This window comes from Plasmodium knowlesi (assembly GCF_000006355.2).
Source record: "Plasmodium knowlesi strain H genome assembly, chromosome: 12".
NCBI lineage: Eukaryota > Apicomplexa > Aconoidasida > Haemosporida > Plasmodiidae > Plasmodium > Plasmodium knowlesi.
Window position 1 is genome coordinate 2,737,913 of NC_011913.2, and position 276,685 is coordinate 3,014,597.

Here is a 276,685-nt window from a genome sequence, read left to right on the forward strand (position 1 = left end):
TTTTTTTACCTTTTTTGCGCATTTGTCTAACGTAACCGTTAAAGTTGTGACATAATCGCGAAATGTGTTTTCTTTTTCCCCCGTTACACTTGCCTATTTGTTGTATAATTGTACACTTTTATTCTCATCCCTGTGTATATTTACCTCTCCACTTTACGCATTACCCTTTGATATTTATTTATTTATTATTTTATTTATTTATTTATTTTTTTGTCACAAATGAAGATGATACCTTTGATTGCGTAAAAGTCTCCCCCAATTTTTTTTTTTTTTTTTTTTTTAATCTGTACATACACCAATCTGAATTTTCCATTTCAGGATTGGTGATCTCCTGGGCATACCTTCGCCGACGTCGCGTCCATCTCAGCTGTGTACCTTTAATTTATTCTTTCCGCCTTGTAATTTCCCCCCCCCCTGCGTTGTTTATGCGAGGTGTCGTTGTATCCATGGACGATACTGTACGATAATGATTGTGCGTACGGTCACTGCAGTGGATATCTTTGCTCGAGACATAAGGCGTGACGCTACTTTCGTTTTAATATCTTCCCTTTATTTTTTTCTGCCCCCAATTTTTATCATCCTACATTTCTTCCATCTTTTATTTTTCTCCTAATTGGAGAAAGCCTAACGGATGGTTCCTTCTTTGGATGAAAAAGAGCTACCTTTTTTTTTTTAGCCACCTGTCTTCATGGGGGCCCAAAAACAATTGTAGGAAAAAAAAAAAAAAAGAAACATTTTCGATGACGTGCTTATTATGGTGTAGTGTCGGCAAAGGGGAGAAGCAGCCCTATCATGCTTAACCTCGCCAACAATAAGCTGTTCCCTTTTTATTTGTCACTGTGGGGAACTACCCTGGGTAGATAAACACGCTGCAATTTTTATTACCCTCTTGTGGAAAATATGCTCTTGGAGTGTATTAGGAAATCCTGCAACAGTAAAAAAAAAAAAAAAAAAAAAATTGTCCCCAGGTGGGGATAAAACAAAGCTGGGTAACACTTCCCCTTATGGTAACTGGCTTAATGTCCACAGGGTTGTTACCCTTCCGTTTTGTCCCTTCACAATATTTTTTTTGTTAGCGAAGGGTGAAGAGGGTTGAACACATACACGTCGGAAGAGCGATCTCCTCGTATCTTTTTTACACGAATAATTTTTTTTTTTTTTTCTGATCAAATGTAAGCATTTTGTAGCTGTTAACAAGTATGCTAGGCTGGTGTATCTTTACGCATACAATTTTTTTTTTTTTTTTTTTTACGTAGGTGGATTTGGCCTTCTCTGCTCTTTTGTGTTTTCCTTTTCGCCGTGGCAAATTAGTTATCTTATGGGATTATAATTCCATATGTTGGGGGCGGTGAAACTTTATAGCAGAGCTGCAAGGTGGGGGTGTCGTTCAAGCTTCTAGCATAACCGCACCGCGACGCAATCCCCGTGTGATCTACTGGCTCCTTAAAAGTTTTAGAAAAAAAAAAAATGTACTAGAATAAGAGGAATTTCGAAAATGGGTCCGGGAATATTCTAACATTATATATGCTATCCCTTTTTTTTTTATTATGAGCATCTATATGTATGTGGCAATATAAGGCACACTACGCGGAACAAACGTACTTCTCCGCAGTATATAAGTATATACATTACTGTCCCAGTTTATGTCAGTTGAGTGTTTTTCTCAATGGTGGACTTGTTAGCCTACGGATAAAAAAAGCTGCTCTCTCTTTTTTTTTTTTTTTTTTTAAAACTCGGCACTACATAGCCAGTTCCGTGTGCCACGTGTGGTTGGGTTTGCGAAGCCCCCGCGGAAATTGGCTTTTTCCCTCGTCATCCGAAGGGAGGAAGCACGCTTGTGTTGGTAACGTAAAGGAAGATAAGTCGGCACGGGCGTACGCATACAAGTACGTATATAGGTAGTCACTTTTCCGCGCGATCACACACCTTAAGGAAAGACAAAATGATTATAGCCGTGGTGGGGTGTACGCACGGAGAGTTGAATTTCATTTACGCGACTATAGAAAAGTTGGAGCAAGACAATAACTTCAAGGTGGACCTGCTAATCTGTTGCGGAGATTTCGAATGCGTACGATACGGAGTGGACAATGATTGTTTGAATGTTCCAAATAAATACAAGAAGGAGGAAAATGATTTCAGGGATTATTTCACAGGGAAAAAGAAAGCCAAAGTGTTAACCATATTTATAGGAGGAAATCATGAAGCGGTAAATGTATTGAAGCAACTGTACTACGGAGGATGGGTAGCACCAAATATATATTTCCTTGGATATTCAAATATACATAATATAAATGATTTTCGAATTTGCAGTCTTAGTGGTATTTACAAAAAATATAATTTTTACAAAAGGTACAATGAACATTATCCATATGATGAAATCAGTAAGGTGAGTTCCTATCACATTAGAAAGTATGAAATTGAAAAATTAAAACTCGTAAAGGACAAAGTAGATATTGTTATAACACATGATTGGCCAAACAATATTGAGAAGCATGGAGACATGAATGAGCTCCTTAGGAGAAAATTCCATTTTCAGTCAGACATATATAATAATACACTTGGAAATCCACATACTGAATTTTTACTAAATAAATTAAAACCCTATTTTTGGTTTTCTTCTCATTTACACGTAAAATACTCTGCCATTTTTTTACATAGTGATAAAAAGAACTATACTCGATTTCTTTCTCTGGACAAAGCGGAACCCAGAAAGCATTTCATTCAGATTTTAAACATTGAGAAAAGGAACAACATTCCATACCTGTCGTTTGATCACTTGCCAAAGTCTTCTGCTAACGAGACAGAGGGGAAGAGCCAGTTTTTCAATGACGACTATGAGAAGCTCCTACAACATGTGGAGGATGTGCAGCGCAAGGATGCCCAGGAGGGTGGGCAGGCATCTACAGGGAAGGAGGCACCAAAGGGGGAAGATGTGCCGACAGAGGAAGAAGCCCCTAAGGAGAACACCCCAGGGGAAAGCAACGCTCAAGAAAACACCGCTCAGGGAAACACCGCTCAGGGAAACACCGCTCAGGGAAACACCGAGCAGGAAAACACCGCGCAGGAAAATACAACTGTGGAGGAAGACGCCACTGCAGAGCGCAAGCAGTTATACATATGCTACGACGAGGAGTGGCTAGCCATTTTGAAGGCCAACCATCACCTCCTCGCGGAGGGTAGCGACAAGGATTACAATTTGGAGAAGCTTAAGTACCCCTCGAAGGAAGACTTTGAGTATATCCAGGACAAGCTGAAAAATCTGGAAAATATATCCATCAAGGGCAAGGACTATTATTTGGTCCACGGGTACAATAACCCCAGTTATAAAAACCTGTGGGAGCAGAGGCAGGTCTTCCTGAACCGCTTTGATTTCGAGGAGCTCCGAATGTACGACGACTTTGAGCGTTTGTTTTTCGCTGAAGAAGTGCGCAAGATGGACACCGGGTTGCCATTGGACAATCCCAAATTGGCGGAAGATCAGGAGAATGGGCAAGAGGGCAAACCGGAAGAACCCGGGCAGAATAACCAAACTGATGAACACGGTGAACGCAGCCCCAACGGGGACAATACCCCCCATTCGGGGAACGAGTCCAACCAAAATAAACTTAGCATTGACAGCTGACATAACAGGGAGCCCCCCATACATATACACACCCCTAGGACAGCTTCATAACTTACTTTCCACCTGTGTGGACCGTTACGAAAAAAATTATCATATGTTAACGCTTATCAAATGTGCACACGTAGACATATGTGTGGATTGCGTTTTTTTCTTTTTTTTTTTTTTTTTTTTTTTTTTGTCACCAGTGGTTTATACTCTTTTTATGTGAGCTCGCCTATTTGCCTATTCAGATAAGCATAACCTATGTGTGAAGGTTGCATGTGTCTGTTGGCACGGTTGCATACCTCCGTGCATACTCCCTTGAATGGGGACCTTGGGTCATTCCTTAGTGGGTCAGCATCAGCCCCGTTGCGCATTCCTCCCCTTGGGAAATGGCTCCCCCTTCATAGCCTTCCATTTGTTTTAAAATATGCCATCTCTCAATGGAAGGAAGTGAGCATTCCCCCTTTCTCACCTCAGAATGTTTATTTTTATCACCATTTTATCATTTTTTTTTTTTTTTTTTTTTTTTTTTTACCCCCATTTTGGTCTTCATTTTTGTCAACCGCCGCTTCTTTTGTGTTAACCGGGGCTAAACGAATATGCCCTTCTTCATTCAAATCGGGAAGTTGTTTGCCCCGAAAAGTGGGGTGCGCACTCATATATGTGTAGAGCCCCGTTGGGGGATAAGCAGCCATACCGGTGATGGGAAGTAATACCCAGATAGCCACGTCGTCTGTACATACACCATTCCGGTGGTCAAAATACAATAAAGCGTAGCAGAAGGGGATGTGTGAAAATTAACCAAGAGTGGCTTGAACAGTGTAAGGGATAAGCAATTGTGAATGTTACGTGTACTACTCCCTACCTCTACGCTCCTCAAAGATTCGTATGGCCATTCACTTCATGAGAGAGAAGCCTCTCGTTTCCCCCTCCATTACTTTACTCATGTTCACCAGGCCGAGGAAGAAACGGAACAGTGAACCAACCTATGTATATATGCACATACGTACACGTGTGCACGCACATATAGGAGGCACACAGAAAAAGGAATAACTCCTTATCGAAGTAAGACATAATTTCCCGATGGATGATGACCCCACCATAAGTGCGAACGCAACACAGACAAGTGAGGGAGTGTGTGTGTTGAACGTCGCTGATGGTGAGGATGCAGCGGCTAGGGAGAATATGCATACACGCAAATCTTGTAGCGTAAGTCCATGTGGGAGCCCAAGGCAAAGGTACAAAAAGAGAAAAAAAAAAAAAAAAAAAAAAGAAGAGTTCAAAAGGGATAATAAATTAGCAGCGTTCGATTACAGAAAATATTACGAACGGGTGAACAAGTGGAATGAAAAAAGACGAGCATACACAAAGACGGAATTTTATGAGGGAGGAAAAAAGGCAACGAGCAAGGTGTGGAAAACCAAGGGGAGTGAAAGGGAAGGAAAAAAAAACGGAAAGAGGAAGTATGAAGTTTCGCAATGCCTATCTATCCATCAGCAGAAAAACAACAAAACTGAGGGTAATGATAAGGATCTCTGTAGGCCCAAGGGGGCGGGTGACCCCGTCTCGAAATGTACCAAACATGGCAAAAGCATCGTCAACAGAGTCAACAGCCTCAGCAGCTGCGTTAGTGCCAACTGTGGAGGGAAGAACAACCTGGTAGGTAGAGAAAATGAAATTGCCCCCCGATGTGGGATCAACGTCAATTACGAAGTGAGCCAAGTGGGACAAGTTGAACAAGACAAGGGAAGAAACAAAAAACAGGAATATCAGATGAATCAGACAGATCAAGTGGACGAATGGACAAATGAAAAAAGTAAGTGTTACGACAATACGCGTGATCCCCTAACGATGAAGCACGAGGATGATTCCTTCTCTCCCTTCATATATCTCAATAAACACAAACATTATGAGCGGGACCAAGTGGTAAAGACAAGTGATATGCATAATAATGCGAGTTCTAATGAAACGATAGTGGAGAATGACGAAAAGATGACCTACTCGAATAGGACTATAGCTGATAGTTTTGACGATGTGGTCAATTTGAGTCTGCGCGCTTCTAACGGGGAGAACTTGGATGATTCCGAGTTCACCGTTGTTCATGTCGGGGGAGACCACGCCAATTGGAATCACCTCAACGGTGATTACAACAACTTCCTCCACAAACCTACGATCCTTATGAAGCCAAAGGAGCCTAATAGCCACACGTGCACTCTCCCCTTGGAAAAACCAAACGGACACATGGTTGGTAGACAGACGGAAAAGGGAACCCCCAAAACAAGCATATACAACGAAAGGATTCAATTTGAGGTAAGTGATTCTCTCAGAAACTCTCATGAGGAGGATATATTGAGCCTCCCTTTAAAAATGCATGAACCATTTTGCACTCATGATGGAGAGAAAAACTCGGGACATTCGAGTAGCTACCCAAAAACCTTCTCGAGCTATGACCAGCCGAATGGCGCTCCCCAAGAAGGAATATACAAGGGAATCCATAAATGCAGCTACGGAAACAATGATAGAAGCAACAACGGAGGTAGCTGCGATCAACTACGCAGGCGCTTTTCGAATCGTTTCTACAGGTGGCCCCCCCTGAGCATCAAAAACCCCTTCGCCTTCATCTATAAAGGTGCCAAATTTTTTGATCACGTTCAAGAGGCGTGCAAAAAAAGGACAACCCAAGAAGCACAGCCACACACGACCACCACAATAAACGTATATGCAAAGAGGAAAAAAATATACACAAAGGAAGAACGCATAGAAGAGGAAGCCATAGGCAAATTGCCCATCTCCAAGAAAGAACTTCTCTTCAATTTTGAAATGGATAATTTTAAGTCCTCGGAAAATTCCTCACTACAAATTTGGGAAGGTGCTACAAGCAAAGTCAAAGCCGCTTTGCAAAGATGCAATTGGAAGGAGAACAAAATGAACAGAAAACTCACCAAACAGTTCGGAATAACGACATCCCAAGAGAGACTCCTGAAAAGGTTAAGCAGCCTGGATGAATTGAACAGATGTGACACAGATGAGGAGGGAATAAGAGAGGAGAGAAGGACGCCCATTATGGGCATGGAACAAAGCAAACCTGATTATGAGGAACGAGTGAACTCCCCGAGGAAACATAAAACCGATAAAGAGGAAAAGGAAGAAAAACCCATGAACAAGCACAAACGACTGATAGACGTAGGGGAAAAAAACACGGATAGAAACTTTGATATTTTTTTATCCCTCTTCATGAAGCACGAAAAAAAAGAAGAATTCCTCTTCTGTCTAATATGCGACGAAGAGCTGACGGAAAATTCTATTTTTTTTCAAAATTGTATCAAGCCAATGTTAGACGAATATAGAAGATCCAAATTTGAGAAAGTGAAGAAAGAAAAAAATACCTCTCCCGATGCATCCCTCAGGGATATACATATAAACAAAATAATTCTAGAAATTATGATACCATCTATAAAGAAAAAGTACCTCAAGTATGTGAGTGGGCTCTACGATAAAATGGAACCTACTACTAATAACGACATGAACGGCTCAGATGAGCTACAAAAGGAGGTACTCGAAATTAACCAGAAAATGGAAAACTTAAACATCAAATCGCTAGATAAGCATAGCACAGAAGTGCACTTAAAAGAAACTAGCCGTTATGAAAAAAAAATTAAATTAATTGAAAAACCAAAATGGAGCAATGAAGAAAATTTAAAAAAACTCCTACTGAAACAGCAAAATTATAACCCCTTTACTATATTTGGGACTAGCATTAAGGAAGTACATTTAGAAGAAGTCTTCACCCTCGATGTATACAACAATTACGTAACCAATGAAGACAGATTTAGAAACAAAATTTTGTACGATTTGTACGTAGGAAAATATATACAGAATTTGTACCACAAAATTGATTACCAAGAATGGACCTTTGTTCTTGACTCTCTGAAAAAACAGTGGAAATATTTTACCAACCTAGAATGTAATATGTTTCTGGACCCCCTGCTATTGGAAGAAATATTATGGTACATTGATGAGAACAAAATGTATAAGGACAAAAGTGAAGACATGTACATTTATGAGTACTGCTTCTGCCCTACTCCCGATCCTGGCAAAGAGATGAATCTGAATGACGTAAAGCACTTTGCCACATCAATGGCGGAGAGGTACACGTTACACCAGGATGTGAAGTATAAAAAGTTGTCCCTAAATGAGGAGCATTCCTCCCCGCATAAGGCGCTTATTGTAAAATATGATGATGTTAGTGTGGACCAAGACGTAATAGTTTATGCAGGAAGGCAGAAGGAAAAACTAACAAAGGAAGCCCTCCTTTTTAATGTACCTAGACCATCCAGTACATTCTACTACGACTCAGACTTTTTTGAAAATAAAATAAAAAAACACATGTTCAGGAAGAAAGTGAAACACTGCAAAGGTAACTTGGACATGAATTCTCCATCCGGGAAAGGGGAAGAACCCTTTACAATAAAATATAAGTCCAAAAAATGGACCTCTCAAAAATTTTTCGACAACTTTTTTTCTAATTATTATCTGTACAATTTTGACAGAAGTAATCGGAGGTACAACTCCATAATTTAGCGTCCCCTTCTCCTTATTCGCTCAGCTGGGTGTGCACATAGATATATGTGTGTACATATATATGTGAATGTACGTGAGTTTTTTGGCGATTTGCCCCGCTATCACACCCTTATATGAAACCATATATTTTTTTTGCTCCATGGGTTATACAAAATGAAGAAATGTCTGACAGGTACGTGATCCATTTGGATGAAGCTTATCAATGTGAATCTCCACTGCAGCTATTTTGCTGCGTAACACTCGGGGTTTCGCTTAACGCGTGTGTGTGCAAAAATGCTACTCACTATATGTACCCTCAAAATTGACAGACACTTTTGTATGCCTTTTACTTCAAAACATGAAGAGGAAAAGCTGCAATGCATAACTCTGTTCATGTAGAACGTGGGCAAAAGTTGGGGACGAAGTTGTCCTCTCCTTTTTTTTCCATTTTACCAAACTAGGAGCGCATTATTTGGCCATAGGAGCAAGCCCCACTTGTCGTAAAATTCGTCTGACCATTCAAGCGAAAAAAGGCTATTTTATTCTACAATAATTAAAAAAAAAAAAAAAAAAAAAAAAAAACAGCCAAAAAGAGCAAACACATGTGTGTATAAACCGTTGGGGAATTTTGAAATTGTCAAAGCAAGTGTGCTTTTCGGTTTTCTGGTTTTATTAAATAATGGTTAAATAGGTTTGATATTTTAATGACAAACAAATTTTTATTTTTCCACTTAGTTGCTACCAGTTAGTCATTCAAGTTTGCCTTTTTGTTTCACGTTTTGTGCATGTGCCTATTTTACTGATCAATCAGCAGTGCTACTTATTGGTCAACATACCATATTCACCGTCCATTTGCAACTTTAAGATATATGTAATTTTTGTTTAGCACCGTGTTTGATCTGTGGAGCATAACTATTTCTGTTCTGAACATAACGTTTTTTTTTTTTTTTTTTTTATAAGCAGCTTAGTAGTTAGCTCCCCCACTGTACCGTGTGTATGCCTTTTTTCTGATCAGTTAGAATGAAGAGATTTTTCTGCAACAGTAGAATGGAAGCTTCCAACCTTGATGCGTTATGATAGTGTGAATCCCATATATTCTTAACCTGGGGGCATACGCCATATCTATTTTTTTTTTTTTTTTTTTTTTTTTTTCAGTGGACAGCTTGCCGGAGTACATACCTATTTTAATGCCTGAACGTTCAGGTGAAAAAATGGAAAAAGCGAAGAAAAAAAAAAAAAATTACCTTCATCTACAAAATATTGCACACAACTTAGGAAATTTGTTTTACCTTTTTTTATTTTTTTTTTTCGCTAGCTACATTTTTTCCATATATTTCAATTGAGCTTATTGTATAATTTCCCTTTACCACTTTTTTTAATTTGTGTACGTTGTAATTTGATTGTCCTCTTCACATTTAACATTTTTTTATTTAATTTATCTCCACACTGTTTTGTAACAATTTTTACTCCCTTTTTTTTTTTTTGCTTTTCTTTTCTTTTCTTTTCTTTTTTTTATGCTTTCCGTTGTACGTTCTATAGTGCGAAAAAATTAAAGTTAGACTTTTTTTTTTTTTCAATTTTGTACGTTGCGAGAGTGGTCTACATTGAAATGCTGCAGAACGTCTTTTGAGGGAGCTCGATTTTGAAGCTGTAAATATCCACATATTTGCTTACCCCCATTTACGCACACGTCCATCTATTGTTCCCACCCTTATCTAAGGCTGTGACACCAATTTTATACACTTTTCCGAGTCATATCACAAAATCACGAAGCAAGAACAGTTTGAGGATCCCGAGTTGAAGAGAGTCCTCGCACAGAATATATACGACAACCTAAAAAACAGCATCGCCTATTTGGAAGAGGTATGACACAAAAAATGAGCCCCACATGGGTGATCCACAAAATTAGAACATTAGCAGTGGCTAAAAGGTGATGAACTCGGAAAAGACTTCGCTCATACATGCACTGTTCATTTCACCCAATTTTTCCATTTTACGTAGACCCAATATAACCCGTGCGAGTGCAATCATTGCCGAAGCGATATAGCAGATGTTCCATTGGAAGATACAGAGCTCCTCAAGAACGTCCCAACCGCCAATCTAATTTTCAAAGAGGAAAGTGCAAAGTGCAGCGTAGAAGACACAAAAATCACCCCAAATAATCTATCTAATATAAACCCAGTGGAGGGAGAAACTTCTGTCCATTCCAAAACTTACAATATATTGAAGAACCAGAAGGATAATTTAGAAATTCATCAGATCATTCCCCCTCTGATGTATGATAGCTTCTCCGAGTTTACCCCCCGTAGTGACTCTCACCATAAAAGTCCAAGTCTACCCAAAGAAGAAGACAAAATGAACAACAACAGATATGGAGAATATTCACCAATGGACGGGTTTGGATACAACCACCGCAACTCCATGGACGCAAATGGGTTCAGCACAAACACGTATAATAGAGAGCTTCCAAATTTAACCATGCAGCAACATAATATGCATGGAAGGAACAACCTCATGTTCGAAGATGGTAACATTCCATATGGTCTCTATGGACAGTCGAACTATACAGGAACAAATTCTCTGACGTATGGAGGTGTTAACCCCTCGCATGACCCCAAAGCGATGTATAGGAGGAACCATGAAACGAACGAGCCGTTTTATAATAACTACCCGATGGGCAGTGGAATGGGTTACAATACGCCCTTCCTTCCCCCACAGGCATACTACCCAAACATGAAACGGAATTTAACGAAAGAGGGATACACACACGGGTGTCATTACATGAACAACCCGAGTAACAATGGTGCACTCTCCAAATATCCTTCAGAAAGTGTCGCGGATAAGAGTCCCAAAAAAGAATCGTGCAGGAAAAACCTCTCGAAGGTGAAGAAGGGCGATATAGACATCAACATAGAAACGTCTTCCTCCAGTCGAAAGGGGGTTATAATAGATTTGAACATCGGCATGGGGAATTAGTGGAGCACATGGTGCACAGTTGTCTCTGCGCTGCTTGATTGTTCTTTTTTTTTTTTTTTTTTTTTTTGTCATTCTTTCCACCGTCATTTGATTTCCTTTTTTTTGTCATTCTTTTCACCGTCACATTTGATTTCCTTTTTTTGTTTTTTTTTTTCGAAAAAGTGCAATCCATTTTTGTGTCCATTATGAGTATCAACTAAACCATTATCAGTTGTTTTTTCTTTTTTTTTTTTTTTTATCTCACCTCTCAGAGAGGGTGGTAAGAGTTCTTCACACCGCGGTATGTTTCACGCGGGATAAATTCCTCAGCATGCGTGCTGATCCCTTCTGGTGTTGATGAAATATGTGTGGATGGGATACAACGAGAGGGTTGCCACACTGAAGGAGGCGTATTTTAATACGAGTGAGTTTCTCCTCTTTTCTTTGGCGAAGCAAAACATTTACTCCAAATAAATTTGTTGAATAGTCTGTGCGTAAGATTAAAAATGATAAGTTTTTTTCTACTGACTTTGGAAGTAGTCCCTTAAAAAAGGGCCATGGCCCTACTCCACACATGACGTGTAAATTTGCTCCACTATAATGGAGTTTCACTTTGTTCACTTAAGACGGTAGTGGATGGGAAGTTACATTTGTGTTAATGTTCAAACGAAGGGGTCAAATGGGTACATGAATAAAATCGATGTAGCCGACTCGAAAGGAAGAAGGAAAAAGCAAGCAAATGGGGGCAAATATTGAAAAAAAAATGAAAAGTGTTAATTTGAAAAAATAAAAAATGTTAATTTGAAAAAATGGAAAATGTTAATTAAAAAAAATAAAAAATTATACCTTGTTAAAATATAGACTATAAAAAAAGAGCCACATATTTTGGGCTACCCGAAATGGGGTTAACTCTAGATGATCCCCCTTTTACATTTCGCAGCTTGGTTAAGAGCAGGTGTCCCGTTATTGTGTGCATGGTTTGGGGGTTATTTTGATTTTATTTTTTGAGGTATACTGCGCTTAGGCGTCTTCCTCTCCATTTTCCGGTTCATCTTCACTGGACATGGAGAAAACCTCCACTTCATCCTCTCTGGAGGGGCTTTTAGCCTCCTCAGTAGGTTTGTTGTCGTTCTTCTTGTTCTTGTCCTTGTCCTTGTTGTTGTTGTTGCTTTTGTTTTTTTTCTTCTTCTTGCTGCTACTGCTGGGAGCATGTTCATCTTCGCGTTTCCTTTTTTTGGGCGATCGCTCAGAAGGAAGTTCCTCCTGATGGTCCTCATCCTCCTCATCCCCCTCCTCTTCTTCATCATCGTCCTCATCATCCCCCTTATCGTTGTCCCGTTTAATATTTTCAAGCCCACTAATTCTGGCCTTCACTTTTACCAAGCAGCTATTTTCATAGTTCTCGAGAACGGACTGTCTATGTGCAGATAAGGGCAAGTTTTCATTTCCGAGGAAAATCATTTTATCATGCATGTTGTAGATATTTCTATTTTTTCTCTTCTTCTGGATAATTTCAATGGAATTTTTTGCCAAGACAAGAAGGTTTTTAATTTTCATTTTGAATGCATGTACTTTACACTCGGAGAAGTATTTTTTCAGGAACGATTCTATTGCGACAAAAAACTCTGGAAAGGAAATATGATGTACCATCAGTCCAACATAGTCACATAAAAGGGCATATAATTTGTCATATACTTGGTGAGCTATAGAAAAATCTGAAATTAATTTTTCTTCAATTTCGAGGGAAGTGTTGATATCGAAATTTTCGATAGTTAATCTGATTTTTTGATTTTTGGAAATCGTCCTGACATGCTGATAAGATATTAACCCATTCATGATGCACGTAAAATACGAAAATAGGGGAATGTATTTTTTCTTGTCTTCCATTATTCGAATTAGCAAGTGAAGTAATTGTAAATTTATAGGCACATATTTCATGTTATTAATTTTGGTTTTCAAAATGGCAATTATTAATACCGTCACCCCATATGTAAGGATATCCAAATTTTGACAGGTTTTGATAATTTTAATTAAAAATCTAAGTAGGAGGATCATGTAACTGCTGTGGAGGTGGAAAGTTTTGAAGTCGAGGAGATTAACTTTTGATTTGTTTTTCTTGCCTTCATCTCGGCTTCTTCGCTTGTTTTGTTCATCTCCTGTGCGCAGATTTCCCTTCTTACCATCCTCGTAGGTGACTTTAAAACCCTCCCTGATTTTCTGCATGATGATTTGTACATATCTAAAGGTGATGGTATAGGCCACATCATGGGAAAGCAGCGTGAACAACTCGATGAGGCAATTCTCTTTAAAATTCATATGATTCAAAAGGAGAATGTTATGGTAGTTACTTCCGTAATGGATCAAGTATCTATGCATCAGATATTGGTACACCTCGAAGAGTAACTTCTCCAATTGGTAGGTATTTTTAATATGCTCTTTTTCCTTAAAATTGCCATTGGCAACGCTCTTGTTGTTATATAAAATTTTTTTCTTCTCATTGTATAGCTGAACCATATTTTGTATTAACAGGAAGAGGAAGAAGTAGATGTCGTTCTTCTTCGACAGGATAAACATTGTACACATTCTTTTTAAAAAAACTTTTCCCATGTTTAGTATTACTATCCATCTTAGGATGCTTTTTTTTTTCAAAATTTTGATGATCCCTGAACAGATATCACTGTTGCTTAGTTTTTTCATTCGAGTTAGGAGATACTTAAAAAAATGGACAATCAACTTTTTGTACTTTTCCAGGTGCTTATAATTTGGCATATTTTGTAAAATCTGCATACTTTGTGCGCTTTCCATATTTTTCGCGGTCTTCACATTGTCCACTATTTTCTCATCTTCCATGTCGCACTCCTTCTGGAGAGTACTATCCTCCTGATATATTTCATTATTTCTGATACACTCCAAGCTCCATATCCTCAGCTCGCGTGACCCTTCGTTCGTCATGTTGTAGAAAAGGGAGTCCACGTTGTACAACACGTTGAAGACGGTGAAAATGGATGTATCCACATTCATCGAATACTTTGTTCTGCTTTGCTTGCCCTCCTTATTTGATCCTCGTTTCTTTCCTCCTTTTTTACCCCCTTTTGAGCCTTTTTTCTGCTTCTCCCCTTGAACTGCTTCGCCATTTATTTCTCCCTTCTTCGGCATGCCGTCCTCCACCTCATCATCCACGAACATGTTCAGGGCATCCCGAAACATGGAGAGCAGCTTCACCACCTTGCTCAACCTTGTCTTCTTGCTTAAGGAATTGAGGTACGCCTCTACGTATACTATATCAATGAGCTTTCCTTCATTTTCGTGGTTATCTTTATCAGCCACATCCACCGATTCATGCTCTTCTGAGCTGGGCTCGCTCAGATCGTTCTGCTTGCAGAAGTTTTCCAGACTCTCCATGTCACTATCACCATCGCTTTCGTCACTTAGCGAATCACTAGCCTCCTCCAGCGCGTCCCTCTTTCTGAGCTTCTTTCCCCCCCCCGTGGTTTTCGCTTTCCCATTTTGGGGGGATTTCTCCTTTTGTTTCTTCTTTTTCTTCTCCTTTTTCTTCTCCTTTTTCTTCTCCTTTTTGTTGAGGACATCTTTTTCCCCTTTGTCATTTTTCACCTTTTTTTTCTTCTTTTTCTTTTCCTCCTTCGGCTCCTGTTCTGTTACCTGCGGAGCCACTTCCACTTCTGCCTTCTCCTCCACGTTGTCTACCGCGCCACCGCTCATTTTGTGCAAGTCTTCTGTGGGTACATAAATTCACGTGCCTATGCGTCACGATGCTTTTTTTACTAGCGCGCTCAGAGAAACCTCCCCCTCAAAAAAAAAATTCTTCGCGTTGGCACAGAAGCAAAATGGGGGAGAACAACGCGGCATAAATCTCCATGTACTTTGTATGCCTCTTTTGTTACCCCCTGTCCCTATTAGCGCCAATTGTGGTGGATTCTTCCTCTTCGGGTTTCCCCCTTTGTTATGAAGGGAAGTCAAAGGCGCGTGAATAGGCCAGTGCAACTGAACGGGGGGGAAATGTTAGCAACTGTATGTTGTGGGCACTCGCAGCTAACCAAAAATTGGTAAAAAAATACCCTTCTCCAAATGGCTGCAAAAAAAAAATTCAAAATACAACCAAGGTGGAGATTATTATATTATCTATTTTTTTTTTTTTTTTTACTTTTTTCTCTGCTTTTTTTTTTTTTTTTTTTTTTGTAACAATCTATAGCAACGTGGCGCAAAATAAGATTTTAAAATTTGGAGCTGATTATTGAAGAGAATATTATTTTCCTTTTTAATTCCTCGTCGGCTCTTCACATGAACTAAGCCGTTTGGCATGATGTATCCGCGCCAACTGCGGATGAGGCGAAGTTAAAAAAAACGTTGAGCGTAGGGCCATCAAACACGACGTGCTTTATCTAATCTTCGTATGACGCCATCCACTGGGACCCATTTGTATTCGCACCACGAGAAGAAAATACGACGGCGCCGTTTTCTCTTTTTTTGGGTGGCACCTTTGGGGGGCATCTTTTTTCCAGGCCGCTTGTTAACGACACCGAAGCGGTAATGCCAATCTTGTGAGAAAATAGAGTAACCTTTAAATGGGGTTTACATTACTATATAATACACCAAGGGAAAAAAAAAAAAAAAAAAAAAAAAAAGGCAAAAGGAAATCAACGCATTTTGGCGATTATTTTTCATTTTATTATTTTTTTTTTTTTTTCCCTTGTATACCCCATGGTCATGTTCCTTTTTCCGGGCAAACCTTTTTGGCATATTCGTGTAAAGGCGAGAGAATTTACCCCCATTTGGTGACATCATCCAAGAAGGCATAAAACAGGTTGCCAAGTTTTAGAGCGAAACGCCCGTAAGCCTCTCACAAACAGAAATGAACATGAAATGGCACATCCGAACATTACCGCTCCCCCTTCCATACGTTGTGCATAAGAAGCAAGCATAGAATACCCTGAAATGTGCAATCAAGTTAGATCCAGAACGAACAAAAAGGACGGCCAAGAAAAAGTTGTTATCACTTTGCCAAGAAATATAAAATGATAATAATAATTGTCATATTGCTTCTTCTTTTATATCACATATGGAACAAGAACAAAAATTACATCATCAACTTTTACTACATCAATTCATTCATATGTTTTAACAAAACCAAGAAGATAAGTGACGTGAAGAAGGAAATGGGAGATTACCAAAAGTATTATAGTGACAGCTACTGAGCAAAGTTCCGTTATAGGCAGGGGAGACACTCGTCCGGTGGTTTCGATCGTTCCTTTGTGGGCACCTTGTTTTATATGGGCATGTGTCAAACGGACAAATAGGTGAACTGGCGAATAAATATATATATATATATATATATATATATATATATATATATATATATATATATATATATATATATTTTAGTGTATCCATTCATTTCTCCTTCTTTTTGCCTGCACTACTCTTCCGCCCTGTGCGTACATTCACTCGCCCCAGCAGTTTCTCAAAGGGGGGTAAACATAATTAAAGGTATAGAGAAAATCAGCCACGTAGAGGTACCCCTAGTTCACTCCTCCCCTGGACCTCTCTCCAAAGGGCGTAACCCAAGATTGCGCTAAAATGAGTTCGCTAAAGTACATTGAGAACAGCATCAACTCCAACATTAGAGTGGATGGAAGAACCCTGTCGACGTACAGAACCATCGAAATAAATAAGAACATTTTGGTATCAGCAGATGGCAGCAGCAGCGTCATGAATGAAGAGAACAATGTAATTTGCGGGATTAAGTTATCCCTTTTAACACCGAGTTTAGACGCACCGGACGAAGGGGTTATCAATCTGCAGATAGATTGCCCCGCATCGGTAGCTGCAAATAGAATAAAAAAAGATCATTTACAAATTATGTCGTCAATTATTTACGACTTATGTTTAAAAAATAATATTGATCGGAAAAAATTGTGCATTTTACCATCCAAGTTTGTTTGGGGAGTTGACATAAGCGTTATGGTTTTAAATGCCGGAGGAGGACTATTGGACATCATCAGTATGGCCATTTATGTAGCTCTGAAGGATACCGTTGTCCCCGTTGTAAAACCCAAAAGGAAAATTGACGAATCGAACACCTTTCACCATACAAAATGTGCAGACTACCAAATCGAAATAGTTGAAAATCAAAAAACGGATTTTCCGTACGAAAATGTACCCATATGTGTCTCCATAGGAGAAATAAACAACAAATATGTGTACGATATGTCTAAGGTGGAAGAAGAGTTAGTTGAAAATATTTTTGTTGTCGCCGTTACATCAAGTGGGAAGTGCGTAGCATTTCACAAGTTATATGGCATATCTATGGAGATTGCTTCGATATTAAATATGACGGAAAATTCGTCCAAAATTTCGCATCACCTTTTTGAGAAAATTAATGAGGCAATTGTGAAAATACAAAACAGAAGTATCCTTGTGTAGGATGCAGAAAAGGGGAGTAGCCTTTTTTTTCGGGAGTTATTATTCCTCGCCCAAGTTAGATGTAATTATCGTTAATCTAAAGAGCCAACTGTGCATACACGAAATACTTATCTACCCAAACGTTTGTATTTTAGTTCACTCTCATTTTTACAAAGCTTATCTCATTCGTTTTGAGATTGACCGTTTGGCTAGCACCTTTTGATTTTTTTTTTTTTATTAAATCACATATTATAGAAAATGTGGTGATAAAAAAAAAAAAAAAATTCTCTTAAAAAAATGTTGTAAAAAAAATGGCTAGTCGAGCTCCAAGATAGTGGTCGCCACACATTTTGCCTGAACAACAGCTCGTGTAGGTTGATCGTTGTTCTCACCGTGCATACATTAATCTATTAAAAGTATGAACGAGTCAGAAAATAGCTGCACTTTTTTACCGGGAACTAGGCGGCTAGCCATAAATGTGCAACGCAAAACAGAAAAAAAAAAAAAAAAAATATATGCAGAAAAACGTAAAAATCGATGTGTGCGAAATGTTTCATTTTTTGAAAGTTAATTCACAAATATATATTTAGAAAGTGATTTAAAAAGAACATTATTAATAAAATTGATGCAAAAGAAAGTATCACTTAAAAGATATGTATCTACTTATCTATCACGAACATAAATATAAATTTAATCTACTCTCACGTGAGAAATGCTTTTTCTGTTTTAATCTTGTTTCATTTACAACCCGCCCACACATAGGTACACACGCGTGTCTATGCATTTGTATCTCTTTTTTTTTTTTTTTTGATGTCTTTTTTTTTTTTTTTTTTTACCTTAAATTTCCACTTTGTTTTCCACTTTTTTTTCACCCATTTTTGACTCAAACCGCAAACAAAAATAATTAGCAAACCCTTAAGGCCATGTTTAACGGTTTTCACACCCTTGAGAGAAAAAACAAAATAATAAAATAAAAACATACATTTTTTCCATACAAATTTAACACCTGTTTTGAGAAGCTTTTCCAATAGTCGCTACAATGAAGAAAAGCTTCGTAGCAATATTTACCTACCCTCTGATCCTTAACGCTGCGTACTCATTAAGTCTAAGTGCTGTGAATGATCATTTTTCTGACCATGTGACTAGGGATAATAGTGGAGAAAATGGCAATTTAAATTTAAGGCCAAATAGCCTTCCTCACAGAAATAAACGGAAGTATAATAACAATTTAAGCAATGAATCATATGCTGCAATGCAACCCGGTGAAGTGCGCAGAGACAGTTCTGTATATTCAGATTACAATAATTATAATGAACATTTAGGAGGAGATTCTTCACTCACTACTACTGCAGAGGCTAAAGACGGAAATAATGTCCAGCGCTCACAGAAAAGTATATCACCTAGCACTGAAAAAAAAATTGTAGGTGATAGTAATCCTCAGAGGGCACAACTTCAGAGTAACTACAGCACTGAGACTACAGAAAGTGGAGAACAACAAAATTCGCTTTTTGTTGAAAGTAAAAATGATGTTAAAGGGAGCGGTATTGAGGGGGAATTACCGGGAGAAAAGGCCACATACAACAAGGTTCAACAGACCAATTTTGAAGAGGGCATGGATAAAAGCTATGGTTTCCCAAACACGGGTGTTGACTTAGATCATGACTCCATCGACAATTTGTTTGGCGATGATGATTTAGATAGTGATTCCGCCGATGATTTGTTCGGCGATGAGGAGGATGACTTGGTGGACGATTTTACCGACGATCTCCTTAGCGAAGACAGTACCGAACGCTTGATGAATGTCGTCCTAGGTGACGTTGGTCGTGGTTCAGTCAATAATTTATTCAACAATGAGGGGGGCAATTTGATGGATTCTACCCAGGCCGATCAACCTCCTAGTTCCATTGATTATTTGTTTACGGATAACATCGATAACGATGACGTAAGTGATTTATTTATCGGTGATCATAACCAGTCAGATGATAGAAGAGATGATTCATTTGGCAAGGCTGCGGTAGATTCTTTAAATGATGGGGAAAACGTGTTAGGAAGTATTCAGGATGACCTACCTCTTGATAACTCATTGGATAATGTGCGTTCTACATACAACAGCAGTAGCAGCAGCTTGGATGCATCTGGCAAAGATAATTCCATAAGCAACGACTTATTGAATACAGCGGCGAATGTCCCCTCGTATAAGGGGTTAGACGGAAGTAGCCAGGTTAACGTAGATAAGGCGATTAATTATAGTAACAAGGAAGGAGACAATTCTGTAAACAACAAAAGGGATGCTTCCATTGATAATTCGGATTCATCTAACAAAACAGGGGAAAATGGCAAACCTGATAATAAGGGGGATGTCCAAGTTAAGAGCAAAAGCGATGTAGTCATGACAAAGCCACCAATATCTAGTAGCAAGAAGGAAGATCAAGAAAAAACTAACATGGATAATATGCTGAACTCCAACCAGAGAAGCGGTACTACCGCCACAGTGGATTCAAAGGTGAAGAATAATTCTCTAGGCGATTCAGGGGATGTCAATGAAGGGAATGCCCTAAGAAAACCCGCTGATAAGAAATCGGCAAATAGTGGAGAAACCGATTCTAGTGGTGCGATAGACATGGGGAATAGGACGAATCCAGCACAGAGTAGCGGACAGAAACCACCAAAGGACAGCAAAAAGGTCGCCGTCCAAGAGGGGAGTATCAAAGGTGCACTAGGTAACAGCGATGAGGAAAAGCTAAAGGGCATCAGGAAGGAAATAAAGAAGGATGAAAAGAAGGATGAAAAGAAGGATGAAAAGAAGGAAGAAAAGAAGGATGAAAAGAAGGAAGTAAAGAAGGATGAAAAGAAGGAAGTAAAGAAGGATGAAAAGAAGGAAATAAAGAATGATGAAAAGAAGGAAGTAAAGAAGGATGAAAAGAAGGAAATAAAGAAGGATGAAAAGAAGGAAATAAAGAATGATGAAAAGAAGGAAGTAAAGAAGGATGAAAAGAAGGAAGTAAAGAAGGATGAAAAGAAGGAAATAAAGAATGATGAAAAGAAGGAAGTAAAGAAGGATGAAAAGAAGGAAGTAAAGAAGGAAGTAAAGAAGGATGAAAAGAAGGAAATAAAGAATGATGAAAAGAAGGAAGTAAAGAATGATGAAAAGAAGGAAATAAAGAAGGATGAAAAGAAGGAAATAAAGAATGATGAAAAGAAGGAAGTAAAGAAGGATGAAAAGAAGGAAGTAAAGAAGGATGAAAAGAAGGAAATAAAGAATGATGAAAAGAAGGAAGTAAAGAAGGATGAAAAGAAGGAAGTAAAGAAGGATGAAAAGAAGGAAATAAAGAATGATGAAAAGAAGGAAGTAAAGAAGGATGAAAAGAAGGAAATAAAGAAGGATGAAAAGAAGGAAATAAAGAATGATGAAAAGAAGGAAGTAAAGAAGGATGAAAAGAAGGAAATAAAGAAGGATGAAAAGAAGGAAATAAAGAATGATGAAAAGAAGGAAATAAAGAATGATGAAAAGAAGGAAGTAAAGAATGATGAAAAGAAGGAAGTAAAGAAGGATGAAAAGAAGGAAGTAAAGAAGGATGAAAAGAAGGAAATAAAGAATGATGAAAAGAAGGAAGTAAAGAAGGAAGAGAAAAAAGAAGGGCAGAATGAAGAGAAAAAGAAAGGGAAGAAGGAAGAGAAAAAGAAAGGGCAGAAGGAAGAGAAAAAGAAAGGGAAGAAGGTTCAAGAGAAGAAGGACCATAAAAAGGAACAGAATAAGGACGAGAAGAAGGCAGCTAATAAGAACGATAGGAAATATGACAAAAAGGACACCGTTAAAAAAGACACTGCGAAAGAGGAGAGGGTCAAGGGCACATTAGACAAACATGACAGAAGCCACCGCCAGGAAAAATCCACTACAAAGAAGCATCCAAATAATAGCCCCAGTGGCATCGATGGTACACTGAATAGTAATCCAGCAAATGATGCAAAGGAAAGGTCTGGAGTTGAAAAGAATTGGACCCCCCAGGAAAAGGTAACTGCTAAGAGTGAGGATAGCAAACAGGGCACTTCCAAGAGCACCGAGAGAAAGCATTCGGAGGAGAAGGTTCACACTAAGGGTACACCAACCAGCGCTGATAGCAGTAGTGGTAGCATCAGTAGCAATAACACTAGCAGAAGCAACAGCGACATAAGTACAACGCCAACAAAAGGAACGGCAGCGGGAGCAACAACAGCGGGAGCAACAACAGCGGGAGCAACAACAGCGGGAGCAACAACAGCGGGAGCAACAACAGCGGGAGCAACAACAGCGGAAATAACAGCAGAACAGGCAGTAGCAGAGGAGGGAGAAGTAAAATCAGCATCAACATCAGCAGCCAGCAGGAATGGCAGCAACAGCAACAGTAGCAATAGCAGTGGTGTTCAAATGGATAAGGGGAAGGAAACTGACGCAGGGGAGGAGGCCATCATTCCCAGCAAGGCGAATGACTCCAAGGGCACGGAAAAAAATACAGTGAAAAGTAAGGACGAGCCTAAAGGAGAAGGGAACTCAGTACCCCTCGTGCAGAAAAGTGATACCAGTAGGGGCGTCACTACTATGGAGGGATCCCCCATTGAGGAAAGATCCCGATTAGACAGTGCTAATAAAAGGGGTAACAATGAAGAGGAAAGGTCGAATGGAAGAAACAATTCTGAAGGTGCATCAAGCGTTGTATCCAATAGTGGTAGTACACTTAGCAGCGACTCTGGAGACAATTCCTCAAACGAAACTCCAAAGGAGAACAGGCCCTTGCCGTACCCTATTCGTGAAACCATAAACATAAAAATAATATCTAACCCTACCTATGAAGTACATCAAACGGAGGGAAATGAAAAGGAGAGCAGTTATACTCATCCCAAAGGTAAGAGGGAATATGAAAGATCTTCATCCAAAAGTATGAGTGATAGCAGTTACGAAGAGGAAAACGCGGAAACTTTGTGGGATGACTTGATCAGCAGTGTAAATTTAGAAAATTCGGAATGGAGTAAAAATTTTATAGAGGGACTAAGTAATGAGGATCCTAGTATGAATATTCATATGCGGAGCAGTGAGGATCAGGGTGATAAATCCACTTCATATAAAGGGAGTATACACAGTCAAAGGGAGAGCCCATCGGATTTGTCTGTCTCAATAGAATTGCCGGGCGAATCGAGTGAAGTGAAAAAGGCAGCAGCTGTTATAATTCCAGAGAGGGGAAGTACGCAGGAGGAAACAGATCTAAGCCTTCTCCAGATGAACAGTGAAGAGGATGACCGTGAGGACGAAGGGAATGATGATCTCCAGGATGAACTCATGTTAGAAAAAGTAAGAGAAGATAAAAACTTAGAACGTTTCGGAGACGAAGAAACTGTGGAAAATATAGCATCAATAGAGCACCCCCTAATTAGGAAGAAAAAAAATATAGTAAAAAATTCACGTAAGGTGTATAATTTAAATCTGTATAATTGCACCTTTATAGACGATTGGGACTTAAATCATGAGTACATGGATGAAGGAGGTTCGTTAGTGAAATTAAGTGGATATGTCTTTCAAAACATGTTGAATTCGGATTTAATGCCCACGGCAAATATAACTGACTGGAAGTTAAAAGGATCGTGTGATTACGATAAGTATGTGTGTGGTGCTCTGGGCTACATGAATAATGTCTACAGCAAGGGTGAACGGGTTATATTTGAAGGTCGAGTGTATGAGGCCACCAGCGATACGTATGGTACTCCGAGGGAGATGGAGAATGTATGGATGGAGAAGACAGATGACTGTTACGACTTTTAGGACGGAACGTATTAAAAGGTGGACAAACGGTTTGGAAGGGAAAAGATGCACTGTTTAAGATGGGAGGTATTCTTTTTATAACACACCCATTATAACCTGTTGCCCTTGCGGTAGAGTACTATGATTATTCCACCTTCTTTTTCTCCCTTTGCTCTGGTACCTTTTCCACTTCCTGCCCCCGATATGCTAACACGCCTTTAACTTTTCATCCGAGGCGATGTGAGGATAGATGTGTGCAAGGCACACTATATCGCTCTATTTAGCCACACTTTGCATAAGATAGCACGAGGTTTTGCCCCCCTTTTGGCCTGAGCCATAATGGCGCACCTCCGCCTGTGTGTGTTCATGTACTAACCGTGCATACTTACGCACTCCTATTTTGAGCAGCTCACGCTATGTGTGGCACAAAACTGATTATCCGAAGTGAGCTTCGGTCAACTGCACAATTACGTTGAAGCATTTTTTTTTTTTTTTTTTTTACTATACACTATAGAGCAGTTGCTTACAAGTAGAGAAGGTACGTGGAAGGATAATTAGATACTTTTCAACACTGCATTCGAGCCAAGAGGTAAAGATTTTCCGTGAGAGTGTATTTGCTAGGTAAAGATCGCTACACCATAGGGTTAGAGAGGGGGGGGGGTCCATTGTTCTTTTCCCCAGAGCAGCGCTTTTTTTCTCTTTTGATCCCTGCACATATAGTTATGATTGCAAAGTATGCATAGAAATTTCCACAGGATATGAATTCCTCTTGTGCTCTACTGATGGCACAAATTATGGGCTGGCATGCTCAAGCTTTGTACCATCTCAGGTAAGTCCGATGCTTCCAGGAGGTCCTTCTTTTTAAAGTACAAAAAGGAATAGAAGTTTTTAATTCATACTGTATGGTGATGAAAAATGACATATTAGGATGGATTAGCGAAAAAAAAAAAAAAAAAAAAAAAAAAAAAACAAACACACAGATCTTTGCGTGTATTCGAATTGGGGCAAAGGGGGAGAATAAAAAAAAAAAAAATTCATAACTTCGAATGAGATATGTGGTCATCCAAATGGAGATATATATGACAACTTTTATCAACTGTTTACCCTTTCCGTCGGGGTGCACACTGCCGTCTCGCTACAGAGATAATCATTTATAATTACACTTCATATGAGAACTGTGTCTCTTAACACAATTATCTAGACGCCATCTTCGAGTGGGAGAAGATGTCCAAGAAGAGGGGATCATTCTTAATCTGACTGAAGGTTCCAATGGAACATATTTTTCCTTGATCAACGATAATTATTTTATCCATCTGGTGCAATATATTCACTGAGTGAGTAACGTAAATGATTGTCTTATTAGGTATTATGGTATTAATTAGGTTGTATACTTTTTCTTCATTGGACTCATCTAAAAATGAAGTGATTTCATCGAAGACATAAATTGGTGTGTCTTTTATTAAAGATCGAATGATAGATATTCTTTGTCTCTGTCCTGATGACATGGCACTGTTTTGGATACTTGAATGAATGTCAACTGGCAGGGAGCGTATGAAATGTGTCAAATCCAACTGTTCACACAATTCATTTAATGTTTCGTTTATGAGGTTTAATTTATCTTGCCCGTATTCATGTAGAAGAGCGTAATTCACTTGATCGTTCAGCTGGGCTTCCTCAGTGATTGGAGTTATTTTGCCTTCACCCAGGCGTGTGTTGTACGTATTGCAATTTTGGCCTTGGGTGTGGGGAGCTTTGTCTAGCTTTTCATTTGATGTGTCCTCTCCTTCTTTTGGGCTACTCGACTTATCATTGTATCTGGACTGATCACTACAAATGCTCTTTGCGTTTCCCGAAGGCAACTGATCATCTCCCATGGTGATAACCTTTGGCAACTCCCACTGATCCTCAATTTTTACAGGTAACAAGGCATAAATTAAATTTTCATACAGAGACCTATTCAGGACAGAGGAGTCCTGCTCACTAACGGATATAATGAATTTTTTAAAATAAGTTTTGTTTATATTTTTTAAGTTATATGTGTCAATGTATATATTTCCTTGGTACTCATACTCCATGGTGAGGAGCTTCCACAGGGTTGACTTTCCTGATCCGCTTTTCCCTATGATGGCTACCTTTTCTTTTTCTTTTATTTCTAGGTTTATGTTTTTTAGAACATCCTTTCTCTTGCTGGGATCGAATGCGTTGTAGGCGAAATTGACATTTTCGAATTTGAGGCTTCCGCGGAGATTTCTTGGACACTGATCAACAAGTACAGGGGAATCATCTCCTCCATTCACATCACCAATGGTGGGAGGTGGGTCTCTTTCTATTGGGCTTTCCATATGGATTAAAACATTTCCCCTCTGTAGGGGCATTCTTTCATCCTGTTGGTTATTCCCCATCGGAGTGAAGTCCACAATTTCGTAAATCTTTTGTAAACTTAGTTGGAGAACACCGAGATCCTTTTTCAATTTTAGCATGCCCACAATACCTAGCCCTAACATACTGGAGAAGGCAATAAAGGAAACGAGCTGTCCATGGGTCATATTCTTCTTATTCAGTTCACTTCTTCCAAAGCACAGGATAGAGCATATAACAATATTGCTTCCTATATTGAGAAAGGAATAGAATAAGGATTCCCAATTTGTGTAACTGTCATTTAGTCTGTTCATATATTTTAAGTTTTTACAAAAAAAGCTATTTTCATAATAATCATTTCCAAAAAATGAAATGACATTTTTTTTTTGTAAAATATCTGACAATCTAGCCATTTGCTTTTCTTCAGAATTGGATGTCTTCATTTTAATACTTTTGAGCTTTCTCAAAATGAGAAGGACGAGAAACCCATACGTGGGCACAACCAAGATACACAATTTGGTTAGATAAGGAGATATGCATATCATGGAGATACTTCCACCAAGGATGGAATTACCATAACGCATCATTTGTGTGATAGACGTAATCAAATGTTTTGCAGAGAATTTTATTTCGTTAAAAACACAGTTGATTAGATAATCTGGTGATTTGTGCGATTTAAATTTTTCACTGTTTTGTGTAATGATCGTTTTGTGCACTCGTTTTTTCAGTCGATTCTCCACCTTCTTAATGCACTTGTTTGTGAAGTATATTCTGAAGTAGGACGCCACGCCTCCGCAGATGAAGTACGGTAAGAAGCACAAAACGGCATGTGCGCCTCTCTGTTGAGTGCCTAAAAACAAATTGTTTAAAATTTTAATCTTCTGCAAGAAGGTCACGAGGAAGTTGCACTTGGTGGGTGCTCCAATGTTGCATCCACCCACGCTGTCACCTCCATTAACCCCGTTAACTGCACTTACACCTCCCTCTGCGAGATTCACCGTCTCGACACACTCTCCCATAATCTTCGGGTAATTCAAGTTTGTGTATGCATTGATAGCTAAAAATGCAAAGGCGATCACAAGTAGCGTCTTTTCCCCTTTCGTCATGTCTCTTATAGCTCTTAAAAGGAAATTATTTTTTTTTTTTTTATCTTCCCTCTTTGTGGATGTACATTCTTCTACTCCTCCATCTGCAGGTTTATTCCTTAGTGAGCTGTCTTCGCCATGAATTGAAAACACGGCGTAGATGTTATTCGGGATTTTTCCGAACACCCCCTGGGCATCTTTGCCCTTCCGCAACGCGTTCCCCATATTTCGCCTGTAGCAGTAGTTATGGTTGTTTCAGGTGGATGGCAAAATTTGATTTTACTACCACATGTGTCGCTACTGGGTCATGTTTAGAGCCGCTTCACCTACTTCCCTACTTCATCTGCCAGTTGTTCCGCTGATCCACGTGTGCAGTGCCACCCGTCGACACACAAACTTGTCGAGCAGGATACTTAGCCGAAAAATGTATCAAGTTATTCACATGACAAAAGGGAATACAGCCGCGTATGCCTTTTCATGTAGAACACTTTTCGAGGCAAAACTACAAACGGGGAGAGAGAGTTAAGAACAAAGGGAGTGGAAATTAAAAAGTCCCAAAAAGGGTACAGCTGATGTAACACCTCTGTGCTGGTGGAACATACACAGGAAAAAAAAAAAAAAAAAAAAAAAAAAAAAGGAAAAGTGTCATTTGTCAACAAATGGGTGAGTACAGGAATTTGGTAGAAAAATAAACAAAAAAGAAAACAAAAAAATTCGAATGGCAAAAATGTGAAGAGGGAAACGGGCCAACTGCGTTAGGCACATTTTTCTTACCGCGCTTGTACCAATAAGCGCAACTTAAAAAAAAAAAAAAAAAAAAAAAAAAAAATCTTTCACTTGGAGAGGGACATAAAAATGAGTCATACGTAGTGTAAGGTATATGCCTTTATCCATCAAATCAGAATTATAATAATTTTTAAAACTGCGTTGGAGAAAAAGTTCACATTTTTTTTTTTTTTACACAGCTTCCAAACATTCCGTGTTTCTTTTCCGCAGTAGCAATTTTCCCCTTTGAGTAATGCTATTAGTGAAAATTTGCGTATGTGAGTGGATGCACAAATATGCCCTTAGCGCATGCTTTGTCCTGTCCTCATTTAATGATAAAACAAAGGAATATATGACGCATGTGCGTGTGTTTCATTTTCCTATTTGCAGCGATAACCATTTGTTCGGCTCCCCACCCCGAATTATAAGAGGTCCCTTTCCCACTGTCTTCCCTTCCAAAGTGAGTGATGCAAGAAAATAGGAAGGTGTGAACAATCTCGTCACTTTCATTTTTAAGGGCCCGTTAATAGTGCAGACGGAGTTATACCTCCCTAGCAGAAGGGCAAAAATCACAGTTAGACCGCATTGCGCACATGTCAAGAAAGTTTTTAATGCATTGAAACACACCCGCCTGAGTTTACTTATACACATGTATGCCGATAAAAATATACCCTGCTCTGTACATAATCAGTGTCGCGCATGAAATGCTTTGGCGTACGAATCCTAACTCTCACACAACGCACACGGTTCGAAGTAGACCCGGAAATTCCTTCTCCACGGAGAAAGTCAAATCGTGAAGGAAGATAACAAAGAGGAGGGCGCTTCCCACGAGTAGACTACAACTGGCACGGTGTTAAAGCTCCCAGGCTGTTAATAACCTCGTTGACAATCTCCTCACATCTCCACCGCAAACGAACAAAGAATGGCGGAGAAGGAAGCGAAAAAAGAAGCTATCGAAATAATTTACGAAATTTCAAATATCCTTAACGTAAATTTGGACAAAGAAACCATCGTCATTTTGATTCAATTATGTGAGTATGGAGTGAGCCCCAAGGTGTTGTCGCACATCATTATTCAGTTGAAGAAGGAAAAGCAAAAGTTTCTCCAAAATTTGAATAACAACATGGGAAATCTCAAGCAGGGCAATGCCTAGCCACGTCCACCTAGCCTGTTCATCAGTTTCCCATTCTTACATGTCTGTGTGTAGGGATGGACCATCAGGTAAATACGCAAACAATACACGCTCCTCTAATGGGCTAGCCATAGAAGAAGGGACATGTGAAGGAAAAACGGTAATCATACTGTCAGTCTGTGTAGTTTGGATTTTTTTTTTTTTTAAATGTTAACTTAGGCAAAGTTTAGCCGCCTCATCGGAGAATGACGTACACTTGTTCCTACCATTTCTCCGCGTCATCATTATAATTTTTTTTTTTTTTTTTTTTTTTTTGTAATCGTTTGGCCAATTCTGGCACGAACTTCTTGCAACTCCTTTTTCATACGCCAATGTGAATATTAAGAGTCCTTATAAAGGGGGGAAGACGGACGGTGGGAAAACTTGACCACTGCGAAATGGTAACTCGCGGTGAAATTCACCAAAGAAGGAAAGAGAAAAGTTCGCACGTTGCGAATGTTTTCTGCGAAGGTATTTAGTAAATGTGTCTTGCAAATACACTTCGTTTCATTCTATTTTGGTATGCTTTACCTTTTTTTCGCCATTCCCAATGTCCTTTGAAAAAAAAAAAAAAAAAACAAGCGCATCCCCGCATGTACAACACGAACGTCAAGGGAGCCATGTGCATGCTACTCTGTGTCCATACATACACATACAATGGAGCGGCAAAGTAACAAAGTGACATGGAAAAAAGAATCAAAAGGGAATAAGTCAAACGAAGCAAAACAATTTTCCCGTCACCTTCACCCATGGCTCGCACGCAAAGTGCAAAAAGTGTTTCCCGCAGAATATCCTCCCCATTCGCGATCTGGAAAATCGGGAAAAAAAAAAAAAAAAAAAAGTTGGCAAACGGGTGAGTAATTAAGCGTCCGGAGAAGTATCGAACCGAAGAAATATTTTCCCACTTTTTTTTTTACACTGGAGCGGGACACACTTCATCCTAAATTGGTGAGAAATGCGCATGCATTTATGCCAACTGCAGACTTTTTTTTTTTTTTTTTTTTTTTTTTTTTGTTCTGGAACAGAGAATATTTCCTTGTTCTGGTTACACACTTGGCAAGAAAAAAAAAAAAAAAAAAAAAAAAAAAAGGAATGACAAAGATGAGTACTGAAAAAGGATAGTTGTATTCCTTTTCCCCCGCGTTTTGTATACCCCTGTTCTGTATCTCCCGTTTTGCCTACTTGTTTAAAATTTTTTTTTTTTTTTTCTCTCATCATTTTCGCAAAGTGGATCGCCTAGTGAAAGGATTCGTCCAAATTACCCCTCGCCATTACTATCGCCATTACTGTCGCCATTACTGTCGCCATTACTGTCGCCACCCCCGCCGCATCGCAACGCGGGATGGAGAACTACGAGTCGCCGTCCGAAGTTTTTAAAAAAAAGGACGAAATCGAGCCAAGAGACAAGGGAAAGGAGAAAAAAGACAAGCTGAAATTTATCGATATATTTAACGACATATTTAATGACAGCAATGAAGCAGAGCAGAGTGATAACAAAGTCGAGAGTTTTTTAAAAAAAAAAAAAATAATTGAAAGTAAAAGGAAGGCAAAGAATAAAAGCGGTGTGTATCTTTTGAATAGCGCACCAAATGTGTACGCCAATGATTTGGTGAACTCCAGTTTGGCCAACTCAGGAAAACCCGATGGGGAGAGAAACACCCCTGTGAACAACACCATCCAACGAAGCAGAAGTCTGTTGAATAATTTAAATATATTTTCCAACGAGGGAGAGAACAACCATGCTTATCTCGTTAACGAGATTTATCGGCTCAAGGCCGAAGTGGAAGAAGAGAAACAAAAAGGGTGCCGGACAAATGAGGAGACAAAACTGTTGAAGGAAAAAAACGATGTGCTCAGTAAGAGCATCAGTGATATGAAGAACGAAATGGAAAAACTCCAAAATATTTACGACGAGGAAGTTGTAAAAATAAAGGAGTCGTACGAGAGGCGCCTGCTAGTATTTCAGGCCGAAATGGAGGAAAAGGAAAATTATTTTAAGAAGCAAAAAGAGGCTCACCGAGAGGAATTTGATTCACAACTGGAAGAATACAAAAATATTTACAATAATGAGAAAAGGAAAAATCAAGACAGGGAGAGACTCATCGAGGAGGCTGCCATAGAACGGGAGAAACTTATAAAGGAGGCTGCCATAGAACGGGAGAAACTTATAAAGGAAGCTGCTATCGAGCGGGATAAACTTATAAAGGAGGTCGCTGTAGAACGGGAGAAATTTATGAAAGAGGCTGCGGGCGAACTGGAAGAGCTCCAAAAGCGTGTAACCCAAATGACCGAGCGGGAAAAAGACCTAACACAGGGCCTGAATGAAGAAAAAGAAAAAAATGAACAAATCAAAACGGAAGCAGAAAAATACAAGCAGCAAGTTGTCAACCTGAATGAAATTATCAATAAAAAAAACGAAAATATTAAAAATATGGTTAATGATATCCTTTTGGTGAAAAATGTATATGACGAGCTAGCCAAAGAGAAGGAACTGAACGAATTAGGAAAAAAAAAACTAGCCAAAAAAATTGAAACGTACGAAAAGGATTTTCATTATTTGAAAAAAAACATGGAAGGATACAGACTGAACAATGATAAACTGAGGAAGTGCAACCAAGAGCTGAATGAACAAGTGAGGGAAATGGAATGCCAAATTCGTAGCCTTCAGAACGAAAATGAATTTTTAAAAAAAGAAAACCTTCTTTTTAACAAAAAATTTTTGAATGTAAAAAAGGGGAAGAAGATAGGACAGTTGGACTACTTTTCCGACTCGACGGATATCAAAGATGAGGTACCTAGTGCGGACAGTAGTGTGGAGGGAAATAACACTTTAGGATCTCGCAAAGACGAGACCCAGGAGAAGGAAGCGATGATAATGGAACAAGCGAACGAGATAGTCAAAGTGAAAGATACAAGTGATGAAAACAGCGCTGACGGAGACAGGTGCACAAAGCGGAAGAAGAAAAAGAAGAAAAATGTTTTAAAGAAGAAAAAAAAAATTTTTGCTAAAATTGTAAAAAGAGGCGATAAAAGAGAAGGTAGTAATAGTAAAAGCGATGGTGATAGCGACGATTTCGGTGAGGATGCGGAAGACTCCTCATCCACCGAGGGGGATAGGCCCGTAGAATCAACGTGCGCGCTCAGCGTGCTAAGAACCCGTCGTTCGAAACGGAAAAACACCACGGAGCAGAAAAGACGCAGCATCAGTGGGGACCACCGAGGAGAAGACGAATCAGATGAAACAGACTTATCGAACGACTCAAACAAATCGGGTGAATCGGGTGAATCGGGTGAATCGGGCGAATCTGACGAAAAAGGTGAAAAAGGTGAAAAAGGCGAAAAAGGCGAAAAAGGCGAAAAAGGAAAAGCCCACCTCAGCATGCTAAGCCGAACAGGCAAAAAACCCAACTGTGCATACTCGTCAAAAAAGGAAGTGCAACTGTCCGATGAGAGGCGCAGCCTAGGCAATTTAGTGAGCGAAAAAAAAATGAAGGGAAATGACATCGGACAAAATTACGAAGATGTTGAAAATGCAAACCGATTCGATCTGATCCCTGAATTTTTGGAAAACGATACAAAAGATGAAAAGAAAAAGAAAAAAAAAAAGGAAGGAAAAAAAGAAAAAACAAAGTACGATTATAGTAAGACAAAATTAAGTGCTACCAATTTTGGAAGCTCCAACATGTTCAGCAAAGAGCTAAGCAGCAACAAATATTTATTCGATTTGAATCTATACAGCTTAAAAAAGTATAATATTTTCAGCCTCAGCAATGGGGTATTCCCCCAAGGGGGGGATGGCGCCTTGACTAACCTGGTGAGTAAGAAAAAGAGCTGCCCACCACGCATGGTCCATTTGGAAGATCAGCACAATTTGGACGAAATGCATAATTTGGATGATGTGCATAATTTGGACATGAGCGCAAAGAACACTTGGCGCAGAAGAACGGAGGGTTTGCCTCGCGTGCTAAGGGATTCCTCTTGCGATAGAACCAACGAGGGGGAAGTGTCGAACGGTTTCGAAGCTGCACCACAAGCGAGGATTCTCCAACATGCGAACTGTATAAATCACATAAACGATGACATGGAGAAAAACAAAACAATCAATTACTTCTTAGCTAACATAAAAAAGGAAAAGAAGAATTCGAACGAAACTGTGATGATGAAGAGAAGGGAAACTCGTCTGCACAGGCTCCTCAGTAGACGTGACTCCTCTAGCGGATCCTTCCAAATGGAGAAAGGAAAAGTGGTGCAGAAGTTGCTGGGGGGGGAGGAACCCATAGACTGTGAAAAAAGTGATAACCATGGTAGTGTTCTGCAGAGCGGCAGTGTCACTGCCCTTGATGAACTTGACAGGCATAGGCACCACCTTCCGGTAGGTCAGAGAGACATGCAATCCTACCTTCTAAGCAAATGCAAAGGAAAAAACAACATCTATGGTCTGTTCATCATAAACGAACGTCTAAAGAGTATCTACAAAAACATAGCCAACAAAAGAAAGTCCATTAGCAATTTTCCAGTGAGCATGCCAAAGATTGAAAATCAAAAAAAGTTCAGTAGTTCCTTTAATATCCTGCAAAAAGGAAAGTTTCTTTCGGGGGAGGAAGAAAATATACCGATGGTGGTTCCCCTTGGTTGTAAAAAAAATACACATGAAATGGTGCCTTCTTTTCAGGATAGAGGAGAATCCAACAGATTTCATGTTGAGACACAAAATGGTCGCATTAAGGAGGATGTTCCATGGGGGGATGAAACGAAAAAAAGGAGTTTCACCGCGGAAAGTAGATTAACAGAAGAGATGCATAGTGTAGGCAGTTCCTTTGTAGTGCCCGGAGAAGATCTCCTTCCAAGGGACGAGGAACAAATTCCAAAAAATTTCACTTTGGAAAATTCAAAAAATATGAACACGTTAGGCAAAAAAAGGGAACCCACATATTCACACGAGGAAAATGAAGAGGAGGACATCTTTTTAGGAAAAAGAAGTTACCTCGGAAATGCCCACTCCATTTCGGCTATGTTTAATAAGAATGAGTCACCAACAGGTAATTACCTGTCGTCAAATGAGTCTCATTCGAAGGTAGCAACAAACGGGGGAGAGGTAGACGTGCGTTTAGTGGATGGTGAAACTTCCCGTTCCATGACATGGAATCCTTTGTACCAGGAGGGCATGGAGAAGTGCGTTTCGTTCGTAAAAGTGGGTAGTAAATTTCTTCATGAAGGGGTAGACAAAGTTGGAAGCGAACTTCGGGGTGAAGGTCTTCCACTTAGAGAACGTCTGATACATCATCATGGATCAGTTCTTCACAATGGAATATTACATCATGCGAACGAAGAGGGAGACAAGGAATTTGCGAACCATCTCAAAGAGAAGGAAACCCCATCAAAAGGTAAACCTCGTCATATAAACAAAAACCAAGAAGAGGATGAAACCAGCAACTTCGATTTAAATGATGTATTTAATTCAAATTTTAACAACTTTTTATTATCCTATAAGAGTAAAAAAAGGGAATTTGCCGCATCTCCCTCTTCTCTTGCTTCTGTCGCTTCTGTTGCTTCTTCCGCTTCTCCCTCACCATCCAGAAATCGAATTTTTGAAATTTTAAAAAAAAAAAACTCCCCATATGATAACTCACACGAACGAAATTGTACAGACGCCGCGAGAAAAGATTCCTACTTCGAAAATTATTTAAAAGACTTGAAGCAACAGAGGGGTAGGGCTCGAGTGGGAGAAGATCCAAGCAGTGTGTACACTCGCCGTGTTGATAGACAAGATCAGCAGAATGGATCCACGGATAAACATACACAGAGGGAAAGCAACAAATGGAACTGCTTGGCTGAAACAGAAAAGTTCATCAAACAAGATTCTCCAAAAAATAGTAATGTTGTGGATGATCCAAATGTACTTATGCAAAACAATACCAACACGGGGATAATTTCCGGTGGTGGAAGTGATTGTAATGGAGACTCAAACAGAGGCAATATTAGGAAGGAGAGCGAGCGCTTTCTATTCAACAGCAACTCCGTAATGAACAATGGGTCTAACTCCATCGGGGGGATGACGTATGAAAATGTTGTGAGGAGCCACATGGAAAATGCGCACTTTATTAATTTGGTTAAAAAATAAAAGGCAAAAGGATATCCTACTTGAAGGGGGACATAGAAACTCTGGTTTTCCTTTTACCAATCAAGAATGTAATACATCAAATAGGAATGATTAACTGAATTGGAAGAAATCACCATGAGTTTTCATTAGCACCACTACCGTGTGGAGGGTCATGTCCAAATAAGTAACGCTGCAAAATGGATGAGTTAATTTTTTGTTTCCATTTTGACGCAACATTTGCCTGAACGTTCAGGCGAAAATTATCCACTTTTAAACTTCAATTTTTTTTTCCTCTTTTTTTTTTATTTTTTTTATTTTACTCTTACATTTGTATACGCATATTATATATGGACAATTCTTGTTTACCTTGCACACATACCATTTATGTCTAATTTGAGTTGTACACATTTGACACGTTTGCTCATTTTTTTAAGAGGATGTTCCTTGTACCTTCTCCCTGGGACTATTTTTTTTTTTTTTTTTTTTTTTTTCGAGATTGCCAAATTTGCAAGAACTTTGCGAATTGGTGTGATGCCGTCATCAGAGGAAAAAATTGTCCTTGACGATTTGCGAGAAAAGGAGGGGGACGAGCGCTGCAACGGGGTAAAGATAGGGGTAAGGAATGAAGAAAAAATGGGGTAAAGAAGAGGTTAATTTATTCGGGTGAACAAAAATTCAGTGAAGCGCCACAGCGGAGTGTAAATCTCTCCCCTCTGCGCTATACCATATTTGCATTTGTAGAGGGAAGCGGAAAAGGCGAGCGAGTTCAGCTGGTTGAAGAGGAAAGCTGCAATAATGCAGGATTGTTCATCTGCGCGCATACTTAAATTCTGTGTGATTGATTTTTGGGCTAGCAACATGGCATTGATAAGGCAGTTCGAGTACACGCTCCTGAAGATGTCCTTGGCAGAAAAAAGGTAGTTCATCAAGGTGTACTCCTTTGCATTAATATTATGCAATACGAACGAAAAAAAGAAAGTGTAAATAACGGTGTTTTCCAGGTATTTCAAATAAATTTTGTTCATAATACTGTTGTAGCTGTTCTTCATCTTCACACACACGTCGTTATTGTCTATACAGAATGGAGAATTAATTTTTTCAAAATAACTCTGCAGTAAAGTGAGACATTCCTGTTTGTAGTAGTCCTCATTGTTCTTCTTCATGGTATAGTAAAAATCCCACATGGATTTTGCTCCTCTTGTATTTTCCCCTTTTTGTGAAATTAAAAATTGAATAATGGGTATGTATGAATTTTTTTTTTTTTTTTTCGCTTCATCGTCCACCAATTCGGGATGATAAGTAGACTCTGCTTCACTCGTGTACGTTTCGATAAATTCCTTTTCCTTGGCATATATTTCTGCAATATTTTTTTCATTTTTTACAATTTTGAGCAGTAAGTAGGAGATAATTTCTTCCCTCTGCTGCAGGTTATAAAACAGGTTTGGATTATTCACTATTTCCTGGATATGCTCATAGGACATAGACAAATTATTATCGGAATGCTTTATGTAGTAAAATAAAATGGAGGAATAAATTTTCTTCTTCGTGTATTCCAAATTTGCGTCTTCCTCCAATTTTGCAAAAATGTATTTTATGAATTCTGCATGCTCCTCCTTATTTTCCTTTTCAATTTTGGTAAAGGCACTTTTATTTTTGTAAAATAATTCTAGTAGCCCCAACAGGGCATTTTCCTTAAAGGAGTAATTTTCGTCTTGCACGCTTTTTACCAATTTATGAAAAAATCTATTTTTCAAATATACGGGCAAATTGTTCACCCCCATGGAGCTCACAAAGTCAGTTAAGACAACATGGTCCACAACTCCAATGTCATTGACGTCGTAGTAGTTCTCATCCGCCTTGGCATAATAATTAGAGAGTGTAAACAAGAATGTAGTCACATTGATTAAACTTACTCCAAGGAAAATATTTTTAAATTTTGCTTTTTTCTCCCCCCGTATAACAGTTTTTATCTTTTCGTAATGTTCACTTTCTTCTCTCTTCGGTACGGTCCTTATGTCACTTTTAAAGCGCGAGAAGAAAACCCAACCAGGCTTTCTCTTATGTATTGCCCTATTCATTTTGTGACCAGTACTCTCACTTGACGCTCCTCTGTCGGCGTGTCCTCGTCTCCTCGTATCAGAGCATCAGCGTGGTATTTTTCCCATTCGCATCGTTGTAGGGGTTTCCATCGCGTTGGTCTCTGCTCGCGGGAACTGTGTGAATAATTCTTCCTCCTATCTGTTGATTGATTTAAGAATGGCGTGTTCTCACAACGTGCCTATTTGTGTGCCCCTTTGTGCGTATTTTTTGTGAATACTTTTTTCCAATTCGATTTATTTCAATTTTAGGCTCCCAAATTTTGGCCTCCACGCGGTCGCAAGCATCCAGCCACATCATCCCAAGCATTCCTTCCCACACGCTTGGCTCTACACGGTGTATGCCGGGTCACCAACGCATTAAAGGAGCGCTAAAAAAAAAAAAAAAAAAAAAAAAAAAAAAAAAAATAGGGACGTGGAAATATTAATCACATATTGATTAGGCCTATGACTAACCATGACAAGAATGCGAAGTTTTTCCAAAATTACACACGTTGTGCTTAAATTGGGAAACATCGCTCCTTTGGAAAAAAAAAAACATCAGCGCATAGGTTAATGTGCGCATAGGCAAAGGCGCTGCCTATAACCACCCGTTTGCAAAAATCCCCCAAGTGATTTCCAAAGCATGAATGCCCTCATAAAGTTTATGTACATCCCCAAAGCCCACTTCAACATTTATAATGAATATCTGAACGCCTATAGGAAGAAAATCAACCGAATCCCTTTTTACATAAGGAGAACAGGTAATTCTACTCGTACGGTTGCTTGCATCGTCTTTCATTCCTTAAAGAGGAACGTCCAGTCAACATTGGGGATAGCTATCACCCCCACCCACCACCTGCGTAACTTAGTTATGTGTAAAAAAGGAAATGTTGAATAATGACAACTCGTCCTTCCCATCGTTTAATAGCATCGGATAATTTGCCCGTTTTTCTCAAGTACAAAAATAATAAGAACCTCGTAGTGACGGTCATTCGAAAGATAAAAGGAAACAAAGAGGTGAGCAAATGAGTGAATGAACAGACATGATGAATTGAATCCTTTTTTTTTTTTTTTCCAGCTGAAACTGCCCTGCTCTGTGGACAGTTACACACTTACACCATGCTCACGATATCTCTCGTTCGAAATACGCCTCACACGTATTATTCGCCACGTGGGAAGTGCTCTTTTGTCAGTCTATGTATAGCTCTTACCCATTTAATTGCCCAACTGACGTGTGTAATTTATTCCTTCCCCTCCCCTTTTCAACTTGAACACCAACTTCTTCCTCGCTTGCAGCTTTTAAAAAGGGAGATCGAGTCCATTTGTAACAGCAACGTTATTGAGAAAACGGATTGTTGGTTAATCAAGGGGAATCATAAGAAGAAAATAAAAGACGTAATGCAGGACTGAACTTTTCGCCCTTTGCTCGTTGCACCACAACGATAGTGTGGCGATGGGACATTGCAGCTGTTTTCAAATACAGGTGAACACAAACTGCCAACCCATTTTTTCCTTTTTTTTTTTTTTTTTTTTTTTTTCTTCAATTTTTACAGTATTTCAAATACATTGGCTACTAACTTGGGAAGATTTTGCAGGAGAGGACGCGGGGTATTAAACTGGGTCGACAATTACGAATCCCCCCATTTTAAAACAATTCAGCTCACGTCACTTCCACATAATTTAGACTTTTCGTACCAGGGTGGGTACCATTTCGTAATTTTCCTACCGTTGGGAAGGGCAAAAAACTTAAACACACAAATATATACTCGTGAAAAAATATATGTAACTTATGTGCAGTTTTTTTTTTTTTTTTTTTTTTTTTTTTTTTACCTGACCTGTTCATAATTTTTCTTTCTTTTTAAAGCACGCAAGATTTCAGAAAAGGAATTCCTTTCATTGTGACCGTGAAAGGTATACACATCCACGTATACGAAGGGAGAAAAAAAAAAAAAAAAAAAAAAAAACATTAATTGGAAGAAGCAAGAAAGAAACAAACACTTGTGTTACCGAACGTTTGCACATATGTACGTGCCAGTCTCCCGCGCTCGTATGCGCATACGTACATGTAAATATATATAATACATACGGCGGCTGCCGCTCGTTTCACCCTTCAGTTTGAAAATACACCACGCACTCAAGTTGGCTTCAAATGCTAGCGGACGAAGTTGGAACAACACTGGAATGAGATAACTCCCCCCTCCCATATATATATATACATACACACACACACGCGAGAACAGACGAAAGTAGGAAAGATGAATATAAACAGAATATTTTTCAACAAAGTTGGGGAGATGATGAAAAATGGGAACAGTGGAATGAATATGCAGCAAGGAGCAAATCAGTTGCTCAGCGGGAAGAAATTAATATACATTAGTAAACCAACTCATGGAGGTTTCATATACTGGAAATGCAGGGAACTCATACACACAGTAAAAAAGAAAACGAAAAGGTGCGCAAGATACTTGGACATTAATCATGACTTTTCTCGGGCTGCATTAGTAGGTGTGCCCAAAACGAGTTACGACCCCAAGAACAACATTTTCTACATTCAAATGGATAATGAGGAGTGGGCAGGTAACTTTCACAAAAACGGCCCTGCTTGTGTACTTGGGAAGGGAGCCATGCTCCTTGGAAAAATGTGCAAAATGCGAACAGATACTTTAAGTACGACCAGAACTCCTCCATTTGGACGGAGGCACTGGTTGACCAATACTCTCAATATGACAACATCTGCATATCTGCTGCACCACACCCAAGGGGCAAACGACATTATAGACGTGTCACATAAAATGAGAGAAACATACTATAATGCGCCGAATTAATGTAGTGTCCCCTTTCCATGTGAGGAGGATACCAATCTCAGCTTCTCATTATCTCTTCCTCATTTCTATCCACCGTACACTCACACATTTCACCTACAGGAATTGGAAGTAAAATGATGATGAATATATCTATGAACATTCTGTTTTACCTGCACATATCATTCTGGATTTATTTTATATACTATCGAATGCTGGTCAACAACAAGAATAATGTGTTTAGCAAGTGGAAGACCAACGAATGAGCAGGGGTGCATAACCACAAGAAAAAGTAAAATTTATAAGAATTCGGCAGAAAATATGCATGTGTATACGTGTGCGTTATCCCCTCTATGTTCTTTTCTTTATCCATCGATTTGACTGATTTATACTTTTTGTTGGACATACAGTCCACGGCTATTTACATTCCTTGGCGATAATTCAACCAAATGGGGAAGGTGGACGATCGTTCAAGTACCCAAACCTACGTATGGCACATTGCTACCGTCGTTTGATCGCCCCATTGCTGTGTTGCATTGTTTGCATATTTCCCCTTTTTTTTTTTTTCTTTTTTTTTTTTTTCATCGTCAAGTGTGACCCACGCGAAATGATTAACATGCCGTGAAGCTTTAAAACTTTTTAAATGAACGCTGCTGCAGTTGCTATGTATATACATATATGTGAGCGCGTGTTGAGGATTTCCACGCCATGGTACCACTTTTTGTGGACAATTAAGAACGAGTTTGCCTAGCCATAGGAATACTGCTCCAGCGACGTGTGCATGGCTGCTCACTTTTTTTTTTTTTTTTTTTTTTTTTTTCCATTATTAATAGTGCAATTTTTGTGAAGCTCCTTCTGGTGGAAGGGATACCTTTGAGCGTGCCTATATGGATTATCAACCGTTATATACGCGGAATAATCAGCCACATATATTCTGAGCTAATTTTTCGCCTTATTCTGTTTTCACCTCTGTCGAAGGCTTCTCCCTTTTTTTGGGGGGGGAATTAATTTAACTCCCCTACTGGACGCAGCTGACTGTCATTACATCGGCGTGTAAAATTTTGCTTGGTTGGAAAAAGAGGGCTAACTCCTCATATGGTGAGCGTTGTTCACCGATTGGCAATTGCATATGGTAAAAAAAAAAATTTGTTAAGATTTGCAAAAGGGGCCAATTCAAAATCAGAGAGTTTATACATTGCACAAAGGGTTATGTAAAAAAAAAAAAAAAAAAAAAAAAAAAAAAGGTACACATAGAGCTAAAAATAAATGTACAGATACGCATGCACGTGCGCTCACGCATACATGCATACGGAATACACATATATATAAATAAAAACATATACATAATACAAAAAAGTGGACTTTGGCAGGGGCAGAGGTTTGCACATTAAAACTAAAGCTTAAAATTGTGGAGCTGCACATACATATACATACGTATACGTGTAAAGCGTGAAGGGGAGTGGGCAAGGGGTGGAAACTAGTAAAGAGGCAAATGCATAAGGGGAAGGGATGCATGTATATCACACGTTGGGCATATGGACACCTGTACAAACGTATATATATATATATATAGGTGGAAGCGCTAGGCGATTTCGACTCCTCCCCCCACATATATATATACACGCACACAAGTATACATGCACATATATATACGTGCGCACATTGCTCCCACTCGGCCTCACAATTGGCACTGCCCATTTTCTACGCACACCTCAAGTCTGAACGGTAAAGGAAGTCCCGTAACGGCTGTGTTACCTACTCGAACGGCAAGACGTTGGCGCGTTCACAGGGAGCAAAAGGGAAGGAGAAAGTGCGCCCATCCAGGAAATAGCCAAGTCTGAACTTGCACACACTTTTCGTGCAAAAAAAAAAAAAATATATATATAAAGCTATACAGAAAATTAAAATTCAATACTTTGACATGTGAAATTAAAAAAAATTCTTCGTTGCTTATGGGATATATACCCATATCTACCAATATCTATCAATATGTGCTCACATTGCTGATATCGCTTGGGGGAGAATAATGCTGTCTGTGTGGATGGCGGCTGCTCGTTTGACTGGTCGCCGGATGGACCGTCGGACTGCATTTGTGCATGTGCGTTGATAATACTGGGCAATAATTAAATTATACAACAAAATAAGCCCAAACTTTAAAAATAAAAAAATATATATATATTTGAATATACAGCGCTTGAAAAAAAAATTTCCTTTGAGTCGTGCAATGGTGAGCTGTCTGTGCCGATTCGGTTGGCTGCTACTTCTCTGGACGGTCACACATGTGTGAAGGTTGTGAAGTGGGGGAGTGGCTTTCCCGAGGCGAGAATAGACGCTTCTTCATTTTACTTGTTCACTTTACTTCTTCCCTTTCTTTCATTCCTTCCGTGATATTTCTCCCTTTACTTCTCAGCCACTGGGATGGCACTCTTCTTCCTCTTCCTCTTTCCTTGCCCTTCATCATTTAATGTGGTGTTGGTGGTGTCGAAGTCCTCGCCCGTCTGGGTATCCATATTTGCGCACATATAATCCGACATGTACTCCGCCTTGGCGGACTTGGCCGTCTTGTTCATGTCTGACATATTGTAATTCGCTGCGTTTTTGCTGCTCTGCTTAAAGCGTACATTGGCATTCCTCTTCTTAATGCACTCCTTGTGAATTTTTAAAGCTTCATTATAAACTCCGAAATCTTCTGCTAGCTGCCACAGCATAGACAGATTGAAGTACGGCAAGTAACTAATAGACAATGGAGGATTCTTATTTTTCATTATTACTTTACATTCCTCATTATATTTGTAGGCCTTCCTCAATAATTTCAACATCCTCTTCCTACCCTCTGTTCCCAGGGTCCTACAGAGCCCTGGCTTCCTATTCTCATCATGATTATTATTATCACTTCCAGTTTTACTTCCCTCCGAATAACTAGCGCTCTTCATTTCCTTCTTTATTTTCACTGTTCCATTTCGCTTGATGGGCATAACACCTCCTCCTCCCTTTGTTGCCATAGTCATGGTACTTTCGCAACTTGTAATGTCGGATCGTTCTCTTTTCAAGTCTGATTCGTCCACCAGGATGTAGTCTGAAATGTCGTCGAAGCTGCTGTGCAATTCGTTTGGGAAATCTCCAACGGAGAAAAAGGGAGACTCCTCAATGGAGGAGATATCTGTATTCGTTTCGAACTGCATGTCTGAGTATCTCATCGTGTGCATTGACATGTTGTCCTCATTTTTCAAATTAAGTAGCTCCATCGTGTCGTCGATTTGGAGAGGTTAAAAAAAAAATAAGAATAAAATAAAAGAGCAGAGTGGATATATATGAACACGACAAAAAGTGCACTACGCCTTGCAAAGTTAAAGTTGGGATAAAGCACCTCTCTTTGCAACCGTTTTGTGTTCGCTCCTTTGTGTTGCTTTTTTGCAATCCTTTTTCTTCTACAGGAGATGTACCTTTCCTCCTTTGGGATAATTGTCACAAACTTTAAAGCTACGATATATGTAAAGCAGTATGGTACAGGGTACAGGCTACAGGCTGTATATACCGCTTAACAAACTGTGCACTGTCGTATAAGCATGCATACATGCAGTTATTATAGCACATGTATGTAGGGACGCTTACAGGGGTATATGTATACACGAGCCCTCGCACATACGAGGGGACCGAGAAAAGATAAAAAGGCTGCGAACTTATTCGCGTCGTTAATTAGGTGGGTCCTTTAATTCGCGCCAAAGTGGGCAAAAAACTTATTAATTATGCAAAGAGAAAAAAAATGAAAGGTGGAAAAATAAATACGCGGGTGATGAATGTACGGATGAATGATTATATAGGGAAATATGCATGCGCGGGTGGGAACAGTTAAACCCTGTTAAAAATAAATTAACAGGAAAATAAAAGGAAAAAAAAAAAAAATTAAAAGTGGATTAATTTATCCTTTTTAAAAAAAAAAAAAAATTGTACACAAATAATAGAGACGATACGCTTTTCATGTGTATGCAAATACCACTGCAGAGGAAGTAGTTTAATGGTTCACACAGCGGACGGTGCATTCGCTCCAGCGAAGTGACCATTCACAACGGGGCAGTAAACTTGTCGTTATAAAAACCCGCATACGCTTAGAGGGGAAGGGAGGAATTTATTTCAGTATGGAAAGGAATTAATGCACTGGGGCTACCATTAACGCTCAATTATACACTTTGTAGCCAAAAAGAAAAAAAAAAGAAAATGCATATACAGCGAAATACAAGCGCATGCATATATTTGAGAATATGAAAATGCCTATATACTACATACGTGCGTGTCCATACGAACAGGCAGGTATTCCTCTCCAGGTCGATATTAACACTTAAACGCCACGAACGCTATTGAACGTCGCTGCGATGGGGCACAAATAAGAGAATAAGGAAAATTATCGCTTAAAAATAAACCACAAAAAGTAGCACATGAGCATATATATATATATATATATATATATATATATATATATATATATACATTTAAGCATGTACATGAAAAGGCAAACAAGCGAATATTCACGTCACGCCTTGAAAGAACCGCGCCCCTCACAATGGTGCTCGCTGGTAAGAATATATACTCTCAGGTACTTATACATACAAGTATATATTCACACGTATGCTTATATGCGTATACTTAAACGTGCATGCCACCACTCACCAATTTAAACAAATCCAGAAAATCGATGAACGTGGGGCGACAAGTGAAGAAAAAATGAGTAATACAAAATGGTTGTTAAAAATGTGATGGCTGATAACTCCAACGTGCTACTAAAGAAGTGAACACTCATGCGAAAAAAAAACAACAGACGTTCCGCACTTTGCGCACAAGCGCTGCTTACGGAAGTAGTCAAAATTTTGGAGAAAAATTTCTTACGATTTTAAAGGGCAAAAATAAGGGGACACAACTACAAAAGCATATGAATATTACACCTGTACATATATATATATATTTATATGTTCATTCGTATGTACACCTATATGCTATTCTTCTCTTCATTAAAGGGACAAATTGGTGGACAGTTATAACAGGGGCAACCTCCAACACGGAGTCTTCATTCGAAGTGATCACAGCACGCATGTACTTGTGCACGTATGCAAAACAAGCCACGCGCTGATGCAACTTACTTCGTTAAAAAGATGAAGGTGGAGAGAATGTACGACAACAGTGAGGTCACTCTTATGCGCACGCAGAGGGTGAGAAGTTGGACAATTAACAAAAGCTATCAAAAAATATATTAAAAAGAACTATAAATCAAATGAAAAAGAACAAGAAAAAAAAAATGCATCAAAAAAAAAAAGCACGTAGACACAATACTACAGTTCACTTTAATTAAATATGATTAAAAATGTACACGTGTATAAGTACACGCATTTACAGAAGCATACATATGGGGCACAGGTACCAACACAATTGTGCGTCTTTTTCTTTTTTTTTTTTCTTTTTCCCCCCCTTTTAACAATAGGAGCTAAACAGGGATTTAAAAAAAAAAAAAAAAAAAAAGAAGAAGAAGAAGAATGCGTGCAACACACTTTTTGTGCATATATATTGGTTAGACAACGGTCTTATATATATTTTTTAATTCTTTGCATGAATTAACTTAGGCGTATCCACAAGTGCACATGCTCTACGCACGTATACATGTGTACACTCGGAAAACGCGCTAGCGAAAGGGAAGCATATGCAATCGTTTTTGCATGGGCTACTTACTGTTGCTCGCGCGCTGGAACAATATTCAGTGAAAAAAAATATATAATATGAAATGTTCTATATAAAATATGAAAAAAAAAAAAAAAAAAACTAAACAACTGCAACTGCAGGGACAAGCGCCACACGTTTCACTTCACACAAATGTGTTTGCTTCTTTCTTTTTTTGCTCCTCCCAATTTATTCACTGGTATAATGCTTCAATGCATGTAAGGAGAATATTTCCCACGACAAGTTGATGTTAATATGTATCTACACAGACAAGTTTATACGATCGTGTGCACCGATGCGATTCGTGAAAACAGATAGGTCTCTCTTAACGTTCTTTAGTGCGTCGCTCATGTTACTTCGTTCACTTTGTCGAGGCACCGTGGCACTATAACACAGAGGAGAAGCTAATGCACGCAAGCATAAACGTATATCCAGCCAGGTATGCTTATAACAACACAGGCAACTGTACAGGAATGCGCTGCGCGTTACGCAGTCTGGCACAACTGGTAGACGTGTTCAGGGCGAGCAGAAGTTCACTTCCGATCTCTGTTCAAAGTACATGAGCAGGTACACACACGGAGGCAATGACTTTATATGTTCCTATATGTATGTACACACATGTATATATATGTATGTGCATATATCTGCGTACACAGCACGGCCTTACCCAATGCGCGTAATTACATCGCACAGAAACAAGCACAAGTAGTTGAGGGTGTAAACACTTCGATATGTACGTACTTCAGCGTAGTCACATACGTATATTATACCTTCTGCTTTTATCTTTTTTCTTTGCGCTTTGTTGCTTGCTTTTTTTTTTGTTTTTTTTTTTTCTCTATTTTTCCCCTCACTTGTTTGTATGTAAGCATACGTACATTTGTTAATAATACAGCACAGATGGAATGAACGAAGTACTCTTTAAAAGTATGTGACACGTAATGGTTTGGAATTTACTTTTTTTCCAAGCTTGGAAATTTACGTTCGCGTTAGCTTCGCTTCTCACTCACGTTCACGATCGCGTCGAGTTCGCTTTGGTAATTTCGTTTGCTTTATTTTTTCACACGCAGTGGGGAAATGCAGCAAAAAATTCACGTGCTCGATAGCGATCATGGAAAATGCGAGCTGGCAAAGGGTCGAGCGATTAAATACGGCAATACGCAAGGCTCAGATATCCAAATCGCGGGTATATAAATTCATACATAAGCTCAAGGCATACCCCGCGTGTCAAACTATGCAATGTAAATATTATATACGCAGCTACATACGCGCAAGAGAAATCGCGTTAATGCTTCTTCGCAAGGGAGACCCCGCTTTATGCGCAGTTGAAATATATATATATATAAAATTAATTATAGACAAAGGGATGCATACATATCAACGCATGTATTAAAATGTATACAAAAGTTATGATGGGGGAAAAAATTAACAAATGCAGGAACATTTGAACTATGCGCAATTTAAAAAAAATTGCGTAATTTTGTAAATTATAAAAAACGTAAAGTATTAAATGAATGGCTAACTGGAGATTCGCGTTTTAAAAGTAAGACTTAGCAAAACGTTTGTATAAAAAGCTTTGCATTTTCCAAAATATATATACAATTGTCAAAAAGAATTTTTTTGGAAAAATAAAAAGAATGACAAAAGGATGTATGGAATTGTGGATACAGCTAAAATAAGTGGAAAAAAAAAAATATGACATAAATGAATGTTATATGCGAAAGGGATTATATTTACATGATAATATTTGATCATTATCTGTTATTATTTGCTCATTATATACTAAATTACATATATATATGGAAGTCTCATCTTTCAAAATTTGTACTTTATAAATATTGTCCACTTATGGTTATAAGCATAAAAACAAAACAAAAAAGCAGAGAAAAGGTCATTAAAAGCACTAAGCAAAATTGTCAAAAAAAAAAAAAAAATATATCAACTGTGATAAGTACCACTACTACCCCCCCTTTTACAATTTTTCGTGTTCATGTAATTTATTTTACATTTAAAAATTTTTATTTCTCGCAAAACTGGGTAAAATAAATACAGAAATCGTAAACGTACATTTGGCCAAAAATGTCACTTATGCGTAATTTTATACGAACAGGTAAATTTGCAAAAAAACAAAAAAAAATGATTATTCTATAAATTTATATCATTGGCGCAGAAAGATACAAAGTGATTATTTTTTGTTTACCCTTTTTTTTTTTTTTTTTTCCCAAGAGGGCAGGGTATATACATATATATATTTAAGCTCAGGGACAAAGTATATACTTGAAATATTGCGCTTAAAAGGGATGTATATAAAATGGCAGAAATAATATAGAAACAAGTGAATGGGGAACATAAATTGTACTATATGTAAATATAAATGTATATCAATGTTTACCAAAAATTATGAATACGTATGGTTATATATTTATTTATTTGAAGCTGTCTCATCACATGTATATAAATATATATATGCGAGCGGCTTTAATCATCCAGCGGTAGAGGTAGACGCTCTGAAAAATTGGCCCTTGGAATTTATTTTATTAACTAGCGAAAAAAAAAAAAAAAAAAAAAAAAAAGGCAATATTTGTTAACAACGAGAAGAAATATTTGTAAAAATATTATGAACAGATGAGAAAAAAAAAAAAAATTATGAACAGTTCACAATTTATTAAAGTTCTCTTGTTAAGCAATATTATTTTCTTCTAATAAATTTAAAGAATGATGTTATAAAAAAGAGTAAGACATGTATTTATGTATCTCATATGTACTGTTACATTCGTTTGCTTTATATATAATATATTATATATGCATATATACAGGGCGGGGCGCGCGCTTTTTCGTAAATTTTCGAGAAGGCGTAAAATAGCGAGAAATAAAATTCCCTGCCCAAGGGATTCAAATGTAAGCGCAACAATATGCGTAAAAACCATATGACACGTGGACAAATACGAATGTACATGTGAGGGTCCCATGTGAGCGGCAAGCTCAATGGTTTGGCGTAACTTCTCCTTCTTTATTACATACAATAATATGCTCATATGTCTTCTATGTATATAGGTATACGCATGCATCAAAGGGGGGGGGTTGTCTTATGCTGATTGTCCACGTGCCCTGTTTATTACTTGCATATATTTTCAGTTTCCGCTCATTTCCCTTTTTTCCCCAATTATTCTTTCCCATATATTACGAACATGCGGCGGAAAAAGAAGGCAGAAAAAAATGAAAATTAATTGCAAAATGGTTATATGCAAAATTCCAAAAAATGTGAGCAAACTTTCAAGCAGTTGGGAGCGAATTTCCAACAAATTCTGCCACAAGACATCATAATAATGGATCGGAAAAAGCTGTCTTATCAACTTGATAAGGAAAAGACAGCTTCATCGCGTCCACAAATGCATATGAAAAATTCTATGTACATATATATTGTAAAGCTCCAGCTGCAACATGGCACTATGAAAAAAAAAAAAGAAAAAAAAGAAAAAACTACGAATATGTGAGCAATAAACATAGCAACTATGGCGACACTCGCTGGTGGGGAATTATAAATATGAGAAAAGATTTAATTCCATGGACAGACATTTTCTCCGCTTTGCTTTGCCTTGCTTTATGTACAGCAGATTAAGGCGAAAGCGTTAAATGGACAGTAAAGTATGGGGGCGGATCAACATCATTAAAAAGGGGAAAATAAATATGAAGAGGGCGTTTAAGGTTCATATATGTATGTAAATGTTCACCCGCTTGGAGAAATTAAACGGGAAAGCAGTACACTTTTACGGACATTTGCTCTATCTCACAGTTTGCAATGGTTAATTTTCAGTAACTTTCAGCAGTATATTTTAAATTGCATTTTTTCTTTCATTTTCTCCACTTGTCCGAAAAAGAAGAAAAAAATGAAATAGTTTTCCACAATTCATTGTCTCTCTCTCTTTTTTTTTTTTCCTTTTTCTTTCAAATTATGTTATAATAAAAAGACGCGTTTTTTTTTTTTTTTTTTTTCTTAAGAACACGATAAATTATATCTTTTGGGTAAGTACTTAGCACTGGAGCAAATTTCTTTTTTTTTTTTTTTTTTTTTTTCCCCGTTTTGCTTTTTCCCACGTGATGGATGGAACTTCGTAGCAGTGCGCACATTGGTTACGGGGTCATTCTTCCAATGATTAATTTTTTTTTTTTTTTTTTCCATTTTGAATCAGTTTCAAGTGTGAGGAATTAGTTTATAAAATTCCAAAGTACGCATAGATAATTCCTTCCAAAGAGTGTTCCTTTGTGGGGTGCTCATTGTTCTAATTTTCCGTTTTGCTTTGCAACATCTAGTTCGTCATTTTGTTTTTTTCTTTTTACCGCTCCTGCATATTTCCTCGCTATTACCACATAACCCGTTAAGTAAAATTGTCCAGCAGTGAACACACAAGGCAAAGTTGTTACAGTGAAGTGAACAATTCCCCGAACAATTGCAAATAAATGTGCGAACACTCATTCGCTTTGCTTCTATATACATCTATTTGTTCACGCTTGCGTAATTTTGACTTTGTCACACGGCTATTTTAAAATTTACCATTTTTAATAGGAGTGCGCGCCACACTCTAGATTGTGTAACGTTTTTGTCTAAATTTTTACTTATTAATTTAATGATCCCAATTTTCGTTAATTCCCAATGTTTTAATTATTCCCCACATTTGAATTATTCCACATATTTTCTAAATTGCATGAAGTACCAATGTGTGGCCTCTCATCAATTTTCTACGTAGACACAGATTGACATTTTTAATATATTTCAGTTCATCTAAGAAGGTTTTCCGAAATTTTCGATTTCACTACCAAATTTCTTTGTACCTTTTTTTTTTTTTTTTTTTTTTTTTCCCATTTCTGTACGTAATAGTTAGCCGGAAATTTTTTATTTAGGCATTTTCACCCTTACACTTTCAATACATTTACAAAACGGGCAAACAAACAGAGAAACGGAGGAACAAACGAGCTACGCCTTGAACATGTAAAATGAAGACCCCTTTTAACGTTATCTTACACTTCGACACGAGTTATAATGTGTGAGCAAAATAGCTAACAAGTTAGTTGCAATGAGAAGCAGTTCTCCCTGCGAATTGAAAATTACGTGCCCGCAAAAGGGGCGTACCAATGAAAACGGACAATTTCCCTGTTTTATTTGAAAAAATGAAATTTTTCCAAATTCACATTTTTTTAAAAGTTACAATGCTGTCTAAACATTTTCATAAATAGAGCAAACAAAAGTAAAAAAAACATTCCCTCTTCCCCCCCCGCAGTGCTAGTTTATCAATTAGCACGTTTCGAATTTTGAACATTTTTGCTCATTGTTGAGAGCACAACTGCTATTCAATGTAATGTAGTTTTTCTTTTCGGTGACACGCTATTCCTCTAGTTGTGTGCATATCGATAGCCATCGAAACTGGCACCGAGTGAAGCGTGCATTGAACTAAGGGGGGTAGTACCAACAACTAACGAATTAATAATTCTTCCTCTTGATTCCTTGGAGAAATCGGGACCATTGTATTGAGCAAAACTCAGATGGAAAAAATTATCTGCATATGCACATTTTTATATCCTTGTTTGCATGTACAGCCATATTGATCATGCCATTCCACTTTTTGCGACATGTGTCAGCTAAATGTTCGCTCCTTTGCAAGACGCATTTATAGTTAGGCATAACAGAATGGAAAAACGTCTTTTACCTTAAGGTATAATTTTTCTGAAATGGTGAAGTGTTTCCTTCAGTCCATGATAAGGTCTTTCGCTTGGACCCCACTTTCGATGTGAAAAATGGCTAGTTTTTTTTTTTTTTTTTTTTTTTTCCGTTCAGAAGATTAAACAAAATGGTGGAAAATTAACCCCTTAATTTAGCTGTTCCATTTTGCTCCTTTCCATTTCGCGTTTTTCCCCACAGTTTATGCACGACTAAACTAATGTGTACGGTCCTTCGAACAGGACACTTCCGAGACCTTCACCAGAAGTATTCATCACACTGTTTCGTATTACACACCTGTTTAAGTCTAATTCGATATTGAGATATTTTTTTACAAACTACGCTTAATTATGATGCTATTGAGGGTAAGTTTTGGGCATGTTCATACGGATGAATAAAACTAACATTAGATACGGCGAATAAAATAAAGTATGGTAGCTGTTAATACGTTTCCTTTATTTCGTTTTTACGTATAAGTTTATAAAAATTGTATTTTGACCAACCGACCTTGTCCTGACAGTCCGCATTTTACTTTCCCATTCCGATACACATCATTTTTCCTTTTTCCGCAAATACAAAACAATTGTTGGAATTGTTTTTCCTATTATCCACCATTCAGGTAGAGTGGTGCAATATATTAGTGGACAAAATAAGCAATAGTGCTATGAATGGCACACTTAAGAAAAAATATACTCCTATTAATAACGAATTCGCAACAATGCTTGGACAAATGGAGTAACATTAGCCCTAATGTAAGAATGTAGCAACTTTCTTCTGACTATTATAACCTAAGAATTCTCCTGGACTAGATGGAACTGTGAGGCAACTGTGAACAAATTATATTTATTGCGAAAAATACGCCAGATTCTTTTTTTTTTTTTTTTTTTTTTTTTTTGCTTAGTGAATAAGTTGAAAAATGGAGTTTTTAACTCCTGGATGAATAAAATAGAATAGCTCCCAAAGGCAAATTTTATAGTTCTATAGTAACTACAGAGCGCCCTTCATGCCCTTTGCAGGTATATATATATATTAATGGCTACTTAGTCTAGTGGTATGATTCTCGCTTTGGGTGCGAGAGGTCCCGGGTTCAATTCCCGGAGTAGCCCTATTTTTTCATTAAATTAAAGAGAAAAAAGAATGTTGTTTTTCACTTATGGAAAGATAGAAAAATTATAAGTTATTAAATTTTTTAACTATTTATTTTTATTATATTTTGTATAATGTTCTTTTTTTATTTTTTATTTTTTTTTTAAACGTTGATTGTTATATAATATAAATGTGCCTTTAAGGTGGGCTGCTACTTCCCTGCTATGCAAGCCTTCCTCACAAGAGAGGAAAGAAAACATATTTGTTGAATTTTTCTAATTTTTATTGCGCGTCTGTATTGAAAGTAAGGAGGGTAAGGGTAAGGCTTATTCTTAAAAGTTAAATTTCTTTTTACTTTTTTCCGAACTTTAGCAGAACATTGAAAAAGAAACTGCTCGATTGAACAGCGAAGAGGTGAATGTATAGGCAAATGTTATGTTTGTTGAAAATACTTGTAAAGCCTTTCTTTCTTTTTTTCTTTCTTTTTTTTTTTTTTCATCCTTTTTGTGTTGCTTTGGCAAAGTTTGGCACATAAATAGGTAAACAACGGGTATACGTGGCAAATTGGAGAGGTCCCTTTTTTTTTTTTGGTTTTCTTAATTTTCTGACATGAGTGAAGGACAAATGGCAGCTTATACACATGGAAGGACCAAATGGATTTAAAATTTTAACGAATTCGAAGTCGAAGGAAGTATTTTTTCTTTATGAAAACCCAAACGAGTGCATCCGCCGTCGCACATTCCATTTTTTTTCTGTAATAAAAATTATGCGATGAAAAACTGCTCTCCTGTTGTGCCATGTGTTTCCATTTGGGTACAGGTCCACGCAGAGAAATGTTCTGCCCAAAGAACCCAGCAGTAAATGAAAGGAATGTTCTTTATTGTGTATCCCCCATATATGCCGCTTACGCAGGAAATGATTAACCAGTGATGGACAACCGAATTAAATTTTTGTGTCCAGCTGATGGAAACTACTCCGGCAAGTATATTAACGAAAGTTGCGCGTATTCACCGTGTGCACATGCATCACCACATACTACAGTGTGTATATAAAATTCTTACGTTCGTTCATTCATTCGTTCGTTTATTTTTATTTTCCAAAGGGAGAAAGTTATGTAAAAATTGTATGAGGATGAAAAAAAAAAAAATTATTCCAACAGCTTGCTAACAAATGGTAACTCTCTTTCGAAAATTTGTTACCGCCCCAGGTGTGTCGAAAATTGATCTACTCTGACTTCGAGTTGTCCCCGAAAGGAAAGTTGTCCCCGAAAGGAAAGTTGTCCCCGAAAGGAAAGTTGTCCCCGAAAGGAAAGTTGTCCCCGAAAGGAAAGTTGTCCCCGAAAGGAAAGTTGTCCCCTCACAAAACGTGTACGGACATTTGCACGGAAGATTAAGAATCAGTTTTGCAAAGTGTGAGATGGGTGCGAAACACTGATAAAAACGTACGCTTTAAATGGTTGACCTCCTCACGTGTTCATGCACAGTATGAGCATAAATACACTCTTATACACGCATGAGCAGGGCGCACTTTCTCAGATGGGCATGCTCGGGCAAAACAGAAGGTCGGCCAACTCGTCTTCAAGAAGCGAGTTCAAATGTGAACTTGCGCGTTCTCTATTTCGTTTATCGAATGGGAAAAAAAAAAAAAAAAAAAATCCTTTTGCACATTTCCCTCACTAATATTATAACTGTTAAAAGCGGAACTTTGTTCTTCCCCCCCAGAGTGAATTAAACATGCATGCAATATACTGCTACGTATTTGCATTTAAATACCTCGTTAACTCTTAAATAATTGTTCATATGCCTTTACTTTTTTTTAAGATTAGCAATACGTCTTCGCAAAATTAACAAAAAAAAAAAAAAAAAAAAAAAAAGCAAAATTGATAAATATGAGAAAAAATTCCTAAAGAAGCTACTACTATTTACCATTATGCGCGCCTGTTTATGCATTCTTTCGCAATGGGGGGAACACGCTACACGAAATGCTTTTCCAACTTTTCCTCCTTAAACTGTACTGCGTCTGTGTCCATGTTTTCTGCCCATCAATTCGGAAGTAAATATACAAAAGTGTTTTTTCTTTTCCTCATGCGCCAATTGTGAAATATTTGGCATGTTTTACCCCTATGTACTGCGTAACAAATGGCGCGGAAGGAATTAACTAAAAGAGCAGTTGCGGAAAAGAGTACTAGTACATATTAATTACTTTTATATAAAAAGTATAGCTGAACGGGGAAAAAAAATTATCAAGAATTTTATTTAAATTTTTTCTTTTATTTATTTTTTTATTTTACCGAATTTTTTTCTTTATTTTTATATTTTATAATATTTTGCCCATTTTATACGTTCTCTTTGAATTTTCCCTTTCTTATATATTTGCAAACACATGCAAAATATATAATATAACATATGTACATACTGTGCGGCATGGAATTATTCATTTTTAATAGTGAAATTATAGCAGCGCGTGGTTTCGATCCACGGTCCTGGGGGTTATGAGCCCCCCACTCTTCCTCTGAGCTACGCTGCTTTCAAAAAAATAATGGGAACTAACAGCCTGCTTCATTTCCGTCAAGGGGGCTACAATACCTGGGGCAATTTAGTGAAGCTCATTTTCATCCAGTGCAATATATTATGCTGTAAGGCACTTCGGAGGGTATTCTCCACCTTATGCAGTGCATGGGGAAAATGAGAGCCAGAAAAGGGGACTAGAGGCTAGAACAAGTATATAAATGTTCATACATCGCGTATGCGCAGGAGCACCTTTTTCCCCTCTAATCATTCTTAAGCACGAGTGGAAATCCGAACATTCTTGCCCCACGTACTTTGCTAACATGTGGTAATGACGTATGATATATATTTTTTCCATTCCGCAAATTTTTTCTTCTCCTTTTTTTTTTTTATCCTTTATTTTCCGCAATTGGTTAAATAGTAATGGTTCCAAATGTTCAACCTTTTTCTTGCTTCCAAAAAATAACCTTAAAAAAAAAAAAGAAAAAATTCCTACGAGTTAATTTCCCAAGTAAAAAAAGATAACTCACATTTCTACGCTTCTTGTTTCGCAAAAAAAAAAAAAAAAAAAAAAAAAAAAAAAATACTTACGTACATACCTTTGCGTGTGAAAAATGTGGAAATAAAATATACTAGCGAAGAGGAGGGAAAAACATTTACCACTTTAGTATAATCGTGTACCATTGACTAGCTGTGTGCTCTGAAGAATATGCAAGGAATATACAAAGAAATTTTCCACTTATGGAAAAAAAAAAAAAAAAAAATGGAAAATAAAATGATACTTCTGAGTAAACCTAATGGTTATTATCGGAATGACTAGCCGTGGGACTCCATCCATGTGTCAGATCCACATTATGGAAGGAGTAGGGATATGCGAATAAAAAGCTCGCAAGGGATGATGCTGCATTGGTCATCTACACTGGAATACACTTCTTCATGGGAAGAAGGAATTTGACATGACATACGAGGAAAAAGAACACCTCATGGCCTGGTACACAAATGGAAGGGTAATGCCCTCGATGGGGAAAAACATTCCGAGGTTACCCCTCCAGTTGCATCCCTTTATAATAGCACCCCACTATGGGGAGTACTTTTTCTGGACGTCGAAATGTATAGTCTTGTTGAAAACCTTCATCGAAGTACATATTGTCTCTACGATGCCTCCTTAACAATGTAGAACCCACGTATGCAATGTTAAACTGTCCATACGAACAAAAAAAGGGACACCGCTTGGGTTCTCCTATCCTATTCCCCAATTCTCACACAAAAAAAAAAAAATTCCCCCCCCCCCCCGAGGGGTAACACCTAATGGGTAATTGCATAGGTACGTACGTAGGTACATTTGTATGGAGACCCGTTTATCACGGTGCTGACCTCAAGCGGTTGTGATAACCCCCGTCTATGTTCTCCGTAGAGAGAGCGGCATTCATCAGGCGCTATGTCCCTATACGCTCAACGAGTGTAGCATGAAAAAATAAAGAAGGCATCCCTGTTTCTATTAAATTCGATGCGTTAAAAGCGTACGTCTATACGTGAATGTAGAAAAAAGGGGAACTCTACTTTTCTCGGATCACGACTGTTAGCTTTAGCCTAGTTTTTACAAAAAGTGTATGCTTTCCTACTGGTTCGCCCAACGAGATAATATAACTTAATGTGCCTCGTTTAAGAGGAACATCTCACGGTTAGTCCATTTGGTGAATCATATAAATGGCTTCATCTGCCCATTTGTATGCCTGTCTCCTCCGTGGTAAACACCACAGTAGGTTCAAATTAGAGGTTGCAAAGTGGAGAGTTCCGCTGAGGTAAAGTGACCTGATGAAGGAGAAGCGCATATGCCCCCCGCTAACACCGCTTCGAAACAGTTTCATCATTTTTTTTTTCTTTTTTTATAAATTGAGAAAAACTGCTTAACATGGGAGTGATATGTGGAAAGTTCTCTTCCTTGCTGTATGAAATCCGCCAAAATGATAATCTGGGGTTTCACACCTTGCGGAACGAAGCAGAGTCTCCTTCCGGAGTACGTTTGTTGAGCTTTCTTTTTTGCGTAGTGTAGGATGTAAGTTTCCCTACAACTTCACCTCTCCCTTATTACCCGCATAAATATTTATAGGTGTACGCACACATTTGTGTGTGCGAATTTATGTGTATGTGTTTTCTCCCTGTGATAAATTCACTCGTAGCTAGATAATTTTACGGTAATACAGACTCACGTGGCAAGCTCCACCAAATTGTAAGAGTATCATTGAGGTGAGCTTCCCATCAGATTCGCCCCGACGCAATGGGATGAATATATACCCCCACGGGGTAAATATATATATATATATATAATACATATGTAACCAATGCGAGTTATAATTTTATCCTGAGCTTCTTCACTTTCTTTGCTGAAAAATTGCCTTGCATTATGTGTCCCCTTCCGAACTGCCAACGCACCTAAAAGGGGGGCACACTGCACATAAATCTGCTCATCCACTGTGGCTCCCTACGGAGGGGATCACTGCATATTTGTAATGAAAGTCTGCCACTAACTGGGGTGAACACTCGTCTTATGCTTACTTATTTTAATTCATTCACACCTGAGAACAATTTGCCCCAGAGAGAGAATTCCACAAGAGCGCCGACCAAATGTGAATTTCTGTTTACTCATTTACACCTTTGAAGAAGGAAAAAAAAAAAAAAAAAAAAAAAAAAAAAAAAAAATGAAATTATTTTCATACATCATATATACTTCTATCCTTATCGTAATTACTGTGATAAGCGTTTTCCACCTCCCCCTTGTGAATCTGATTCATGATATTACAATACTTAGTATATTTAGAAAGAGTTGCACTCCGTCGGAATTGGACGAAAGTTTAAAGTGGACTGAATTTAACCCTACACATTTTTTTCGTCTGTTGCTTTTAAAAAATTGGCTAACCATACCGCGGCGGAAGGCGTCCTCTCCATTTGGTGGTGCTCCGGAGGTAGAAAATGGAGAAGATGCCTCAACTCTTTTCAACAATGTTGCCCCGCTTTGGGGTAATATTTCAGTTGTATGGAAGACTATCCAGAAGAAAAATTTCATTTCTCATTCGAGATTTCCTCCCACTGAAAAATTGGACTCCCAAAATGACTACACAAAGGTTTACGTAGTTCTTAACAAAATTTGGAAATATGTCTGCTTCTTTTGCGGGGGGATCAAAGCGTATGCTGCTGTGCTATCTCTTTTGGCGTTGGAGGGGAAAAGTGGTTGGGGGTTATTCGGTGTAACCTTTGCCAACGCAAAGGGGATGAAGGAGCATCCCTCAGGAAAAAATGGTGAAGGAGGGAAATATAACCGTTGCAAAAGTGAAGACGCCTCGATTGGAGATACATTTATTTGGGGGAGGGTTCGCGCTGGATCCTCCATGTGCCGAAACCTCCTGAATGACAAATACCTGCTAACGAAGAAGATAAAAGATGTGTTCCGAAAAACGAAAAGGAGTAGTGACCATGAATTGGATGTCATTTTTATACCTCGTGCAGCATTAGAACATGGAATGAAAGGAGAGGAGAGCTGTACAAATTGTATGGTAAACGCTGATCAGTCTCTCTATGCTTTGCGTTTAAGGAGCGACAACAATCGAGAAGGACACACAAAAACTATTTACGGGTCTAGCTTATCAGACGTACAGATATACTATGACTATGACTATGAGCAGAAGGAGTACAGGGGATATATTGATTCCAATGGAGTGGAGGCAGGTGAAATTGGAAAAGATAAAGAGAAGAAAAGTGAAGGGAAGTTGTCCACGGCGATGTCATGGCTAAAGGAAACATACAAAATGATAGATTTTACCCAGAGGCTATTCCTGAACTATGTAGAGAAAGGAACAGACTACGACCTTAAGAGAGAGATAAAGCGATACGAAGCGAAGAAGCTAAAGTATACAGTGAAGGAAAAAATGGGAAGTGGAGCATTTGGAGAAATTTGGTATGCAATAAATATGGAGAAGGAATCCCCATTCAAAGATGTAGTGTTAAAGAAAATACTAATTCGTCAGGATGAAGAAACATCGGAGGCAAGTGCAAAGAGAGAAATATACTTTGGGGAATTGCTAAAGAATTGCCAAAATATAAGCCGTTTTATTGAATTTTTTACAGAATATGAAAGAGAAAATGGGAATGAGGAACGGAAGTATGTATGGCTAGTTTTTGCAAATGAAGGGTACTCGTTGGCCAATCACCTATTTCAGGTAGACAAAAATAAGGGAGGGATGTTAACCCCAAGTAAATTATGGTGGAGCATAAAGAAGCAAAGTATTGGCATGCTAGTACTGAGAGATTTAGTGCACCAAATTTTAAAAGGAGTTTATAATGCACATAAAAGGGGGATCACTCATAGGGATATAAAAATGGAGAACATTTTCGTTTCTGCAAGTACCCCATTTACCGTTCGTATAGGTGACTGGGGTAGTGCAGTTGAATATAATAATGAAGACCTTTTATTTTCTCCTTCAGAAAATGAAGAAACAGAAGGGTACCAACCACCAGAATCTTTATTTGGACATATGAAAAGGAACTTTAATCGTCGGCCATATTATGATATGTGGGGCATAGGCATCGTATTTCTGCAGTTCGTCTTGGGCACGAAAAATCCTCTGGAGGTTAAAAATAAAAGAAATGCAATGAAGCTCCATAATTTCTACTCCAAGTATGCAACCCCAGAGGCATTAAAAGAGGCAATCTTTTTACAGAGTCTTTCCGAATTGTGTTTAATGCCCTGGAATTTATCTTCAAACAAATTGATCTTTCTCAAACGGGAAAGACTTGCTCATTCATCCATTTATAAAAACAACACAATCTTAAATTCTCTGCATTACTATCTCTCCTTCAATTTGGTCCGTTTGAAAAAACGTGCGTTGAGAAATTGGGGAAGTGAATACCTTGCGAACACGTACAAGTGTCTAGTTCCCTTCTTCCCTGAACCCTCTCCCCTTTGTGCAGATGCCAACTGTCTGCACTTGTACGAGCCTGGTTTGGAACCCCCTCATAGTTTTAGTGAGGACTCCGGAAAAGCTGCCTACATGAATATTATGGGCACAAATTTGCATCTCCATGAGGCAAACACTTGTATGCACTGCGACAATAATGCGCAGATGAAGCAAATGATGTACCAACACTCGCGTGCGCACCCGTTGCTCTCCACTCCCTGCGACGACGAGCAGTTTCAGAGGATCCTACAGGAGAGAGACCCTTCGGGCGTGGGCCTCCCTAACGTCAACGCGAGGAACCTGCTCCGGCGCCTGCTCACCTTTGACTACGCCACGCGGATTACCGCCGAGGAGGCCCTCAACCATCCTTGGTTCTCTGAGCCATAGAGCGACCTACGGATTTTGCGACATCTTTTGTTCACCTGTATTCTTTTGCATCTCCTGTTTGTTCCTTATTTTATTTTTATTTTTATTTTATTTTTATTATTTATTTATTTTTTTTTTTTTGTGACACGCATTCTGAGAAGAGTCTCCCTTCCACGCGAGTCAGACCCGCATCGACTGCAACTGATTTGCTAATTGGCCATGTGCGCACATTTATTCACCGCAGGATTGCAACATCCATTCTGAGGGGATTCCCCTTTTTGATTTTTTTAAATGGACAAATTAAAAACTATAAAAAAAAATATAATTAGGAATGTATGTTTGTGTAATCGGATGGGTGACATTCGAACTTTTTTTTTTTTTTTTTTTTTCCAACCGCGCAGGGATGGTGTATCTACATGTGGACACGGTGTTAAGACGATAATGATGTTATTGTTTAGGCATAATTGGGGATGCTTCCCGGATGTGCAGATTTCATACCTCTTTTCTCTGCTAAATTGTTAATTTATTTAAAAATAAAGTGAGAAAAAGGAAAAAAAAACATGACAGTAGCGAAAGCAGCTGCAGAGGTAATTATCACACCTTTGCATAAAAAAAAAAAAAAAAAAAAAAAAAAAACAACTGTCTTGTGAAATCGAAGGAGGAAGGGGACAAAATAGTTCTACATTCGCTCAAGCTCATACTGGTTCAAGCGTCCAGGTGTTCTTTTTTTTTTTTTTTTTTTTATGTGACCCATTAACTGTACCGTGTAGCCTTCCATTAGGTCGTTACTTCTGCCACATTCTCGAAATGAATCTGCTTGTTCTTTTGAGTTGCCTCTTTTCCGTAGGGGTGCAAAAATATTCACATGCGTATGCCCCGCTTAGCGGCAAAAGAGTCCCCTTTACATTTTCGGGAGATGTCCATTTGAGTGACCCCAATAAGGGGGACAACATAACAAGTCAATCGTCCAGGGAAAAGGACAAGACGGATCGTTTACAAAATTATGAATCTAACACGAAGGATGCAAAAGAAAGGGTGGATGCATCCAACGCAAGTGTAATAGGTATGAATAGTTCTAAAAAAAAAAAAAAAAAAAAAAAAAAAAAAAAAAAAAAAAAAATTTACTTAATCTTAATTGTCAGAATGGCATATAACAGGATTACAATAGCGGACTTATTCTGCCATGCACACAAAATAGAAAAATCTCTTGATGGGACCTCTTGGTATAGTCCCCCTCAAATTGAGCGGCATACATTATAAACTCTCCCTTTGTATCCCCTTCTTCCTGCATACTAACAATAATGCATAGAATCCGTGCACAAGGCGAATGAAGCAGTTAAGGAGAAGTACAGTTTGGAGGACTTACCAACATCCGGACTGAGTCAAGTACACATGGAAAAATGACGTGCCAATTCATTTCCCCTTCGATAAGAAATACAGTACATGCGTTACTACTGTAAGGCCCGCTCAGGAGGATGAAGAAGAGGCGAGAGAAGACAGTGAGTTTTTGTCTGATGATTTGGAGGAAGCAGCTCAGAATTTTGCAGAAGCCCAGAATAAGGTAAGAGAGGAGAAAAACGGGGGAGCAATACATACAGAGCGGTAGGGGGCTCTTTCCTACGATGGTTATATATAACAAGGGAAGAAATCCCCACCCTCTTGTTCTGCGTCTACCTGGTCGTTACCCATTTGCCACGCCGAACAACTTCTTCCCTCAGGAGGACGGCGAAACGGAAGAGGAAGAAACCAATGTGAGGAAGTACCAAGCGGAGGTCATCAACGCCATGAGTCAAGATACGCTTTACAAAAAATTTGATGCGGGAGAGTTGGAAAAAATTGAACAGGTAAAATGGTAAAATGGCGAAATGGATGCTTCGAGTAGACGCTCCTTTTTACATCCCCTGTTTTGTCAGCTCCTTTGATACCCTTGTGAGAAATGTTTAAATTTTTTTTTTTTTTTCCCCTTCAAGGCCATGGAAGACTCTGAAGAAGTACTAATCATAAGAAAGGGGCAATATTAAGAAACGATTTTTTTTCTATTACTCCCTTTTTTGTATGTCTTGTCATATACCCATCTGTGTTTTTCATAAAATGTGATTTTTTCTTTTCCTTCCTCCTTCCCACTTGCCAGATGTGTCTCCAAGATTTTTCGCTTCCGTGCCCGCTTCACTTCTTCCGAACAAGTTCTGGATGCGTCCCGTTGAATTCATATGAAGGGCCTTGTCGCAAGGTGCGTCTCTCCCCCATTGTGCTGTAATAATAACTCCTCTTCCGGAAGATCAGATTACCTCCACCAGATACCTTCACCACAACGTTCTCCCCACACAGGTGCAAGACAAGCTGATTAACTTATATGATCACCAGAAGGAGAGTTGGGGTGAGATTTGTGAAGCCACCTGGCCCTGCCTACCCAAAACATGCCCCTATGGAACGGACTACGATGCTCTGTGCCCCATAAACTGGACTGACATAGGACAAGGAATCTGCATAGGCGTAGATGCAAGTGCAAGAGTGAATACAAATGGAACGTGCGAGGGAAGTATAAAGTTCTCCAACCTATCCATTGAAAAGAAAAAGAAAATGGAAGAAAATTGCGGTATCAGGTGGAGGTGCAAATCCGTCACCTTCGAAACGAACTTCGATGATGTGTGTCCCATCAGTTGGCAACAAATTGGAGAACATAGATGTAAAGCACCGAGCGATTATGATGGGCCCTGTCCAAAAATTGCTAATTTGAAAAAGTACAAATCTGAGGAAAGGAAAAGAAGCATCGAAAATGTCTGCCTCGTCAATTGGCCCTACACCGTTACAGTAAATCAGTACCAAAGGGATTACTCCGCCCCGTGCCCCATGTAAGGAGCCATGGAGTGATCATTGAAGAGAGCATTCAAGCGACTCTTCAAGAGACTCTTCAAGCGAGTCAGTGTGAAAGGGACATCGCCGGATAGAACGGCAAGTTTTCTCCCCCGAGTGACTACAGGAAAGAGATATGCACAGTATACAAGTTTTCCCTTTTTTTCCTTCTCATGGAATGCGGCCCAATACACAGTGGATGGTCTCCGATGGATAATGGACTATGTCTAGCCCCAGAAAATTACAAGAAAAGCGCCAAGTGCAGCGACGAAGTTTCATTTGCTACAATGAGTTCGGAGCAGAAAGACTCCTACTCCATCGCGTGTGAGGTGGATTTCCCCTTCAAAGGTAATCCCCCGATAGAAAGAACAACAACAAAAAAAAAAATACATAACTGCACAAATTGCATATACAGGGTCTCACATGTTACTTCACCCATTTGACTAGGTAACAGAATTGTGTAGAATTGTGTGCACTGTGCACATGTGCATTTTTTTTTTTTTTTTTTTTTTTTTTCCTCCACCTATTCATCACCGTGCAGAGAGGGACCACTGCTTGCGCAATTACTCCTTTCCGTGTCCCCTTGGTTGGGTGCCATCCATCAAGAAGGGATACTGCAAAGCCCCAGTTAGATACAAAAGCAAAATATGCAAAAGATACTACAAATTTGAAAACCTTTCAGACAGTCAGAAAAATTACTTCCTAAATTTTTGTGCCATTGATTGGCCTTGCGAAGGGGAAATCCAGAACTCTGTGGTGAGGGGCACACAACAGAAGTGCTTAAACGGATATGTGCATATTTATATATATATATATATATATATATGTAGATAAAACTGCCTCTACGTGTGCATTATATACTTCTCTTCTCCCGGAGTAAAAATTTCCCTTTCCACATACCACCTTCTCAGATTTACACGCGACTTCCCATCGGGAATTCGACTGAGCAAGCGGAAAAATGGGCCAGTGGTAAGGATGAAGAAGACGAATAGGAGATAACCCATTCAGAGCAATATACACATATGCACATGGCCGTCATTTTTATGTCCTCCCCTCATGGTTCCTCTTTTGATCACATTCCCTATTGATTTTAGGTCCAGTGGACTCTGCAACGGGAGCAATTATTTAGAGAAACGGTACGAGTCCACGTTTGTGATTCGGATGGGAGGAAAAAAACAATCAATTGTATTGTGGTATAGTGGGCATATGCCCATCCGTTTTTTTTTTTTTTTTTTTTTTTTTTGTTGTTGTTGTTTTTTTTTCTTCACCAAGGAAGACTCCTTTTGTAACCTTTCTTGTGCTAATTTTGTTCACCCCAATTATCATGTTGCTTATATGTGAGAATGGCATGCAATTTATTCGTATGTGGTTCGTTTGTTGGAATTTTTTTTTTTTTCTGCTATATGCTTTTGGAGGAAGGGGCATTTTGCAGGAAAAGATGCGTGGTGGAAGCACATTTTTTCCTTTCCCCGAGAAGAGGTCGCATATTTGGCTCTTCGCGAATTTTTTAAAATGTGGACTCGCTTCGTCGCATAGCTCGGAAATTGCAAAAATGGGAAATGCGGAGAATTGAAGGAACATTGCGTAAAAGTCACAAAAGAATGGTCCAAAAGATGATGGAAAAAATGTGCAAACATGTACCCAACAACTGCTTGTGGGGTATTTTTCAAAAGATGACCACAGATGGAAGGCGACCTTGGGGGTGGGGGAACATGATGGAAATCGACTGGGGAAAATTGAAGTCCTAACTGCGCGAAGTGAAATTTTGATTTTTCTTTTCTTTTTTCCCCCTATTTTTCGATCTGTCATTTTTTTTTTTTTTTTTCGCATATTGTCGCGCAACTGCCGGAGCAATTCTTTTTTGCGCCGTAAATATATGAACAAATTTCTGCCTCGTAAAAGAGGGGCTAATGGAAATACGCAAAAAGCATGCGACCCAAATGGACATTCAAATTTTTTTCCTTCTTTTTTTTTTTGGCACCTTTTATTATACCTTAATGATTTACCTTTATTTATCACATGCTGTGCTACTTTTGCATGCCCTTTTTACAGAGCTTCGTAGTTACTCCTCCTCTCTAGCAAAAATACAAAATGACCGTAACCTTTCGCCGATCTGTATTTGTTTCGCCTAAGAGGTAAAGTACATAATAGGGAGAAAAAAAAAAAAAAAAAAAAAAAAAAAAAAAAAAAAAAAAGTTGACTTTTTCGTGATATTCTCAAAATGGAATATAAAAAAATAACGCCTTTTTGCGTTTAGCAAGTTATTTGCTTCGGGGGCCCATTCCTACTTTTGTTTTCTCCTCAGTCTGGGGAACGGGCAACAGCCAAGTGTGACTGGTAACCTTGTCACGCAGCTTATAGCCATTTATCTTCATTCTGCTGCGGACCCCCCTGCCCCTTTTCCATCCTCAGGGTAATGCCCCAGGGGAAGGCACAAGCAGAGGGTGGAAAAAGGCATCCTGGCCCCCTGGCTGTGAATCCTCCTGGGCTACCTTTTACGACGAAAGAGGCCAGGTCGCCCACAAATTATATACTTCATCGCCCTGCCGTAAATACATATCCATTTTGGCACACATCAAGAGGAAAGTTTTGTCTGAACAGAATGGAACAGAATAAGCGTAATTAATTTTTTCTGCATTTTTTTTTTTTTTTTTTTCCTTCCTCATTAGTAGTAGTGTTTTTACACTCATAACGTGTGCATATCATAGCAAATATTTTAGCAACCTTGTAAAAAAAAAAAAAAAAAAAAAAAAAAAATTGGATCCTCGTCTGGAGTGCACATATGGACAATATATTTTATTCTAAAGAGTTTAAAAAAGGAAGTTAACCAAGAAGACCATGTACCGATGTATCATTCGTATCTGCAAGCGTTAAATACGTAATCGAGCAGGAAGTTTTTTCTTTTCTTTTTTTTTTTGTGTCCACTCAGGATAAAAACGTTTGAACGATTTGTCAATTGGGGGAATATCAACAAACGAGCAAACGCCCCCATGTTAGTGTGAGCCCTCAGGGAGGATCCAATTGTTAAAGAGCCACATCCTTAGTAGGAGTTATTTCCCCAGGGGGTGTCTCTGTATACCTGCGTATCTGCGTGTCTGTGCGTGCATGTCCTTCGCGAGGAGGAGTCACACGGTTGGCACAGCAGAAGAGTTGCGCTTCACGGAGGTCTGAAAATTTGAATATAATCCAAAGGAGCAGAAGGAACGCCGCAGCAGATAGGTAGTTGATCAACAGCCCAGTTAGACGTCGATCTCGCGGATAGCTACTCTCCTCCCCTCCCCCTCCTTTACACTGAATACGCTTGAGTATACAATGGAGAAGCAGGGAGACGTAGCGCACGCGTGCGTAGAGGAGCAAGAGCGAATACTTCCCAAGAAGAAATACAGTAATTTGGTGAAGATAAGCAAAAATGAAATGGAAGGAAGCGAAAATAAAAATGACTTGCTATCAAAGAAGAAGGAAGAGAGAAGAGTTCCGGAGGTGTTTCCAATGATGATGGAGGAAACACCTTCCCTTGAGTTGAAGAAGCTCCGGGAAGGTATCAGCAACTTCGAGGATGGGGCGGATGACGTTATGATGAGCCTATGCATGAGCAAAACACCGTGCAAAAGATATGATGATGACATAATCTGTGAAAATACCAAATACGTAAAGACATATAGCAGCAAGAAGAGAGTATATACACCTAGAAAAGTGAACAAGGGGAATCTGTTCCAGTTCGAAAATGAAGAAAGAGACGGAGCATCTATGTTTATAACCCCGAAGAGGAAATACACAAATAAGAGGAAGATTAATGAAATGTTGAAAGATCTTCATTCTGATCAAGTGGCCAATAGGAGTGTGACGAAGAGAAAAAAAAAAAAAAAATCCATTTATGATGAATTAGTCTATTTATATACCCCCCGCAGAGTGGGAAGAAAATATTCCGAAAATGTATCTGACACAGTAAACGGGGTGGATTCTGTGAGCGTGACGAAAATGATCGATCCGGCTGATCTGGCCAATCTGGGAAACGCCGGTGCTTTGGCAGACAAGTGGCAAATGCAGGAGTCGAACGTGCGGGATCTGCCCGAGTACATAAGGAATGAGTACATCTCCTACCTATGTAGTCCATTGAAGAGAAGCGAGCGGTTGATAAAGTCGAAGATAAATAAAATGCTAAACGAAAACGCAGGACAGGAGAAGCAAACCAATTCGGATGGAGCAGAAAGAGACATGAATAGCAACAACACCACGTGCTGCACGTCCAACTATTCCGGAATATCAAAAACTGAATCTATCCATTGCGACTTTGAACCGGAAGAAGAAGAAAAATGTTGGGATGATTATTACACACAAGGAAATGATAAAGTAAGGCCTTTCACAGGAATAACAACGGAATTAGCTGTGGACATGATCACAGAATTATTGAAGCCCAAAATTAGGAAGATGGTTATTGATGAGAAGGAGTACTTTTCTCCTATTACGGAAAACGATACAATTATGGAAGTAGGACATGGAAATCATCCTCTTGCTGTACAGATGCATGAAAAGTGGGGAACTGTTGGAAGGTATATAGGAGTAGAGTTCAGTGGATTAGCTAGTAAGGAAGCTTTAAAATGTGAAAAATTGAAAAAATTGTTTTTGAAGAGAAAAGTTGAATTCGTGAAAATATTAAGCATGAAATATTTTAAAGAGGATTATCTAAACGGCCTTGTAGTACAATCCAACATTTCTCCCCCTAATACAAAAGCAGACTTTGTAAAGATGAATAGTTTTAAGTATATCTTTGCAAAAAGCACTTTGGATTATATTACTTGCCGAATGGACAATATTGGAAATAGTGGTGATTGGGAAGAGGATCTACAGATATCTCCATCTGTCGTAGATATGTTTGACAGTTTGGCAGACTCCTTACAGAATTGTAAAAACAATACCAGCAGATGTAATTCCTGCATCATTTTTGTAGAACCCAGTAATTCTTCCAAATTCCGGGATCACATTTTAACGATATTCAAGGCCATTTACACAGCCACGTTTAAATACAGCAGTGCGGCAAAATTCCTACGCCTCAGCAAAATTACGAATAATCCAAAGGCTTGTGGATATATGATTGAGAAGAGGAATGAAGTGTATCGGGATTTTGAGGAAATCAGGCAGGATTTCCTCAAACTCATCCTTAAGGCATCTGTCACGAAGAACGTGGACGAGGTCGACTGGTACCTTCCTAGTGAGGCACCCAAGAAGTGGGTTAGCACAAACCCTGAGGATATCGAGTATCTTGTCAAGCTTGATTGCCACAGCTTTTGAGGAGGGAGGGGGGGCGCAAAAAAGCGTCGTAACGGCATAATGATATAATGTCGTAGCAAAACTGCGGGGATGAGGAACTCAGAAAATAAATTGTGAGTGTCCTTCCCTTGCTTAACAGCCTCTTGACAGTTTCCTGTTCATTACCGCTTTCCTCTGCGCCAAAAGATATAAGGGAATTTCCTCACAGGAGCGTAACTTATTATGTTCCTTCCGAATGGGGCTTCTCACCCACACACACATCCAGCTGATACATCTTTTCACCTCGACCATTATATAGTTCTCACCCCGCACTGTTATTCAAATTCGTAGTTTTCCCTTTTTGCAGTTTGTAAAAATGACGTATGTGATTCCACTGGAGAGAGGGAGGACACCCATCATCCATATGGAGGGAGAATGTCGTTGTGCGTCTATATGCATGTGCATGCCTACCAAGTGGTCCAACTTCGCACGATTGATGGTAACTCCCGTGGGTGCCGAATGTCTTTCTACAAATGCGCTACAGACGGCGAATTGCACTCCATTCAGTTTTGTTCATTTGATTTACTTCATTTATCCATTTATCTAATTATGTATTTTTTTTTTTTTTTTTTTTTTTTTTTTGTCGTTGTGCATATCGTTATGGAGCTGCGTTTGCACAGGGGTGTGTGGAATATCGCCACATGTAACAACGATATATTATTTTACCAATTTTTTCTTACCCTTTGTGAAATGTGCAAAATGGCACTTGAGCGAAGAGGTTACCGCGAATGCGGAGTTAGAGAAAAACCGTCGCATCCTGATCTTCCACTCATTTAATTTTACGCAAAAGTGCATACACAGCGTGCGCACACGTGGGGTTATTCCATGGACAGCTCACACACACACCGGAGGTACTGCGTCATTCCTTGGCTGAGCCAGACTTGGAACAATCCCAAATGCTGAAGCGAGAGCCATTTCAGGAAACATCTAGGTTTTTTTTTTTTTTTTTTACACTTAATTTGGGGGGGGAAAAAGAAAAATGAATAAGGAAGAGGAGAGGCTGATTAATTAGGCTCCCCTTTTGAGGTGCAAACCAGAGTAAATATCCCTATAGGTGTAGGAAAAAAGGGGGCAATGTTCCTCATGTGCAGTTCAAATATGAAAAGGCGAATGATTAGATACCTACATGAATGACGAAATGAGGTTTTCATTCTGATTTTTTCTGTAACGAATTTTGCGAAATTAATTTTGTTTGCATGAAAATGGCCATCCTTGTTGGCAACTTCTTACATCACATAGAAGTATTTTATTATTTTATTTTTTTTTTTTTTGTGCCGCTGTACAGCTTTCTAATTTTTACATTGCCATAACGTTTTGCGGCTCTATCGAAAAATAAAAGGAGAGGATGCCATTTCGCCAGAAGATTGCCAAATGTGAATATGTTACGAGGCTCCATATGTTCATATCTCCAGTTGGTTTTCGCCTTTTTTAAAAAATTTTAAAAAAAGAAAAATATGGATCATCACCTACGTTGACATGAGTACAAGTCGGAGAAAAAGCAACCTCCGCTAAAGCTTCTACTGATGCTACCGACGATGCTGCATTTCCCGTTTGATCTGTTTAAAGAGGACTCCCTAACAACAGCAGATGAAATGTGTGTACTTCCCTCTTCCCACTTCTATCCTTATAAACCCTACATACATGATTATCGGCAACGTAAGAGGGCCTAGGCCACCAACTGTGTCTGTGTGTATGTGTGTGTGGAGGGGATGCATGCATCTGTACGCCCAACAGTGACTTGTATAAAGGTTAGAGTTGTACCCAAGAAACTCAGTTCCATTCACATGTAGATATAGTCTGAACATGTTTTGGCATCAAACTAACGAAAGAACGTTTCGCATAATTTTAAGCCTTTTTCTTCGTGCGTTTTTTTTTCTACCCGTCTGCTATGGCTTCGCTGTATCCAATGGGGACCGCAGGTAGTCGAACACATCGCACGTTTAATATAACTGAATGTGAAAATTTCAATAGAAATGCATCTTCGGGTGGTAATTAGCATAAACAGATGCGCACCCCTTTTTTCTCCCCTTCTCAGCCTAATTCCCAATGGCCCGTGGACAAAACAAAACAACCCATGCGGAGTGAAAAGAATAAGCCCGATTAAGATAAACGGGAAAAGTGGGAAGAAACTTTACTCCATAAAAATAACCCATTTAACAGAAAATAAAATCCCAGAGGAGTACTTCAAGTATAACCTTCCTCCCGAGCCGATGTAAGTTTCCATCCATATGGTCAGTCCCCCTAGGGGTTCTTCCCTTTTGGTAGTATCTTACATCTGTGTCTAGTGTGACCCTACACATGGCGTAGTCCGGGGAGATAATCTGTTCTACACCTTCAGCATCCAATTTTACGGCATTTCCTAAACCTCCAACATCTGTAATGTATTTTTCTTCTCTATCTTTTCAACAACACACTCCCCCGACAGATACCCTTACATCACCGTGCCTAATAATTTATACACAAGGCAAAAAAAGGATGAGCATGCCGATGGAGAGAATCCCCCAAATGGAGGTAACAAGCTGGATGGTGAAGAATACCCAGACAGTGCGATAGAGATAGGAAAGATGTCCTCGGAGGAATTCTCAAAATTGAATGAAGAAAAAAAAAAAAAAATGAAAGCTTTGCCTGAAGCAACTATTGAGGATTACATTGAGGATACGAATTTTAGGAAGTATATCCATCCGTGTTTGGTTAAAAAAGTTTCTGGAAAGGATAGACAGAAGATACATCACTCTCTGTTGTCCCTTATCGACCCCAAGGTAGAATATTCCATGGTAGATTGCTTTGATGAAAATGATGAAGAAAATGATTTAACCGAATATGACGCAACGTTCAGGGGAATAGCACCTTGGCCCAGCACGGATGAACTAAGAAGGAATGATAACGACTACCAATTTGAGAAAACAGATCTGGAGGTGGAGTACAACATAACGTATGACAAAACGGGGTACCGGGAGTTTAGGAATAAGCTGCTTGCGGAACAGTTGCACGATGGTGGAAGGGAGGGAAATAGGGAAGGAGATGAAACGAGCACCGAGCCGGGAGAAGCAACTAATGGGAAGAAATACCGAACCGATGGAGAACCACTTGGTGGTCAGGCGAATGTAGATGCCCCTGCTACTGTATCCGTGGAAGACATAAGAAAATTGTACTTCAAGAAGGAGATAAAAACGCTGAGGGAGGCGAAGGAAGAAATGGCAAAATGGGAAGAACGAAAAGAATCCTCAAGGAGTACATGGACATTGACAGAGGACGAACTGAAGTTACTCCCCGATAAGTTCAGGAAACTGTACGAGGAGAAGAGAAGGGAGAAGTTGGAGAAATTAAAGGAGGACAAGCGGAAGGAGGAAGCGAAGCGGAGGGGGGAGTTGCAGGACGAGTTCTCCTTATGGGATGAGAAGGGGCTATCGAGTATTGAGAAGTTGCGCGGAGAGGAGTGCGGCGAAATGAGGTGTGAAGAGAGCACCGATAGGAACAGTGAAAGCACCGTAGATGTGGTGCCAAACGGAGGGGAATCTTCCCCAACGAATGGAGAGCACAATCTCCAAAATGTTAGATTACTTGAAGAAAACGTACTATATACAAAGGCCAAGTCACCCGTGGAAAATATGTTATACGAGTGGGACGATTCGCTGAATTGTAAATGGAGAAAGAGAGCTGAAGAAGTGATACGTGATGTCATCATGTATGATTATCCTATGAAGGAAGTTAGGAGACCATCCAAATTAGATATTTACGATGTGACATGGTATGCAGGGAAGGTAGAAGTGTTTGTCATTCCAGACGAGACGCAAGGAAAAAATTACAAAATAACTTTATTCGACTTGAAACAATTAGTGAAAAAAATAGCAGAAAGATTAAAGGAGCTTGAAATAGATGAAGAAATTATTATTTTGCCATTTTTTGAGTTAGTCGTTTCATCTCTTCCGAGTAAAAATATCCTTGTGTGTAGGAGGGACTGGTGTAGTAATGCTGGAAAGGAAGTCACCGTTTTTTTTAAGGACAATATATTTCCTCCATTGGAAGGTATACTTCTAGGATCCCCTAGCGTCTTTCACCTAATTATAAATGTTAATTATGAGCGCATAGAAAATTTGGATGTTCACACTATCGATAAGGTGATTCTTAAAGACAGCAAAGATGAACTTCGGGGCCACATTGTGCTTAAGGCTGGTATGGAGAACAAAGTAGGAGAAAAATCCGACTCAGTTGGAGAGTCAGCCCCTAGTGGAGGAGACTCAGAAAGGGAAAATTTACTTGCATCTGAAGGAGACCCCCCAATTGATGCACCTCTGAATGGGCATGACGACGATGGTGATGATGACGATGAAGGGATAATGACCAGGAGGACAGGATTCGATGAACTGCAGAAGTTAAAGGATATCGAGCGCGTGGGCGCTAATTCGCTAAATGCTAGTCAGATTCGCACTAATCAGCTCCGTAGGGACGACGCCGATCAGGTTGGGGGTAAAGGCGGCACACGTACCGATCTGGACGGTATCAGGCCGGTTAGTAGCATTAATCGGTTGGGCGATGATGAAGACGCAGATAGGGTGCAAAAGCAGGGCCTCGAGGAGAATGAAGAGGAAGATGATGATGAAGATGATGATGACGAATCCTACGATGACGTCGCTGATGAGGGGGACATGTACGGGGTAGATGATGATGGAGATGACTCAGATGGGGGGGACATCTACGGGGAGGACGAGGAAGATGATTACCTGTCAGAGGAGTGAGCGCAACAATTTCTGCTGTCGCAGTAATAGGGCAACTTAACGGAGAACTTCTCACACAGGCATGGGAAGAATGCCTCAAAGGAGGGTGTGTATGCACCTAAATCGAATTAGCCTTGACGGTTAAGTTGTCCTTTCCTAATGCGCATTTGCATTTTTAAAGGTACAAAGAGGGTTGTTAAAAGGGGAGAGGGGGGTGAAAAAAAAAAAAAACTGAACAGGTGCACTTGTGCGCAAGCGCGTGACAATTCACTAAGGGATGGTCAACAAAACATTGCAAACGAAAAGCGGAACAAACGTAATGGAAAACAAATTCATGCCATGCACTACGTAACGTAACGGAAGGGAGGGCGCAAGCAACGTAAAACGAAGTCCATTTTGCGCATAAAAGCTCGAGCATTTTCCAGGTCACTAAATGAACGAAGCTGCTGATAATACGCATCCCGAAGGAGGGACAAGTACTTTTCATTGGACAAATAAAAATGCAAAAATTGCAAAAAAAAAGAATGCACACTTTTCCTTGATATTGTCGTGTTAGTAAAATTATATCGTAACAATATTTGTAAAAAAACAATCATCTGAAAGGAACAGAAAGTGGACATATAATAATTTGCACATGTCAAAATGTAATAAATATTATTATAATGTATAAGATCTTCTTCTTCCCAATGGTCAATAAAAATTTTGTAATTTTTTTTATTTTCATTTAATGCTGTAAGTTCATTTTTTCGTTCATATATTTTTTTTATTTCGTCTTTTATAATTTCCCATATTTTATTTTCATCCTTGGTGATCTTTTTAATTGCTTGACTTATGTTGAAGTCTGGATGGATATTTAAATGGTTTTTCAACATGTGTATGTTGTTTTCGCTTAATGATAATGTATACTCCGTGGCGGGGTTACTTTCCTTACTTTGCTTACTTTCGGTGAAGAAGCAAAAAGTTGTTACACTGTCAGTTATTTGGCTTTCATTTCGTACTGCTTTATCCTCCATCTGTAGCACAGCATCACCGTATTTACAACTCGGAACATGTTTTGCCCTACTCATGTGGCTCTCCTTGGGAGTTTTCTCCTCACTTACATTATTTGTGTTCTCACTTTTTATGGACTCTTCCGCTGGGGTGTTTTCCCCCATTATTTCTTCCACAAAGTGAGGATACTTAGACATTGCCATGTATTTAGAAAGGATGGTATGCACAGAGAGTGGCAGAGTTGTCGGTGGGGGTAGTGCTTCTCCTGGGATTATCGTTACACCCCTGGCGGACCTTCCCCCGAAGGCCTCCCCTATTTGTTTCCCGTAATTCCTCACAAAGATATTCATCTCCTTTTGCAGTTCAGAACAAACTTCACTATACGTGGCCACATCATAAAATATGAGTACGATATTTTTGTACTTCCTTTTGTACTCCTCCAAATTATAGAGGGGGAGGAGTGGCGAGATGTATGTGGCCACCTTGGACCCACCTTGGGGAGGAGTGCATATCAACAACACGTCGTTCGGTACCTTGACACCGTCAAGCGAATAGTTCTTGGAATACAGTTTGTGCGCATACGGAAGGGTATCTGGAAAATCGTCCTCAAATTGGTCTGGCAAACTACCCGACAGACTGCCCGATAAATGGGTTTTCCCTTCCCCTGAACAAGCGAAGGCTAACCATTTGTGCAGGTCACGGAACAGATCAAGAGTCTCCGACTTGGCACCATTCGAACAAATGATAAAAAAATGCTCATTCTTGTGAATCAAGTTGGTCAATAAATTCTCATACAGAATAGATTGGATAACTTCTCTCCTTCCTGCATCCTTTTCCCCAGAGATACAGACCTTTTGTCCGTAATTTACCTTATTAAATAGATCTATAAATAATAAATTGGTGTTCAGCTGCTTTACGGCTACCTTCCGATGGTAGGTCTCCTTCACCCTATCCGTAAATATGTTTAGCTGATTGATTGGATCCTTTGATAAGAGGTAATTAAGGTACTCGTAAGGGGTGTACACATTTGTTTCGGCCTTCTGTTTGAATACATGTTCCGTGGCATCCTCCTCTACCTCTGCTTCTGTATCCACCAAACTGTCATTCTTCACCCTACCCAAAATTACGTTGTTCTTATTAATTTGGAGCACCACTCCGTAGGAGGACTGATCTAGCTTGACGACATTTCCAATTTTCTTTAGTTCATCCCTCTCCTCATCCGTTATAATTATTTCCTCATCACCAATCGGTCTCTTCCTTTGAGTAGATAGTGGGTACTCATTAAACACATTATTCAATTCTTCTTCGAATATGTTGGGTACAGATCCATTTTGTGAACTCAGCTTACTCTGCGTGTGGATAGGCCTACCTCTGTTACTGCTCCCGGGGATTCTTAAACAGCGCCATACGGGAGAAATCAAGTTGGTACTGTAATGCTTCTTCGAGGGTGGATGCACATTCAGATGCAGATGCAGAATGAAGTCTGTGCATAAGGACCTGTGGTGAAGAAGGTGCTTTGTCTCAGAGAACTTTTTAATTATCATTCTGTTGCTAAGGTGGGTGGAGGGGGGTTGGTGATGCACCTTGAGCAGTGTGCCTATCCGTAAAGTGGAGCATACAAGTTTGGTAGGAAAAATTATTACATAGACTTAATGAGTTCCGCTTAATCTATCACCATATCACCATTTTGAACAAATAAGTTGTTAAATGTGCCCTCGATGGGTATACAGCTTAAATGGGGTAAAGGGGAGGTCCATATGACATGAAGCCCCATTATAATTTTGTGCAGTTTGCCGTATCCGCTTCTGCGTTTAGGAAGCCACTTCACCTTATAAATATATTTTTGCTTCTGTGGAAGGGAAAAAAAAAAAAAAAAATTACCCATTTCGCGTGATTGCAAAAAAGGAGTATCACTCTAGAAGGATTTCACATCACGTCGTTCTGCAACTCCTCCGTTCATGCATTGATTTGCATTTTTTTTTTTTTTTTTTTTTTTTTCGCATTTACTAGGATAATGCGTAACCCGCTTTTTTATTTTATGCACCACACAGGGGAGCGGAAAAAATGTGGTGCATCAAATTTAGTGGATGAAATTACCAATGGGGAAAACTATCTGCCAATTGGCCTTTCCACTGGAACAGATACCACTTGATGAATCTGCTACTAGGGCGAAATCTCCCCAGGTGCAACTCTTCATACACTGTATGTAAATATTATCACCCGTGAGCACAGACGGGAGGACCCCTTCTCAACCCCGTATGCCCGTTACATGCATGGGAAAGAACACACCGCGGTTAGCTATTCGTTTAAAGCTCCCTCCATGAAAGAAGAACAGGTTCAAGGGATCTAGACGTCCCCCCGACGATGAGTCTACTTTGGTGACAATTCTGACATGCTTCTCAACCTATACATGTGCACTATTTTTGAAAAAAAAAAAAAAAAAAAAAAAAAAATTAGACTTCCCTTTTTCGCGTGCTCCATTCAGTATGCCAGTCCGCGAGAGGTAAAAAAAAAAAAAAAAAAAAAAAAAAAAAAATGGAGAAAGAAACAAAAACAGAAGAATCATGACCAAGTGAGAGGCTGTAGAGAACTACCATCATCATGAACTGCTGCTGCAGTGAAGTCTTAGCAAAATGTGCCAAGAGAGCGGGAACTCAAACCTATTCGTGTCTCGACGCATAGTTAAGTAGTTTCCCCCTAAAAAAAAAATTATAGATTCCTGGACATTACACTGGCGGATGTGCTGTCCACATCGCGATAGAAAAAGGGAAATAATAAAAAACTAAATAAATAAAGGAAATAATTTGTACACCTTTATATTGATGATTAAAGCAGGGGAGAGAGAAAAAAAAAAATAATAATAAAATAAATAATAAAATAAATAATAAAATAAATAATAAAATAGCCGCACTGAAAAATAGTGGCTACAAAAAATGAACGACGGACTCAACAAACTAACTTCCGTTGAGAGCGAGTACCTAGAGAAGAGCGGGAAAAAAAGAAGACAAAAATCCTTAACCCTAAATGATGATGTCTCCACCCAACAGGATGCAAACTTTGAGAGAATTTGTTTGTCCACTTTACAAGGGGAAATAGAACAGAACAAGGAAATTGCTCTCCCAGATATTTATGTAAGTGATAGAAAGACGGGCCAAGGAGTACATCCCTCCTGTGTAAATCTAAGTGAAAGTTATCCTTTAGATGCAGAAGTGGAGGAAGAAGATTTTGAGACACTCGAAGTTATTAAACAGCTCAGTTCCATTCGTATTGACTCAGACACAGATAATTCCGTCGGGGGGGATAAAGTGGTTTGTAATAAAAAGGAAAATACACCAAAAAAGCGGAACAAAAAAAAAAGGGGGAAACACACAATTACACCCTTGTGGGATAATACGGATGTAGAATGTGTGGAAGATGCCATCATATACGACGAGTCGAGTAAGCGCTTAACGTGCTTGTCCATGTGCTCCTTTTTCCCTTATCATCCCCAACCCCTATATGGGGGGAGAGCGCATCATGGCGCCTTCTTCTGTCATGCAGGAGGGGAAAAAGGTGAAGGGAAAGAAATGCAGTTTAACTGAAGGGAACAGTAAGATTACTTCTAATGGAGGAAAATGATCTAATGTGCATTTTTTTTTTTTTTTTTTTTTCTTTTTCTTTTTTTTCCGAATAGAGGACACGGATTTCCCAGATCTGCTGCAACTCTTCGAGGAATACAACGAGAAATATTTTTTTAACAAATTGAAATCAGTGCAGGTGAAGTGGAGCAACAAAATGAAGTTATGCGCAGGGATTTGTATATTTAAGGTGCGTTCAGTTGCGGTTGGGGGGCCCAATATGGCAGTGTCGGTTTCACCACAAGAGTGTAGTGCTCCGGGGCTGGTGATAATGTGGCTAGCGCTCTGCGAATAGGTCCATTTTGAATGCAGATATTTTTTTCCCCAGGGGAATGTTACCCTTAAGGGTGTCTATCGCTTCTGAGCGCAGCTCTTCCTTTGGCCATTTTTTTTCTCAACTCCTGCCTTTCCAGAAATCAGGCTATTGCTGCATTCGGCTATCCCTTCCTCTTCTGAAGCTGCGGAAGATAAAGGAGTACAGGGTGGGCATACACTGCTCGGGGACATTCATAAATACATGTGTGGACTTGCCCGTGCTGGTGTAATATCCCCCTCCCCCCTCTTCTAGTGTGACCAGTTTCTTGCGCAACACATAAAAATACTTATTCCACAGGAGACCCTACTGCACGAAATGATTCATGCGTTCCTTTTTCTAACGAGAAGCAATTCTCGACATGATGGGCATGGACCGGTGAGTGTTGCTCCCTTTTTACAGTGCCGCTCGTTTTTCTTTTGCCCAGCGTAACCAAGATGAAGAAAAGATAGTAGAAGAAAAAACATTAATTAGTTGTTTTTTTTTTTTTTTTTTTTTTCTTTTTCCGAATTTTCCCTTTGCAGGAGTTCAAAAAGCACATGTACAGAATTAACAAAGCGACAGGGCTATGCATTACCATATATCACAGTTTTCACAAGGAAGTGAACTTTTACAGAAACCATGTCTGGAGGTGCACGGTTAGACATGGAAGAGTCACCTCGTATGAGAGGAGAAGAAATGTCTACTTCTTCACCTAAGAGAATGATCCAACGGGTTGCTTCACAAGAGAGACAATTTCCAGGGTAACAGAATGGCCTTTTACATCCCAACGATGTGCCAAGTTGCGCTAATTTTGCTTCCCCTTCCCCCCCCATAAATATAAAAGGGCGTCTGCAGAACTTACCCTCCCCACTTTGGGTACGTTAAAAGGTCTATGAATAGGCCCCCTGGGCCCAAGGAAAAATGGTGTAAGTTAAGCAAAAAAAAAAAAAAAAAAAAAAATGGAAAAAAATGGAATCGCATCATCGAGGAGTGTTCTAAATGAAAATAAATGCCTATTTGTATGTATATTTATCTGTGTATTTATTCCTTTTTTTTTCCTTTTTCGCCACGTTTCTAAGGGAGAAGGCACTCCTCGTATTGCCGTGGCAATTTCATTAAAATGGAGAAGGGAAAAGAGGATAAGAATTCAGACACAGTACATTTTGGTGCGACGGGGTACAATTCGGGCATACTTGGAAAGGCGATGGAGTCCACCCGTGTGAAGAATAAGAAGACGAGCGGTAAAACCTCTGCACGACATTTGTAGTAAACGCACTGTGAAGGACTGCGCTGTCATATACGCACACGTATGAACACCGTTACACCCCTGCAGGGAAAGATGGTTTTGAAAAAAGGGCAGACACTGTAAATACAGAACTGCTGAATGACGCCATAGTCATTTTAGACTCGAAGAAACAAATTATGGAAAAGCAAAAAGAAGTAGACGAAATGGACATTATTAATTTAATAAAAACTCTGTTTAGTGATAACAAGCAGAAGGTGTGGTCCTTCCCGGATTTATCCGTAGATTACCATAAGGCGTTTAAAAATGAAAACTATTTTGAAATAGACTAACGGGGAGGGGATGACATAACGGAGCCTACTTGACATCCCCTCCCTCTTTTCCTTACAAAAAACTCTTTACCCATGTGCAATGGTGCATTTGCATATTCGAACGCGCGAGATAATAAGCGTACGAGGGGGAGAACAATGTAGCTCTCTTCCTCTTCCCCCCCCTCCCCCCCCTTTTAGCAATTGGAACACCGTATTTTTTCTGACCTTTTTAAAACAGCAGGCAATGCGCTATTCGATGATTTAACATCTGCTCAGTTTTGTCTTTTCACGCTTTCGTTTTGGTTCTAGACGCGCGCATTGTGCATGCGTTGTGCATGCGTTGTGCATACGTTGTGCATACGTTGTGCACGCAGCGCAGTTGCGTCGTAGTTGCGACATAGTTGCGATACGGAGAGATGCATGCATAGAGCAAAACGTTTTAATAAAATGGACACAGACTTGTGATGTAGATTGATTTACGTGTCACTTGGCTTCCTCGTCGTAGGGAAGTAGAAACCGCTAGGAAGCAAGATCACTTCCAAACCTTGCGGTCAACGAGAGGGCGCGAGGCGACGGACTCCTTCGAGCACCAGTAGTCTTCCACAATTTGTTTGTCGGCACTGTTGTTGACATCCAACTTTTTAAAGACATGGTACTCAAATGATGGGTGATCCTTCATTTCGAAAGGAATTTCGGTGCCCCTGAATAACCACACTCCTTCGATATCATAATCCTTGTTTTCTCCAAGCACAGTAACAACGGCAAAAGAGTATTTGGAAAAATTGTTATCTAACCTCTGCAAGAAGCCACCAGCCATATTACAAGCAACGAAAGATATTTGACATTCATCTTCTAATTTATCATATTTCATATAATATAATGAGAAGCCTTTAGGATCATATGTTTTCCAGAAATGGGGCATGGCAACATTGAGTAGATCCTTTTCGTTACTAAACTTGTACTTCCACTCATCAAGAGAAAACGATGATGGGGGTAACAAATCTAGTGGGTTTGCTTTCTTAGTTTTTTTTTCAGTTGGTTCATCACTTAACAACTCACATTCATCATCCTCATCATTTTTATTGTCTTTCTTTTTGTTGCTCTTTTCTTTCTTTTTCTCAACGTTTGCATTTTTTTGTACATTCTTCTCTTGGGTAGCTGCTTTTTTTCCTGCGCCCTGTTGACTGGCAAACACGTACTTGAACTGCTTCTGGTTACTAATGGTGTTGTACAGTCGAAACAAGTTTCCATATTTTTTTAAGAAGTTCTCATTTATTTTTTCGGACTTCATTGCAAAATTTATGATGACACATATGAATATATCTGCCAAGGTTATTCCATTGCCCACCATAAACTGGTTTAACAACAAATGATTATTCAAGCAGGCAAATGTTTCTTCTATATGTTTTAGGGACTTCTCGTTTGACTTATTGCTAATGTAGCAACAGACTGGAATCTCCAATTCGTAGGTATTAAAATCTACCCACATGTTTACTTGTGCTTCTTCAAAGACTCCCTTTCCTAATAGGTTGTTTTCCCTCCTTATGTTACATAGGTACTTACTAATGGCATTACTTTCGAATATACTTCCACTGGGGGTTACTAAAACGGGGAGCCTACCAAGGGGTGAGTAATCAAGGAACTCCTGCGTCTTGTCATCCTTGCCAATTTCGAAATTGGGAATGTTCAATTTCACGTTGCAGAAGGAGGCAACCGCTTGGACTTTCAGCGACCTTATGTCGTTCTTTGGGGCTAGTAATTTCTAATGGGCAGGGAAAATGCAGGTAAACAAACATAAAATGAAAAGGAAAGTGATTCAGGGGGAGATGCACTGGTGAGCGGTTCAATTGTCCACCCAAATGGGATATATACTATAATCACGCGGGGATGATATTATACTCCACAGCACATATGTACCACCTTACATATGCCGTTCGCTCGTGGGGGATGTAAAACGGTTGAAGTTGCTCAGCGGCACCATTGCAGTGACAACTCTCTTTTTTATTTTTTGGTTTTTCCCCCTTTTTCTCATATCAGCTCATACGTCACACTGTCACTGCATACGCCATGTGCGACAACGCATCATACACAAATCCGTTTTGATATATATATATTTTTTCTACTTACGAAATCCATTTTCCTTTGGTTAGTTTTGCTAATAGGGGTTTGGTGATCCTTCGGGTGGGGTCAAACGTACGTATATAAATACATGCAACAAGGTTACGAACGTACTTAAAAATACGTTTATGCGAGTTCGTACAATAAAATAATAACACTGATTATTATACAAGGTTCGTTGCCTTAGCGAAGAATGGCCAAATTTGCGGGGACTCAGGTCACGCTACAAGTAAAACTACTGATTAACTCTTTTGCTTTGTGAATATACGAAGGGATACCAAAATGAGGGGCAGTTAACTTTTATCGAAATATTTTTATGCTTTAAAAAATAATCACCTGGTACGTCAACGTAGGCTCTACATGTTGAAAAAAAAAAAAAAAATCTCAAAATATAATGGGTGACCGTGACCGGCCAAGCAGTCGAGCGAACTTGTATAGTGTACGGGTAAATCTGCACTTGCGGAAGAGGCTTATTTCGTTACCGTTTTTTTTTTTTTTTTTTTTTTTTTTTTTTTTTTTTTTGCTTGCCCGACTATGAAAATTTTCATATTGGCATCGTTTCATATGACTTCCCATTTTTTTCAAATTAAAATGGGACATTCATCATGCATACGTATACTTATATGCATGTACTTTCTCAAAAAGTCGTAAGGGTCGGAACACGTAGGGGAAGGAAAACCTGTTGGCACATTTGCAAAGCACAATGTCATAAAGGTGAGTTTGTTACCTGTGTACCAATATTTTGAACTCATGTGACAGGGCTAAACATTTGGCCAAGTTCAATTATGAAAGTGCTCGTAGAATTGTATTGGTGTGCCCTTTCTTTAAAAGCTTAACAATTGGGGGGGCAGTAAAGGTATGCCATAAGCATATACCCCCATCCACCATATGTACACATTATAATATCATCGAGTGATTTTTTCACAAAATGTTTATCGTTGCATGTGCTCCTTCATCCGCCTTATTTTATGTAATCCCCTCCGTGGAGAGTAAAACATCCAACTAGCGAATAGCAGTTCTTATCAATTTGTTAGCCGAATAGAATTTTTTTACCTGACCCATTCATAATTTATTTTCCACAATTGTAAACCCTGTGGAGGGGTAAAATTATGCTAATGCGAAAATTTATGACATTTCACCCCGGTGTGATGATAATAAGAGAAAAGGGGAAATCAAACACATACAAGAAAATGCCTGTTATGATGTTTCATTCTCTAATCATTATCACCATTTTGTACAAAAGGTTGTGTACAAATTGTTTCCCGTTCAGGGGGATATAACAAAAAAAAAAAAAAAAAAAAAAAAAAAAAAAAATTATGCAGAGTGCGTGGCTACCCCCGTACGTATGCCACATCACATAGTGTTCGTTTTAAGCATTTCCTGAGTGTGTGACATATAGGGGCTGCGCATTTACATACACTACTACTTATACCGATGGTGGGTCCCTTTTCGCTTTTAAAAAAGTGAAAAAGAAGAAAAATTGTTCGATACACAATGTGTTTTTACCTATATATCCATGAAAGTTGCTCGCAGGTCATATGCAACGCATTTTACTACATTGGCGAGACGACGCAATTGCATTTTCGTTCAAAACAGAAGGTACGGGGGGAGAAAAAATTCAACTATAAAACACTGCCTTTTCCTCCTCTTTGATGGCACACTTCATGTTCACAAATGGGATAAACACTAATTGTTACACTGAATGGTCATCATTAATTCGAGTTAAAAGGAAAAAATAAAAGAAAATTTCCCTTATCAATTGCATATGCGCATTTACAGTCATACGGTTTTGTTCTCTTAACGTGTGCATGTTAGAGAAATTGGCTTATACACCCTTGCATGTGCAAAGGGAGGTGGTTCGACGAGGTTCAATTATCGCAGCGGGTGTGATGTGAAGATTTTTTGCAAGGCAACTTTCCACTCAGCTACTTAACGTAATTATATTGCGTGGGCCTACATATACCCTGCGCACGTACGCATATATCGTATGTTGAAATATGAAAGGGAAAATTTGTGAATACCCTTGGGGAAGTGAAAGGGTTATTGTTTTTTCCAATTCCCATGGAGAGGTGGGTTACATCGGTTTTAAATATTACGTAGTTAATCACACGGAGAAAAAATGCACGGCGGTTTGGTTTTCTCTTTGGTAAGTTACATATGCAACTTGTACGGGGGAAAAAAAAAGAAAAAGGAAGAAATACAGATGAAATTTCGCTTTTTGTAGAGAGGATATTCAGTTATTGCGCATCCCTCGTGGTAAGTCCCTCCCCCCTTTTGAGGTGCTTTCTTTTAAAATGCTCCCCGTTGCAAACCCGATATGTGTTGACCCAGGGGGGAGGCAGCATACTGCGGTCGTGCATTGCATAAATATGCATGTACAAATGTACACGTATATATATTGTATATGTACATATATTTACGTATATATATTTTTGTATTATCCCCCCAGAAAAAAAAAAAATTCAGCGTGGGTTACTTCGTATGCTCGGTCGCTACAACTTTCCAGCGTAGCCAAGGGCAAAAATATAAAATAGGCTTATGGGAAAAGAGTATATGGCAAAATGAATAGGCCCAAGTTACAAAATGGGAAAAAATCACGCAAGGGATATGCCGTGCAGTGCGATAAAAACAGGTGCATATATATATATTTATATGTATGTGATTGGCAGTGCGATTAAGGAGGTGCGTATAATATTATATATACGTATATGATTGGTAATGCTGCACTCCTCCCCCTTCCTTATGTGGTGGGTTCCATTTTATACGAACCGCTTCCGCGTTGCTATGCTGCACCCCCGGCTACGCTTCTTTTTTCTTCGCATCGATCACCTTTCCTTCCCAAGTTGGCAAAGTTTTACCCTACCAGAAAAAAAAAAAAAAAAAAAAAAAAGAACGTTGGTTTTTCCTTCCTCATATAATATTGCTAACAAGTTTTATGCATATACCTATGTCGGGCTCACATGTATACTTTTACTGTACGTGCGAGAAACTGTAAATGATGCGCAAAAGGGAAAAAGCACTTTGAAAGGTTATATTTTAAGAAGCATATAAAAACGGATAAATAATATTTACGTGCGTGTTCCACATGATCGGAATAATATATTTTTTTTTTCATTAATTTATTTAATTTACTTTTTTATTTTTATTTTATTTTATTTATTTTTTTTTTTCCGTTCGCGAATTTGAACAAAGTACCCTCGATTGTACACGCGTATGCATATATGTACCTCCCTCAATTCGTTCTTCGTGTACGTTGAAAAAGAGATTTACTTTTCTCCACCTACAGAGTGGCAACGCGTAATATAGAATAATAACCTCGCAAAGTTATTTAAAAGCCATAACGCTTTGCAGAATTTCTGTTCCAAAGGTGTTGCTTTTAACCTGCCACTACAAACCTGCCGCTGTTAAGCTATTCATCTGACGCGCGAAATGAAAAAAATGGCTAAGGACAACAAGGTAAAGGCTATAAACGCCGCGGGCGAAGAAACACCCAAGTACTACAAAGTGAAGGGAAAGAAAAAAATATTAGTCCCAATTAAGGCCAAGAAAACAATTGCGAAGAAATATTATGGAAGGAAATTAGCCTCAAAGAAGAAATACATGGTACAAGGCAAAATGAGAAAATCCATCGAAATTGGAAAAGTTGCAATCATATTATCAGGGAGGCATATGGGAAAGAGATGTATAATTACGAAGATATTACCCTCAGGACTGTTAGCTGTCGTAGGTCCATATGAAGTAAACGGGGTCCCTTTAAAGAGAGTTAACCCACGATATGTCGTTGTAACTTCAACGAACATTTTTAAGTTTAAAAATATGGAAGGCCTCAAGGATGAATTTATCAAGCTAGCCGAACAGATCCAAGATAGTTCTTTTGTTAAATCCTTGGAAATAAAAAAAAAGCAAAAGAAACTTCTCAGCAAAAAGAATGAAAGTCTCTTCATGAATGACGTTATTGCAAAAATTAAGGAACTGATGAAGGAGGACCCCAAGATGCAGAAACTGCAAAAAATCCAGAAACAAATTGACACCCTACTTAAGGATGAAATTACCAAGGACAAAATCTTTGCAGAGTATTTGAAGTCCAAATTTACGCTGAGAAACGATATGGCTCTGCACAAAATGAAGTTCTGAGTGACCCATATCGGCACTTGCTAGGTACGTTTGCGCCGGGGCACATATATCTATGTATATATATATATATGTGCATTTGCCAAATTGCCTAATTGTTAAGTTTTTTTTCTTTTCTTTTTTTTTTTTTTTTCCACCGTGCGCACACCTGATATGAACACCTTCCATTTTTCCCAACTTGTAATCGCATGTACGTTCCAAATTCGTCGTGAAGATTTTTGTATGCGACATTATGCTGTGCGTGTATGGATACCTTTGCGTGCATTATCTCGCCCACAAGGTCGTGGAGAAGGGCAACATAAAGGGAGCACCAATAGGTAACCGCCCACTGGGTGGTATCGCCTGTTTGTACCTGACCAAAAAGGTGCTGATCCCTGCGCAAATGTGGACTTCTACGTAATCGTTCCGCTCTTGAGCAGACCGTTCACCCAGGAGAAGGAGTTAAGCCACATGTCCTTGCAAAATCGGTGCGCACAAATGGTGGGCATAATAGACACCCCTTGCTGTGATGTGCACTTTTCCTGGGCAATGTGAGTAATGAACCAATGTCCCTTCTTTGGAAAATAGTCTGCCGCATACACGATAAACAAATGAAAAAGGGGCAACACGCGGTGATCGCCTTTTGGTGGGTCTCAATATTTGACCATTCGAGGGAGTATTCTTTACTTCCACTCGGCTACAAAGTTCGCTAAGGCAAAATCTTTTCTCCTCTGCGCGATTACATACGTGCAGGAGAATACCTACGTACACTCCTCTGCGCACCATGCATAAATTGAGTATGCAGAGGGAAGGGGAGTTTAAACCAAAGGGGCAATACTTTTTTAAAAAAAAAAGGGGAAAAAGAAAAAAAAAAAAAAAAAAAAAAGAGGAAAAGAATGGGTACACCCATAACGTGCATTAAAATGCCAACACAACTACAGGAAAGGAGTATCTCCGTATGGACAAACATTCGACAGAGAAACCCATTTCACAACAAGTCATTGTCATCTCCGAGATCTCCCTCCTCTGCCTGCGCCAACTCCTCCTGTTGTCTGATTTTCCTTTCTTTGGCCTCCTCATTTTCCTTTTTTTCATTTTCATCTGGATATTGCATTGCCTTAACAGCGTCTGAATAAAGCTGCAAGCAGAAAGCTATTCTCTTGTGGAAGGTCTTCATGGGATCACTTGTTACGTAGACATCGCTGTTGGATTTTGATTCCACGTACTGGTTGTCGTAGTCTATGGTGGCTTCAATGACTCCGTCGTGGATGGCCTTGGCCGTTATGCCCACGATATCCAGAGGGGACTCCACGCCGATCTTCTTCCCGATGTCGCTCTGTGGGTGGGTAGGTGGGGGGGGTGGGGTGTAAAAACGATGAGAGCAACGAGCCGGCAAATGAGAGGGGGAAAAATGGCTAATAGAAAGGCACCCTTAATGGAGGGATGCCCACACTTACGATCGAAATTCGGGAATAGGATAGGTTGATGATACGCAGGGCCGTCTTAATCACATTGTGGTGAATGCGCTTTATCAGCAGGTACACTCCATCACGCATGAACAGTTGATTGTAATCATTCATCACTTTGGAAAATTTATTTATATCTCCATTTCGCACAGCCGTCACGACGTGCTTATAGGGGATCAGCTTGTTCCTCATAATTTTGTTGCTAAAAAGGGATCGGTCCGGTATATCTCCCATAAGTAATTCAACAATAATTTCCATTTTGGTTGCTTCTAACTTGAACCCTTTAGCACTTTGGTTATTCTGGGGAGCCTTCCTAATAGCCTGTGTAATTTTGCTATGTGCCTCACTGTAGTCTAACTGTATGGCTAGAATCTTTCCTATGTAGTAGAGGTACCTTGCATGTTGCGCATTTGAAGAGGAGTTTTCTGGAAAAGATGTCTTACTAACAAATTTTACAGCTAAGTCGTATAAATTATGTTTTATATAATCCCTTAGTATTAAATTTAATACAACTGTTTGAGTCATTATATCTCTATGGAGACATGCATTGCGATATATGTAGAGAAGTTTTTGCCTGACATGGGAGAGTTTTCCACCTAATTCATGAACCCATGAGAAATAAAAGTACACCTTTGCATTAATACAATCTAGTGATCTTCTGTTCAATTTTGTAATTCGGTTAACAATGACGGTGGAAAGATCCATTGCTTCGTTGTAACATTTTTTATCCAAGAGGTACAACAATATCATTATGTAAAAGAACACTTCTATCTCTGGAGCTGCATGTGTATATGTTTTGTCGTTTATATTTGAAAATTCGGGGACTTCCTTTGGCAATTCTTTGAATTCATTTATGTACTTGAATAATATTTCATAGATTGGGTAACCCTCCTTAAATGTCTTACTAATGAGATTGGTCATTATTGGCATGAGCGTACTGCTCTCGTTTTTTATGCTCAGCCGCATGCATTTTATATATTTGAGCATTCGCAAAATGTACCGATTGTCCTTGTAAACTATTGCATTATTTATGTTGTTAATGCTCGTTAGGAGGTTATTCACAAACACACTGCTTACATCTTTGGGTGTAGTGTCCGTTGTGCCGTCGGCTGGGGCCTCCGCCTCCTTCTCCGCGTACTCGACCTTCTTGTGCTTCTCTTTCATGTTGGTGGGGAGGTATATGTTGCTTCGGGTCAAACACAAGTACGTTATTACTTCCGCTTTTATTTATTTTATTATGTATTTTATTATTTATATTATTATTAATTTTAATTTTTTTTTTCTGTCTCACTGGGTGGATCTGTACATATACACACGAACAAACGAGGCGCGATGGGCACAATGGGGACGATCGACTGCAGTTCTGATCACTCGAGGGGCATCTTCCCGGGGAATCTTCTTCTCCCTCTCCTTTAGCGCAATTATCAATTCGGCCAAGTACCTTACTTGAGCGGTGTCCCTCCTTCTCAGTACCAGCGCTATTCACGTGCAAGTAAAGAAAAATAGGGAGTAATAAAATAAAATAAAACACAGCAGGATCACTTGGAGTTACTTACACCTACACGTGAGTTACTCGCTCAGAGGAGGCATTTCCCCCTTTTATGCGCCCATGAGGAATTTCACCTGCGTGTGGAGGTCTAAATAGTATATGGCATTAAAAAAATGTGATAGGGGGAATACGTCGAAATGATTACACAGCGATTAACCTCTGGTCTCGCAAAAAAAAAAATTCCTTTATATTTGACAAGAGCAATTTGGCAATCTGTGCGGGAGGGAGGAGAAATATGCTGTGCGCTTTTGCGTTGAGAAAAATGAGGTAGCGCTAGGGTATAACGCAACAGAAAAAAAGGGATCTCACTTCCTAATTGGGAAAAAAAAAAAAAAAAAAATACATTACATTACATTACATTTCTGCGGCAAAATCGCGCTTCCCTCCCTTTTGAAGGCCAAAAATGGATCGCTTAGGTGAGTCGCTTCACACTTTATTATTTTTTATTTATATATATATATATTTTTTTTTTTCCACCCATGTGACCCCGTATGTGCGCGTATGCCCCGCACGTGTAAAAATTTCAGTCCCCCACCAAATGTGATGATAAACATGCTAAGAGAATTTATTGCCAAATTATCACGTGCAAGTTTTCATGAATGTGTTTGTTCTCTTTTCCCCAATGGGAAAATAACCTTAACTGCATATGGCAAAGAGAAAAAAAAAAAAAAAAAAAAAAAAAAAAAGATTAAAACAATTCAGCTTTGTGGGTGTGAAAACTTCCTCCACTCACTCATCAGCATGAATTGGAAAGGCAAATATGACAAGGAATTATTTGTTCTCCCTGGGTTATTCTGCAACAGGAAGAAATAAAAAGAGGTACACATTCGGGAAAAGGATAAAATGGCTTATACCAATATAGGTGTATTTAACGCTACTGACGTGTGAACCTTTTCTTCTTTATAATGATTAATTTTACGTCCCTCTATCCATCTGGTAAATTATGGCCATACTATGAAGTTACTTTTCCGATTAAAACAGGTCCAACCTTGATGTAATGTTCTCCTCGCATATGCAAAAAAAGGGGGGGAAATATCATCCCCCATGCATAATTGTCTTCACCAAATGGTAATTCTTAAATGTACAAAACAATTTTAAAAAATTTTTGTAGAGTTTTTTCTTAAAAAAAAAAAATTAATTAAAAGGGGGAGATAATATTAGCCCTTAAGGTAGGAGCTCTCAGAACGATGTCAAAGGAGGGAGTAGGCACAATGGGAAAGAGGATGTGTGCAATGCGTACCGTGAAGGGGAGGAGAAAAAACGGCCACAGTGGGCATCCCTGTTGCAAAGTAAGGGCAATCCTTGTAAGCCGATCCAGACACAATACAAATCAAACAAAAAAGTCGAATGAGAGCGATTCGCATTGCGCCACGCATTACCGCGCCATGTGTATTTATGCAATGGGTCACACGGCAAAGGGAAGAACTCCCATGAGATACAGGTTCACTTATGAGGAAATATAGAATCACCAAAAAAGAAGGGGTGCATAAATTGATCAAGGGACCCGCACTTCTAAATGCTCATCCCGTGTGTGTGTACCAGCCTCTACACAGCTTAGCCAATTTCAGGTTAATTTCTCCAGTGGAAGCAGATTCATGTGCTCATCCATGTTTTCCTTGCTTAGATTTAACTCCTAACAAAGTGGAAAAAAAAAAAAAGAAAAAAAAAAAAACGTGAAATAGTCAACTAGATAGCAGCACAGGTAGAAAAACAGACTAAGCGAAACACATAGCCATTTTTATAACTGTGCCGATGGTTCTCCCCATCTGTACACCCCTCCGTGATTATATCCGCGCGTACGTCTAGGTTGTCCAGGTAACTGATCCGCTTGAAGAAAATACGATAGATGAATGAAAAGGAGTACATCACTGAGGGGTGGTAAAAGGAGGGAAGAATTTCGAAAAACCATTGCGCTAAAATTAGGGACCAGGAAAGTGTACACTGTGGTGTGGACACAGTCAGCTCGGGAGAGGAACACAAGAATGGGGAATAGGAAAATTCGCGCTCATCCGTTCGCCCATCGGTTAACTTCTCGTTAAGTACATATGAACATCCAGTTGGAGAAAAAGTAGCTGTTTGCAAAGTATGGTATGCCTGCGAAAAAAAAAAAAAAAAAAAAGTAGAAAAGTAGAAAAGTAGAAAAGTCACAACCATGAATGCGCTTTGGTAAGTTCGCATATGCAGACATAAGCATACACCTAAGGGAGATTTGTCAGCTACCCTTATTTATTTCCTCTTCCACAAGTGGCATTCGGGGAAAAATACCAATAAGATGTGTATACAGTCGCTGAATCTCCTCCCTCAGTAAACACACTGACGCGGCTCAATGCATGGCTCTTCGATTTCCTCGACTCTCTTACCAAAAAATATTTTATTAAAAAACACGGAGAGCACAGACATCTTGCAAACATTCTTGTCCGTCTTTAGGGAGCACTTTATAAACGCAGGGGTGTCCTGCAAGAATAGAAACGCAATTTTTTTTTTCTTTTTTTCTCGTTCTAGCGGAGTCGCACTGAATGTGCGAAATATGGTAAGTGATGAAATGTAAAAAGGTCTAATAGACATATCCACGCGAAGGCACAACTTTTTTTTTTTTTTTTTTTTTTCTCTCTCTGTCACCGACGTTTATTCGTATCCTTTGTATTCCATACGTTATGTAATTGGGGGCAATCTGGAGGGGGGAAGGGATAATGCAAGGAGGAAAGTCAATAAATGTAGACATATGTGGGGTACTTCCTTGTACAGATCTCCGAATGGGCGAAGGCTCCCCTTCCTGTGACCCTTCATCTCCTCCTTCCACCTTACCGTTAATAAGGTCATTATCAGTACCAAGATGATATGGATAATCACGAAACAGAGGACTAGCATGGTCTAACGTGCGAGGGGATAAAAGCAATGCGATGGAGAAGTTGCATCACTTCTAACGCAGAAGACAGCGCTGCAAGTGAGATCAATGCAACTAGCACCTCTCCTAACACAACAGACAATAATCCATTGGGCATATTACCTCGGGAGAAGATCTCCTAGCCTTCAATTTATAAAGAGGAATAAAACAAACACGAATACCAACATTTACAATGCCATACAAAGAGCAACAGAAAATATATATGGCCAAACTTGCAATGATGAAAATATCTAGCGGAAAAAACTGCGCAGGGGAGAAGTTACGATGAGGGGGAGTAAAATGATTATGTGCTTATATATGAAATAGGGGCACCTTCTGTCCATTTGGAGGGAGGGGCTATTTCTCCGTATCTCTTCCCGCAGGTGCACAGAAATGGGAAGGCCAAATGGCAATTCTCAGTGGTGGTTCTACCCCTAATGTGATGCTAACCCGAGAAAACAGGATCAGAGAAGAATCGAGCAAATTAAAAATGGTATTTATTTTCTCTAATACAAAACCGCACTTGTAGGCACATACGGAGTTTAAATACTGCAGGTAGGTGAAAAGGAAATGTGTGTTTCTCGTTGTGAGTGTATGCATGTGGTACAGTTTGTTCGCAGTTCCTCCATTCACGGAGCGGTGGATTATTCGTCACTTTTACCTTATCCGTTATCGAGGCTAACAATGATATGTAAACTGAAAATGAGAAGGTTAGAAATACCAACCCAGTTATAACCCTGTGTGGGGGGGTGGCAAGAGGATGCATACATAATTGTGGTGTAGTGGGTTGTGGAATGGTGTTACTTCCATGTATGCACGTAGGAAAGTGCACTTGTGGTAGACATGCCCCCGACGGTTAGAAACTTTGTCCATTTTTTTTTTTTTTTTTTTTTTTTTTTTGTAAAACCTGCATGTCAGCACAATTCCTATGACATAAGATAGCCATGACTCGGATGTCTTCTCAATCTCTTGCAGTTTGTAGTTGTATCTACTGAGGGCTCTGTGAGGTTAGGAAATAGTAACATGTCCACACGTTTGTGGAAACTTTGGCAGACATTTCCTTGGGAAGAGAACAAGTTTAAAGAGGGAGAACAATTCAGGGCTCTCATTCCTTTGTTGCCATGTTCGGATATCTTCCCGCTTGTTAGTACTAACTCTACAGGTGCACGCACCATGGACGCTCTCATGTGGACGCGTAAAGACTCACCTCTGCATCTTCTCTATCCTTAGAATTTCATACTTATCGCTACCACGTATTTCACTAGATTCTCTGTATTTATGCTGCGATATGGACAAGGGGGTATTAAAAATTTGGATTAGGGTCATCATGCCGAAGGAGACCCTACGGTATCCCTTCAATGATATCCCTAATGTGATAATCGTCTTCCTACCAGTGGAACCTACCTTTATGACCATTTCCTTCTCCTTCAAGTTTGCAAATCGAGTCTCTATCTCCTTTTTATCATACTCGATATTTTTCTGTTGCAGAAATGATAAGGGCAGACAGGCAATACCGTAGCTCTGTGGGTGGGTAGGCCATGGCACGAAGAACGTGGAAGATGACGCATGTGGAGAATTACCCAGGAGAGCACTCAACCCAGTTTCAACCGAGCTCACATCGGTCTGCTTCTTTGCCCCAACCCTTTGGCATCAAACAGTTCTGTCCTCATCCCCTTTATTACCGTGTATGTGACCCAAAAGGAAACACCAATCAGGACAACGCACCCCATCAGAAATAAGATGGCCGACTCCCCAGCTGCAGAAGGGGTAGAAAAATTGGTGAAGTTTTTCATCGTCATGAACATGCCATTCTACAACACTTAATAAAGACATGTTATTAGTTTTATTCCCTTTTGTGTAGCCAATTGTTCCATCCACCCATAAATCTTTTTTTTTTTTTTTTTTTTTTTTTTTTTTTTAAACATTCTTTCTCTTACTGTGTTTCATATCAAGAAGGTCCGAAATGTACTCGAGTTCTTTTCCCTTTTCCTGTATGGCAATTCATAAGAAAATGGAAAAAAGAAAAAAAAAGATGAATATATAATTAGGATTGAATAAGAAGTTACGAATACATAAGGCCCATGCTGCCTAGACTTGTAAATCCATCCTTTCATGTTGATCATGACGGCGGGCCTCTCCTGATGATCCATCTCCACCTTTCCCATTTCAGTGAAACAACAAGAAAAAAAGAGCAGTTCCCCTCAGTAGTACCATTGCGAGTTTGTGGCCCGGTCTGTAAACTAGACCAATTATGGATAGCGCCACTATAAGACATATGAAGTATATCTGGAGAAGGGTGAAAGTTATACGAACATATGTTGTGTTTCTGATAGGGGAGAATACAAACCTGAGGAAGGTTACTTCCTCCACTTAATTTTTACCGTTTTTTTGAAAGACTCAATCACATTCTCGCAAGGCACTATGTAGTCATCGAATTCGTTTCGGTAGTAGCCTGCTCAAATGAAAAAAAAAAAAAAAAAAAAAAAAATGCATATGTCACACGTATGGATGCATGTACATATTTATATTGGTGATGTGCTACGTCGTGTGCACTTCCATCGGTACGTTTATTCTTCACGTAGAAATAGGAGAACGGAACAAGGATGTAGGCTTCGAAAATTAACACCCAGAAAATGGCTGCAGGGGGGGGGGAAAGGCAAACATGAGGAGTTCTGTAAGTACTGCTAATGATTCGAGTCCTCCTTTGTGCAACTCCTGCAGTGGGGAACCGCAAGTGCGGAAGGTGTCGACAAAAGGGAAGACTAACAGTGGTAGAACTTTGACACGAGCCTTTGGGTGATTTCCAAGTTTGAGATTTCTATGTCCTAAAAGAATGGGGTGTAGACAAAAAGGGAAGAACAAAACAAATGTAGGAAATTGAGTTAAACAGTTTCAAAAAAAAGTGGAGCCTTCACTTTTGCCCGTTGTTTTCTCCGTCTTTAAGAGGAAGTATGCTTACCCCATTGGACACCAGATATATGTCAACTGGTATGAACAAGACGAGAATGAAACTTGTACTGAGGGACAGAACAAATGTTGCCGCCGTTAAGAACGTTGACTCGTCTGCTTTCACGAAATGTCTGTAAAACGCCCCGCATGATGTAAATATTAACTGAAAAAAAAAAATATATATTCACAGAGGAGAGATAATTTGGCTAGCTATTTGTGCAATTGGGATTGGTAACGACCATATGGCGGGGGAAGGGGTCCCTCCGGCGACGGGTTACTAAGTGCTATACAGATGAATGCAACAAACGCAGTTATATAACTGCATGAATACACATGTGTGGGGCACCTTCTGGTGTTTTTATCTTCACCCAAACATGGAGAACGCCATAGTTAGCTAACCAGAATTAAAGCGGTCAAAGTGCATGAGGTAAGCAAATCCATCAGAAGACAACTTTATATTCGTTCCTTTTTTCTTTCTCTTTCTCAATATGATGTGCACAAGTAATATTTTTGCAACCCCAGTTTGTTCCTTCTTTTTTCTTTCTCTTTTTACATGGCTTCACTATGGAAGGAAACTTGCATGATCAAAAAATGTGTAATCCAGAGAAGGGGAAAAAATATATATATATGTATATATATATTACGTATTTGTTAATTACCAAAGGGGTGACAATTTTCCCTCACCAATTAGAACTTTTTTTTTTTTTTTTTTTTTTTTTTTTATCCACCCGCCTTTTAGGTATGCTTCTCTTCGATATGCGCTCAACACTGAAGATGCGGGTATCCAAAAGAGCACTACGTTAGGACTACTTTTTATTGCAAGCAAAATTGATCATATGTACTTCCCTCAGTTTTAATACATCCACAATTTTACATGTTTTTCCGCAAAGGTGAAAATATAGCTATATAAGCGGTGCCCATATGGCCATGCCCAACGGGAAGAAATGGAGAAGGATCGTTGTGATACACCTTTCGCGCAATGGAATCGGTGAAGACGAAAATATATATGTATGTATATATGTATGCATGTATGTATACATATTTGGGACATCTGCCCCTGCAAAGCATAATAAAAATGTACGCATAATTGGCAGATTCTAAAAGGGGGCGCTCCCCGTCGGCACAGTCACACATTTGACACATGCATTGATACATCATCAAAAAAAAGTACAAAGCATTGCCTTGGAAAATGAATGTAACACTACACAAGCTTCGTTTATGTGTGTTGTTTTTTTTCGATTGGTGATGGGCACACTTAACATGCGGTCAGATCATCCCCTTACATGTTGTGTGAGAAAAATAGGCGTAATCATCACCACGGATGAAAAAAAAAAAAAAAAAAAAAAAGAGAAAATTCAAATGTTCAAACACATCTGCGTGTGCCATTTTAGAAGCTGCATTGTGGAGTTCTATTACACCATCGAAAAGAACTGTACTCGGAAAAGTTTTACATAAGGATATTGATGCAACTTTGCGCGTCTCTTTGCATGATTTTCCTCCCATTGACGAATTTCACCAAAGGCATTTTCATAAGAATATCTCTACTTATAGATAAACGGGCAATAATCACCCCCTACTGGAGTTCCATTTTCCATTGCCTTCCCCACAACATTCATATTTACTAGCAATTCTCATGGCCCCTTTCCTTGTATGGCGCCTTCAAATACGTTCTGCGAAGTAATAAAAAGTGGTACTTTCTCATAGATGTATGGAAAAATAATAATAAAATAAAATAAACACCACTCATCTCGCAAAGACATCCAACTAGTAGTCTATTTCAAAGGATATTATTTTTGTCGAGTAGCCTTCGTAATGGGTGAAGTCATCTCTGCTCATTTTGTTCTCGACCTTCATGTTTGTGCTCATGTGATCATACGACAGTTCATAATTCGACAGGTCGCTCTTTTTTTTTTTAAGACTGTCTGGTTCCTTGAAAAACAAGTTCGTCCCTATGCTGGACGTGTGGATGCCCTTAAATTTATACTTATTGTTTATTATGCATTCGGGGCATTCTGCAAATAAGTTACTTATGGATATGGTGTCGATGTCGAATGGAATGTTATCTACTTGGTCCCCATGGGCGTGCTTTACATCAGCATCTTTTGGGTCATCACTATTTTGTTTTCCCTCCTTTTTCTTTTGCCCCTCATCTTTGTTCTTCCCACCTTGCGAGATCCCCCGCGGTGATGAGGCCACTTCCGTAGCGTCCCCCTCAACAGACCTTCCCATTTCCTCTGAATCATCAGAACTTACGAGGATATTTCCAGGAGGTTCTTGTTCCTCATCATTCGTTAAGTCAAATTTTATACTTTTTTGACTCCCCAGATGGTTATCCTTTGGCGCATTTTTGCGCCTCCCCTTTGAAGAGTTTTCGTTTTTCTTCACCCCTAGTTCATTCTCTATATAAAATTTTTCTCCTTTTTTCTTTCTATAAATGTTGAGATTTTTCAATTTTCGTTCATCGATGCTCAGCTGTGGGAGATTTAGCATCACCAGCGTTTCCTCTACCGTACTGTCTGAGTGGGCATCCTCATCACTGCTTTTGCTCATTGTGCAAAAGGTGGAGGAAAATTACTGCGCATTCAACTGTTCTGCTATATATTTACACCTCCCGCGTGAAAATGCTCCTTGAGGGGAGGTCCCCTAAATGGAGGTGATTTCCGTGAGGTGAAATACACATTCCATCAGTTATGAGCCTTTATTTATGAGCCACGTTGCATATATTATTTTTATTTATTTTTTTTTATTTTATTTTTTTTTTCCTTCTCCTTTTTGGCTAGCTCGAAATGGCACTTTTCTTTTCTTTTTTTCTTACCCACACTGTTGTTTTGCCAATATGTATAGGCGAAAAAAAAAAAGTTGATCACTAATTGAAGGATAAAATGAATTGTTAAGGATCACGTAAAAGGTATATGTGCACCTCCCGCGGGTAGAACAAAAGCTCTATTTTCATGGCAACACAATTAGAAGAAGCATCACCATAGCAATAAAAAAAGAAAAAAAGAAACCGATGAGAGAAGGAACATTGGCACATTAATTCGACGCTATCCTCTTATACACATTTTGTTTTCTGTGTCATTTGACCAGTTCTTCACTTTTTTTTTTTTTTTTTTTTTTTTTTTGCCACCAAATGTGGGAGCGCATGCCCTCTTACCGATTGATCAACTGACCTACGAATCGCTACCAAAACAAGTGTTGTACTTGTGTGCAGTTATTCCGACCAGGTGCAAGTTCATTAAAAAATATATATATATAGATATAATCATTTTGAAGCCTCCCCTTGTCGGTGATAACCTCATTTGGAATTCTCAACTGAACAAGAAGGGTTAAAAAATTATGTTCGCTCTTTCCTTGTATATATGTGCCCAAGGAGGGATGCATAAGATCGTAGTATAGATATGTTAGTGACTACAGGTTATGTATACAGACGCACAGACGCGCGAAAAAAAAAAATAACATCCTTGCGAATATATTTGGAGCAAAAATGTGGACTAGGATCTAGTCCAACAGCAGCAGAGCGTGGCCCGGGACGCTCATCTTGTTCAAGTGTACATATCCAAATATGTATATACAAGGAGCACGTATATATATATATGTATACGTGCGTACGCGTACATAATATGTGCGCAAATATGCCTATAGAATGTGCCCCTAAAACCACATTCACCCCCGCGTAACTGTACGTATATCTCGCGAAGGCAACAGAAAAACTCGCAAATGTAATTCGGCAAGCGCCATCCAACAGATAGGCACACCTATATGCAACAAAATATACATGCGCATAATTTTTTTTTTTTTCTTTCTTTTTTCTTTTTTCTTTTTTTTTTTTTTTTTTTTTTTTTTAGCTCTCTATCATTCCGGCTGTTTAAATAGGAACACGTACCTTTTGCTGCATTAAGGCATCGAAAAGGGGGTTAAAAAAAAAATGAAATAATAAAATAAATAAAGTAATAAATAAATAAAAAGCAGAATAATATAGAAAAATAACATATCAAAATAAGTAAACAAAATAAACGTTCGCGCTAAATGATCGTTTAAGCAAAAAGTACAAGAAAATAAACTGTTTTCTATTCGCATCTAATGGAAGTTGCTTCGCGTCAGAATTGTTCTGCGCCTACATCCATATGCACATGTTGCATATATAAAAATATACCAACTTATGTGGGCACATGTACACGCGCCTAACCTGTGCATAGTCAACCCTAAGTGGTGATTGTTTTCTTACAGCCGAGCAGTTGTGACGCCCATGCGCTTCTGCAAGCGGACCTGCTAGGTGCAATAGTTTTTCCGCTCCCGAAAGAGTTGCCGTGTTTGTTGGTCATTCTTAAAAAGCTAAGAATGGTTATACATATCTATGTATATATTTTTTTTTCTTCTTTTTCTTCTTTTTCTTCTTTTTCACAAGTGCTGCATTACTTATCTCGAAAGAGTATCGCTCATTTGGTAAAAATTTTATGTGTACATCTTCAAATGGCACACAATTTTGAGGTTCTTTTTTTCGTTACATATTAATACCTTCATCTCTTCCGTTTTTTTTTTTTTTTTTTTTTTTTTTTTTTTTTTTTTTTACCGCTAATCTTTTAGGACTATGCGCCGTGGATGCACAGCGTACTGATTCTAGGATCGATATGTATAGATTTAATTTTTTTTTTTTTTTTTTTTAAGTTTTAGTAAGTTTTCCTAAGAACATTATTAAAAAGGTACCCCATTTGTTTATCTTTTCTTTTTTGTGTTCTCGAATTATTGTATAAAGCAGAGTCGGGAAGAATAAAAGATGGCTGAATTGATCTTCCCTTTGGCAAAATGATTATTCAATCCCTGTATCGACTCTTCACTGCCATCGAACGTTATGGTTAAATAGCTTTGCATGCTTTGGCTACCTAATATTTTATCCTTCTCTCATCACTACGCACGTTTATTGTGTGTTATACATGCAAATATGAATGCATCTTCATTCGCATACTTGTGTTTGGTTATCCACTTGGTTGCTCTTTGTGGCGACTAGGCACATGGGCGTGTTTGAAGGTCGACGCGTTTCCGTCGGCCTCACCCCCTGCGTCGTGATTAGTTCGCCCTTAGCGATTCATCGTTCTGCACGTTTGCCTAGTTCTGTTTGTTTTGTTTTGTGTTGTCTAGCCGTGCTTGTTTTGTTCTCATAGATGTGTTTGTTTTGCTACTTGATTCTGCTTCTTTTGTTTCTTTTATTTCTAGGCGTGTCGTGCACCGCGTGTCCACATCCTTCATGCGGGTCTTGTCAGAGTACATTTCCTACTCAGAACACGCCCCTGTATTGCATTTTGATTTGCTTCGTGTGCAAATGATCATGTACATTCCGCCCCTTGGAATAGAGCATGCTCAGCAAAGCAAAAGGAATGCATCCATATACGTACACGACTGACAATCTGCATGTGTCTCAGTGTCTGCTTGGTTCTCTTACACGCGTCTTCTCGAAGTGATAACATTTTTCATTTTAAAGGGGGGACGACCTATTTGCTTCTTCTCAATAGCGAATTCCAGGAAGGGTTTCTCATCCCGACGACAGTTTTGCGTCAGCGGAATTTTTTTTTTTTGGTTAGTACTTTGAGGGTTTTTTCTCCAGCCCGTGTTCTATGAACCCAAGGAAGAACACTTCGAATTTATTTGTATATAGTCCTCCGCCCCCCCACCCAAGAGGAAACTTCCAAACGGTGTATATGCCCAGGATATAATCTCTGTCAGCCACTGAGCCGACTAACCGCCGAACCGCTTAAGAGATCACCTAGAAGATGAAGGAGAAGAAAGCGGAAGAGGTCATCCCGTGCCGAAAGGAGGCGCGTCCAAAGAAGAGCGAAAAAACGGAGGAGGACATGAAGGGAGCCACGAAAAGCACACTGGCCGACAGCGACGAGGACTACTCCATCATCACGCTGTGCACAAAGTGTCTGTCCAAAAAGACGGAGGAAAATAAAAATAAAATTATCCTTCACAGTAAGGCATTCAAGGATAACAAAGGAAAAGGCAGATGTAGCGTTAGCAGTTGTACGGACCCCCTGTCTCACCACCTCAATCTTTCTCCCTATTTTGATAGATCACAAATTGTACAGGAAGTTATCCTAATGGATAACGACGAGCTCACAGATGTATACGAGTTGGATAGATATAAACTGGGAAAGGGATCGTATGGAAATGTAGTGAAAGCAGTTAATAAGAAAACAGGACAACAAAGAGCAATAAAAATTATCGAAAAGAAAAAAATTCACAACGTTGAGAGACTAAAGAGGGAAATTTTAATAATGAAACAAATGGATCATCCAAATATAATAAAGCTGTACGAAGTGTATGAAGATACAGACAAATTGTATCTAGTTATGGAGCTCTGTAATGGGGGGGAGTTGTTCGATAAAATTGTAAAACATGGGAGCTTCTCCGAATATGAGGCTTACAAAATTATGAGGCAAATTTTCTCCGCCCTGTATTATTGTCATAGCAAAAATATCATGCACAGAGATTTAAAACCCGAAAATATTTTGTACGTGGACAATTCTGATGACTCCAAGATTCAAATTATCGACTGGGGCTTTGCTAGCAAATGCATGAACAACCACAATTTGAAGTCGGTTGTCGGAACTCCTTATTACATCGCTCCTGAAATTCTAAAAGGGAAGTATGACAAACGATGTGACATCTGGAGCAGTGGAGTAATCATGTACATTTTACTCTGTGGCTACCCACCCTTTAATGGAAAAAATAATGATGAAATTTTGAAAAAAGTTAAAAAGGGAGACTTTGTTTTCGACTCAAATTACTGGTCTCGAGTGAGTGATGACGCAAAGGATCTCATTTGTGAATGTCTCAATTACAATTACAAAGAAAGGATAGATGTAGAGGGGGTTCTAAATCACAGGTGGTTCAGAAAGTTTAAAACGAATAATATAGTAATCAATAAAACTCTGAACAGAGTCCTCATCGAGAAATTTAAAGAGTTTCACAAATTGTGCAAAATAAAAAAGCTAGCTGTTACTTGTGTAGCTTATCAGCTAAACGAAAAAGATATTGGGAAACTGAAAAAAACGTTTGAAGCTTTTGATCATAACGGAGATGGAGTGTTGACAATATCAGAAATATTTCAGTGTTTGAAACTGAATGATAATGAGTTAGACACGGAATTGTATTTTCTTCTAAAGCAATTGGATACAGATGGAAATGGACTTATCGACTACACGGAGTTTTTAGCCGCTTGTCTGGACCACTCCATTTTTCAACAGGACGTCATTTGCAGAAACGCTTTTAATGTCTTTGACTTGGACGGAGACGGAGTCATCACAAAGGAGGAGCTATTCAACATTCTTTCTTTCAGTGCTGTCCAGGTCTCCTTTAGTAAGGAAATCATTGAGAATCTAATCAAAGAGGTAGACGCGAACAACGACGGGTTCATCGACTACGACGAATTTTACAAAATGATGACTGGGGCGAAGTAGGAAACGGAAGCTAGCCGAGTTTGCCGTAATTTCAAACTAAATTGGTAACATATGATGGTTCGTAATACTTGGATAATATGATGGAAAGGCATGTCGAGTAGGAGGATCCTCCACAACCGGTTCAGCATTCCGACATCTTCACATTCCTTATGAGATCCCTTTCTGTGTTCATTTCTTCTCCCACTTGGTTTTATTTTGTTTTGCCTTAATTTGTTTTTTCTTGTCTTGTTTTGTTTTGTTTTGTTTTGTTTTGTTTTTGTTTTTGTTTTTGTTTTTGTTTTTGTTTTGTTTTGCTTTGTTTTTGTTTTGCTTTGTTTTCGTTTTGTTTTTCTTTGTTTTTGTTTTGTTTTTCTTTGTTTTTGTTTTGTTTTTCTTTGTTTTTGTTTTCGTTTGGTTTTGTTTTGTTTTGTTTTTCTTGCTTCTCCCACAACGTCGAACTGTTTTCCCTTTCTGAGCATACAATTTGATTAACTCTTTCTTTACGATCCTCCCGTAAATTTCAGCTAACTTTTTTTTTTTTTTTTTTTTTTTTTTTTTTGCGTGCCTTCCACAAATTTTAGCTAGCTCTTTCTTTACGCGCAGCCGCTTCCGTTGCGACCTCCCCTCGACGCGCGCTCATCTGCATGTCCAAAATGATCATATTTTTCTCCATCCGTTCGTAGGCATTTCTCTTAATTTCTGTCCACTGTAAGTCGGATAAGACGTTTCTGCCTTGCGGTTTGTTCTTCCGCTTGAGAATGTTAAAATCTTTCTTCAGATCATTTAGCTTTATTTTTATATAGTTGTATTTATTTTCTGTGAGTAGTTTATCCTCGTAGGGACACATTTTCACAGGGATTGAGTACACATCCACGTCGTTTACTATTTGATAACTGGACCTTCCTTCTAAACCTTCATTGAAGTATATTTTCTCTCTCATCGGAATTGTGTTCATGTCGTCCACGTAAGAATATAGGGGGTACTCCTGCTCACACTGATCACTGACTTTCATAGGTTTTAACACTTCTATTTCACCAAACACCCAACTTAGTCGTCTCAAGGTGGTGCATGCGAAGTGGAAATAATCAGATGGTTGCTTCATAGTGATGTAATGGAGTAATCTCTCCTCTAGTATTCTTGATCTATGGGTAATGTAGCATACTCTTGCGTTGGCCTCCGAAAGTTTCGTTTCCTTAATCATGTATGCTATCAGATTGGTTATCTCCTTCTGTTGTTCCTCACTGTATTTATAGCATTGCTCGTAAAACTTGATTTTTGTCTGGCACAAGATAATTAGCTTGTGCAGGTAGTCGAAGATATCTCCTATTTCTACCACCTCTTTTATCGTTTTAATTTTTTCCTTATATTCATTTTCGAGTTTGTAAAATCTTTCGTTCATTTTGTTAATGTCTTCTTTCAGATGTTTATGGCTCACCACTAACTTTTGATACCTTTCGTTTGTGTTAAAATTGACTAGAGTTATTTTTTCTGGTTCTGTGAAGGCTTCTTCGTACGTCGCCATGATATCCTTCAGCTTCTTCTCGAGATGGTTTCTTTCCTCCCGGAGTTCGTTCACCAGTTTCGACTTTTTCTCCGATTCTGTAGTTGTGCTTCTTAATTTATCTTTCAGCTGTTCGATTTCTGCACGTGTGGGAAAGGGACACACATGTGTGGGAGGGGCAGTATGTATTCCGACGGATGGATGACTACATATTGCACGACTCATCTACTTCTTCTCATACACACACGTGTGTATATATCCCTCTCCGTAGTCTCTCTGAGAACCATCGCCCAGTCGGGTCATACGTACCTTCCATTTTTCTCTCCATTTCGCCGTGTATGAACTCAATTTCGGTAATTTTTTTTTGGAGTAGTTCATCCGCGCTTTTTATATTAACATCAGCTGCTATCTGTAGACGCTTGTTCTTCATCCGGATGTTCTCTATGTCAGCCTGTGGGAGAAGGGGTTCGCTGGGGGTGTCTCCTTCTTATATGCGTGGAGAAGGGTAGGTCTCTCCGTTATGCCATCACAGCAGGGGGGACAAGCTCTCCCAATTACATTTCCAATTGTGTTACCTTTAGGCTGTTTATCCTTTCCTGTAGACCAGATATTTCGATGTCCTTATTCCTCAGCTCTATGTCGCTAAGCTGCTTCATATTTTCCATGCTGAGTTTCATGTCTTCATTTTCTTCGCATATAAATTTGGCATTGTTATTGATGGCGGAAAAGTTCGCATTCCTCAGAGACCTCGTCCATTTTTTTATCACTCCCTTATCCGTAGAATAAAACGTGTACGTATGGCCGACTCCGACTGGTGCCGCTTTGATGTGAATGATGTCTTGGTTTTCCCCCAGCTGCAGATCCTTCGTTTCTTGAATTATCTACAAGGAGAAAATTGAAGTTTCCATTATTTTGTAATATAAGGAGGTGGGGGGGGCAATTATACGCGGTGGTCTTTCTCCCCATTGACGAGGTTACCCCACTTCTCATGCTACCGCTTTGCAATTCGCCCTTGATTCTTCAGAAGTGGTGAAAAGACATACTTGCCCCAATCAAGCAGCGAAAAAAAAAAAAAAAAAAAAAAAAAGAAGCATTACCTTATTTTTTAGGGCAAAGTAATAATCGACGACCTGCACTTCGCTCCCTTCTAATAGGAAAATAATACACGGCCGGTAATCCCCCCGCACTCTGTATACATATAAAAAATTGGACTTAACGAAACAAAAACATTTTACCCACTTGTAATCGTCAGTATAGTTGTTCAAAAGAATGGTTGAAGCATTGTCCTTATTTTTTCCCGCGTCATCCGCATGGAGGTACATGAGGGGGGAGGAAAACTCCTTTCCGTTTTGTCTCCTCTTGGACATGTACACGTATAGCTCCCCTGAGATGCTAACTTTCACCGCATTACTGTTTCCGAAGTGTATCAGCGAGCTGATGTCGAACATTTTGGGGAGTGCGATCGGGTGAGTAAAGTGGACAGCTGAAAATGTCGCGCTCGCTGGGCGAGCTGATTACCAGTTTGTTCTGCAAAGCGCCCAACTGCGTGTATTTTTGTTTCACATTTGGGCGTATGACTTAGGCTATATTATGATGTGTTGCATTGAGCCGCACTCTTCTATGCTATGCTATGCTGTATTTTTTTTTTTTTTTTTTTTTTTTTTTTTTCCTTTTTTTCCGTTTCCCCCTTTTTTCACCGAACAGTGCAGAAACTTGACGCGCCTGTCCCCTTTGATGAACAACCTTCCGCCCATTAACCCGTATATACATGTTCATGCGTGGAGTAAAAATGCGTATGTTCATATATTTCCCCCCCCTCCTCCGTGCACACAAATGGAAAGGCCGGCATACGCGTACACCATCCTTAATGTATGTCTTCCTCCGCGTGAAATAACGATACATGAGAAAGCACCAGTAGGCACAGTTCCATTTTTCGCCTTTTCCCGAAATGTATATTAAAGGGAGTACACTTGGGACCAAGTTAATAGTTCAGTAATTTTGTGCAGATGGAACCACGAAGACATACGAACGATAATATGTATGCATTTACTTGCCTATTCACTGCACGCACTGGTTTCGAGTAATATTTCCTCATCTATTGAACAGGGAAAACTGTAACGTATGAAAAAGGAGTGATGCGCTCACGGTACATGTGTGCATCCCCTTCCAGATAAACGCGCAGCGTAATTTAAGAAAATTTAAACAAATCCCCTTTCTACATTTTTCCCTACGTACTCCATGTACATTTTGCAAGAAGAGAGGAAAAGGAAACGAACCTCACAGATATGCGAGATCAAAATGACTTTATACAACCGAAAGTATTTACAATAAAGTGGGTTCCAATTTTGTCAGTTCCATTTATTCACAAATATTTTCTTAAAATGGAAAATAAATTTTCACCCCCCTTAGGTGTAATTTTCCGTTCAGCTTTGGTCATTTTTATTCAACCCGTTCAGGCAAAATTGCAACCTTTCCATGTTTTTTTTCTTTTTTTTTTTAAAAAGGTTGATATTAACCATGTTGATTTAAATGCGTCCTCTTGGTAAGAAGAGTTTTTTACATTTTTCCTGGACGTTCTATGAGAGAAAAAAAGGCATATATAGGAAAAGGAAGCCTTCTCAAATGAATATATATTTTTTCTTTTAATTTGTTACAAATTCAGGAAAAAAAAAAAAAAAAAAAAAAAAAAAAGAAGGAAAACATTCTTATAAAAAAGAACAAAATGGTACTTAAAATTTTATCCCGCGGGATATACCTAAATTGGGAAAATGTCGCATGCGTTTTTTACTTTGCTTTTTACCGAGAAAGTGGGAATAATTTTTCCCCAAGAAGAATGACTGAATTGTTAAAAAATTTTAAAAAAAGAAAATGTGAGCGGCGTTCTTTACTTGTCCATGAACATTTGGCGCACTTTTAAAATTTTTAAAATAAATTCGCAATTTACATAATATATGGAAAGGTATATGCGGCGCTTCACGGGGTAAAGGATAAAGGGGGCTACGATTATGATACGCTTTTTACATATATATAATTATAAAGGAATTAAAATTACGAAATTATAATTTGAGACAGTTTGTCCGAGTGGTTAAGGAGGTTGACTCGAAATCAACTGGGCTCTGCCCGCACAGGTTCAAATCCTGTAGCTGTCGTTTTTTTCGCGCCCCGGAAAATGCAAAAAACAGGAAAAAAAAGAAATAAAAATATATAAATATAAAATAAGTGCACTGCATTTTTATCGTACCCAGCATAGTAAGTTGGGTATTGGCGATTGCTGAAATTATTCGAAAAATAAAAGAAATAATGAAAAACGGGATGAAAAAGTTGTTCAGCAAAAAAGGGGCCAATAAAATAACGCTTTTTTTTTTCTCGTGAGAGGGGCAAAAATTTTAATATTTTAACTTGGGCGCCTTTTTTGCCCTTAAATTACCCATTAATATTAAGTAAACCTTTACAATTGTTACACCATCGGAATAGACACGATTCAGTCTTATTTTTAAAGTGGATTGATGCACAATGAGGGGAGAATTTTCCACGGGGGAAATGTTTTCCACCCCATTCTTTTCTCATTACACATTTTTGCATTCCTTTTTTATTGCTTTTCATTTGAAATAATTTTTTTCCCCCATTTTTGAATTTTTTTTTTTTTTTTTTTTCAACTCTTTTAGCTACGTGTAAAGGTTGAACGGAAAAAATGAGTAAAGCTCCTACGGCATGACTTGAAAAAGAAAAGGAAAAAAGAAAAAAAAAAAACAATAGCAACAATGGCAAGATGGCAACTGTTGCATGTTTCACATTTGGTGAGTTTCCTCATACTGATTTGTAGAACTACTTGTATACGTGTAAGTGCATACGATTGGCGTTTCATGCGTAGGGTGGAGTATCCATATATGAGGGTGCCTCCCAGGGCGAACATGGGAAAACTTAATAATCCCCTCTGCTAAGGGGAAACCCTATTTTTTGTGCCGATCGTCACATAGCAAATTGATCATTGCGCGAGAGGTTCAAGGAAAGCGGGAATATAGTGGCCCGTCTGTGATTACATTGATAAATATATAAGCACACATGTGTGAACATATCAGTGTATGTACATCCGGATGCATGCGTGTGGAGTAATGTGTATATAAGCTAAAAAAAGACAATGCCTAATGCACAAAAAAAGAAAAGATTGCCACTTTTTTTAAGGTTTTATTTATTTATTTTTTTTTTTATTTCAGTTTTGTACGATTTTTGGAGCAAATGTAAATGTGTCGATAAGCATTTCTTTCATTTTCCACTTTTTTTTTTTTTTCTTTTTTTTTTTTTGCATGAATTTGTGTATTTTTTTTTTTTAGCTCTATATTTAGGGCGGCATGTTTTTTTATGCCAAGTTACGCACCTGGTTGTTCAATGTTGTTCCTCTTTGAGCTTCCCCTTTTATGCATCAGCTACGGAAAAAAAATAAGTCAATGAAAATACACTTGGGCCTTAATATAGACGCAGTGTATGTTTAAGCTGATCAACGAAACGGGGAAGGGGAAGGTCATCACACGAGAAATGCCCCCCCGCGTGTATGTCTGCAAAAAGGGTGACGGATTCTCCACATTCGCGCAGTTAATAACATGTGTTGGGCTGTCAGATGACACATCATGTTTTTAGGACATATAAAATGCATTTTTAAAAAGAACAAAACAAACTCGCAGAAAAACAAGGCACACACACACACAAAAAAGAAGTTTCTTTTCAATTTGCTCATGCTTCCTCATTTTTATATCGCAGAAACATTTCCCGTAAGCCTGCGTGGCCTTTCCGTTATACATATCTTCAAAGTATTATATTTGCACACATCCCATTTTATGTTTTTTTTTTTTTTTTTTTTTTTTTTTTTTTTTTTTCGAGTTTTTTTCCACAATTTGTGTAACATTTGCTTTTCATGTTTTTGAATTTCTGCTTTTCGCCGGTCCCTACATTTCCTATTTTCCACTGGACCTGACCTCTTCAATTAGCGTGAACAAAGAACTGCCTGTCGATTCGTTTGCAATTCTTTTCCATAGCGGTTGCGCTAATTTCTATATAGAGACAAGGAGGGGGAAGTGCACGAGATGTGAGATATTTTACGTTGAATGGGATAACCCCGCTGTGTCGCCTACTGCCTTCACATGTGTGTATGGATAAGAGGCTGGTACAAAGAAATGGAAGCACAAGCATGCGTATGCACGTATGCATCTGTGTGTATAGACAGGTACGTACAGTCCCCTCGCTCTCTCCGCCATTCATTCTCGCGGGTATTCACTTTTTCATCCACGTCGTCACGTGTAGAATTGGGATGAAAACCCTGTACACATGTGTGCATATCCCCCTGAGTAGTATGACATCATACGCCCGTTTAGCTTTGCTTCATTTTGCACCTGCTAATCACAACACGTTTGAGGTTCTGTTGGAGATTAAGAACTGAGTTCTGTTCATACATTTCGGCTAAATGAGAAGGCCGCATTTTACTATTTTTTTTTTTTTCCATTACTTTTTTTTCCGCCCTTTTGTGTGTACGTACATGCATTCATGTAGGCATACACGTGCGTGGGAAGAATACCCTCCATCTGCGCATATCCCAGTATAGGCACCTTTCGACCTTTCTGGATTCCACGCTTTTACGTGAATAGTTACCTCTTTTGGTTTGTGAATTCCGACCCAGTGTGCAGTTATATCTACACACGGTGTTGCCTCGCAAGTTTACATTCCATTGCCAGTTTCGTTATGCTGTATTTGCTCCTCTCCATTACCATCACAATTTGATGTTAATTAAAAATTCATAGCCGCGTGGAACAGCACCTCCAACGTGGAAAAGCATTTCCCACATGCGTGCATGTACCTTTTCAGCCACCTCTACCTAACTATGTGCGGCGCATGCGTTCGCGAAATGAATATCGGCCTCTAGGGACTGTCCGAATGATGCGAATCGGCATAGCTGCACTTCGTTTTTAAATTCGTAACATTTTATCCAGTCAGTGCATACTTGCGTGCATGTGTGTATGTGTATGCGTACGTACAGTCGTGCATGTACCTATCTCTGCGCATGCCCAGGGGGATGCGAAATTCAGGAAGGCTACACACAGCCCCATTTTACTAGCGTCCAATGGGTAAAGGACGTGTACATGTCGTTTACTCACCACACATTTTCCAAATGTGGTTGTTTTATGGTATGTAATGTATATTGTATTTTTTTTTTTTTTTTTTTTTTTTTTTTTTTTTTTCCTTCTTTCCCCCTCCGCTTTATTAAGACAAGAAGTAGTCCCCCTCCCCCAATTTGTTATGCCTTTTTAAATAATCCTATTTGTGAAAATAGCAGGTGGGAACTTTTAACCTGTAGGGGGGGGATTAAGCAGCGTCATCCCAAAGGGAGGTTATATACTGCTGCGCCTGATACTTTAAGGTTTACTTTTTCCCTGCCCCTATTTTGCCACTAAATTTGCAACATCATTTACTATATGGTTCGTTCTATAAGGACGCACATGTATACACATATAAGCCTGTGCATACATCAGCATAAGTTCTGTTTGCTCTCTTTCCCCCCCCTCCATCATCTTTTTTTTTTTTTTTTTTTTTTTTTTTTTTTTTTGCACGTTTACCCACCTTGTGCATACAAAAAGTGTATAGAGAATATCCCCAGAGGGCGCCTGCAGAAGAGGGACACATGCACATGTATATGTGGGTACACAGTTTTCGAATAGGTTATTTCTGGGCCACCGAAATTGGCAACCCTAAAATGAGAGTATGAACCCCTTTTTTTTCTTTTTTTTTTTTCATTTTTTTCATTTTTTTTCATTTTTTCTTTTTTTTTGGGAGGGGGGGCCAACAACGAGTGTGAATGAAGGCGCACGCGGAATCTTTAGGGGAAACGTAAAAGATTGCGCTAACGTAACGTTACTTGCACAAGCAAAGGGGGGAGCGACAAAAATGTGAAGCCATACGATGACCCTCGTGTGGACCTATCAGCCCAAATGATTCACAGTTTTAGTCTGGGCAAAATGAATAGCTTAAAGAACCAAATGGTCCCTACGATGCTGGAGATGCAGACGGGCCAGGTGACCCCACTGAACGCCACAAGCAACAAGGCGCAACTGCGCGTAGAGGAGGCAGACTTTAACAACATCTATTTGGATATCCTAAATATCCATGATTCAATTGTGAATCATTTACAGACGATAATTATTGATGTTTACAACATGGTGGAAAAATCTCTACTCTCCTCAAGTGGGAAAATATCTTGTAGAGAATTACACAAAGGTGGAAATGGTCCACATGGTAGTGACTCTGCCGAAAGCTGTATTAATTTCACGAATGATGAACAGAATGAGTCAACAGGAGGGTGTGTTGTTTCTTCCTCAAATGGAGCCATGCGTAGTGAAGGAAAACAACCTCGTACACATGTCGACATAAATCTACACGTAAAAATGGAACCTCCTGAAGATGATAACTGCTGTCCTTCGGAGGATACCAATGTAGGGAACGGAAGCATTCCAAATAACGAGATGAGCATATTAGCAGACATTTCGGAAAAGAGTATGATGGACCGAACCCACTTAGGAAGAACTAAGCAATCAGTAAATACATTTATGCTTGGAGAGTACCAAGAAAGGGAAGAGAGTATTCCATCGATTAAGAATGCAAAGGAGATGGAGTGCGCCAATAATTTAGCTAAAGTGGCATCCAATTACGATGCGCCAGTAGAATTAATTATTAATAAAATTGAGCCCAAGACAAACAAATATGAAACGTTCCATGGGGAGAGTCCTCACAAGGGTAATAACTCTAATGTAGAGGAAGTGATAAAGGAAAATAAACTAAACCTGAGGAAGCACATTATCCTGATGGAACTTCTAAAGTATGTCATGGTGAACGCAAATAATTCACAAACTGATTTATGTAGAGACAAAATAGTGAACCCAGAAATGGGAAGTAATAATGATATGGACAAGTTAAAAAGAAACCTTGATTATTTCAAAATGAAGTTAAACTCAGATGAGAGCATCTGCTATGATCAAAACCTTTGCAATGTGAAACTCTCCAACATTAACATTAAGTACCTTAATATCATAAGCTACTACATGGATTTGCTTTCTCCCTTTAATAAGTTTCATGGGGAGAAGCGGGGGGGATACAACGAGTGGGGGCAGAGATGTGCAAATGTAGGTATGGATGTGAGTGCGGATGTAGGTGCACATGCACAGCTCACACTTGTAAGGAAGAAGCTGGACGATATTGCGCTCAATTATGATGACCTCGTGGAGGAAATCCTAAAAAACAACGGAAACAGCTCTACTGAAAGTTATTTGTACGCTTTGAAAGACAGAATTCTTCAGGGGGAATTTCCACACGAAGGAGCAACTGACATGCATGGAGAAGATTCGGAAAGGCAAAGCAGGATCCTCCTGAGTGATCTTAAGAGGCAACCGAGGGACATTGGAGCTCATGACATGAGTCCACTAAAAGGGTATGTGCACACTGGAAGGTGTGTAGGGGGTGGTTCCATAGGGAGTGGTACCTTTTTGGGTGGACACGCCCCATATAACTATTTTTCGCATGCGGCTGAAAGCTTTAGTGAGTGTCCGAATGAAGACTCGCTACCTAGTGTGAATCCGTTTCCTGGCGGCAACGCTCAGGAAGGGGAAGTCCGAAATTGGGGTCCCCCAAGTGAGAGTATGATAAATGTGGGAAGCGTATCCCATAGACCCGGTAGAAACAATTCATTCGGGAAAAAAGCCTTCCATAACAACAGCTCCGTGCCTAAGGGTTATACCTTCAAGGACGGAGGAGGGGCCATTTACAAGGGGAGAAAGCGAAGTATTGACGAAAGCCCAAACATTTACGACAACATGATGTGCGAAGGTGCATCAAGTTACAGCCACATTTACAACAACAACGATAGAGTAAATACTTTTAATCAGATTACTTCTACACAAATAAATTACGCGCACGCAATAGGAAGGTTTCCATCAGCGGGGATAAAACATTGGGTGAAACAAACATCGAAGGAACATACGGAGAATTTAAAGAAGCCAATTTGTGATGGCATCGGAATGAATTATGACCCCTACTTTTCTCCCACAATGTATAAACAGGAAAGTAATTTCATCCCGCAAGATAAATACAACAAAAATGGGAACGATAATTATTGGCAATATTATAAGGGAGGATATTATGCAGGGCGGGAAGAAGGCTTCAACAGTTATGAAGGCAATTTTAAAAATGGCATAAGAATGGAAGACAAAAAAGAACATTTCTCAGAGGGATCAGAAATGATCACATGTACAGATCAGAACTATTCGAATGATACGAATAGTGCCGATGTCTGGGGGTACCACCATGTCGATACGCTTAATGCGCAGGGAAGGGTTCATTACGATGCGAATGGCCCGCGAATATTGTCACCAAGAAGAATTACTCAACATGAGGAACAGAATCAGGATGGCGGTTTTACTCCTCCCCATCAGGGGAATATAAAAGACGGAACAAAACTGAAATTCCTGGACGAGGTGGGAGGAGGGAAACATCTCGGTGAAGTGAAAAGTGGTGAAAAGGAGGGAGAAAATTCTCACAATTGGGGGAATTCCCATAATATACATGCTCAGAGTGTAAATGGGGAGGGCTATCGTGACCATGGTAGAGATTTTAGAAGGGATACAGAAAAGACGCACTGCAGAATAAGGAATAATAAATATGATAGTAGTTACTGCACCAATGACAAGCACATTTTAAGTGCTACCCCTATCTTTAAGGACGGGGTAAATTGGAAATATTTCCAAAGCCCAAATGATGATGGTGCATACACAGACGACTCTAATGTCAAGAATTGTAATGATTACAGTGGTGGAGGAGCATTAAAAAGGGAGAAGATTGATGGGCAATCCTATGTGCGTAACAAAGAAGGAGAGGAGATAGACAATGCTTTCCTAAACAGGGAGAAGGACTCCTGGATGAGAAAAATTCGAACTAGTTCTTTCATCGATCAGAAACACGAAAATGGTGAAGACATTTTAGGTACACAATTTGGTCGTTATCTGTTGAGGAGTAAGAGTCTGAATAGTTACAATAGACCCAGTAGCTTTTCCTTTTATACGAACCGCGTTCGGGATGGCTTTCCCAGGTGGTACGCGCAAAACGATAATAGCCATACCAGCGGAGGCACAAATTATACGAGTGGTAAAAATAGGCAAAGGAATGATGAGAGTAACGGAGGGCACAATAACGACACAGATGGAAGGGGTAGTAATAATAGGGGGGGGTATAGCCACAGTGGCGGTAGTGGCAACAACGGAATCAGTCGAAGTAATAACAGGGACACTAACGATAACGATGGTGATGACGACAAAAATGGGGAGCATGGATATAGAGGGAAAAAAGATTATTACGATGAAAAGGAAGACGAGGAAGACGAAAATGAAAATGATAGACGTGGGAAGAACCATTGTGCTGGCCATACCAGTCAATATACTTTCCAAGATGATCAACAAGAAGGAACAAACAATCAATTTAATATGAACCCGAATGATGTGTCGGAATGCTCGCAATATAATGGAGTCAACAAGAATAATTCTGAAAATGTTTTTGATGATCCTAGTGTACCTTCGCGCAGGAAAGAAGGGGTGGAATCCTTTCTGGAGGATCAGCAACTGATGGAGTCAAACATGAGTGAACCCAAGTACGAGCGGCATGGTAACAATTCTGGTGCTCCCAACCGGGTCGACGTGTCGCACCGCATGGGCGTAGCTAGCGGTGCAAGCAATTTGGAAAGAGCAAGGATCCCGTCTAACCGATCAAACAGAGTGATTCAACCGAGTCAACCGAATCAAGCAGATCAACCAAACCTCCCTGACAGTGCCACCCTGGGCGGTCCGTGCAATTTCATCCCGTTTGGCGACCAAACCAATTTTCCGGACCCAGGCAACTACGGCGACTATGGGGGCTTCGAGAACTTTGGAAATTACGGTGGTTGCAGCAATTTTGATGACCGCAGTTATGGGACCTATTCCAACTGTGCGAACTTCTGCGGTTCGTACAGTAACGACCGGGAGAGGGAGGTATTCCCCTCGAATTCTAGGGGAGTGCAACCACGAAGGGGTGATAGGGGAGTAGCGAGAAGTGTCCTAACGCATAACGTAGTTGAGCCCGTAGATGAATTGAGGGTTCAAACGGGTGCAGGCTGTGGCATGGGCACAAACAACCAGGTGCAGTTTCATAACGAGGGAAACAGCCCAATGTGCAACGAAATGTACACCCCACAGACAGACACACAGAACAACATACGCGAAAGAAACAGATCGAGTTGTAAACCCAGCATTGTTAAAATGGGTGAAAAAAACGAAAGCATGGAACATGACTTGATTAACTTCACGAACAATGCATACGTAGACATACACAAAATAATAAGAAATGATGATTTGCTGAAGAATGAATTGTCCGGATTAGAAGAGTCTCTTCAACTGTCGAACGCAGAGACAAAAGGTAGTAAAAAAAATACAGGGAAATATAACTCCAACGAATTAGAAATTCTAATGATGTATGATAGCTGTAAAAGTATGCTTAAGTCATGTAATATGTTACGCAGTGAAGAATTAAAAAATACAGATGGGGATGAGTACCTGATAAATGAGACCTGCATCCCGCCAAACGTTTTAACAAACAGTGACATGATGAGTGACAGTTTGAATGCAGATATAGAAAAAATCATTGATATAATGAGCACAAGTAAGATGAGAAATGGGGGGAGGGAAAAAAAAAAGCACACACACACACATGATGCAGTGCACCCAATATGGAGGAACAATAGAACGACGTATATATAATGTCACCTTCCATTATATTTACGACCATGTGGGTGGATACCTCCCCCCCCCCATCCCCTTAGTTTTACATAGTTCATTTTACTTTTTTTTTTTTTTTTTTTTTTTTTTTTTTTTTCTTTTGCGAAAAAGACATGCAGGCGAAAAGCAAAGACAAAAAGCGGAAGTTGAGCTCGATCAACTGTCCACCAAACGACCGCACTTTACCCAACGGGGAGAAAAACCTAGAATATATGGGTGACAAGTCCAACGCGAAAAAAATGCCAAGAAGTTCAGAAGATAAAAGAAAGAAGTATCAAAAGATGGACATAAGAACATTAAACAAAAATGTTCAGAAAAACAAAGAGGTGTGCAAAAATTGCTACATCCACTATGACAATAGTAAGTCAAGTTATATACTAACCTTCATAAATAGAAAGCAGAAGAAGCAAAGGAAGCTCTTCCCCGTTAATCCAAACGAAAAGGACGAAGCTTATGTCATTCAAATTATGAATTATATTGAGAAACTAAAGGATCAGGAGAAAATTTTTGGAATTAGTAAGAATGATGAAATGGGGGCTCTGCAAAGGGGAGAAGCGTCTAATCTTCACAGAAACGAAGGAGGAAAACTGGACACAGAACGACGCAACTACGATAAGGATCAACAGATGCACGAAAAACAAATGGCGAAGGAATCATACACAGAAGCAAACCTTCCAAAGAAAAACGAAATGTGCTCTACAAACCTAAACTTGTTAAATAAAAAAATGAACAATTTTTTGAGTGGAATAAACGATCATCTCTACATGGATCCTCAGATGAATTTTATTCCAGAGCATTTGCCATTTGTCCAGAACGTGGGCGGAAATCCCAATGTGAATCATGTGAATATATATGAAGATGTGAATTCCTCCCCCTCCGGGGTTGATTACATCAATTATAATTTACCAAACGATGGGCACTCGTTTGAAAATCTGCACCTGATGAACCCATGCACAAGTAGCGTCCAAAATATAAACCCTTTTTTTAAGCTTCACTCGAAAAAGGGGGATTTCTCCACGCGAATGAATGACCAATACGTGGGGGATGTAGTTGGAGGGAAGGTCAACACAGGGGGGGAGAGTGTCCATGGCGGAGTTGTCACCGATATTAACAAGAACAATGCCACTAGTTGCCGCAATGCCAGTTCGGGTATGAACAGTCTTGAGGGTCGGCCAAGGAATAGGAGAACTTGTCACATCAGCGGGAGCAGCCACAACCGTGGGAGCCCCTCGGGCAACAGCCCGTTCCCACCGAACGTGTATGAAAACGCTATGATGCATCCAGCCATGAAGAATGTCATGTATCAAGGCGAAAATAACCAAACGATGAATCACCAGAAGAGAAGAAGTAGTGGTAACCCTACGAACGCGAATGACCAGTTCAGCCCCATGAATATTTTCACCAACCCAAATTTTTCCAACTACAACCAGACTAACATACCGAATAGTTGTGAAAACGAAATGATGCATAATTACAATCCAGTGATCAATGATTATGGGGATAGCATGCTCGTCGAATCTAACTACGATAGCGACCGTGTCACTACCGGGGGGCGTACTGTGCAACACAACGAATGACAAGTAATTTACGCAACGGAGAAAAAAGGAACAGTTAACAGGTGAGTGGATCTCCATATCGAGATCTCACAAATGATTACAATGGTTTATAAAAGTGTCTTACACATTGGAAATGTCGAATGGGAGACTATGCACGCGGCGAGTATTCCCATGATGCGTAATCCTTCCAGCTTCTCTGAAAAGGCAAAAAATTTTTTTAAAAAAATATACCTTCGGGTTATTTGTATTTTGCAAAAAAAAAAAAAAAAAAAAAAAAAAAAAATCTAATTAGAGACCCTTTAACTGTGTCTATACTAGTACACATTTCATTTGAAGTTTTGATGTTTATGATTTCCAAAACAGGCCTACATTCGCACCCGCGTATGCGCCTGGATTTGTACGTACACAAAATGAGAAACTGAAAAAAAAAAAAATGCCACCAGAGGTTGTTCCCACGGAATGGCTCTGTGGCGAACCAAAGGGTAAGAAGGCATGCCCATGCATTTCCTTACCTATATGTGTCCCCTAATTAGACACACCTAAACGGGAAGGCGCACCGATGTATTCCTTTTTTTTTTTTTTTTTTTTTCCCCCACGCCTCGCACTAGCAGATGCCATTATGTCTAAATACACACCACTATCTGTGCATCCCTGTTCATCTGTATTTGTGTGTCCTTTCCCATTTTGGAAGTTATAAATTTTTTTTCGCCGCGCTCTACCAATCTTGTTATCCACTCTTTTTTTTTTTCCCCCCCATTTGAGTTTTGCCAACATCGTATGAACTTCCTTTCCATTTGGATAATTCGACCTTTCTTTTCCTTTTTTTTTTTTTTTTTTTTTTTTTTTTTTTTTTGTATAAAATATCGGGGAATTGCATAGGATGGAGTCCTCCTCACCCACAATTTTTCACATGGTAAATTTTAAGATCCCCAACTTGTTATATCACGACGGACATATGACATACCCTCGGAATGGTCGATGTGAGTAAAAAACTTATATTTCCAAGGGAGGAAGGGGGAGATAGGAAAAACACGACATTGCTTTCACGTTACCTGTTCGTACTCCTCGTCGCTTTCGCCGAGAACATGGCATTTGTATTTTTTACTTGCCTTCCTCATTTGTAAATTTGTATTTTCCTGCTGTTCTGTAGGTGGAACTATACTACCCGCGGCAATGGCATCGGTAGATGTGTTGCTCCCTGGAACACCTCCCTTCTGAGAAGTGTCCCGAAAAAATAACTTGCGCAAATCTTTTATGTAATTCAAATTTTTTCTCTCCTTATTGGCCAAGTAACTGTGCACGTTACTGGGGTTAATGCCATTGGCCTTCTTCAGTGCTATCTCATTCCGGTATTCATTTTCGCGTTCGTTCAGGTAATCATTGAACTCTTTAATCTTCCCGTGGTCTTTGTTCTCCGTTATTTTCATGTTAACCAGATCGATGTCAATATTTATATCACCTGGGGAGGGATGCGATAAGGAAGTATGCACCGGATAAAAGTGGATAATGTAATGTGCACATCTAGCATAATACTATGCGTAATAACGACAACATTGTGAAAGGGTATTCCCCACCAATTAGGGGGACTAACTCAGACTCATTCTTAATACGCTCCTGAGGAAATACGCAACACGCAACCTCAACACGGAAAAGGGGTGAAGAGTAGAATTTTCTACTTACCATATTTCTTTCCGAAAATTTCGTAGTACTTATCTATTATTTCATTTTTCACTTCATCATCATAATTGGAAAAATGTACGTCGGGGTTATCAAACTCCTTTTTGATGTCATCCTCGAACCAGTCTATACTGTCGTCTATTATTTTCGTGTGTTCCTCGTTGACTGAATTTTTCAGCATTTTGTCCCTCAGGTTGAAAGCTACAAGAAGGAAGAGGGAAAAAGCGGACAAAATTGTGGGCTACCAGCAGGGTCCATTCTATAGGGGAACGGAGAAATTGTTATAATCCGGTAATGCGAAAAGTATAGTCATTAGTACACATTCCAGAATGCCCCTTGTGCAAAACTGCATTTTTTTTTTTTTTTTTTTTTTTTTTTTGAGTTACCTTTCTTGAGAAAAGCATTACTAGGATCAAAGTAGTTTTTGTAGAGAAAGGGGTTAGAGTCTTTCATCGTTGTAAGGATTTTCTTGTTGGCATTGTCCCCATCCTCTGTTGGGGTAAACAGCTTGTTAATCAAAGAAGTATCGTACAAGATGTTACCACAAAAAAGGCACTGTCTATATTTTATTTTCGTGCAGTAAATCTTCCCACATATTAAGCAGTTGGCATATACCTGATGGTTCCTTCCATTACATGTACAAATATGAGTGTTTTTTTTTTTCTTTTTTTCTTTTTTCTGTTCTTCCTTTTCGTACTCATCCTGTTCATCACCTTTGGCTTGTTCATTTTCGATAAAATTTATAACCGTCTTTAATGAGTAGGAGTTTTTCTTCATGTTGAAGAATTCGAAGTAGTCACATTCTGCTTTCTCCTTCGAGTTCATTTTGGACTCTGCTTGTTCGTCCTCCAATTGCGTGGGACGCACTTCTTTATGCTTATGCTCCACCACCTCCAATTTTGTTGCACCTTTCCTTTGGGGTTCTTTCCCCTGTGTTTCTTTTTCTTTTCCCTTTTGGGAGAATACCCCATTAGACTTATTACCATTCGGGATGTGATCCTCCCGTTCGTTGTTTTTCTCCTTGGTCCCTTTTGTTGGTGTTTTTTTTTGTTTTGTCACCTTTTCGAGCCTTACTGCCTCATCGAGGGGGTGCTCTCCACCATGGGAGATAGCATCGTTCGTGCCTCCCTTTGGCTGATCCTTCTTTTGGTCTTCTTCCATTTGTCCGACCTTTTTTACCTTCCCAACGCGATCCCTATTAAGGAAGACCTTTCCATGTTTATCTTCCTTCGGAATCACCTTGCTTCTTTCTTTCCTACTAGTTTGTACGTCTTCCCTTTTAAAAACCTCCTCGAAGTAGCTGTTGATGGTTTTCCCTTCCACAATATTGCCTGTTAGCCCATCACCTGCGATAGCGCCATGGTTCGTAATTTTCCCATATGAGACCCCCTCCGGTGTTTGCCTACCAATGGAGTCGCTCTCATTAGAGGATATAAACTTCTTCCTATCGTCTACCAAATCTTGGGTAAACTTTTTCACCGTGCTGAGGGTGCACTTTTCATTTCTTCCATTTTCGTAAAACGATTCATTGAGGAGGTAGATGGATCCATACAAGTCATACGACTTACAGTTGAGGATAGATTTAATGTAACTGGGATCGAGTTCTTCATTTTTCAGGTTAAAAAATTTTATGATTTTCCTCCTTATATGGTTTGCGTACTTATCTTTTTCATCCATTGTGGTGTGTTTGGGGACATCATTTTTTCTTTTTTTTTTTTTCAAGGGCTACATGCTTCTTCTATCTGTAGCGCGTTTCTACACGGAATGTACGGTTGCTCTTACATCGGGGAATGTTACAAGTATGTACAGGGGATGTGAATTTGTTCGTTCTTCTCTAGGGTACCATACAGGGTGGATGGAATGGACAAAGCAAATTTGTTAAAAAAAAAAAATTAACACCCAAAAAAGGCACACGTCGATGGTGCAAACTATACACAGACTTCGGTACTTAACAGCGTGTCATATTCCTTTTACCTTGACTGTTGTTCCAGGTAGGATGAATATACTATCCTTTATTTTGATGGCAAGAAGGGAATAACAAAACAGAAAGTAAAAAAAAAAAAAACGCAGTGAAATAATCACATTTCCGCCTAAATGGCGCAACGTATATTGCATTCGCGAAGGTTAGCAGGGTGGCATTTTTTTTTTTTTTTTTTTTTTTTTTTTACTACTGTGGAAGCGAAGGAGGTGAAAAGGAGAGAACAAAAGAAGACCTAAGGATGAGGTTATGGGACCTTACGATTACTTATTGATGACATGATGATGACCTAAAAAAGACCCCAAGTGGGGGGGTGCACTGGAACAAACGGACGGATAACACCAGCTGAGCGCTTTTCGTGCTTCTATTGGGGTTCGGCTTGCTTGGTGCTACAAGGTCATTGCTTTCATTTCATATTTCACGCCTGCGCTTTTCCGCGGCTAATTGAAGTTGAACTGTGGAACCTGTTCCTCGGCGCGGCAACGGCGCGCGAGGAGGACACCGCGTAGGGGACACAAAAAAGGTTCGTAGAAAAAATATGAGAAGACAAAAAGAACGAAACAAACAAATGGAGGGAATTAAAAAAAAAAAAAAAAAAAACAAACAAATTTGGGGTGTCCAACGACGAAATAACACAAGGTAGGGGTAACCGCCCAAAGTTATGCTTTGAGAAGAATGGAAAACCATCCATTGAAAGTCTTCTTCCGACTGTTGCCACATACGATGTTCTTCAAATTTGTGAGAGAATTCAAAATGAAAATATTCCGATCATTATTTTTTTGCTCATTAAGGTAAGTGATAATGTGGCGTTCGTACAAGGAGAGGAGATGCCTAAACTGCAAGAAGTGCAAATTTACTAAATCATTGTCGCTCTGTTTCTTGGCAATGATTTTTTCCATGGAATTAATTTTCGCAGTGAGGTTGCTTAATTTATCATTTGTCTCTATATTTGCGTAAAATATATCCTTAGCCAAGAATAGGGTTTCTGTAATTTTTTCCTCCGCTAGATAGTTACTGTTGAAGGAGAGTAATATGAGGACATCATTTGCCCCTAGGTTTTCATAAATGCTCTCAATATTTTGACTTAATTTTTTAAGAATTTCACTTGCTTCCACTCTGGTGGGAATTTGGAATAGCTCACCATTTTCATCGACTTTAAAATTTTCCTCCTTGGCATTTTTTACACAATTATAAATTTTTCGATTGCACAGATTTTCGTACTCTCTTAATATGAGTAGATAATTCTTTATTTTATTTTCATTTTTGATATTCATGATTAGGTTTTCTACACACTCATCGTCGTTTTCACATGGACAGTGGAAGCTGTTTTTTAGGAAATACCTGGGTAGTTTTTCCTCTATGTATTCGTTCTTTGCGTCATATATGCACAGGTTTTTCTCGTACTTGTGGCTCAGGTCTTCCTGGTATATGACATTCCCCTTCACGTTGGTGAAATTGTCCCGGTTCAGGAAGGCTGGTAGCGGCTGGTACTGGTAGAAGGGCTCGGCCGTGTCGAACTCGCTCATCTGCGGGGGGAACAAAAATGAATTACGCAAATGAGCAAAAGACTGGCCAAGCGATAGCAGGTGATGTAAATGAGCAAAACACTAACAAAGGGAATAATGAGTCATAGACATGGGCAGAATGTTGAGGAAGGAACCAGTGGGCTACCCTCTCGGCGGTACCTTCTTAAGCGCGAGGAACATGCTTATCTTCGCGTCGTCAATCGAGTTGTGTCCCTTCTCCCTCTTCATGGTGATACCCAGGTACCGTTGGCACAGGTTAAACAAAGAGGGCTTCAAAAAACAGTAGGCCGAGTTGGAGTAAATCACAGATGTGTCAATGACATACTCGTGGTGAATTTGCAGTGCGTGCAAATCATTTTCTAAAGAGTGACCAATTAAAATGGATTCTTTATTAAAAAATTTTTTTAAATGTTCCTGTACATCTTTCAATTTTGTATGTACATTTTGAAGGGTACTTTCACTTATTCCCGAGTAGGGAGTTAAGTAGTTTGTGATTTGATTATCTGGAATGACATATGAGTCGTATACTATATTCATGTACGCATCGACTACAGTAATTTTCGTGAGTTCCCTTTTCTTATTTATCGTTTCGCACATTTCGCAGTCAATACTGTAGATGTTGTCTAGATCGAACTTGACGGGCGGTTGCCACTTAGGGGTATTAGAATAACTCAGATCATCTCTCCCATTGTTGGTGTTTCCATTCTCACTGGCATCCTCACTCAAAGAGTTGAGACCTCCACTAACCTCCCCATTGGGGGGACATGCGTGGGTGCCTCCATCTGCATTTTCTTCTTTTCCTCCGTTTACAACTTGGTAGTTTTGATCTTCTTCTTCTCCTCCGTTTACAACTTGGTGGTTTTGATTTTCTCCTTCCCTTCCGTTTACAATTTCGTGGTTTTGATTTTCTTCCTCCCCTCCGTTTACAACTTGGTGGTTCTGATTTTCTTCTTCATCGAACTCTTCTATCGACTCCGTTTTTTCCTTTTCCTTTGGATCACTCGGTGGGGTACATTTCCCCTTTTTCTGTGATGCCATTTCAGAGGCCCTAAGCAGTTTCTCCAACACCTGGGCATACATCGTTATATGTTCTTCGGTAAAAATATTTTTGGCCTCTTCAGTGGTCTTTTCCAAATTAGTGGTGTCACCATTGGGATCATTCCCGTTTGGTGGGGCATCAACCGGCTCTGCAACAGGTATGTTTGCCTCATCAGAATGTTTTAGTTCATTTGGGGTGCCATTATGATCAGGCAGGATACTGGAGGTGGTGTTCATGGTGGTGTTTAAATAGGAGCGCATGTCGGTTATTCCTTTATCTACCTTTATATATTCAATATTATCAAAACTAAGGTAGTCCTCAGAATCCTTCTTTGGGTACCGATTCAGGAGCATCTGCTCACTGCTAAGTAAATAATTTTCGATGTAGAAGGTATCCCCGGATGAGTTATAATTTGTTCCTCTATTTTTTTTCATCACAGATACACTAAGCGCTTTTAAAATTAAATTGCTGTAATTATTTTTAAAACAATTTTCAGTGTTGATTTTCCTAAAGTTGTTGTTCTTCTGTAGTTTGGAAAAAACACCATTGGTAGAAATATCCCTTATGAACCAACTGGACAAGTTTGGCACAACCACTACGATTAAATTATTTATGCAATCACTATTTTTCACGATGAACAGGTCGTTTCTGTACAGATTCTTTTCAATCCGCAGGTTTATGATAAAATTGTGAATATCTCTCAAGTATATATTTTTGCTCCCATAAAAGAGGATGTCCAATTTTCTATTCGGATCATTTTCTCCATGCGTTTTGTTCGCCCCCACTTTCTCCGTTTTTTTCCTCTTCGTGTTGTGCGTCTTATGGACACTGCCGGCGCTGTTCCCGTTCAGGGGAATCTTCGCTTGGTTCCTTCGTTTCTGCCTCATTTTTCTTTTCATATTTTGGGGAGCGTGTTTTTTCTATCCGTGATAACGATACTGATATGGTGATGGCCACGCTTCGTCCCCAGTTAGGTGTTTTCCCTCTAACGCTGAGTCGTGCGTGTTAGTACTCCCTTAGGTAGGAATAAAAATATACGTGTACACCTGACGTGGGATTATTTGGCGGAATGAGAGGCGTATACATTGGTCTGTTAATTCGCTTCTACACATGTATATGTGACTGCAGCTACTTGCGTGTTAGTGTGACTGGGGAGGGTGAGCTATCCTGGTGTTATGTGGCCAAGGGGGTTCTCCCTCCGCATTTGCATAAAATGGAGATGACGTTGCAAACGAGGTAGCAGTACGATGAAGATGTTGTGAAGGTCCAACGAAGCTTCACTTAAAAACTGTGTCCACCGTCAACGCGAAGAGCCAAGCTCCTTATGGAACAAGTTCATTCGTTCCTTCCAACTACATCCACAATGCAGCTTTCAAATTGTGATGAGTCACTACAGGTCAGTTGTTGGAAGGGAAACGGACTTACATCCTTGCGGATAGTATAATCCATATAGCCTTCGCCCACAAATAACAGCCTCTTTTAAATACAATAATATGCATGTGAATTTTCCTATGGGCATATTATTTTACGGGCAAAATTATCACCACTGTGTTGTTGGCGACTGTTCCGGAGTAGGCGCATGGAACAAGTACTTTTACGCCCGCTACCACGATTGTTACAAGTGTGAATTGATATTGCCATTTTATGCTTAAAACTGCTTCCTTTTAATATTATTATTATTATTATTTTATTTTTTTTTTTTTTAACGTTGCGCGGGTGAAGAAACCTCTCTTGCGGATCTGCTCCGCTTTGGGTAGGCGAGTTGGTTTAAAAAAAAAAGGGGGGGAAAAAAACATAGCACAGGAAAAAAAAAAAAAAAAAAAAAAAAAAAATGAATACATGCATATATAATACATATATATATATACCTAACGGCATAGCAACGTGCGGATATTTTGTGCACGTCCCTTCAAACATGATTGGGAACCCCCATGCGCGAAAGAAGAATCCGCTTTTGAGATAGTTCCCCAAAAGGGTCCTTCATCCCGAACTATGAATTCGCAACAAAGAAAAGTATTACACCCCAACGAAGCATGGTGGTGGAAAGTCTCGAAAAAAAAAAATTTCATGATCATTTCAACATGCAAAACGTATTTGTGGTGAATGTAGAGCGTAGGAGAATATAGGCTTAATTGCTAATCAAAAAGGTGGGTAAAGACTGCTTCCCCCCTCTTTGCAAACCTCGAACCCATTAAAGAGGTAGTTTCATTCGGTACATTTTATAAATTGAGATACGTCTCCGACTAGTATGGTGGGGGAAATCTGCATGCAGAGGAGGCCCATTCCTCTTATGATGCGCTACCAATACTTCCGCAGATGCCCACCAATTCAGAATGAAGAACTGTGATAGGAGTTTGCCTAGAAGGCAATACATCGAATAGATGCAAAACTCAATTGGACAGTTGTCCTTGTAAGAAACTCTTTATTCTTTTCACTAAGCTATTAGAATCCATTTTTACATCTGTGTATTGTTGTACATACGTGGAGTGTTCAATGGGATCATTTGGTACGTAAATATTATGAACAGACAACTGATGTCTGGAAATGTAATTCTTCTCTATTAGGTAGTTATTGAAGTGGGTTGAAAATCCACCTACAGTGTTGTCCTCGTAGGTTATATGTACGTCATGCTTATTCTCCTCTATTAAGTAATCTATTATTTTTTTATCCATTGGATTTAGGAAAATCATATCTATAATTGAGAAGGAAAATTTATTGGAGAAAAATTGGTCCTTTTCGATTTCTTCGATAGCGTTCAGTACATTGAATAGCATACTACCCATGTTAAAAATGGACACTTTTTTTTTCCTTCCTTCTCTTGGTTCATTTTTTTCTGGGCTCATTTTGATGACTCGCGCCTTTCCAAAGAATGATTGCATATCGTCGTTGCGGGGATCTCCCCCCTTGTTTGCTTTTTCCCAATCTATTTGCCTGTTATGCCCTACGTTTCCATCTCCCTGGAGCTGCTCCCCGATGCGGAAATACCTCTGCAGGTACTCCTCCGTGAAGGTGTTAATCCTGGGGAGGCGAACAAACACAGATCGTTTCACATCATGGTAGCAAAACTTGAGAGCCTTCTTCAAGTCCACTTGGTTGCTAGGGGATATAACGCATGCATTGTTCAAGGCACCCAAAATAGTAAGGTCGTAGATTCCTTGGTGAGTAGCTCCATCTTCCCCGACTAAGCCACTCCTACCGATAATAACCTTTAACGGAACCTTCTGTAAATTCAAATCATGTATTATTTGATCATATGCTCTTTGCATAAATGTAGAATAAATGCATAGGTGAACCTTTAGGTTCTTATTCATGGCCATGGCTGTCGCAAAGGTTGTTGCGTGTTGTTCTGCGATTCCTACGTCATATACATTGTTGGGGTACTTGTCGCTGATCTTTACTAATCCGGATCCCCCTAACATGGCTGGAGAAATGAAGATGATATTTTTATCTCTCTCCAAATATTTTAGCATTTCTTCTGTGTACACATCTGTGAAGGTTTTCTTGGAGAACATCCACTGTTGTTGTGGTGTCGTGGGGGGGGATTTTCCACTGTACATCTTATCATCTTGGCTATGGGCGGTGGGCTCTGGAGACTTAACTTTCTGCCCATCTGAGCTAAGCATATCCACATTGAATGGAAAGATTTCGTTCTTCTTAATAGAATGCATCACAGTTATCGGTGCCCTACTGTTTATAAACTCACTGGTTTTGTTCGTACAGACATGCAATACAGTGGCTCTATTCATACTTCCCTTTTTAAAGGACGACAACACGTTGAAAAGGGCTTCTGTGTTATTTCCGTTTTGGACTTGCACATAGTCGTAGTTTAAATTTTCAAAAAAGTTGTTTTTTTCCTTATCGCTGGAATTTTGGCTGTCTCCTTTTCCACTTTTTCTTGTGATAAAACTACGCAGATGGTCAGAGATGGAGCCGATTGGTCGATGCCCCGAGATACTGGGTGCATTAGTGGGGAGAGATACCTGCCCATTGTCATTATAAATAATTAGTACTTTAGAATTTAAAAAGGAAATGTAATTCAGCGCTTCCAATGCCATACCACCGGTTAGGCCACCGTCCCCAATGATGGCGATATGCACTTTGTTCAAATGATCAGCTAAGTTATTTCGCCCAGGGTAGGAACTTTGTTGTGTTGGATTTCCTCCTCCCTTGGGATGACTTGCATGAAGGTTCTCCCCTGCATGGATTTGGTCTTCTCCACCAGGTTGGATAAAAGTGATATTTTCTGTGTCTTCAAAGGGATGTGCTTCTTTTCCTTCCGATTTGGTGTTTCTTCTGTTTTGACATACCTGCCAGTCGGCTTCATAAAACCCCTGAATTGCACTCAGTGCAGTGGAGCTATGGCCTGCCCCAAACTTGTCGTAGGTGCTTTCAAATGTGTTTAGAAAGCCACATAATCCCTCTTTCTGTCTTAGAGATAAAAAAATGAACTTTCTCCCTGTGAGTATTTTGTGTACGTAGGTCTGATGGCCTATATCGTATATCACATCATCATGGGGCTGATCAAACAGATACATTAACATCAGCTGCACCTCTAGCAAGCTCAACCCAGCGGAAAAATGACCACCACTTAGATTAACCATGAAAAAAAGGAACATTTTTAATTCGTGAGCCAATAGAGGTAGATATTCCTTCTTCAATTTTTTCAAATCATTTGGATTGTTTATTAAATTTAGTAGAGGTAAGTAATTTAGGACCTTAAGAGTTTTCTTGATATTCTCTCTTTTGTAGTATTCTTTATTGATGTTTTCTATGTGGACTCCATTTCTTTGGAATTCCTCTTCAATTAGTTTCTGAAATTGGTCCTCATCATATTTGTCTACGTCCAATGCAACGCTCTTCTGCGGTTGTTCCATGAAGAACAATTGTTCGTAATTTTCGGGGACATGCCTATGTACGTATAATTTAACTATCTGATTATAAACTTCTTCACCATATGAATCTTTATATTTTTCAATATCCAGATAGCTGTTTATTTGATCAAAGATGGCATCCAAATTGGGGGGGTCCTTGGCATCATCGCTTTTCTTCGCACGTGTGATGAATTGCGCCTCTTTCCCCGTTTGGGTGTCTTCGTTCTTGACTGTAAAAAGCTTCTCTCCTACAGTTGCACTGGTGGAGTAATTCCCCAATCGATTACCTTCATAGGTGTGTAAAAATGTCGACTTTCGTGTGATAAAAGGATCCCCTTTTCTCAGGCCATATTTTCTCAATTGCTTTAAATTAGTATAATTTATGAAGAACACATTTGGCCCTTTTTCCGTGGGTGGATATGTCCAGCTACCACTGCTTCCACCGCGTGGATTCTTTGCGTTAAGGGAGTAATGGTGTCCATCCTGTATGAACCGTTTTGTAGCTCCCTTAAGGTTATCTATCCGCTGGTCATCATGGGCGACATTCCTTTTTTGTACTGGGCTTTCTACTTGTACCTCATCGGAAGGTTTTCCCCTGTGGAAGATTTCATTTTCTATTTTTAACTGATTCCACTGTATAGCAGTACGCTTGAGGAGATCGCCACTACTACCATTTTGGTCATACCCAGAGATACCAAAAAAACACGGAAAACTGTCCTTAAAAATTTTACACAAATAATACCTTTTCGTGGTAATCCTGTTTAACTGCTTCCGGTACATGACATTTCTACTTACTTGGCATTTTCCGCTGGTGGCGTTTACCGTGAAATGCATGGAGGTAATGATCAGTGTGAACAAATACAGGAGAGAGGGCGTTCCCATTATCATGGTGATCGATTACGGTGTCACATGATAAGTGGGCGAGCGGTACTATGTGAAATAGATGTTTTCCCTTCAACGGGGAGGGTGGTATTTTGTAGGAAGGACCCTTTTATGGGATAGTTTCTCCTTGGCTTTTGAAGAGGCCAAGTGGAGGAACGGCGAAGCGGCAGGTCCACTTCCGTTCACCGCTTAAAAGAAAACAAGCTCACAAAAAAAAAAAAAAAAAAAAAAAAAAAAAAAAAAAAAAAAAATATATAAACAAACTGAAGAACAAATGGACTGATTCACAAGCACGTCATATTACTTCGCGCGTTAGCTCACCTAAAAAAAGCGGTGTGCTTCACGACAACGATGCCTTTTTATGGTGGCTCGCAAAACAACACCGCATGGAGTGTATACGGCAGATCGCACATGTTTTCTGTAGAACAAATATTCCAGGAAGTTATCCTTGCAGATGGCATCCACATTAGCTCGTCAGGCATACCTCTTTACCTCTACCTACTTAAAGAATGCTCGAAGGTTTTATCTGTGCAATGTCGTTAAAGCAGGGGTGCTTTAGCGCTATCTCGCAGAAAAAGGGGGGATGGTGATGGGTGATGGTGGGAAAGTTAAACAGGGAATTGGCAACATTACGTTATTAGCGGTAGCAGAGAGTGAAGTAGGGACCACACATCAAAAAGGAAAAAATGTATATAATGAAAAAGAAAGAAATGCATACACATGGGGCCCATAAAAAGGATTCCTACTGAAAGGAAGGAAAACTTTTTTTTGAGAAACGCTCAGTCAAAAGTAAATGTATGTGCAGAGAAAAACAAATCACTTATGAGGAGCCAAGAAAACAAAGGTAGAATAAAATTATGCACATTTACTGTACGGAGTTTTTTGAATTCCCCATTTTAAATTCGAACCTTCTTTTGAAGATATGCGGTAGGCCGGGTCATAAATCAGCATTTTAGAAATCAGGTCGGCGGTGGCTTCGTCTCCAATTATGTTTTTTAGATCATTCTTCTGCGGAAGGGGAAAAGCGCAGAGAGGGGATGATGCAGTTGGTATACTAAACTACCTCTTTGCTCTCCACACAGCAGCTACATGTGCACGTACCTCAAAATAGGGAAACATCCTATGGCGGTCTTCGTCCCCAACGGACAATTTGCTCTTATCACCAAGAACCAAATAAATCAGTTCCAGCTGAAAATTAACATATGAAAATGTGCATTTGAAGCATTTAAAGTGTTTTTATATGAATATTCTACATATGGGGGTTACATATATTATTTCATTTTTTTTTTTTTTTTTGTGTGTGCGGGTTCCATACCTGTGATTCGTCATTCTTCCCCGGGAATAGTGGCCTTTGGGATGTTTACAGGAGAGAAGCATTTTTTTTTTTTTCTTTCAAAAAAGGTTGAAAAAGTGACACAGTACTTATGCTTTAACATGTTCCTGTGGTTCACACCAACAAGGACATGTGCTTATGCAAAAAAACAAAAAATATAAAATTTTTATGAATCTCCCCTTTTTTTGGGAAAGATGCAATAGCATTACCTGCCCGTTATCAACTCCACGAAAAGACAACCCAAGCTCCATATGTCCACCTTGTGGTCGTAATTCTTGGACTCAAGTAAAATTTCGGGCGATCTGTACCAACGGGTCACCACTGTGGGAGTCATATTTTCGGTTCTTTCAACAGACAGTCCCAAATCCCCCAACTTAATTTCTCCACAAGAGTTTATAAATATGTTTTCTGGTTTGATGTCCCTGTGTAAGTAGTTCTTTCCATGCAAATAGGAGGTCGCCAGGAGAAGCTCAAAAATTACGTACTTGGCTTCCCGGATATCCATGTTGTACTTCTTCATCAAATTGAGCAGATCGATGTCACAATACTCGAAGACCTTTATGTTGGAAAGGGGGGAAAAGGTCAAAGTCAGTCTGTGGGCATTAGTGCCTATATATTAATATATACATATGCACCTGTAGGAGAGTTGCCTTTTTTTTTTTTTTTTTTTTTTTTTTTTTTTTTTTTTTGGTGATGTGCAATTGCCGTCTTACCAGGTATAAACAGGAGTTCTCTAAATTTTCTCCTTTGAGTTTTTCCTCTATATCTTTTCCATAGAAAACGTGCTTCAGGTCTAGCGGAAGGTGCATGAGGGGGGAATGGCAGATGGAATGCACGCTGTGCTAGTGTACAATATGGGTATCATCGTGGAGGAGTAAAAAGATGCGTTGGAGAGACCTACTTATAATATTTTTGTGCCGAATTTTCTGAAGGATGGTTAACTCACGCAGGATGCTTTTGCTTATGCCATAGTTGTCATCGCACAAGTTAATTATTTTTTTTATGGCCACAAGTTGGTTCTCATCTTTGTCGAGCGCCTTGTAAACGATACCTGTGTATGGGGTGGGGTGGGGTGGTGAGTGTTCTGTTTAACCCTTCACCTATTTATGCGTTCATATGGCACACGTGAAGAAGCTTGCGGTGGAGAAGACCGACGACTTCGAAAAGACCTCACCATAGGTTCCCTTTCCTATTACACACAAAAACTCAAAGTTGGAAATGTCTCTGGGGATCATTTTGGCGAGATAAACAAATCAACTTCCATGTGAAAATTTTTCATAAATGGCTCCTCTACGTTAGATGTAAAATAACCAGATTGGAGTATCCCCCCATGTTGATGAACCTCCAAATTGGAGATCCTTCAACTGGGCGAAGATTCCTTGAAGTGCCTTTTTTTTTTTTTTTTGTGCCTGTTCCTCTACCTGGCTTCTCATTACGGTGGAGAGAAAAAAAGGAATAAGTTTAAAAAGGACCCAACATGGGATATCAACTTTTGTGCATCATTTTTACGCACCGCCGTTTGTTCTTTATTTTTTCCAAGCTGTTGCCGAGGCATGGCCTTTTTTTTTTTTTTTTTTTTTTTTTTTTTTTTTTTTTTGTACCCTTTCATCGGAGTGCTAGGCTCAAAATTGGGGTTCCCAGAAAGGAGGCGCATCTCCCCAAATGGTATGTTCCTGTTCACAAAGGGAACAAGAATATCTTTGCGAAATGTTCTCTTCGCCAAGATTTCCATGAAATGTAAACAAGTGAAAGGGTGTAAGAATGGAAACCTAAAATTTAGGGCATGTTCTTCTAACCGTTCTATATAGATACAGTGGGAACGTAACCATAGGGGGAGGAGTTAATTTTTCCTGAGAAAGGGTTAGCTTCTATAGTCACTGCAAAGATGGTCTCACTCCTAACTGAGTTATTCTTAGTTTTAACGTGAGTCACTTTTTTTTTTTTTTGTTTGAGCCCGGGGAAGAGTGATCCTGAGGGTGACACACACAGATGATATAGCATGACTGGTCCACCAGTGTTCAGAAAGTGAAAGCGAATCATTTTTTTTTTTTTTTTTTTTTTTTACATTAATTGCCAGCAGATGCTGGCTAGTCGGAACATATTTCCCAATGAAATGGTTGTCACCAATACGAAGAAGAGGACTTCACATGTGACCACCAGTCCAGAGGCGACATGATGAACCGCAGATCTTGTCAGCTGGTCGAGGCGGTGTGTAGTGGGACGACACTTGAAGGTATAAAATGGTGCGCTACTTCTAGAAAAGTTCGTAGCTCCTTTTTGAGGAGATTCCCTGGGGGGACATCCCGTAGAAATTTCTTCTTCAAAAAGGAGAGCGAAAAAACAGGAGAAACGACAAATTTTCTGGCAAAACTGAATTTAAAAAATTTTGTAAAAAAAGGAAGAAATGGGGGAGGGATAATCTACTCGGAGGATGGGGATCGAAGGAAGGAGAATTACAATTGCCAATCGTTAGGCCAAAAGAGTAAGGAGCATCTTGAAAATGTAGACACGCTAAGTGAAGGTGATGTAGAAAGAATAGATAAAATTCTTGCAGAGTTAACCAGAGTAACAAAACAGACAAATGGAAAGGGGCACCTGCTAGAACTGATTGGATTAACAAGCAGCGGAGAAAATGTCATACAAGCCAGCCTCGTCTGCATAAATACATGCGATAGTATACTAAAGAAAATGTGCAAAGAGCAAAATATTTTCAAAATTATCAACATGGTAGATACAGTTTCAAATAACTTATGCAAATTAGGAGATGCACTGGAATTGCTCAGAAATCTACACACTAACCAAGGGGTAATGGCCAAGGCACATGAGGCTTTGGAGAAGCTGACCACGTATATTGACGTAATTAATATTGATGAAAAAATTTACCATTTTTTAAAAACGAAATATGAAGAGCATGCACATGCGTTGGATCGGGAGCACGCAGAAGTTCTGCTCAACATGATAATGTCCATGGAAAATCAGGGGGTCCATATAAAGGATAGGAAGCAGAGACAAGAATATTTGGAACTCCAGGCACAAGAAAAATATATTTCCTTTCATGCTACATCGAATGTCGGAAATGAGTATGACGGTGTGTTCATACAAAAGAGGAGACTCCTACCTTTTATCGATGAGGAGGTTATACATAATTACGAGAAAAAAATAAAACCTTTTATTGAAAGTGGTAAAGTAAAGAAAAATAACACACATGAAAATTACGATTCAGCTGAATGGATATTTCTCCTCCAGGACAGCTCGTTCATCATGACGGTGCTTGAAAATGTCCCTGATGAAGAAGTAGCAAGGAACGCCCATGCGCTACTGAAGAAGCCAAACCAGACATTCCTAAAAAACATACTGGTGTTGCAGTATTATAGAAATATGCTAACTCAATTTCGAAATTTTAGAAACTTCAGTGAATACTCTCTAAAAAATTGCATTCTAAACAGCCCGGAGAAGGTGCACTATTTTTTGAGGAATTTTTTTAATACTGTTTTGCCCCACTTTTTTGAAGAGCTGCGTTTTGTGGAAAGGTACATCGACGCGACTTCATCCAGAGGGGAAAGGACGATGACGAGACATCTCGAGGGGGGTGCAGTATACTGTGCGGGGGAAGGCACCTCAGAAAAGGTCTCTGGAAATACGTTAGAACACCACACGCAGTGGTTCAACGGAGCTGATAAGCACCCACGCAGTATGGACGGAGGAGGGAGGCGCCCCAAGCTAACCCCGGAAAATATGTTCTACTACATGAACGAAATACGGAAGGAGAAGCTCAAAGAGATCGAGGCGGAAATGAAAAATCGATTGACTCTGTATCAGGTTATTCGTTTTGTCGTAAAGCTCTTGAAGGATTCCTACGCTCTGGAGATGGTGAACGTTGCACCGTTGCCGAACGAACTGTGGGACGAGAGCATATTAAAATTTGAAATAAGGGACGGGAGTTACACTTACGGGTATTTATATATGGATCTTTTCGAGCGCGAAAACAAGAACCACTCAATTGCTCAATACACCGTTCGGTGCTCCAAGAATATGAACGCCTGCTTGAAGCACCAGTGGTTTGAGGAAAGCGCGCGAGAGTTCCCCTTCTTCTACGCGGGCATCGTGCGAGACGGCATGGACAACAATAAAGCCAGCGGAACAACCCACGACACGCCCAACTGGCCATCTGTTGGGCGAACCCATGAACAAGCATACCGACAAACCACATCCACCTTCCTTGTGTGCAACTTCAGTACAAAATTGAGCGCCCCGGATGGACAAGGCGCCTCCGCGAGTGCCCCCCCTCAGGATAACCTCTTCATAAATGAAAAAATAGCCTACTCACTTGGAAGAATAAAAATGTCCATCGACAAGGTAAACATGTTTCTACACGAATTTGGACACACCCTCCACTGCATACTGAGCTCGACATATCTGCAGCATCTGTCAGGAAATAGAGGTGGCGTAGATTTCTCAGAATTCACATCTCATTTTTTCGAGGAATATTTAAACAGTTACGATGCGTTGTTGCAACTATATGGAGAAAATGGAAAAGAAACAAGCCATAGCCGCGAGAAGACCGAAAGAATGATAAAAAGTTATTTGGATAGCAAAAATATTCTCTGCTATTATTCCATCATGCAGGTGACGATTCAGTCCATCATTGATCAGATTTTTTATTGTCTATCGGACAAATCCAGTTGCATTACTGAGCGAAATGAATTAATTGAGAAAAAAATAAATGAGTACTTCTCCGGGGTCTACTACAAGGATATATTTATACTGGACTTATTTCCCCAGATCCATTTTTCCAAAACGACACATCTCGTCCATTATCCTGCCAATTATTTCTGCTACCTGTACTGCTCCGTGCTGTCCAAGTATGTTTGGGAGCGCACATTCAAGAGGGATTTGATGAATCCGAGGAAGGGTGCCGAACTTGTGAACTTCATGCGCGGGGTGAGTTGTACATTGCGTCTTTCGCATGACTATACCGTTGTGCATACGTAGATATGTTCCCACCGTAACACGCACTTGCTTAAATGTACGGATGGACATGTGTTACATTTATTATTATTTTATTTTATTTTTACTACTCCACAGGGCTCGGTCGACTCCAGCTTAAGAAACATCATTGCATTGGTGGAAGGTGACTCGGAGAAGGTTCAGTACTACACGGAAAATCCGCAACACCTGCCACTTGAAGATTATTTGAAACATTACTCGGGGAAAAACAAGAGCGAGGAATACAACACCTTTTTGGAGGCCCTTTAAATGGGCAAAATATATACATATATATGTTATATATGTATAAAATCCCCCCTTTTTTTCTTTTTTTTTATCGTGAAAAAGTGAAAGTTACACCTGATTCAGCTCGCGCACAGAAATATATGCGCCATTTTGTTTTACAAAATGAATTTGTGTGAAATTTATTTATTTTTTTGTTTAAAGCGACGGGACTATAAAGTTAAAGCTTGTTCATGCTGTTATATGTGTCAATTGACTTTCTATTTCTGCTCCCCTTTTGGAGGAGAATAAAAGACTCTCGCTATGGTTCTTTGTGACGTGGCGTATTTTTTTCCAAATATCGTCCTTTCGAACAAAAGGAAAAAAAAAAAAAAAAAAAAAGAAAAAAAAAAAAAAGGAGTGTGTAATGAATGAATACATGTCCATAATGGGGAAGAGACACAGGTTGAACAGTCAAGGAGGAACCGATGGGATTTTGCCACTCCTTTTCATGTGAAATGTAGCTGAGCGGTGGGACAAGGACGAAGTGGTTAAGCGAAAAAGTAATAACGGAGAAAAAAAGGACACAAGAAGGAGTAGTATCTTCGTTTCAGTAGAACATGTGCTCCTGCCACATTATGATATTGTTCCACATGCCCCATTTGTTCGTTTGCCCCGTTGCCCTTCTCACGGTATATATTTATCCGAGCATGACGAGCTGCGCACCAGATCTGGTCAGACGAAATCCACGTAGCACTTGTGCCACCCACGCCTGGGAGAGCAGGTCGAGTTGAAGGCTTCTGTTGCGAAGCGAAGGTGAAAAGGGAAAAAGGAAAATTTTAAGTTGAAAAATTAAGAATAAAAAAGAATTAACGTAGGAAAAAATAAAAAGAAAAAATAACCACGGAAAAAGCGCACGCAAGGGAAGCAGTAGCGCATTTCTTCATAAAAAAAAAAAAAAAAAAAAAAAAAAAATATGAAAGTGAGCTCGAATTGAATTTCCTTTTTTTTCTCGTATTTGATCTAATAACATAAAAATAAAATTACCAACAAACCGAACATAGCTTAACGTATGGGTAGCCCCAGCTCTAATTGACACTGCATGAAAGAAGCTGAAGACCCCCACAAATGGATAAGCTAAAAACGGTGTATTTGGATTCGGCCCTGAGCATAATCAAGGGGGCTCTGTGCGTCATCCTTCAGATACCCACCAGCAGGACGACCGAAAGCGTAAAAAGAAAGGTACTATGATTGAACAGAAGAAAACGAAAACTGGAAGAGGAGAAAAACATTACTCACACGATGTGTTTTTCTTTTTTTTTCTAACGAATTGTTGAGGACACATGGGTGGTAGTTCCATTCTAAATGGAAGTTCATCTACTGTGGTGTCTGTTTCCAGTTGTGTTGTTTAACCAGTGTAGATGGTCTAGCCAGATTGTTAGTTTTCCACAAGGCGTCTATGTTGCGTCGCTAATTTTTGCGTTACAACTTCTTCGAGTATCCTCTGAGCGCAACTAACGTTGTTCACTTTGTTCATTTTGTTTACTCCACTACCTTCCTCCCTTCAGCAAAACAACAATGGCGTGCTGACTGTGAAGTCTATCTTGATGGAGCCAACGATCAGCCAGTACGATGATATAAAGAAGCTGATCCGAAACAAAATCCAGGAGCAAGTCCCCTTTTACAACTACCAAATGAAAAGGGCCCTCGCAGAAAAAATTTACGGAGACTGTATATATGATAACTTTGGGCTATCGAAGGACATCAACGAGGTTAACCTTATAGCATTGGAAGAATGGAACATCAACTGCAATAGAAATAGGGTTCTGCAAAACACAGGTTTGATAAAAGACATCCAGATAAACGAGTTCAAATATTTGACAACAAAAGAATCTCTGGAAGTTCATTTTGCAGTGAACCCCAAGTACACCTTTGAAGAATTGAGTGGTATGTACAAAAGTGAAAAAAATCTCATCAATTTTCTGTTGGCTCCAATTGTTAAAGTTTACACATCAGAGGAGGAGAGTGTTCTTAAGGGGGAGGTCCCCACCAATGATGATTTTGTGTATGTCCATGTAGAAGATATTTTGCAAAAGAATAAAGTACTCCCCCCATCGGGGGTTGAAAATGTGAATTACGAAAGATCTAAGGAAGTGACTCCATGGGATGTAAACATAACGGAAGAAGGAATTAATTACAATAAATTGATAAAAGAATTTGGGTGCTCAAAAATTACAGAGAATCATATTAAGAGAATAGAACAGCTGACGAACAGAAGAGCTCACCATTTTATCCGACGAGAAATATTCTTCAGTCATAGGGACTTGGATTTTTTATTAAATTATTATGAACAGAATAAATGCTTTTATATATACACTGGTAGAGGACCTTCTTCCTTATCCATGCATTTGGGCCATTTGATCCCATTTTATTTCTGTAAATATTTGCAAGACGCTTTTAACGTACCATTGGTTATTCAGATGTCGGATGATGAGAAATTTCTCTTCAATCAAAACTACTCCCTAGAATATATAAATACCTTGACGGAAGAAAACGTTAAAGACATTATAGCAGTTGGGTTGAACCCAGAGCTAACCTTTATTTTTAAGAACACAAAATATGCAGGCTACTTATATCCAACGGTTTTATCTATCCATAAAAAGACAACACTAAATCAGAGTATGAATGTCTTTGGTTTTAATCATTCGGATAACATAGGCAAAATATCGTACCCCTCTTTTCAGATTGCTCCATGCTTTTCGCAGTGTTTTGAGCAATTCCTTCCTCCCAATATTCCTTGCCTAGTACCGCAGGGTATTGACCAGGATCCCTACTTCAGGCTCAGCAGAGACATCGCCGTGAAAATGGCTCTGCACAAACCAGTCGTTGTGCATTCCGTGTTTATGCCGGGGCTTCAAGGTGTGAATACCAAAATGAGCAGTACGAAGAAGAAGGACGAAAAGGGAAAGAGTGGTCCTAGTGCGAAAGATGCGACTGACAAGAAGAACACCCCAAAGAATAACGCCGGAAACAGCGCGAAGGATCACAACAACAGCGTTATATTCCTAACTGATACGCCTGAAGAAATTAAAAATAAAATTAACAAGTATGCCTTCAGTGGGGGCGGGGCCACGATTGAGGAGCATAGAAAAAAGGGAGGTAATTTGGAGAAGGATATTTCGTACCAATATTTGAGATACTTCATGGAGGATGATGACAAACTGCACGAAATTGGAGAGAAGTACAGACGGGGAGAAATGCTAAGTGGAGAACTCAAGAAGATTCTCATCGAGATTTTAACGGAGCTAATACAGAAGCATCAGCAGAGGAAGCAGGCCATCACGGAGGCGGAGATCGCCTATTTTTTTGACGCCAGCAAGCCAGGCTTGAAGAAGTTCAGGGGCACATAGCGGGTTCAGGGGCACATAACGGGTTCAGCGGCATATAGCGGGTTCAGCGGCACATAGCGGGTTCTGCGGCGCTTTGGGCGACCAATTAAGAGATGTAGTCGAGAAAATGCACAGGTTCTCCTGCGATTGCGCACCTCTCCCTATCGGCTTCAGCACCTAAACCGCATAACCACTTCTAATCCACACGTGAAGGATCCCCCGGGTGTGGAGCGTGTATAACTGCGTACAGACACGGCGAATCTGCCTCCCCCAACCAATATACATTGCACATATAAGCGGATGTGACGAAGAACTGGAGTAATACATGGAGAAGAAGCTAGTACCCTGTCATGCGTTTGCAGAGGATTTCTCAATTTTGTCCATCGGTTTTGTGTGCACCGGAACTATTCCATGATTTTACTTTATTGTATTTTTTTTCATTTTCATATGTTCTACTTTGGTTCACGTATTTAATGGCTCCAATTTTCTTTCCCTTATTTTGTTTTATTGTATTTTTCTCTCGTTAATTAGCTGAAATAGTGTAGCGGTCTGTCTGGCGACACCACTCTAAGTCTCTTCATCTTTGTTAAACGGCGCATCGGTCCACTTTTATATTTTTACCAATTATTGCCTCATTGCCCTCACTTAACCGTGAATACGGGGCGGCAACACAACTGTTCCTCGCAGGGGTAGCGAGGTTTCCCTCGTTAACGAAATTTTAAAATATGATTAAAATTAAGGCGGTGAATACATTTGTTTTGCACACCGTTTGCCTCCCTGGATGTCTTAATGTGTGTGGGGTATTATTACATACGAATGATGCGGGATGGGGACTTGGTGCCCGCAGGTGTTATTAAAACGGGCATGCACGCACACTTCGAAAAAAAAAAAAAAAAAAAAGAAAATAATACACACATGTGCATATGCATATACATATATGTATAAATATATGTATGCGTGTACAGCACAGATGCACGTGTGATGTGGGATTATCTGCCAAAGAACATGTTGTTCGGGTTGGAACTACCGTAGTTAATGTTAGCCTTGGAAAAATCCATCTCTGGGTGCATTTTCTTGAACTTCTCAAAAATTTCAAACTTCTTCTGTTCATCAGATGTGGGTAAATTCATAGCCTTCTGCCTCTGGTCGTAGAGCATTTTTTCGACCACGGACCTAGTCTCCGCATCGAGGTCTTCCATCCTGGAATTTTCTGGAACGATTTTTTTAACGTCAATTTCGGAGTCGCCCTTAATAACGGTAGACCACCACTCCATTCCGTTTAGCTTTTCAATGCACACATGAATAACTCTATTATCTTCCAAGGTCCAAATGGAATCCTCTGGTTTTATATGTTTATAAAATTCTCCATCAATAATAACTTCGTTTTTAACACTCACATACAATTTCTTGTACGTTATTTCCAACTTTATATCTTTCGTTTTTACCTTTTGGTCCAGATTTATGTACATATCGAGACTGTTTATAGTTTGCGTCCATGTGTATTTTTCTGTTTGTCCACCATTTCCCTTAGGTGGTTCATCATTAGTGTCCTCGTCGGATTCCTCTGATTTATTTGCTTTCCCTTCATTCTTCGCTTTCGCTTTGCTGGAATATTCACTAATAGGAGAGGTTCTCTTTTCACCTCCGTCTTTTTTGGAGTCCCCTTTTCCGTTCGGAAGGTGTTGATTAATGGCTAACTCTTCGTTTCCAATATTTCCATCCTCATCAATTTCTACAACACGCTTTTCCTTCTGCATGTTGTCCAAAGGAGATGTTGTATTTACGTTTTTCATATTATTGTTCATTTTTGAATTTGTGCTTTTCTTCTTCCCGTTTATTTCGTCTTTCCCACTATTACTGTTACTGTGTTCCCTTTCGTATATTTTTTTTTTTTCTTCATCCATTTTTTCGTATTCCATTTTTAATTTTTTCACATATTCTTCCTTGCGTTTGTAGTACTTCCTGAGCGTTTTCAAAACGATCTCTTCACATTGTTCTATGTTTTTCGAGTTGGTAATAAAGTCTGTTTTACGCAACAGGAAGGAGAAGAAATGGTTCATCAAACTGTTAATGTCTCCACATTCTTTAGCAATATTTAGCATTATAAAGTCAAACTTTTCGTTTACCACGATGTCTGTATCCATCTTTCGTTGTTTTCTTTTTTTTCTTCAACTATACTGTGATTCTTCGTCGTGCTGGTGGTCGTTGCGGCACTTCTCCACAGAGGTATGACGGTATTGTACATATACGTATTAGGCGCGGGTATAAATAAACGTATTTTTGCGCTTAGGTATATATACTTGTACATATGAAATATGAAATATGAAATGCACGAATCGGCAAGCACTACATGTGACCGCATTAATGTACAGCAGGTAAGAAATAATTAAACTATTGCTTTACAGAGAGTAAGCCTTCTTCGTCTGGCAAGGAAACGAAAGAAAATATATATAGAAAAAAAAAAAAAAAAAAAAAAAAAAAAAGAGCCCCCCAAAAAAGGCAATTTTTTTGGCTCTATTTTTATTCTCCTTTTTGTAATGTAAAATTGTTAGCCGCACGGTAGATGGAAAAAGCGGGGTGCGCTTCCCTCCTTGCGGCACATACACGTGGTTTCCCAAAGATAGGCGGCCCTCCCTTCTGAAAGTGGAGTGAATGTAAATGTACGCATGCATGTATTCACGTAGTTACGCATGTTTGCGTTACCGCGTAAATGTGCTGTTGTTCACGTGCAACAAGCATATGAGTACAAAAAAAAAAAGAAAAAAAAAAAGCGTGCTGTGTTGGAACCCACGCTGAGAAAGGCAGAGGCAAGCACCTTATGTCAGTCGTGCAACACACGCGTTGTGGATGCCAAATTGGCTTAACCCCACGGAACAGAATCTTTGCCATCTCAGTGAGTTTTCAAAATGGTTGAATAAAAATTCATAGAAGGAAATGTAAGAAAAGGGGGGCGGGTATTAACAGAAATGGGAAAATTATAACAGGTAGAAAAGAATACATTTCAACATTCTCGATGGAGATTCAGCTTGCGGGGGGATAAAATAAAAGCTCACTTAATGTGTCATACTGCTTGCGAATTGGAGAAATAACCCTTCTTGCAGACAAGCAATTTCGACGTTGTCATATCGAGCGGGATGGAGAGCTTTCCTCTGCTCGACGAAGTTAGTACCGTTCTACCAAAAATGGGAAAGACAAAGATTTACGAATTTTACGTGCAAAATTGCTTTGCCAAAGGAGCAACATATTGGCAATTGGGACAAGGCCAGTACCCAGCACATACCTTTTACACTTTAAGGATCGTTGCTCAAATGGAGGAATCAAACATCGACTTCTCCTTTTAACGTACGGCGCGAAGTGGAAAAGGAAAGCGCAAAGCAGTGGAGAAACATTCAGGTGAATAGCACCGGGGGTGTGATTCGTACAAGGGCACATGACATACATGCAACCTTACATTTTTCCTGCACCCCGCTTTTTTTATGGAATAGAAAAACGAACCGTGCTATGTACATGGTTCTATTACACACAAATGCGCCCACCTGTAGCAGTAGTAGTAGCGCATCTGATTTGAATTTAACGTACGAAAAAGTTAGGAAAACTGTCCAAAGGGCAAAGTTGCACAGGGGAGATATCACATCACCTGTGAGAAGCATCCCATTCAGTTGCCCCTTTCGACGTATTAAAAATGGAAGCATAAAACAATACCTCTGCTTTCTTCAAAAAAAGCAATTGTATTCCTTCTCTTGTTTTTGTAAATATAGATCAACATGTGTACTATACGTATATACACATGGTGAAAAGGGAAAAGAAAAAAATTATCCTCAGATATTTCATCCTAATTTGAGCATCACCTGGGGTTTACCTAGAACGTACAGGAGGGGCCCTTATCAGTACGTCTTTTACGCCAACAGCAATTATATGAGATGTACTTATGGCAAATAATTACGCCACAATCTCTTTTCTTTTGCACGAACCTGGACGTTTTTTTTTTTTTTCTTTTTTTTTTTTCTTTTTCTTATGGCAATAGAATTACATTCTTAGGAGAGTCGAAAGGAATGTATTGTTCGTTTCGACCTTCTTGTCAAATTTTTTTTTTACTTTGGCGCTTTGTCGAAAGAAGTAAAGTTGGGGCTTCCTAAGAGAGGCATTTTTCTTCATCAACAAATAACATGGATCTGTCGATGGGAGGACGAACGGCATAAGGAAACCCTGCACGTTTGAGCGATTTACGACGTATACGCAGGTATAACTCACGAGAGCAAGTTTTGACAAATAATACTCACGTTGGAGAAGGGGGGTGAATCAAACGAACTGTAGCACCGACGGGGGGGCGAAACATATACTCATTGTAGTGTGGCATCAAGAGGCGAACTAAACCAGCAGGTGTAATTGCAACTTTCTTTAAGAACAATTATTTTTCTTGAACGACGATTACACACTTTTGGGGGAAGGCCCCCGGATGTATTTCAAATGATTCGCCATCTTCTGCCTCTCCCCCTTTTCCTTTTTACAGTACCACCATTCGTTTGTGGTTTTTTTTTTTTTTTTCAAAATTGCAGAACGGAATAATTTTATTCCCGTTTCTGCATTGGAAAGGCGAATGCTGTTGTCACGAAAATTAAAACTGCCATTTGCGTCGATCGGAGGTATGTGTCTCCATCCCTCGTGGGCGGGGCCACTTCTTCATCTGCGTCTTCCTGCTCCGCTCCTGTTATTTTTGCCCTCTCACAAGAAATGCGCCTTTGGCTTAATATATACAATACCATATATTATAATATATAACAATACAGTATCTGCGCCTTCCTATGCCTTGGCAAAACAAGCACATATTCGTAGGAACGCCATTTCTTGAATATTTTTGAGAAAATAATAATTGTAAGGAACGAAGGCGGATGCACTGGAAGAGTAGTAACATATAATAGTATTATATGCATTAGGCATTTTTGTTTTCGTAATTTTTGTTCAAAAAAAGAACGCTACAAAAAAAGAAAAAAAAAAAAAAAAAAAAAAAAAAAATTGTATACCTTATTCATCATATTTTTTTTTGCGCGGAAAAAATCCGTGCACCATAAAAATTTCTTCCCTAGGTTGGGTAAATTTACAAAATAAAAAAAAAAAAAAAAGTAAATATGGTTTATTTTAATTACATTTTTTCGTAAGAAATAATTTTCATTTTCTTACAATTTGCAACTTGCGCATTTTTCGACTACTGTAAAGTTTCCGTTTTTTTTCTTCTTTTTTTGTGAAAAGGAATGGATTGGCGAAAAAGTTGAAAAAAAAAAAAAAAAAAACTCTCAATATTTTGTAAGTTCAATTTGAGCCACTAAAATTACACGGGAAAAAGAAAATTTGGCAAAGGGCAAATCAATAAAGCTTCAACTGCAGATCCATAAAGTGACAGAGTGACAATTTTCCGAACGAGTTACGTAGCATTCACGTAATTTCGATTTATTACCGTTCCAAGTGGTAGGGAAATTAGCAGAACTTACTCCAAAAAAGGGAGGGAACTATGATTCCCCTGCAAAAAACCTAAGTACCTAAATATCGTTCTCATGGAAAACATAATATAATAACCCTCCATTGGCTAATTTGTCATCGAAAGGGCAATTATTTATTATTTTATTTTTTTTTTTTTTCGAATTTCCCCCCGTCCCTCCGATTTATTACCTTTCAAATTGACGCTTCGAAAGTTTTCGAAGAAAGGGAGAACTTGTGTTTGTGGGAGTGAATATATGTGTACACCCTGTGCCCCGTTATAAAGTGCTCACGGTGGATTTGTCGCTTGCGCATGCGCACTTGTGTATGTTCATATATGTACATGTTTATATATTCTATCCGGTCGCTCATTTAAAAGGGTTTTCCATCTGGCCTGAAAAATCGTGCCTCTTTGAAACGCCAAAAGCCCGCTTGTGCATATTCCGGTCGTTGTGGGAAACCATTTTTTTATATACACAGTTATATGTACGAAGCCTATAAAATGGGTCTTAAAAAGTGGGTCCTTTTCTTTGCCCTTTCTAACCTCATTTCATATGTAAAAAAGGAGGGGAACGGTTTCTGCCTATGTGAGCCAATACCAATGCCTATGCCTCAACCCGAACTCGATTACATGGATGAGCCCATACCTACGCTAGAACCAGAAGCACAACCACAAGCAAGCCCAGATGACGGAAATACAAACAACAATAACTTCAATTGGGGGAATAATGGAAACTTCAATGGTGGAAATGATGATGACGGTGACGACAATGACGACAACGATGATGACGATGATGAAATAATTGATAACTCTTATGATGACAATAATGATGACGACGAGGCTGACAACAATGATGACGATGACGAAGAAATTAACGATAATGGGATTAAGAATTCCAAAAACAAAAGAAAAAGAAATAATTTGTAGATCTCGCTGGTTCAGTAGAAGAGCCATGTTTGTGATGAGAAGATAGAGGATATCCCACAGGGGGGGGCTGTATAACATCTACAGTGGCACACCGACATCAGACATGTTTGAAGTGAACAGTCGTCCCCTTTTTTTTTTTTTATCGTAACATTATTTTCAAATATTATTTGGAGCATTCGCTTTCTTACTTGATGGTGTCTTATCTGTACGTATAAAAATTTGCACAAGTGCATGCAGGTATGCCATCTTGAAGCCGATCTGAAGTTCTCCTTCCCCTTCATTGATTAGCATTATGAGAAATGTAATGCGTATATGAAGCGGATGAGTCTATTTTTGCGCTTCCCGTACCCTTGTTCACAACATATTCAATTTTTTGCTCACTTTGAACAAATTGCCAATATTTTTAATTGCCTTTCTGTTAACAGAAAGAACAAATTGAAAGCACAACCCTGTTGTGCACACTCTTTTTTTTTTTTTTTTTTTTTTTTCATTTTTTTTTTAATTATTTTCCCGTATAATAATAATCATGTTTAACAGAAACAAATGATTTATCTTTTTTTTTTAATTGTTTGAACTAGCCAAAAATTTGATAACACAACATTCGTAAATTAATATAAAAAAAAAAGATATATATATGAGCAGAAAGCGAATGGATCTGGGCGAAGTGAAACCTTTCCTGTCCATCATCCTCTAAGCAGTTTTCTTAATCTGTTGTCTGTACTTCCGACCTGGGGGAAAGGGAGGGGTTATTTGAAAAAAAAAAAAAAATTAAATATGTTCATAAATAAATGCAACGCAGGAATGAGACGGGGAGAACCATTCCCCATAAAATGATATCTCCGAACATATGTCTTCACCACGGATGGGTGTTACAAATCCCATGGAGATATTTTCAAACGAATTGTAAAAAAGGGATTAAAAATACACTGGTTTATTTGATCGCATTACTCTCTCCCCATCTTACTAACCTGCTGTATACATAGTAATAAACTGCGATTTATATTTAGGATTTCTCGGAGCCTGTTTGTAAAAAATGTACTTCTCTAAATATTTGGGAATTCCTCTAGACCTGGGGGCCGGATTAGATAAAACTTGTTTGTGTCTCGGGTTGGCATTGCAATCCACTCCTGAAGTTTTGTGCGCGTTAAAAGGGGAGGGGGGGAATGCATAAATGCATATGTTATTAGACACAATTCACAGAGGAATGACCACTGGAAATTTGCTAAAACATGCGTAAATGATGTAAAGGCGTTTTTTTGCTCATTCACACTACATCCACTGCGCATTGCTACTTTGTCCAGGATAATCTCTCATTACGTACCTAGTAATGGAACGTGCCATCTGCGAATAACATACCTACACGAATTGCAAAGGAGGGTCAGAACTCCTGAATATTGGGGGGGGAGGAAAAAAAAACATGAAATTAGCGGCACAGTGGTAACCACATGGGATGTTATTACTCTTCACATAAATATCATGTGGACATGGAATCTACAATTGCAAATATGAATTGGCCCCTTTTGTACAATTTACCTCTGTGCCACATTTTTTAAAAAAGGTCTTGCCTTTTTACACACAAAAAAAATATAAAGTTGTGAAGGTAAAGTTAAACGGAAAGAAGCGGGCAATTTCCCCAGTGCAACATGGCGGTAAACTAATCAAACAGGCCTATACATTTATTCATAAACTTGTTCGAATAAAATGGAGGTACACATGGGAAGGGGGAGTATTCCTTTCGAAGATTTCTTCTTTTGTGGATCTTGGCTAACAACTGACGCGCTTACAAGTAGCTCAACCCTATCGTAGAGTGCTGTTCATTTGAACGGAAATTTCACTTCGTCATGCTTGGTCAAGCTTTAGCCACGTTTCGCTGAAAAGTCTGTCGTGATGCCCTAAGGAAGGTCATTCCCCTGTTGGATTTTTTTTTTTTTTTTTTTTTTTTTCTTTTTTTACATTCGTTCCCTCGCCCCTATCCCACTCCATGCTATGTTATCATAGGGGTAAAACACTTACGATGTATAATCCAAGTGCTCCATTGCGAACGTGAAAATGAAGGAGCATTTTCTGATTTCTTTTTTTTTTTCCCCCCGCATCCTCGAAAGGAAGTTTACCAAATTATATGAACACATGCCACGCATATTTACGCGTGCTTACGCATTTATGTGGCGCCCCATTTTGTGTGTATTCAATTTGCAAATGCTCCGAAGTTCGAATATGTACACAAAGGCGCCCATTATATTCCTATGATTCGGACCAACGTATTTGCAAAAAGTTATATTACTAACAAGGTGTGAACATGTCCCTGTTATAATATTTCGTCCCTTCCCTTTTTTGCACGGTTAGCAAGTATAAATAGCATTCCTCCAAATACCCCTTTGCATTTTCTTCCATGTTCGCTAATTTTGCTTACAAACGTGGTAGCCATCTCGTTAACCATATCTCTTTGCGTAAGTGCGTATCAGTCTGTTTTCCTACAAGGGGAGTGTTGTCGCCAAGGGTCTATTCCTTAGCCACACCTTCATCCATACGCAAGTAACAATAAAATTTTACAAAACGGGGGGAATTTTTTCTCAGTTGTGCGAAACCTCATTCATCGGCTCACCTACCTCCAAATGATTGAAGATCCCGCAGACGAGAACTGCCACATATACCTGAACGCGTAGGACAATTGTGCATGATTCCGTGAGCACATGCTATTATGTTGCCCATGCAAGTGTGGGCAATTCGCTTACCATAACGCTTATTCATTCAACATAGTTAATTTGCTGCACACATGTTTGTGGCAAGAAAATATTTGTAATTTTCTTTTTCCTTTTATGTCTTTTTCTAATTTACGAAGGAAAAACTGGCTAAAAGAATTCGAACATACAAAAATACACGAAAATGATTTGAACGAAGTTCTTATGAATTTCTTCTGCGTCCATAGGATGTATGATGTTGCGAGTGAGTTTCAGAAGGAGGCCCGGGTAAAGCGTACGTAGATGAGCGTCATGGGAGAGTTCCGTGGAGAAAGGCATATCACAAACGGGACAACAGACACGCTGTGCTGTGAAAGTATATCCGTGTAAAGTTTACCAACAGAAGGGGACAAAATGGAATTAAAAAAAAAAAAAAAAAAAAAAAAAAAAATGATGATTCTATGCGCAGAAATAAAAATCAAAGTCGTACTACTATGTAGAATGATGATACTTGATGTCATCCTTGAACTGATTTTTTTTTTTTTTTTTTTTTTTTTTTTCTTAATTTCCACATGATCTGATAATTTTAAATTGTCGCAAAAATTGAGCTACATTTTGTTGCCTTTTCAACCAAGTTGACAGGCACAATTTGACAACGGAGAAATGTGTTACTATTTAATGAAGAGACAGTTAAATATGTTTAACTGTACAATTAATATGGGCATTCTTTTTTTTTTTTTTCTCAACCTCCCCCACAGCTGATATGCCGATAGACACAGTAAAAATCCGTTACCAAATTCAAAATGAAATTATGAATAACAAAATTGAGGAGGCCATAGAACATATAAATAATTTAGACGAGGGGGTGAGTCATCATTTTCCTTTTTTCTTTTTTTCAAACCTTACACCTCATTCACCTTCTCCCATTTCTTTGCGTGTAGTTATTCGTTGCGAGCACTTTATCATGTCGTTCCCTTCTTTCACGTATCTCCATTTACAGATTTTAAAGAAACATAAAGACCTCGTTTTTTTCCTCAAGAAGCAACAACTATTAAAATTAATTTTGAACGTGAGTAGAGAGGATATTAGCAACAGTGACCACGTGTCTTCAGCTTTTTCACCGCAGATTTGTATAGCATAGTAGCAACTCCATTTGTATGGCCACATAACATGTATATATATATATATATTTTTCCCCCTTTTAGAATAACATCAATGAGGCGATATTATATTCGCAGAAGGAGCTAGCCCCATACGTGAACGAGAAGGTTTGTCAGTCCGTGTTGGGATAGCTGTGTACGAGTAGAGCTTACACATGCGTGATCTTCGTTTATTGAACTGCTCATAGTTGTTCACTTGCATGCGCACTAACATTTTTTTTTTTCGCAACCTCCCTCACAGCCATCCCTAATTAGCGAGATCGACGATGTCATGATGCTCATGGCATACCAAGACCTCAACGTAACTCTTCATTCGTTTCAGCGTTGCCATTCCATCTGTTTCGCCTCCCGTTGCTGCTTCCACTTATGAACCGCTCCTCCGAAATCTTTCGCACAACCCGCAGAGCGAGGAGGCCAAAAAGTTAATCCAAAAAATAGAAAAGAAGAAAAACACCCTAAAAAGAATTGATGACATCATCTTAAGTTACTACAACGTTGACAGTGGTGAGGTGACGAGGATCGCAAGGGAAAGAAAAAGGCGCGAGGAAGTGGCTTGGTGGTCCCATCAATATGGTCCCCACCCTAATAATCACTAACAACCGTGCCTTGTCGCCTTCTTACGATATGGTGAAATTTCCCCCCTCGTAGAAAGTACACTGGAATATATCGTGAAGAATATCTTCTTCACTCAGAATGTGTTGAGTTCGAAGGTAAGCAAGGGCAGAGATGGACTCGCGCGAGGAACAAGTACAAGGAGGTGTTCCGAGTCGATGTGCTACTTTTTCTGTACCCCGTCGCGTGCTTCTTTTCTTGTATCCCCTTGATATGTTACTTTGGTGTGTCGCCCCCCAACAGTACCCCTGCAGCATCCCCAAACTGAAGAACCTGAAGACTGGCTACATCGAGTATTACGAAAAGCAGAAAAGGAGAAAGAAGAAAAACTCCAGCAGAAAAGCTACACACAAGAGCAAGTCCAAGGATAAAATTTTCGATGACAAAACTGCAGAAGACACAGTGAAGGATTTTGAGGTGACGAAGGAGGATGATTATCGTTCCGTTTAGCGTAGCGGCGCTGTAATTTATGCATTCATTTAAAGATGCATTTATTTATTTATTTTTTTTATGTTGATGTGTGCATACGGGAATAACTCCTGACAGTTAATTCTTTCCCCTTCTGCTCACGCGATGATTATTTTTCAGTGGAACTCTTTCCCTCACCCTCTTTTGTCCCTAATATTATACGTGTTTGTTGCTTACGCCATTTCAACAGTCGTATGATGTGACTGCTTTCCCTGTGGCGTGGCTCGCAGGAGCCACCGCGTAGGTGAAGGAAATTCAAAAGGAATAATTTATAAAGTTGTATATGTAATAAAACAGCGTAAAGGTTAAGGTGGAGGTGGTGAGGAAAAAGAGGCCATAAAAAATTAAAAGAAAAAAAAAAACTTCATCAAAACTGAAGTAGGAAAATACAAAGGAGATATTCTTAAATAATGTTTGGTATTTTAAATAAATCCTCTTACTCATCGTAAAGTTCAAATAAATATTTAACCAATAAGTGAAGGTATTATAAATGTGCAAACAATACAGTAAATTTATGTACGTAGTTATGTAGAAAATTATTTTTTTTAAAGTTTTATTGCGTGTGCGCAAAAAGTATATATAACTCAAAAGTACCGTAATAATTATAATTGTAAAGGTGTTAATAACGATGTTGTAAACTTGATATACTTGAATTTCGATGATGTAATGGAAAAGGAAGAATATATAGTACATGACAAATAGCAAATTTACAAAAAGCTTGGTTTTGTTTTTTCTGTTTAACATTTTTCTTGCCTTTTGGTCATCATTTTTCACTTTTTTTTTTTTCATATTCTGATTCTGATTATTTTCGCAAATTCCAAAGTTGTTCTTTAAAAATGCTTTGTCATCAAAATGTGTCTTCTCAGAGTCGCTGTAAATTTTCTGGTTTATTTCTATGCTCACTTTCTTCCTGATTTTGTACTCATTCACGGAGCGCTCCCTCGGGTGAGTATCTCGGTTGGTATGGTTGCTTGGAACACTGTGACGGTTCGGGTTTAGATTGGGACTTATACTGCAATTCATGTTATTGTTGACTTGGCTAGTACTCACACTGTTGCCCCTTCTATTTCCGACCTTCTCGTTATTCTTTTTACCCTTGGGGGCACAATCGGGCAGGATACCTTGCGTCGCATTTTCTTGGTGAGATAGTAGACCCTGTGGAGATTCGCTTGAAAGGGAGTTGTTTACCTTTTTCGTCTTCTTCTCTGGCGCCTTCTTCTCAGGTACCATCCTCTCGGTTACCTTCTTTTCGGTTACCTTCTTTTCGGTTACCTTCTTTTCTGGTGCCTTCTTTTCCTTCGCCTCCTTTTTGCTGCCCTGCTCTACCTCTTCCTTTTCATTTTTCCTTTTGTACAAATTGTTGTTTTTATATTTTTCAAATACTTTATCATAGTTTCCGTATAGCTTATCCATTTAACGTTTTCCAAATTGGGCGGCGGTCTACTTTTGGAAGTTTGGTTCTGTTGCGCTGTGTTCAGCTCAGCAGTATCACCAAGGGTGGCACCTAGTGGGGTAAGGCTATTGCCCGCTGAGCCGCTTTGTGGTGAGCGTCGTTTTGTGGGGAAATCGCTCTGCTGTCTTCGTCGCTGTTATCTTGCCACTTCGCGTGATTTCCCCTTTTTCATTTCACGGTGTTGGGGAGAGAAAAGTAAGAGCACAGAAACATCCAAGGGAATCCTTTCCACTTCGATAAAATAAACGCATGCATGCGGGAGATTATAGCGAGTCGAATGGAGTGCGCCATGCGGGGGGTGCTTTAGAGTCGGAGAATATTAGCCACAAAAGGGCTACATGTGCACATATATGTATGCGCGTCCATTCACACAGAGCTACATGACATCACATGGGTCTGTGCACAGACAAACCTTTCTACCCACATTAAGTAATGTTTTAAAAAAAAAAAAAAAAAAAAAAAAAAAAAAAACGTTATGCCAAGGCAAAGCACAAGACGTTAATCAAAAAGGGGAAAAAAAAATTGTAAAAAGGAAAACGAAAATGTCAATTGAAAAGTGAGAGCTAAGGAGTAGCAACTGAAGCATGACCACTTAAAAAAATATATTTGTACACGCTTCTTTACGAGGAATAATCAGGGAGATATTTCTTCTTCATTTGTGAAGCTTGTCTTTTTTTTTTTTTTTTTTTTTTTTTCCTCCTCTATTTCTCTTTTTCTCAGTTTGCATCTTCGCTTATTTGAGGAATGCAGACGCCCTATGGAGAGAAAGAAAAAAAAAAAAAATTCCCTCAATGGAGAGCAAGATGAGCACGACGCACATAGACATGCGTAGAGGTACGCGTGTGGTATTATGGGATCACACGCAAAGGGGAATATCTGCATGCCTTCCCATAATTTTTGTGCAAAAATACAAATAAAATAATAGTAATAATAATAAATCAGTCAACTGAATTTTGAATGTTGCTTCTTTTTTTTTTTTTTTTTTTTTTCTCTCTCCCCTTTTGCACATTTATTGTATGCACTTTTTTGTTTACTCGCTCTATTGTCTTACCCCCGCCTTAGACTTCCACAAATTTTTCCTCACATGTTGCAAGTCCATTTTGGGGTCAGGTTTATTTGGTCTTGCTTCTCTAACGGGAGCGACATCTTCACCAGATGAGCTTTCATATCTACGGGTTAAAAATAGCGAAGCAGATATTGGAAGTAGAAGATACAGACATGGGAAAAGATTTCATGTGTCATTTCTGCTGATGGAATGGTAGACTCATTCAGGAGGGCTTGCTTTACCTGTCGTGCCTCCACCTATCGCTTGTGATTGATCCTTCATCACTCATTTTTCTGCCTCAAGGGGTAAAAAGGACAACAAAAAAAAAAAAAAAAAAAAATGTATGCTATGGAGGTTCTTAAAATTAGTATGTATCCATAAGTGCAAAACAGATTTGCACTATTTTCAACATTTTTAATATTTTCTATTTTTCTGTGTTACTTGTGCCTGTGATTTTTCCTCTTTTCGTACGCCAGAAGCAGGGGATTGAAGGGGTCCTTGGGAATGGGTTCGTCGTAAGAACTACGAGGGAATGAAAAGCATAGAGGACAAAATGAGCACATGACACACTACGTATCATCACCTTAAATCACGTTTCGCAGCACTGTGGAGAATTACGCTCCTATCGTCATATACCATGTCATGTGGGCTTCACTATCGGGAAATTCCTTGAACAATACAATGCTACCCCCCTTTTTTTTTATTCAACAAAGTTTTCTTGTTGACATATGGAGAACTCACCTTTTTGTCCTCGATCTGGATCTCTTGTGTTTTTTTTTCCTGTCTCCATCCTTTTGCTTCCTGTGTCTTCTGTCGCTATCGTAGCTATCCTTCGAAGCTCTTTTTCTCTTCGTCCTTCTGTCTTCATTTGACCTATTCTCGTATGTTGACTCTATCTTCTTCCTCTTCTTCCTTTCCTCTGATTGGTCGTCATTTTTGTGCTCCTTTTTTTGATCCCTTTCGCTTACCCCTTTATGCTCCCTCTTGGATACTTTTCTGTCTTCCCTTTTGTCCCTTCTTACGATATCCTCCTTTCTATCATTCTCTCGCTCTTTGTATTCTCCTACTTTTTGTTTCTTCTCAGTTCCTACTCTTCGTTCATCCATTTCATCCACCAGAACCTCCTGCCGCTCCAGCTGGTCCTCCTTTCCACTTCTACCACCGCTCCCCGTTCTGCTCCTTGTCTTGCTTCCCCGTTTCCTCTTCTCAGCCCTCCTTCTCTCCCTTTCTCGTTCTCGTCTTCTTTGCCTTTTTTCTTTTTTAATTTTCCGGACAACACTCATATATAAATCTGAGTCGATGCCTGTGCTGTTGCTCACAGTCGAGACTGAAATTTCACTTAGCGAGTCAACATGGAGGAACTGCTTTTCTTCCTTTTTTCTGTCATCCTCCTGGTGGTCTCTCTCTGTCGCATTCACATCGTCCCCATTGATTTTCTCTTTTCTGTATACATCCAAGGGGTTGTTCAACAGGTTGTTGTCCTTCATTTTGTATGTTTGAATATATTCTTCCTTTCCTCGAATGGGACGTTCATTGCGTGGGTAGAACAAAAGGGTGTACTCGTGGCACGGCGTGCTTCAAGCAAGCAGGCATTTCGCGTTTGCCTCCGTTTATCACCACGTTTCCTATCACTCCCCTTCGCTTTGAGTTCGGGTCACCGTTTCTACAATTTTCCTTTGGTTTATACCGCTTTCACTTAAATTTCCCCTCCCCCTTCAAAATTTGCCTTTTCTTTTTTACTTTTTAAATGTCGCTGCTAGACATTACAAAATGGTGCTAACGCTAATGCTCTCATTTATGCGCTTTTTCACGAGTACCATTTTTCGCAGTGTTGAAATGCCCGTGTATGCTGTATTCGCCATTCTCCGTTAATTCATTGTTGGGACTTTTCTACACATTTTTTTTTTTTTTTCTATCCTTTTCCTTTTGGAGGCAGACGATATGATTAAAAAATTGTTTTGCTCTACGATAGGATTAAGGAAGGAATAATTTCGGTGGAGAGCAATAAGGATATGAGAGAATTTCACCGCCAACTGTTTGGACGTTTAGAAAAAAAAAGGGGAAGAAACTAACAACTTGCTGCTCCGGCTTTATTTCTTTTTTTTCCAACTACATAATTTTTTGTGCTTTTTCCACTTGTTCCTCTTACCATTATATATACATACGTATATAAATACATATTTTTTTTATTTTTACTACTTTTGCTTGTCACGTAGGGTTTTGCTTCACCTCGGTGGAATACGTTGAGGGATTAATAATGACTCGCACAAAAATAAGGCGAACGCGAAAAAACGGCCCAAGGGGCACACCACCTTATTAACATCCAAACAAAACAAAAAAAAAAAAAAAAAAAAAAAAAAAAGAAAACAAAAGTAACATTCGTGAGTAGCTCCACGTACATCTATTTGTGTATATATGTGTGAGCAGCCCAAACGAGTTGAAAATTTCACTGCTACATTTGTGAAGTGGTCGGAGCTAAGAAGCCGCCCATGGCCACTGATCAACGAACATATACAAAGGCACTACGGGACATGCCGCTCGGTGGTGACTGTAATAACATACACTTCATTTTATAGCGACAAGTACGGGAAAATAGGGGGTACGCAATGACGTTGTACCCTTCGTATTTAGGCTAAGCATAGACATGCGGTACTGCGAAGAAAAGGACACCATTATCACCACTTCCTTCGGGTCAGAGTTTTTTTCCGAATTCCTGCAGCTGATGTTTTATGGAATCCATATTTTTTAACAAGGACTCAAATTCGGGTTTGTTGAAAAAAAGGACATTCTTATTTTTGCAGCATATGCATAGATTCGGCTCCACTTCCTTCACTCCTTTTACTCGGTTGATGACAAACACGGTACGTCCATACAGACCCAGCTATCAAAGGGGGGGGGGGGGGTCGTATTGAGCAAATGAAATAGGGTGTAAACATGGTGAATTTAATGAGTAGGGTGGGACGGCTCTCCCCTCGTTACACCACGAAGGCGAAGCCGCTTCTCCATCTCATCTAATGTTATGTGGGGAGAGGGGGGAAAAAGACACATGGGCTGATGGGGCGTTTGTATCAGCGTAGGGCAACGTGCGTATGTCTGTCCAAAGTGTTCACTCCACTACTCTTATTCATTTACAAATTTACCGTCTTTCGTTCGGCACTCTTTTTTTTTTTTCTTTTTTTTTTCTTTTTTCCGTTGCATCCTTACATAACCTTACCTTCTCATCTTCGGTAATTTTTATCCGATTTCTCGGGGGCCATCCAGCGTAAAAATGGTACCCTTTTCTCTTCGTTTCTCTTTGAACTATATCCCTAAATCTTTTTAGTGCACTCTTAAGACTGCTTTTCTCCTTCACATTTTTCAGCGCTTCATATTTATCGTAGACATCTGTTATGACACCATTTCCGAGCCATTGAGTTTTGTGCTCCAGATTTTGCTCCCTTGTCGAGGTGAAGAATTTCTTTTTGGCAAAACCTGACAAGCGGAAAAGGCAACACATACGGAGGGACATGAATAAACGAGCTATGTATAATGATAAACTTGTGTGTGACTTAGCCTATTCATGTTCCCCTGTTCCTTGGAGAAGGGAAAATGAGTAAGGTGTATATATTTCCTCCTGATTTTTTTACTGCACATTACGTGTAACGGTCCGAGATAGGATAGGAGAATGAAACATCTTTGTGCGTTTTTGTGATGTGAGAGTGGTATCTGCGGGAATAGGCGGGTGCTCATGGGGTGTTCCTACTGCGCAAAAGTGTGTTAGCTCCTTTGAGTTCGGAACTATATCGCGATAGAGCAATTCGACTTGGAGTGGGTAAATTCCCACTCCTCCTCGCGGCATAAAACGAGAAAGGAAACAAGAAGTGTACCATTCGGGGGCCTAAGAAAAAAAAAAAAAGAAGCAACATCGGAAGTTACAGGTCCTCCTTTTCTAAAATGTGGATTTATTTGGTGAAGGAACGAGTATCTTCCGTTATCTCATTTGTTTGTCCCCCACAAGTAGTCAAACTCTTCACCATTACGTTACCATCATTTTGCTATTTTTTTTTTTTTTTTTCCGGTGAAATATCTGCTCCTGCGCAATTCTCTACTCCGTTCCTTGTTTCTTCAAAGTTTTAACAAAAATAAAATAAATGAAACAGATGGTATTCACCCCAATCCGGGCTGGGGCTGCATTAAAAAAAAAAAAAAAAAAAAAAAAAAAAGTTAATATGGCGGGATTTTTCTCCCTGTCATCCTACTGCTGAAGCAGCTTCCACATTATGGCGAATAATTTTACCCATTTTGAAGGTTAAACAAATTACGTTTTTATTGTTAAAGGGGGTGAGGAGGATGAAATCAAATTTTTAAAAAAAAAGGCAAACGGCGTGTACACGCACACAGTATTTTATAAACATTTTTGCAACGTTGTAAGAATGTAAGCTATAGCAATAGTTATCAAACAAATGTGTGTAAAGGCTCAGGGGGAAAAAATAAATAAATAAAATACACAAAAAATAACAGCAAAAAAAAAAAAAAAAAAAAAAAAAGAACAAATTTAACAAGGGCGAATTGATTTTTTTAAGGAAAAAATGTTATTATAACATTTCGTAATTTTCTTCCCTCTCAAATGCGTTTAGATGGTACATATACTCTTTATTCTCCTCCAGGTTCATGCAAATTTCCGAGGTCGTTCCTTTCAGATCGGTGATGTCCTACGCAGGGGGGGAAAAAAAATGCGAAATAACGTGAATGCATGGTCACTTCGGAACATTCTCACACGGCATAATTGAGACAAACTGAGATGGAGTCTTTTATTAACGTTTTCCTTTTTCTCAAATGTGGCGGAAGAGAGGCTGTTGCACATTCTCCTGCCGAGTGAAGAACCTCACCTGCTCATTCTTCACAACGGTGTTCCTCAACGAGTTGGTAAATTCGTTATCCGCGTGCAGGAACTTCTGAAGGTTCTTTTTCTCCTGCACAAGATTTTTTATATTTTTGTTAATTTTTTCAAGCTGACTGTCTATATTGAAAGAGTTAAAGAAATCCAAAATTTCCATCAACTTGAATTTATTAAATTCATACTTATTCGAAAAAAAAACGGAGCTATTTTTTAACATAAAAAGTTTGTCCAAAATGTCCAATCGGAATAGCAGTCTCTGAATAATACGTTGTGCTTTGGTTTTTATTTCGAGAAAATTATTTTTTATTATATACAAAATGAACAAAAGATTTTCATTATTCTTCTTAATAAGTAATTTTCTTTTTTTAAGAATCTTTATATTTTTTTCTTGATCACTTAAGGCCATTTTCACTTTCTCTAGGTTGTAAATTGGTACAATACAATATTTATCTTTATCAGGATTTTTTTCGATTGCCTTGGCGTACTTACTTAATATTTCCTTCGACATTAAGTACTCATGTTTGTATATATGGTTGTTCCATATTAAATTACAGAATGAGCTTAGTAACAACGAGTTCATAACTCTGTTCTTCGATTCGCTCATATCATCCTTCAGGTAAATGAAGTTCATCATGTACGGGTTTTTCTCAAATACGTACGTTTCGAGGTATGATTTGCACATGAATATTGTTCCAAGCTTCATCGAGATTTCCTCTACGTGTATGTGTGTAGGGGGTGGGTGGGTAGGTACATGTTAAGCGCTGATATAAATGCAGGGTGTAGACGCATACACAAAGTTGGAAAAATAATGTGCTTCTGTGTGTGCACCCTATCACGGAAGAAAATCACATGTTCAAGCAAGAGGGAAGGGCCATCTGTTGGAAACCCCCACCAAGACGTATGCAACACACTTGGCAATCATGCAAATCGTTTCTTTCTCATTATTTACCACAAAGCTGCTCCGTTAGAGACTTCCTAATCTTTAGGGAACTGTTAAAATTGAATTTATTTTCAAAGCTAAAGTTTCCATTTTGTCGCTCAATTTGCGAATTGTTCTTTTCGGTGTTTTTTTTTAATTCATCGGCTTTTCCGATGTTACTGTTGCTGGCTTCGTTGTTACTGACACTGTTGATATTGTAATTGGGAGTGGCATTACTGAGGGGATCGACTCTGGCAAAATTGTCTGCCTTGTTTTCGCCTGGAACCACCCCCTTGTTTAACACACCTAAGAACCCGCTTTGAGTCGATGTGCCTCCATTTGTCAATACGTTTGTTTTGTTATCAAAATTGTTAGTCACACTGGGTGCGTTATTAAAAGTGTTACTCAACCCAGCAGCCCCTTCATTTTGCATATTATTTGAAGAAGCGGTTGTAGGTTGCAATCCCACGGGGTTATTTAACGGGTTACTCACATTTGAATTACTTACACCATTAGGGGCAAAGGCGCTAAATGTATTCATCTTTTTTGCCTTTTTTTTTTTTTTTTTTACATAACTACATGTGATGTGTTTTCTTCTCGGTGGGGAGGAGAGGTGATGCTTCGATTTGTTCCTCTATTGCACATGTAAATATATGTATGTACCAACGTACGTGGGGGGAGAAGGGCGGAAACGAATATATATATATATATATATATATATATACGTCCGTTTGCTCGCCTTCCCGGAGGCTTTTCTCCCCTTTTAATTTCTTAAAATTGGGAGGACATATTTTCCCACATATTGTTTGTACTCGTGCAAGCAGACTGCTGATAGAAAGTTCGTCTTCCCCAGCATGCATATATACATGCGCATTTGCCTGCGTGCTGACGAAGGAAACGAATGGGCGTTGTCCTGACGATTTTCATACCATCCTCCTATTTCAGAGGAACTTGCTAGTGGGGCGAATGAACACGAATGTAAGCATCTCCTCGGCTCATGGAAGGGCAGACGGATGCTCCTTAAACAGTAATAATAAAAAAAATGAAAAAATGAAAAAAAAAGCCTAAGCTGCGAAACAAAGGGAATATTGCATAATGGACCACATATTAAAGGCAAGCATATGTACTTGTATTTACGTAGGTATATGTAATATGCCTCTTCTGCATTTTTATATACCCTTCTTTTTGATTAATGAGAAAATTCCCATCCCATTTTTGACAAAAAAAAAATGTTAAAAAAGTCTTCTCTGCAAGAGAATTATATATCTTAATTTTCCGAAAAATATGACAAAAAAAAAAAAAAAAAATGAAATCCCAACTTTGCGGAAAAAAAAAAAAAAATATTAAGGGGGAAAAAAAAAGTGCCGCAGATGGGGTTAATTTTGTTAATTTCATATTTACTGGTTTCGTTACGCAAAATGGGGAAATGAAATGCATATGGTACGCATATAATATGAACGTATATGTATGTATGCATGTATGTATGTATGTATGTATGTATTTTTTTTTTTTTTTTTTCTCTCGGAAAGGAAAATCTTCGCATAAGGTAACAAAAACCGCCGCCCCCTCCAGGAGCCTTCACTGAAGTATGGGTACCGGTGAGACTTAATTAAGTGTTCCACTCTGTTGTGTTAAGATATACCCTGGCGTATGTGTTCCCATTACGGACGTAGGCGCAAACACAAGAGAGAGAGAGAAAAAGAAAGGGAGTTATATATTGTTACATATAGTTGAAAGTTTCCGTATGCACACGTAACGAATTTACAAGGATGAGCATTTACCCCCCCGTTTTTGTGAATGGAAGGCTATCCTAAACGAACGGCGTGGAAAAATCAGAGTGACCGCCCCTCCCTGAAGAGAAGCTTAAATATCCCAACGAGTGAAAATTCACCAAAATGATTTTGTTTCAGCGTGTCGGAATTAAAAACATGTCGGCGGGTATAAAAATAAAAAAAAAAGAAACAAATCTTTTTGGCAGTTTGAGAAATTTCCATTTTTTTCTCTTTATCGCGCATTTTTAACGTTACTTTTCACAAATGAATATGCGGTGAGTTCTTCCGCACATGTGTGCCTGGCAAGAATTGTTCCTCTGTATAGCGCAAGCAGGACTTTTATATGAGACACGTCGAAATCACGTTGGTTTGCTTAAATGTAGAATTACCAATTTGAGTGAAATTCTTATGCAGAATAGGATTTTCCTTTTACTTTTTTAAAACACCATTTATTTATTATGGTGTGCGGTGAATAATGTTTTTCTTCTCCTTCTCCCCACTTGCCCTTACACAACTGTGTGAAATAAAAAAGAAATCAATTCGTTCCGAGGGCATGTTGAGGAAACTATTCTCTACGTAAGGTTCGAATATTTGCACACATATAAAGGAAAAAAAAAAAAAAAAATACCGCCAGATGCGTGTCATAGCATCCTTAAATTGACCTTTCTGTTTGGCGCAAATTCTAAAAAAAAGATGAAGAGGTGGAGGAAAAAGTTGCTTAGAAGTTATTCCCTACCTTTAATAAGTCCAGAGGGGTTCAATTTAAAGGGGGAAAAAAGAAAAAAAAAAAAAAAAAAAAGCAGGTGGTACCACGAACAAATGAGCAAAACTGTTCACAGAGGTGTACTACACACCGTTGCTTAAAAGCGTAACTAATCTTGTGGTGAATTTGCCCATTTTTGGCATTTTATTCTTTTGAAGAACGTCTTGGATAAGCTGATGCATGCCCACGCTCAACTCTAAGAAAGGGGGGAATGTGTGAGATACAAAGATTGGTTACATATGGCGCAATGGCAAAAGGACAGTATGGGAAAAAATTCGAACCAATAATGTTCCAAACGGGCAAACCGTAATTGCGCGCATGTTATTGTCTTTTTTGATAAATGTTGCATAAAAAAGCCTTTCGCGTATGATTTACGAAAGAAGGAAATGTTCATAAAAGGGAGTTAATTTCGAATTTTTTTTTTTTTTTTTTTTTTTTTTTTTTTCTTTGGCTTATTCATTGTTGTTTTGTGGTAGCTAGCCAAAATGCTTTAATTGGGGAGTCTTTTTTTTTTTTTTTTACGTTATAATTTTATAATTTTATAATTTTTCTCCCTTTTGCGGCATTACAGAAAACTAACTGCATGTAGAAAAGATGCATTCAAAATGGAGCAGGAGTTTTTGTGAAACCCGAGGGAATTCAGGCGCACATATGCTGGGAGACTTTTCCCCTCCTTTTTGCCATTTTTTTTTTTTCCCACCGTCGGCTTGCTTTGTTTTGTGTGTATATACGGGTAGATTTATTCTTGTCTCTGCAGAGATCGCCCATTTGTTCAAAACTTTTCGGGTAGAAGTCTCGCGCGACTGATTTGATCCTTTCTCATTTGGCCGTTCACGCTTTGTGAATTTTTTTTTTTTTTATTTTTACATGTACGTGCGGAATGAGCGCTTGTCTTTTTTCTTAAAGACGCATGCATGTGATTAAATCTGTTTTGCGTCCGTACAAGCCATTTTAGCAGTAACAAAATTGTATGTGCGCGAGAGTATATTCCTTTTTGTAAGCTTACATACATATTTATCCCCTTGTCTGTATACATAAGTTTATACTTCTTCACCCATTTGTCACAAATTTTTGATCAAAAGGCAGGTTAATATGAAGCTTAGTTAACATTTTACAACTGTTTGATTTTTCTTCTTATTCTTTTTTTTCCTCTTATATCTCATTTTTCATCTCAAATGATTGACCCTTTTTTCTTATTTTAACATGATTATGTGAGAAGAACAACAACAGCAAAAAACAAAAAATCAAATTAAGAGCTCAATTTAAATAAGTTTTTTTTTTTTTTTTTTTTAAACATGTAACTGTTGTGTGTTTATCAACTTGTTCTCTTTTTCTTCTTTTAAAAAAACCCTTTTGCTTCTTTTTTTTTTTTTTTTTTTTGTACATATATTTTGTAAAAAGAAGTATATTTGTCTTTGCTTGTCTTTATATACATCATTTTTTTCCTTTTTCATAAAATAAATGTGGAAATGTTAAAATATTAACACAAGGTTAATTCAAGTGAATATCCAATTTAACTTACATAAGTTGCTAAATGTGAGATATTTGCAACACTTTCTCTCCCAATATGGTGAAGACCCCAAGCTGAACCAAAATAATTTTGTTCTTTCCTTTTTTCCTTAAGCTGAAGCTCTCCAAACACAAATTCGTGAAACATGTAAGCATTTACGTCTACATATGTCTGTGTGTACATTTACGTATATTTTTACGTAAGTGTGTATACATGTCTATGTGGACTTACATTTCTGCTTCTCGGTGGCCAGATACCACTCGACCGTGTGTGCTTCGCTCCTCTATGTACTTTCGAATGCAAAAAAAAAAAAAAAAAAAAAAAAAAAAAAAAAAAATACACAAATAAATATATGCATAATTACATACACGCAAAAACATAACTCATCTGACATGTTTGTTTTACCCCCTTCTATTTGTCTCTTTAGCACCACGCTCTATGTCCTTATAAAGGATTTCCAGGATACGTCCCCTGCTATTGATCTTCCGCACTGCTCAACGAATCAGTTTCGTCGAAACGCTACTGGACCGTTGCAGCTAGCCAATACGGCTTGGCCAAAGAAGCATAACCACCCCCGTCGTTGCGTGAGTGTGCCAAGCATAGGCTTGCGTATGCATGCGTATAGACATACAAGGTTTACAAACACCCACAAAAGAGAGCCCTCGCTTCCTTTTTTAATTAACCCTCTTCCAAAATTATGAAGCTGCTTCAGAACAAAAGCTACCTTTTGGTGGTTTTCCTCCTGTACGTTAGTATATTCGCCAGAGGCGACCAAAAAATTGTGGATGAAGTGAAATATAATGAGGAAGTGTGCAATGAAAAGGTCGATTTATACCTCCTAGTTGACGGGTCAGGAAGTATTGGGTACGCGAACTGGATCACAAGAGTCATACCAATGCTCACCGGTTTGATTGAAAATCTTAACCTCTCAAAGGACTCTATTAATTTATATATGAGTTTATTCGCAAGCCATACAACTGAATTGATCAGACTTGGTAGTGGTCCATCCATGGACAAAAAACAAGCACTCAATGTAGTTCGTGACTTGAGGAAAGGATACGAACCTTACGGTAACACCAGTATGTCGTCTGCTCTATCAGAAGTCGAAATGCATTTAAAGGATCGAGTTAACAGACCCAATGCAATCCAATTGGTTATCTTAATGACTGATGGTATACCAAACAATAAGTACAGAGCCTTGGAACTGAGCAGAGCTTTAAAGGAAAGGAATGTGAAATTGGCTGTTATCGGAATTGGACAAGGCATTAACCACCAGTACAATAAATTAATGGCTGGATGTCGTCCCCGTGAGAGAAGCTGTAAATTTTATTCCTCTGCTGACTGGAGTGAAGCTATAAGTCTTATCAAACCTTTTATTGCAAAGGTGTGTACTGAAGTAGAAAGAATTGCTAAGTGTGGACCATGGGATGACTGGACACCATGCAGTGTTACATGTGGAAAGGGAACACATAGCAGATCAAGACCATTGTTGCATGCCGGATGTACTACGCACATGGTTAAAGAATGTGAAATGGATGAATGCCCAGTGGAACCTGAACCAGTGCCCGTACCAGCCCCTGTCCCACCCACCCCTGAAGATGAAAATCCACGTACCACGGATGAGGAGGATGACCACCCCAATTTTCATCAAGGTCTAGATGTGCCTGATGTAGAGAATGATGTTCCACCCGAAAATGATGGGGGCGATGGAAACCCATTCGAAGAAAATTTCTTCCCACCAGGAGACGACACGGTACCTGACGAATCAAATGTCATTCCGGTACCTCCCACAGTTCCTGGAGGTTCAAATAGCGAATTCTCATCAGATGTTGAGAATGCGGCACAGTACCCAGAAAATCCAGAAAATCCAGAAAATCCAGAAAATTCAGAAAATCCAGAAAATCCAGAGAACCAAAATAACCCAGAAGATTTTCCAATGGAGCCTGACATGTCTGCAGACAACAAGATAAATGAACCAACGAACCCCAGCGATAGCGGACAAGGAATACCTGAAAACGTTATTCCAACGCCAATCAATAACGAAAAGGATATCATCAATAAAAACAAGGCGGTTTATCCTAATGGATCAAATCAATCTCATGATAGATACCCCAAACCACACAGAAACGCAGGGGGATATGATAACAATCCTAATGCAAATTCGGACATTCCCGAGGGTCCCTTCTCATCTGAGGAGGAACAACCTGAGGATAAGGGAAAGAAATCATCAAACAATGGCTACAAAATTGCAGGAGGAGTAATTGCAGGATTAGCTCTAGTTGGCTGTGTTGGATTTGCATACAACTTCGTATCTAGCGGAGGTGCTGCAGGAATGGCCGGTGAACCTGCGCCCTTTGATGAGGCGATGGCTGAAGATGAAAAAGACGCTGGAGAGGCAGATCAGTTCAAGTTACCCGAGGATAATGACTGGAACTGATTGTCATATATATGTGGAAAAGGACCCGGGATGAAGTACGCTTTATAATAAGCTTAAAGGCCCCATATATGAGGGAGACAAGCACACACAAACGTCTGTACGTGTAAAGTACACATATGTAGATATATATATGTTACTTACGTACCTACAATTGTGTATGGTTGCTCTTGCGCCTTAAAACTACAAACACATTTTAAATAGCTGCATACATAAACTTAAAATGATGTTCTTCCCAAATTAATCGCTTTTTTATTCTGCTCAACTATATACCCCCACCGTTTGTTTCGATATTTCATGAGTCACGTTTGTTTGCTTCACCTCGTTTCATTTCACTCCATTCTTTTACACTTTTTTTTCTTTCTTATTTTGTTTTATTTTGTTTTGTTTTGTTTTTTTCTCTTTGGCGACTCTTCCGCTCGCCACATTTCCCTCCCCTTTTTTTTTTTTTTTTTTAACCTTTTTTTGGTGAAAACTTAGCAAGTTTGTGTTACATATAATACGGTCATAATTTGTGCTACTTTTTAAAATCCCTCTTTGGAAAAAGAGAAGAAAAAATTAAATCAAAAAAAAAAAAAAGAAAAAAAAAAAAAAAACTGTGTTCCTGTACAAGAGAAGTAAAAATCTACCAAAAAAAGAAAATAAAATGTGCCAAGTAGAAAAAAAACAAGGGACACATAAAATGGGTATATTGGGGCCTCAAATAAAGGAGTAACTAATTCACCATTTAAAAAAAAAAAAAAAAAAAGGACAAATGAACATTGCAATTTGGCTTCACCGGGATTATCAATATTTTTTTCTCACAGGTGTTCGCGAACGAGTTGACCGTGTTGAATGCTACACAGGGAGATGGACAAATTCAGGCGGTGCCTATCTGAAACCTCCATTTATGCGCAAAAAATGGCATCAAAAACGAACTGTGGGATTTTTAAAAAATCGTCCAAGATGGACCGTTCTTTCTTTTGGGCGCCACTTTGGTCCCCCGAGGAAGGGTCCGAAATGCCTAGTTTCTCGCACAGGCCTTTCGCAAATTCGTATTCCTGGATCTGGAAATTGGTGCTTACATCTTCATTTGCAATTTCTCTGTTGTAAAAGTCGAGGTAGTAAACTTTTAGTTTTCCCATTAATTCTTCAAATTCTGCCCTCTCTGCTGCGTTCAGAATGTTGTTCACACATCTGCTCAGGCTTCCGTCCATATTCATCTTTCCCTCCTTCATTCTGCAATAAAAATAAAACCTATATTTTTTCTTCAAGTCGTTGTTAAAATTTATTTTATTCTTCAAGACGTAGATTTCGTTTTCCGTCTCCTTCCCATCGTGCGTTAAGGAACTGCCGCTTTGTACCCAGCTCTTCTTGGGCGCATACAATTCGAGTAACTCGCTTTTGCTCAGCTTCGTCTCTACGTTTGGGTTAATTAACTTTTCGTACCTCATGTTTAGATCTTCTATCTCGTCTGTAATGGCGCGACTGTCAGGTCTCTCTACGTCTCTGCTCCTGAAAAGTGTGCGATAAAATTTACAGCGCCGGAGTACCACTTCTTCCGCTTGATTCTGTGATGGGTTATACAGAAGGAACACGTCCTCCTCACCGCTGTCATCCATACTGAATGTATTATATGGAATTATGCAACTCTCTTGGCTTTGTCTATTCTTCCTGTCGAGAACCATGGCATAATAACCCTTATTTGTATTTCTCCGTGCTGAACTTGTGTATGCATTTTCTAGAGAGCTATCAGAATAGTCTTCATAATCCATTTGCCCAAGCGTTTGTTTCTTTCCAGTCGTCGTTATTTCGATTTGTGTACGCGCCTCTATTGACCCCTCATCGTGGATTGCCTTTCTGTGTGGTAGAAGGAAATCCTTCCTGAGGCGATTAAATTCACGCTTCTTCATTTGGTCAATACTATTTTCCTTCTTTTTATAAAAGACCCCTTCGAAGTTATTTTTTGGCTTATAAATCTCTTTAATTAATTTTTCAAACGTCTTCTGTTCTTCCATTTTTATGGAAATGAGACGATTCCGGGAAGATAAAATGTTTATGTATTCATTTTCGTTTCTTTCCCTTATATTTGTTTGTTCTCCTATTTTCTGTCTAATTTCTTCGAAAATGGTTGGTAGCTTAGGACCCATCTGTTTTCTCCTTTGGGGAGAGTTTCCTTCGAACACATCATCTTTTCTGGACTCCTTTCTACCGTTCTTCTGCACCTGTGGTTTTGGCTTTTCATCAAGGCTAGACAATGTGCGAAGGGGGAAAGTAACATATGTACTAGGACCTATCGATGTGGCACAATCGTGTTTATCAACATCATTGACTCTGCTAACGTTAGATACATCTTCCTTTATGTACTTGTTTTCCAGTTTCATGTCTATACCGATGGGAATACCATCAATATAATTGTTGTTTCTCAACAGTGCGTAGGACACACTCTCGTTGAAAAAGCTAAACTGGAGATCATCTGCATAATTCGCTTTATCATCAAAGTGCGCCCTTGTGATTATGTCTTCATAAATACTATCCTCCTCATCGATGTAGTCATAAATTCCTTTTTTTGTTACATGTTCATTTCGCTTGTATCTGCTCGATATGTAATTGCTGGGCTTGAATTGATCCTCTCCTTCCGCCTGCTCTTTTTCCTTCCGCCTTTTACTTCTTTCGCGCTTTTCCCTTTTCTTCCTTTCTTCCGCTAGCAAATTTTTGTAGTACACATAAAAGTCGTACTCATCGCAGTGGTTGTACTTCCTCTTTCTGCGAAACTCCCTTCTGACTTCATTCACATCGTGGTTGGTCAGTTTCGTGCCCAGGAAGTCGGACATGGTTCCGTGTTCTTCCGTTTCCAGGATGGGGGTGATATGTGGGTCCACATGATGCGGATTTTCATACCCCATGTGGGGACATAAAACAACCAACCAGGCACATCCCCAAATAGGAAAAAAAAAACAAAAAAAAAAATTCCTTTTTTAAAGAGGAAACGGAGTAGCACTCATCATAAAAGTGAGTTATCCCCTCTATTTGATCATCCCAATAGAGTAGGCATTTTCCCCAATGAATGGTGAAATTTCTTGTTGGGTATTCACCATTTTGTTGAAATAGGTATGACTCTGTTTCTACACAAATTGTTAGGAGGCAATTTTGCACTGCATTATAATTCAGAGCTTGTGCGGGAGTTGCCGCGAAATTCGGTCCTTTTTTTTTTTTTTTTTTTTTTTTTTTTTTTTATCTCTAATTGGTAAATATATTCTCACTTGGTTGAAGAGTACCAACTCTTTGCAAAAAAAAGTCGGGCATCTCGCATACAATCGAAGCATCTTCAACTTAGATAGGAAACAGAGAAGGGCACTGTACCTGGTCTCGAAGTCGCTTCGTCGTTTTGAATTGAGAAAACATTTACCGTAATAGTGGTATGTGTATACATATGCACATAGGTGTACGCGTGAGTTACACTTGCTTACGTGTAACCGCCATTGATTGCCGCTTTGTACGGTTCTATGCTCGGCGGTCAAAAATAATGTGTAAGACGAACTAAACATCAGCACGTGATCTTTCCTGAAATGGTGCCACCGCTGGGAGGGGAAACTAAAATGGAGGGGGGAAGTAGCAACAAAGATAAGCTGTTCTTTAAGTTATATGAATATATAAACAAGTTAGATAACCTTACATGTGATGATATTAATTTGGAGAAGGAGGGGAGAAAAAAAGTTCTATACATTAGTAAAAAATCAAAAGGGAAGAACATATCTGCTCATGAGGAAGTGATCAAGTCGCAGGTAAAGGGAGAGGAGAAGCTTAGGGAAAGCAAAATAAAAGATGCAACGTATGTGGAAGGTGGTGTGAGGAGAAGTGGGCCATTTGATGTGCAGGAAGACAGTCACCATGGCAGTCAGGACCATGCTAGTGATCGTCAGGACGGTGGTAGTTACACCAGCAGTTGTAGCAGCAGTTACAGCAGTGAAGTGGATGAAGCAGAAAGTGCCCCACAGGATTTCCTTCCCAAAGCGGAAAAGGATGAAAAGGGTGACTCAGTTAATGTCCACTCGTACTCGCACACCGAGAGAAAGAAAAAGAAAGAGAAGACAAAAAAAAAAAAAAGGAACACCAGCCAACGCAGAAGCGGTCAACGCGGCAATGGTCAAAGGATGACCAGCCGAAGGATGTGCACACAACGGAGCGACCTCTTAGGAGAAATAGAAAATTACTACGTAATCTCAAAGCTCAGGAGAAAAATGGAAGAATACAAAAGTGTAAACGACATTAAAATTATAATCAGGCAAGGGAATTCTAATCTCTTAGGGATGGTGCAAAATATTGATGGTATTATCAATGGCTATAAAAAGATTAAAGACGAATTAGATAAGGTAGAGAAGAACAAGCAATATATTTACGATACTTTCTACTCAATTTTTTTGAACTATTATTCTAGGTATGAAGAATTGAAAATAATAAAGGGAAACAAGAGAAGAGTAGAACGCCATTTGAAGTTCTACACCAACGTAGACCATTTTGAGAAGGTACTGAACCACATGGAGAAAAACGAATATGCGTATTTTATTGAGATGCATAATAATTCTTTGAAAAAAAATGCAAGGAAGGAATATGCAGGGGAAGTGCGCCGGGGAGGGGTACTTGAAATGGATGACCAAAGCGATTATGATGAGAGCGAAACCGACTCTGGAGATGAAGGAGAGATGGAAATGGACAATTGGGCCGAGGAAAATATACACAAATGGGTAACCTCATACGGTACGGAAGGGGGAGACACAGACGGTGAGGAAAAAAGGGGAGAGGATGAAAGGAGCTACGAAATTGATAACTATTTACCTAGTGTATCGGAAAAGGAGGAAGAGGTAAGCTTGACTGTCGGAGGATATGCTACTGGTGGGGGCCAAGATCACGATGAAGGAGGAGTTGAAAGGGGTATACTTAATGGAGGGATCGAAACAGAGAAATCTCCGTTGGATGAAAACGCTGGAGTTGACGAAAAACAGGGGAGTAACAAATACGTCGTACAGCGTCCAAACAGAGGGGTTTGTGCTATGAGGGGAAATTCCTTGAGGGAGCAACTGCGCAATCATATCTGGTGGGCAAAAAAGATGAAAAGAAGGATCTCAGCGGGTGGAACATTAAATGGTGTAGGAATGGGTGGAGGACACAGCGCAATAGACTTCGCATCGAACGGAGGGGTGCCTTGTGACACCATAAACCAGGCACGACGCGGCAAAACCAAACGGCGGAGCGAGAACGAAATTTGCCAAATGTTGCACTTTTCCGAAAAGGCTATAATGTTCTTCAAGAAAAATGGTACCTATTTACACGCCAAGGCTAAATTGAATAAATACCAGTCCATCATAAGGCGTATTTTGAAATATGTTATTAATCTGTTCAGGGATGTTCTAAACAACGCAGAGTTGAATATACCCGATGGTAGAGGGGGTGAGAGCTTAGGTCCATATGGCACCTCATCCTTTGATCACAATTGCAAAGAGGCGAGCGCGTTCAGGGAGTTAAGCTGTAGGGGGGAGTGGTGGGATGACAGTACCCTGCGAAGAGACAACCCCATTGGGGGCAAGGATCTCTCGGCTGATACATCTTACAATACCCTCAGCGCGAAAAGATTACATGGAGAAGACAACTATATGAACAATTTCAAATCTGACAATATGAGAGACACCCCTGAACGCATAAATGATGAGAAAGATGAAGTAAAGAATACACAACAGGATGAGATAGCTAATTTGAGGGAGGTGCAAAACCTCTCTTGCGAAGAAGACGAAATGGAAGATAATCAAATCTATAAGAACATAAGCATGATATATTTTAGCAAATATATAAATGAATTGGAGTACTACAAAAAGTTCAAAATAAAATGTAGCTGCATGCGAGATGTAATATACTTCATTTATGAAAAAACACTGGTGGATGAAAATAATTTATACACGGAGGAATATAACAATCTAGAAAATATCTACGTAAGTACAAGGGTAAAGTTATTGAACAGTAATGTACTAAGCAGTAATGTACTGAGCAATTTTGAGTACCTACTGAAGAGCGATGTTTGCAAGTATATAAGGAATGTTTGCCTGTTGGCAATGTACGTTTCTAAACTAGAGGTGGACTTGTACACATACATATTCAATAACAACCTTAACAATTCCGTTAATATCATTTTGAATAACATTGGATTGTGTATATTCGACTATATACATGATTGCATCCACCAACTTAACAACATACAGTTAATTAGAAAAATTATCCGAACCATTTATGTAGATATCATCGACACGTATAGTGATAATTCGTATCGAATCATTTGTGATTACTTAAGAAAAATTTGTAAAATTCTGAAAGACAAATTACTCTACGTGATAGAGGTTTATATTTCCTACTACACCAAAAATACCAGTGCTTCTTTACCCTATGTGTGCTTCCACCCTCTGAGGAAAAAATTTATCAACATAGTGAATAACTTTTTGTATGATGAATATCTCCTCACGGGTAATGCGCATACTGAGGCAGAGTCATCCTTGAAAATCAGACGCGGGGCACCGGAAAACGAGGAGCAAAACGGACAGGTGAATAGTTTGTTTTTTCTTACCGGGAGTAATAACCTAATTGATAAGAGTGTACCATCGGGAGGTAAATCCGAACCAGTGGGTAGTTCTGACAATGGGGCGGAGGCGAAACCAATGAGTGATGACCCTCACAACGTGGGTGATCCCTCCAGGGAGAGCACAAGCAGTATGAACATCGTTCAAAGTGGGAACAGCGTTGAACGTGGAAAGAACATTGACAGTGGTAATAGTGTTGAAAGCGTAGACAGTCGGGATAGCCTGGAAAGCTTCACCAGTGGAAGCCACGCGGTGCAGAGCGAATGTAACAAGAACGTTCTAAATGAGAAGGATGTATACAAGCCCTTTTCCTTCCACCGCAGGGAATTTAATAAGGACTCCGAATTCGGTCTGTGCGGTATAGACCTAAATATTATTGGTACCATCCTAATTCTGAAGACAATAAATTTTATAATAGACGAAGAGACACTATTGGAGCTATTCAGAGAGTGTCTAGAAAATAGCTACAATTCAATAACATTTATTTATAAGGAGCACATGAAAAATCATCCTCAGGACATGTTTAATGGCGCTCTTTATTTAATCAAAAATTTAAGTCTTTTGGTATATTTGTTTTTCAAAGTTACAAAGGATAGTGAGTTCCTCCGCTTTTACCTGCACAGAGGATTAACTGAACAACTCCTCTTTGGGGAATCTCCAAAAGAATGGATAATGGAGAACTATAGTGGAAATGTGAAAAAGGAAGGCGACAAAGTGGGGGCCGAAAATGAAAATTCAATTTTGTACTTCTTCAAAAGGGTGTACAATATGTCTTCGCAGAACGACATACAAAACAGAATCTTGGCCGCCTTCAACGATGCCATTTATAACTTTACTGTAGCGACAGTGTCAAGGGGTAGGTTCAAAGTAGCGGTATTAGTGCATGCACTTATATTTCCCTTTACTGTTATAAGTGTGTTCATTTATTGGTGACTGCCTCTAATTCAGCAGAAAAGTCGACCGTCGACCTTCACCTATAACACTTTTTCCTTCCCTCCCTTTCTTTTCTTATATAGTCTGTTTCCCCTTGATTAAAATTCTCTCCATGGAATACAAAGAATGTGCGATTGAGAAGGAGGAAGAAATTAAGAAAACGACTCAGGATTTTTTGAATGCAAAAAGAAGTTGCAAATCAGATTTGCAAGTTGGACACGAAAAAGTGGAGTTCTCCTTTTTGCGCGAAATAAACTTTGACCTGCTGAAGGAGTACGCAGAAAAGGTTACGAACGAGCGGAGTACAGAAGCAGCCAATTGCTCCAACCTCGATGACGTAAAAAAGAGCCTCCAGTCGTTTAAGCAAAACGTTTTTAACTTATTTCCAAGGATATATTTTTATGTGAAGTTATTTATTTACTCCAATACGGAAAAGCCAAAAGAGAATGACTTTTTCCCTGGACTGTTTTCCCACATCGTGGGTCTGCTGACGTACAAAATTGTGGGCCTGCTCAGGTGAGTGCATGCTATTTTTTCATTTGCACGCAAATGGGTGCGGAATGCTCCCCCCCTCGTTTTGCAACGTTGTAAGTTCTTACCTTTGCAACGTTATATGTTCTTACCTTTGCAACGTTATATGTTCTTACCTTTGCAACGTTATATGTTCCTACCTTTGCAACGTTGTATGTTCTTACCTTTGCAACATTGTAAGTTCTTACCTACCCCCCCCTCTAGCGAGGTATACCTCATCATAAGGCTCAAGTATGCAGACCAAGTGGAAGCCATATTTGAAGAGAACTATGTCAACGACATTTTCCTCTTTCTGAATTCGAGCGAGCGATATATCTGCTCCTTTTCGGACATCCACCAGTACTTGGACACAAACAAGAATTACAGCATTTGGGGGGAGTAATTTTTTACAAAAAAGGAGTTTGCGGGGTCATCAAATTGTCTATTCATATAATACAGCAAAAGGACAAAAAAAAAAAAAAAAAAAAAAAAAAAAAAAAAAAAAAAAGACTCAAATGAGGAGAAAAATGTGCACACAAAATGGGGATAAAGGAGTGTGACAAAACGGGTGAGGTAATAAACTGGAGGAGCATCCTTAGGTGAATCTTACACCATAGGGTTCCGGGGAGAAGGAGTCAGGCGCCCTCCTCAACGGGATAATCAATAAAGTAAATCCCCCGATCGGACGAAAAAATAATTTTGTTGTTCTTGTGGCGTATAAAGTAGGACCACTTGAAGTAAAACAGACCAGAAGGGAGCTGTACACATTTGTAAAATATATAAGTGGATAAATTAAAAATAAAGATTTCATTTTCCACCAAAATGAATAACAAATTTTCCACGGATTTGTAGATATCCAGAATTTTCTTTTTTAATTTTTTAATTCTGTACATATCCACAGCTTTTTTGAAATCAAAAATGATTAATCTCCTTCCATTTTTTGCAACAATAATTTTTTCATCATCCAAAAATTTCCCATGACTTATAAATTTTGAAGAAAAATCCACACAAAAAATTAATTCGTGTTCACATTTCTGTGCATTTATATTTATTTGTAAAACGCGAATGTGGCATTTCCCGAAATTGTTCTTGTAGCATAACAGATAATTTACATTGAAATCGAAAATTACAATATTTTTTAAAAAATTCTTATAGAAATAACTTGTGCAATTATTTTTTATGTCGTATATAAAGAGACTCTTGGAGTTATTAAACAGAATAAGATTTTCAAAGAAGATCACTTGTTTGTTGTTTGCCACTTCCACGTTCATTTTTTTTACGAACTGGTAAGTCCTTATGCAAAATACGTCTATGCAACTTTCGTAATATATGTAGGCATAATTACTGTCTATGTAAATTGACTTGATGCTGTTATTCCTGAACATACACAGGATATGATACTTTTCCAGAACTTCGATGGTACCATTGCTACCTTTACGTCCAAATCCTACTGTACTGTTTACCACTCCACTCATACCTACCACGATGCTATCGCTTCTGTCATTTTTAATTCCATTTTGATTATCCCTGCAGGGATCCTCCACGGAATTATGGTGAGGAGTGTCACCTGCAAATTTATTGCTCAACTCGGTGGAGTCATTATTTTCGCAGTTCCCCCTGTTTGGCTTCGTTTCCAGGAGGGACACATCCGTGTTGACCCCCTTGTCTTCCTTCCGCGTGATTCTGAAGAGGCACACTTTCCCAGTCAGGGAGCCTAAGGGTGGGGGTAGCAATGAATGGGTACATGATCATGGTAGCAATGAATGGGTACATGATCAGGGTAGCAATGAATGGGTACATGATCAGGGTAGCAATGAATGGGTACATGATCATGGTGGCAATGAATTGGTACATGTGCGCAACATACCGGTGCAAATATAATTGTCGTCTGTGTACAGAACAACTATGGGGTCGGATAGCAGGGTCTGAATGCAGTTGTGAAGGATGATCTTTTGGCTTTTCCTCCCCTTTTGGTTGTATCTCCTTCCCATAAAGCTAAAGCATATATTGTGTTTCCCATTGAAGCATTGGTTCATCACCTTGCTTTCGTTACTCATTTTATTTTTTTTTCCTTTTTGGTATGACGTAATAGCTTTGGTAAAGAGGTTTCGTCCAACATCCTGGGCTCACTCATTTGGGAAAGGAGCCCTATAACGTGGGGTTACAGAATCTTGAAAAACGAAAAAAAAAAAAAAAAAAAAGAAGAAACTTGTTTGGTTTTCCCTCTATATATGCGCTTCCTTCCTTTATTAGAAGACGATAACAAGGTTGACTTCAAAATTGCATGTACTAAGGTGACGAATCCACGAATTATCACACGAAAAAAAAAAAAAAAAATGAAAAAAGAAAAAAAAGAAAAAAACTGCCACTTTTACTAGACCTAATTTCCAAGGCTGGGTGAAGGAGAAAAAATAATAAAAGCATGTCAATTTATGTTCGTCACGTTTTGCTTCAAAATGGACCATATGGAGGTGCCAAATTCGTAATTTCAAGTGGAAAAAAAAGAGAAAAAAACACAAAAAAAAAAAAAAAAAAAATATATATATATATATATAATAATGCGAACGCACCAAGGGAGGGGAAAATAACAGCAGATATCTATTATATTAAAAATGAGGAGCGATCGGAAGAAATAAAAAATAAGTCGAAGAGGGATATCTTGAAAAAAGGAAAGCTGGAAAAATGAGAACCTGGAAAAAGCGAAATCCTAACATGAAAGTGCAGAAAAAAAATTGTAAAATATAAAAATAACGACGATGTTAACAGAAAATGTAAATTTCTGAATTCTCCATCGCCATCCTCTTCACCCTTTAAAAATGCCACTCACCGTAAAAAATATTTCTTCGTGAAACGCTCCCAATGTAACACTATAATTGTCTGCTAAACAAAGTGGTGCAGTTTGCTCTGACCCAACCGATTGAGCATAGAACATACAAATAAAATAAATCCCCCATGTGCAGATAAGCAAGATACACATTTTGACCTGAGGTGCTCGCCCACTGATCAAAGGGCATAATAACATAACAACGGAGGCAATAGTAAAAAAAAAATATATCCTCCCACGATAGGTATACGCACTTCAAATATTGGAATAGAAGATTCTAAAGGTCCTGCAGGAGGTTCGCGTCCTTTTCGTCCTCTTCGTCTTTTATGAAAGGTTCCAAAAGGTATGAGGTAAAATCTATGGAGTTAGCCTTTTCGTTTAAGCCCTTGTCATATTTCCAAAAGCTGTATAAGGTTAAGTTGATTAGGTGTGTCTCGGAGTGCTGTAAATTTGGGATATAGATGTGGGACGAGTGCACATTTTGTTGCTCTAGGTGCCTTATTATTTTCTCCGTCCTGCAGTGCCTGATGTCTTCAACGTAGCCTGGGAGGTGGGAAGGGAAAAGCGGTATTAAATCGTATTAAGGGAGACAGAAAAAAGCGACATGCATGGAAGCCCACAAGAAGATGGCACTAACGTTCCTTAACCGGAAAACGTTCGCAAGTGGGTTGAGGATGCTTACAGACATACAGATATATAGACAGAGGATAGTACCCTATCCCCCGCAAGGAAAGTAACATTACCTGCAACCTTAGACATGTACTTGAAGTAGCTCTTCTGTCCTACCGTTTCTATCGGAGTGACCTTCGAAAATATTTTCTGGTCAATGAACATGAAGCAAATCTCGAAGAAATAAGGAGAAGGGAGCTCAAAGAGCTCATTTTGATTTTTGTATTCCTCTTCCTTTATGTTTATGAAGTTCTTTATGTAGAACCAGAAGGGAAACTCTACGTCGACGTAGGTAAAGGAGGAAAGGGTGATGGCCAGATAAATGGGCATCCATTGCCTTTCACCGGCTTTCATTTCTTTTATATCGAATCCCTGTAAAGGGGGGGGAGGGGAGGCATGCATTTGCAGAGGAGTATGCACTGCGATGGGTATGCATTGCTAAGAGGCATTCACAGGAACTGCTAAATTGCTCGGGCTAACCTCCACAAATGTCGTAGGCAAAGGGGGAGTGTCCACGAGCGCCTTAACAACGACGAGTTCGCCCAGGGCCCGATCGTAGAGAGACATATTCACAGCGTCATTTAGAAAAAGTTTAGCGTACTGTATGTTATTGTAGTGATAAGAGGAGTTCAACTTAAGCGGTAAATACTCAATATCAATATCTTCATTAATTAGTGTCTTGTTCAAAATCGTAGGTCTACTGATATCAATATTATCAATGTAAATTTTTTCATCATTAAAAGATAAGTCGTTTTCTCCGACATCTACATTGTCCAGGTAGGAATAGACATTGTGTATGTTTTCCCTGCTGTTAAAATCCAAATTCTTTTTGGACCTTACATAAACTCCATTGTTTAATACGTATTCGTATAAATTGTTCGGCATAGGAATACTTTCCGCGTAGGTAAATAAAGTAGATAAAATTTTATAGAATCTGTCATATATAGATTTGAATGTAATAATTCTTATCTCTTTTTTGTAACTATCTTCCTCTGAATTATCATGTTCGTACTCATAAATAGAATTTTCAATTTTATCTAACAAGGTCTCACCCATCATTTTTGCATTTTCATCCAATTTTATATTTCTGTTTCCATATATTAGCTGATTTCTCAAATACTGTATGTAGTAGAAGGAAATGCAAGCTTCTACATTTTTTAATGGTAATGGAGGGAAGTCTACAAGGACAATATTTTCGATATTTTTATTTGCATTATTTTCTTTATTATTTGTGCTTCTATTAGCTTCGTAGTTATTGTACGTGTCTTCCTCGTTGTGTGCCCTTCTTGGATTTTTCCTATTATAATTGAAAAGTTTTTTTTTTCTTTCATTTGGACTTTCTTCCTTCGCCGTAGCGGTGGATACTCTTTTATTTGTTTTATTTTTTTTTTTAAAAATGTTGAATACGTCATCCATGTTGAATGGGTGGTCCTGAAGTGGGTGAGCAGTGAGGATAAATACTTTGGGTAATATGTCTGGTGAAGGGTCAATCCAACCATCAAGGCGTTATTGCATCGGCAAATGACCACCTGCACCTTCTCCTCAACATGAGGTGTTCCTACAATTGTGTTCTCACAAATTATTTTTTCTCCTTCTTTAGATCAAATGTAACGTACACTGGCTTATATTATCCTCTCCATCATAATTACCTTCAAGCATCTACCATAACTTCCTCTAATAGGTATTACCTGTTAACTGATTGGATCAGTGGGAAACCTATTGTAAGTCCTTTAGAAATATCTTAAGGCATCACAGCGGCAAGGGAGAGATAAACTGAGCTATATATTGCCTAATTCATAGGTGAGTGCAACATGTGCAATTTTCAGATTTATATGGAATGTAAAAAGAAGAAGCGAGGGAGCCCCCTTTTTGACAAGCATAAGAAGGCGGAAAAATGTATGTGCATATTTGTAGAACGTGTTTCTCACATGTGCCTTGGACATATTATGGTCTACTCGGGTACATTTCACTGTTCATGTCCAAACAGGTGAACATTTAAGGGTACGTTTCTCCAAGTAGTAATAAAGAAAAGCTACTGCTAAATATGGTGTCTCTTTTTCGCGATACTTTTGAGGATTATTTTTGGCATAAGCATGTGCCCCTTATCCATGCGAGGATCATAACGGTCAAGCGAGGACCATGTCTAGACAGAAAATATAAGGCGATTATCGAATCACAGTGCATTCCTTATTGCACCTGCGTGTGTTCTCTTTTTTTTTTTTTTTTTTTTTTTTTTTGGGGGGCTTTACTTTTGAAGGGATTTCATCTCGTTCCCTTCATTTCTTTGCGTAAAGAGGCGGACTTTTTTCCCTATTCCACGGACTCATGCAGTTCTCGCAAAAGGATATGTTGAGGAGAAAAAATTTCCACCGTTGTGAGAATGTTTGTACATATATTTTAACAGTTAAAAGAAAACGTAGGCGATTGTTTGGAATCGTTTTTCTACTTCCCTGGACTTTTCATATTAATCACGCAGTCAAAAATGCTATTCCGCCTTTTCCCCTTAACACATAGAGGGAACTCCAATTCTTTACCTTTCCATGATAACAAACTAGGAGAGGGAAAAATAGATACCCTTCCGTGTTGGCTGTTTACGTAGTGAAAGGGAAAGCCTTATGCAAAGAAAAAATATATATATATATATATCTCCAATATTTCTTCCTTTATTAGCAACATGATACTGTTGCTTGGGTTCCTGGCGAGTCTTTGTGAATTGTAAATTTAGTAGACATTTCTATATGTACATAAATGTATATGGCTGTGTACCCTCCTCCTGAATGCTACCTTAAGGGGGATTACAATCTACATCAACATTTTGCCCCACCATAAGACGGAGAAATTATTCTCAGGTGGTTGCCAAAATGGCCAAGCACAAAGTTGTTCAGGAATTTTTTTAAATTATTCAATAGAGTCTTTATTTGGGCCATTGCATTTTTATTAGAAAACTGGTTAAAACGAAAGCAGAGTAATTTTTTTTTTTTTCACTAAACCTTCAATACTTTGGGTATTCCCCACAGGGTTACAGTTCCCGTGTGAAGGCTTTAACAAATTAAGCCCATTTCGGTGATCACGAAAAGTTCCATTTTACTCTTCACCGTTTTGGATCAACACATATACTGGAGGGCGGACCTTTTTCATGCGGTGTTACTGCATATGGAAGAATGGGCAACATCAAAAGGGGAAAGCGGACACCCATTTGACATTAAGGGGAAGGAGATAGCCATTCGAGAAAATTGATAATGCTGAATGGGTAGAACTGTTCAAAAAAAGGAGTGAAAAATATCACGGGTAAATGTCACTTGGTTTATTTTAACACACTTTAATGTGTTCATTTTTTTTTTTTTTTTTTTTTCACTTTAACGACGCCCCGCAGGGGTGAAGATGAAGTTAAAAGGCCTCCATTCACAGATTCATTTTTTCTACTTTTCGTCCGTACCAAGTGCAAAGTTGCTCATAACTAGCGAAACGCACACGAATATGCGTGTACGCACGTATGTACATATATAGACCATTTTACACACATGTATATGCGTAGAGTGACCTCTCCACTAGTGCACTTCGATAGCGTCAGAGTCAATGTGATGCTTTGAGAGATAGTACAATGCGTAAGAGGAAGACGCGCGTGTATTGCGTGTGGGCTATGTGCAAAGGAGAAAGCGAGTGGCAATTTGGTCTGCCAAAAAAGTTCTGCGAGGGAATTTTGAGGAGAACGGGAAAATTTGGGAAAACGGTTGTTGGGAGAAACTGCAAAAATTGATAATCTGTAATGGACACTCAAACGGCGAAATGCCAGGGTGAAAAAAAATCGGCATCAAAAATGAGGAACGGAAAACGAAGGAGAATTGCAAGAGGGGACGGGTAGGCACAGCAAAGGTACAAATTGGTTTTATTTTCCAAAAAATAACACTCCGTTAATTTTTCTTTTCCAAAGTTAGCCACTATTTTTGGTCCGCGCAAATTTCACTCTTATCCTAAATGATTTGATTTTTTGTCGGTGAATTTTTCTCCAATCTTTTTTTTTGTTGAAAAAAATTTGGAGTGCTTTCTTTGGAGCAAATGTGAGTGGCACATTTTCCTGTAGCTATTTTTCCGTTTTGTGAATTTCATTTCCGTGTGTGTGGTCTGATCTTGTCAACAGAAAATTTTTTCTTTTTTCTCCATTCGCATTTTGTGTTCGTTTGCCTTTTTCCTGCTGCAACTTTAAAAAGTACAGTTCTTAACCCGTGCCCACTTGAATTGTCCCCTTGCGGAGTGCGCCCATGTTAGCCTGCCAGCAGTACCCGTAACGAAACACGTAGCGAATCACGTAACGTAACAGGTAACGTAACAGGTAACGTAGCAGGTAACGCAATAGGTAACGCAATAGGTAACGCAATAGGTAACGCAATAGGTAACGCAACACAGCATAGCATAGCCTAATTAACCCATTAACGCTCACCATGAACGGAAAAATCTACCTTCTGCCTATTTTTTTCCTGGGACTACATGTCGTAGCATCGTACGACAAAAGCAAAATCGCTGAGACGAATTACAATCTGAGAAATGAGAAGGCTGAACAAATCGATAAACAGAATAGGACAGGCAATGAGGAACCTTTCATTGGACAAAACATAATTAGTTATTTTAAAAACATCTTGAACGATTTTAATAACGATTTAAAAGAGGATAGTAATGCTCCTGAGAATGGAAAATTAACAGGCCAGGTGTCGGAAGAGGATCCCACGAACAAGGAAGGAATAAGTGAGGAAAAAGCACCAGAGGAGGAGGACGCGCAAAGTGGTGAGGAAGGCGGCGTTGCGGAAGGTGAACAAAACGATGGAGGGGCAGAGTCCACCCTTCCAGTGCAAGGAGAGGAGTACGACGAATCCAGCCTAAATTATGCAGATGATTTGTATGAAGATATCCTAAGTAGCTTAAGTAAAAAGGGCGGTGAAGAAGGAACCAATTATGATGACAAATATAATGAGTTCAAAAAGGAATACGATAGGTTCATATCGTTAAGTAAAGACGAATATGAAATTATAGGCAAGCTCATCGATGCATTTTCTATGTACAACGATGCTATTAGTGAAGACACAGATTCTGTGTACCAAGCAATTAAGAAATCCTTTACGGATAAAAAGTTTAAGCAAGAATTTAAGGATTTCATGAACGGCATTTATACCTATACTCAGAAGAAGCATAATATAAGAGGTTCCCAAACGGAAGATATCAAGAAGTACCTCATGCTGTTTCAGAACATAATCAATTACCTCAACATGATATAAGAGCAGGCTTTACGTGATTGCCTAATAGTAGGTACTTTAGGCCTGTTTTTTTTCAACAGCCTTTTGCAAGGCTCAGTGAGTGACATGCCGAAGTATTAATTGTGCGGTCTTCTTCTCACCTCTTTAATTTTTTCCGATTTGTCTTTCCATTTTGTGTCATTTCTCCTTTGAGCCATTTAGCGTTTGCACAATTGCCACTCCGCGAATACATATGGGCCCACAACTCAGCCGTGGGAACCGACACAATGTAGCAGATTTGCTCTGCTTACTTATTTTAGCTTTTTGTTATATTCCATAGAACTTTTCATTCTGGACATAATATACTCCCAACTCAAACACGTAGTGTTTGTCGATATTTTTGGTACTTTTTTTTTTTTTTTTTTTTTTTCCGTGCAAACCTGATGGAACACATTTTGGAAAACAAATTTCCCCACTTTGTTGAAATTTACTTTTGCCCCTTGTATCTTTTCCACAAGGGGGTGAACCTGGAGCAGTTTTTAATATTTTCTTTTTGTCTTTACTTTTGAAAAAGGAAGATGAAAAAATCAACGAAAGGAATAATGCGTCATGATAGTTGTATGTTGCAACAGAAAGGAAAGGCAATCTGGCATCATGCGCCCTTTTTTTTTTTTTTTTTTTTTTTTTTTCTGAACATCAATTGTGCTGCTAATTTTTTCGTAAAAGTGAAGTATGCACGTTTGGGACAGTCCATATGATTATTTTATTTTACTTCTTCACAAGAATAATTTTTGTGTTTACATTATTTAGCGTATCCATCAGTATGTTTTTTTTTTTTTTTTTTTCTTCTTTTCATGTAACACATTTTACGTTTGAGCATTTCTTTTTATTTGATCTGTTAACCTGTGAATTGATGTACTAGAGTCGCTCAGATAGAACAAATGGAATTGCGTGTTAACAGATAATGCACTGCCAAAGCTTGTGTGATGGTAAAATGAGAAGAGTTGGTTTTCCTTTCATAATTTTTGTTTTTCTCTCATCGATTTGTCCAACCTTATTCTTCTGCTGGCTCCACCTAGGATGGCTCCGTATTGTCCCATTCCTTTTGGAGTGCATACACACGGAGGAAAAAGGCTATACGAACCAAACTTTAAAAATTCATTTTGTCAATTTAAAAAAAAAAAAAAAAAGTGTGCTGTAAATGTACACTTCAATGGGCTATGTGTAATCGGTGATAAATTCTCCGACGAGAAAAGATAACTCATGTGCTCTTCGTTTGCAATGGCAGATAAAATACATGCATGCAAATGATACAAAGTTCGTGTATCGACCCTAAACGTATTACAATTTGAAACCCCTCGGTGTGTTCTTTCGGTTCTCACTTGCAAGGTGATAATTCACAAAGTGATCAATTCACCAGGTGTGAAAATGACCAATTGTTTGGGGGGGTTCTCTTGCTTCCAGCCAAATAGTCTGAACATGCAATTTTCCCATTAAGGAGTTCCCTTTGTTAATTGGAGAAAAAATTTAATTTAAAGGAGAAAAAAAAAATAATAATAATAATAATATAAAAAAATATAATACAAATAAAAATACACACACACAAGTGTCCAAGTATATGTGCAGATATTCGCTCACTTCGACTTAGGACGAAGATAAAAAAAGAAGTTTACACTTTCAGTCACACACTTTTTTCTCTCATCATATGCGCTTTCCCCCAATAAATATTACTCAAATAACGCAGTGTGCATCAGTATAGTAACTTAAACAATCGTCATTTTTGCAAAAAAAAAAAAAAAAAAATGAAGAAATCAATTGCAATTTTTGGTTCCCTCTTTGTGCTGCTTTCGCACAGCATCGTGTCGTCTGAAAAAGTATGCATCCAGAAGAAGAAAAATAATCTGGAGCAGGATGCAATGCACATGTTGATGAAGAAGTTGGAGAGTTTGTATAAACTGAGTGCGACGGACAACAGTGAAGTATTCGTCAAGGAAATTGAGGCTTTGAAGAAACAGATTGAGCAACTCCAACAACATGGTGGGGTAAACGAAGGAGTAACTTTAGGCCATGCTCTAGAAAACGAGGCTGCTAACGAATCCACCAAGAAGACCATTTTTGGAGTGGATGAAGACGACCTGGATAACTACGATGTGGACTTCACTGGACAGAGCAAGGGCAAAATTAAGGGCCAGTCAAGTAAGTATCAAAAGAAAGTGGCTGGAAATGATGAACCGAATGTGGAAGCATCTGGTGTGGGAACGACTGGCACAGGTGATTCAGGTACCGAATCACCCCCAGGAACTACGGGTACCCAGAATGCTCAATCCGCAGAAAATTCGGTATCCCAGAGTACTCAATCCACAGTTAGTTCCAGTGTTAGTACAGGAGAATCATCAGGCTCAGGTAACACAGGAGCTTCAAGTGAATCAAGTCAGAGTTCCTCCGGAGATGGATCACAAAAAAACGATGAAGTTGTACCCCCCCTACAGAATAATGGAGAGGTAACCTCAGATGCAGCGCAATCTTCCTCCCAAGCGGCACCAGAAGGTCCAGCCGCTCCTGCGGGACAAGCTTCACATGCACCCGTCCCGGAAGTGAAGTACCTGGACAAGCTCTACGACGAAGTACTTAAAGGGGAAGACGGAAAGAACGGCATTCACATCCCCGAATTCCACAGCAAATATAATGATTTTCGAAAGAAGTACGAGCTTACGATGAATGAGCAGGAGTACCAGATGATGAAAAAATTATTTGACGCCTTCTTCAAGAAGGGGGAGAGTACCAATGCCGTTTGCCCCCTTGAATTTTTCAAAAAAGTTTTGAATAACATGAGTTTGCAAGAAGAGTTTGACAACTTTCAGCATGGTCTTTACGGATTTGCGAAACGCCACAACTACTTGAGGGGCGAGAAGACGACAAATGAGAAACTATACCATGATTTGCTAAAAAATATCATAAATTTGCTAAACACGATTGAAATGAAGTAATCATCGGCAGTTTCGGTTTGCCGTTATGGCTAACTTTCTTTTTAATATTTGTCCGCCTTTTTGAAGAACTCCCAATTGCTGTTAATTTAAATTTTTTTTTTTTTTTTTTTTTTTTTTTTTTTTTTTTTTGATCTGGCAAAACGGATATGCAATCGTGTGCTTGAAGAGATTGTCGGTTCTAATTTGTTGTGAACAGTTGTAAAATTTTTTTTGCGCAGTCGATTGAGGTGTGTCGTGATGAAAGGAACGACACATTAAAGTTGACTTCATTTTTAACTTTATTTTTTACTGTGACATTTTTCACCTTTTTCCATACATTTTGCGAGTGCACATTTTCTGACCATCGATTTTTCACCTCTGCGACATCTGTCCCTGGCGTAGACACCTCCCTGTGTTTTTTTGCACACCGGTCGGACAGATAATGTAGATTGTGGGAATTCCTTCTTCATGCTGTTAAATTTTTTTTACCATTTTAAAAATTTATGTGCATATAAAATTGTGTAGTACCAATTTGCGGACGAAAATTTTTTTTTTTTTCTCAAAATAGACATAATTGTATTAAACAGAGGGGAAAATTCCGGAGGAATTAATTTTTACAACGTTCCAGTTGCGCATGCGGAGGCACGCCACAAACGTTTTTTTTTTTTTTTTTTTTTTTTAAAATAAATTGGTGTCGGTAGCTGTGTTCTGTTGCAATTTATTTTATTTGCGCATAAATTTGTCGGGGCGAGGTAATGCTTCTTCTTTTCGGTGTGAAATGATAGACGGTCGGAAAAATGTATAACTAATTTGCATATACACGTGCACACGTGGATGATGAAAAAAAAAAAAAATTTGGACATTTTTCTCTTTCCAGCTGCTATACATATATTGTGTGGATCATCTACTTTGTTCCTTCTCCTTTGTTGCAACTTTTTATTTTTTTATCTTTTTCTCATAACCTTACAACGATTTAGTTAAAAAAAAAACAATACATCTTACACACGCGTACTTCTCCTTCAAGAAAATGAAGAAAATGGTTAATTTATTTTCCTCCTCCTTTATTTGCCTTGTCGTATTGGCGCAACATCCAACATGGGGCGCAGACATCCCGGATGAGGTAACCAACATTTATAATGATGAACATAATTTGCTGAACTCGTTGAAGAACAAACTGCATAATTTAAATGAAATTATGCAAGAGAGCGTGTCAGAAAATTCCCATGAAGTTGATGAATTGGGAGAACAGGAGGAAGAAAATATAGAAGTAGAGGAGCACCAACATGGTAACACTTTGGAGGATCCCACGGAGGCAAACGAAGGAAGCGAAAATAGCCCTCAGGAGGATATCCATATAGATAATGAGGCTGATTTCATTGGACAATGGATTAAATTCATGGCGAATGAAGAGGAGGTTGACGATAATGATAATGGTGAGAAAGATTCCGAAGAGGATGCGAAGGAAAAACAGGACGTAGACACACCAACAGGTCTGGAAGAAAACGATGCGCCGATTCTCGCAGCAGATGAACCTGCACAGCCGTCAAGTGCAAGTAACGCCTCTGCACAAACGGCGCAAAATGCCCAAGCATCCGAAGATAGCCAATCAGATAAAAACACTCAGGGGAATGGAGTGCAAGTATCTGTTGCTCCAGCCGGAAATTCAGTTGAACAAGGAAAGCAAACCTTACTTCCTACGGAATCAGAATCATCAGTTAGCAGTGTAACATCAAGCGCACAAAATCCAGACGTGCAACTTCCAGTACAACAGCAACAAAGTGGGGAAGTGATAAATGGAGGACAAAACGACGCACCTGCAGGTGTTCAAGCTAATCCAACGGATGTCCAATTACCAACAGTAGGAGTGCAGAACACAACAACAGGAGAACACAGCACCAACTCGAACGATGCCAAAATTAACTACTTGGACGAACTTTATGATGAGATTATAACCACTCCGGATATTAAGAAAAAGATGCAGAATTCATCCTACAAGACGAAGTACAAGCTCAGCTTGAACCCTGCGGAATATCAAATTGTGAAGAAACTATTTGAACTCGGATTTGGAAATGAAAACGAATCTTCAGCTGGTACTTCGCTGGTTGAAGTTTTTAAAAAAGTGCTAGATGACGAGAAATTTCAGAAGGAGTTTGACAACATTGTACAGGGGTTCTATGGATTTGCCAAGAGACACAACTACATAAGTCAGGAACAGATGAATAACACAAGCCACACCAATCTGCTAAAGAACGCCATTAACTTGATGAACACCTTATGAAGAACACTATTTGATGTGGCTTAAAGGGTGTAAAGAAGAAACGGCAGAAGCTCCGCCTTCCTCTTTATCCTAACATTAAAAATAAAATTAAGCGAACATCTTAAGGGGGGGGAGAACACTTCCTCCTGCTGCATTTTTTTACTGCATGTAACATTAGCTTCCGTTTGGCATATTCTCTCTGACTAGCTACTTCTCAAAATGGGAGCTTCAGGAGGGCAATTTTAGACTTTGCCATTTTTTTTTTTTTTTTTTTTCCTGCTTTGAGAAAAAGGCGTTCTCATCGTTATGTTTTTTAATTTATATTTCTACATTAGCAGTTTTGCGCTCATACGTATATACATAGGTACATGTTTATGTATATATATAAATATTTTTTTTTTTTTTTTTTTTTTTCCCTATTATCTGCGCGAATGGGCAAAATATACCGCAAAACTTAACAGCTCTCCCTAATATACTTTAAAAAAAAGTCCTTGGGATATAGCACCATTTTGTTATCCCCCCGTTCCGGAAGCGACTAAAATAATAAATTACCGAACGCTCCATGCACATTACCCATAGAACGTGCATTTTGAATAACAGAGGAAGGGATCAAATTTCACATCTATTCTTCCACTGGAGGTTCAATAGAATTAGCAGTTCGAAGGCGTAGGAGGATGGTGCCGTTCTCGATCTCTCGCCAAATATTTCATTCTGTAGGTAAGTTAGTTACGCTCAGAAAATTATTATCGATTATTTGGCGATATCTAAATAATTCCCATCTTTCTCGCTTTGCGAGGTGATATATAGGGGCTTACTCATATGTGTATTCAAATGAATATAAAAGAATGGATATATTTTTTTTTTTTTTTTTTTTTTTTTTTTTTTTCTCTAATTAATAGCACACACATTAACTAACAAAGTCGCTATAGTTATCGCTTGTTCTTTGCATTATTTCTACTTCACATCTAACAAGTTAACAATGCAAAATGAGGAAAAATATCATCCTACTGGGTTCCATTTTGATGTTGCTGTCCCTCCAATATGTGTTGCCTGGATCGATTATCTTTAAAAAAAAGCGCAACAAAATGGAGGATGATGCTTTAAGCTTGGTGCACAGACGGCTAGAAAACCTCTACAAGCTCAGCGCGTGGGACAACAGTGAAGTATTCGCCAAAGAAATTGAGTCGATGAAAGAATACATAAACACGCTCAAGGACGGTGGTTGGGAAAACATTGGTGGAAACTGCAGCGCAATTTTGGAGAAGAATTTCATCGAGGAAGTTGGAAAATATGCAGATATGTTAGAAGCGGACGAAGAAATTTTTATGGATTGCCAAGAGGAGTTCTTCGAACAGAGGGAAATTGAATCTGAGGGAAGCAAGGGTTGTGAAGATGCCTCAGGAGATGTTATAAATTCTCAAGTGGTCGGTAGGACAGTGAGTGGGGGGGGACAGTGAAGTGGCAGATTAGGCGAACAGTCAAAAAGGATCACTTCCTACTGTGGGAAATTCCAGAATGGAAGATGATGGAAACAACGCGCAAGGCCCTCCTCCTAAGGACGGACTATAGGAAGATGTAGTGTAGAAAAAGAGTACATGTAGAGATGTACACACGAAATGGCGTACCTTGGGAAAAGAAGGAGATCTATAATGTATAAGCAAGGAATTGGGTTATCACTTGAAGATGTCACAACATACATGTTTTGAAGTAGCACTGCGTGCTGCACCCAAGAAGAGCAATCGGCAGTGGTCCTTCTCCTGAAGGAGACCCATAATGCGAGAAAAAACAAAGTGAAATATTTGCGCGAACTATACGACGATACGTTGGAGGAGAATAAAAAAAAAAAAGACGAAATTGACATGTCCACGTGTCACATATAATATAGTGCAATGAGGAAGAAATATCAGTTTAGCATCATCCCCCGTAGAGTAAAAGAATTGTAAAAAATACTTTTTTATCTCTGCTTCAAAAAGGAAGGAGAGCAGTCCAACGGCTATTTCCTAGTTAATATGTTTAAAAAAGTGTTTGACGATAGTTTCAGAAACAATTTAAAAATTATGTTCGAGGATTTTTAAGGTTTCGCCAGATGGCACAAAACTTCTTGAAAGAAGAGAGAATAGCTAATGCAAACCTGTACAAATGTGTTTTAAAAAATGTCGAGAACCTGTTAAGCACCATTTAGGTGAATTCATGGCCGAGTAGGACATTCCTCAGATAAGGCCCCTTCGGTATACTCCGAAGCTGTTCGACGGGAGGAGAACCCCCTTCCAAGGTGGCCAAAAGATAAGCCGACATTTTAATGGTATGTACTGAGTTGCGATTTTTTATTTTTTATAATGTACTGTTTTGATGAGGGGGAGTGGAATTTTCGCTCTAACGTTAAGCTAATGGACTTGTGAGGATTCACGCAAAGCGGCATACCATAGTCCCAAGAGTTTTATCGTTTTTACCCTTTTGGAGAGGAAGATTTTTCTTTTTCTTTTTTTTGTATTTTTCTGTTTTATTTATTTATTTGTTTGTTTGTTTTTTATTTATTTTTTCCGCCTCTTTGGTGCACTATAATTGCTTCTTATTAATATGGCTTACATGATTAATTTGTCCACATTCTCGAATCTGTCATGACAAATATGACCGTGAAGAATGTATTTATATTGGCACACTCTGACTTTTACCCCCTTTTGTTAAAAAAAAAAAAAAAAAGAGAAAAACGTCCAAACTGCTCAGTCCATTTTCCATCTCTGGCGCATGATAAATTTGCAGTACGCGGGAAGGAAGCTAACTCAGGAGAGATGTGCACATGGTTGCAAAAGGCGATTAAACAAACGCAAGCGAAGGGATTATTCTTTATGTTTTTTACTCGAAAGTTCGAATTGACAATGTGTGCATATGCAATGGTAAGAATCTGAATGTTTTATCGACTGGTCTCGGCAATTTTTGCGAAGCCTTTACTTCGGTTTTTGCAGCCACCATAATTAGCATATGTTTGGCTAACTTCGGTGTGGAACTTTTTTTTTTTTTTTTTTTTTTTTTTTTTTTTTGCCATTACGGAGGTGTGAAGTCGAGAGAGGTTATGAATATAAAAAGTACTGATAGATTATTCTGTCGATTGATCATTCTGCCGATAGATTTTTCGTCCGTTAAACTTTTTTTTTTTTTTTTTTTTGCCTATTCACACTGAAAATCACATAAGGAGCTTGTTGCAACTTGCGACAAAATTGGGATACACGTATGCACAGCTGGCTCTCCCTCGTTGGTACCTTGCCTCATCCAGAATTGGCCACTTGAAGAAGATACTCAGCTCGTATCTGTTCAGCTACCCTGATTTTCGGTGCTACCCTTTCAAAGCTACTTTGTCGTCCTTCCGTGACAAAAACAATTCGTCGAGCGCAATGAAGAGCGGATTCGTTTTGGTCTCCTGTCTCCTCCTCGTCTGCACAGGTCCAATACTGGGAGAAGAAAATAAAAAAGGGAAAGAAACCCCACACAAGGGCGATGCAGATAACATCAGCGACCATGAGTTAAAAAATCTGAAAGGGAAATTGCAAACTTTGAAGGTACAAATTAATGATGAGAAATTACCAAAGAAAATTACCGAAGATCAAATTTTGATGTTAAAAAAAAAGTTGGAGGAATTTAAAAATTTGAAAAAAGCTCAAGATGCCAAGATGGCGGCCCAGAGGGGGAAGAGCTCACACGGGGACAAGGATGAATTGGAACTTAGCGATAAGGAGTTCGCCTGGCAGAATGTCACCGGAAATGAGGACCCAGTAATGGTGCCTAGAAGTGGCCATGGTGTAGAAGGAACAAATGAAGAGGAAAGTAAAGAAGGGAAAACGGTCCCTTCAGTTAATGCAGGTGCAACTCTTAGTGTAAGTGAACCAGATTCATCCGAATCCACAAGTGAAGTTTCTTCAGGGCCAAGCAATGAACCCGCTGGGGGCGACTCAGTTGTTTTGAACAATTCTCCACAGCCCACAAACCCAGCGGAACCATCCGTGTCAACCGGGTCAGCCGCATCAACCGGGTCAACCGCATCAACCGGGTCAACCGCATCAACCGGGTCAACCGGGTCAACCGGGTCAACCGGGTCAACCGCATCAACCGAGCCAGTAAGCCCGAACCAGAATGTCAAGCCTGCAGGGAAAATCCATCACTTCGACTTACTGTACGACAACTTGCTTGCAGGAGAAAATAAAAAAAATATGATGGACGAAGGAGAGCATCACAGTGCCTACAACAATTTTAGAAAGCAGTACGATCAACTCATCCTAAGTCAGACTGAATACGACATCTGCTTGAAGCTTCTAGATACGATGCTATCAAATGGAATGGTGGAAGAGGCAAAGAAAAATGCGCTAAAAGAGACGTTTAAGAAAGCAATGTACGATAAGGATTACGGTGAGAAGTTTAAAAATCTCATCTCCGGAGTTTATGCGTTCGCTAAGAGAAACAATTTTTTAGATGAGAACAAGGTGAAGGGACAAGACTACAACAAGTTGTTCGACTATATATGTAGCCTGATGAACACTCTTCTGCTTTAGGAGTGTATCCTTTTGTGCGTATGCATGTGATGTGAGATATTGGTCGATTTAATGCTTTATGGCCAATGGAAATAATCAACCAGGAGGAGCGATATACTTGGCTGCAAATAAAATGGGGTTCAGTCGTTGATTGAAGGCCCTGTTTGTTTCTTCTTTTGCACGGTTTCTTCCTCTTTTCTTTTTCTTTCTTTTTTTTTTTTTTTTTTCTTTTCTGAATTCCCACATTACTCTTAAATCATTTCTGGGCAAATTTAAAATGCACCCCCAGGGAATGAGGCTCATAAGACATGTCAAATTAGGTGGGATAGCCGTCTACGCGTAACTGCGCTTCGTTTGTTTTTCTTTCCACGTCGTTAGTGTTACGCCTTTTTCTTAATTTCCCCTTTTGGGAAGTACCAATGTGGTAGGCATAGATCGAGGGGCCTTTTAGCGAAAATGTCCATAGACGCAGGGGGGAATTTTTTACGACTTGATATATCACACGGTGTTTAGGTGATGAAATTTTTTTTTTTTTTTTTCTCTTCTTTTTGTACAATTAAGAGAAGTATTTTTTTTTTTTTTTTTTGAGTAAGGCCTCGGGACAATGTTCCGGGAGACGAAGGAAAAAAAGTTATATATATCAAATATATTCTTATAAAAAAAAAAAAAATGGGTAAAAAGCGGGGGGGAGGGAAATATAAATTGAGCTACGCTATGATTACGTGAGGGGGTTACGGACACCTGTGTGTATATTAGCACTGGTGCAATTAGCTTCGAAGTTGTAACCTACACGATGGTTTGCGTAACACATTTGAATAGGGGCAGGGGAGGGGGGAGGAGTTCTAGTCTTCCCAGCCCCCTGGAGATCACATCTTACTGTACTCCTCTGTGAAGTACTTTACCTGGTTCTCCACCTTCTCAATTATGAACTCATATATATTGTTGAACAGTTTATCTGGAACTTTTAATTTATCGTTCTTCTTCACAGTTATATAGTCTCTCCATGTTTTTCCAGCCTCTAACTCGCTAGACAGTTCACCTATCTGGACGATAATTTTATGTATGTGAAATTCAGTTATATTGATATTTAGCGTTATGTATAAATTGCATGAGAGCTCGAAGATGTGTCTCTTTGTGCCCCTTATGACAACGATCTGTGCATCCACATTCAGATCTTTTATATCTTTTAATTCTATTTTGTATAAATATTGAATTGGTAAAACTTCGGGGTAATCTGCATTCAACAAGTTATACTCGTTCTGGTTATTTAAATTGAGGAAATCTGATTTTTCTGTATTTTTAAAGTGGATATTCTTGAGACATTGTTCTAACTTTTGCTTTGCCCATTTGCTCATGTCCTTCTCTTCATATGTAGTGCCGGCGGCGTTCCAAGAGGAGATGGCTTTATTTTCAGTTTTATACAAATTATGATCATCAGTAATAACGTTTTCTATTTTTTGAGGCATATTTTTTTCGAAGAATTTTTTATCATCTTCTTTTATGTCTTTCCTAAAATAGCAATAACCCATTTTCTTCGTTTCGTCGATTATTTTTTGGTCTTCCTCGTCTATGTCTAAGCAGGACGAGCTATTTGTCGTATTGGATGTGAGTGAGCCACTTTTTTTTTTTTTCACATTATCGTTATGCTTGGACTTTTTCTTCTCCGCTTTGCTCTGCTTCTCCGACTGCTTTTGCTCCTTCTCTTTCTTCTCTTTCTCCTTTTGCTCCTCCTGCTTTTTCTTCTGCTCCTCAATCTCCTTCTCCCTCTCCATAACTTCCCACTCCTCGAAGTCTACAATTTTTTCGTTCTTCTCAGCACACGATTTTAGGTAATTCTCATATTTTTCCTTCTTCTTTCTCTGTATTTCCTTCTCTCTGTCATCGTACAGTCCAGAGGCTTTTTGAAAGATTTTGGAGAAGGCCTCCTTCTGCTTTTTGTTGTGTTCGTTTTGTTTGATGAGTATATTTTTAAGGAGCTTCTTGGCTTCCATATTCTCTGGGTGTGCCTTAATAAAATCTTGTATCTTCTCCTTTGCGACGTCAAAGTTGCACCGATTGAATTCAATTTGTCCTAGTCTGAACAATCCTTTGGCGTTGTCCTTATCCAGCTGTAGCACTTTTTTTACGTACTCATACGCTTGGTTGTAATTCTCTACGTTGGAATAGCATATGCTCATGTTTTGATAAAAGGCTATCTCCAGTTCGATCATTTTCTCATTCTTCTTTTCTAACTTGTGTATGTATTTCAACCCTTCATTGTACTTGCTTATGGCTTCTTCGTATTTTTTTTTTTTAAATTCATCGTTCCCCTCGAGCTTAAGGTTCAGGGCGTTCTTCACTCGCTCGTCCACGGTTAGTTGTTTTATTTTCTCTTCAAACTCCTTGTCCTTCTCGTCTTCCGTGTGGGCTTTCTTCCCGTCCTTGGTTTTGTCGCTCATTTTTGTAGAGGAGCACTGTGTGACTGTGAAATGCTGGCGTGGTCGCTAAAGTAGACTTCGTTTTGCCGTTAGCGCTACTGTGATTGGTGCCCCTGAAATTGGGATGCCCAGTTCACGATGCCGCTCAACCCAATAGGGGGGGAGAACCGCAACTCCTGTGTTTTTTTTCTTTATTAGTTACTACAAGCTCGGGGGGGCAGATGTGAGAGGGAGGGGGGGGAGGGTTTCTTGGCCATGTAGGTATATATACCACTGCTTGACGACTGCAATTGCTACGCTACTGAGGGTATTACTAAGGCCGGTGTGAGAACAAGCACCGCACGCGTACACGTGTCGAACGGGGTCGGGGCTTCTTGAGGTTAACAAATGTGAAACTCGGGATTCTTTCCCTTTCCCCTTCTCGTTACTCTCACCACGGCAGATTCACGTCGCCTTCAGTTTATATAAAGATCCGTGAAGATTATCAGCAAAAAGGGGGACTGATAATTAACAGGTATCCTTATTTTTCTATGGCGAAAACTTGGTTCAATTTTTTTTTTTTTTTTTTTTTTTTTTTTTTCTCCTTCGCGTAACACGGTGGTTATAAGTTTTACGCCGATGTTTGCATGTACACGCCATGGGCGGGAGTGCGTTGGGATCACATATATGGAAGCTGGATTATCACTCATGTACATGTATCGGCGCAACGCTGGGTTAAGTATGAGGAAGTTAAAGGAACATAGATCTCCAAGAAAAAAAAAAACAAAAAACGTTTCGATGTTAATACTCAGAATATAAATTCAAGGGGGGGGGGATTTTCCAAAGGGGCTTTTTTCATAAGCGCATTTTTATTAGGCCTATTATTCCTTTTCTTTGCCCCTAGAGGGAATTCACCTTTTTGTAGAATACGCTGATTATTTGGAGTAATATCGGGAGATGGAATAAAATGGGGGTACTCCTAGGCATAAGTATGTGTAAGGCGTATGTCCCTTCAAAGGTACATTGCATATGCGCATACATTTGCCTGGGGATGTATCCACGTTCGAACAGATAAACGATTGCACCTATGAGAGTAGGTGGACGTGTTATGTCGGCATATTGCGACTTTTGTACGTCCTACAGAATGAAGGGCCAAATGAAATAAAGTTCTTTTTTTTTTTTTTCTCTCTCTTTTTTTTTAATGCCCCCTTCTACTGCTATTTGAACCTCTCTTTGGATGCCATAAGCGCAGTAGATCACTCATATGTTCTTGCCCTCACACACCACGTAATCACTTTATTTTCATCATGTGAACACTTTGCCACTAATGTGTTGTGAAGACTGCTCGCTAAACATTGAAGGAAACAGTGACATACCAACTTATTTACAAATGGGGAAATTTGTCTCCACAGCATCTGCTTCCTTTGGTTAGGTCATCTCCTTGTCAGTTCGGCATAAGTTAGACTTCCGTACCCCCTCTCTCTAAGAAATTGAACGAATCCGCTTTGATTTAACAGGGGTAGAGAGGAAATAAGAATTGAAGACCATTCCCCCCGGAACATAACATAGGTGGTGACAGTTCTACAAGAGCAGCTACTCCAAAAAGTGGGGCTCAGTTATGCTTTTGTTTGATGGTAGCTAAGGTCATACAACTATGTTCGCCGCTTTTCTATGGTTGCACTTTCGATTCCACGTATTTCAAAAAAGGAGTATTTCTTTGAGAGCAACGCTTGCGAACAAAAATATACATACCTATGTGCGTGTATAAAAATGAATATATTTACAATTGCTTATATTTTTCTTCTTTCAAATTGTTCCACTTACAAAAAATTTTGATTTTCTCAAAAGCAACCCTGTTCTTCCTTCCTCATTTGGATCCACACATTGTTTGCAAAAAAAAAAAAAAAAAAGAACAAAAAGGACACCATTATTTATCTTTTTTTTTTTCCTACATGTTACACTCGTGGAGGGGGATGAAGTTACCGAAGTTGATCATTATTCGATGAAAAAAAAGAAAAGGAGAATTCCCGAATGGAGTGAAAATAATCGTGTAAACAAAAAAACGGTGTCACGTCTGTCTTCGCTCTAGTGACCCATTGTGTAATTACTCAATATGGATGGCGATAATCCATTTTGGGAGTAATTATGTAGGAATAACAATATCGCGAGAAAATACAGGTCCGCTCTCAAATGTCTCTTTTGTTCATTCTTTTCTTGAGATGTATTTTTTTTTTTTTTTTGCAAACAATTTTTTTATGATCTAACCTCTCCATCCAGTCACACCCCCCCTGTTTGAAGCGTCAAAGAGGGACAACGCATATATATAATTGCGCATTAAATGGCCCAGAGGTAGGTAGATATGTTGACATGGTAGGTTATCTGCGTTCGTACCGCACCTCGTGTGTTTAGGGTTCAAATGTGTGAGAAGGATACTAGGAGGGTAGACGGTCCGTTGGGGGTGTTTTCCGGGGAGGGCAGCTAAGTCGATCGTTTTATTGGCAGGTTGAGTTCACTCGATTGTGTCGCCCATTTTGTCACGCAATTAGTTCACTGGTTTTATTGGCTCTTTCCAAACGCGGCATTATTTGGCATGCAAAGTGAGGAAAAGTGAGAGTGAACCATTTTCCAATTTTACACCCACTAAAAGGGAGGTGCTTAAAAAAAGGTACTTGGTGGAAATTATCTTCGAACCCTCGCGCGTTTATTCAAACTTCGCGTCTACATCCCTGTGGCCTTCTGCATCTCTTATGTCAATTAAGTTTTCCCTGTGTGACGTAGGCACATACTCGAGGAATACAAAAAAAAAAAAAAAAAAAAAAAAAAAATACGTGTGCGTATGACTACACTTTGTATTCATAATGGGAGGACATACCGAGGGCACATTTTTGCGAACTTGCCAATTTTTGATTTTCATTTCTTTTTTTTTTTTTTTTTTTTTTTTCTTTGTATTCCTTTGGAGGATAAAAAGAGATAATGTGATTGTAACAATTATTACATCTTTGCAAATTTAAGAGTTCGTTTGTTCTTTTTTTTTTTTTTTTCTTTTCCCCCCGCCAAGCGAACACCTAGCCGAGCGCCGTTTTTTTTTCACCGACGATGAAAGACGGGCAGGGGGATCTCACCCTGGAAAATATTGCGAACGTGAAGATTAGGGCATATCGAAATAATAGCATTTATGGAAATGGCAAAGGGGAGGAGGGAAAGAAGGACAAGGGTGAGAGCTTCTACAGTGTGTACATTTTGACGTACATAAAGCACATCGTAAGGATAAAGGCCAACTTAGCCCTGCACGGGGGGCTCTACAGCAACTACTTTGAGAAATATGAGGAGGAGTCCATCTCGAATATCATGTTGGAGAATTTGCTCTCCAAGGAAGGGTGCGGCACCCCGAAAGGTAACGGCAAGCAGGGTGGCGGTGCCAAACAAAGCGAAAGCAATAACCCGAATGGAAATAAACAACAAAGCAGAAGCGAAGAATCAAAGAGACAGGCTAATCAGGAGGAGCACAAGGACCTCAACTACTCCATCAAGGAGCTCCTGAGGAAACTGATCAAGTCGTACAAAATCAGGGAGAACAAAATTTTTCTCGTGACTGGAATGCTGGGTTGTGGAAAAACGACCTGCGTAAGTTTGGCCATCGAGTACTTTAACAAATATTTACAAATAGAAAAGAATATGAATCGGAAAAAGGACAAACGGAGTGTGGGATTCCTTTCAGCCGATGAAAATGTTAACAAGAAATTGTACAAGAAGACCCCGTATACCGTGAAAAGGTACCAGAAGGAGGAGGTCTCCAGTAACGAGTCGTCACCGGAGCAGACGAGGAAGAAGATTAAGATTAACTGCGATGAGCCACTTTTTAACTTTACCCCAAAGAAGGGGCACAGAAAGGGTGGCATGAAAAGTAGCATGAAAGGTGGCAACCAAAGTTCCTCCACAGGCGGTTGCACGAACCAGTACTATGAGAATATCCCATCCGATGATGGAGGGATGGAGGGGACTCCACACACCTGGGACGAAAGTGAAGCCAAAATGAATGCACAACAAATTAACATGAACATAAAGAACATATTCGAAAACAACGACTTATCCCCCTTGAGAAAAAATACAAACATACGGAATAAAATACAGTTTGAGGAACTCCTGAAGGAGCATAATAATTTGCCCCAAGTGGAGAAACAGAGTGATAATGACAACGCCGAGTTTAATGAAAAATATAAAAAAATTGTAGAAGAAATAAAGGAGGAAGAAAAGGAACAGAGGTGCATTTACACCATCAGAATCAGTGCATATCTCTACAGAGATGATGTGCAATGTATTAGGTCCATTCTGACCCAGCTTCAAAATTATGTAGACGAAACGGATTCCAAGATAGAAGGTAATTTGTTACTAAACGATTACATTATCAAGTTGGAAAAATTACTCATCCAAATAAATAATGAAAAAAAACAAACTCTTCTCATCATTGAAAATGTAGAAAAATTTTGTTTACAAACGAAGCAAAATCTTCTGTACACTCTCTTCGATTTATTACACAGAAAAAATATTTGCATTAACATTATTTGCCTTACCAATGTTTTGGACATAACCCAAACTCTGGAAAAAAGAATAAAATCCAGATTCACATTTGAGATGCTTCACATATCTCCCATTTTGAACATTGATGAAATTTCTAAATTGGTTTACAAAATATTGTATGTCAATTTGGACGACTTCCATCTCATTAAGAAATACTACTCTGTTTATTTTACCTATGTAGACTTGATAAAGATTCAGAAGTTCTTGCAGATCTATAATTCCACTATGCAGAAGGAAATAGCTGATGAGCTTCTCCTAAAACAATGGTCGTACGATATTAACTATGGACTTGATATCAGACATATCTACCATACTTGTGTGGATGCCATTTTGTCCATATGTGAGTACAGACATATTCTTAGTGGAGAACGGGGCGGAGATGGAAACCGTCAAGAAGGTGAGTTTAATGACCACCGCAAAAATCCCTTGCAGAAGAACGCCCTCCTGGATGACCACTCAGAAAATACTTCTTCAGCATCTGAGCAGGGAGAAGAATACTTCAAGAAGGAAACTTCCAATTCGATAAATTGTGAAGTGAATCTGCATGCAGAGGGGGAAGACTCCCTGTATAACCACTTCTTGGAGGGAGAACAACTACGAGAAGCCTCTCCAATGAAAGGCAGGGGTAGCAGCATGGATAACCATGGCAAATTAAGAAGCGAAAAATTGGGAATTTTCTCCAAGGAGAAAAAAGCTAACCTGGAATACCTTCGAGAACAGCGACCAGGAAAGTTAGACTGCACACCTGTTAAAAGAAACTTCCATCAAGATTTTGCAGGGGAGGGAAAACCTGGAGGAGGTCGAGATGGACAATTCCATCTAGACATGAATATGGACATGAGTCCAAGGAAGTTAAAGGAAAATATTAAATTAAAAACCAAAGTGGAAAGTCAATACATTTTAAACAACGTACAGTCCAAATTCATTAGGAGACACTATATTAAAAAAGTGCTGCGAGATTTGTGCACTATTGAATATATGATTCTATGTGCATTCACAAGATTGTACAAGAAGGAGTTACTTCCTAAAACGTTGTATGTTATCTTGCTGGAAATTAACAAATTTAAGCAAGCCTATCCGCAGGAGCAGATTGTTGGTTTTTCTCTGGATGCGTACAGACGATCCTTCTTTCGCTTGGTAGATCTGGACATTATTACTCTGTCTTCCTACTCACTAAGTCATTTGAATATTAAAAATTTTAGTAACGACCTGTTTGGTCTACATGAGCCGACCAAGTTTCCTTGCTACGACATCTTCCTTGAGAACATTGAGTCATATAATTTAAACCACAACTTGATTCAGTGGGTGAAGCACAACACGGAGGTGATGCAGTGAGGGGAGAGGGGGGGCGCATACCATGCGCTGTTGCATGCAAGTCCCGTTGGGTTTACGAAGCTAGTCATCTGCGTGGTGGGTACCTAACAGAGCGATGCAATGGTGCACATCTGCACTACTCATTGCTATATGGCCGAGCAGTTCTCTCCCCAATCGCATGAATACGTTGCCAACTTTCTTGAGGAGCTCCTCTCCACAGACGCAGCTCCGCTGATTATTCGATTTTTTAACACCATTTTGACACTTGTAAATTTATTTTTCCTTTTATTTTTAATTTCTCTTTGATGAAATGTGTCCGTGTGTGTACCCACTTATTTTAAAGCATCCTATGGCAATTTTTTTTTTTTTTTTAACCCTCCTTAACCAATTTAAAGGTTATTCCGAGTCTCCCACATTGATATACAAGGGGGGGGCGCGCGAGCGACAATATACTGCAGCGCTTTCTCTTTTTTTGATGTGTATATAAAGGGCGGCATTTTTCAAAACTCCCTTTTTTTGGGGGGGGGGCTCCACCATAACAACTATACTGATTATTAATTAATAACTGTAAGTAGTTCAAGCCCACTGTAACGGACATTACTTTGGAAAGTCAGCATGATATGGAGCGGCGGAATGTCAATTTTTATAGCCATTTGGATGCTACGTGCAAAATAAATAAAAATGCAGGGTGAACGATTTCCTTTTCATTTGTACACATATGAAGGGGGGAGTTGTTACATCCGTCAAAGGGCGAGCAACGGGAAGAGCAGGACTTCATCCCCGGCGCCGATTCTCCACGGTTCAACAGTAGGTCTGATGTGCATTCTCCCATGTGACACATTTTCTCGTGCAAAAGAAAAAAAAAAAAAAGTTTAAAAATATGTATACAGTTTTGATCAATTGGAGATCATCCATCATACAGGTCACTCACACACTATGTGTGTATGAGGAATTCCCAATGTTACAATTAGATACGCACGAGGGAATAACACATCTTTTAGTGGAAAGATAAGTCAGGGGGAGGGCTAGCACATTCTTTTTTTTTTTTTTTTTTTTTTTTTTTTTTACACGAAAAATGGCTAGCTGCTTTTTTTTTTTCAAAAAAAAAAAAAAAAAACTTTATTTTTATATTTTCCCGCTCGATCTATTTTGCAAAAGTACGTAAGGAGAAATTTTCAAAAACGGTGGGACCACGTTCTCTTCACGGTCCTCTCATTTCCGCATTCTTAAACGTGCGAAGAATTCATTTGTGAGTGGGCCCAACAATTGTTTGAAAAATGCATGAAATAGTGCAGGAAATCTTTGTAAGAGGAAGCAGCGGTCAGAAACGTACGCGCACGCGGGAGTAGAGGCAAGTGCAGTCGAAATTGCGGAGAGCTCAAGGGTGCCACCTCGAGCGCAAGCGCCATCTCGGAAATATCCCATGAGACAGGAAGAGGCCGATCCAGCCACCACAGAGACGAGCCCAAGGAGGGAGTAAGCAGCTACTCGTTCAGACAACCGCCGCAGTATATGAAGAGGGAACGGAAAGGAAGTAATCCGACATAGAGTGAAACTGAAAAAAAAAAAAAAAAAAAAAACCCTGTGTAACAAACAAACAAGTGTGTGGGGGGTGAACAAATCGGTCCGCCAAGGACAGACCCATGGAAGGATCGTCGCTATGAAAGCGTTACAGGTTTGCAACTTGGCATAATTGTAGCGGATAAAAGGATGTGCACCCTTAAATACGCATAGCAACAGTAAAGCAGAGACATACAGATCAGCTCGTATGCATGTATCCCTGCGCGAAAGAGTATTGCTCACCAACTTGATGCCTCCAGATCTGTTGCCCCCTTAGAAGGAACAAAATGCACATTATCCCTGAATGCTGCATATGTAGGCTCAGCTTAAAAAACAATCTGTGTGTAGAAAAAAACTGCGGAAATGTATTCCACTATAGTTGTATAAAGCAATGGATAGGTGTCCAAAAATCTTGCCCCCTGTGTAAAAGTACGTGCTGCAAAAAGGATCTGCTATTTATACACTATGAAATTAACGAGGATAATAAAATGCCCATCATGGACGAAAGTTACATGAACAAAAATAAAAATGAGCTCTACGAAGATTTAGTAAAATTCGAAGCGGAACTGATCAAGACGCAAAATGAAAATGAAAAATATTCGCTTGAAATTTTAACCTTAACAAATAAAAATAAGATTTTAAGTGACACAGTCAACCAAAATAAGATAAAAATTGATCAGGAGAAAAATGAAAAAATAAAACTGAAGCAATTGAAGGATGAATATTTGAAAGACAAAGTATTGCTCTCTACGAAAATACAGGAATATGACAAGGAATTGAAAAAATACAAAATTATCGAAAAATATTTAAACGACTTGAACAAAGAAGACTTAAACAAAATTAATTTACTTTTTGGCTTGAACGTGTTAACCTTAGAGGAACAGCAAAATGTTATTTTAAATTATCTAAAAAATTGTCTCAGTACTCAGAAGAAAAGCGAGTTAATTGTGAAACAGCTTAAAGAAGACATAACACAGAAAGATGATGAAATACAAAACTTGAAGGAGAAGCTATACACTTACAAACTTCAGCATGACATTGCGGACGAAGACAATTTCGACGGGCGACTCATGAATGAAGGGGAGGAAAACGACATGAAAACAATTAAAATTAAAAGTAAAGTTATTCGCAGAGTCAAAACCTTGGACTCGGGGGAAAAATTGGACGTCAGAAGACCAGGCCGGGCTCCTCCGTACAGTAAATCCAAGACCAGCGCTACCAGCGCTACCAGCGCTACCAGCGCTATTGGCATGAGTGAGCAGAATGTTAGCCATCTGTGTAGCAATCTGTTGAGTGGAAGACAGATGAGAGGAGGGCAATTTAGGGGCGAGCGCTTGATGAGTGAGCGGCTGAATGACGACCAGTTAAGCAGCAGTCAGATATGCGGAAATTCCAGAAACAACAGCCAAGACTTCTTAAACTTTATCGACAAAAAAATGAACAACACCCCTGAGCACATCAATGTCACCCCCCGGAAGAGGAAGTTTCACTCAATCGAAATTGACCTCTTTAGGAACAAATCCGTGGACAAAATTTTTAGCGACCTCCCTGAAAGGCAGAATTTCCAGGAATGCAAGGACCTCGAGGATGTGCACTCCATCCCAACAGACTCAGGAAACACCAAGAGTTCGCAGAACAGCTTGAAGCTGACTACAGGGCCTTCCGCCTGGCTCAAGCAAGTGCAGGGTGTTAAAGCCAACAAGGGGAAGTCAAAGAAGTTTTACACCAAGCAGTCGACCAAAATAACGGATTTTTTTAAACGCCTTTGAGTGGGATCCCTTCTCCCATTTGTAGAGTTCTGTGTGTGTGCGAAGTTAAAATTTGCCAGGTTGTGTCCCAACCTTGATAGCTACACACCTTGGTAATATATTCAAATCTGTTAAGTGGGAACCATCCCGATAATAAAATTTTTGTTAACCTCATATGTGAAGTCACACTCTCCTGATGACATTTTTCACACTCAAATAATTCGCTTTTCGTAATTTTTTTTTTTTTTTTTTTTTTTTTTTTTTTTTTTTCAAGTTTACCTTGCTGTTCATAATTTTCTTTATAATTTGCCTACCTATTTGCCTTGATTATTTATTTCATTCTATTTATTATTTTATTTATTTTTTTATTTATTTTTTTATTTATTTTTTTATTTATTTTTTTTTGTGTCAAGCGAAGTTGCCTCCGCGTGTGTCCACACATGCATATACACGCGTGTAGGTATGCCCTTGTTTTTGTGACATATGTTTTTCAAAAATTCGCAACGTTTTTGCCTTCATAAGTGAAGACCTTTTCGCGAGGGTCAAGGGGGAGATAATATGTTCCTTGGCCACTTGGGTGAAGTAAAGCGGGGAATCGACTAAACAGTGAACAAATGAATGGTGAAACCTCCACGGTGCGAACTCCACATCGGGCAAAACAATTGGTTGGGAATCTCCTCCATAGGAGGTATATCCATTTAGTGAGGATAACAAAAAAAAAAAAAAAAAAAGAAATTGCGCAAGTTTGTGTGACAAAAAAAAAAAAAAAAGAAAAAAAAAAAAAGCAATGGCGTCATTTTTGCGAAAAAGGCACCATTTGTTAGACATGCATATGTATTTGGCTAACATACTTATGGACACCCTTCCTCGGATGGGGAAAGAATCCCCTGTTTTTTTTTTTTTTCTTTTTTTTTTCTGTTCATTTGGAGTTGCGTAAGAAGGGCAAAGTAAAGGCGGATTTCCTGGAGTTGAAAAAGTCCAAAAAGGAAATGAACTCCTTCCAAAAAAAATTATTCCGTAGAGTGTTAGAATTTCCGACAATAATAATTCCTTTCTTCATTCTAGTCAACAGAACGTTTAACCTCTTTTCATCATTTAGGAATCCCAACACATTTTTGTCATTCGATCGAACTGTGCTTATAATAATAAAGTCGTTTTCGCACCCCTGGTAACTGTCTATTGTGTGCACATTTCCATGAAGAATGTTAATATTTCGATCTACTTGTGCGTTTTGCTTCTCTTGTTGGTTATTGCTATGGGATCGGTTCGCCCATTTATTGTACCTACTGAGGATGGTTCCGTTTGGGGGCAGTTGGGATGTCGTAGAAAGTACCTGCCCTGGGGGACGGAAATTCTTTGCATCCATTATCTCACAATTTGGTCCAAACCTTTTCGACAGGACATTTCCAAAAAGGGGAACTGCACTTGGATGATCAGTATCGAACATAATCTGATTACATGTATTAAGAGATGGACTAAGGTGAAGGAGGTTTTCCTCCCGAGATATTCCACTGAACCCGTTCGTCCTCCCCCCTCTATTGCCATTCTTAGAAAGTTCGAACATTTGGCCATGACTCCAATCTGCACCCAAATCGGTATCACCCCTGGGGTGGACAGAATGCTCACCTCGAAAGTTTGTGCCTCCCGATTTTATAGCCACCTTCTGATACATGAGATCTGTGCAAGTTTCTTTATTTTCCTTTTCGTTATGATAAAATATGGAATCATGTGGATCGGTTCTACTGTCCAGGTAGCCATTCTGCAACAGAGACTGGATATACAACTTCTGCCCCGTGTAAGGAGTCAAAATGGTGACATTTCTCTGATTCTCCAACTTCAATATTTGGACGAGCTTTATAATTATATGTGCCTCAAATTGGTTAACATATGAGTAGTTAACTTTTAATTCAAATGTTTCATCGTTTGACTCTCCATGATACGTATCGATGAATAGAATTGGGAATGTGCAATGCTGGAAGAGGTGGCTCCAGTTTAAGTACATGGGGTGTTCCTCCTCTACTTCCACTCCTATGTCCACTCCTACGCCCTCTCCTACGCCTTCTACCTTGGGGCCTATAACGGTAGATGCGTTACCTCCCGACTGGAAGAATTCATCCATAATTTTTTTCGATGCAATTAATTTCCTGTTGTAAAAATAAAAAGAAGTAAATAAGTACATAGGAAAGATTAATCTGTATTGAATGAGGAGACTGTGACACTTGGCATTTTTGTAGTGTTTTAATTTTTCGAAGATACTAAGGTAATTTATTTGGAGTCTCTTCTTTTCATTTATTAAGCTGTGGAATGTTAACTGCTTGTCGTCACCGAAGGCGTACACAAAATCACACTTCAAGTTCAAACATATCAGACTGCTATATTCAGATAAGCTCGACGCCTCGTCGATAATTAGGTGCTTTATTTTTTTATCTTTAATTTTGAAGGCTTGATAAATGGTGTCTATATAAATATCTGATTTTTGATTGTTCGGTCTATGCATGGTGTCTCTGTTGAGGCAGAGGTTAAGGTGCAGTAACTTTTGACGTATGTTTTGCACCGAGATGTGTTTGCTTGTGCCCACGAAGATATTGTTCTTTCGATCCAGTGTTAGGAAGTATATGATGAAGGAGATGAGGTCGCTCTTGCCGCTCCCGGGTGCACCTAAAAATGGGGGCAATTTACAGTGTGGTGCCAAAAAAGGAATGTGACGTTAATAAAACTAGATGAATCAGAATGCAAATTGTGAAAAGGTACATTCATCAGACATCATAAAGATGCCCATTTATGTACCTCCATCCATTTCTATCATTTTATACCCTCCTGTTGAACTCACCCTGAATCAGGTGTACGGGCACGCTCTCTTCGTTGATCAGAATGTCTTGCAAAATGGTCTTCTGGTAGACGTCGAACCTCCTGTATATATTGCACATGCGTGTAAATTCCTCGGGGCTGTTTTTCAACCTTCTATATAATTTACAAACAATTTTATCACTCTTGATAAGGTCGTTATTAAGCATGCCGAAGAAATGAATTTCCTTTTTCCGACTTTCCAAAAATTTATGTATAGCTTCTTGGATAAGTAAATTGTAATTTCCATCGTGATGAACCCCGATACACATGCTCGTCACCTCCTGGGGGGACATCACAGATGATGAATTTTTATTTTCATTTAGAAGTAGCTGTATTAGTTCTCTGTTGGTTGACTCTTTGCTCCTCTCAAACAGACTCAACATGGAGTACTTTATTCGGTTCAAAATTGTATTGAGGTGAACTGAAAGGGTAACAGCTTCGTGGACGCTGGAATCTTCTGCGTGGGGTGGCTGTTGCGGAAGGTTTCCACATGAGCGATCACGATGGATATAATCTCGATACATGTTATCACGATTGACATTATCTAGATACGTGTTATCCGTGTGGGGGCTTCCTTCGCGCGCAGCCCCTGGAAAGGACAAATTGTACGAGCTTCCACTAGGTCTGCTCAGGTAACTCTCCACGTATTCCTCATTTATATCCATCTCCTCATACAACTTGGTTCCATCTCCCCCTTTCTTCTCGGAGATGTACCGTTTGACATTCATAAAAAGGATGCAAAAATCTCTGGCCCTCTGTACCTTCTTAACCACTCCTACTAAGAACGAGTCACTCTTTTGGGCGCATTTAATTAAAACGATATCATTGCTATCAAGTTCAACTTCACTCGAAGCGATAAACTTGTAAGCAGTCTTCTCCTTTTTACAGTAGCGAAGTTTATATGCCTGATGCAGTTCGAATGTCTTCTGCATGTTTTGGAGCCCTATGTGTTTTTCGTAATATATATTGAATAGGTAATTTAGAATATACCTCCTGATTTTAGCGGAGGTTTCATTAGAGGCGATATCCCCAAGTGTTTCTCTTTCCCTACTATTCTCCTCCTCCCCTGGAGATTTTCCGTCTGAACGGTCCTCCTCATATGAAGTGTACGTTCTTTCATTTGAGGTACAATTATTTTTCTCTCCCTTTTGTGGATCTACTAAATGTAGCGGTGTACTGGTTGGAGATGTGCAAAAAGGGAGAATCTCCTCACCGGGGTAGTTATTCACGAGGAGGGCACTTTCATTCCGTAGGGGAGTACTACTACTGGTGGATACCATCCCCTGTGAGAGATTCACCTTGACGTCGAAGAAGACACAATGTAGAGAGTTCAAAACCGATATAAAAATGTGCGGCCTCAACAAGAGTGATGTTAATATATTTTCGAAAAACAGAAAATCTTTTTTTTTATTTTCACCAAAAAATTGGGCCTTCAAAAAATTTCTCCGCAGAATTTCAAAGAATATTTTTTCCTCCTTTACATTGTTTTTCTCCTTGTGGGATAGAAAACCCTCCCAAATTTTGTAAAACTTGGTGTAGGTGTTTTTTTTTTTTGTGCCCTTTTGGCTGTTCTGACGTGCCAGCGTCTTTTCCTGGATCCTTTCGACGTGTTCTTCTTGTTGCCTTCCTCCATCCGATATATTTTCAAAGTGCACATTTAACGGGGTACCCTTCACTTGGCCATCCTCCTTAACATTTCTAACGTGTGACCTATTCTGTTGGTTTCCTTCTAAACGCACACTCAGATTGGACAACTGTCCCTTCAGCCTCCATAACGTTTCAGTAAAATTCTTTACTTTCCTACATGCATCATTTTTGACCGAGACAAATGATTGTTCTGTGAGCTTCCAGTATATCTCAAAGTTGAAAGGATTACTTCTCTCCACAATAAGTTTGGCATACCCAGGTCTGTAGCATTTGTATAGCTTCAAGTATTCCTTATGATCCTTCTTGTAAATTATTTTATTTTTCTGGAGATCCTCAAATTTGTCTAGGCACTTTTCATTTTCGAATATTTCGTGCGTTAGATTTTTTCCCGAATGGTATTTTTTTTTGTGTGTACGAAAACAATTGGACAGTGTACTCACCAACTTTGTGCCTCTCAAAAGGTTCATAATTGGGACGGCGTCGCGAGGGAGAGTGTGAGGCATACCACCCGTTAGCTAATTTGCTACTTTCCTTGTTAGCTAGCTAAATTGACTAAACAGCTGTTTTTTTTTTTTTTTTTTTTTTTTTTTTTTGTACTCTGATGAAAATGCCTATCAACAAGATATGATAAGAAGTCAAAAAAGGAGGGGAAAGAAAGAAAGGACCGGTTTCAGCACGTCTGTGAAGGTATATTTCTCCCCTATTTGTATTTCACTTGTTCTCCAAAGTCACATTTTTCTTTTACTTTCTCGCTTTTTTGCGGCTACTTACCATTTCTGTGCATTCTGGTTTTTACGTCTACAACTTTTTCTCTGCCCCAGGGATTAGGACCTTCTTAATTGCTCTGCGCGTAGCGGCCACTGCTTCCTTCATAGATTCATTGACCAATTTGGCGCATCATATGGATAGGCACATTTGTATGCCCATATGTGTGAACGTGCGCACCTGTGTTTGTTCATTCGCCTCTGACTCATCTTGACAAGCGATGCCTGCACAGCGGGCGAAGAGTTCACTATTCGAGGTTATGATTGCTTGACCCTTCTCGGTCGCATTTGCAGTGCACACAAGGGTGAGTCACCATCCACCCGCGTTCTGCCGCTTGACAACCAAGAAACGTTGGCGTGGAAAAATTCGCTTCCTGTTGGTAAGGTGGTCGGGAAAAGTAACTCCACTTTAGTGATTTTCCTCCAATTTATAATTGACATGGGTCCCTTTGTGCCCCTTTAAGGTGATACAAAGAAAAAAAAAAAAAAAAAAAAAAAAAAAAATATATGATGGGGGGAAAGCATGAATTGATTAAGAGAAATTTAGCAACACATAGCGCAAGAGAGCTTTCTTCTGTACTCCGGATATATGTACATAGTGGTTTTGTTGTGCCCTACTGTTTATGGGACCCCTTTTTTTCTTTTTTTCTTTTTTTTTCCCCCTCTCCGTGTAGATACCTCTGCATTTATGTAGGCTGGCAGTGACACCATCGCAGCTTCCACACAGCACCGTGGTCATGTAAAAAATCTATCAGATGATATTTCTGGGAAACTCCTTTCCCCCTTTTGGTGCGCTAATGTGTATGGCTGCTTCCTCTCTCTCATATCAGCACAGTTAGTCCATTTCGCACGAACGGACAGATGATTGATGTGGTGAAAAGGAAAATATTACTTTCTTTTAAGCACGCCATTTAACCCTTACACAAGAAAGGGGGAAGCGGAGATGTTTACTTACCAACCATCAGACTTGATTCAAAAGCACCCTCAACAAATGGTACCTCATGAGAAAGTGTTTCATCCCTTTTAAAAGAGTAGGCATTTGTACATACAAGTGGAGGATGCCTTTTTTTTTTCTGTTCCTTTGATTTATTCTTCGAACCGTCTAAAGCGGTGTCCCGTGTGAGATATCTCCTCGTCGGAGTGTCCGTTCTGCTGAGGTGGAGAACCTTAAACGGGTTCAAAAGAAAAGGAGAGAAAAGGCAATTTGGACAATCCGGCTGTGGGTGCAGAATACATTTGAATTGAAATGCTCCAAAAAGGAGGGGACCCCTTTGTACGAACTACCCAAAGGAGGGATACATCATTTTATGTTTATGTTTATGTTTCTTTTTTTTTTTTTTTTTTTTTTTTTTTTACTTCCCCGCATAAGGGACAAGGTATTGCTTAAACAAATAACTATTACACACGTGATAATTGAGATGACAAAAAAAAAAATTATAAAATAAGAAGAAGGGGATTGCGCAATTTCTTAGGGTAAGAAAAAAATAACCGAACAAAGAGAAGAACAAATTAAATTGTACGTCACAATCAAAGAATAGACCAGGGTGGTGGAGGAGCTTAAGTACCCCATATGCAGAGGACCGGAAAAAGAAGGAAGGATTTCACATACAAACGCGTTTTCAGCATGATCCGATGACAATTTTTATTCATAAGAAATTGCGAGAAGAACGGTGGGGTGATGACATGATGAGAAACAAACGTGATGACCCCCGTAAGAATGGTCTCGAACCACGTTTTCATCCTTTTACCAATATGGCTTGCCCGAAGCTGTTCCGCTTGTTCGTTCTCTTATTCATTTATTGTTCCTTCGAGATGTCTACTACTTGATTATGTATACCGCTCGATTACGTCCACTTCAAGCATCCTCCTCTTCTTCCTCCACAGTTCCTTCCTCTTCACTTTCATCATCCCCATCGTCCGGTGAATGATCCATGTTACTCAGCTGGTGAAAAATGGAATCGTTGGTTAAATAATTTTTGCTAACCAGGAGGATTTCTGGAGTTATGTTTTCTTCAAGTGATTCATCTTCGACATTTTTCTCATCTTCGGCATTTTTCTCATCTTCGGCATTTTTCTCATCTTCGACATCTTCTTCATCGTAATTTTCCTCCCCCCCTAGGTGGTTCTGTTCATTCTTTGTGAAGACACTCGGTTCCTTTGCCATTTTTGTAAATAACCGTTTGCCTAGTTTTTCTCGAGGTTTCTGGTGGACTGCCTCCCCTGCGGTATGATCCACCCCAGAGGGAACTTGTTCTGTGTCATCAGCAGCGCCCTCTACGTTCCTATCCACATGATCCTTGCCTTCGTCAACCACAGCCGGATCGTCGTCGCCCATGGTGTCCATGCTCTCCATGTCGTCTTCCTCCCCCCCAATAATATCGGAGCTCAGTTGTATGTACACACACGAACTGGTCCAAATTTTTTTATCCGATGTGATTGCATGCAAGGTGATGTTAGACGAATCGACGGTAACGTTGTTCACCTCATTCAGCAGGTGCATGTAGAATTCACGGTTCTTCTCGTAGTGCTTCAAATAATTAATGCCATTAACGCTATTAGCTATTTCTGTAAATTCTGTAATTTTTTTTTTTTTTTTTTTTTCCTCTTCATTTTGGCTAGAGACCCAAACGATCTTTTTCTCCATTATATATAATTTACCTTCCCCTAAGCTTAGTTTGTTGTAAACGAATTCTATGTCGGTAGCTTTGTGTAGCACTGGCTCTGGGCTCCCTTGTTCCAGGGCCCGCAGGCCTTCTTCACTCAGGCAGTTAAGTGCGATAGGCATGTTGGAAGAAAAGAAGTGGGGACACTCTCCGGCAATGTGATGTCCTGTGATGGTACGACTCTCCGTTCTTCTGTGGAAGCCTTCTCCCTCAGGAATGTATACAAATTCGTTAGAAAATAAAAATTTCTACGGATTGGGGTTATTCCTGGTAGGAAGGAACGTGTCAGCGAGCATGTAGATATATTATGAGGGCTCCTTCCTCTGATGGGTTCTGTTTTTATTTTACTTGGCTAACTTGTGCAAATGCAAAACGGTGGGGGCATTCCAGCAAAAAAAAAAAAAAAAGAAAAACCACAATAACAACGGCAGGACCAACAACAGGGATAGCAACTCTGTTTTTGTGAAAAAAAAAAAAAAAATAATTTTTACTTGAATATGCAGACCACGGGGGGAAATGCACCCAGAGGGAATCACTGAAAAAAAATGTCCTTCCCTAAGAAAAAAGATTTTCTAGAAGATGCTTTTCCCAAAGTGTTGCACTATTTCTTGGCATATACACCCTACTACGAACCGAAACGATTTTTCTTTTTTTCTTTTTTTTTTTTTTTTTTTCATTCCTCTTTTTCTTCGCTCAAATGGAAGCATGCTGATGTTTCTTGAGAAGTTCTAACCATAGGTTTATCTTTCGTCTCCGTTTGGCAGCTTACATCGTGAGAGAGTAACGCATTTACAGGTAACTACCTGAGTGGCTTTCCCGCATGGGATAATTAAACAAAAGGACAGGATAGAAAAGACGCAAAGGAAATACATCTTCCTCTGAGGAATGGAAAGAGCCTAGTTCATTTTGTCCTAACCGTCTCTATCCATCCGAACTGTTAACCAAAGTCTATGATAACATTCCTCCCTTGAATGGTACCCCCCAGAAAAAAATAACGGACGACAAGTTGGTCTGCATCGTAATAAACATAACTACGGTTCAAATGATGGCCTATGTAGAGAACCCTCATGTAATTCCTAACAAGGAGGAGAGTACATTCTATGGGTCTATTCACACCCTGTGTTTTAAGCGATCAGGACAGTCATGTTACACACCCAGGAGGAATAACTCGCAGTAACGCAAGACCACACACAACACACTCAGCCGAACGGTGTCCATTTGAACATAATACGCACACCCCTATATATATATATATATGCTCATTTGTATTAGTGGATAATCCTCTATCACCTTTTCCATCGGTTGGTTTACGTAGCTACCCCGTGGGTACTCCGCATTTCGCGTTACTACGCTACAGTTCGAAGGGGAGGAAAAAAAAAAAAAAAAAAAAAAAAAAAATTAAAAACGGGGGAGGAAAATAAATTTTCCCCTTGCACCACCTGCAAATGAGGAAATGTTATTATAAAAATGAGCAAAAGTGTTCAATTCATCTCGTTCGCGAAACAATTTATTTTATTTATTTTTTTTCTCTTTTTTTTTCATTCAATTTTATTTCATTTCATTCTTTTCTATTTCATTTTTTTTTATTTCATTTTTTTTTATTTCATTTTTTTTTATTTCATTTTTTTTTTTTTTTTTTTTTTTTTTTTGGGTGGGTATTTTCTTCAAACCGTTCCAGCTTGGGCGCGCGTGGGAAAGTAGGGCGAAATAGTCGGCCGGCCAGAGGAAGAGGTACCATTTGACGCCGAAAAGTGGAGCGCCACAAAGGGGATAATTTCATTCGGTGAGTGGTTAACTGTGCGTGAAGAATGCCCAACGGTGTAAGTGGAAACTGGAAAAATCAGATCTGCGTAGTGGTGAGCGGCGAAACCACCATCACGTCAATCAGCTAAACCACCATCCCGTGAATCAGCCAAACCACCATCACGTCAATCAGCCTAACTGCACGGAGAAGTGGCGAGTTGGCAGTTTAAGCCAACTGGTGATCAGAACAAAAGGAGGGACATCGGCGTGAACATTGCACCGAAGGGAGCTACTGTTGTTAACGACGAAAGAAGACAAAATGGTGCGAACGAAAAGGAACGTTCCGATGCATAACCCCTTGGGCAACGTAGACGGGGGAGGGAGTAGCAACGAACCAACGAACAAGACAGCACCAAGCAGACCATCACATAAAAACATCGCATCCTCCAAAGTGAGTAGCATGGCCGCAACAGGAAAAGGAACTGGAAATCAAATTCCGCAAAAGGGAATGAAGAAGACAACGCGAATTAGGAGGCCCCATAGATACAGACCAGGTGTATTAGCATTAAAAGAAATAAGAGCCTACCAAGCATCCACACAGTTGCTCATTCCCAAAATACCTTTTGTGCGCGTGGTAAAGGAGATTACTAGGTTGTTCGAATTGCCCAACGAACAACTGCGTTACACTCCCGAAGCCCTCTTGGCACTGCAAACCGCATCGGAGGCTTACCTTGTCAGTCTATTCGAAGATGCCTACTTGTGCTCACTCCACGCAAACCGAGTTACCCTCATGCCTAAGGATATCCACTTGGCTCGCCGTATCCGTGGGCGAGACTAACAGTCTAGCAGACACACAAAGGAGACGTGGAAAAAAAAAAAAAAAAAAAAAAAAAAAAAGGGGTAAGAAACCCTATCTACGAGAATTACAAATGTGATGGCCCCTTTTATCAGATCCGTAGCAATTTAATTGGACTACCCTTCTCCCCCCCCCCTCCTCTTTTTTCTTTTTTTTCCCACTTTCTTCCTGTACGTTTCGTTCTACGATGTTCCGTTTTCCCTCTCCCGTTATGGTTGTAAAAAAATAAGCAGAGGGGAGAGCGGGTTGAATATGTAGCTCCACTTCATAAATCAGTGGAAAATTATAACGCAAAAAATGGTAAACCTGCGCAGATGACAAGGACGAGAGAACAGTTGTTTGTTTGGCCCATTTATTTTATTTTATTTTTTTTTTATTTTCTTCCCACTGTTTTTTCTACGCAAAGGGGAGCGACATCTCGTTGTGCCGATAGCTCGGTAACTGTTCATCCGGTTAGCCATCTATGCATTTTTTTTTTTTTTTTTTTTTTTTATTTTTTTTTTTTCGCTTATTTGTATACCGTCCTTTTTGCGCTGAGAATGGGCATCTTTTCATTTGCTCATTTCCGAGGTGCGTAAAAATGTACCACGCGCGGAGGGGCATATTTAGCGAATTGCGGGAGGGGGGGAAAATATTTTACAAAAGCCATTCGAATACATTCACAGAGTGGACTGCCTATACATATAACATATATTACTTTTGAGTAATCCTTTTCGTACCGTTGTTTTTTTTTATTTTTTTTATTTTATATTTTTTGCTTTTCTTTTTTTTTTTTTGTTCTTTTTTGAAGGTGCTGAAGGAGGCACTCCGAAAAAAAGGAAAAACCATTCCGAAATTAACCACCTAGGGTAAATCAATTTTGTAGAAATTTGTTTTACATTTTTTTTTTTTTTTTTTTTTTTAAATTACGTTCTACCAGATTGGTATCTAATGTAGAGGAAAGTCCAGGAAGAAGTGAATTCTCCACTGGCATTTCCCTATTTTGAAATAAAAAAAAAAAATACAACCTTGCGACGAGAGTATGTAGCCCCCGTTGTCATTCTCCGCCGCGTATGCCCAATACTGAAGGCGGATTTAAGGAAGGCCAAATGAGCGATTCCGTATATATATATATATATATATATATAGATTTGATCCTAACCCGCTGTGACGTAAAAACCCCAAGTGGTACGGACGGTTTAGCTCTCCATCAGCAGAAGCTGCGCTATCCCCTCTCCACCTCTGCGACTGCATGGCCAGCGAGCTACTCCGGCGAGGCAACCAAACAGAGGAGAAGAATACACCCCAAGTGTATAGGTACATGTAAGGGTTCTGTATATAGTGAAAACGCTCCCGATAGGAAGGGCACAGAAAATAAGCACACCCTCGTGGGAAGTATACCTAGGAGGAGTCCCGCATATGTACTTACAAGGCAGCCCTAATGACGACCATCCACTGCAACAATGGAGGGCCCCAGGGGGCACAGAGGATCCTACAAAATTTGTACAGAAGAAAAAATGATAAGGAACAACTAACCATGAATTTAACAGAATTTAAATTCTATGATTATGAAACGAAAGAACTTAGAACCATAGAACCATCTCCCTGTAGGAAGTACATATGTATATGCGACTCCTTTGGGGTTATATATGTATACAAATTTTTTAAGAATGAGTTCTTGTACTTGATGCAACTCCATGCACACGTGTCGGAGAGCTCCATCATGTCAATTATGTGGATTAGCAAAAAGAATCGGAAAAAGAAGCATTTGTTTATGTTCAATGATTGGAAAGACTACGTTCTCGCTATTACGACTCTGTGTGGTCAGATCGTTCTGTACGATTTAGAAAGCAAGAACATACTCCATAGTGTTTCAAGCAACGGGAGCATCTCCTGTACCAAACTGAATAACAGCCTTCAATACTTGGGCGTTACCAATTTGGATGGGTACTTTTACCTGTACAACATATACAGTAACGTGGGGAGTCGGATATACAACTGCTTCGACCGCTTCCACGAGGGGGGCGCAGCCAACCACGATGCCCACAACGTCAGCGACCTGAGCAACGTAAGCGATGATGCGTATAACAGTGAATATAGTGAAATCAGCCAGCGCAGTGATGACGACGCGGAAGAACGACCGGGTAAAAGAATAAAACTGTCCAGCGATCTCACACAGTACGTGGAAGAAGAGGAGGAGAAGAAGAAGGAGGAGAAGAAGAAGGAGGAAGAGGACGCCTCGTCGCAGGGAGAAGATGCAGAGAGTGCCCCAGCAGTGAACCCAAAAGGGTTGCACGTATTCTCCCCCACAAGCCAAAAAAGAGAAAAGAATAAACAAACTGGTGAAAAAACGTTTAACATATTTATTACGAATAGATTCAAATGTAAGGAGAAGTTGGTGTGTCTGTACTTTGTGGATGAGCTGAAGAATACGGAGGTTCTATTAAGAAGTGTACAAGGGGGTGAAAAAAAGAAAACTAAAGTGATTGAGGGAGAGATCGGAAGTGAGGAGGATGAAAGCGATCACGAGGGAAACTATCACCACGGGGGTAATGACGTGAAGGAGTCGACCCTACCCCTCCGGAGGAAGAAAATCCGAGAGATAGAAAGATCGTACCATAGCTACAACCACTACGTATTACTTGGAAGTGAAGAATCCAAAATTTACAAGTACAATATAACGAGGAAGATGTGTGAAGGAGAATTCAAGGGCGTTAATGAGAACTGCATTATTTGGGATGTTCTCTACATATACAAGACGGACGAGGTGGTGTGTGTAGACAACAGTGGCTCATTGACTATCTTCGACAACAGCTCGTTCAGCGTAAAATACTTTTTTAACCATCACCTGTACAAGTCGGTATCCTTAGCGAAGACACTGAATGAGGATTATATTTTCACGGCAGGAGTCGACAGGTATATAATTAAATACGCTTTGACACGTGTACGTGGTGGGAGAGGGGGTCTATCACATAGGAACATAGAACAGCAAGTACCTACATGGGAGAAGAGAAACTATAAAATGGTTAATAACAAAATGAATGGACATAAAATGATATCCCCTTACTCATCAATGAATGGAGGTAACGGTGGAGAAGAAGAACTTTTTTTTCTGCATAAAGTGAAAGAAGAGAAGGAATTAAATAAAAGGTGGTATCGCATTAATAAAAGGTCCACCCATTTTTCAGACATAAAACGGATAATCCTGCTAACGGGAAATCTGATACTTAGTATAAGTGATGATATGACATTCTGTCTGTATGACACCTTCAACCAAATCAGTAAGTATATCCAAATTGGTAATGTTGAGATGAACAGGAATGTATACTTTTCCTCCGACCTGAAAAGCGTTTTTTGTACGCACGCTTGGGGGATAAGTATTCACTGTAATAATAGCTCTCTCTGCGTAGAGAGAGGAAGGAATGATGGGTTGCTGGCCCCGAAGTATTTAGATAAGCTTAGCCAAGTGAACTACAAACACATTGCCAATATTTCTTATGGAAAAAATGAATTTGTTAATTCTTGCATTGTAAATGAGAGTGGGACGAAAATCGCTTGTAGGACGAATAGAAAACTCTCCATCTATCACTTCAACAGAGATGACCTCACCATATATAATTATGCCATCTCGAAATTAGGTGCCTTTAAAGTTTACGCCTTCGACTTTGTTGATGAAGACCTGATGATAATTTCCTTTGCGAGGCGTCATTTAAGCAAGGGGGGTGAAAAGAAGGAGGGCGTGGTAGGGGAGGATTTGGCAGGGGAGGATGTGGCAGGGGAGGATTTGGCAGGGGAGTATGTGGCCGGGGAGGATGACAAGAAAGAGGAGATGTACGAATTGTACGAACATGTAGAGGATGACGAGATGGACGGAGATGGAAACAGAAGAGAGTATTTATACACCTACCATGTAGCCATTTACAAGATCGAGAAAAAAAAAGTGAAGGAAGAAATTCAAGTGGATAGAATTCTGTGTAATTTAAAAAAGTACAACAATGGGAAATTAATCATTTGCACAGATGAACAAAAAAATATATTTTTATTTTTTAAAAATTCAAAAAAGTATTTGAAAAGATGTTTCAGAATTTTCGACTTCAATTTAAGCAGAAGAAATATCCATCGCAGTTACTTGTTTTCCATCGTCATTGAGAATCTCTTCTTCATTTTTACGCTGGACAATTGTGTGTACATATATTCTTTGTCTTATGGGAAGGGTAATAATTTGTCCTTCTTAAAGACTCAGGTTGTCAGAAATTATAAACTCTCCGAATACAGGGATATCTCCCTGATCGATTTGGGTTTGTGTCAGGGGGGAGTAGAATATCCAGAGGGTTGCACTCAAAAGATGGAAGGAAAGAACGTGGGAGATCAGGTGGATGTGACGAAGCACTCACCGTACTTCCAAAGCAAGTACTGTCTCCTCCTGCGGGGCTGCGACAAAATGAGGATAATCGGGCTCAACATTTCTAACAACCTCTTCATCAACGTGCAGTTGCCGAATGTAGAAAATGCCTTCAAGTACAGTGCCGACATGGTCGCGCAGTACTACATATCGTCACTTAGTTTTCGCTATAATTTTCTTAACACAAAGCAGATATATTTTGAAGATGCAAATCTTTTTAATATCCTCTTGCGTGAAATGAGGCGGGAGGAAACGGTGGATCGGTTGGACATGGCTGATGAGGATCGTACGTATAACGCCTTAAAAGAGGATAAGGCACTAACGGGAGGAGAATATAACAAGGAAGAAGAGTTCACACAGGAGAAAGATCCAATCAACACAGATCTTTTACAACTGTCTTTTCAATCTATCAAGTATCTAAAAAAGAAAAATATTTTGAACGTACGTACCTTGTGTACATCACAGAACAACATCGTGTTGCTTCTCTGTGTCCCTCAAAATATTGACTGCACGCTGATTAGTGTGGCTGACACGAAGAAATATGTTGAATAGAGTTTGCTGTAGATATATATGCCCTCCACCTCAGCGGCCACACCATCAGGCATCACCCCCTACCCTGTGCGGGTAAATTTATTTGTCTTCACGTTGAAAAATCTGTCTCACATATTTTTCCGTTTTCTTTTGTTTGTACCCTACCTCTGTGCATATTTGCCAATTTTTTTTTTTTTTTTTTTTTTTTTTTTTTCCACCCCACTTTTTGGTCTCTACCAATCAGCGCATTAGGAAAAAGTGGTGTGTATGGCGCGCTAATGCGCATAATGCGCTACAAAATGCTTTGTTGAGTTGGGGGCTCAGCATTTTACAGCGCGCGAAGCCCCTCTTTCAAACTAACCCCCCGTGGGATAATTCGCCAATCTGGTATATAGCCCCGTATTTTTCACGGTAGGCTAACATGTAAAACGTCTTTCCATTTTTCCTTCTGTATAGCAAGGGGTATTTTAGGCAAAAAGTTCGTTGGGGAAGGCGGCACAATTTACCGGATGGGCGGCATCACCATGCAGATTCGGCGATAAGCTAGCCGGGCAACTCACTCCGTCAAATCATGTGTCTATCAACCAACCTGTAAGATTCTCGATCCACGATGCGGCCAATCCTATCCCTGAGAAGCTCCCTCAAGTCGTGAGAGGATTCCTTATTTTCCATGTGCTTCAAGCTCTGTAGAATGTTGTTAAAGCTCCTATTTCTGCGCACTTCACTTTCGAGGTAGTTAAAAACGGTTCGGTTATTCTTCACCAGGTGGTGCATGTAGTACCTGTACGCGTAAAATGCCATGACGTAGCTGTCACTGAAAAGGCAGTTTACCGCGTTATCACTTTTACTTACAGTTGGAAAGTTCCGCACCTTGTCCTTTATGTATTTATACGTTTCTTCGCGCGTGTCCAGGTTACAGCTACATTTGGTGCTGAAATACTTTCTCGCCTCTTTAGGACAGAAAAAAACAATTTGGCATTTGAAAATTGAGTTCAGGAAGTACACAAGGACGGAAAGAATTTTTTCCTTCGTTCTGTTCTTCTCGTACTTGTCATTTACCTTTTCGATACCGATGATCCATTCTTGCGATGACTGCTTCGGGCGCTGATGTTCCTGCGGCGGGCTCTGTCCATGACGATGTTGTTTTTCTTCTCCCACTTTGGCCTTTCCGGTGTGCGCGCCCATTGGTGGGTCACCCGCCTGGCTCCACTGATCAGCACCACCATTGGGGTTATCGTTTGTGATACCGTTGGAGGTATCGCTGGTCGTATCGCTGGTCGTATCGCTGGTCGTACCGCTGGTCATACCCTTCGAGCTTTCGCCCTGTTGCCCATCCCCATCGGAGTGCAACTTTACCAAATTCAAAACGGTTAGAATTTCCCGTATGTTAAAGCTAAGAGGGGTGTCCTCTCGGTCATAGCTGTATGTTAACTCATCCTTGTCGAGTTTGCCTTTTCCCTTTCGAGTGCTAGAGGAACCCTGCTCATAGGGCTGGAAGTCCTTCTTAATGTTAATCAGTCCAATTTTTTTAATAATTTTATTCCTCAGCAAGCAGTAGCATAGGTTATTATTACTTATTACCAAGCTCAACACATTTACGTCGCATCCTTTCCTTTTCATGTCACTCAAACATGGTTCGATTCCCCTCCGACTGGACATTTGGCGTGTATCCCTTCCGTTGTTATGTAACCATCTTCTTAAAAAACAGGGGAAATGTGACAACTCTTTCTTAATTATGTTCATGTAAAAATGGGGGATAAAAAAGAAAGGAGGAAAGTCTCTACAATTTATTCCTTACACCGACGATGGTATTTACAATATAGAAACTTTTTAAATTTTAATTCATAGTCGTCCCTGGGCCTTTTATCTTTTTGGAGAATCTTTCATTTCCCTTGTTTGCCGCTCATGGGTTAGAAGTTGGCAAATTTCCTGCCGACACTTAATGCAATGAGGCAGTATCGCCTTTATGCTTTCTACCAACTCAGCTAGCTATTTTTTTTTTTTTTTTTTTTTTTTCTTTTTTTATTTCGAAATTACCTTGCCCGTTCAGGCAAAAAGGGCATGATTATTGGTTTGCCCAGTAAGCAGCACATTTTTTATATGATTAGGAAATAGTATGCCAACAGTGCGAGAAAAAGTGCGCAAATGTGTGAACCCCGTTTTTTCTTGTTTCACGAGGGGGGGGGTTAACGACGTGGCCCAATTTATGTGGCAACGTCCAGTAAAAACGTTAACATAACCCAAGTTTGGAAGCTTCCTTTTAACGCATTAATCTCACATTTACACACCCAGAGGGGCAGTGCTTTTGAGAAAAAAAAAAGAAAAACAAATTCCATTAAAAGTGCGAAAATGAGAGCAAACATTTTGTACATAAAAAAATATTTTAAAATATATGGGAAAAAAAAATGGTTCGCCGTTCACACCAATTTCTACATTTTGGTGCTACGTCGTTTGACCTAGGTTCACAGTTACCCATGCGCAGGGCGCAGGCGTGTTCCTACATCGTTTGATTTGTATGTCGCACACTACTTCCTATCTCTACTTGATCTGATCGCTTGACCTGGCCTAGTCCCGCTTCACCCTCTCATAGTCCACGTGTGTGAGGCTGCAGCTGACCCCCTCGTAGCGCTCCACTTCTATGTTCTCCAAAAGCTCGTCGTTGATTTCACCCCTGTAATTTGCTTTCCTAATCAATTTCTTGACTGTCGTTTGGTGGTCGAAGTTATGCTGAGAAGCGACTTCAGGCAAGAAAGTCGACGAGTACCTCCTCTTGTTAGCGACAAAGCTAATTTTAATGCCATGTTTTCCAATGACCCAGTCGTACACATGTGCACATTTTTCAAAATTAAATAAATACGTTATGGTGACAATAAGGAAAGGAAAATCTTTTAACGTGATGGGATAGAATCTTGTATCGTTGAGAGAACTTTCTAAAGCATAATATCGAAGCTCCATTATATCTGTTTCGCCTAAGCATCCTATACAGCCATTTAGTTCATACGCATCGTAATTATAAGAACCCATGTCCTTTACATCATTCAGCTTCATCCATTTCACGAAGAAGGGGATCTTGAACCCGTCGTTATGTAGTGACTGGATCAGAGGAGGGACTTTATCGAATTTTTCATTTTTCAATTCATATTTTAGTACATCAAAACACCATGCGCAGATGGTGTCTTTATTTTCTATCAGCTCATTCACTATTTTTGCTTGACTCTTTGGTATTTGAGCCTTTGTTTGTTCTTCACTCTGGGTGGGCATCATTCTTTCGAGGTTAGGTGTGTGAACGTTGATAACTTCGGTTTCTCTGCCTTGGGAGAGTTCCGACACCGTGGAGGAGGAAGCTTCTTAATAGTGTTTCCTCAGAAGGGGGGGGTGGTTCAAACCTGTTGATGGCGTCTCCACTAAGGCTAACAGTACCGTTGGTAGCGCTCCTTCGTTCAGGTGGAAGCTATTGTATTACGTTTGGGCGAGCATGCAGGTGGGATGATTGGTGGGTTATTCAAGGATGTGGATAAATAATTCTCTTTTCTGTGATGCTGAATTTACAAATTAGTGCTTTTTTGTCGTTAAGGGAAAAGTATGAAATGTTATATATTATCCTCCTATGTGTTTGGTTATTTCTTTTGGGGGGAGAAAATTTGAAGACATATGACCATGTAGAGGTTGTAGTGATTACAAAATGGATGTCACTGATGTGAGAGAAAAAAAAAAAAAAAAGGAAAAAGAAAAAAGAAAAGGACTGAAGTTGTTTTTCCCCTTGTTCTGATTACCTAATTGTGGTGGTAACCCTTTGGAGTTATCCCCAAAAAAAAGGGGCAACGAACCACCGGTTGGCAATTAACGTGATTGAAGGAGAGTTTACCCTCTACACACTCTTCGGTTTACATATTTTGGCCACTTTCCAATTTCAATGTTACTCCATTTTGTTTTTTCATCATTCGTGACTAAGTGGGGCACTCACACGTTTTTCTTTTTCGCTTTTCCAGCACTTTTTTCACGCTTTTTTTTTTTTTTTTTTTTTTTTTAATATTTTTCTGAACGTTTTTGCTTTTCTGCCTTTTTCATTTCTTGCCTTGTTTCCCCGACATACTTGCAATTCGGGAGATGTTCTCTCCCACGTCGAGTATCCCATGCAGGTATGTCATTCCGAATGGCCAAGCGTCAAGTGCACCAACTGGAAGGGCGGGAAATTACAAACGACACGGATTGGCAAATGAGTCTCCTGTGCGGGGTGTTAACATTAACCACATATTTTTCATGCGCATTTTTTTTTTTTTTTTTTTTTTGCATTTTTTCCTGCATACATTTTTACGCTCAAGTTGGGAGAAGACTGAAATGGGAAAAGCACTTTTACATATATATATGTTCACCACCTTGACGACAAGTTTGTGGGCCCCAAGGCATAGGATAGGAGGACCACCTTGGCTATGTCATGTATGCTCAGGGGATATTTTTGCACATGTATGAAAGCGCCTTTGTTTAGAGGGTGAAAATTGTTGCACAGATTCCTCCACTTGTGTGGCTATTTACTTTTTGGGAATTTTTTTTTTTTTTGTTTTTTTTTTTTTTTTTGAGTAAAAGGGGAAAGAGGCGCCTTTCTCCCAATTGGTCAGCACGAGGTAGCGAAAAAAAAAAAAAAAAAAAAAAAAAATTCACTTCCATTTTGCCTGCACATTTTATTTGAATATTCTGTGTGCACATATATATGTATTGGTACGTGTTAATTGATTGTGAAAATACCCCCTGGAGAATTAGAAAGAAACTTAAAAGTGTTGTGTATGAATTGTAAAGGGGCCGGTTCGCAGAAGTTACCAGTTCGACATGGTGAGACGACTGGCCCAGCTAGCAGCACTGTTCGTGGTGCTGACCCTTCAATGTCTGCGCACAGGAGCGATAGAGGTTTACCTCACGGTGCGACCAAAAAAATTAAAATGCTTAAAAGAGCGAATTAATAAGGATACCCTCGTGGTGGCGAAATTCAAAACAGACAACAAAAGTTTACCGATCTCTATATTCATCTACGATACGGATATAAACGAAAGAACATTTAACTTTCAAAAAAAGGTACCACTCTTTGAAACGATTAATGACCACGATATAAAGACAGCCTTTACAACCTTCTACACTACCTCCTACTCCTTCTGCGCATATAATAATACGAATAAAATTATGGATGTGTTTTTTGAAATAAAGCATGGTACGGAGGCAAGAGACTATGCGCAAATAGCCAAGTCGGAACATCTGAATGAAGCTACCATATACTTAAAGCAAATCGTTGATCAAATGACTACCTTCCACTTGAATTTAAAAAGGATTAGAGCGTCGGAGGAGAATGAAAAGAAGTCCAGTGATAAGCTCAATGATACCCTGATGTGGTTCTCCCTCATGAATATTTTAATTATTATCGTCGCCGCCATCATCCAAGATTTCTACTTCAAGCGATTTTTCACATCCAAGAAAATTATCTGACAGGACTAGCACTGCAGTATCGATCCAGTAAACACGCAGTTGCCGCTCAAGGATGCTTCTTCCCCGTACGGTCACCTTCCAATTACCTTGCCCCCACTTTTACACCTTCTTACACGGGGCGACATCTGCACTTTAAGCCAGCCGAGACCCCCAGAACAGCAAAGTGCATAGCAAATTCTCCCATTTTTTTTCCCATTTTCTGAACCCATTCTTTGCCTCCATCTTTTGACCCATTCTCTGAACCCATTCTTTTTGCCTCCATCTTTTGACCCATTCTCTGAACCCATTCTTTTTGCCTCCATCTTTTGACCCATTCTCTGCGTCACTTTTCAACACCGCCTTTACGAGGACGACGCGATTGCCGCCCGTTCTCGAAGTTGCCTCTTTTTTTTTTTTTTTTTTTTTTATGTCATTAAAACGTTAAAAAAAATAAATTTTGAAGAACCCCTCAGATGAGGGCAAACAAGTTATGTGTGTGACAAAAAAAAAAAAAAAAAAAGGACGAAAATACGACAGCGGAGGAAATCGTTGCAGGGGAATTTGTTTTGCCTCCTGCAGTTGGTAACCATTTAAGGAAAGTAAAATCAGTGGTAGTGCACATTGACCTGTACGTCGGGAAGGCTGACTTCCCTCCCTGCACTGTCTGTAGCAAATATATGCAGTATGTAGGTACTGGCTTCCGTATCAACACCTGCATCTGCCTTGAATAGCTCCCGCAATATAACGGAGAGGTTTTTCCTACCTGAGTGCCTAAAAGAGGGCAACTGAAACTTGGTGTAAATTATTTTATCCCTCACTCCAATTGTCTGAATAGATACACCGAAGAGAACTTCCAGGGATGTTACCAGTTCATCCAATGTGATGTCTTCTCTGGTTTCTTTATTCCTCATATTTATAAATGCTTTTGCTTGGCTGCTCATATGCTCCGTATATTTTTTCACTTTTCTTAAAGCATTCACTAAATCTGATAGTGCCTTTTCCGCCTCCTCCTTGGACCACTCTTCTCCGTTTCTGCTCTGCTCCATCATTAGATGCATGTTCTTCTTTATGTTGCGAATATGTACAGATGCCTCATCAAGAGATGCTTCATCTTCGGATGCAGTGCCAACCGTGTCCAGATCCTTCAGGATGGAATCTGTCAAATTGTTCGCCTCTTTCGCCTTGTCCTCCAGGTTACTAGTGCTGGTGTCGTTATTATTTTTCCCGCCATTAGAGTCATGGTTATTCTCACCGGGATACCCTTTCTTCGCCACCTTCTGCAATGCCCTACTAGCTTCGGCTAGCTTTTTCTCCACCTGCTGATCTCCCTTTCGGTAGTTGAACGGACCAAGGGGCAGCCCACATTCCCCCACGGTACAGTCCACTGTGCATTGCCCGTTGCCCTTCCTCTTTCTCCCTGTAGGATAAATATTAACATAGAGATAGTTCCAAACGGAGAACTGAAATGTGTTCATCAATTCTGATGGTGAGGTTTCATAAGACAGGGGGGGGCACACACTATTCAGTTGAGAATGGGTAAAAAAATTATCCTGCAGGTTCAAATAATGGTTGTTAACTGCGCTTGATAAAATTTCAAGCTCGTTGTAGGGAACGTTAAGAAAGGAGAACAACGCTTTTCCGTTTTTGCTAATGTAGACCTTGTTTCTGTACGTGTAAATGGTTAGGTCCTTTAGCTTCTCCACGCGAAATTGGATTGGATACTCAGGGAGGGATTTCTCACGCTGTAGCAAGTGGCTCGTTGGATAGATTCCCTCCATTTCTATTTCCCTCCTACGGGACTGCATCAAATAGGCCACCTTGTACAACTCGAGGGACACCAGCGCAGAAATGGCCGAAACGACCGTGATGATAGACGGAATGATGTTGTTGCAGATTTTAAAAAATTCCAATATAGGAACCTCCGGGAAATTGTAGTTCTCGTTCCGTACATTGGTTAGGCTGAACACAAAGTTTATGTCGTCCTTGTCGTCCTGGAGATTACAAATCAGGGGGGTGAATAGCGCGACCTCCTTACGTGCGCGGGTACTTGCATCCACCTCCACTCTTGCTCCTTTTCCAGCTTCTTCCTTCTGGCGCTGCACCCACCGCAGGGCCAAAACGAACAAGGGGTTGTTGAACAGCCCAAAGAGCTCCCTCTCGATGGAAGCGTAGAACTGCGGATCGGTATTCTTCCGGATGACGGAGAGGAAGTACAGCAGTCGTTTCACATCCAGGCGCAAATCATTCTTCGACACAATTTCTCCTATAGCCTCCTCAAAGGAGAGCAATTTGGAAGCCACCATTTGCTCATCCTTAAAGAAAAAGACATCTGAATGTTGACTTTTCTGGCTAGCCAAAAAAATGTCTATCAAATTTTTGAAAACTTTTTTGAAAATTTTCAGGGCACATTGGAAGAAGAGTAAGTGATTTCTATTTTCTGGATGGAAGGAAACAGGCTTCGGCAAATTCTGAACTTGTTCAAAATACTTATGCAATTCTGCTTCGTTGTTCTTGAGCAAGTGGATAATATTTTTCACAAAGATGTTGTCCCAGAGAAGTTGTACGTTTTCATGGACGTTGGAATTGAAATACATTTTTGTTAATTTAAAAAACTGGAGCAAGTTGCTTACATTGTCGTAGGTACATAAGCGGCCAATAAAAGAAACAGGATCATTTAAAAATTTATTCATTTTTATCACATTGTCTGTAAAATAATTGTTGTAAACACTTCTTGCAAATTGTATTACATGCTTTGGATCTTTAGGGAAAGATGTAATGGTGCACGAGTTATTTGGTTCATGATCGGCTTGTCCATCGATCGTGTTACTTGTGTACGTCTCACTTGAGAAGGGGATAACTATTTGGCTACTTCCCTTTAGACCCTCTATGCCCGCTTCAATCATTGGAATGGAGTTCATCACGCAGAATGTGTCACACACTGCTCTGCTTTGGAAATTGTCCAAACACAGGATGCACAAAATGGGGGAGGTGATTCTTCTGTTAAGAGATTTTTCTTTTATTTTCTCCTTTATGCAAATTCCCTCCACGGATGTACTACCATACATGTGCCCCCCCTTTTGGTCATTACTCCTCGAGTGAGAAAACAACCAATTCAGAAGTGAGCCCCGGTTTCCTAAGATAGACTCATCCACCTTCATTTTCACAAAACCACAGTTCACATTCGGATTTAACTTCTTAACATTCTCTGCAGCCACTTCGCACTTCAACTTTCCCACATCTTTTGCACTGAACAGGAATTGCCTAGACAAGTTGGATTCCTCAATCAGATCGTAATCGACAACTTGGATGCGCCCCCCAGGGGATAAGCCCCTACGCGAGGAAATTCCCATCAACGCCAGTAGCTTCAAAAATTCACAGCCCAAGGCACCTGACCCGATCAGCAAAATATTCAACTCATTCAAAAATTTCTGAAATTCGGGTCCAAAAAAATTCAACTGGTGCATATGCCTTCCGTGATATTTATGAGTAATTTTCGCAAAGGGAAATAAATCCCTCTTGTCGAAAAAAAATGTCTGGTGAATGGGTTTGAACTTTCCTGTCACACCTTTTAAAATTTCTTGCGTCACCAACGATCCAAAAAATGCAGAAAATGGCGACAATTCGATGTGTGCAGCTGAACAAAATTCATTTACTACCTGAACGTTCATATTTTTTTTTTTTTTTTTACACCAATTTTGAAATTCTTGAATTTCCTCTGGAGTGAATATTTTATTCCCCTTCTTATGCTTTATCATTTCTTCGTAACATAAGAAGCACAGCTCTTCGTCGCTCACTTGGTCTCCTTCATCTGCACGCCTAAACAACGCCATGAGGAGGGACCACGGCGCATAACTTTTTCCTCTGTCCAATTTTCGCTGTACAATGTTTAAATATTCCTCCAAACTTTTATAATTTAACCTGACCTGTTCAGGCACTTTTTTGATACTCATATTTCGGGATGAAGTTTTCAAAAGGACTTCTTGCATATAATGGTTGCCGCTTATCCGTTGGAGCATCTTCCTCAATTTTTCAAACAGATGCATACGGAAATCGTGACTCGTTTTTCCTACGTACTGTAAAACTCGTAGGGGAAGTATATAACCCGCAAAAGTGTCCAATGCATTTTTTTTTTTCAAAATGGTAACACGGATTTTGTTACTTCCCTTGCACAAGTCTGTAATTTCGCAGGGGATATTCACAACCTGCTGATTTCCATCTTGCACACGTAGAATCAGCACATCCTTCTCGTTCAAGTGAACATTCCTGTAATGGGGCAAAAGATGCAGGACGGCGTGATCATCGCCTGCCAGTTCCACTTTGCTTATGTCGTACAACTCTCCATTGTTTTTCGAATTGGAATATGTAAACTGTCCAAAGTCGACAAAAATGCGTCCAAACAGGCCCACCGTATTTACACAAATGAACTTTTTTCTTTCTCCATTGATACTTGCCTTTCTGCACAAATTACTCAGTTTTATATTAATATGGTTGCTTTGATTTGCGGAGACAACTACGTCGTAGTGTTGCACCGCATTTTCAACATTTGTGATGACTTCAATTTTGCAGTTGTCATTCAACTTACGCATGTTCTGCACACAAGCTATGCTTTTTTTTTCCTTGTCTATAAATTTCTTCTCGCAAAAGAAGAGGTTATCTAGGTCGTCCATCCTCAAAATGTCATTGTCATATATTCCTATTTCCTTCACTCCGCAAAGAATTAAATTTTTGCATATTTCGCTACTTACCCCATTTAGGCCGACGATTAATATTTTACTCTTTCGAATTTTTTTTTCTTCTTCATATCCGTGCGTATATATTTGTCTGCTATATTTTTTTTCCTTCTGCAAGAGATTCACATCATTCGGTTCTCGAGTTTCCTCATTTGGATAGTCTGAATCACAATTGAGTACTTGATGCTTGGTCGTTTGTCCCCTTGTCCGTCTTTTGGCATAATTCATATGGCTAACAGTGTCACACGGATTAGGCTTTTCCCTATCTGAGCCCTTTGTTTGTTCGCTTAACTGTGGCCACTTCTTTGGGGCGCCCCCGTGTAGTACATCCCTTAGGCCACCTTCGAGACTTCCCCCCTTGGCATTTTTAGAACCGCTCGCTACATTTTTGAGTGAGCATTTCTGGGAGGTGTAGCAATTTTTCGATTTTTTATCCTCCCTTTTTACTTGTAAGTTACAGAGTTTGCTCAAATTGTGTGTACTCACTTTACCTTCTTTCCTCCTTAAGGCAAGGTGTCCCCTTTGTAGATTTTCCTTGTTCCTGAAAATGTCATATACGGGGAAGGACAATCTACCGCTATCAACCTTAACCGTATTGTAATTTGATATGAGACAATTGGACGGGCTTGCTGTGTGTAATATCACCCAAAAGATAAAAAGGCAGAATTGTTTCGGAACAAAATTCATAGTTTTTACACCTCATGTAGGTTATTAAAAATAAGTGGATGAGCAAAATAAGCTCTATGTCTTATTCTGATGGGGGTCGTAAGAAAAAGAAAAATAAACTATATTTTGTGCCTTTGTCCATTTTTTACGTTCGCTATTTTGTACGGAGTGCAACCTGGGTGAGTTTGTTGTCTCCCCAATGAGTTTCCTTATTTTTGCTCTATTTCATGTGAGCGCTTCCGTTGGCACTTCTATACACACCAGCGCAGAGCGTATCTTTATCCAATCAATTAGCTCAATCCTCGCTGATTCTTCCTCCCACTATACGGATTTATGCAAGAGTTGTTCTTACGAAGGTGCCACAATCAATATGCAACAACATCGCGGGGAGAGCATTATGCGAACAGATCGTCTTTTCATCTTTACAACTCCGCTGCGGATGGTATACATTCGTTCCCTTCCGTTTTGTCATTTATCTTTCTTTTCTTTTTCTTTTTTTTTTTTTTTTTTTTTGTGCGCGTCTGTTGGGAGTAGCCCCTTTGTTGATATTTCCTGCACTTGCATCTGTTCCGGCAGGTTAATCCCCCATATTCCGCGTTGTTATCTTTTTCCGCTTTCTTGAATTATCCCCTAAATCTGCTCAGCTCAATCTTTGAATGATGCCCTTATTCTTTCTCTCTCCCCTGTTGAAACGCCGCACGGTGAATGTGCGCTCTGACACGAATTCGGCGTACGATTCGGTCAGTTACGCGCTTAAACTTCCCCAATGGACTTTACTAATTTCACATTATCCTGGCTCTTATATTTGGAAGGGGGGGGTTCCTTTTTAAGGCGCATACCCCCATCTTATCTGCGTTAATCACCTGCGCTCTTTTCTTAACTAAGTGAATAAGTCCACAATTTAGCTTCTTATAAAGAGGCAGCGAATTTTCTTTTTTTTTTTTTTTTTTTTTTTTTTTACTGGCTTGTTCAGGCAAAAGTGTATATATATATATTTTTTTCGCTACCTGTTCAGGTAAATGTGTTAATTATTATTTTTTTTTTTTTTTAGCTGCTGTTCAGGTGAATATTTTTTTCTGCAGTATGAACGTGGGCTCTCCTATATTTTTTATTTATTTATTTTTTTTTTTCTTTTGGAATCGAACTCTGCATGCACATACACTGAATGGAGAAAACGCACCAAAACTGCCATATGGAGAGAGAAGTCTCATTGTTTAATCTGTCTGCGCTTTTTTTTTATTCCCCTCTGATGAATTTTTCAGAAATGTTGCTTTTTTCGCGCTTTACTAGTTTGTCTGCCTGCTTTACAACATGGAGAATCAGGGGCCACACTTCCTGCGAAACAAGTTCAGCCAGAGTGTGCCTTCGCTCCGCTCGATCATTTGTACAACCGTTGTTTGCGTCCGCTCGAACAAATTTTTGCGACAAAATTTAGCAACGAAGATTTACAACGAACATTTACAACGAGCCTTTACAATGAACATTTTTTGCCAACATTTGTTCGCCTCCTTTAAAAACATGCCACCTGCCAACGTCACCATGCACACGCAAGAGAACTGAAACGGGAACCACACGCATAAATTTTTGAAAAGGAAAAGCAAAAAGAGGATTCAACTGAAAACGTGCTTGTCCCCTTGCAAATAATGTTTGATCGATTTCGGGGGAAACGTTGATTAGGACATGCTCCCACTATGCGCGTCTTTTTTGTGATGCTCCGTGGAATGTTATCTTTTTTTTTCCCCCCGCTTCGTGGCTGCCTATTTCACCGTTTTGTTTTTTTCTTGTAATCCCTTTTTTTTTTTTTTTTTTTTTTTTTTCTCCTTATTTTTTCCCCTTCGATAGACCTGCCTTACCAAGACGTTTTTGAGTTTTCCTCCTTTTTTAAAGTTAACCATGTATGTGCTTCACTTAGCGAACTGGTACTTGCACGACCCAACGTCCTTGTGCCTGTACCCGTACTTCTACGCCCTTCTGTGTCACTACATATGTATTTGCTACTTATACGCATCTTTGTCTTGTTTGGTTCGCTTTTACATAATATGCAAGCAAGTTTTTATCATCCTCTGCTTCGCTCTGCTTTTTATAATGGAGTTTAACTGTGAGGTGATTTACTTTCTCTTTCTATAAATGTGGCAGCATTTAAAATAGGTGTCTCTTACCCTAAGCTTCATACGAATGTTCAACTGATCTATGGTGGGGATTACAACCCATATATTATTTTTGATGGAAACACGCAGATGGGTCCTCCCTCCGAAGATACTTGTTGCTACTGCTTCGGTAGCACAGGTGGGAAGCCATACCACCATGTCATGTGGAAGTCATACAAAATGTGTGTCCAATGCAAAACCAACTTGAAAAATTGCTTCTCCTGTGAAAGGAAAATAAAGGAAAAGATATCCTCACGAAGGTGCACCCCTTGCTGTAAATCAACGTATGATAATTTGTGTGACATATGTTGTGAGCTTCCTATTATCTGTTGCCATAAAAAAGTGGGAGATGTCATACCTGAAATTTTGTACCTCCTAGATTTGTATATGGGGATTAGGGTTCCCCCCAATTTTATGACCTATCAGAATATTTACACCTTTAATAAGGAAAAGTTTAACGACGCGAATCACCGCTTCACCTTTGAGTATGACCACATTGGCTATGCGCAGAGTGGAGAGTCAACCAAACTCAACGAGGTTTCAGCTCCAGGAGGGGATTCCCCAAGGAATGGAGAAAACGACAAGCTCATTGGAGGAGGAGACTACAAAACGGAACAGAACCAAAAGAGGGACATAAAAACACTCCTTCGGAAACTAACTCGTTCTAGGCATGGGCCAAAAAAGAGAAGAAAAAAAAAGGATATAATAAAACAAACAGATGAAGAAGCACAAAGGGTGAACTTTTCCACCCCTCCAAAAAATAATAACTCGGAAAATAACAAAGTAGAAGGAAGATATGGAGGTGGACATCCCCTTATGAGCATTGCGAAAGAGAGGAAGGAAAATTATACCGATTCCGTCTCTCCCCATAGAAAGCTACCACCTACAGAGGATAAAAACCATATTAATGAGAAACAAGAGAGAAGGAGAGAACGGAAATTTCACAAACTGAAGAAATTGGTTTCCACAAAATCGAGTCTATACAACAAGGCAACAGCGCCCCTGTTGGAATACATCAAATTGCTGAGAAGTCGGAAGAAGGAAAGTGGTAAAGATAGGCGAGGCAGAATTTCTCTACAAAAGACAGGGGCAACAGAGGAGGGGGAGGAAAAGAACAATACAACCCCTGATATGGAGAAGAAGAAAAAAACGAGAATCTCGACTCGTATTTCGACCCGGATCGATTCTAAAGCAGCTACCCCAGAGGCTTCCCAAACAGTTTCCAAAACGACTTCCAAAACGGCTTTCAAAACGGCTTCCAGAACGGCTTCCAGAACGGCTTTCAAAACGGCTTTCAAAACTGCTACCGCGACAGCACGGAAATCCTACCATCTCGATCTGGTGCTATCCTTTTCCAACCAAATGAAGGAAGAAGAAATTTTCACACGTCTGCTACACAACGAGCTTAAATGTACCGATGTGTTATACCTACGGAATATGTTGAAGCACAATGAAGACGGAGAAAGAACCATAGCATCGTGCAACTGTGTAATCGTGTCGCAGAAAAAATTACTCCTCCTACATGAGCAGAATAAAATGATACATAATTATGTCTATAGAAATTTAGAGCTAACTGAAATTTTGCCTCAAAATAATGAGCACATAAAATTGGTTGACCATGTCTCGTTAGCTAATTCCTTGCCAGATATTTCCTTCTACTTCTACATGTCTCACGAATTGATGCACACATATTTATGGGTTTCGCATTTGGACACATCTGTGCACTTTGAGAAAATAAAAAAAATTGTAAAGAAGCTGCACATGAGGTCTTTTCATATAGAAAGTCAGAATAAACGTGGGGGTAAATTCCACAAAAGTTTAGCTTATTATTTGTCGCCTGAGTTGGAGGAAGCTCTATGCGTGTTTGCTTCCGTTCAGTTTATGCATCACGTACGGGAGGTCAACGTAGGTGAGTGCGAAAGGGGACATTCCTATAATTTTGAAGATCAAAGTATCCATGATCGAGAATGTGAACTGATAAACTACTACATCAGAACATGCGAACGAGGTGGATCCCCCATGTATGGTAAAAATTATCGAGAGCTAAAAAGAATTATGAAGAATTATACGCTGGTGGATATTCTACAAATCATTGGCGACATAAGGCGCGCACGATTTTACCCGATGGTAACTCTGCGATTACTTCGGGCTGTGATTTCCTTTATCCGTGTTGTAAGTTAAACGGGCGGGGTATAAAAATACACAAAGAGAGGAGAAAATCCCCTTATGCATAATACATCTTATTCCCATCGTTCACATTAGTTTTTTCTAGTATCCATGTTGGGTCCCTTCTCCCAAAACTGAACAAAATACACACACGTGAAAAAAAAAAAAAAAAAAAAAAAACTTTTCACTTAATCGCACCTTGTTGATACATCTTTAGACGGATGTTATTTCAGCTCTACGCTGTGTAAAACTTTTTAGTGCACACAAAATGGTGGACGAGGATTTTCCCCTTCTTCGAAATTTCAACGGAACGGATCGTGCCCTACCTTTTATTTCCATCTACGTATGGCCAATTATATCTCGTGTACAAAAAAGTGAAGACGAAGGGACATCATCTTCTCTTAGAAAAGCGTTTCACTTAACGTGGTATATTTTATATAAAAGAAAAAGGGGAACCCCCCTTGTCTATGTTTTTATTCCATATATAAATTTCAAATAAAACAACAAAAAAAAAATGATTAAAAAGGTGACATTAAGAGCATACTCATATGTACATGTAGCATACACCTCAAGCAAGTGGAAAACACACACACGCACACAGGACGGTGGAGTGGAAAGGAAATTCTCCCCTGTTGGCCAATTGAAAAGCCCACAACTGGGAAGGGAATTAAAGATGTGGAGAGCTCGGCCCCGTGGAAAGAGTAGAGGCCAAACCAAAACAGTTGTCAATCTGGACAACTTGACTCGTTTAGGGAAAAAAAAAAAAAAAAAAAAAAAAAAAAACAGCTGTTTAGTCAATTTAGCTAGCCAGCTAGCCAAAAGGTCATTTTTTTTTTTTTTTTTATTTATTATTATTTTTTTTAATACTTGGCCATGATATACCTTCCCCTCACAAAGGTGAACTTCTCCCCGTTATAGGTGAACTCACAGCTTTCATTGGAGAAGGGAGAAAATTTGATGTAGTCGTTTACACGTATATCCATTGGCACTTTGTTATTATTCGAATCGTAAATACCATCGCCAACTGCTACAACAAGGCCGTCCGTTGATTTTTCGCTCTTGGACTCAGGCATTATTACTAGCGAATTGGACGCTGCGTTTGTATCTATTAATTTGATAAGCACGCGGTCATAGAAGGGAGTGACATTGTCTGGTCTCACCTCCACGGATGCATCGTTGATTTTCGCCAGGATTTCTTCGTTCGATATTAGTAGGCACTCCTTGTCGTTGTATTTTATCTGCGAAGGGTGAGGAAATAGGGTGGGTCAGGAGAAAGCCCTTTGGTTGTTGAAGAAGCGCAGTTCCGTTTTCCCCTCTCATGGTGTGGAGGCCTCCAATATAGGCCACACAACTCCTACACAATGCCTTACTTTGGATCCATCGCTGGGGTTGAAAATGACGACATCGCCAACCTGGATGTCTATCGGTACTCTTTCGCTGCAGGGCAGAGGAGGGAAATATATATATGTAAAAAGAAGAAACCTCTTTAAGAGCTTACATTTTTTGTGAATGCATTAATGGGGGGTGGGGAAAAAGAGGAAGCCAAGCTTCTCATCCGTAATGGTAACTACTTTTTTGTGGATCTTTTTTCCTTTTTTTTTTTTTTTTTTTTTTTTTTTCCTTTTGTTTGTGTTTTTTTTTTTTTTTATTCCACATTTTTCCTTCCACAAGTGGGTGATCGAAAAAGGGATTTTTGAAAAAAAAAAAAAAAAAAACGGTCTTTCTTTTTTGCGCCTTTATAGTATTCTCTTTTTAAAATTTATTTTGTTTTTAAAAATTCAGCCTATTTGCGCAGTGTCCATTTTATGTGCCCACTCGGGTGCAAATTTCCACTTCGAGGGGTTATACCCTCCATTTGGTATAAGGGATGTACCAAATGTGCCTCCTCCCTAAACTAGTAGGAGCCAGTGGTTTGTTCTTACCCGTTTTTGGTATTAACAGCTCCAGTGCCCACACCTAGAATTTTGCCGATGTACTGATTCTTTCGCATCTGCGTGGAAGGAAGGGAGGGGCAAAATGGAAAAAACCATAAGTGATGAAATGGGGCAGGCAGATCAGCGGTTACAGAGATTCATAGCACAGCGCTACGCCAGATGAGCACTGCACGAACTCGGTGCTACTGCACACTATCCCAATTTACCGTATCGCCGATGAAGACGCCAGCCTCCGTGGTATCATACGCCTCATCCTTCTGGACCAAAACGAACTCATTCAGAGGAGTCAAGGGCCCCCGTATAATTTTATTCTCCAGTTTGTACTCTGAAAAAAAAAAAAAAGGAATGAAATTTAAGGATGGTAGTGAAGTACGACTAATGAGATGTTAGAGTCAGACAGGTGTTACACGCACCACCTATATACACACATATTCTAGGTATCCCATGCTTCCATTGTGTACTCCACGCCGTGCATAAGACGAGGATGCATCATTGGGTAAACCGTGAAAAAAAAAAAAAAAGAATGACGAACCTGTGGCCCGCAGCCTCTGCGAAGAACTCCGCTGCAGTTGCCTCGGGTTGCTCGTTACGAAATTCTAAAATGGGGATATGGCAAAAGGCGGGAAAATAAAAAAGTAAAATGGAATCCAAATGAAGAGGCGGAGAAGGGAACGGGGAATAGGGGCATCAGATGGCAACTCCGTTCTTGCCTCCGAGGAACTCACCAAATTTCCGCCCACAGTAACTCTCTTCGCCAGAGCTACCGTGAGGTAGATGGCAACAAGGGATGACAGGAAAGAGAACTTCATCTTCGGAAGAACTATTCTCTGGTTTACGCGTACATAAATGTATAAGATTCGTGTGCTGTTATTACGCGTGTTTCACAGCTTCTGCGGGTTGTGTAGTTTGTGTATGCGCTCCACAAAAAAAGGTGTAGAAGAGGAGGGCGCTTCGAAATAGCAACTGCGGAATAGGCACTATATGCTACGCTCTCAAAATTTTTTGTATTATATATGATGCCCCTCTCACGGGAAGTGTATTTCAATACATGTGCGGGATACTCCGTTTTACAGTTAGTAGGAACCCTTACACGCACGTTCCTGCAAGAACCTATAGATAGGGTGTTCAGCAGAGAGGGTTATTCGTTATCGCGTGGCCAATGCTTTTCGCAGATGGGTATGCTCATTCGGCTCATACAACTGCTTTACGGCACAGAACTTTTTTTTTTTTTTTTTTTTTGCAAAACTCTGTGGGGCATGTGCGAGTTCCCCGGTTAGCAACTCTCACTCCCACAACTGCGGGGTGGCGATGACGGGCGTGTGGCAAAAAAAGAAAAAAAAAGAAGAAAAAAAAAAAAAAAAACGGCCTTACTACAGTGCCTGACCTTACATACATGCACGAAATGTAGCACCAGCAGTGCATATTCCTTGCGCCACGTAAGGGCATAACCCCTAAATGTATAAAATATGCGCACACGGGGTTATGCCACCTTGCCACAAGTAGCCCCTTTTGCGGCTGAGGGAGAACGTCCTCTTCCAGTTGCTTGCGGTGCGAAAGAAAAAAAAAAAAAAAAAAAAAAAAAAAAAATGCAACTGCACGCAACGGAAAAAAGGAGGAAAATGATAAAGTAAAAAAGTGCTGACGTAAAAAGTTCTTATATAAGGAACTCAAAATTCGTGAATAAAAAAACATAGGAGCGTAAACATAGGAGAACAAACAACGGAAACGCTGAAGGAAAAAAAGCACAGAGCTTACCAATTGTTAGTTCGCCAAATTAGTCGGCATTTTGAAGAACAGCATCAACGAGAGAATGTTTTATCGAGTGTTGCGATAACTAATACAACTGCCATAAGTGCAGGGTTATTTCTCCCCCCACCTTCTTTTTTTTTTCTTTTTTTCTTTTTTTCTTTTTTTTTTTTTTTACCCTTACGTGCATCGCTGAGGAAGCCCCCCAGACGCAACGTTTATGCTCAGGCGAGGGGCAAGAGTCAGCGTGTATATCGTACAGAGACGCTTCGCATCGGTAACCCTGACACAGGGACGGAGAGGCACACGAGGCGACAAAGCCAAATTCACCCCAAGTATAGTTAATACAAAATTCATGGAAGGAGCATCGACAAGCTACGTAACATTCGATGGGGTCTCAGAAAACCCGAACATCGTAGAGGAGGAACATAAGGTGCTCTCCTACTGGAAGAGTATCGACGCGTTTAATACGTCGAACAAGCTAGCCAAAGGAAAAAAGGCCTTTATATTTTATGATGGGCCACCTTTTGCCACGGGTCTTCCACATTATGGGCATCTTCTCGCAGGAATTATAAAAGATTGCGTTACCAGATACAATTATCAATGCGGGTTCTCAGTGGAGAGGAAATTTGGATGGGATTGCCATGGACTACCCATCGAGTACGAAATAGAAAAAGAAAACAACATTAACAAAAAGGAAGATATCTTAAAAATGGGTATTGATGTATATAATGAAAAATGTAGAAACATTGTTCTGAAATATTCCAACGAGTGGGTCAAGACGGTTGAGAGGATTGGCAGATGGATTGATTTTAAAAATGATTACAAAACCATGGATACAACATTTATGGAGAGTGTTTGGTGGGTTTTTAGTGAACTGTACAAAAAGAATTATGTGTATAAATCCTTTAAGGTGATGCCCTACTCATGCAAATGTAACACACCCATTTCTAATTTTGAACTTAACCTTAATTACAAGGATACTCCAGATCCAAGTGTTATCGTCAGCTTTGTTCTTTTGTCTGATTTCCCTTCAGTGGAGGAGGAGTGCCAGGTAGAAGAGGCGAAAGAACTCTTGGGGGAGAAATTTGCTGTGTTGTATAATGAGAAAAGGGAGGAGTGGACACAAGGGGAGAGTACAAGTAAATGTGTTTCTTTCCATGGAGATAGTGAAATCCTGGCGTGGACCACTACCCCCTGGACGCTACCATCGAATTTGGCTCTCTGTGTGAATGAGAACTTCACATACCTTCGTATTCATCATGTGAAAAGCAATCGAGTAGTCATCGTAGGGGAGTGTAGACTGGAATGGGTTCTGAAGGAACTGAAGTGGAATGTTGAGGATTTGAAAATTATAAACCGATTCAAAGGAAAGTATCTAAAGGGGTTGAGATATAAACCCCTTTTCAACTACTTCTATGACAAATACAATTTTAAGGAAAGAGCATATAAAATTTTGGCGGACGATTTTGTAACAGACGATGCGGGTACAGGGATAGTGCACTGCGCACCGACATACGGAGAAGACGATTTTAGGGTGTGCAAAAATAATGGAGTTATTGACCCGGAAAAATCTATCTTCATTGATCCTGTGGATGCAAATGGATATTTCACTAACGAAGTAGAAATAGTTCAGAACCTTTATATTAAAGAAGCAGATAATGTGATAAAAAAATATTTGAAGAATGAGAATCGACTACTAAGCAATAATACAATTGTGCACTCCTACCCTTTTTGTTGGAGAAGCGATACGCCCTTGATATATAGAGCCATCCCGGCATGGTTTATACGGGTAAGTAATTCCACCAAAGAGCTTGTAAAAAATAACGATACCACTTATTGGATTCCTTATCATATTAAAGAGAAAAAATTCCACAATTGGATTGCCGATGCAAAGGATTGGTGTATCAGTAGGAACCGATACTGGGGTACACCCATCCCTATATGGGCAGACGAAAAAATGGAGACTGTAGTGTGTGTAGAAAGCATCTCTCATTTGGAGCAACTATCCGGTGTGAAGAATATAAGTGATTTACACAGGCACTTCATTGATCACATCGAAATAGATAATCCTAAGGGGAAGGAGTATCCCAAACTGAAACGTATTTCAGAAGTGTTTGACTGTTGGTTTGAGAGTGGCTCTATGCCATATGCCAAGGTGCATTACCCATTTAGTACCGCAAAGGAAGATTTTCAAAACATATTTCCAGCCGATTTTATCGCAGAGGGGTTAGATCAGACAAGAGGATGGTTCTACACTCTCCTTGTTATTAGTACCTTACTATTTGATAAGGCTCCTTTTAAAAACTTAATTTGTAATGGTCTTGTATTGGCTTCAGATGGAAAAAAAATGAGCAAAAGATTGAAAAATTATCCAGATCCCATGTATATTTTAGATAAGTATGGAGCTGATAGTTTGCGACTTTATCTTATCAACTCCGTTGCTGTACGAGCTGAAAATTTAAAGTTTCAAGAAAAGGGTGTTAATGAAGTGGTTAAAAGTTTTATCCTTCCGTTTTATCATAGCTTTAGATTTTTTTCACAGGAAGTTACTCGATATGAATGTTTGAATAAGAAGGAATTCCTCTTTGATGAAATATGGGTTTACAAGAACAGTAATATAATGGATAGGTGGATATTTTCTTCTGTCCAAAAATTAACGAAACATGTGCACGCTGAGATGAAGGCATACAAACTTTACAATGTTCTTCCGAAACTTTTGCAGTTTATTGAGAATTTAACAAACTGGTACATACGACTTAATAGGGATCGAATGAGGGGTAGCCTTGGGGAGGAAAACTGCCTGCAGTCTCTTTGTACGACTTATAAAACGCTTCACCTATTCACTGTTCTGATGGCCCCATTCACTCCCTTCATTACGGAGTACATATATCAACAGTTGAGGAGGGTGAAGAGTACCGCAGAGGATACAGGAGCGACGAGCAATGGAAAGGTGGACCGCGGGGTGACTGATGAAAGCGTACACTTCCTGATGGTTCCGCAAGTGGATGAGAATTACAACATTGACGACGAAATCATTGAGCTCATCGAAAAAATGAAAGCGGTAATTCTTCTGGGTAGAGTACTCCGAGAGAGGAGAAAGGTAGCGAGCAAAAAGCCAGTAAAGAAGATTACCATTTTACATCCAACGGAAAGTTACTTTGTAAACTTCGATCAAATAAAGCACTACATAAAGGAAGAGTTGAATGTTCTCCAGGTGGAGTGTTCAAACGATACGAGTTGCATTGACTTCACTGCCTTGCCAAACTACAAAACTCTGGGTAGTAAATTAGGAGGTAACTTGAAGAAGGTGCAGAATAGTATAAAAAATATGGATTCTAAATCCATTAAGCAATACCAAATGGAAGGGAAGATAACTTTGGACGAAGTGACTCTAGAGGGAGACGATATCCTTATACAGATGAAGCCGATTTTTCAAGACAAAAACACAGACATTATAAGCAACGAAACCGTAACGATTCTGATAGATTTCAGCACAGATGAACAACTGGAGAATAAGGCTATTGCAAGAGAACTGTGCAACCATGTACAGAAAATGAGAAAGAGTCTATCCTTAAATCAAAACTCTCCTGTTAAAATGCATGTATATATTGCAGACGACACACTTCGCAATAACATGGTGAGTGAGATGGAATACATTCAGAAGTGCCTTCGACGCGAACTGAACGTGGTACCTTCCCAGGAGGATTACGAGGGAATCGCAGGAAAAATGCACGACGAGGAAATCGTGCTGGCCGGCTACCCCGTACGCGTCGTCTTCGCCCACGTTTAGCGCAGAACCCAATCGACCGTCTAACCGGTCAACCAAACCAACCGTCTAACCGGTCGACTAAACCAACTGACCAACCGGTCAACCAAACCAACTGACCAACCGGTCAACCAAACCAACTGACCAACCGGTCAACCAAACCAACTGACCAACCGGTCATCCACATAACAACGAAATTAACTCCACGACTAGCTCGTTTTATTCCATAGGAAAATTCAAATAAGTTTATTTTATTAATTTTCTTTTTTTTTTTTTTTTTTCCTGTTCGGTTGTTGTGTTCACCGGAGGAGGGGATACATAAGAAGAGAAAAAAAAAAAAAAAAAAAAAAAAAAAAAAAAAAAAAAAGTATATATATATATATATATATATAAAGAAAAAAGGAGGTAAAGGGAGAAAGGAAAAGAGAAGGACCCCATAACTTTGCGACCTCATGGGGTTTCCTCCTGACGAGGCGCTTTCCCCTCAGGTGTGAGGGAACCCCTCTCACATAGAAGCTTCTCATTCATGTTCACCTGCATTTGCGCAACGATTGACTAATGGCGCATCTGAGGTAGGCGATTACCCACTGGTTAGGGTAAAAAAAAAAAAAAAAAAAAAAAAAAAAAGAGGAAAAATTAGACAACCGGGAGGAAATACAAAAATAGGGGATAGTACATATGTGTGGTGTGAATGCAATGCATAGCCGAACTGCAATGCGCATATCCGAAATGCAACGTATAAGCGTGTTCTTCTTCACAGGTGATCCGTTCACTAAATCATAGTCTGAATTATGGAAGACTTGTATTTGAAGTTGTCTTCGATGTTGGCGTCTTCTATGCTATTCAACTTAAAAACCTTCTCAATTATATTCAACTCGATGGCAGTGGTATCCATGCCACAGAAGGCCGACCAATCGTTGGCGACCAGTCCAGCCCCGATGAGATCACTTCCTCTGTTAACCGTTCCGGTAATTAAGGGAATTTGTAACAATTCTGACAGCTCCTCGATTTCTTGAGATGATGTCATGGCATGTACCAATCCTCCATTGTTTGTAAAATATGAATAGGTACCTACAAGTAAATTACCCGCGATAGAAGTACGAAAAACTTCTATATCTAGTACATCTTGAATTATTTCTTCCGTTTCTCTGTCTATGTCTGTATGAACTAAACCTACATAATCATTTGCCGTTATACAATTACCTAAGGCTGAAAGGCGCTCCTCGATTCTCTTTATTTTAACATTTTCTGGAAGTGCGTTTCTTAAGTGGAGTAGCTCCTGGTCTGTACATATGCTGGACACAAGTAAACCCTTCCTGTTTCCGACGCAAACTCTGCCAATGACTTTGGTACCCCCGATGGTGGTGTATACAAGGGGAATGTGTTGAGACAACTCCGATTCGAACACACTGGAAAAGTTTTCCGATCCGCCCATGGCAATCAGTGCGTAGGAGTTCGTCAGCCTGGCGAAGACGCCAACCTCGTTGGAGTTTTCGAACTGAACTCTGATGGCCATGGTGGGAAAAAAGGAGAGGAGAAATTACTGCAAAGGAGGAGGTGAACGACGGAAGGGCAACTTCTGTCGTAGTGTTCACTACTTAAATAATTTCTATACGCTGACACGCACGTTTTTGTCTCTTCTTCCGCGAAGAAAATTATGAATACCCAATTGGCTTCTTCTTCTCCTCCCCCACCTGTGTTGGTATATATTCTACACTTAGTTAGGACACCTATTCCAATGCGCTATCCAAAAGAAGAAAAAAAAAAAAAATCGCGTTACACGTGTTGGCTAACACAAAAGTCAGGGGCTGCCAACTGGGGTTCACCACTTCTTTCTGTTATGTAGAAGTTACTATTAATTTATCCACGTGGTATGTGGGTGGTAGCGCTCGAAAAAAAAAAAAAAAAAAAAAAAAAAAAAAAAAAATTAACTGCATGGAAAAGCTAAGTATGCATCCCTCTTAAGCAACCCCCTTTTGGTAATGTAGAAGTAGTTCTTCCTGCTTTGGAAAAAAAAAAAAAAATAAAATAAATGATAAACTCAGCAGTTCATTCATCATATACCATTCACCATTTATAATTCGTGATTTATAGTTTAGTTCCTTCTGTTCCTTCCTTCTTACCAAACTGCCTCTTCTCCTTTTGTGGTTATTTTACCTAACCTGTTTGTTCGATCGGTTATCTTTTTTTTTTTTTTTTTTTTTTTTTTTTGTATTATTTTATTTTATTTTTTTCTGCGAATCGGGAAAGCGGCGGGGTTTTTTTTTATTTTCCTCTTGGCGCGTGTCACCGAAGGGATGAGGAGGAATAATCCATACCCATTGGAAGGGGGAAAAAAAAAAAAAAAAGTTGCGCGGGAGTTATGAACTGGATTATCAAATGGAGCATACAAAATGCATTTCACGAGTATGCTTGTGATGAATACTCCGTGTTACTCTCATGGAGGATATTACAAAAAAACGATTAGAAAAAAAAAAAAAAAAAAAAAAAAAAAAAGCAACACCACAGTAAACTATAAAAAAACTTGAATGCGTCATCTTCGCTACATGCATATAATTTGTTTGTAAATCAAAACCCGACCTGGTAACCCAATCTTCCGTATTGCTACCATTTGAGTAACTCGTTTTTATTTTATTTTGCCGCTCTACACTGCCCTACAATTCTATACTGTCACCTTCGTGGATCTGCAAGCAGTGAAGGAAGGACAAAAGAAAAAAAAAAAAAAAAAAAAAAAAAAAAAAAAAAAATGCCCATTTGAAGGTGGACTTATATTTGACACTATTCGTGGAGAAGAGACTGGGAAAAATAGAGTAACCGATCAAAGTGGTAGAATTACCATAAGCAGGAAGGAAACTCAAACGGAAAGAAATTATTGCTCAGGATGCTTTAGAGGATCCTCCATTGGAATGAATTCGCAAGACGAAAGGTAAAACCACCCCATTTTGGGCATTCGTATGTGACTAGACCGGAAAAAAAGGAGTTCCCTCGAAGACATAGAAGGAAATTCGACCTTTCCTTTCCATTTCAAGGCGCACCTTTTGAATCTCCACAGGGAGATATACATAAGCACATCTTACGAAATGACAGAGAGCAGGAATATTAAACGCAAGGGGGGGAAAGGGGAGAGGCCACCCCTATTAAGACATTCCAAATTAAGAAAAATTTTTTACATAAGGATGTACCTGGAGAGGAAACGTCGAGAGGCTCGTTCTACTCGGCGGGGAGGTGGTGGAAGAAAGAGTGGAAGATTGGGGCGGGATGATGAAGGTAACTCTCCCGGTGAACATAGCGCCCCACCAGTGACATTCGAAGATCTGGGAGTAGAAGACTGGCTAATAAAAATAAGTAAGACAGTTCAAATTACGCACCCAACAAAGATACAACAGTTGTGTTTGCCACTCATAATGAGAGGTCACAATGTCATTGGCACATCGGAGACAGGAACGGGCAAGACGATATGTTACTGTTGGGGTATATTGCAGGAATTAAATAAAAACGCTTTTGGAGTTTTCGCTCTAGTGCTCCTTCCGACGAGAGAACTGGTCGTCCAAGTGGTTGAACAATTCCTTCTCTACGGATACAAAATAGGAATAAAAATCCTCTCATGCATTGGTGGGTTTTCTATAATTGAGCAGCGAAGGGGGGTGTTAGCCAAGCCACATGTGGTCGTCGGCACCCCCGGAAGAACCTGTGATATTATGGAAAACTGCGAGGATGTTACGAACTGCTTCAAGAGGCTAAGCTTTTTTGTTCTGGACGAAGCGGACCTACTGTTGCAGAAGTGTTACGAATCAAAGTTGGAGGTAATTCTCCGCAGTTTGCCCAAGCAAGGGGACCAAGGTATGGGATCTGCCACCGGATCGGTAACCACATCGGTAACCACATCGGTAACCACAACAACCATCGCACCAATCAGCACCGGTACGAGTAGACGGAGAACCCTCCTCTTCAGCTCCACCATCACGGATACCTTGGAGCTACTAGCCAATTCATTCCCTCATGAAAACTTAATTCTTGTAAATGTAAACAAAAAACAAAAACCATTGAAAAATCTGGACCAGAGATACATCTATGTGGATGAAATTGCACAGATGACATACTTGGTGTACCTTTTACGGAAAGAGTTACCTGACCAGTCAGGAATTATTTTTACAGACAATAGCTACAGATGTGAATTAGTATACACGGTCTTGTGCATGCTTGGGGGATTCTCTGTAGAATCCATACACTCCTCAAAGGATCCCAAAAAAAGGCTAGCTGCATTGTCTAAAATAAAAAACGGAGGTTGTAAAATTCTCGTCGCTACAGATATAATTAGTAGAGGTATAGATATCCCAAAAACATCCTTCGTTATTAATTACGATTTTCCCAATGATACTGTTCTCTATGTACACCGAGTTGGAAGAACTGCCAGAGCTAATAGGAAGGGGGTAGCAATATCCTTTGTAGACAAGCGCGATGTAAATTCGTTTAATAACGTCATGGCAATAATGAAGAGTGCATTGAAACCATTGCGCTTGAAGAAGAAGGAGGTACTTCAGGATATGTTCCAAGTGGGCCGCGTATTGAAGAAGGCAGAATTGTTATTAGAGGAGAGAGAGGATGCCCGGCGCGAACACCAACGCATGCAGCGGTTCGTGCACCGTGCCATGTGACGTGGCAATGCTTCACAACTGAATAGTAGAGTGGGCTATAGGATATCACATGTCCACCCACCATGATGATGACTCTTCCGATTGACGTACTATATAGAAAACACTTCTGAAGGAATCGCCTCTCTCTTTGAAGAAATTTTTCTTTTCTTTTCTTTTCTTTTCTTTTCTTTTCTTTTCTTTTCTTTTCTTTTTTTTTTTTTTGTGTGTTTATACCCTTCATGTGTAGGGGTTTATTAATTTATTTTATTAATTTTTTTTTTTTTCTGTTCATGATTAGCCATTGGAGGGATAATGCCATGCAGCTGCACTCCCCTTGGCAATTTGCGCGTTTGGCCAAACCGTATGGCAAGAAAACAACTTCCCTTTTTCGAAGCTCCGATTTTTGTGCGGTGTATATTCACCCGTTTGAGTTCTCATATTGGTACTAAGCTGATAGGAGGGCGCGGTCCATATTTTACCTCTTCATATGTGAAGTGACAAAGAAAACTCCCATGGTTTTTCACCCCATCCCTGTATATTTAGAGCATTGGGCTTAGGGCTTAGTCTTTTTCGCGTGGCGTCAACGTGACGAACCACACGTTCTCTACCCTTCCCCCTAAAATATATAATATAAAATAATATAATATAAAATAAGATAAAATAAAATAATATAATATAAAATAATATAAAATAAAATAATAAAGCAGTGCATAGGTAAAATATATATACACACGGTATATAGTTAGCCCTCTATCCTGTTTTTTTTTCTTAACCATGTAAGGTATGTAGAGATGAAGGGAACTCTTGCCGTGTATTCCCACTCGCATTAGCTACACTCCTTTACCGCATTGCATAATACACGATCTGTTCACATAATACGTTAAGGCCCTATTCTCGGTTGCCTCTGTTGAGCCTCCCTGACCATGAGATGATGCCGACACAACAATTCATTTGAATATTCACCTCGAAGGAAATGTGCCAATCGGCTACCTCTGTTAAATGTTTTTTTTTTTATTTTCTTCTCTCCTCTGTATGGTACTTGCGAACACCCTCAGGGGGGTAAAAAACACACACGACGCATTTAACCGTCTGGGCTTCATAACCCCGTGGGGGAAGGTGAACCTGGAGAAATTCTCTCGCAGTGGAGCTAACAGAGGAGTAGGCAACATACTCGAAACTTTGGGTTCCCCCCTGCACAGGCGCTCCCTTTTCCACCTGAACATTGAGAAGAGAAAAGGTACTCCATTCGCGAAGCCATATCAGGTAAGTGCAGTCCAAAGAAGTGAAAACATCCCCCCACCAATAAAGTGTATCAAAGAAGAAGCATCAGACGAAATGATTGGTACGAAAGGAGAGACGAAGTTGAAGCAGGAGAAGAAGGAGGAGGTATCTGTCTCGAAGAAAAAAATTAACAAGAAGGAGGAGAAAAAAAAAGGAACACAAATCAAAGGAGAAAAACGCCATGTTAAAGAAAAAGTAGCATCGATTTATCCGCCTATCCCGAAAAGCATGGACGAAAGATGGAACGACTTTAATATAATTCAAAGTTATAGAAAAATTACTAATGTCTATCTGGGGGCACACATATCAGCAGCGGGAGGAGTGCAGAACTCACCAACGAACTGTTTCAATGTCGCTGGACAAGCTTTTGCGTTATTTCTAAAGAACCAAAGGAAGTGGGATAGCCCTCCCTTATCTTCTGAAAATATAAAACAGTTTGAAAAAAATTGTAAGGCATATAATTTAGACACCAGATTTATTCTACCCCATGGATCATACTTAATTAATCTAGCCAATCCAGATAAGGAAAAAAGGGAGAAATCTTATCTCTCCTTTCTGGACGACGTAAAAAGGTGTGAACAGTTAAAAGTTCAACTTTATAATTTTCATCCAGGATCAACAACAGGTTTATGTTCTCTCGAGGAAGGAATTAAAAATATCTCCGACTGTATAAACAGGGTGCACAAAGAAACTTCAAACGTTATTATAGTCCTTGAAAATTCAGCTGGACAGAAAAATTCAGTAGGATCCAAATTTGAAGATTTAAAAAATATTATTTCACAAATTGAAGACAAATCAAGAATTGGAGTGTGTCTAGATACATGCCATACATTCGCAGCTGGATATGACATAAGATCTTACGAGGATTTCGATCTCGTGATGAAGAAGTTCGATGAAATTGTAGATGCTAAGTACTTAAAAGCTATCCACCTTAATGATTCCAAGTCGGATCTTGGTAGTGGACTGGACAGACATGAGAATATCGGAAAGGGGAAACTTACTATGGATACTTTCAAATATATTATGACATCTAAATATTTTAAGAATATCCCCATAATTTTGGAAACCCCTGATGTTACAGATGATGAGTCGGTGTATAAGTACGAGATAAGGTATCTCTACGAGATGGTTGTGAAGGCGGAGGGAGAGAACAACTGATGAAGGTCGAGTGGGGAAGGACAACTAATCAGGGTCACGTGTAATAGTACATCCAACTGATATGCAGGATGGGTCTTCTCTCATCATACTTTTCTAAAAAGGTGCCTTCAATATAAAAACGTAATTAGGCGTGTAGACTTTACCCCCCAGAGAGGAAGTCGTCCAGATCTCCTACACGCTGATCCCCCAGGCTGATCAAATATTCGGTGAAATTAGAAGGAAGCACCGGAATATGTCTGTCCTCGTCCAATCCGGTAAAAAACGACTTGGACACAAAACGGAATGGAAGAACCATGGACTCCTTCTGATTTCGCAAGGGAATTTCTGGATTATCCACAAAAGGAATATCCTTAAACTCTACTTGATTTTCTAAAATGATGTGGCAAACGAGGACGGCAGTATTTGTCGTCATCTGCATGTCCCCAAGATTTCTCGAAATGACGAATTGGCACTTTCGTAGAATAGAGGTTCTGTCATCCGATGGAACATTTCCAAGGATCCCTCCAAAAAGCAGGTAATCCAAATTCTCCCTATCTTTGCATGTTAAAATTTCCTTGGCTTTCATATCTAATAGACATATTTTTTTCCACTCGAATTTTTGCTTCAACTCTCGGATGGGCTCCTTGTAGCACGTCGGGTTGTATTCCTTGGACACTTCGTCAAAGGGTCTGTCAAAATTGGTGAATATCACATTTTTGTCCTTTACCGTTTCGCATATATGTATGTACTCGAGAATGCTCCATTCCTCTAGCTCATCCAGGTGCTCCACGATGTACTTGGGGGGGCTTTCCTCCCCGACGAGTGTGCCCGCCTCGCCTTCCATGCGTGTAGGACGTATTGGCTAGTGAAATATGTACACAGCAGTAGATTTATATCATTCCTTCTATGAGAAATTTTCCTATCACTGTAACTTTACATTTTTCCCGCGCAACGGCCCTCTACAATGCGGAACCGGTTGTAAAAAGCGGAGCAGCTCTTCACTTTGCCAAATCGCGCAGCTCCTTCTTCTACTACGCCTTTTTTTATTTCCCCAATTTTGGTGAAATTTTTTTTTTTTTTTCTTTTTTCGCACCTTTCACCTGACTTGTTCATAATTTTTTTTTTCCCCTTTTTGTTATTTTTTTTTTTCTTTCTTTTTTTTTTTTTTTTTTTTTTTTTGGCTAACTCGCTAAGTTGTTTGACATTTTTGCGCCGAAACAGGTAAGATAAATCTCCTCCCAGGAATAAAAAAAAAAAAAAAAAAAAAAAAAAAATATAATAATAATTGTAAAACGCAAAAAAGCGAAACAAAAAAGGTTTTCCTTCAAAATGCGAACAAGTTGGAGAACACAAAAAAGGGAGTAAGCGACTAACGTAGCGTAAAGATGAAACATAGAAGGAACGAAAAACATTTAACCTGTCGGAAAGGTTTACTTTAGAAATTCCCTTCGCTAAACAGCGGAGAGGATATTTTCAAAGTGCATGCTCCGTTACATGTGGTCTGTCGTGAGGATTGGAGAATAAATACAGCCCTTCGGCACACATCCCCTAGGGGTTATCCACAGCTTCTATAGAGAGTTGTGAGCCTGAGACTTATCGCCCATGGATGACTTCGAATATTATTTCCTCCAAAATGAGGAGGAATCGGAGCATGTGAAGGGTGCCAAAGTGGAGCTACACAATGTGTTGAAGCGGAACAGAGAAAGGCATAGCAAGGTAAACAAGCCGATGAAGGCAGCATCCAATGTCATATCGCTCCTTGGGGGGGATGATGCGCCGAAGGGGAAAATGGAAGAAGCATCTCACCCTGGGAAGGGTGGGGAAAAGACCCACAGGAAGGGCATGCAACGCTCCTCGGCAAGAAGCAGAGAGCATTGCTCCAAAAGGAGGAGAACTCACAAAACAGACACGAAGCTCAAAACGGAGGGAGAGGAAGAAGAAGAAGTACCCAGTGAAGACCCCCCAGTAGGTGATAACTCAAATGAAGACCATCACCACAGTGAGGTGAATGCGGAATGTCAAAGTCAACCTGATGACAGCGTAGGGGAAGTGGTATTGGAGGAAAACCGAAAAGGTAAAAGAAAACTCAATGAAAATAATATTACGCACCATGGGAAAAAGGCGAAAGGGAGGAAAACAAAGACAAGCGCAATACCAACGGACTTGAATAACAATGATGGGAAAATCCCCACTGTGGGTGAAGATGATGATAAAAAAGATACATCAATTAATTGGACTGCAACGGAAGGAAGTGCGAAAAGCCAAAGCAACAGTTGCAGTGGAACATCTGATGAAGACGACCAGTCAGCTTCGCCGTCTTCGGGAAGGTCCTCCTCGGCGGATTGCCTCTCCCATGATAAGGATCAAAACGAAGGGAGCAGAAAAATGGGAAGCCACACTCGGGGGGAGAATGGAGGAAGGTCGGTCAGGTTAGCGCCAGGAGTGGAAGATAATACAGCTTCCGCTACTGGTGCGAATACTGGTCGTGCCATGTCGAGGGAAAAAAGAGTGTCTGGTGGTAGCAGACAGAGCCGCGTATCTGAAGAGGCAAAGCCAGAAAAGAAAAAGTACAGCGGGCGCATGCTGTTGCACAAGTTTAAAATAAACTACCAAAGTCTCACCGAGTCGGAGAAAAAGTACTACCTTTACATGATGAAGAAACTACGCGTGCATTATGATCACGAGAGACACATCTTCTATACAGACGATGTATTCACAAAGTGTTTTACAGAAAAAGTTCGCAAAGAAAAGGAGAAATTCAACTACTTAGGGTATCTAGAATATGCCTGCTTTTATATCCTTGAATGGTTAACCCCAACGAAGGAAGAAAAATTACTAAAGCATAAATCCTTGCTAAAGTTGGAAGTTGTGGTGAAGTCTCTCTTTCCAAAGGCTAAGATGGAGCCCTTTGGTTCCTTCGTCACAGGATTATCCATCCCCGGCAGTGACCTCGACGTGTGTTTTCTAAATATACCCCTGGAAGATCTTGATGCCTTGTTACTTATTGCATATGCCTTGGTTAAACTAGATATGGTGACAGACATAAGATTAATAAAGGATGCCAGAGTCAAGATTCTAAAATATACGGATAAAGAGACGGGGGTTCAAGTAGATGTGTGTACAAATCAGCTTTCCTCAAGACAAACAACAGATTTTATCAAAAGTAAAATGGAGAAATATATTTACTTGAGACCACTGGTTATTCTGTTAAAGTTTTTTCTGAACACAAGAAATCTAAATGAAACATATATAGGGGGAATTGGTTCCTTCATGCTCTGTTGTATGGTTCTCCATTTTTTACAGCTCCACCCTACTACCTTCGACTGGAATGTCTTCAACAATAGTTACCTCGTCAAGTTGCTTCTAGAATTCTTTAGCTTCTATAGCATTGATTATAAGTTAGATTTTAACTGTTCCGTTTTGCGAGGCCTGGGTCATGTCATGCCAAGATATCTCCGCAGGGAATACGATATTAACGGTAGACTCTGCATTGAGAACCCTATTGATATTTCACTGGACATTGGTAAAAACGCCTACAAAATTAGGTATGTGTTTTATCTGTTCAGTCACCAGTTCTGTGCTTTGACAAGCTTGATTGGGGAGTTGCGGGGCAAAGCAGGGGAGGCGCTTCTATCTGCTGACGGTTCGGAGAGAGCGATCAACAATAAAGTGGAAGATAATGCAGTAGAAAAAGAAGACACATACATGGAAGACAAAGCAGAAGAACAAGAGGAGAATCAACTCAGTCACTACGCCGAGGGGGACAAAATGAACGCAGCAGGATACATGTACCCTCTCTTCTTTGCGAATTTCTTGAATCCAGATAGCATCGTCTTTACGAAGCGATTCAAGGCAAACTTTCCTAACCCGCACTGGAACATCAGCCACTTTGATTTTTCCATCACCAAGGAGGAGAAACACAAGTTATTGGAAATGCTTCGGGAGGACATAACTTCCTCCGATTTTGATGAGGGGGTTGTCCCCGAATCCACGGCCCTCTTCGCCACATTTGACAAGGCCTTTCCCTTTTCTCTGGATCTGTACAACAACGCATTTAGATATGCCTAACTTGGAGAAGTACCAACAACGAGATAGTGGAGTGACGCGGCAACGAGGTGGCGAAATATATTTAGAACGGAATTGCTCAACCGTAGAGGAAGCGTTTGGCCGCCAAGCGTATATTCTGATCAAAGAGAGAACTGGTAATTATTCCGTTGGGCTCATATAGTGGGTTCAATAACACCTTAATATAATTTTCGTGAACGATCTCAAAGAAGGATCGGATATTTTCATCGGAGGGTACATAGATGGCAGGTCCACCTGTACTGCTACTTCCACTACTTATCTCATTTTTGTTTTTGTGAAGGAGTAGAAATTTGATGTGTCCTGTGGTACAGTATGCCGACACAGAATAACTGTTAAACGAATCAATCGTTTTTAAAAAAAGGCTTGTACTCTTCCACACCACGACATCTAGAGAATCTAACGACTGGTGAATTATGAATTGTGCCAGATGTTCTGATATATCCTTTTTACCATTCATGGATAGATCGGCTTCATACAAGGGGATATCTCCTTTGCCTATTATTGCTAGTACGTACACCTGGTACGTCGTCGCAGGGCCACTCACATTGTTTCGACTCATCTGTGTTAATGTGACTAGTTCGTGAGGTAATCTCGTTTATATCAATAGATGGCAGAGGCGTGTTTTCACCCTCCCCTTGGTTCGCAAACCTAATCGTTGCGCTTCTTCGCGAACAGTTGCTTTGCACAAAAAGGCATTCCTCATTCCTTTCGCTTATTTGTCATCCAAGGGGATATTCCTCGCCAAGTTTTGCATTTCTTTACGTTTGCACACGGGGGGAGGAAAAAAAAAAAAAAAAAAAAAAAAAAAAAAAAAAAGAACAAGCCAAATTAACGAAACAGAAAAGGGAGAAAAGAATACCGCAAAAGAAGGGAAAGTACATGCATTACCCCTGTCACTACACCTTATGATACTTGTTAGGAGGTCAGTTGGAAAAGGTGCAATCCCACCCTAGCGCCACGACAGTTGTGCCGCATTGGTGATAACCCCAAATGCGATAATGCAGGACTGCACATGCTTGCGGAAGAAAAAAAAAAAAAAAAAAAAAAAAAAAAAAAAAAAAAAAGTAATCCCCATTGGGAGGAATAAATGAATAATAAAATACTCCATGAGGGATGAAGGCAAAAATAAAGCATGAGCAAATCAAACAATTGGAGAACAAACTCAAACCATCCATCACCCATCGGAGGGTGTCGTATGAAAAATAGTACCAAAGGGCTTACAGGCGCGGAAAAAATAAAAAATCCACCTATGTTAAAAATATATGTGTAGACAAGATAGGCATGTATGTGTAATAATGAGTTGTGTGAAGAGGACGGTCTACCTGCAGTCAACTGTTTCACGCTGCTGTAAAGACAACTCTCCAAACTTATCACTGATCATTCCACATTCTTAACTTTCGGCACGAACTTTTTTATTTCCCTTTTAAGTTCTACCTTCTTGTTTATTTTCATGTTCACTTTATTCTTGTCAATGAAGATGGCGTTTTTCTTTGCCTTCTCGAGCAGGTTCTTCATGTCGGGTTCATCTGTGCTAGGCTCTGCGACGGGGAGGGATAAAGCACGCAAGGGAAGTTGAAGGCGTCAGTGCAGTATAGCAGATGGAAGTAAAAAATGTGAATGTAACGAAGAGGAATACTGACTCGCAACGAAAGTCCAATATACACGATAATATATCACAGCGCCGTGAACCGATTGGCAGAACCATCCACCTTTTGCCCTTACTTGATTCCACCTCGGCGGGAGATCCGGACGCCAGTTTTGGAAGCACTTTGGGAAGCGGCTTCTTCAAAATTGCTGAGGGCCCACCCCCTGTCTTCATCTTCAAAAGCGAAAGCATTTTATTCTTAATTGATATTTTTTTCTCCAGACGTTTTTCCATTTTTGGCAGTCCGGATTCTTCTTTGGTTGGGGTGACATCCGTCTTAGCAGTTGGAGGGTTTGTCGGCGGAAGCTTCTCACTGGGGGGGTCCTTTGCACCATCAGAACCTTTCTCTTCTGGCTCTTTAGATGCGGGGAGTATCTTCGGAGGCAATTTTTTAACCAGTTTGTTCAGGTTTTCTTTTTTGGGTTCTACTTTTATTTTCAGAAATGGTTTTATCGTCTTAGTGGTTATGTTGCTGTCCTTCACATCGCTCTTTGCTTCTTCCACGGGGGCACTTTTTACTCCATCTACCGGGGCACTTTTTACTCCGTCTACCGGGGCACTTTTTACTCCGTCTACCGGGGCACTTTTTACTCCATCTACCGGGGCACTTTTTACTCCATCTACCGGGGCACTTTTTACTCCGTCTACCGGGGCACTTTTTACTCCGTCTACCGGGGCACTTTTTACTCCGTCTACCGGGGCACTTTTTACTCCGTCTACCGGGGCACTTTTTACTCCGTCTACCGGGGCACTTTTTACTCCGTCTACCGGGGCACCTTTTGCTTCATCTACCGGGGCACCTTTTGCTTCATCTACCGGGGCATTTTTTACTCCGTCCACCGGGGCCGCTTTCTTCGACAAGTCGTTCTTCCTCGGCAAAGGCAACTTAATCTTCATCACCCCGTCCTTCACCACTGGAGAACTGTTCTTCAACCCGACTGGATCCTTCTTTAAGGTGTCTTTTTGTCCTGCAGTTTTGGAAACCCCTTGACCTACCGTCTCTGTGGCCTTCTGCTCTGCCTGTGGCCCCCCTATTTTCGCCTCGGGTACACTAAATCCCTTAGTGCTCGAGAGAGGTAGACCTTTCTTCAAAGGATCTTTCACTTTGGTAACACTACCCTCAACCGGGGTGGTGGAACCACTGCTTCCATCCTCCCCATTCCGCCCGAATGTTCCATTCTTGGACTCGAACCTTTTCGCTAGATTTTTTATTCGACTCTGCACTAAGGAAATGGTGCCGGTTTTCTCTCCATCCTGATTACTCTGACTGCCAACCGAGGTGACACTCTTGTTGCTACTGTCTCCATTTTTTCCATTGAGACTGATCCTTTTGGAGTCTTCCTTCTGGAGGGCGCTCCCCTTCGCATGGGAGCTAGGCTTGTTCGCTTCCTTCGGAGTGGCTGCAGGAGGGATGGTCAAAATGGGAATGTGCATTGATGTGCATTGATGCGGATTGGGGGCGGATCACGTTCCATTGCCTCCCTCCAATAATGCACCTGTAGCGGCGCGGCTTACCCGAGTCTCCATTCTTCGGGGTGTAAGGCTTGAATGTAACCTTCGTTCCCCTCTGAAAGAGGTTCGTCCCCTTTCCCGTGTTCTTAGCGGACAATGGTTTCGCATGAGGCTTCTTATCTGACTGTCCATGCGATTGCCCATGCGATTGCCCATGCGATTGCCCATGCGACTGTCCATGCGACGGACCATGTGTCTGCGATGGTTGATCCCTTTCCTCGATAACCTTGCTCAGGAGGGCGCTCTTCTGAAATGTCACTTTGGCGCTGCTTTCCATCTTCCGATCATCCCCAGAGTCCACGCCGCTTGGGTTGGTCTCTCCGTACGATGCATTCAACATGGACTGCTGTCTGGCCTTCCTAAACATTTCAGAAGGAAGGAGAGAATTTTGCGGAGAAGGAAAAACAGACACATGCACTTTTCCTATTATCTCTGGCTTGGAATTTGCAACCCTTGAGTAAATATCCCACGATGCGTCTCTTATCAGCGTTTTTTCACTAATGAAAGAACACCTAGATGTACCAATAAGTGCTTTTCCATTGACATCGTGTATATCTATCATAAAACTGGGGATGTGCCCTGCGTTTTTTTCTGGAACAGAAGTTAAATTTATCGTATAATCAATGTCAAAAATACATTTGCCTCCATTCCCACGTCCAGTAATATCCCTGGGCTTGGTTACTCTCTTCGTGTTTTGAATTGCAGAGGTAGTTGTCTCACTGTCGTATCGAACGACGCAGATAATTCTTGCGTTTTCCTTCTTGTAGCTAATTTCTAGAAAACCAATTTTGATACAGAACCCCTGTAAGTCCTGAGGAATAATTTGGCTATAACTTGGCTTATTCACATCATACTCGTTTCGTATCTGTTTGTTCTCTTCTTCCTCGATATACCTGGAGAAGAAAGCGTCATCTGCATAGTTCTCCTTTGTGTTCTCCCTGTTGAAGGCGCTTCCACTTCGCCTCACCGAGTCATTGATGCTCCCCCCCCTGGAAGGAGCACCGGAGTTACTGCTCCTTTGGTGAGATTCTATCGGGACAACATCATTGTGAGGAGCATACCTCGAGGGGGGTAGCCAACCATCCGCTTCAGACGGAACCACTGGAGGGATAGGAGGAATGGGAGGACTGAGAAATTTCCCATCTTTCAATAACCCAATGGATCCATAATATAACACTCCATAAAGTGAATTAATACGGGGGTCAAGAGTTCTGCATGGGTAAATATAATCTAGTAAAGTCTTGATGGTATTTCTCTTTCCGTTTGTATTGACCCCGTAGGCATTGGCCTCTGCTGCTACTTGTGTGCAAACACCAGAGAACGACTGTACCAGGGTGTCTAGCTGTATGTATAAAAGATCAATACGTCTAACTGTGTCTATCAAGGAACTCTGGTTCTCCTTAATGTTTTGTAATTTACTTTCTAACTTATCCGTGTAGAGTTTATTTTTGTCCAGCGTCGTGTATGTCTGGTTCAGTTGCTCCTGCAAATAATAATTTTTCTTTTCACAATTGGTTCTTTTTTCTTTCTCTATTTTGTACAGCTTAAAATAGAACCTAATTTTACTTTCTAATTCTTCTAATATGTGTTCAATGATTTCTGGTTCGGGTCGACATCTTTCGTGAAGTTTGTCCTTCGTTAGGCTGTACGCGTTTTGATGCACCTCCTCCAAATCGTTTAATGCATCCATCCACACCTTCCCCTCGGTGCTCCTTTTTTTCTTTCTCATTTGTTTGGTTGGTTGGGTGGATGGTGATTTTTAGCGGTGCGTCCACGTTGATATTGTAGGTGCAGCTCTATTTGGTGCCTCCTCTATTCCTAGTGACGTCTTTTCTCCTCGTTGATAAACGCTATCATGTGCAAAACAATTCGCGTCAGGCAGGTAAGACGATTTCAGTGGCGAAAAAAAAAAAAGAAAAAAAAAAAAAGAGGAGATAACTTTAAAAGGAGGTGTCGTTTTAATATCAATGAGTAATTTAAAAGAAAAGACAAATTAGGGTAAGTACAAATGTCTGTGCGCTGGGTGTTACGAGGATCGTGGGATTCTCTCGTTTGTTCATTTAAACAGGGGCATTAAAAAGGGGGCGATTATAAGAGTGGCTATTAAAAAGGGCTATTAAAAACAGCGGTTAAAAGCGGGCGATTAAAACGATGTTAAAATGGGCACTGCCGTATCCGTTAACGTGACAGTTTGAGCGGCCTCCCAAACAGACGTAGAGCTCGCCAAAGGGGGCATCTCTTTAAAATAGACTGCTACGTAACAATGCGTAAATGTGGAGGGGAGAAACAATTAATTGGCGCAACAAGAGGGGAGGGTCAGCCTGCGCGCGTACACATGTGTACAGGTGCATATATATATGTGTATATATTCACGTACATCCTGTAGACATGTGCGCGAACCTTGAAGGCGGTTCAAGGACACCTGAATCTGCGCAAAAATAATTTGTTAACACGGGCAAAATCATTCGGCAGGTCGCGATGCGAATTCGTGTTTGGAAAAGTTTTCCAAAAACGAGTTTATTATATTTTAACACAATTTTTTTTTTTTTTTTTTTACAATTTATTCTTTATTTTTATTTTTTAAGGTTTATTTTTAATTTTTACATTTTTTCGCTTTTACATGGGAAAAAATTTACCTTGTGTTTAATTCCCTATTGTGCGTTTTTTTTTTTTCCCAATCGTTTGATGTGGATACAGTTGAACGACGTTGCCTCGTGCGGCAACCGACAGAACAACTCTGTCAGTCGGTGTCTTTCCTCTACGGAAAATGGATTTTTTTGCTCATCCAACTTCGTGTTTGTGCGGTCCTTTCATCATTCTTCTTTTGTTCACTTTTGCTATTTATTCAGCCATTTTATCGCTCTTGATAATGTTCACTTTGGAATTTTATGCGGCCACTCCTTCCTTGAAGACGGCTTCTTCCCTACACACGCACACAAATGCACACACAAAATTGCCTTTTTTTTTTTTTTTTCTAGCCACCTTGTTCAGATAATTTTTTTTTTTTTTTTACAAAAGCGCAAAAACGTTTTAACTACCCATTTTGGCTAGCTCCTCTGTAAAAAAAATTATGACTGTTCAGGTGAAAAATTGAACACTCCTCATATTGGTCTTCGTTTTCATCGTAGAATTAATTTGAAATTATTGAAAGCGCGAGTTTGCAAGATGGTTAGGTGGATACATCTATGTAATGTTCGTGGCATCTCTCTCAGACACAAGGGCAAAGTGACAACTGGCAAACGATCAAATGGTTAATTGGTCAAATGGCCAACTGGCCAACTGACCAACTGGCTAACTTGCGATGGTAAACTTTTACAAAAGTGCGTACATACCCATGGCCGCGTGCGTGGCCACGAAGTAACCAAAGACACCCCAGAAAGTCGCGGCAAAGGCCAAATCAGGTCTGCTGAGCACATCGGACATGAGCGCAGCAGTACTGGGCCCTCCGATATTTGCATTAATGGCTAGCAAAACTTCGTCTACATGTAAAACCAGGCGAGACCATTTGGTAACTACGTTGAACATGTAAGAAAATAGAAAAACGCAAATTAAATGAGTCGTCAGTAGGCATACCACCAATATGGTTAGCGGCTTTACAGTGTTACACAAAACGCTCACATCAATGGACATCCCCGAAAGGGACAAATAGTAAACAGTCAAAAGGTGCAAAACCGTTGAGTAGTACTCTGTAGCCCTGAAATAAATATGCGTGATAAAAGCTTCTGCTCTCTGTGTGCGTCTCTTTATCCGCCTGGTCATAATGTTTGCAATGCAGTCCAGGCAAAATAGGTAGCCAAAGGCAAGGGAAAATAAAATGTACGTTTTGAATTTCTCAGCCGGGGTATAGAAAGTGACAAACTGATAGATGAACTCGTAGTCACTCAGAACTTTCGTGCTCAGTCCTATTATGAGCACCACGGATAAGCAGTCAGATAGGCATTTGCACAACAATGTAGGTAAGAAGTACACTTCATGGTGCTTTATCTTCTGGTCCTCCCCTAGGGGTAATGTCCAGTCCTCATCATTTAGAAAGGACCCGTATGATGCGTACGGAGGTGAATCCCACAGCAGGTGTGTTATTTCTTCTCTGTTCTTTGCCTCCCTCTGTTCATCAGATAGCTTTATTGCACTTCCATTTTGTTCCGTGGCACATTCACTGGTATGCAACGGTTCAGATTTCTCACCCTGGAGAAAAAAAAAAACGCCAACATGTTTCCATAAGGGTAAAGTGATAAGAAAGAGATTGGTAAACAAATCGTCTAATACGAACATGCTGTTCTTTTCCAAAATGTCCATCGCTAACAGGTCAGCTACTTCTACAAAATTTATGTAGCCACCGATGTAGGTAGCAACGAAGCAGCTGGTGTATTTCTTCAAACGTTCTTCACTCCTCTTTTCATTATTTTGCAAAAAGAATCTTTTCGTTATTTGGTAAGAAGCCATTCCTCCGACCAGTGTCCCTATGGCGCCGAACATAAAAGCGATGCCAAAGGGCGCAACCCTGGTGGTACCAATTAGTAAATTGTACAAGTATTTTTTTTTCTTTATTCCCTCCTCTGTGAAAGTAGTTTCGCGTTCTTCGCCTTCACGTTGATTACACACAATTGCCTTTTTTTTCATACACGAAAAAGTCATCATGAGGGATATGCATAACGAATAAGACAGTACCCGTTGCATAACCCAATCTACATATTTTCTGTCGTCAATTTTTATTTCGAGCATTCCATTGAGCATTATGCCCAGAAGGAAGCTGAACAAATGGACATTTGGGAAGCCTTTCCATTTTTTGCTAAACTGAAGTGGCAAAAATAGGAAACAAATTACGAGGGGGACAATGCGTGCGTTGTTCCTCACCAGTTCAATCATCAGATAGCGTTACGAATGGTACGGTGTTTCACTTTGTCGTTTCTCAATTTTGTTATATTTTTTTTCTTTTTTTTGACAAAAGAGGGTAGAGAAACATGGCATGTACATTCGCTCGAATTTTAATTATTCATGTAATGTATGGATCCTTTTTTTTTTTTTTTTTTTTTTGTTCGCAAGTTGTTTCTCTTTTAATCGTATCAAGTGGCATCCATGTGATTGCCACTCCGCAGAAGTTATGAATACACAATTTTTGTGGCGACTCATATGAGCGTTGCCCACGTTGTTGGACCTTCCATGTTGTGAAGAAATGAGAAAAGAGAGGAAGACTATTTTTCGATCAATTCTGTTAACTTCCATTGTTGTATCATTTTTCCGCCTCGTAACAAAGTTCGAAATGGGGATGTAGAGCAAGACCTCGTAGGGGCGGTGACACCAGGGGAAATAAGGACATTGTAATAACGCATGAGGGATTATATATACGTATTTATATGTATGTTACTAGTGGCGCACCTGTGGAGGGGACCCTTTCTTTTTATGCGCAACCGCGCTTTAGTATTCTGACCACTCACCACACACCTGTATATTACCACATTTTTTCAGAAACAGAAAAAGTGTAGACGACCTTACCATGGAGCTTTTTTTCAAATACATATTTATTTTTGGAAAAACTGGGTGAACGTCTTGCAAATCCCAGTGTTGTGGAAAAATACGTAGCTAGCTAGTTAAAAAAAAAAAAAAAAAAAAAAAAAAAAAAATATGAACTGTTCAGGCAAAAGGGACATATTATGGTGTTGACACATTTGCAATCATTTTGGGGTTATTATCGGGATGCACAAAAAAAGGGGTAACTTCCCCCTATTGGAAATTTCCTCATTTTGTGTTACATAAAGGGGGGGGGGGATATGCATAGAGCGTGTAACATATACATGTCCTCACGCATGTATGCATGTGCCAAATGCGAAATGCCACCTCACCCCCATTAAGCGGTAAAACGAAGGACCGGTTTAGTAGTAGTACAGATGAATATATGACAATGTAACATGAGGATGTTCTTTATCTAATCCTGTGCGCATATAACCTGGTGGACCATCTGTCGAAAATTTCTCCATCCCTTGGTGATGGAAAAACATTGCGACAAAGTCACGAATTGCAGGCGCACGTGGCATACACACTAAATGGGAGGGAAAACATTGACATCCCCCCAAGTTCGCAATTCCATTTCGAAGCAATTTTTAAGTGACTTCTCACGTTTGAAACATTTCTGGGCAGTTAACTGCACGTTTTATTTGGTGACTCTGCATGCGTCGTTCCACCTATTCGTGCCATTATTATTTATTTATTTTTTTTTTTTTTCTCAATTGTACACGACGTATGGACTTAAAATTTTTTTTTTTTTTTTCGATGAGGTGAAGTAATAGCACAGCACATACAAAACTATGCAATCTCCGAAAACGTAGGTGAGAGAAAAAGCGGCACGAACACCTGCCAGGGTTTTAAGCCATTGTACTGCGTATGTGCAGAGCGTAGTAATAGGCGCGCTTGTTGGGGATGTACTGTCGCGCAGGTGTTTCCGCCCCCCTCCCAAGGTCACACCGTCATGCCCTCGTATGTGTACGCTACTTCACGGCTTTATCGCTTTAGAGCTTCTCGCCTTCCCACCTCGTACCACCGTACTTGCGGCTTTTGCAGCGCTCACACAGAAGGATAAGCAATTGAACAGATGGACGGAGAAGGCGAAGATCACGTCCAAGTCGAAATTGCGAGCGCGCCAGCCCTGTACAAATTAGCAAACTACCTTTAAAAGAGGAGTCATTTTTTTAAATATCTTTGAGAAAAAAATGAATGGCGGAATTGTTAGTTCTCTTGCCAGTTGTACATTACCGTATAATACTTTCCAAAACGTGCGAATTTGAAAATTTTCCTTCAGCGGAAAAGAGAGGGAAAAAAAAAAAAAAAAAAAAAAAAAGACGAACAATTCTCTGCCATCGATTTAGCTCTTTTTTTTTTTTTTTTTTTTTTTTTTTTCGTGTGAAGGGAAAAGTATCAAATCTTTGTTGCGGAAAATGCCGTATGTGGACAAAACGGAGGAGTTCTTCAAAGCGGTTGAACGACTGAGCAATGAGAACTTCGACTTTAGGAAGGATAGGAATGTTGGTCAGGACACGGAAGTGAATGAGCTGGCATCGAAAATCACGGACCTGTTGCACAGGGGCAACCAGAAGTTGCAGCAGTTGGAAAGATGTAAGTGCAGATGAGGAGGTGAATGAAATGAGCTGAGGTAGCAACGGAGTAGTAGTAATGTCCACCTGGGTTCAGAATTACACCAGAAGGATGGGCTCATATCAACTGCTGCTGTGGGAAGTATTTTCCGTGTTTGTTAACTCAAACATTTTTTTTTTTTTTCACGCGTATATGTGGTTGCACGGAAGTGGGTTGCTCCCATCGATGCGCTGTCTTTTTATTCGAGGATTCACGCTTTGCAGAGGTTCACTTTTTGTCTAGATTCATTTCTCACGGATCTCCTCCCCTTACTTCCCCTTTCCTAAGGTGTTCGACAGAAGGGAATATTCAACGACAAGACTTCACAAATAGAAGAACTAACTTACGAAGTTAAGCAGACCATCACGGATGCTACCAACGACGTAGATGCACTGGTGCAGTATGTCTGCGACCTTAATATTAGCAACCCGCAGGGGAAGACGCACCTGGACAATATTATTTTCTCCTTAAAAAACCGCCTTTTTGAGTTTACCAAAAAATTTAAGGATGTCTTGCATATTCGGAGCGAGGTAAGTGTTGACGGCCTTTCCACTACTCTCCTATGATGCTTACTGTATCTCTTATCTGCGAAAGTGCCAATTCGATGGATGATGTGTGTATCCATGCGTTTTGATAATATCCCCTTTTTTTACTCCCCACGTGAACCTTCCTGATTTGATCCACATACTACCCCCTTAGCACATAAAAAAGCAAGTGAATCGAAGAAACATGTACTCGTACACGAACACCGAGTCGACATTCAGCAACGACAACTACAAATTCACTCCCCTTCGAGATATCGACATTGAGAGGTACTGCATACAAATCTGGGTTTGTATACACCATCGAGGTGTGTTGTCATGTTTACCTGACCATATACATGCATTTTTTTTTTTTTTTTTTTTTTTTTTTTTTTTTTTACCCTTCAGTGGGCAGCAGCAGACACTGAAAATGCCTGAAAAGACGTCCTATTTGCACTCCAGAGCGGATGCAATGGAAAATATACAAAAAATAATCGGGGATCTTGCGCAGATGTTCCAAAAGGTGGCTACGATGGTGACTCAACAGGATGAAATGATCCGGCGAATCGACGAGGACATTGACACTTCCCTTTACAACACGAGGGAGGGGCAGAACTACCTCTTATCGTACTTAAACCGACTGACGTCCACGCGGACACTCATAATACAGGTGGGTCCTTGCATGCCCAGGGGGGGTGCAGCAACTGTATATATCTCCTTCCGCATTTCCACTCAAACGTATCTCTCACCACATTGATCCCTCAACTGCGCCTTAATTCCTCCCCTTACAGATTTTCGCCTGCATATTCATCCTGATAGTTTTTTTTGTATTGTTCACGTGAGCAGTCTTTGCATATGGATAGCGCAAGGAAGTCCCTCCGCGTAACTTTTACATATTCTCCCGTTGCACTCCCTTTGATGGAAGGAACATTCAGGGCCCCAACGTAATGATGTTCCAACGTAGCGATGCCACAAAACAGACGGACCAAGATACGAATAACAGTATTCCTTAATTTATTCTTTTTAAATTTGTAGTAGTAGTCATCAATTTGGTTAGCCAATTCGCACGGATTACAGCAATCTTTTTTTTTTTTTTTTTTTTTTTTTGTGTATATGTCCTTTTTTTTGCGCCCACATATATGTGCATTCCCATTTGACATTCTCTCACAAGCGCATGTCATTTGTTAAATGCCTCCTCCACTTCTACGAACGTGGCATTACACGTCTGCAATGAAATGGTAGCATCCGCAGAATTAATGTGTTTCGTGCAAGTGCATTCATGTTATTATGGAGAACTAAGATGTGGGCACCCCTCCTTATTGAAGACATCACACATGTTGCACGTAACGTGTGTTCGTCTACCTCACCCCCTTTGATTTAAACATTAGACAGCCTTTGAATTTGCCTATGTATTTGTCTTTGCATTTGCCTGTGTGTCCAGGTCTACATTTTGATTTTTTTTTTTTTTTTTTTTTTTTTTTTTGTCCATTTTGTATATCTTATGTTTATTTCATGTTAGCGAGCATGTCTATGTCAAGTGTGCCACTTTTCTCCCCTCCTTTACAAATCCTTTTGCACACCCTTTTGTATGCAAATATAAATTTACGCGTAGCAAGTGCGCCGATCTTATTTACCCCTCACACAGCACGTGCTGGGGGTATTTCCTCCAAGTTTTTTACTTAATTTACGAAAACACGTCCCCCCCCCCTTTGGAATTAAAATTGTATCAAAATTAATTTAATTTTGTCACCTTGGCGCAAGCAGCATGATAGGTCAAGTACTGTGAGCGATGGTGTATAGCATTGCGTCCATTTTTTACAAAATCGCCTGCACGGTGCATAACTTTTTTGAACATTTCTGTAAAATCACCTGAACGGTTCATAATATTATGCACTTCTTTTCTACACCATTGCGGGGGGAAATGAGGATGGCGATATTCTCTTTCGCACGTAATATGCGGACAACTGTCCAACCTTTAAATCTATAGTGGTGTAAATTCAATACGAAATAACCGCACGAGCGCTTTTCAAAAGTTTAATGTCATAAAACGTGTTTAATTATTTGTGCATGTAGTATCATTAAAAAGGGGGGAATTTACACAGTACGTGGGATTTGCAAAAATAAAAAAAAAAAAAAAAAAAAAAACATGACGCACACAGGGGGTGCACACTGAGCAAACAAGCAATCTCGTTCGTTGGGCCTATACTGTGTAAGAACTTAGCGGTGGGAATTCTCGATAAAAGAAACGTTCATAAAAAACCTTTTAAACAATGGCCGACGCGGCAGAAGATAACTTGGGCCACAACTCTGCGCATTCCCTTGCAACAGGTCCTGTTATTGCAGATCCCTTCATTTCTCCTTTGGGGTTAACGATAACACCGGCGTTGTCCTCGAAGTAAATGAAGTACCCTTCGTGCCTTCTCCAGGCCTTCGACTGACGCGTGATTATTGCGTTTAGCACTTTTTTCCTCAGATCGGGTTTTCCCTTCTTCACGGTAGCTAGCACCATGTCACCAAGTGAGGCAGCAGGCAGTCTGTTCAAGCATGAGCCAAATCCCTGTCAGTCAGGAGGGGGAATAAAAGATAAAAAAAAAAATTAATGAGAATTATGCGCTTACGCAAGAAACAGATATATATTACGTGAACGCCTGCCTTTAATACTCCCCACCCGCACACACAGATATATGCCCTCCCCAGAAAAAGGAAAATATACAAAGCCATTCGATCAGTGAATTGTTTAATATATCGGCTAAAAGATTTATCAACATGAAGGTACTTTTCTGTCCTATCATTGAAATCATCATGAAAGCTTTATATATTATGGGAGTGACACAGCGGTTGGGTGGGAAGAGGCAAATGGGGGCGCCGCGAAAGCCTATTCACGCGGATATACATATTCCGCATAGGCGAATGCCTTACCTGCACAGCAATAATGTACAAGTTTTTTCCTCCACTATTATCACAGCAGTTGATGAGAGCTCCCACGGGGAGTGAAAGCGTTATTCTCATTTTGTTTTTCAACGTTCCCGCTCTTCCTCTCTTCATTTTGAATTATGTCGAAAATGGAATGGTAAAAGTGAAAAGGAAAAAAAAAAAAAAAAAAAAGTTACTTAACCACGCGATGTAAACGTATAACTGCGTATATGTTTAATTCGCAACAGTGATCTGTAAAATGGCGAGGAGAATTGAAAAAAAAAAGGAGGGAAAAAAATAAAGTAAAATAAAATAGAATAAATTAAAATAAATTAAAGAAAAAAAAAAAAAAAAAAAAAAAAAAAAAAAAAGTAAAATAAGCACGCGAGCAGAGCAGGCTAAAAACAACGTTAAAGGGTCAATTGGGCAACCTCTTCGTTTAACTTATAATTTGCTCTCACTTAAAAAAAAATGGCACTCCATATAACCTTCGCAATTGCATATGATACGCATATGACGCGTGTTCCGTAGATAAGTGCATATACTATACACTGAACCTGCTGATGCAATTTTTAACCGCTTTAAACGAAAGTATATTTTTTGATTTAAAAAAAATGTACAAAGGATAACGGCTTGTGGGGCTGGTCGATTAAAATTTTCCTGAACCTTGGGAAGTTAGTATATATATATATATATGTATGCTAAAGGGACTGACGCACGCGAAGGTTACGGTGCTCCCATAGGGAAAAAAAAAAAAATAATAAAATAAAGCTTCCAAAGTGTTGGTTTGGGGATTACCGGTTATTCCCCCCTTTTTCAAATGGGAATGAAATATGAATATTTTATGAGGTGCAACGTCGAAGGAAAAAAAAAAAAAAAATAAAATAAAATAAGAAGGAACCCCTCCCAAAAGAGAAATGGCTTCTTCTGTTTTATGCCTCCCTGGAAGATACGTAACAAGTGGGACGGTTGAGCACATATATATAAATTGTGGGTACGGGAAGAACAACTGTCGAAGGGGCAAGGCGCTGCTCTTCCTACTGAACCCACGATAGTGACGAAAGGGACAGTTTGGCGCTACAAAGTAAACGCACCGAAAAATAATTACGCACCTTCCTTGTGCCTACATGGAACGCTCACGTTGGGGGAATTTTCCACGAAGCAGTGGTGCGGTGGGGAAAACAAAGGGCAAATGGGCAAGTAAAATAAAAAAAGGAAGAAAAGGCCAAAATGAATGAAGTTGAAAAATCGCATGTATCCTACGTGGGGTAGGAAAATTCGTGCAAAATAAATGACAAGGGAAAATCGCACCTGATGGAACGATATTACGATAAAGGTAGTCTTTCCTAGCAAACATTTTTTTTTTTTTTAAAAAAGTGCCTTTTTTTACCTGAACGGTTCATATTTTTTCTTTCGTGCTATAAAAAGGCACATGCACTGGGTGCGAAGGGACGTACATCGGAAGGCTTCCGAAGTAGGCATACCGGCACATGCGTGAAATAAATCTTCATATATTTACAAAAGCAGGTATGCATGAAAAGGTGAACTACTAAACGGAAAACAACTATACTAAACGGCACATGTGCATTTTGCGCACCAGTCGTCGGTGGGAGGAACGCCTATGATGCCCGCTCTGTTCTGCCTCCATGAAACCACGAACATTTTTACATGGAAGAAACCATTGAGGTTACCCCTTTCCGCGTGGGCAAAAAAAAAAAAAAAAAAAAAAAAAAAAAAAAAATACACTTTGATTGAAACACACAACTGAGTGGAAGAATTCACCACACTCATTCCGCTTTCTTTTTATTCGTATATATATTTTTTTTTTTTTTTTTTTTTTTTTTTTTTTTTTTTGCACAAATAAGGTGATAAATCATCACCGTCATACTCCTATCCCTGCCCTACCTTTCAGTCAAACGGTGATCAAAGGCAAAAAGTGGTTTCGTCTGCATAGGGGCCATCTCCCCACACACACACAAAAAAAAAAAAAAAAAGGTACTTTACCACTTCGCTCTTCACCGGCTGTGTGCCACAACACAGACTATTCTGCCGAAAACTTCGAAAAGATGGAGAATGTAGAGAAGATATACATACGTAACAAAGCCGACCTGTCGGATAATTTCTTTTACTTCTACAACTGGGTGAAGCTCAACTTTAACACGTGCCTCATCATAAGTGAGAATAGCAGCCTTCGTAGTAGCATCCTCTTGGAGCTACTCAATGGGAAGAAGCTCGTGTTGAGTGAAATCAACGCGTGTGAAGCGTTGTTTCGACTAACCTGCGGCGGGGTCAGCAATGCGGTTGGCGGCACAGTCAGCTGTACGGTGAATTGTTTGTCCAATGGTCCGGTTAGCGGTGCACAGAGAGACGATTTTGCGAACCGCTGTCGTGATACTCTCCGCGGGGAGGAACTCAAGTTTTATCTGAAGGAGAAGCTTGCGAGCGAGAAACCCGTGGACGAGCAGTTCCTTCAAAGAGTAGAAGCCGAAATGGCGTTGCAGAAGGTGTTTTGCAAAGACAAACTGAGCTTTTTGGATTTCCTTCTTTTCTCCATTTTTAAAAAAGGCAAAGTGGAGAAATTGAAAGACCCGCTGGGTAGGTACCCTCACCTGAGTGCATGGTTTTCGAAAAACAATTTTACCATCAAGGAGGAAGACATGAACTCCTTTGCAAGTACTAACTTTATCCAACAAATTATTGAAGATGATTTGAAGAAGAAGAAGCATACGTGTGTCATTACAAGGTTTCCACCTGAACCCAATGGTTATCTTCATCTGGGTCATGCAAAAAGTATATGTTTAAATTTCGGTCTATCGGAGAAGTATGGAGGGAGGACGCATCTACGGTTTGACGATACAAACCCAGTGACTGAGGAAGTTCGTTACATAGAGTCCATCAAGGAGGATGTAAAATGGCTCGGATTCGATTGGAACGAACATTTGTATTTCGCATCGGATTACTTCGAACAACTGTATGAATGGGCAATCCAACTAATAAAGCAGGGGGATGCATACGTGGATGATCAGTCCATTGAACAGATAAGGGAAAATAGAGGCAGTTTGAAGGTACCCGGAATTAACTCTCCTTACAGAGACAGAAGTGTTGAAGAAAATTTAACTCTTTTTAAGAAAATGAAATTAGGAGAATACGCAGAAGGAGAGAAGGTACTTAGAGCGAAGATAGATATGTGTTCGGGAAATATAAATTTAAGGGATCCAATTCTTTATCGTATTATGCATAAGACGCACCCGAAAAGTGGAGACAAGTGGGTGATTTACCCAATGTATGATTTTGCACATGGTCAGTCAGACTCCATTGAAAGAATTACCCACTCTATTTGTACACTTGAGTTTGAAACACATAGACCATTATATGAATGGTTCCAGGAGAAGCTTGGCATATATAGGACAAGACAAATTGAGTTTGCTCGACTCAACGTTACCTACATGGTCATGAGCAAAAGGAAATTGCTAACGTTGGTGAATGAAAAGTACGTGGATGGATGGGACGATCCACGTATGCCAACCATCTCAGGGATGAGAAGAAGGGGATACAGCCCAGAAGCTATAAAAGATTTTTGCAGTAAAGTTGGAGTCGCAAAAAGGGAAAATATTATTTCTTATGAGTTGCTAGAATTGTGTGCTAGAGAAGACATGAACAAAAAAGCCAAGAGATTGTTCGCCATTTTGAAGCCTCTGAAAGTTGTTATCACAAATTTTGTTGAGAACAACGAGGAGTTGCATGAACTGACTGCACTAAACCATCCGAAAAATGAATCGATGGGGCAAAGGATTTTGAAATTTGAAAAAGAGATTTATATTGATGAGGAAGATTTTCAAGAAAACCCTCCAGAGCATTTCTACCGACTAGCTCCGAATAGAACTGTCCGGCTAAGGTACGCCTTCTGCATTACGTGCCAAGAAGTTGTGAAGGATGAGGCTACCAATCGGGTAGTCGAGCTGAGGTGCACCTACGACCCGGAGAGCAAGAGCACCACCAACACCAGTCAAGGCGGTGGAAATATTAGCCAAGGTGCAGTTGGTGCTAATCAGAACTGCACGGAGAGTGCGAAGAAAGTAAAATCCACAATCCACTGGGTAGCCAAATCAAATGCCCAAAGTGCACAGTTCAGAATCTACGACAAGCTATTCACGAAGCCGAACCCTGAGTCGAATGATGAGGATGAAAATATGGAAAAACTTATGGAGAATTACACTGTACAGTTGGATAAGAAAAAGGGCTGCACGGAGGAGGAGGAAGAAAACCCGCCCCTGGAAAAGCAAAGCGAAGTGGATGAAAACAACCTGGGCTGGAGAAAATACATCAACAAAAACTCTCTTCAGGTTCATGAGGGTATCGTGGAGAAGTACGCATCTAGCTGTGGTGTGGGAGAAGCTATTCAATTCGAACGTATTGGCTTCTTCACCAAGGACAAGGATTCCACGGAGGATTGCCCCGTATACAATTTGACCGTTGCACTGGTGGAGAACAGTGCACTTAAGAAGAAGAAGGAGGATCTTGTCAAGAAGGAACTGGATCGTCTGAAGAGGGAGAAAGTTGCCGCCGAGCGCCGGCTCAAGAGGGAAGAGCGCAAGTTGCGTGAACAACGCAAGTTGGAGCAGGCGGCAGCGGGCAAGGGAGATGCTATCCAAGTTTAGTGCTCTGAATGGCAGTTCAAGTGGTACGTTTGGCTATTGCATTCTTTGCGCTGCATCCATCTGCTTCATCCCCGGACGATCCAACACCTGGACAAAAATGTAGTCTATGCTTCTACCACGGAACATAATAGTGTAGTGGTAGTTGTACAGCCCATTTAAAACGTGTGAAATTTTTTTTTTTTTTTTTTCTTTTTTTTCTGTAAGCCTTACGAGAAGTACACCCAAACATATTCGAACATGAGAAAAAAAAAAAAAAAAAAAAAAAAAAAAAAAAGTTAATTGAAAAGTTATCCATCAAAGTAGGTCTCTCCCGTCCATACACGAATAGTATTTGCATAGCGTCTCGTTGTGCATACCCTGTGACCTGGTACTCCTCGATGTGTTGATAAAAATTTATTTCATAAAGGAAACGCAATAAGAAATGAGTCGAACAAGCGGTAAGGGATCCTCCACCCATAACGGAGTGTACTCTCCTATTCGAGTGTGTCGCACGCATATGAGCCCATTTGCATATGTGAAGATCCAGTCGTAGGTACGTTCTTTCAATGAGCAGAAAAGAATAGAATGAAGGGATTACACATCTCTATGTGTGGTTGCCCCCCCGAGGTAGGTGGAACAATTTTTATCTATGTGTGTAACACCTAGGCCCCACTTGTGGAAATATTCCTCTCCAGGTCGTCCTTCTTCAGTTCGGAAAAAAAAAAAAAAAAAAAATGACCATTATGTTTTTTCCAACGGAGCTGTACACACGCACATTTCACTTTCGAGAGGAAAGCCCATCAGGATGCCCAAAGTTCCAACACAATTTTATGCATATGCTTGTAGTGTGCTTAGGAATTTTTTTTTTTTTTTTTTTTTTTTTTTTCCACTAATTGGTTCACAATCTTTAGAGAAAAAAAAAAAAACTAAATGGGGAGAAGTTATTTTCTTTTATTTTCTTCCGTTTGCGCTTTTTCTTTTTCATTCTTGATTGCTCCCTTTTGTCCTTCCCTTAGTTCGCTCTCCTTTGTGGTTCATTCATTTCTAGCTTTTCATCATCTCCCCTCCCTTCCTGCGACAATTCGTTTGCGCGACTTTGCTCGGCATAACTTGATGTTTGCCTCTCTCTCCACATCGACGGATTCGCACACCCCGCTTTCCCCCTTGTTTTTTTTTTTTTTTTTTTTTTTTTTTTTTTTTTTTAGTAATGTGAAGTACCATTTCACCACGGAGAGTTTGCACATAGGTAGCGCTCACATACAGGCTGATAAATACCCTTAACAAGAACGTACGTGCTGACATAAGCACGCAGACTGAAGCAGACACGTACACACCCCTTGACACATGTGAAGCGCACACAAAGACTAGCTAAGATGGGTGTGAAAAACAAGTGCATGCTGATTTACAACGTGGCTTGCTGCTCCCTCTGGCTTACTATCCTCGTCGTATCTTTGCAATATGTCATCAACAAAGAGAAGTACCCCCTGAACACCTTTTGGCCTAACTATAAAAACTTGGTGACAGTGACTCAGTCACTGGCCGCTCTGGAGATTCTGTTCACACTATTCGGTATGCTGTGGTGGATGGTCTGTTGGTTTGGTCGACCCGGTTGGCCGGTTGGTCAGTTGGCCGATTGGTCAGTTGGCCGATTGGTCGATTAGCCGATTGGTCGATTGGCCGGTATACCCTCGGGGCGGCGCCGCTTCTGCACATGGCGCAAATTATTTTTAAGCCCTTCTTGCGCACACGCATTTGGCCTTTACACCATCTTTGTCGCTTTTCCCCCTTTGCCACTTTCCTCCCCGCAGGCCTCATCAACTCAGTATTCTGCATCGTCACCACGCAAGTGTGCAGCCGCCTATTTGTCGTTTACCTCATTTTTAACTACCTACCCCAAAACAACAAGTGGATATTCTCCTGTCTAATAGCATGGGCCATCATCGACATTATTCGCTACCTGTTTTATTCCCTCAACCTACTGAATATTCACATCAATTTGTTGGCGTCCCTCCGAAATAAGCGTATGTGCCATGGTTGTCTGTGTGTTGCGCTAAGGCCTTCACACCAAACGCTTTCCGTACGCTCTTTCCTCCCCCCCAAAAAAGGAGCATCCCCTCCATCTCTCCACAATTATACATATACTCCTCCTTTTTCCCCTTTACATTGTGGCAGTGCCCCTAATATTATATCCAATAGGAATAACCTCCGAAGTTGTGTGCACCATCGCGAGTCTCAAGAACATCCACTCCACACCCTTCCTCAGGGCTTACCCCTACGCTATGCCCAATAATATAAATTTCCAAATCGACATTTACTACTTTTGTATATTCGTCCTTATTCTTTATATTCCAGGGAGTATTTTTCTCTACGCATCAGCCATGAGGTACGTTCTATATTGTGTACCTGTGTGTGTAAATTGTGTGCATTTGTGTTTGCACTTTTTGGCTGTTTTTTTTTTTTTTTTTTTTTTTTTTTTTTAATGTAAATCGCCTGACTGTTCATAATATTTTCGTTCTATAAATGCACACATTCTTTTTGTTCGGTTCTTCTGTATATTTCTCATATAGCCATGTTGCATACATCGCCATATTGCGTACCTTTACTGTTCGCCCTTCAGGAAAAGCAAAAAGGGAACCCAAGGGATGGACAAGAAATTGGATCGAAGTGCCAAGAAGACGATATGAACAGGAAGGAGTACGCTTGTTTGGGTCTTCCCCCTGTGCAAATGTCAGAGCCACGGTTACCCCACGCACAAGGAATATGTCACAATACTTGCCTACAGGGCGGCATGGAAACACCTATATTCGAACACATGCGCCTATCCGTTTTCACTCACAGTCGAATACATAACTTTAGAAAATAACAAATTTTTAAAGACAGTCAATTGTTAAAGATACGCAGTTGCGGCAACGCGTCAACGGGGGGTTTTTTGGGGGAATTTAAAATTGCTGTGTTGCAAAAACATAAGTTGTGAAACTTGTACAGAGTGCTTCAATGGGGGAGGATCACGTGTATGTATGTGTATGTGTGTGTGTTCGTTTGCTTGGTGCATATTTAAAAAGAGAGGAAAAGAAAGAAGAAAATTAAATTTTGCTATTCCTTCCCGGGAAAGCACTCCTGTAGTGCGCACAAATGAACAAATTAAAAAATGCAGTCAAATTGGAAGGGGGGGGAGCGGTACAGTACTGCACCTCTCCCATTTCAGCACAGCGGGTACAAGCACACAATGTGATCAGTTCCAACTTCATACGTGCAGGCTACATGGGATGGGAGCAAGTGCTCAGTCCTCACTGATCTCCCCCTCGTCACTCCGTTTCGTTCCACTCAAAACGTTTTCAACATCTCTGTTTTCTAGCCACAAAAAGAGGTCGTCGTTTTCTCCACCCTCACTTGAGTAATCATTTGACTCGCCTGTTGGTCCACCGCTTGGCTCACCATCCTCACTATATAAGTCCTTCATCGTAGAATAAAACCATTCAAACTTTCCAGCGTCGTTAGCTTCACCTTTAACTGTGTTATCATTCGGACCTAAGAATCTGTCATTATTATTCGAATGTTTTGACTGGCTGTTTGCTCCATCACTGGAAGCGATGCTCGTTTGTCTGCTTTTTCCGTCGTTGGGTGCAACACCCGTTTGGATAGTTTTCCCGTCGTTGGGTGCAACACCCGTTTGGATAGTTTTCCCGTCGTTGGGTGCAACACCCGTTTGGATAGTTTTCCCGTCTTGAGGTTCCCGCTTTACACCACTATTTTCATTTTCCATCACTTTCCCTACCTTGGTTGGGCCCTTTTTCCGTTCCACTGTCTGCGGCACACTTCCAACTCCCCTATTAACTTCTATTTTCCCACACAGGGCACGACCATTTTGGGAATATCCTGCCTCCACTGCATCGTTGTATTTTTTTATTTTTACATGGATAGGGCTCCCACTTCTGATGGGTGCAGTTTTTTTCTCTTTCTCGTTTTTGCTATCACTTCTCCAATTGGAAGTGTCTTTTGGAAGTACCTTAGGATGGCCATCATTTTTTTTTTCCTTATGAGGGAAAGCTTTATCTGCATTTCCTGTGCCTTTGTTACACTCCATGTTTACCGAAGTGTTAACGCTTGTGAGCTGTTTGTCTGTCTCTCCTCCTCCAACATGGCTGACACGCGGCTCATCCATTGGCTTCTTCCCCTTCTCCGAGGCTATTTTATTGTCAACGGTTTTGAGTATTTGTAGAATCTTCCGTACCAAGTGCCTCTTATTAGAGTTGTGTAGATCCTGGACTAGGTTGGCGATGTAGTCTTCCCCCCTGTTACAACTTTTCTTCATTTCACTGATAAGGTTGTAGAGGAGTTCCAACTCCTTCATGTCCACGTGATCACTTTCGGCGTCTTTACGACTGGACCGTCGGTCTACTTGGTTGTCCAGTTGGTCGGTTCGTTGATCGGTCGTTTGGTCGGTTCGTTCATCGGTCGTTTGGTCGGTTTGTTGATCGGTCGGTTGGTCGGTTTGTTGATCGGTCGGTTGGTCAGTCGGTTGGTCAGTCGGTTGGTTGTCATGCTCAGGTGGGTAGCACCTCTTTTCGTTTTCCATTCTTTCCAAAACGGTGTTGCCGCTATTCAGTCCACGTTCTTTCCCTTTGTCGGCAACGGTTAGGGCCCCCTTCTTGTCTCTCTTCATAAGCATCTCGTTGTTTCTCTTTTGCATTTGATCTTCTTGCATTTTCTGGAAGTACTCCTTTAGCTGCTTGACGGTTCCTTGTCTTTCCGTTTTGAGTTTGATGTACGAGTATCGCTGATCCCCACGATTTCCCTGATCCTTATCCGTGTGCAGGTCATTTGGATCGTGCACGTCGCTACCACCGTGTGTATCATTACCACCACTTACGTTATTCCCACCGCGTACGTAACTACCGCCGCACTTGCGGAGTAATGTCATGGCATCCCTTTCCACCTTCACCTCGTGTTCCTCAAAATATTTTTTATATTTGTAAAATTCGTCAAAGGACCTGTACATGAGCTTTCCTTTCTGTCCTTCCACTTCCTCCTTTCCTGTAATTTCTTCCCCTCCTTTTTTCTCACCTACTTTTTCTGGGCATTTTTTTTTTTTTTCCAAAAGTTCTTTTTCCTTCAATATAATTCTCTTCCTTAATTCGATGAAGTCTTCATAGGATGTGGTACCTCCTCCGCTGGTGTTTTTTTTTCCTCCGTCTGAGTGGGTTGTGCTCGCCATGGTGTGGTAGGCCACCACTAATTTTCCACATGGGGAAGGTGTCCAAACTTGTTTCTGGAGCGTAACTGCTATGTTCTCGGATTGATGTCTTCGTTATTCCTAGTGTGTATTTCTTTGTAGCGTTATTGCTTTCTCGAGACAGGCTCTCTGCCCCCGCTGCGTTCGCCGTGATACCTTACACCCGTACGAATTTCTCTCCGGTGTTGAAGCGAAGGTGAGGATGGACGTGGCACTGTTGTACGTGGAGCGGTTGCCACTTATTTTTGTTGCTAAGTCCGCTGATTCTGTGTTTCTCTTTTTTCTCTTATGCTTCTGCCCTGCCGCCCGTCTGTGTGTTGTCAGTTTAAGCGTTCTTCACAAAATAGGTGCCATGCAAATTGGAGAATTGCATATATATATATATATATATTTTTTTTTTTTTTTTTTTTTCCGTCAGAATTGTGCTTTTGCACGAGCATTGTATTTAAAAAGGGGAATTTTTTTAAAGCTTGAAAATGGAAAAAAATAGTCCACAGGTACTTTTCCTTTTTTTTTTTTTTTTTTTTCCTTCTTTTACCTTCTTTTATGATTACCCATCAGCCATTCGATCGAAATGATCGACGAAGGGGATCGGCAACGTGGGGCATCGCACAATCGTCGAACAGGAGGAAAATAACCCATGGGTGGGTTTACATGGTGTCGGGTGTCAGCGCAGTTCCAAAATTACCCCAGGGGTGTAAATCCCACTAAAGCATGTTAGTTATGCCTCCCCCCCCAATGGAACAGCGCTAAAGGGAGAGAGGAGTTCCTTAAAATGGAAGTGAAGAATACCACCAGTAGAATATGCCACCTTTATAAAAGTACACTTTTCTCGGGAAAAAAAAAAAAAAAAAAAAAAAAAAAAGTTAGCTAGCTAGCTTCTTTTACATAATTAAATGTGTACAAAAAATAGGCTTTGAGTTTTTTTTTTTTTTTTTTTTTTTTTTTTTTTTTTTTCGGCAGGACGCACCTGTAACTAACGTGTTATGTCTGTGGACAGATCAAATCACACAACGATGAATTTAAAGGTGGAACAACTTTCCTCGCACAGGGTTGCTAGAACAATTTTGGGGCTCTTCCAAGGAAGGCCTGTC

The 276,685-nt window shown here is 39.7% G+C and overlaps 79 protein-coding genes and 4 non-coding genes across 83 annotated transcripts; 45 read left to right on the plus strand and 38 right to left on the minus strand.

The window, feature by feature from the left end:
• Positions 1–1,942: 1,942 nt before the first annotated feature.
• On the plus strand, positions 1,943–3,622 carry PKNH_1260800 (RNA lariat debranching enzyme, putative; the record flags this gene model as incomplete). The annotated part of the gene is made up of 1 exon (XM_002259910.1): positions 1,943–3,622. One exon carries the CDS (start codon positions 1,943–1,945, stop codon positions 3,620–3,622), a length of 1,680 nt encoding a protein of 559 aa, XP_002259946.1.
• A 1,065-nt stretch (positions 3,623–4,687) lies between these two features.
• Positions 4,688–8,185, plus strand: PKNH_1260900 (conserved Plasmodium protein, unknown function; the record flags this gene model as incomplete). Its single annotated transcript, XM_002259911.1, has 1 exon — positions 4,688–8,185. The coding sequence occupies one exon, from the start codon at positions 4,688–4,690 to the stop codon at positions 8,183–8,185; it is 3,498 nt and encodes a 1,165-aa protein (XP_002259947.1).
• Positions 8,186–9,351: 1,166 nt separating this feature from the next.
• PKNH_1261000 (conserved Plasmodium protein, unknown function) lies at positions 9,352–11,140 on the plus strand (the record flags this gene model as incomplete). The annotated part of the gene is made up of 3 exons (XM_039114199.1): positions 9,352–9,367; positions 9,885–10,027; positions 10,166–11,140. The coding sequence occupies 3 exons, from the start codon at positions 9,352–9,354 to the stop codon at positions 11,138–11,140; spliced, it is 1,134 nt and encodes a 377-aa protein (XP_038969846.1).
• Positions 11,141–12,139: 999 nt separating this feature from the next.
• On the minus strand, positions 12,140–14,839 carry PKNH_1261100 (nucleolar complex protein 2, putative; the record flags this gene model as incomplete). The annotated part of the gene is made up of 1 exon (XM_002259913.1): positions 12,140–14,839. The coding sequence occupies one exon, from the start codon at positions 14,837–14,839 to the stop codon at positions 12,140–12,142; it is 2,700 nt and encodes an 899-aa protein (XP_002259949.1).
• A 1,313-nt stretch (positions 14,840–16,152) lies between these two features.
• On the plus strand, positions 16,153–16,332 carry PKNH_1261200 (conserved Plasmodium protein, unknown function; the record flags this gene model as incomplete). The annotated part of the gene is made up of 1 exon (XM_039114200.1): positions 16,153–16,332. One exon carries the CDS (start codon positions 16,153–16,155, stop codon positions 16,330–16,332), a length of 180 nt encoding a protein of 59 aa, XP_038969847.1.
• Positions 16,333–16,714: 382 nt separating this feature from the next.
• PKNH_1261300 (exosome complex component RRP42, putative) lies at positions 16,715–17,560 on the plus strand (the record flags this gene model as incomplete). Its single annotated transcript, XM_002259914.1, has 1 exon — positions 16,715–17,560. One exon carries the CDS (start codon positions 16,715–16,717, stop codon positions 17,558–17,560), a length of 846 nt encoding a protein of 281 aa, XP_002259950.1.
• A 1,018-nt stretch (positions 17,561–18,578) lies between these two features.
• On the plus strand, positions 18,579–23,330 carry PKNH_1261400 (secreted ookinete protein, putative; the record flags this gene model as incomplete). The annotated part of the gene is made up of 1 exon (XM_002259915.1): positions 18,579–23,330. One exon carries the CDS (start codon positions 18,579–18,581, stop codon positions 23,328–23,330), a length of 4,752 nt encoding a protein of 1,583 aa, XP_002259951.1.
• Positions 23,331–24,502: 1,172 nt separating this feature from the next.
• On the minus strand, positions 24,503–26,977 carry PKNH_1261500 (ABC transporter B family member 5, putative; the record flags this gene model as incomplete). The annotated part of the gene is made up of 1 exon (XM_002259916.1): positions 24,503–26,977. The coding sequence occupies one exon, from the start codon at positions 26,975–26,977 to the stop codon at positions 24,503–24,505; it is 2,475 nt and encodes an 824-aa protein (XP_002259952.1).
• A 1,462-nt stretch (positions 26,978–28,439) lies between these two features.
• On the plus strand, positions 28,440–28,670 carry PKNH_1261600 (mitotic-spindle organizing protein 1, putative; the record flags this gene model as incomplete). The annotated part of the gene is made up of 1 exon (XM_002259917.1): positions 28,440–28,670. One exon carries the CDS (start codon positions 28,440–28,442, stop codon positions 28,668–28,670), a length of 231 nt encoding a protein of 76 aa, XP_002259953.1.
• A 1,360-nt stretch (positions 28,671–30,030) lies between these two features.
• On the plus strand, positions 30,031–34,809 carry PKNH_1261700 (conserved Plasmodium protein, unknown function; the record flags this gene model as incomplete). The annotated part of the gene is made up of 1 exon (XM_002259918.1): positions 30,031–34,809. One exon carries the CDS (start codon positions 30,031–30,033, stop codon positions 34,807–34,809), a length of 4,779 nt encoding a protein of 1,592 aa, XP_002259954.1.
• A 519-nt stretch (positions 34,810–35,328) lies between these two features.
• On the minus strand, positions 35,329–36,866 carry PKNH_1261800 (conserved Plasmodium protein, unknown function; the record flags this gene model as incomplete). Its single annotated transcript, XM_002259919.2, has 2 exons — positions 35,329–35,381; positions 35,513–36,866. The coding sequence occupies 2 exons, from the start codon at positions 36,864–36,866 to the stop codon at positions 35,329–35,331; spliced, it is 1,407 nt and encodes a 468-aa protein (XP_002259955.2).
• Positions 36,867–37,509: 643 nt separating this feature from the next.
• PKNH_1261900 (ribosomal protein L49, mitochondrial, putative) lies at positions 37,510–38,443 on the plus strand (the record flags this gene model as incomplete). Its single annotated transcript, XM_002259920.1, has 4 exons — positions 37,510–37,627; positions 37,795–37,883; positions 38,163–38,261; positions 38,420–38,443. 4 exons carry the CDS (start codon positions 37,510–37,512, stop codon positions 38,441–38,443), a joined length of 330 nt encoding a protein of 109 aa, XP_002259956.1.
• A 678-nt stretch (positions 38,444–39,121) lies between these two features.
• Positions 39,122–39,933, plus strand: PKNH_1262000 (cytochrome c oxidase subunit ApiCOX14, putative; the record flags this gene model as incomplete). The annotated part of the gene is made up of 2 exons (XM_002259921.1): positions 39,122–39,443; positions 39,791–39,933. The coding sequence occupies 2 exons, from the start codon at positions 39,122–39,124 to the stop codon at positions 39,931–39,933; spliced, it is 465 nt and encodes a 154-aa protein (XP_002259957.1).
• A 2,133-nt stretch (positions 39,934–42,066) lies between these two features.
• PKNH_1262100 (conserved protein, unknown function) lies at positions 42,067–42,912 on the minus strand (the record flags this gene model as incomplete). The annotated part of the gene is made up of 1 exon (XM_002259922.1): positions 42,067–42,912. The coding sequence occupies one exon, from the start codon at positions 42,910–42,912 to the stop codon at positions 42,067–42,069; it is 846 nt and encodes a 281-aa protein (XP_002259958.1).
• A 9,202-nt stretch (positions 42,913–52,114) lies between these two features.
• PKNH_1262200 lies at positions 52,115–52,186 on the plus strand. The gene has a single exon. It is a non-coding gene; the product is annotated as a tRNA-Pro (tRNA).
• Positions 52,187–54,620: 2,434 nt separating this feature from the next.
• PKNH_1262300 lies at positions 54,621–54,692 on the minus strand. The gene has a single exon. It is a non-coding gene; the product is annotated as a tRNA-Met (tRNA).
• Positions 54,693–57,372: 2,680 nt separating this feature from the next.
• Positions 57,373–60,012, plus strand: PKNH_1262400 (serine/threonine protein kinase, putative; the record flags this gene model as incomplete). Its single annotated transcript, XM_002259923.1, has 1 exon — positions 57,373–60,012. The coding sequence occupies one exon, from the start codon at positions 57,373–57,375 to the stop codon at positions 60,010–60,012; it is 2,640 nt and encodes an 879-aa protein (XP_002259959.1).
• Positions 60,013–60,798: 786 nt separating this feature from the next.
• On the plus strand, positions 60,799–63,973 carry PKNH_1262500 (uncharacterized protein; the record flags this gene model as incomplete). The annotated part of the gene is made up of 11 exons (XM_002259924.1): positions 60,799–61,054; positions 61,301–61,377; positions 61,463–61,552; positions 61,710–61,835; positions 61,962–61,982; positions 62,123–62,221; positions 62,320–62,843; positions 63,041–63,192; positions 63,386–63,600; positions 63,756–63,813; positions 63,939–63,973. The coding sequence occupies 11 exons, from the start codon at positions 60,799–60,801 to the stop codon at positions 63,971–63,973; spliced, it is 1,653 nt and encodes a 550-aa protein (XP_002259960.1).
• A 2,183-nt stretch (positions 63,974–66,156) lies between these two features.
• PKNH_1262600 (conserved protein, unknown function) lies at positions 66,157–68,133 on the plus strand (the record flags this gene model as incomplete). The annotated part of the gene is made up of 1 exon (XM_002259925.1): positions 66,157–68,133. The coding sequence occupies one exon, from the start codon at positions 66,157–66,159 to the stop codon at positions 68,131–68,133; it is 1,977 nt and encodes a 658-aa protein (XP_002259961.1).
• Positions 68,134–69,954: 1,821 nt separating this feature from the next.
• On the plus strand, positions 69,955–72,887 carry PKNH_1262700 (conserved protein, unknown function; the record flags this gene model as incomplete). The annotated part of the gene is made up of 3 exons (XM_002259926.2): positions 69,955–70,070; positions 70,187–70,363; positions 70,577–72,887. The coding sequence occupies 3 exons, from the start codon at positions 69,955–69,957 to the stop codon at positions 72,885–72,887; spliced, it is 2,604 nt and encodes an 867-aa protein (XP_002259962.2).
• A 323-nt stretch (positions 72,888–73,210) lies between these two features.
• On the minus strand, positions 73,211–75,400 carry PKNH_1262800 (conserved Plasmodium protein, unknown function; the record flags this gene model as incomplete). The annotated part of the gene is made up of 1 exon (XM_002259927.1): positions 73,211–75,400. The coding sequence occupies one exon, from the start codon at positions 75,398–75,400 to the stop codon at positions 73,211–73,213; it is 2,190 nt and encodes a 729-aa protein (XP_002259963.1).
• Positions 75,401–76,789: 1,389 nt separating this feature from the next.
• Positions 76,790–79,343, plus strand: PKNH_1262900 (SprT-like domain-containing protein, putative; the record flags this gene model as incomplete). Its single annotated transcript, XM_002259928.1, has 8 exons — positions 76,790–77,294; positions 77,530–77,663; positions 77,887–77,955; positions 78,087–78,164; positions 78,311–78,424; positions 78,613–78,694; positions 78,848–79,009; positions 79,102–79,343. The coding sequence occupies 8 exons, from the start codon at positions 76,790–76,792 to the stop codon at positions 79,341–79,343; spliced, it is 1,386 nt and encodes a 461-aa protein (XP_002259964.1).
• A 511-nt stretch (positions 79,344–79,854) lies between these two features.
• On the minus strand, positions 79,855–81,458 carry PKNH_1263000 (elongation factor 1-gamma, putative; the record flags this gene model as incomplete). Its single annotated transcript, XM_002259929.1, has 2 exons — positions 79,855–81,084; positions 81,450–81,458. 2 exons carry the CDS (start codon positions 81,456–81,458, stop codon positions 79,855–79,857), a joined length of 1,239 nt encoding a protein of 412 aa, XP_002259965.1.
• A 3,411-nt stretch (positions 81,459–84,869) lies between these two features.
• PKNH_1263100 (60S ribosomal protein L6, putative) lies at positions 84,870–85,574 on the plus strand (the record flags this gene model as incomplete). Its single annotated transcript, XM_002259930.1, has 1 exon — positions 84,870–85,574. The coding sequence occupies one exon, from the start codon at positions 84,870–84,872 to the stop codon at positions 85,572–85,574; it is 705 nt and encodes a 234-aa protein (XP_002259966.1).
• Positions 85,575–86,538: 964 nt separating this feature from the next.
• On the minus strand, positions 86,539–88,180 carry PKNH_1263200 (26S proteasome regulatory subunit RPN3, putative; the record flags this gene model as incomplete). Its single annotated transcript, XM_002259931.1, has 2 exons — positions 86,539–86,886; positions 87,008–88,180. The coding sequence occupies 2 exons, from the start codon at positions 88,178–88,180 to the stop codon at positions 86,539–86,541; spliced, it is 1,521 nt and encodes a 506-aa protein (XP_002259967.1).
• Positions 88,181–90,129: 1,949 nt separating this feature from the next.
• PKNH_1263300 (LMBR1 domain-containing protein, putative) lies at positions 90,130–94,839 on the minus strand (the record flags this gene model as incomplete). Its single annotated transcript, XM_002259932.1, has 20 exons — positions 90,130–90,198; positions 90,366–90,433; positions 90,609–90,659; positions 90,926–91,019; positions 91,189–91,236; positions 91,371–91,436; positions 91,573–91,713; positions 91,900–91,998; positions 92,111–92,186; positions 92,357–92,449; positions 92,657–92,730; positions 92,854–92,970; positions 93,132–93,205; positions 93,387–93,438; positions 93,661–93,735; positions 93,831–93,901; positions 94,015–94,086; positions 94,217–94,274; positions 94,409–94,561; positions 94,798–94,839. The coding sequence occupies 20 exons, from the start codon at positions 94,837–94,839 to the stop codon at positions 90,130–90,132; spliced, it is 1,593 nt and encodes a 530-aa protein (XP_002259968.1).
• Positions 94,840–96,162: 1,323 nt separating this feature from the next.
• PKNH_1263400 (conserved Plasmodium protein, unknown function) lies at positions 96,163–96,948 on the minus strand (the record flags this gene model as incomplete). The annotated part of the gene is made up of 1 exon (XM_002259933.1): positions 96,163–96,948. The coding sequence occupies one exon, from the start codon at positions 96,946–96,948 to the stop codon at positions 96,163–96,165; it is 786 nt and encodes a 261-aa protein (XP_002259969.1).
• A 3,215-nt stretch (positions 96,949–100,163) lies between these two features.
• Positions 100,164–101,855, plus strand: PKNH_1263500 (calcium-dependent protein kinase 5, putative; the record flags this gene model as incomplete). Its single annotated transcript, XM_002259934.1, has 1 exon — positions 100,164–101,855. One exon carries the CDS (start codon positions 100,164–100,166, stop codon positions 101,853–101,855), a length of 1,692 nt encoding a protein of 563 aa, XP_002259970.1.
• A 556-nt stretch (positions 101,856–102,411) lies between these two features.
• On the minus strand, positions 102,412–104,783 carry PKNH_1263600 (phosphoinositide-binding protein PH2, putative; the record flags this gene model as incomplete). Its single annotated transcript, XM_002259935.1, has 4 exons — positions 102,412–103,475; positions 103,645–103,786; positions 103,911–104,216; positions 104,433–104,783. The coding sequence occupies 4 exons, from the start codon at positions 104,781–104,783 to the stop codon at positions 102,412–102,414; spliced, it is 1,863 nt and encodes a 620-aa protein (XP_002259971.1).
• A 1,619-nt stretch (positions 104,784–106,402) lies between these two features.
• Positions 106,403–106,484, plus strand: PKNH_1263700. The gene has a single exon. It is a non-coding gene; the product is annotated as a tRNA-Ser (tRNA).
• Positions 106,485–110,309: 3,825 nt separating this feature from the next.
• Positions 110,310–116,749, plus strand: PKNH_1263800 (conserved Plasmodium protein, unknown function; the record flags this gene model as incomplete). The annotated part of the gene is made up of 2 exons (XM_039114201.1): positions 110,310–115,056; positions 115,284–116,749. 2 exons carry the CDS (start codon positions 110,310–110,312, stop codon positions 116,747–116,749), a joined length of 6,213 nt encoding a protein of 2,070 aa, XP_038969848.1.
• A 1,022-nt stretch (positions 116,750–117,771) lies between these two features.
• On the minus strand, positions 117,772–120,082 carry PKNH_1263900 (zinc finger protein, putative; the record flags this gene model as incomplete). Its single annotated transcript, XM_002259937.1, has 3 exons — positions 117,772–118,187; positions 118,409–118,606; positions 118,792–120,082. 3 exons carry the CDS (start codon positions 120,080–120,082, stop codon positions 117,772–117,774), a joined length of 1,905 nt encoding a protein of 634 aa, XP_002259973.1.
• A 960-nt stretch (positions 120,083–121,042) lies between these two features.
• PKNH_1264000 (exonuclease, putative) lies at positions 121,043–123,835 on the minus strand (the record flags this gene model as incomplete). Its single annotated transcript, XM_002259938.1, has 2 exons — positions 121,043–121,909; positions 122,069–123,835. 2 exons carry the CDS (start codon positions 123,833–123,835, stop codon positions 121,043–121,045), a joined length of 2,634 nt encoding a protein of 877 aa, XP_002259974.1.
• Positions 123,836–125,338: 1,503 nt separating this feature from the next.
• PKNH_1264100 (1-deoxy-D-xylulose 5-phosphate synthase, putative) lies at positions 125,339–128,707 on the minus strand (the record flags this gene model as incomplete). Its single annotated transcript, XM_002259939.1, has 1 exon — positions 125,339–128,707. One exon carries the CDS (start codon positions 128,705–128,707, stop codon positions 125,339–125,341), a length of 3,369 nt encoding a protein of 1,122 aa, XP_002259975.1.
• Positions 128,708–129,203: 496 nt separating this feature from the next.
• On the minus strand, positions 129,204–131,269 carry PKNH_1264200 (CDK-related protein kinase 6, putative; the record flags this gene model as incomplete). The annotated part of the gene is made up of 8 exons (XM_002259940.1): positions 129,204–129,262; positions 129,610–129,709; positions 129,803–129,889; positions 130,017–130,050; positions 130,244–130,590; positions 130,748–130,827; positions 130,936–131,085; positions 131,209–131,269. The coding sequence occupies 8 exons, from the start codon at positions 131,267–131,269 to the stop codon at positions 129,204–129,206; spliced, it is 918 nt and encodes a 305-aa protein (XP_002259976.1).
• A 937-nt stretch (positions 131,270–132,206) lies between these two features.
• Positions 132,207–135,290, plus strand: PKNH_1264300 (mitochondrial intermediate peptidase, putative; the record flags this gene model as incomplete). Its single annotated transcript, XM_002259941.1, has 2 exons — positions 132,207–134,975; positions 135,120–135,290. The coding sequence occupies 2 exons, from the start codon at positions 132,207–132,209 to the stop codon at positions 135,288–135,290; spliced, it is 2,940 nt and encodes a 979-aa protein (XP_002259977.1).
• Positions 135,291–136,370: 1,080 nt separating this feature from the next.
• PKNH_1264400 (tryptophan--tRNA ligase, putative) lies at positions 136,371–138,652 on the plus strand (the record flags this gene model as incomplete). The annotated part of the gene is made up of 2 exons (XM_002259942.1): positions 136,371–136,484; positions 136,811–138,652. 2 exons carry the CDS (start codon positions 136,371–136,373, stop codon positions 138,650–138,652), a joined length of 1,956 nt encoding a protein of 651 aa, XP_002259978.1.
• A 968-nt stretch (positions 138,653–139,620) lies between these two features.
• Positions 139,621–140,775, minus strand: PKNH_1264500 (nuclear movement protein, putative; the record flags this gene model as incomplete). The annotated part of the gene is made up of 1 exon (XM_002259943.1): positions 139,621–140,775. The coding sequence occupies one exon, from the start codon at positions 140,773–140,775 to the stop codon at positions 139,621–139,623; it is 1,155 nt and encodes a 384-aa protein (XP_002259979.1).
• A 3,812-nt stretch (positions 140,776–144,587) lies between these two features.
• PKNH_1264600 (parasitophorous vacuolar protein 3, putative) lies at positions 144,588–145,031 on the plus strand (the record flags this gene model as incomplete). The annotated part of the gene is made up of 1 exon (XM_002259944.1): positions 144,588–145,031. The coding sequence occupies one exon, from the start codon at positions 144,588–144,590 to the stop codon at positions 145,029–145,031; it is 444 nt and encodes a 147-aa protein (XP_002259980.1).
• Positions 145,032–145,721: 690 nt separating this feature from the next.
• PKNH_1264700 (uncharacterized protein) lies at positions 145,722–146,577 on the minus strand (the record flags this gene model as incomplete). Its single annotated transcript, XM_002259945.1, has 4 exons — positions 145,722–145,759; positions 146,000–146,158; positions 146,353–146,418; positions 146,565–146,577. 4 exons carry the CDS (start codon positions 146,575–146,577, stop codon positions 145,722–145,724), a joined length of 276 nt encoding a protein of 91 aa, XP_002259981.1.
• Positions 146,578–147,643: 1,066 nt separating this feature from the next.
• PKNH_1264800 (RanBPM and CLTH-like protein, putative) lies at positions 147,644–149,931 on the plus strand (the record flags this gene model as incomplete). Its single annotated transcript, XM_002259946.1, has 9 exons — positions 147,644–147,690; positions 147,871–148,004; positions 148,468–148,574; positions 148,710–148,778; positions 148,915–148,977; positions 149,111–149,170; positions 149,274–149,373; positions 149,518–149,579; positions 149,725–149,931. The coding sequence occupies 9 exons, from the start codon at positions 147,644–147,646 to the stop codon at positions 149,929–149,931; spliced, it is 849 nt and encodes a 282-aa protein (XP_002259982.1).
• PKNH_1264900 lies at positions 148,156–148,234 on the plus strand. Its single transcript, XR_005506389.1, has one exon. It is a non-coding gene; the product is annotated as a small nucleolar RNA snoR19 (small nucleolar RNA).
• A 273-nt stretch (positions 149,932–150,204) lies between the features above and the next one.
• PKNH_1265000 (conserved Plasmodium protein, unknown function) lies at positions 150,205–151,362 on the minus strand (the record flags this gene model as incomplete). The annotated part of the gene is made up of 1 exon (XM_002259947.1): positions 150,205–151,362. The coding sequence occupies one exon, from the start codon at positions 151,360–151,362 to the stop codon at positions 150,205–150,207; it is 1,158 nt and encodes a 385-aa protein (XP_002259983.1).
• A 756-nt stretch (positions 151,363–152,118) lies between these two features.
• PKNH_1265100 (conserved Plasmodium protein, unknown function) lies at positions 152,119–153,934 on the minus strand (the record flags this gene model as incomplete). Its single annotated transcript, XM_002259948.2, has 5 exons — positions 152,119–152,157; positions 152,454–152,571; positions 152,690–152,740; positions 152,889–152,969; positions 153,189–153,934. The coding sequence occupies 5 exons, from the start codon at positions 153,932–153,934 to the stop codon at positions 152,119–152,121; spliced, it is 1,035 nt and encodes a 344-aa protein (XP_002259984.2).
• Positions 153,935–155,139: 1,205 nt separating this feature from the next.
• PKNH_1265200 (conserved protein, unknown function) lies at positions 155,140–156,120 on the minus strand (the record flags this gene model as incomplete). The annotated part of the gene is made up of 3 exons (XM_039114202.1): positions 155,140–155,328; positions 155,662–155,918; positions 156,084–156,120. 3 exons carry the CDS (start codon positions 156,118–156,120, stop codon positions 155,140–155,142), a joined length of 483 nt encoding a protein of 160 aa, XP_038969849.1.
• Positions 156,121–157,021: 901 nt separating this feature from the next.
• On the minus strand, positions 157,022–158,786 carry PKNH_1265300 (conserved Plasmodium protein, unknown function; the record flags this gene model as incomplete). The annotated part of the gene is made up of 3 exons (XM_002259950.1): positions 157,022–157,138; positions 157,316–158,040; positions 158,276–158,786. The coding sequence occupies 3 exons, from the start codon at positions 158,784–158,786 to the stop codon at positions 157,022–157,024; spliced, it is 1,353 nt and encodes a 450-aa protein (XP_002259986.1).
• A 4,201-nt stretch (positions 158,787–162,987) lies between these two features.
• Positions 162,988–164,727, plus strand: PKNH_1265400 (sporozoite surface protein 2, putative; the record flags this gene model as incomplete). The annotated part of the gene is made up of 1 exon (XM_002259951.1): positions 162,988–164,727. One exon carries the CDS (start codon positions 162,988–162,990, stop codon positions 164,725–164,727), a length of 1,740 nt encoding a protein of 579 aa, XP_002259987.1.
• An 884-nt stretch (positions 164,728–165,611) lies between these two features.
• Positions 165,612–167,537, minus strand: PKNH_1265500 (conserved Plasmodium protein, unknown function; the record flags this gene model as incomplete). The annotated part of the gene is made up of 1 exon (XM_002259952.1): positions 165,612–167,537. The coding sequence occupies one exon, from the start codon at positions 167,535–167,537 to the stop codon at positions 165,612–165,614; it is 1,926 nt and encodes a 641-aa protein (XP_002259988.1).
• A 735-nt stretch (positions 167,538–168,272) lies between these two features.
• On the plus strand, positions 168,273–173,172 carry PKNH_1265600 (conserved oligomeric Golgi complex subunit 3, putative; the record flags this gene model as incomplete). Its single annotated transcript, XM_002259953.1, has 3 exons — positions 168,273–172,182; positions 172,343–172,775; positions 172,995–173,172. 3 exons carry the CDS (start codon positions 168,273–168,275, stop codon positions 173,170–173,172), a joined length of 4,521 nt encoding a protein of 1,506 aa, XP_002259989.1.
• A 232-nt stretch (positions 173,173–173,404) lies between these two features.
• On the minus strand, positions 173,405–174,826 carry PKNH_1265700 (conserved Plasmodium protein, unknown function; the record flags this gene model as incomplete). Its single annotated transcript, XM_002259954.1, has 2 exons — positions 173,405–174,483; positions 174,637–174,826. 2 exons carry the CDS (start codon positions 174,824–174,826, stop codon positions 173,405–173,407), a joined length of 1,269 nt encoding a protein of 422 aa, XP_002259990.1.
• A 1,044-nt stretch (positions 174,827–175,870) lies between these two features.
• On the minus strand, positions 175,871–177,678 carry PKNH_1265800 (DNA replication complex GINS protein, putative; the record flags this gene model as incomplete). Its single annotated transcript, XM_002259955.1, has 3 exons — positions 175,871–176,136; positions 176,337–176,634; positions 176,743–177,678. The coding sequence occupies 3 exons, from the start codon at positions 177,676–177,678 to the stop codon at positions 175,871–175,873; spliced, it is 1,500 nt and encodes a 499-aa protein (XP_002259991.1).
• Positions 177,679–180,701: 3,023 nt separating this feature from the next.
• On the plus strand, positions 180,702–181,529 carry PKNH_1265900 (MSP7-like protein; the record flags this gene model as incomplete). The annotated part of the gene is made up of 1 exon (XM_002259956.1): positions 180,702–181,529. The coding sequence occupies one exon, from the start codon at positions 180,702–180,704 to the stop codon at positions 181,527–181,529; it is 828 nt and encodes a 275-aa protein (XP_002259992.1).
• Positions 181,530–183,289: 1,760 nt separating this feature from the next.
• PKNH_1266000 (MSP7-like protein) lies at positions 183,290–184,474 on the plus strand (the record flags this gene model as incomplete). Its single annotated transcript, XM_002259957.1, has 1 exon — positions 183,290–184,474. The coding sequence occupies one exon, from the start codon at positions 183,290–183,292 to the stop codon at positions 184,472–184,474; it is 1,185 nt and encodes a 394-aa protein (XP_002259993.1).
• A 1,006-nt stretch (positions 184,475–185,480) lies between these two features.
• On the plus strand, positions 185,481–186,731 carry PKNH_1266100 (MSP7-like protein; the record flags this gene model as incomplete). The annotated part of the gene is made up of 1 exon (XM_002259958.1): positions 185,481–186,731. The coding sequence occupies one exon, from the start codon at positions 185,481–185,483 to the stop codon at positions 186,729–186,731; it is 1,251 nt and encodes a 416-aa protein (XP_002259994.1).
• A 965-nt stretch (positions 186,732–187,696) lies between these two features.
• Positions 187,697–188,167, plus strand: PKNH_1266200 (conserved Plasmodium protein, unknown function; the record flags this gene model as incomplete). The annotated part of the gene is made up of 1 exon (XM_002259959.1): positions 187,697–188,167. The coding sequence occupies one exon, from the start codon at positions 187,697–187,699 to the stop codon at positions 188,165–188,167; it is 471 nt and encodes a 156-aa protein (XP_002259995.1).
• Positions 188,168–190,099: 1,932 nt separating this feature from the next.
• On the plus strand, positions 190,100–191,251 carry PKNH_1266300 (MSP7-like protein; the record flags this gene model as incomplete). Its single annotated transcript, XM_002259960.1, has 1 exon — positions 190,100–191,251. One exon carries the CDS (start codon positions 190,100–190,102, stop codon positions 191,249–191,251), a length of 1,152 nt encoding a protein of 383 aa, XP_002259996.1.
• An 845-nt stretch (positions 191,252–192,096) lies between these two features.
• PKNH_1266400 (chaperone binding protein, putative) lies at positions 192,097–193,668 on the minus strand (the record flags this gene model as incomplete). Its single annotated transcript, XM_002259961.1, has 1 exon — positions 192,097–193,668. The coding sequence occupies one exon, from the start codon at positions 193,666–193,668 to the stop codon at positions 192,097–192,099; it is 1,572 nt and encodes a 523-aa protein (XP_002259997.1).
• A 3,054-nt stretch (positions 193,669–196,722) lies between these two features.
• Positions 196,723–199,539, plus strand: PKNH_1266500 (conserved protein, unknown function; the record flags this gene model as incomplete). The annotated part of the gene is made up of 1 exon (XM_002259962.1): positions 196,723–199,539. One exon carries the CDS (start codon positions 196,723–196,725, stop codon positions 199,537–199,539), a length of 2,817 nt encoding a protein of 938 aa, XP_002259998.1.
• A 1,826-nt stretch (positions 199,540–201,365) lies between these two features.
• Positions 201,366–202,847, plus strand: PKNH_1266600 (RING zinc finger protein, putative; the record flags this gene model as incomplete). Its single annotated transcript, XM_002259963.1, has 1 exon — positions 201,366–202,847. One exon carries the CDS (start codon positions 201,366–201,368, stop codon positions 202,845–202,847), a length of 1,482 nt encoding a protein of 493 aa, XP_002259999.1.
• Positions 202,848–203,745: 898 nt separating this feature from the next.
• PKNH_1266700 (conserved Plasmodium protein, unknown function) lies at positions 203,746–207,823 on the minus strand (the record flags this gene model as incomplete). The annotated part of the gene is made up of 2 exons (XM_002259964.1): positions 203,746–205,484; positions 205,657–207,823. 2 exons carry the CDS (start codon positions 207,821–207,823, stop codon positions 203,746–203,748), a joined length of 3,906 nt encoding a protein of 1,301 aa, XP_002260000.1.
• A 2,116-nt stretch (positions 207,824–209,939) lies between these two features.
• On the minus strand, positions 209,940–210,869 carry PKNH_1266800 (Voldacs domain-containing protein, putative; the record flags this gene model as incomplete). The annotated part of the gene is made up of 1 exon (XM_002259965.1): positions 209,940–210,869. The coding sequence occupies one exon, from the start codon at positions 210,867–210,869 to the stop codon at positions 209,940–209,942; it is 930 nt and encodes a 309-aa protein (XP_002260001.1).
• Positions 210,870–212,809: 1,940 nt separating this feature from the next.
• Positions 212,810–213,328, plus strand: PKNH_1266900 (histone H3-like centromeric protein CSE4, putative; the record flags this gene model as incomplete). The annotated part of the gene is made up of 1 exon (XM_002259966.1): positions 212,810–213,328. The coding sequence occupies one exon, from the start codon at positions 212,810–212,812 to the stop codon at positions 213,326–213,328; it is 519 nt and encodes a 172-aa protein (XP_002260002.1).
• Positions 213,329–214,766: 1,438 nt separating this feature from the next.
• PKNH_1267000 (U3 small nucleolar RNA-associated protein 4, putative) lies at positions 214,767–218,279 on the plus strand (the record flags this gene model as incomplete). The annotated part of the gene is made up of 1 exon (XM_002259967.1): positions 214,767–218,279. One exon carries the CDS (start codon positions 214,767–214,769, stop codon positions 218,277–218,279), a length of 3,513 nt encoding a protein of 1,170 aa, XP_002260003.1.
• Positions 218,280–218,822: 543 nt separating this feature from the next.
• PKNH_1267100 (conserved Plasmodium protein, unknown function) lies at positions 218,823–220,001 on the minus strand (the record flags this gene model as incomplete). The annotated part of the gene is made up of 1 exon (XM_002259968.1): positions 218,823–220,001. One exon carries the CDS (start codon positions 219,999–220,001, stop codon positions 218,823–218,825), a length of 1,179 nt encoding a protein of 392 aa, XP_002260004.1.
• Positions 220,002–220,823: 822 nt separating this feature from the next.
• On the minus strand, positions 220,824–221,522 carry PKNH_1267200 (conserved protein, unknown function; the record flags this gene model as incomplete). Its single annotated transcript, XM_002259969.1, has 1 exon — positions 220,824–221,522. One exon carries the CDS (start codon positions 221,520–221,522, stop codon positions 220,824–220,826), a length of 699 nt encoding a protein of 232 aa, XP_002260005.1.
• Positions 221,523–223,082: 1,560 nt separating this feature from the next.
• Positions 223,083–223,730, plus strand: PKNH_1267300 (transmembrane Tmp21-like protein; the record flags this gene model as incomplete). The annotated part of the gene is made up of 1 exon (XM_002259970.1): positions 223,083–223,730. One exon carries the CDS (start codon positions 223,083–223,085, stop codon positions 223,728–223,730), a length of 648 nt encoding a protein of 215 aa, XP_002260006.1.
• Positions 223,731–224,314: 584 nt separating this feature from the next.
• On the minus strand, positions 224,315–229,126 carry PKNH_1267400 (ubiquitin activating enzyme, putative; the record flags this gene model as incomplete). Its single annotated transcript, XM_002259971.1, has 1 exon — positions 224,315–229,126. One exon carries the CDS (start codon positions 229,124–229,126, stop codon positions 224,315–224,317), a length of 4,812 nt encoding a protein of 1,603 aa, XP_002260007.1.
• Positions 229,127–231,342: 2,216 nt separating this feature from the next.
• On the plus strand, positions 231,343–233,433 carry PKNH_1267500 (conserved Plasmodium protein, unknown function; the record flags this gene model as incomplete). The annotated part of the gene is made up of 1 exon (XM_002259972.1): positions 231,343–233,433. One exon carries the CDS (start codon positions 231,343–231,345, stop codon positions 233,431–233,433), a length of 2,091 nt encoding a protein of 696 aa, XP_002260008.1.
• Positions 233,434–234,278: 845 nt separating this feature from the next.
• On the minus strand, positions 234,279–236,161 carry PKNH_1267600 (20 kDa chaperonin, putative; the record flags this gene model as incomplete). Its single annotated transcript, XM_002259973.1, has 6 exons — positions 234,279–234,656; positions 234,789–234,855; positions 235,341–235,408; positions 235,559–235,677; positions 235,885–235,948; positions 236,078–236,161. 6 exons carry the CDS (start codon positions 236,159–236,161, stop codon positions 234,279–234,281), a joined length of 780 nt encoding a protein of 259 aa, XP_002260009.1.
• Positions 236,162–237,318: 1,157 nt separating this feature from the next.
• PKNH_1267700 (isoleucine--tRNA ligase, putative) lies at positions 237,319–240,891 on the plus strand (the record flags this gene model as incomplete). Its single annotated transcript, XM_002259974.1, has 1 exon — positions 237,319–240,891. One exon carries the CDS (start codon positions 237,319–237,321, stop codon positions 240,889–240,891), a length of 3,573 nt encoding a protein of 1,190 aa, XP_002260010.1.
• Positions 240,892–241,639: 748 nt separating this feature from the next.
• On the minus strand, positions 241,640–242,383 carry PKNH_1267800 (eukaryotic translation initiation factor 6, putative; the record flags this gene model as incomplete). Its single annotated transcript, XM_002259975.1, has 1 exon — positions 241,640–242,383. The coding sequence occupies one exon, from the start codon at positions 242,381–242,383 to the stop codon at positions 241,640–241,642; it is 744 nt and encodes a 247-aa protein (XP_002260011.1).
• A 1,564-nt stretch (positions 242,384–243,947) lies between these two features.
• On the plus strand, positions 243,948–245,522 carry PKNH_1267900 (ATP-dependent RNA helicase DBP8, putative; the record flags this gene model as incomplete). Its single annotated transcript, XM_002259976.1, has 1 exon — positions 243,948–245,522. The coding sequence occupies one exon, from the start codon at positions 243,948–243,950 to the stop codon at positions 245,520–245,522; it is 1,575 nt and encodes a 524-aa protein (XP_002260012.1).
• Positions 245,523–246,500: 978 nt separating this feature from the next.
• On the plus strand, positions 246,501–247,940 carry PKNH_1268000 (DNA-(apurinic or apyrimidinic site) lyase 1, putative; the record flags this gene model as incomplete). Its single annotated transcript, XM_002259977.1, has 1 exon — positions 246,501–247,940. The coding sequence occupies one exon, from the start codon at positions 246,501–246,503 to the stop codon at positions 247,938–247,940; it is 1,440 nt and encodes a 479-aa protein (XP_002260013.1).
• A 139-nt stretch (positions 247,941–248,079) lies between these two features.
• Positions 248,080–248,763, minus strand: PKNH_1268100 (SAM-dependent RNA methyltransferase, putative; the record flags this gene model as incomplete). Its single annotated transcript, XM_002259978.1, has 1 exon — positions 248,080–248,763. The coding sequence occupies one exon, from the start codon at positions 248,761–248,763 to the stop codon at positions 248,080–248,082; it is 684 nt and encodes a 227-aa protein (XP_002260014.1).
• Positions 248,764–249,521: 758 nt separating this feature from the next.
• On the plus strand, positions 249,522–251,987 carry PKNH_1268200 (nucleotidyltransferase, putative; the record flags this gene model as incomplete). The annotated part of the gene is made up of 1 exon (XM_002259979.1): positions 249,522–251,987. The coding sequence occupies one exon, from the start codon at positions 249,522–249,524 to the stop codon at positions 251,985–251,987; it is 2,466 nt and encodes an 821-aa protein (XP_002260015.1).
• A 76-nt stretch (positions 251,988–252,063) lies between these two features.
• Positions 252,064–252,564, minus strand: PKNH_1268300 (mbp-1 interacting protein-2a-like; the record flags this gene model as incomplete). The annotated part of the gene is made up of 1 exon (XM_002259980.1): positions 252,064–252,564. The coding sequence occupies one exon, from the start codon at positions 252,562–252,564 to the stop codon at positions 252,064–252,066; it is 501 nt and encodes a 166-aa protein (XP_002260016.1).
• Positions 252,565–253,382: 818 nt separating this feature from the next.
• PKNH_1268400 (conserved protein, unknown function) lies at positions 253,383–256,891 on the minus strand (the record flags this gene model as incomplete). The annotated part of the gene is made up of 3 exons (XM_039114203.1): positions 253,383–253,543; positions 253,728–255,050; positions 255,166–256,891. The coding sequence occupies 3 exons, from the start codon at positions 256,889–256,891 to the stop codon at positions 253,383–253,385; spliced, it is 3,210 nt and encodes a 1,069-aa protein (XP_038969850.1).
• Positions 256,892–258,474: 1,583 nt separating this feature from the next.
• On the minus strand, positions 258,475–260,028 carry PKNH_1268500 (conserved protein, unknown function; the record flags this gene model as incomplete). Its single annotated transcript, XM_002259982.1, has 1 exon — positions 258,475–260,028. One exon carries the CDS (start codon positions 260,026–260,028, stop codon positions 258,475–258,477), a length of 1,554 nt encoding a protein of 517 aa, XP_002260018.1.
• A 2,063-nt stretch (positions 260,029–262,091) lies between these two features.
• PKNH_1268600 (syntaxin 5, putative) lies at positions 262,092–263,650 on the plus strand (the record flags this gene model as incomplete). The annotated part of the gene is made up of 5 exons (XM_002259983.1): positions 262,092–262,269; positions 262,576–262,817; positions 262,987–263,099; positions 263,217–263,478; positions 263,600–263,650. 5 exons carry the CDS (start codon positions 262,092–262,094, stop codon positions 263,648–263,650), a joined length of 846 nt encoding a protein of 281 aa, XP_002260019.1.
• Positions 263,651–265,071: 1,421 nt separating this feature from the next.
• On the minus strand, positions 265,072–265,853 carry PKNH_1268700 (60S ribosomal protein L23, putative; the record flags this gene model as incomplete). Its single annotated transcript, XM_002259984.1, has 2 exons — positions 265,072–265,365; positions 265,728–265,853. The coding sequence occupies 2 exons, from the start codon at positions 265,851–265,853 to the stop codon at positions 265,072–265,074; spliced, it is 420 nt and encodes a 139-aa protein (XP_002260020.1).
• A 1,934-nt stretch (positions 265,854–267,787) lies between these two features.
• On the plus strand, positions 267,788–270,379 carry PKNH_1268800 (glutamine--tRNA ligase, putative; the record flags this gene model as incomplete). Its single annotated transcript, XM_002259985.1, has 1 exon — positions 267,788–270,379. One exon carries the CDS (start codon positions 267,788–267,790, stop codon positions 270,377–270,379), a length of 2,592 nt encoding a protein of 863 aa, XP_002260021.1.
• Positions 270,380–271,731: 1,352 nt separating this feature from the next.
• Positions 271,732–273,042, plus strand: PKNH_1268900 (protein tyrosine phosphatase-like protein, putative; the record flags this gene model as incomplete). Its single annotated transcript, XM_002259986.1, has 4 exons — positions 271,732–271,927; positions 272,167–272,379; positions 272,531–272,741; positions 272,976–273,042. The coding sequence occupies 4 exons, from the start codon at positions 271,732–271,734 to the stop codon at positions 273,040–273,042; spliced, it is 687 nt and encodes a 228-aa protein (XP_002260022.1).
• Positions 273,043–273,638: 596 nt separating this feature from the next.
• PKNH_1269000 (conserved Plasmodium protein, unknown function) lies at positions 273,639–275,573 on the minus strand (the record flags this gene model as incomplete). The annotated part of the gene is made up of 1 exon (XM_002259987.1): positions 273,639–275,573. One exon carries the CDS (start codon positions 275,571–275,573, stop codon positions 273,639–273,641), a length of 1,935 nt encoding a protein of 644 aa, XP_002260023.1.
• Positions 275,574–276,685: the final 1,112 nt, after the last annotated feature.